Source organism: Rana temporaria, chromosome 4 (genome assembly GCF_905171775.1).
Source record: "Rana temporaria chromosome 4, aRanTem1.1, whole genome shotgun sequence".
Taxonomy (NCBI): domain Eukaryota; kingdom Metazoa; phylum Chordata; class Amphibia; order Anura; family Ranidae; genus Rana; species Rana temporaria.
In genome coordinates this window covers 25959860-26248217 of record NC_053492.1, presented here as the reverse complement: position 1 = coordinate 26248217, position 288358 = coordinate 25959860, and the positions used below count along the sequence as shown (strand labels likewise).

At 46.2% G+C, this 288358-nt stretch overlaps 2 protein-coding genes, 1 long non-coding RNA gene and 2 other non-coding genes across 5 annotated transcripts; 3 read left to right on the top strand and 2 right to left on the bottom strand.

Annotated features, from left to right (window-relative positions):
* Window positions 1-53497: 53497 nt before the first annotated feature.
* TRNAL-UAA lies at window positions 53498-53580 on the top strand. Its single transcript has one exon. It is a non-coding gene; the product is annotated as a tRNA-Leu (tRNA).
* A 5792-nt stretch (window positions 53581-59372) lies between these two features.
* On the top strand, window positions 59373-64799 carry LOC120936045. Its single transcript, XM_040348145.1, has 8 exons — window positions 59373-59565; window positions 59684-59731; window positions 59804-59869; window positions 60383-60481; window positions 60577-60705; window positions 60873-61543; window positions 61881-62014; window positions 62665-64799. The coding sequence occupies exons 1-8, from the start codon at window positions 59530-59532 to the stop codon at window positions 62871-62873; spliced, it is 1392 nt and encodes a 463-aa protein (XP_040204079.1). The 5' UTR covers window positions 59373-59529; the 3' UTR covers window positions 62874-64799.
* LOC120936047 lies at window positions 64531-65468 on the bottom strand. The gene is made up of 2 exons (XR_005748580.1): window positions 65179-65468; window positions 64531-65010 (listed from the first exon to the last, which is right to left on the bottom strand). It is a non-coding gene; the product is annotated as an uncharacterized LOC120936047 (long non-coding RNA).
* Window positions 65469-103107: 37639 nt separating this feature from the next.
* On the top strand, window positions 103108-269239 carry LOC120936044. The gene is made up of 3 exons (XM_040348144.1): window positions 103108-103627; window positions 252642-253123; window positions 268512-269239. Exons 2-3 carry the CDS (start codon window positions 252648-252650, stop codon window positions 268666-268668), a joined length of 633 nt encoding a protein of 210 aa, XP_040204078.1. The 5' UTR covers window positions 103108-103627; window positions 252642-252647; the 3' UTR covers window positions 268669-269239.
* Window positions 120872-120954, bottom strand: TRNAL-UAA. The gene has a single exon. It is a non-coding gene; the product is annotated as a tRNA-Leu (tRNA).
* Window positions 269240-288358: the final 19119 nt, after the last annotated feature.

Below are 288358 nucleotides of genomic sequence, written 5' to 3'. Positions count from 1 at the left end.
GAGGACTACAAGTCCCAGGCTTCCATGTCCTTATATACAGGAGGACTACAAGTCCCAGGCTTCCAATACAGGAGGACTACAAGTCCCAGCCTTCCAATACAGGAGGACTACAAGTCCCAGCCTTCCAATACAGGAGGACTACAAGTCCCAGGCTTCCAATACAGGAGGACTACAAGTCCCAGCCTTCCAATACAGGAGGACTACAAGTCCCAGCCTTCCAATACAGGAGGACTATAAGTCCCAGGCTTCCAATACAGGAGGACTACAAGTCCCAGGCTTTCAATACAGGAGGACTACAAGTCCCAGGCTTCCAATACAGGAGGGCTACAAGTCCCAGCCTTCCAATACAGGAGGGCTACAAGTCCCAGCCTTCCAATACAGGAGGGCTACAAGTCCCAGCCTTCCAATACAGGAGGGCTACAAGTCCCAGCCTTCCAATACAGGAGGACTACAAGTCCCAGCCTTCCAATACAGGAGGACTACAAGTCCCAGGCTTCCAATACAGGAGGACTACAAGTCCCAGGCTTCCAATACAGGAGGACTACAAGTCCCAGGCTTCCAATACAGGAGGACTACAAGTCCCAGGCTTCCAATACAGGAGGAATATAAGTCCCAGGCTTCCAATACAGGAGGACTACAAGTCCCAGGCTTCCAATACAGGAGGACTACAAGTCCCAGCCTTCCAATACAGGAGGACTACAAGTCCCAGGCTTCCATGTCCCTATATACAGGAGGACTACAAGTCCCAGCCTTCCATGTCCCTATGTACAGGAGGACTACAAGTCCCAGCCTTCCATGTTCCTTGCTGTGTCTGTGCTTTACCAGCATATGTTGAAGTCAGTGACAGGTCCTCTTTATAGAGATGAGGACATACATTGTGCAGATGATGTAGCCGGGTCATGTGATCGCCCTTTCCCCCATTGTACTTTGTGTGATGTAGCCGGGTCATGTGATCGCCCTTTCCCCCATTGTACTTTGTGTGATGTTGCCGGGTCATGTGATCGCCCTTTCCCCCATTGTACTTTGTGTGATCAATAATCATATCAGAGTCCATGGATGGGGGGAGGAGTCGACTCTACAACGCCGCACTACATGTAAACCCAGACCAAATCATATAGATAAACACTATGGCCTGGATTCAAGAAGCAATTGCGCCTGTGTAACCATAGGTTACCCGTCGTTCCCGCGTCGCAAAATTTGAAATTTACGTAGTTTGTGTAAGTGAATCGCGAATGGCGCTGGACGCCGTTCACTTTGAAGCAAATGACGTCCTTGCGACGTCATTTGCTGCAATGCACGTCGGGAAAGTTTCCCGACGGAGCATGCGCTCTACGATCGGCGCGGGAACGCGCCTAATTTAAATGATTCCCGCTCCCCTACGGGATCATTTAAATTGCGCGCGCTTGCGCCGGGCATTTTGCCGGCGCGCCCACGCAATTTACGGAGCTACTGCTCCGTGAATCAAGAGCAGCGCAAAAAAATTGCGGGGGCGCAGGGCAAAAACGTTGCCCTGCGCCTCCGTAAAAAAAGCGCAATTGTTACTGAATCCGGGCCTATATCGTCAAAAGTATTGGGACGCCTGCCTTTACACGCACATGAACATTAATGGCATCCCAGTCTTATAGCTAGATTCGGGTAGATGGGCGCATCTTTGTGCCGGCGTAACGCAACGTATATGCACTACGCCGAGAGCAAAATACATGGGCCCGGATTCAGTAACAATTGCGCTTTTTTTATGGAGGCGCAGGGCAACGTTTTTGCCCTGCGCCCCCGCAATTTTTTTGCGCTGCCCTCGATTCACGGAGCAGAAGCTCCGTAAATTGCGCGGGCGCACCGGCAAAATGCTCGGCGTAAGCGCGCAATTTAAATGATCCCGTAGGGGGCAGGAATCATTTAAATTAGGCGCGTTCCCGCGCCGATCGTAGAGCGCATGCTCCGTCGGGAAACTTTCCCGACGTGCATTGCGGCAAATGACGTCGCAAGGACGTCATTTGCTTCAAAGTGAACGGCGTCCAGCGCCATTCACGAATCACTTACGCAAACTACGTAAAGTTCAAATTTCGCGACGCGGGAACGACGGGTATACGTAACATTGGCTGCCCCTGCTAATAGCAGGGGCAGCCTTACGCAAAAACCGCCGTACGGAAACTACGTAAATTGCATACGCAGGGCATGCGCAACGTTGTGAATCGGTGTTAGTATGCAATTTGCATACTATACGCTGAGCACAACGGGAACGCCACCGCAAGAATGCAGCCTAAGATATGTGGGCATAAGAGCCTTATGCCGCGCATATCTTAGGCTGCAGTCGGCGTAACGAGGTTCCTGAATCAGGAGTGTAACGGCTACCCACTGGTAGTGAGGGGTCTCAGCCGTTGGAGAAGTCCTTTTCCCTGGCAAGCTGCCATATGCAGGTACCGCCGGTATATCCCATCGAACGCCCTTTCATGAATGAGACGAGGCTACATTTGAAGGGTCAAGCAGACCACATTTAATGCCACATTTTACCTCCTTATATCTGGTTACAAACTGTACAGAAACAAATGACACTTCCCCCCCCCCCCACCCAGGGGGGGCTTCAATACACATACTTTGAAATAATGACATTCCCTTGAGCCAATCAGTCGCTAGACGTTTTGGCTCCTAAACTTAGCTTGATCAGACAATAGAATTCAATTAACCTTTAAAACAATTATCACTCACACATAATCCCCATCAGCATACACCTCACAGGAGGCTGTTACCTACACAAAAGAGAGTTCATTAGCTATGCAAAGGGAACATTAGCATTCAGCAGTGAAAGAGACCCTTGTCCAATTAACCCTTTGAGCTCAGAATACAATGTGGTACATCCAATTGTGACAAGCCATGCAGTTCCTTGTAGTCCTCCCTGCATGAAGATTATAAATGTCCGGGTAGAATACATAGGTCTGTTACACTACTCCCCTTTTGTGGAACACTCCGGCAGACCCGGATTGATCCTTTTCGGGTCAACTTGGGGATGTCCGGTCTGCTGTTAAAGTAAAAGTTCCGTTTGCCTGGACAGTCCGTCGGCATTCCCATTGGCTTACCAGGTCGGTAGCTGATGGTGACGGTGAATAATAGAATTCAGTTCTGGAACCGTCACTTGCTTTGCTCTCTCAATGGCTCCCAAAACCTGTTGCTGATGCTCTTGGGACAGATACGGCACCACCTGGATGCAAATCCCATTTAATCTTTTGACAATTTCAGCCTGTTTGTGCATTTCAATGTTCAAGCCACGGGACATCTCATAATACATGACATAGTGTCGTTGCATCTCTGATTTCTCACTGGCCAACTTGTCACATTCCCATTTTAGACTGTGATATTGTGCCTGATCTACAGTACATGTCGGGGAAGGTAGTCTTACCCGGTTCTCAGCAGCAAGCGGGTTGATTCCAGCAACGCGGGTGGTCACGGGACAAGCAGCAGCAGGTGTAGGTAAATAAGCCGAAGTCAGAGGGCCAATGTCGTTGCCCAGCACCACCTCGGCAGGTAGGTTGTCCATGATACCAACTGTGGTCTTTCCTGACCCGGCTCCCCAGTCTAAGTGCACCCGGGCGGTGGGTACGCGAAATACAGCACCCCCTGCAACCCAGACGGCAACTGTGCGAGTGGACATGTTTTCTGGCTTTACCAGATGTTTTTGAATCAGAGTGATAGTAGTCCCGGAATCTCTTAGGCCTTGTGCTACTTGTCCATTCACTCGTACCTCCTGACGGTGATGCTGACGGTTATCCGGAGAGGCAGCTTGTATTGGGTCTGCCTCATACCAAATTCCCAGACATTCCTCCGGGCCCCCCTCGGTCTCCAGGCAGTGGGCCGCAGAGGGACGTGATGGAGTGACCTCTGTGTTGGGTGTTGTGCGTCTCCAGTTGTTATTTGTAGCTCTCAAAGGGCAATAACGAGCAATATGTCCCATGTCGCTGCAGTGATGGCACGTCACCCTAGGCGAATCCCGGGGGTAGTTGCTAGGCCCCTGAGGACGTGGTGGGACTGGAGCCCGAAACTCTGGGCGTGGGGTGATGGTTGGAGTACGCGGTTCTACCTTCTGAGCCAGCCGCGTAGTACCCTGGCTTACTTTCCTCGTCTCCGCGTACTCATCTGCTAGCCGAGCCGCCTCGTTTAAGTTAGCGGGACGGCGATCTCGTACCCAGTCTTGTATGTCTGCGGCCAGGTCTTGGAATAAATGTTCTATTAGGAACAGCTGCAATACTTCCTCCCCGGTGTTGGCCTTGGACCCAAAGGGATGCCACCCTTTGTAACTGGTTGGCCCATTCCATGTGGGAGTCCACAGCCTTCTTCTTGGACTCCCGGAAGCGCCGGCGGTAGGCTTCTGGCGTTACGGCATATCGGGTTAGCAGCGCCTTTTTAACTTGCTGATATTGTAAAATATCCTCTGGAGCGAGAGCCCGAAAGGCTTCATTGGCTTTGCCCGACAATTTCCCCGACAAAATAGTGACCCATTGGTCTGGTGGTACCTGGTGTAGTGAGCACTGCCTCTCAAAGTCCGCCAAATATCCATCTATTTCCTCCTCACTTTCTACAAAAGCTTTAAATGCAGTGAACGGTATTTTCTTTCCTGTAGCAGCAGGTGGGGGAGTAGGAACTGCATGTGTAATGGGCTGTCTCGCTCTTACCAGTTCCAGTTCTTGTCCCCTCTTCGTTTGTATCTCCTCCCTTGCTTCCCGGAACAGCTGGTTGATTAGTTCCACGGACGTTTCTGGATACAAGGATAATCTCCGCTGTACAATCCCAGTAATTACATCTTCCTCGCTGACAGGTACAAGGGGCTCCGTTCCTTCCATGGATCCATCCATTTCGTCCAGCTCCAGCAGGTCAGCTATCAGCTTCCTCCGTGGTCTGTTGCTGGCGCTCCTACCACGACTCTCTAATAAATCTTATAGTGTGGATCTTTTCAGTCTGGCATACTGCAACTCCATTCAGCACTTGCTCTTTGGATAAAAGGACCATCCCGCTGCTGCCAACCAATGTAACGGCTACCCATGTAGTGAGAGGGTCTCAGCCGTTGGAGAAGTCCTTTTCCCTGGCAAGCTGCGATATGCAGGTACCGCCGGTATATCCCATCGAACGCCCTTTCATGAATGAGACGAGGCTACATTTGAAGGGTCAAGCAGACTGACTTTTAATGCCACATTTTACCTCCTTATATCTGGTTACAAACTGTACAGAAACAAATGACACTCCCCCCCCCACCCAGGGGGGGCTTCAATACACATACTTTGAAATAATGACATTCCCTTGAGCCAATCAGTCGCTAGACGTTTTGGCTCCTAAACTTAGCTTGATCAGACAATAGAATTCAACTAACCTTTAAAACAATTATCACTCCCACAAAATCCCCATCGGCATACACCTCACAGGAGGCTTTTACCTACACAAAAAAGAGTTCATTAGCTATGCAAAGGGAACATTAGCATTCAGCAGTGAAAGAGACCCTTGTCCAATTAACCCTTTGAGCTCAGAATACAATGTGGTACATCCAATTGTGACAAGCCATGCAGTTCCTTGTAGTCCTCCCTGCATGAAGATTATAAATGTCCGGGTAGAATACATAGGTCTGTTACAAGGAGCATTCGTTACGCCGGGGCAAGTAAGCAATTGCGCTGTGTAACCTATGGTTACACAGGCGCAATTGCTTCTTGAATCCAGGCCATGATTCACAAAGCACTTGCTCTCCAAGTTGTGCCGGCGTAACCTAAATTTGAAGGCGTAAGCCGGCGTAAGTGTAAGTGGGTGTAAACTTATGCAAATGATGGCCTGAGCGTGGAGCAGTGGCTTACGCCCAGCGTATCTTCAACGGAGCATGCGCAGTGATGTCGAAGTCTGATCGCTTCCTTGTGCACATTCTCACAACGGCGCCAGCCAAACTTCCTGGTATACGCCAGCTTACGCCGAGCGCATAAATACGCCCAGACATGCGCCCGTCCGACGCAAAATTACATCCTGCTTTTTTCCCCCCCTGAGCAAGGTAATTTTGCTGTTCGTTAGTTCTTGCCGCTGTTGCTGTGCTATGGCTGCTCCAGTCAGCAAGAGAAAGAGGAATTTTTCAGGAGAGGGCAATTGTCATTGCTGCTATGGAGCAACATGATCGGTTCCTCCATGGTGCGGAGAGTCGCGATGCCACCCGCGCCAGGAAGCAAGAAATCCTGGACACAATTGCCACTCAGGTAAGTGCCCTTGGCAATGCCACCCGCAGCGGCAAGGACATAAACAAAAAAATCAACGACCTGAGGCTCCGTGTGCGGGAGAAGCTTAACGCCATTCGTAAGCACCAGAGTGGCACGAGGGGTGGACCACCCTGCAACATTGTGTTGACCCCGGATGAGGAGAAGGTCGCCCGGTGTATGGAGAGGGAGCATTTGGCGGGAGTTGAGGGGTTTGATTCCCGTGACGATGCCTCGAGGACAGGTAAGTGTTTTATCTCCTATACGGTGTGTAGCATGTGAGGGGGTGGAAGGGAACATGTGACAAGTGTGTGGGTCCCCCAACATGTGACTGCTTTATGTCATCCACAGATGTGCAGGAGGGGGGGCCCATCTGCTGGCGGTGGCCGTCCCACCACATCGTCCCCGGAGCAGCCTCAGCAAGATCCTGCGGTGGAGGGGACTGTCCACACCTCTCCTCTCGAGGAGGTGGTGGAGGAGTCTGTGGACCTTGGCCAGATCGGCCTCATTATAGAGGAGTCCAGTTTTATGGATGGGCCCTCTCACACCTCCACCCCCATGAGGGGAATCCCCTCTGCATCTCCCACCAGCAGGGGAACCACCTCAAGGGGCTCACCATACACCCGCTCGATAGCGTCTTCTGCCCCAAGAAAGGCGACACGGAAGACGAGGGGTGTACCCATCAGTGTCCAGGACCAAATAGCCCTGGACCAGGGCCAGCAGACCCGGCATATGAGGGATATAGCCGGGCACCTGCAGCAGATGGCACGTAAGGCTGGCCAAATCCATGATGCAGTGCTGGATGGCAATGCCAACAGTTCTGCAGTGGTCACCTGTGTGGCGGACCTGCATGCCACCACTGTGAACCTGGTGGACAAGGTTGATAGCCTTATTGAGGCTGTAAACGCCAACACGGCTGCCATCCAGGACGAGGGGAGACAGAGGCAACGCAATCAGCGGCATAACCTCCCCCGCCAGCTGAAGATGCAGGCCCAGACAAATATCTTTCTGAGCCGGATTGCCGTGGCCGTGGAGGGCAGGCAGCCATCACCTGCCAGGAGTGGCCCACCCGGGTATGAGCCACCTCCAGATGTCCCACCCCAGGCAGCTGAGGAGCCAGAAATCTGCCACCAGGCACAGCCCCCGTCAGGCAAAATAAGTAACTTTATTTTTATATGCTCAGGTCATGAGTTTTTTTTTTATTTATATGCTCAGGTCATGAGTTTTTTATTTTATTTTTAAAGCACACGGTGAGGAGTGCTGGCTACAGTGTGACTGGTGTGTGAATGTGGGGGGGGTGACACTTCTGCCAGTAAGGGGTGTCACCCTCGGTCGTTGGGGAGAACTTATCCCCACGACCCGTGTGAATGTGGTATGAATGTACAGCAACATAATTGGAGCCTTGCCGCGGTGTTGCTGCTCCCAAGTCCTGCATGGTGGACTTGGGCTAATCCAATGTGATGAGAATGTGGGGTGTGTGCTAGGGACCACAGTGGTGTGAATGCGTGCATTCTCCTTGTGCCATGATGAATGTGTGTGTTTAACGTGCAAACATGTCTTCTGTGAGGCGTCTTCTGACTGCTGCTCCCTCAGCAGACGGGGTAGCCTCGGTCAGGGGGGACTGTGTGGTTCGGGGGTCAGGTCATCACGTAGGTCAATCTCCAGGCCCTTTCTCATGGCAAAGTTGTGCAGAATGCAACATGCACCGATGATCTGGCACACAAAGTTTGGGGAATACAACAGGGTCCCCCCGGACTTATCCAGGCATCGGAAACGGGACTTCAGGAGGCCAAAGGTGCGTTCCACCACTGCACGGGTACGTGCGTGGGCAGCATTGTAGTTTTGTTCTCCTGTGGTTTGGGGATTCCGGAATGGAGTCATGAGATGGGGCCCAAGTGCATATGCCGCGTCACCTGGAAGGGAAAAGACAGGAGGATGTTAGTCATGCATGTGCCCCTCGTGATGTGTGCATCATGGGGTCGGACAGTCATACCTAACACCCATGTCACTCACCAACCAGCCAGCTGTCCCCATACACGTTCTGTTCAAATTCCGTTGGGATGTTGCTTTGACGGTATATGTAGCTGTCGTGGCTGGACCTTGGGTGTTTGGCACGGACGTGCCATATGAGGCCTTGGGCATCGACTATCACCTGTACGTTGATGGAATGCCAATGCTTCCGATTGCGGTATATGTGCTCTGTGTCATGGGGGGGGGGCGTAGTGCCACATGTGTGCAATCAATGGCCCCCACGGTGCGTGGGAATCCGGCAATTCTGTAGAAATCTGCCATTGCCTTCTACTGCAGGTGCTCCTGGGTGGGTCTGACAATTGGTGGGACATGCGTCTGAGGATTGCGGGGACAACCTGGTGCACACATCTGCTCATGGTGGATTGTGACATCCCAGCCACGACTCCACTTGTATGCTGAAAAGATCCACTTGGAAGAAAATGCAGTGTTGCCAGTACCTTGACCAGTGGCTGCACTGCATGTGAGCGGTGTGTCTGGCTGGTGATGTCATCATGCAGGGTTGTGGCTAATTCTAGGATGGCATCAGGGCTGAATCTGAAGATGCGATACACCTCTGAATCACCCATGCCAAAGACATCCATGCGCGTGCGGTATATCCTCTCCCGTGCCCTCCTACGAGTCGGTGGACCCATTAGTAGTGCTAGGACCACGCCTGCCCCTGGCATGTTGGCACACAGATGTGTTGTCCTGCAAGGGTGGGTGCTCAGCTTGCTCAGCTCGTCCGTCACGCTGCTGCTGTAGCTGCTCTCCAGCTGACCTGTGCAACTCTGGTGCAAAGTTATTTGATGGAATAACTTTAGCCCTGACGTACGACTTGCACGCACCGGGCGTAGCCTGCGTCGGGCGCACTTACATGCGTGAATCGGCGTATCTCCCTCATTTGCATATTTGAATAGGAAAACAATGTGAGCGCAAGATGCATCGAGCGTAAATATGCGCCCAAGATACGCCGGCGTAGGAAAGTTGTGTCGGTCGGAGGAAGTCTGTAGGGTTCAATATTGAGTTGGCCCTCCCTTTGCAACTATAACACCTTCAACTCTTCAGGGAAGGCTACCCACAAGGTTTAGGAGTGTGTCTAAGGGAATGTTTGTCCATTCTTCCCAAAGTGCCTTTGTGAGGTCAAGCACTGATGTGGACGAGAAGGCCTGGCTCGTAGTCTCCGCTCAAATTCATCACAAAGGTGTTCTATCGAGTTGAGGTCAGGACTCTGTGCAGGTCAAGTTTCTCCACCCCAAACTCACTTATCCATGTCTTTATGGACCTTGCTTTGTGCACTGGTGCGCAGTCATGTTGGAACAGGAAGGGGCCATCCCCAAACTGTTCCCACAAAGTTGGGAGTTGTCCAAAATGTCTTGGTTAGTTCACAGGAACTAAGGGGCCAAGCCCAACCTCTGAAAAACAACCCCACACCTAATTCACCCTCCACCAAATGATTTGGACCAGTGCACAAGGCAAGTATGTATTTTTTCAAATAAAGGACCCAATAGGACATTTCTGTACATATACATAACAAGAGACTGATTAAGGCCCCTTTCACACTTATGCGACTTCAAAGTCGCGTGATTTTACCGCGATTTTAACAAGACAGTCATACGACTGTGGATCCGACTTTGCCCCACGACTTGAAGTACGACTTCAATGAGCAGGGACGCGACTTTGATCCCCCAATATGGGGAACTCCACGCCAATATTTAAAAAAAAAAAAACACGGCATGGGTTCCTCCTTCATTGGCATTCCGGGCCCATCGGTCTGGTAAGGGTTTTAAGGGGAACCCCTGCCAAAAAACGGCATGGGGACCCCCCCAAAATCCATACAAGACCCTTATCCGAGCACCAGGTCAGGAAAGGTGGTGGGGACGAGCGAGCGCCCCCCCCTCCTGAGCCGTACCAGGTCGCATTCCCTCAATGTGGGGGGGTGGGCGCTTTGGGGCGGGGGGGCACTGCGCCCCCCCACCCCAAAGCACCTTGTCCCCATGTTGATGAGGACAAGGGCCACTTCCCAACAACCCTGGCCGTTGGTTGTCGGGGTTTGTGGGCGGGGGGGCTTATCGGAATCTGGGAGCCCCCATTTAATAAGGAAGCCCCCAGATCCCTGCCCCCACCCTATGTGAATGAGTATGGGGTACACCGTACCCCTACCCATTCACCTGGGGTTGGGGGGAAGTGTCAAGAAAAAAAAAACACACTACACAAGTTTTTAAAGTAATTTATTAGGCAGCTCCGGGGGTCTTCTTCCGACTTCGGAGGTCTTCTTCTGACTCTCCTCTCTCTTCTCCGCGCTCTCCGATGCTTTCTGCCTTCTGCCGAGCTCCGCTATCTTCTTGCAGCTCTTTTACTAGCGGCGGCCCGGTCTTCCCCGTCGTCTTCTGCCCTCTTCTCTTGTCCCGATTTTCACAGTCCCGTGGAATGGCCAGGGTTGTCGGGAAGGGGCCCTTGTCCTCATCAACATGGGGGGAAGGTGCTTTGGGGTGGGGGGCGCAGGGCCCCCCTGCCCCAAAGCACCCACCACCCATGTTGAGGGCATACGGCCTGGTACAGCTCAGGAGGGGGGGCGCTCGCTCGTCCCCACCCCCTTTCCTGACCGGACGGGCTGGTGCTCGGATAAGGGTCTGGTATGGATTTTGGGGGGGACGCCACAGCGTTTTTTCAGCGTGGGGACCCCCTTAACCACTTCAATACCAGGCACTTACACACCTTCCTGCCCAAGCCAATTTTCAGCTTTCAGCGCTGTCGCAATTTGAATGACAATTGCGCGGTCATGCTGCACTGTACCCAAATTAAATTTTTATAATTTTTTTCCCACAAATAGAGATTTCTTCTGGTTGTATTTGATCACCTCTGTGATTTTTATTTTTTTGCGCAACAACTAAAAAAAGACCAAAAATGTTGAAAAAAATAAAGTTTTTATTTTTTTCTGTTACTTTTTTGTAAATAAGTAAGTTTTCTTCTTCAATTACGGGCACTGATATGGCTGCATTGATGGGCACTGATAAGGCGGCACCAATGAGGTGGGACTGATGATGGTCACTGATAGGCGGCACTGATGGTCACTGATAGGCGGTGCTGGTATGCGGCACTGATGAGCGCTCATAGGCAGCACTGATGGGCACTCATAGGCAGCACTGATGGGCACTTATGGATGGCACTGATGGGCACTTATGGGTGGTACTGATAGGTGGCACAGATGGGCACTGGTGGGCATGGATGGGCACTGAGAGGTAGCACTGATGGACACTGAGGGGTGGCACTGATGATACTGATGGTGGCTTTGCTGGGCATCACTTTTTTTATGTTGTGCCCATGTTGCCAGTCAGTGCCCATTTGTGGGCACTGTTTGGCATCTATTGCGGAGGATTTTTAACATGTGGATGGCCATGGGGTACATACCTGGCCATCCACATGTTGCCCCCTTCCCTGGTGGTCCTGGTGGCTTCCCTGGTGGTCCAGTGTGGGCATCTGCCGGGGGGCTACGCTGATAAACAATCAGCGCGACCCCCCCTGTCAGGAGAGCCGTCGTTAGGCTCTCCTCTACTCGCGTCTGTCAGATGCCAGTGAGGAAGAGCCATCAACGGCTCTTCCTGTTTACATCGTGATCAGCCGTGATTGCACACGGCTGATCACGTGGTAAAGCGCCTCCGCCGGAGGCTCTTTACCGAGATCGGAGATGCAGGGTGTCAGACTGACACGCCGCACCACCGATCGCCGCGCTGCGGGCCCCCACGGGTGCGCGCCGGCATGTTATCCTGCTGGACGTCCAGTCAGGATAACTGAACCACTGATCTTCCTTTGCTCCCCATCCAGTAGTAGCCGGGGCCCGAAGAGTAAGACTTGAGAGGCTGTGAGGTGGGCGGCGACGGGCAGAGAGTCGCTGATTGTTGCCATTACTAGTAAAGAAAAAATATGTCCCCGGATTTCATTTTAAAAATCTGGTCACCTTACAGTATGAGTACGGTCTGAAAATTTCCATTGTCAGGAGGATAAAGAGATGGAATTCCCCCGAATCTCCAATGATCAGGGTGTGAGGATCTTGTGGTGCGAATGTTGACTTTGTTCTTATGATGATTGCTGTAAGTGGTTCCTTTCTAAGCTGTATTGGTATTGGATCTGTGAACAGTAAATAAAGAATTCTGATGAACCCCTGGAGTTACGGAAGTACTGATGTGTAAACTTTCTTTCCAAATCAACACTATGGGGGTCTAATGTGCACAGTTATTTATCTAGTAAAACAGTTGTGCTCATAAGTTTACATACCCTGGCAGAATTTATGATTTCTTGGCCATTTTCCATAGAATATGAATAACAAAAACTTTTCTATCACTCATGGTTAGTGTTTGGCTGAAGCCATTTATTATCAATCAACTGTGTTTACTCTTTTTAAATCATAATGGCACAACTAACTACCCAAATGATCAAAAGTTTACATACCCTGGTGATTTTGGCCTGATAACATGCACACAAGTGGACACAAAGGGGTTTGAATGGCTATTAACCACTTCCTTACTGGGCACTTAAACCCCTTCCTGACCAGAGGACTTTTTGCGATTCGGCACTGCGTCGCTTTAACTGACAATTGCGCGGTCGTGCGACGTGGCTCCCAAACAAAATTAACGTCTTTTTTTCCCTACAAATAGAGCTTTCTTTTGGTGGTATTTGATCACCGCTGCGGTTTTTATTTTTTGCGCTATAAACAAAAATAGAGCGACAATTTTGAAAAAAAAAAAATTTTTTTTACTTGTTGCTATAATAAATAGCTCAATTTTTTTTTTACGTTTTTTTTTATCCTCAGTCTAGGCCGATACGTATTCTACATATTTTTAGTAAAAAAAAAAAAAAAAAATCGCAATAAGCGACTGGTTTGCGCAAAAGTTATAGCGCCTACAAAATAAGGGACAGAATTATTATTATTATTTTTTTTTTTTACTAGTAATGGCGGTGATCTGCGATTTTTATTGGGACTGCGACGTTATGGCGGACACATCGGACACTTTTGACACATTTTTGGCGCCATTCACATTTATACTGCAATCAGTGCTATAAATATGCACTAATTACTGTATAAATGTGACTGGCAGGGAAGGGGTTAACACTAGGGGGTGAGGAAGGGGTTAAATGTGTACCCTAATTAGTGTTCTAACTGTGGGGGAAGGGGGTGACTGGGGGGGGTGACCGATCTGTGTCTCTATGTACAAGAGACACAGATCTGTCTCCTCTCTCCCCTGACAGCACCGCTGTCTGCGAGAGCCGGGAATGAGAGATGATCTCATATGTAAACATATGAGATCATCTCTCATTGGCCGCACAGATCGCCTAGGAAACGGCCGCTCCGATTGGCCGTTCACGGCGATCTGTGACTGGCTGTGTCCAAGGGACACGGCCAGCACAGCAGTTCCCCGCTGCGCGCTCGGGAGCGCGCGCGGGGAACGTGCAAAAGGGGCGGCCGTAAAAAGACGGCCTGTTAGAGATTGGGAGCCGCGCTGAGGCCGTACAAAGTCGTACGGCCGTCAGCTAGTGGTTAAAGGTAACCATCTTCACCTGTGATCTGTTTGCTTGTAATTAGTGTGTGTTTATAAAAGGTCAATGAGTTTCTGGACTCCTGACAGACCCTTGCATCTTTCACCCAGTGCTGCACTGACGTTTCTGGATTCTGAGTCATGGAGGAAGCAAAAAGAATTGTCAAAGGATCTGCGGGAAAAGGTAGTTGAACTGTATAAAACAGAAAAGAGATATAAAAAGATATCCAAGGAATTGAGAATGACAATCGGCAGTGTTCAAACTCTAATGAAGAAGTGGAAAATTAGGGGTTCTGGTGAAACCAAACCATGGTCAGGTAGACTAACTAAAATTTCAGCCACAACTGCCAGGAAAAAATTTCGGGATGCGAAGAAAAATCCACAAATAATTTCAGGTGAGATACAGGACTCTCTGAAAACATGTGGTGTGGTTGTTTCAAGATGCACAATAAGGAGGCACTTGAAGAAAGATGGGCTGCATGGTCGAGTCACCAGAAGAAAAACATTACTACGCAAAAAGTATCCCACTTACAATATGCCAAACAGCACAGAGACAAGCCTCAAACCTTCTGCCAAAAAGTCATTTGGAGTGATGAGACCAAAATTGAGCATTTTGGCCACAACCATAAACACTACATTTGCAGAGGAGTCAACAAGGCCTATGATGAAAGGTCCACCATTCCTACTGTGAAACACGGAGGTGGATCGATGATGTTTTGGAGATGTGTGAGCTACAGAGGCACAGGAAATTTGGTCAAAATTGTTGGCGAGATGAATGCAGTGGGGTAGATTCAGAGAGAAGATACGACGGCGTATCTCCAGATACGCCGTCGTATCTCTGAGTCCGGCCGGTCATATCTATGCGCCTGATTCATAGAATCAGTTAAGCATAGATTTCCCTAAGATCCAACCGGCATAAGTGTTTTACACCGTCGTATCTTAGGCTGCACATTTACGCTGGCCGCTAGGTGGCGCTTCCATAGATTTACGCAAGGAATATGCAAATGAGCTAGATACGCCGATTCAGAAACGTACGTCCGGCCGGCGCTTTTTTTTACGTCGTTTACGTTAGGCTTTTTTTGGCATATATTTACCCCTGCTATATGAGGCGTATCCTATGTTAAGTATGGCCGTCTTTCCCGCGTCGAGTTTTGAAAATTTTACGTCGTTTGCGTAAGTCGTTCGCGAATAGGGCTGGACGTAATTTACATTCACGTCGAAAGCAATGACGATTTGCGGCGGAATTTCGAGCATGCGCACTGGGATTTTTTCATGAACGGCGCAGGCGCCGTTCGTAAAAAACGTCAAGTACGCGGGGTCACAGTTAATATACATAAAACACGCCCACATCATCCACATTTGAATTAGGCGGGCTTACGCCAACACAGATACGTTACGCCGCCGTAACTAAGGGCGCAAGTTGTTTCTGAATACAGAACTTGCGCCCTAAATTACGGCGGCGTAACATATCTGAGATACGTTACACCGGGCGGACAAATAGACCATTCTATCTGAATCTAGCCCAGTATGTTTAAAAAAATACTGGAGGAACATTTCATTCATCAGCCAGGAAGCTGCACATGGGACGTACTTGGACATTTCAACATGACAATGATCGAGAACACAAGGCCAAGTCAACCTGTCATTGGCTACAGCAGAATAAAGTGAAGGTTCTGGAGTGGCCATCTCAGTCTCCTGACCTCAATATCATTGAGCCAATCTGGGGAGATCTCAAACGTGCCGTTCATGCAAGACAGCCCAAGAATTTACAGGAACTGGAGGCTTTTTGCCAAGAGGAATGGGCAGCTTTACCATCTGAGAAGACAAAGAGCCTCGTCCACAAAAGACTTCAAGCTGTAATTGATGTTAAAGGGGGCCAGTGGCGGCTGGTGCTCCATTTTTTTTGGGGGGGGGGAGCAAACAAACTGAAAAGAAAACCCATCAATTGCAGCCACTGTGCCCATCAAACGCAGCTACTGTGCCCATCAATTGCCGCCACTGTGCCATCAAACGCAGCCACTGTGCCCATCAAACGCAGCCACATTTTGACTTAAGTGTAAATTCCACATCTTGAAATACAGTACAGGACACTTTTCTTTTTCCTGGTTTACTGCATTGTGCGCTATTCATGGAGTAAGGTAGGATTATAGAGGTACACCTGGGGGGGGGGGGGGAGTCCAAGAGCTTTGCTAGTGTTCAATCACCTGAAGGTTGCGGCCTATAACCCAAGGCCTATGAATATGCACCCCGTGCCCTTCTTTTTGAAGACATACTGGACATTTGGGATGGATGGAGGGGTTTCAATTTGCTAGAATTCAGCTTTAACACCTTCCCACCCAGGCTATAGTCAATTGACAGCTGGGCACAGCTCTCTTGTTCTGGGTGCATGTCACATGACGTCCTCCCAAGAATGCGCCTCAATCACACCCCATGGGTCGCACTGCGGTGCAATTTGCCACCCGCTGTGTCTGGGGGGGATGACAGATCAGTGGATCGGTCATTCATTGTGTACTACTGTGTTGATCTTTGTGACTGGTCACAGTGATTGTATGGTACATACAGGGCCAATCACAGCCAATCTGTATCATGTGACCAATTAAAATTAATCACAATAGTAAACTGAACTGAACTAATTACTTTCATTCAGGTAAAATGGTTACTTATACCAGTGGAATTCACTGTAATAAGCAATTATAGTGTGTAAAGAAAAAAAAATATGCTGATTAACTCCCCTTGAGTAGTAAAGTGTTACTACAATAACATTGTATTGCTCTGGTCACAGTATGTAAAAAAAAAATGACAACTTCAAAAAACTTGTCATGCCTCTTACTAAATACCTTGGACTGTCTACTTTCCAAATGGGGGTCATTTGGAGGGGTGTTTGTAATGTCCTGGTGTTTGTAATGTCCTGGTATTTCAAGGCCTCATGAAATGAAATAGGCCATCAGTACATCAGGATGGATCCATTTTCAGATTATACAGCATCTCACAGAAGTAAGTACACCCCTCACATGTTTGTACATATTTTATTCTATCTTTTCATGTGCCAACACTGAAGAATTTACACTTTGTTACAATGTTGTGTAGTGAGTGTACAGCTTGTATAACAGTGTACATTAGCTGTCCCCTCAAAATAACTCAACACACAGCCATTAATGTCTAAACCCCTGGCAACAAAAGTCAATAAAATATTTACAAAAATGTGAGGGGTGTACTCACTTTTGATAGATACTGTATATCATAGATTGTAGTGCCTATAACTTTCCTACATAATAAATAATATACACTGATTTGGGTTATTTTCACCAAAGAAATATACAGTGCCTTGCAAAAGTATTCACCCCCCTTGGCTTTTTACCTATTTTGTTACATTACAGCCTTTAGTTCAATTTTTTTTTAATGTGAATTCTATGTGATGGATCAGAACACAATAGTCTAAGTTGGTGAAGTAAAATTAGAAAAATAAATACATAAAAATATTTTTCAGAAATAAAAAAATGAATTGGCATGTGTGTATGGTATGTATTCACCCCCTTTGTTATGAAGCCCATAAAAAGCTCTGGTGCCACCAATTACCTTCAGAAATCACATAATTAGTGACATGATGTCCACCTGTGTGCACCTAATCTAGGTGTCACATGATCTGTCATTACATAGACACACCTTTCTGAAAGGCCCCAGAGGCTGCAACACCTAAGCAAGAGGCACCACTAACCAAACACGGCCATGAAGACCAAGGAACTCTCCAAACAAGTAAGGGACACTGTTGTTGAGAAGTACAAGTCACGGTTGGGTTATAAAAAAATATCCAAATCTTTGATGATCCCTAGGAGCACCATCAAATCTATCATAACCAAATGGAAAGAACATGGCACAGCAGCAAACCTGCCAAGAGACGACCGCACACCAAAACTCACGGACCGGGCAAGGAGGGCATTAATCAGAGTGGCAGCACAGAGACCTAAGGTAACCCTGGAGGAGCTGCAGAGTTCCACAGCAGAGACTGGAGTATCTGTACATAGGACGACAATAAGCCATATGCTCCATAGAGTTGGGATTTATGGCAGAGTGGCCAGAAGAAAGCCATTACTTTCAGCAAAAAACAAAATGGCATGTTTTGAGTTTGCAAAAAGGCATGTGGGGGACTCCCAAAATGTATGGAGGAAGGTTCTCTGGTCTGATGAGATTAAAATTGAACTTTTTGGACATCAAAGAAAACGCTATGTCTGGAGCAAACCCAACACATCACATCACGCAAAGAACACCATCCCCACGGTGAAACATGGTGGTGGGAGCATCATGCTGTGGGGATGTTTTTCAGCAGTCGGGACTGGGAAACTGGTCAGAGTTGAGGGAAAGATGGATGGTGCTAAATACAGGGATATTCTTGAGCAAACCCTGTACCACTCTGTATGTGATTTGAGGTGAGGACGGAGGTTCACCTTCCAGCAGGACATAGACCCCAAACACACTGCTAAAGCAACACTTGAGTGGTTTAAGGGGAAATATGTAAATGTGTTGGAATGGCCAAGTCAAAGCCCAGACCTCAATCCAATAGAAAATCTGTGGTCAGACTTAAAGATTGCTGTTCACAAGTGCAAACCAACCAACTTGAAGGAGCTGGAGCAGTTTTGCAAGGAGGAATGGGCAAAAATCCCAGTGGTAAGATGTGGCAAGCTCATAGAGACTTTTCCAAATAGAACTTGGAGCTGTGATAAGGTGGCTCTACAAAGTATTGACTTTAGGGGGGTGAATAGTTATGCACATTGACTTTTTCTGTTATTTTGTCCTATTTGTTGTTTGCTTCACAATAAAAAAAAAAATCTTCAAAGTGGTGGGCATGTTCTGTACATTAAATGATGCAAATCCTCAAACGATCCATGTTGATTCCAGGTTATGAGGCAACACGAAAATTACCAAGGGGGGTGAATACTTCTGCAAGTCACTGTAACAACAACATTTTACGCCTAAATTGATGAAAAACAATTATTTATTTGCAAAATTTTATAACAGAAACAAAGAAGTTTTTTTTTTGGTTTATTTGGTAAAAAAATAAAAATCCCTACGGTGATTAAATACCACCAAAAGAAAACTCTATTTGTGTGGAAAAAATGATAAAAAAAAATATTTTGGTACAGTGTTGCATGACTGCGCAATAGTCATTCAAAGTGTGGCAGCTGAAAACTGCCCTGGGCATGAAGGGGGGTGAAAGTACAACACTTTTTCGAGCAGTTAGCACAAGATAAATATCTAACGTAGAACGTTATATAAGGCTCAATTCCACTTAGAATAAATGGAAACTGTGAGTATTGAGCTGATGTTTTTATTTGTCACAGCCACAAACTTCTGGCTACAGAGACGGCATTGTATTCTGTTTTCTTTTTTGGCAGAAAAAAAATATTTATGACCTTCTGGAGACACGCAGAAAATAACACATACCGAAGCTGTTTATTTACACGCCAAAGAATCCGTGTTTTGAGGCAACAGGAAAGGCCAAGTCAGGATGTGGGCGAGATCTCGAATTACACAATTGGTGTATTTGTTGCGGGGACCTCTTGACCCGGCACTGATGGTGGCATAACTGTCACTTTTTCCTGGCATTTAATATTGTGCAAAAAGTGCAAAATAAAGAACAAAATCCCCTATAACAGTGAGAGGCACCTTTCATGGAGAAGAGTCCTAGACGGTGAGGTTGGTGGTTCACCAGGAATTAGGGACCTTAGGGGGTCCATTTAGATCTTGGCATCTTGGTGCATTGCTTTCCCCGACTTGTTCGTTCCCCGACTTGTTCATTTCCCGACTTCGTTGGGGTAGCCATTACACTTTGGTGGGGGTGGGTCACCTTTGACCTCTGGGAACCCGCCTTCTGGCCTTTGACCCCTGGGTAGGTACCTGTTCCAATTCCTGAGTCCTAGCCTTATTCTTCAAGGGAAAACCCTAACCCTAAGTTCCAACCCTAACCCCAAGTTCCAACCCTAACCCTAAGTTCCAACCCTAACCCCTAACCCTAAGTTCCAACCCTAACTCCTAACCCTAAGTTCCAACCCTAACCCTAAATTCCAACCCTAACCCTAAGTTCCAACCCTAACCCTAAGTTCCAACCCTAACCCTAACTCCTAACCCTAAATTCCAACCCTAACCCTAAGTTCCAACCCTAACCCTAGTAATAGTTGGAAAAGGCAAGACCGACTTCCCTCAAAATTGGCCCACCGAGTTGGGCTTGATACCAAACCCGAAAGATAAGGTGACGGTCCAGGGGGCTATCCTTGACGTAAAACTAAGTATGATTCCCCAGGTCAGACAGTCGGTTTCGAGAGCCACCCATTTTCTACGACTCATCCGCAAGGCAAAACACCTCCTGACTCAAGACCAAAGGAAAGACTTAGTCTAGGCACTAATTATCTCTCGCCTTGACTTTTTAAACGGAGTCCTACTAGGCATCCCCAGCAAATGGTCCAAGAAATTGCAGCTGGTGCAGAATCAAGCAGCGAGGCTTATCTACAATCTCCAAAAGCAAGATCACATCAGCCCTGTGCTCAAAGAACTCCACTGGCTCCCTGTTATAAAACGTGCCGACTTTAAAATCCTCTGCCTGATCTACAGGGGCTACCACCAGCTGGGCCCACAGTTCCTATCAGATCTGACTCCACACTATTTACCTAGACGCTGTCTCCGCTCAGCCGACAAAGCCCTAATCATGGGCAACATCAACAGGCTAATTTCTATAGGAGGAAAACGGATTGGCTCCGCGGGGGCTACTCTCTGGAACCAAACCCCTCTTAACATTCGTATCTCCCCAAGCCTTTTTATGTTTAGGAAGAAGCTGAAGACTTGGTTATTCTGCCAAGCATTTCAATCATAGGCCTATTTTTCTACGCTCATCCACTCACTGATCTCTGTCTCTTTCTCACTCCTCTTTTCCTTTTTGCCTCCTCTCTTTTCTCCTTTATCTCACCTCCTGCTCCGCCGCAGTTTTTTTTATTTAAACTACCCTCGCCAGAACATCCAGGCTATCTGTCACAAAGCGCTTTGGCACCAACGAATGGTGGTATATGTGCGCTTCACAAACAAATAGTAATAAAAAAAAAAACCCTAACTCCTAACCCTAAGTTCCAACCCTAAATTCCAACCCTAAGCCTAACTCCTAACCCTAAGTTCCAATCCTAACCCTAACTCCTAACCCTAAATTCCAACCCTAACTCCTAACCCTAAGTTCCAACCCTAAATTCCAACTCTAACCCTAACTCCTAATCCTAAATTCCAACCCTAACCCTAACTCCTAACCCTAAGTTCCAACCCTAACCCTAACTCCTAATCCTAAATTCCAACCCTAAGTTCTAACCCTAACTCCTAATCCTAAATTCCAACCCTAAATTCCAACCCTAGCCCTAACTCCTAACCCTAAGTTCCAACCCTAACCCTAACTCCTAATCCTAAATTCCAACCCTAAGTTCCAACCCTAACCCTAACTCCTAATCCTAAATTCCAACCCTAAATTCCAACCCTAACCCTAACTCTTAATCCTAAATTCCAACCCTAACCCTAACTCCTAACCCTAAGTTCCAACCCTAACCCTAACTCCTAATCCTAAATTCCAACCCTAAGTTCCAACCCTAACCCTAACTCCTAATCCTAAATTCCAACCCTAAATTCCAACCCTAACCCTAACTCCTTATCCTAAATTCCAACCCTAAGTTCCAACCCTAACTCCTAATCCTAAATTCCAACCCTAAGTTCCAACCCTAACCCTAACTCCTAACCCTAAGTTCCAGCCCTAACCCTAACTCCTAACCCTAAGTTCCAGCCCTAACCCTAACTCCTAACCCTAAGTTCCAACCCTAATTGACCTTTGTCAAATACATGGCACAACATGTCAAAACGTCCCAAAAAAGAACATGCACCAATTTTGGCAATGGCATGCACCATAACGCAAAGTAGTGCATTTCTGTATGTTGCGGTGCATTGTAGATGCACTGCCTAAGCTCAGTGGTCTCCAAACTGCGGGGCTGGATGTGGCCCTTTGCTTGCCCTTATCCAGCCCTTGGGGCACTATTTTTCCCATTTACAATATATGAGTAACTATTCCTCCCACTTACACAAACAATTGGTCATAATTCCTACCACTGACACCAACAATGCAAGGAACTATTCCTTTCACTGACACCAACAATGGGGCATAATTCCTACCACTGACACCAACGATGCAAGGAACTATTCCTTCCACTGGCACCAACAATGGGGCATAATTCCTACCACTGACACCAACAATGCAAGGAACTATTCCTTCCACTGACACCAACAATGGGGCATAATTCCTAGCACTGACACCAACAATGCAAGGACCTATTCCTTCCACTGACACCAACAATGGGGCATAATTCCTTCCACTGACACCAACAATGGGGCATAATTCCTACCACTGACACCAACAATGCAAGGACCTATTCCTTCCACTGACACCAACAATGGGGCATAATTCCTTCCACTGACACCAACAATGGGGCATAATTCCTAGCACTGACACCAACAATGCAATGACCTATTCCTTCCACTGACACAACAATGGGGAATAATTCCTACCACTGACACCAACGATGCAAGGAACTATTCCTTCTACTGACACCAACAATGGGGCATAATTCCTTCCACTGACACCAACAATGGGGCATAATTCCTACCACTGACACCAACGATGCACGAAACTATTCCTTCCACTGACACCAACAATGGGGCATTCAATCAATTTTGTCTTTTCTATCTGCTAATTCATTCATAGAGGACATTGTTTGTTGAGCTGCTTCCAGGTGACACTTGGCACGCCCCTTCTATGAGCGCTCCTCTTTAGATGTAAGTGGCACTCTATGCACATTGTATCTCTATATATTTTTATGGGGATTATACTGGCAAAAAGGTTATGCTACACTTGTTCATCTGATTAAAATGTGATGTTGTCCTCCCTTTTTCTCTTCTGTACAGGATTTCTCTCTACAGTCAAGGATATAAGGTCCTGAGGAAGCACAAAAGCGAAACACGTCAACCTGCTGAAGGACACAGGGCTCTGCTGACAGGGACACACATATGTGAGGAGGGCTCTGCTGCTGGGGGACACTGGTGTAAAGAGGGGCTCCGCTGCTGGGGGACACTGATATAAGGAGGGGCTCCGTTACTGGGGGACATTGATGTAAGGAGGGACTCCGCTTCTGGGGGGCACTGATTTAAGGAGGGGCTCCCCTGCTGGGGGACACTGATGTAAGAAGGGCTCCGATGCCAGGGACACATTGATGTAAGGAGGGCTCAATTGCTGTGGACACTAATGTAAGGAGGGGCTCTGCTGCCAGGGACACATTGATGTAAGGAGGGGCTCTGCTGCCAGGGACACATTGATGTAAGGAGGGGCTCTGCTGATGGGGACACTGATGTAAGGAGGAGCTTCCCTGATGGGGACACTGATCATTGATGTAAGGAGGGGCTCCACTGCTGGGGACACCTGATGTAAGGATGGACTCCGCTGGGGACACCTGATGTAAGGACAGACTCTGCTGGGGCACCTGATGTAAGAATGGACGAACCAAATAGCCAATGCATTTGAGGGCTAAAGCCACTCCTCCTTCATCTGGGCTACAAATCTGGTGGCCCTAAACAAACTGCACTTTCTGGCTCATTGAGGTACTCTGGTTGCCAGAAGCAACGTCTGGCAGGTTACCCATGGGCGAATATCCCGGATGACACCCCCAAATTTAGTGCTACCCCATGGGGGGAGCCGCTGGTGAATAAGAGATCCCCCACCACCCTACACGTCCTTACATCAATTGCAGTCTCACTGTGCCCATCAAACGCAGCTACTGTACCCATCAATTGCTGCCAGTGTGCCCATCAATTTCTGCCAGTGTGCCCATCAATTGCCGCTTCTGTGCCCATCAATTGCTGCCAGTGTGCCCATCAATTGCCACTACTGTGCCCCATCAAATGCTGCCAGTGCGCCCATCAATTGCAGCTACTGTGCCCCATCAAATGCTGCCAGTATGCCCATCAATTGCTGTCAATGTGCCCATCAATTGCTAACACTGTGCCCATCAATTGCTGTCAGTGTGCCCATCAATTGCCGCTACTGTGCCCCATCAAATGCTGCCAGTGTGCCCATCAATTTCAGCTACTGTGCCCCATCAAATGCAGCCAGTGTGCCCATCAATTGTCGCTACTGTGCCCATTAATTGCTGCCAATGTGCCCATCAATTGCTAACACTGTGCCCATCAATTGCTGTCAGTGTGCCCATCAATTGCCGCTACTGTGCACGGCGCCTGAAAAGGGGTGTCAGCGGCGACCGTTGTTAGATTGATGCAATGCATGAATCTATCTATGATGATAGAGCGGTGCCAGGAGAGAGGGGGTGGCTCCCATGCGTCCCTTATGGACGCACCGCCACTGAGGTTTTCTGAGAGCTGAACATTATTTTAACCACTTCCGGACCGCCGCATGTACATTTACGTTGGCAGAATGGCACGGACAGGCACATTGGCGTACCTGTACGTCCCTGCTAGACATGGGTCGGGGGTTCGATCGGGACCCCCCCCGTACATGCGGCGGTTCCCGTGGCTTCAGGAGCGATCCGGGACGAGGGCGCGGCTATTCGTTTATAGCCGCCCCCTCGCGATCGCTCCCCGGAGCTGAAGAACGGGGAGAGCCGTATGTAAACACGGCTTCCCCGTTCTTCACTGTGGCGGCTGCATCGATCGTGTGTTCCCTTTTATAGGGAGAATCCATCGATGACGTCAGACCTACAGCTACACCCCCCTACAGTTGTAAACACACACTAGGTGAACCCTAACTCCTACAGTGCCCCCTGTGGTTAACTCCCAAACTGCAACTGTCATTTTCACAATAAACAATGCAATTTAAATGCATTTTTTGCTGTGAAAATGACAATGGTCCCAAAAATGTGTCAAAATTGTCCGAAGTGTCCGCCATAATGTCGCAGTCACGAAAAAAATCGCTGACCGCTGCCATTAGTAGTAAAAAAAAAATAATAATAATAAAACTATCCCCTATTTTGTAAACGCTATAAATTTTGCGCAAACCAATCGATAAACGCTTATTGTGATTTTTTTTTACCAAAAATAGGTAGAAGAATACGTATCGGCCTAAACTGAGGAAAAAAAAAATTGTATATATGTTTTTGGGGGATATTTATTATAGCAAAAAGTCAAACATTTTGCATTTTTTTTCAAAATTGTCGCTCTATTTTTGTTTATAGCGCAAAAAATAAAAATCGCAGAGGTGATCAAATACCACCAAAAGAAAGCTCTATTTGTGGGGGAAAAAGGACGCCAATTTTGTTGGGGAGCCACGTCGCACGACCGCGCAATTGTCTGTTAAAGCGACGCAGTGCCAAATTGTAAAAACCCCTTGGGTCATTTAGCAGCATATTGGTCCGGTCCTTAAGTGGTTAATGGTTCCTCCATGGTAAAAAGTTTAAGAAATGCTGTTTTAACCATTCTCTTAGTGTCCTCTACAGTGACAAGATTTTGTCCGTACCAAACGTTGAGCAGACGGTGTTCCTAAAAACGGCACGCAAAGCCCTTCTGCTGTTCTTTACCTGCCAGCACTCCAGTCGGGTACGGCACCCAGCCAAAGTACTTTGTCCTGTAAAAACTCCTGCGAATGTGTTTTGGCCGACATGTGAGTAATGTGATCCACATCCCAGCTCACCGCTGTCAGCTGATATTATTAGCCGTCTATTTCACGGCTGTTCAACTATTTCTCGTCTGACAAAGAGAACAAACGTTCCTTTTTTTCTCATGAAACTCTTCAGACATGGCAATCAATGTTGTCCAAAAGGATAAGGATGCAAATAAATACTTCAACATGCCCCAGGCAGATGTGGGCTGCCTTTCAAGCATTACAGTAGATGTAAATACTAACCGAATGGCATTTAAATTGCTAAAGCGCTAAGTATTGGAAAAAAGTTGACTATTGTTTTTTTAATAAAAATACTTGTTTTTACCTTGTCCTTCATTGTTTTATTGCATCTCAGTGCTGCTGATCTCCTGCAGCTTTTTTTGTGGCCACTTCTTCTCTACATGAAGTCCAAAGAGCGCAACTTACCGTATATACTGGAGTTTTTTTGGGCTGAAAATTACCCCCTCAGCTTATACTCGAGTCAGTACCTGCCAGTCCATTGCCGCCTGACCTCACGTTGCCCATTGCAGAATCCAATCTGTGTACCCGAGTCCGTGACATATTCAGACAGCGGCCGTGCAGTTTCAAAAACTCGCGCTCTTCCTTGTGCTGTTCCGTGATAGGCGGAACACTCGGTTTCCCAGCAAACACTGGGCCAAATTCATGAAGAGATACGACGGCGGATCTCCTGATCCGCCGTCGTATCTCTGAGATCCGACGGTCGGATCTATGCGACTGATTCATAAGAATCAGTTCCGCATAGATCTCCCTTAGATCCGACTGGTGTAAGTGCCTTACACCAGTCGGATCTTAGGCTGCAATCTACCGCCGGCCGCTAGGTGTCGTCGCGTTTTTTTGCGCGTCGGATATGCAAATGAGGAGAACCGCCGATTCAAGTCCGAACGCGCGCCCGCCGCTTTTTTTTTAACGTCGTTTGCGTTCGGCTTTTTCCGGCGGATAGTTACCCCTGCTATATGAGGGGTAGCTAATGTTAAGTATGGCCGTCGTTCCCGCGCCGAGATTCAAATTTTTACGTCGTTTGCGTAAGTCGATCGGGAATACAAATGGCCGGAATTTACGTAGCCGCCGAAAACAATGACGTTCTAGCGACGTCATTTGGAGCATGCGCACTGGGAAATTTCGCCGGCGGCGCATGCGCTGTTAAATCGGCGCGGGAACGCGCCTGATTTAAATTGTACACTCCCCCTAGCCGCGGAATTTGCATTCCGCCGGGGGAGTTACGATCCGACGGTGCAATTTTCGAGGTAAGTGCTTTGTGAATACAGCACTCGCCTCGCAAAAATGCACCGGCGGATCGTAAATCACATAGATTACGCAGATATAAAGATCCGCTAATCTATGTGAATCTAGCGCACTGTGTTCAGTGTTCCGCCTATCACGATCGCCCTCTCGTCTATCACGAACGAGAGGGCGATCATGATAGGCGGAACACTGAACACAGTGCGCCGGATTCAGGTAGCCCAGCGTAATGATGTGTGGGCGTAACGTATCTCCGATACGTTACGCCGCCGTAAATTAGGGCGCAAGTTCCGTATTCAGAAAGAACTTGCGCCCTAAGTTACGGCGGCGTCACGTATGTGGGCCGGCGTAAGCCCGCCTAATTCAAATGGGGATGATGTGGGCGTGTTTTATTTAAATGAATGGTGACCCCGCGTATTTTACGTTTTTTTTACGAACGGCGCATGCGCCGTTCGTGAAAGAATCCCAGTGCGCATGCTCGAAATTCCGCCGCAAATCGTCATTGCTTTCGACGTGAACGTAAATTACGTCCAGCCCTATTCGCGAACGACTTACGCAAACGACGTAAAAAATTAAAAATTCTACGCGAGAACGACGTCCATACTTAACATTGCGTACGTGATAGGCGGAACACTGAACACAGTGTTTGCTGGGAAACCGAGTGTTCCGCCTATCATGGACCAGCACAAGGAGGAGCGCGAGTTTTTAAAACTGCACAGCCACCGTCTATGTCACAGACTCGGGTACACAGATCGGATTCTGCAATGGGCACGATGAGGTCAGGCTGCAATGGGCACGGTGAGGTCAGGCTGCAAATGGGCACAGTGAGGTCAGGCTGCAATGGGCACGGTGAGGTCAGGCTGCAATGGGCACAGTGAGGTCAGGCTGGAATGGGCACAGTGAGGTCAGGCTGCAATGGGCACAGTGAGGTCAGGCTGGAATGGGCACGGTGAGGTCAGGCTGCAATGGGCACCGTGAGGTCAGGCTGCAGTGGGCACAGTGAGGTCAGGCTGGAATGGGCACAGTGTGGTGAGGCTGCAATGGGCACAGTGAGGTCAGGCTGCAATGGGCACAGTGAGGTCAGGCTGCAAATGGGCACAGTGAGGTCAGGCTGCAAATGGGCACAGTGAGGTCAGGCTGCAAATGGGCACAGTGAAGCTGCAAATGGGCACAGTGAGGCGTGCAAATGGACATTGTTGACCCTCTTTTCCGCTTACAGTAGCTGCTGCATTCTCACCCTAGGCTTGTACTCGAGTCAATACATTTTTTTGTGGTAAAATTAGGTCCTCGGCTTATACTCGGGTCGGCTTATATTCGAGTATATACGGTAACTGGATTTAAGGTTTGTGTGAACATACTGAAAAGAAGTAAATGAATCCCAAGGGAAAGGGTCGCGTGAACTTTTGTTCGTATTGTAGCTTTTATTCCTCGTATTTCTCATACGTCCGCAGGCACCATCTCCGATGCCACCATCTCAGCTTCAGATGATGCATGGCCGGCTTTGGATATAATTGGCCCAGTTCAAAGCGGCCATTTATGATTCCAGTATGACACTTTTATCTTGTAGAAAACAAACCACTCAAAGCTAATTGTGAGCCGCAGCTGAAAGGTGAGGCACTTATAGGGAAATTAGATTAATAAATGGAAGAGAGAGAGGCCAAGGCTGATGGAATGTTAATAGAGTGCCACCTGAGTGCAATCACCAAGGGAAAATACACACAAGCATACAACATTGGAAATACGGTAAACATTGAAAATTCGACTTTGCAACACAGACCTGAGAAAGAATCTCATTAGGCATTATTTACCATCGGAACCGGCTGTATAATACAACCGCAAAGCAGTTTCTGGACTTGTACTTTTCTTTGTTAAAATAAAAAATTGTGTAGCGCTCTGCTCCTGATGACCAGGCGTTATGTTTAAATTTAGTGGGTGTCTGAGCTGGTATTTAGCTCAGACTCTGATGATTAAGGCTAAATCAGCCTCTGTTCCGGCTATGGCTGTGCTTGGAGGGTTTCCCATTGTTTGCCTGTAGGTGGCGTTACCACCACAGGCCAATGTTGGAACACAGGCAGGCCAGAGTGTATTGGGTGTTTTTTCCCCGGAAACAGCCCAGCTGGGCATGCTGGGGAAGGATACTTAAGGGCAGACACCATTTTCTCTGGGCTCTATTTGCCTTGTGGCCCTCCTGGCTCGAGGTATGCGATGGTCTATTTTAGGGTTGTCCCGATACCACTTTTTTAGGAATGAGTACAAGTACCGATACTTTTTTTCAAGTACTCGCCGATACCGAATACCGATACTTATTTTTAAATGTGTCCCCAAATGCAGCCATGTCCCCCCACAAATGCAGCCATGTCCCCCCTACAAATGCAGCCATGTCTCCCCCCATATCCAGCCATGTCTTCCCCCATATCCAGCCATGTCCCCCCATATGCAGCCATGTCCCCCCATATCCAGCCATGTCCCCCCATATCCAGCCATGTCCCCCCCATGCAGCCATGTCCCCCCATATGCAGCCATGTCTCCCCCCATATCCAGCCATGTCCCCCATATGCAGCCATGCCCCCCCACATATGCAGCCATGTCTCCCCCCATATCCAGCCATGTCCCCCCCATGCAGCCATGTCGCCCCATATGCAGCCATGTCTCCCCCCATATCCAGCCATGTCCCCCCCATGCAGCCATGTCCCCCCATATGCAGCCATGTCTCCCCCCATATCCAGCCATGTCCCCCATATGCAGCCATGTCTCCCCCCATATCCAGCCATGTCCCCCATATGCAGCCATGTCTCCCCCCCATATGCAGCCATGTCTCCCCCCATATCCAGCCATGTCCCCCCCATGCAGCCATGTCCCCCCATATGCAGCCATGTCCCCCATATGCAGCCATGTCTCCCCCCATATTCAGCCATGTCTCCCCCCCATATCCAGCCATGTCTCCCCCCCATATCCAGCCATGTCTCCCCCCATATGCAGCCATGTCCCCCATATGCAGCCATGTCCCCCTTACCTGCATCCCGCTGCCGCCGACTGGTTAATACGCGCGGGGAACATTACAGCTTTCATTTGAATAGCTGTAATGATTCGCGCCGCGCTGCGTATAGACACTCCCCCTTGCTCGGGATTGGACAGTTCACCCGACTAAGGGGGAGTGTCTATATGCGGCGCGAATCATTACAGCTATTCAAATGAAAGCTGTAATGTTCCCCGCGTGTATTAACCAGTCAGCGGCAGTGGGGATGTGGCAGGATGCGGCGTAACGGCGGCGGGATGCAGCGTAACGGCGTCGGGGGGGGGAGTATTCTATTTCGGTATGAAATACCGAGTACGAGTACTCCCGCAAATACTCGGAATCGGTCCCGATACCGATACTAGTATCGGCATCGGGACAACCCTAGTCTATTTTCAGCCCCGGGACCACGTTGGCCGAGGCTGTATTTCCGCTAGGTAGGCCAAGTTGTCTTGACTGGGGCCGGCACTTTTAGGGTGATACTGTACTGTCTGTCCTGCAGGAGGAAGCCACTCAATGGAGGAAACCAGGGGAAGACCTGTCCTGGGGAGGACCAAGCTGAAGGCTGGTATCTCGGGGGAGGCCTGGTAACTTTATTGGAGGATGCACCGTATTATATGATGCCTTACAGTGTTGCCGGGTCGGCTTAAAGGCTCTTAACTGTACGGCTGGAAATCCGGGTACTAAATCCTATGGCAGAGGATTCTGGAACAGTTTAATTCTACCTATAAAGAAAGGTCTGTGTTAGAGATTGTATTCTTTTTTTTTTTTTACCCTGCATCATCCCGACTGCTAGGCCAGTGAGAGGGGCCTATCCAGGTGAGCAATACCCACTCTGAGGAAAGTGGTGAGTGTGACTTTTGAAACGTAGAAGTTCCCCAGTGATCTGCATTGTGTGCCTGAACCTTCCCCTGACCCTCCAATCCCTCTACCTATACAAGTTTGTGTGAAATAAAACCTGACAAAAAAGTGATTTACAACTTGTGTGGACCTTGAAGTTTCTTAGACTCTTATCTCATCCCCTAGGCAACGAAGAGCGAGGTACGTGCAAGGCCCAAATTTAAACCAGCAGCTCCTACGGGGATAGTGCTACAATTGTTTATGAGATTCCTATTGGGGATGAGGGGAATGGCATTAAAGCTGGCCATACATGGATCGAAAATTCAGCCGGTTCCAGACAAATTTTGACCCCTGGTTGTACAGAAGTCAATCTACCGATCACCTTCTGCACAACAAGCCTGCCAAATTTTCTCCACTCGACCGCTGCCTATAGCTGGCAGTGCTAATCTGTGTATTATGACGGAGAAGAGAAATTAAAAGGGTTGAGCTACTGAAAAATTATTAAATAGCACCACATCCCTTTATAACTACATAATAAGGAAGCAGAATTTGTGGGACTTTATAGGCGCAAGAAAAGACCAAAAGTATGGAAAAATATATACATTTTTTTTTTTTTTATTATTATCAATTTTTTTTTTTATTATTAGTTTTTCAACATTTCCATTTAACAATATATTACATTGTATCACATCCTTGTACAATAAACATCCTTATCTGTATCCCATACCCCCCCCCCCCCGGGGGAAATAAAGAGAAAAAGAAAAAAATTAATAAATAAAATAAAAAGGGGAGAAAAATTATCCCCCCCCACCCTCACTTATTCCCTGTGGCTCTCTCCCCCCCCCCTCCAAACACCAAACAGAAAATAAAATAAATAAATAAAAATAAAAAAAAGTGATCCCTTAGATATGAGGCTTCTAAAAAGCCATTCTATAGCTTATCGCTCATTATTCCTTGTTACCCCCTCCCCTAAAAACACTTTTACCAAGTGTTTGAAATCTGAGGCCTCTGTCAGGCCATAAAGCCACTAATGACTTAACCACCCCCCCCCCCGCTTTTTTTTTTCCTTTTATCTCACCCTTTCTCCCTTCCCTATTCCACACACCATCCCCGAAAGAAAATAAGTAAATGTATATAATAACAAACACAAAAAAAAAAAAAAAAAAAAGGACCCCTTATTATGTAGTATATCCCAATCCCCCCCTCTGTGCCCACCCTCTCTTAACCACTAGCCGACCGCGCACCGCCGTTCTACGTCGGCAGGTCGGCTCGGCTGGGCGAGAGCACGTAGTATAACGTCCTCTCTCTCAGCCGCCACTAGGCGCGCCCCCCGCTCGCCCCCGACTCCCGTGCGTGTGCCCGGCGGGTGCGATCGCCACCGGGCACACGCGATCGCTCGGTACAGAGCGGGGACCTGGAGCTGTGTGTGTAAACACAAAGCTCTCGGTCCTGTCAGCGGGGGAAACGCTGATCTTCTGTTCATACAATGTATGAACAGAAGATCAGTGATTTCCCCTAGTGAGGCCACCCCCCCCCCCCCACAGTAAGAACACACCCAGGCATACTTAACTCCTTCCCCGCCCCCTAGTGTTAACCCCTTCACTGCCAGTGGCATTTTTATAGTAATCCAATGCATTTTTATAGCACTGATCGCTATAAAAATGCCAATGGTCCCAAAAATGTGTCCGAAGTGTCCGCCATAATGTCGCAATACCGAAAAAAAATCGCTGATCGTCGCCATTACTAGTAAAAAATATATATTAATAAAAATGACATAAAAATACCCCCTATTTTGTAAACGCTATAACTTTTGCGCAAACCAATCAATAAACGCTTATTGCGATTTTTTTTACGAAAAATATGTAGAAGAATACGTATCGGCCTAAACTGAGGAAAAAAAATGTTTTTTTATATATTTTTGGGGGATATTTATTACAGCAAAAAGTAAAAAATATTCATTTTTTTCAAAATTGTCGCTCTATTTTTGTTTATAGCACAAAAAATAAAAAACGCAGAGGTGATCAATACCACCAAAAGAAATCTCTATTTGTGGGAAAAAAAGGACGCCAATTTTGTTTGGGAGCCACGTCGCACGACCGCGCAATTGTCTGTTAAAGCGACGCAGTCCCGAATCGCAAAAAGTACTCTGGTCTTTGGGCAGCAATATGGTCCGGGGGGTAAGTGGTTAAACCTGTACAGGTGGGGGTTAGGAGCAGTGCCACACGGGATTTCATATTGAGAGCTAAAAAAAATAAATAAATAAATACGAAAAAAAAATAAAAAAAAGACAAACAAGTTATTCTCCACCCCCCCCCCCCCCCCCCCCCTACAGGCTATCCACTTACGTTTTCCTACAGCTCCTTAAATTATTCAATCTCTAGCGAGCATTTTTCCCATTCTGACCATATTACTCTAAACTTTTCCTTTCTATCTTTAACCCTGGAAATCCATCTTTCTGCCTCCATAATTAAGTTCACTTCTCTCTTCCATTCAAGAATAGTTGGCCTTTTATCCTGTTTCCATAATCTAGGTATTAATAATTTTGCCGCATTTAATAAATGAGGCGTAATACTCTCCTTATATGATCCCATGGACCTCACTGACCCGTGGAATAGGAAGTTTAAAGGTGTCAGTTCTATTTCCTCGCGAGATACCCTTCCAACCCAAGGGGCAATCTCTTGCCAAAATCCTCTGATCTTTGGGCATGACCACCACAGGTGGAGTAGGGTACCCTCTTGTCCACATCCCCTCCAACACCTATTGTCCGCAAGCCTATACATCTGTGCCAATCTTACTGGGGTTCTATACCACCTAGATAGAAATTTATAGGACATCTCCTGAATCTGTGAGCTTACAGATGTATAGTGTGTGGAGTCAATACGTTTTTTAATTTGTTGCGTGGTAAACCTGTGATTTAGCTCTCCTTCCCAGTCTTTAATATAGTAAGGTGTTGTTTTTCTCCGTGTCCCTAGGATTAATCTATACATTTGAGACAGTTATGCCGCGTACACACCATCACTTTATGTGATGAAAAAAAACGACACTTTCTGTGAAGTAAAAAATGACGTTTTTGAAACTTCAATTTTCAAAGACGAAGTTGCCTACACACCATCGTTTTCTCACAATGATCTTGCAAAGTGAGGTTACGTTCCACCACGTTTTACCATTGAAGCTTGCTTCATAAGTAGCTTCTGGGCATGCGTGGATGAAAAAACGTCTTAGAAAACGACGTTTTTTGCTACACACGGTCAATTTCTGTGAAGTAAAAAGTGCACTTTTGAAAAACGACACATAAAATTGAAGCATGCTTCAATTTTTTTTGGTCGTTTTTTACAAGACATAAAACAACGTTTTCCCCCACACACAGTCAATTAAAGTGACGTTTTTAAAAACGTCATTTTTTTTCATCACATAAAGTGATGGTGTGTACGCGGTATAAGTGTTTGGCCCTCCCAATCTTTACACATCTGGTTTCAAATATAGTAAGCGAATTAAGAGGCCTTATCCTGGTTTTCCATTTTTGAAAGAAGCACCCTAATTGATGATACCTCCACTCCACCATTGCGGCTGTTCCCCAGCTCCGTCTCAATTCAGGTAAGGGGGTCAGGGTTCCACGTGGGGCAAATTTGCCGCATGTGGTGTCCCTCCCCCAGGCCTTCATTGATCCTACTTCCTCGCCTGGGGGGAACCACGGGAATCCCTCCAGGGGAGCCAGGGGGGATATCCCAGGGGCATAATCTTCTGATTGATTTATTTTATCCCATATCCTTAGTGTATTATAAGTTAATGGTGACATCCATTTTGAGAGCCCTCTTTCTGTCTTTGGTATCCAAGGAGCTCCTGCTAGGTTCCTTCCTGCCATTGTTTGCTCTAATTTTACCCATGTTTTAGTTGAGTGATCGTGATTCCAATTTAGTATACGTACTAGTGCCATTGCCCTATAATATGATATTACATCTGGCAGCCCCACTCCGCCCTCTGACTTTTCTCTACACAAAATTTCATAGGCTAATCTGGGGCGTTTATCGTTCCATACAAAGGATACAAAAGCCTTCCGTATGCCCTTAAAAAAACTCTGTGGGACGTGAATTGGCACTGTATGTAAGACATAAATTATTTTAGGTAGTATGTTCATTTTTATTGCGTTCACCCTTCCAAACCAAGTTAAAAACTGCCCCTTCCATTTCTGAAGATCCTCTCTTACCCCTTCCATTAAGGTACCATAATTCAGGTCGTATAAAAGTTTAGGGTCAGGCGTTATATGCGTCCCTAAGTACACTAGTGATTTTTTATTCCATATGAAGCGATATGCTTCTTGTAGAGTGTTCGCCATACTTAAAGATACATGGCTAGGAAATAATATAGACTTCTCAAAATTAATTTTAAAATTGGATAGGGCCCCAAACCTAGATGCTTCTTCCATCAAGGCAGGTAATGAAGTCTGTGGTGTGGATAGATAGAACAACAGGTCATCGGCATATGCCGATACCTTATGTTCATCCGGCCCAATACATGTTCCCTGTATTCCGTTATTTCTTCTTATTTTGCAGAGAAAGGGTTCCAATATCATTGCAAATAATAAGGGAGACAAGGGACACCCTTGTCTCGTACCATTGTATATTTGGAAATAGTCTGACAAAGTGCCATTCACCTTTACTCTTGCTCTCGGGGACGCGTACAACGCCAGCACCCAACCCATCACACGCTCTCCCACTTTCATCCACCTCAGAACCTCAGTCATAAACATCCAGCTAACCCTGTCGAAAGCTTTTTCGGCATCCATAGATAATATTATTCTGGGGGCTTTGTCCGGACCATATTGCATCCAATGGAGGACATTTAATGCTCTTATGGTGTTGTCTCTAGCTTCACGGCCCTTCATAAAGCCTGTTTGGTCAGGGTGAACTAGCTTCACTAAATGATCCTGTAGTCTAAGTGCCACAATTTTTGATAATAACTTTGTATCAGAATTTAACAGAGAAATTGGTCTATAATTAGCACAATGTTGGGGATCTTTTCCTGGTTTTGGGAGGACTGTAATGTGTGCCAATAGTGCTTCTGGAGGAAGTGGATTCAGAATGTTAATCGAATTGAAGTAATCATATATTGGGGCACCCAGGTTTTCAGAATTTTTTTTATAATATAAATTCGTAAAGCCATCTGGCCCTGGGCTTTTTCCTATTGTCAAATTTGCTATTACTCCATGCACTTCTTCTACTGTGATCGGCCTGTTTATCATCTCCGTAGCTTCAGATGGCAGTGAAGGTAACTCTGAGTCCGCAATGTATTCCCTAATCTCCCCCACTCGGAATTCATTAGTGGTATTTGCCGATTCCTGTTGAATATTATATAAATTCTCGTAGAATTTATGGAATTCTGCCGCAATTGCCTGTGTTTCTACAATTTTTTTATTTTGTATAGTTAAATTATGAACATGTCTGGAATCTTGTTGTTTTTTAAGTTGTCTAGCTAAAAGGCGACCACATTTATTTCCCTGTTCATAGAAACGGTGTGCGTAGTATCTATATTTATTTCTGGTTTTCTGATCTAGACACTGTGCCAGTTTACTTCGTGCCTCTTCCAACCTCTTAGCGTCTGCTGGGTCCATGGAGGATTTATGTTTTATCTCTATCTTATTTATTTCTTCCAGCAGATCTGTTATTTCTTTTTGTTTTTCTTTTTTTTTCCTTGCCCCCCATGCTATCAATTCCCCCCTGATCACTGACTTATGGGCCTCCCAAATAGCCTGTTCAGAAGTTTCCCCAGACACGTTCCTTTCAAAATATGTTTTGATTTTAATGGTTAAATCTTCCACAACCCGGCTGTCGTCTAAAGCCCCATACACACCATCAGATTATCTGCAGATTTTTGTCTTCAGATTTACCAAAACCATGTAGTACAAGGGCCTGCCTGATTACATACAAATTGAAACTCTTAAGGTTTGACCTCCTATTAGATGGTTTTGGTAAATCTGCAGAAAAAAATCTGCAGATAATCTGATGGTGTGTATGGGGCTTAACAGTGTCTCATTTAACCGCCAAGTTCGTTCCAAGTGGCCCAATGATACTGGATGTAAGGTCATAATGACAGGTGCATGATCTGAAATTGTTATTGATTCTATCGTACAAGATCTGATCCTTTCTAGGTAGAACTGGTCCACGAAGAAAAGATCAAGACGAGAGTACATATTGTGTATTTTTGAATAATAGCTATAGTCTTTTATCCCCTCATGCGTTGCTCGCCATCCATCTACCAAGTGGGCAGTCCGTAAAAGCTGTTTTATGTGTTTTAGAGCCTTGAATGATATTGGTGTTTTGCCTGTTGATGTGTCTATACTTGTATTTAATACTAAATTAATGTCACCCCCTAAAATCAGAAATCCTTATATACATTTAATGAGTAAAAATTTTCAATGAATACATAGGATATCATTCAAATGTTGGATCATAGAAATATACAAACAAATACAAGATTAATGGTTGAATTTGTGTCTGATTTAAGGAAAACCCAGGATACAATTTTGAAGTTCCTCAGCGATTATCTTCTCTCCTGGCTGTTGTTTCTCTGACAGGAGTGGAATTTATGCTGTAACCATTGTATTCATTGTTGGTAAATCAAGGTAGGCAGTTGAAATGTAATCATTTTTTCTATTTTATGCATCCTAATTTGGAGATACAGTGGAACATTGGTTTAAGAATAACTTGGCTTGAGAGCGTTTTGATTTGCGGGCAATTTTTTTTTAAATTCTGACTTGATTTGCAAGACGAGCAGAATTCAAGCTAAATATGCCTGCAGTACCTAATTTGGCCTGAGGTACGGGGGCGCAGAAGCCGAGCAGAGCCAAAACTTGGCCTGCAGTACCTCATTTGACCTGAGGTACGGGGGCGCAGGAGCCGAGAAAAGCTGAACATTGGCCTGCAGTACCTTATTTGGCATGAGGTACGGGGGCGCAGGAGCCGAGAAAAGCCGAACATTGGCCTGCAGTACCTCATTTGGCCTGAGGTATGGGGGCGCAGGAGCGGAGTCGAAGTGTCCTGGGGTCTTTTCAGCCGTTTCTGGCGCTCTCTGGCGGCCCCCCACATCTGGCGTCATTCGGTATTGCATCCCATTGAAGTCAATGCGGAACAAATTATTTTTGTTTCCATTGACTTCAATGGGAAAACTCGCTTTGATATGCGAGTAATTTGGATTACGAGCATTCTCCTGGAATGGATTATGCTCGTATTCCGAGGTTCAACTGTATTATCTTCAGATATACATACCTTTATTAGCTAGATAGACCCATGGTGTATCCTCTTAATCAATATTATCCCTCTCTGTGGTACTTCCAAATGATCCATTATATCCATCTATATTATGGTATATATTCATCCACTGAATACACAGGTCAGTGCACAAGCCAGTGCATTCATTTTGTGACTTCTGACCAATCTGCTAGACTATGAAATTCTATTGTATTTTGTTTCTTTAGTTGTATTTCTGTGTTTTACTTCTAAACGTGTATTTTCTCATTTTAGTAATCAGTGCCTGATATCAAAGTTCTCCTGAAGAAGCCACAAAATGGCGAAACATGTAGAGACGTGCAATCAGATGTGCATCTTTGGTTGTATATTTCTATGATCCAACATTTGAATGTTATCCTATGTATTCATTAAAAATTTTAACTCATAAAATGTATTTATTATTCTATACTATTGGTCTTTTCTTGCGCCTATAAAGTCCCGTAAATTCTGCTTCCTCACTGTGTATTATAATGGCGGGGAAGTCTCCCCTCTGCCAGAATACAATACCTCAGCAGGGAGGATTCCCACTGTCCACCTCAAATTGGGGAATCTAGTCATTTATTTCTCTTTCAACCCGCTAGTTCAGTGTTTCTTAACTCCTGTCTTCAGGAGCCACTAACAGGCCAGATTTTAAGTATTACCTTGGGGAGATGCAGACTAGAATGCTGCATTCACTGAGAAGTAGGTTTGGTTCGGACCAGAACCTTTGCGCAAACATTTAGAACCCCATTGACGTCTATGGGACTCGAACGTTCGAATTCAAAAGTGCTAATTTTAAAGCCTAATATGCAAGTTATTGTCGTAAAACGTGTTTGAGAACCCGGGTCTTGCCCCAGGGAACATGTATCAATGGAATAAAAAAGTTTTAAAAACGGTCTTTTTTCTGGAGCAGTGATTTTAATGATGCTTAAAGTGAAAACAAATGAAAAATTCCTTTAAATATCGTACCTGCTGGGTGTCTATAGTATGCCTGTGAGGTGGCACGTGTTTAGAACTGTGCCTGCACAAAATTAGATTACTATAAGAAAAAAGTCATTTAAGACTGCTTGCGGCTTTAATGTAATGTCTGGTCCCTGCAATATGGATTAAAATCATTGAGAAAAAAAGCACAGACACAGACAGTACACACACCATGCAGCTTTAGGTGCACACTGCAGAGGACAATGGCAGTGCACACACCACGTAGCTTTAGGTGCACACTGCAGAGGACACAGGCAGTACACACCACGTAGCTTTAGGTGCACACTGCAGAGGACATGGGCAGTACACACACCACATAGCTTTAGGTGCACACTGCAGAGGACACAGGCAGTACACCACGTAGCTTTAGGTGCACACTGCAGAGGACATGGGCAGTACACACCACATAGCTTTAGGTGCACACTGCAGAGGACACAGGCAGTACACACCATGTAGCTTTAGGTGCACACTGCAGAGGACACAGGCAGTACACCACGTAGCTTTGGGTGCACACTGCAGAGGACATGGGCAGTACACACACCACGTAGCTTTAGGTGCACACTGCAGAGGACACGGGCAGTACACACACCACGTAGCTTTAGGTGCACACTGCAGAGGACACAGGCAGTACACACCACGTAGCTTTAGGTGCACACTGCAGATGACACAGGCAGTACACACCACATAGCTTTAGGTGCACACTGCAGAGGACACAGGCAGTACACACCACGTAGCTTTACGTGCACACTGCAGAGGACACAGGCAGTACACACACCACGTAGCTTTAGATGCACACTGGAGAGGACACAGGCAGTACACACACCATGTAGCTTTAGGTGCACACTGCAAAGGACACAGGCAGTACACCACGTGAGAATACTGCAGCTAGCACAATCACCTGCCTGCCAGTAAATTAGGAAGAGTGGATCTATCTGAACTCAATACAGTGTATAAATATATATACAACACCTGGGATGCATATATATCCTCTACACACTAACTTTAATTGACTAGCCTGCCTGCCTGCTCTACCTACCTACAAAAAATTACACTCTCTCTCTCTCTCCGTCTTCTCTCTCTTAACCACCGCAACACACTACACAAGGCCAACCTGCAGGCGGCCTTTTATAGTGTGGGGCGTGTACTAAACCCCCTGAGCCATAATTGGCCAAAGACTTTGGCCAAGTATGGCTATCCGTTCTTTGCAAGCTGTGATTGGCCAAGCATGCGGGTCATAGTGCATGCTTGGCCAATCATCAGCCAGCAATGCACTGCGATGCCGCAGTGAATTATGGGCCGTGACACGCCACTCGAATTTGGCGCGAATGGCCCAAAACGTTTGCAATTCGACAAACGATCGAACATACGATGTTCGAGTCGAACATGAGTTTGAATTGAATACGAAGCTCATCCCGTCTGAGAAGCAAATTATATCACCTGTGATGTATTTCAGTTATCTTGCAAACCTGGCCTGTTAGTGGGTCCTGGGGACAGGAGTTGAGAACCACTGTGCTAATTACTTAGATACACCAGAGGTGGCTCTCAAATTAGGCAAATTAGGCCTAGCGCCTAAGGCCTTACACTCACAGGGGCCTCGCGGCCGCATAATTTGCCTGTGATCAATACTAATGTCGGCGTCATGGGATCTCTCTATTACCCCTCTCTCTTTCACACCTTCCCCTCTCTCCCCCATCTTGCATTGGCTGAATATGTCTGATGGGTGAGGAGGGTGCCCTGGAAGTGGTGCTGATCACCTGTGTGCTAGATCCGTGCATTTTCGGCAGCCATTTTTCTTGCTTGAATTATTTTTCCCATTATGGATGTGAGTGGGGCCTCGTGTCTACGTTTTGCCTAAGGCTTCACAAAGCCTAGAGCTGCCTCTGGGTTGAGTCAGATCCAAAGCCTTGATTCACTTGCTTGTCAGCAGACTCAGAAAGTGAAGAGAAGAATCGATTCATGAATCAGTTTATTTCGATGAACCGTTTGAATTGAACCGATTCACATAAAAGATCCAAACTTCCCATCACTATTCCGTGAAACTTGTTGCAGATTCCAATCTTTTTTTCTGTTCTGAACAGATAACTGTTGGTTTCATCTTGTATTTTTCACGTCCTGTTTTCTGTATGGCAGGGGCTGGTTTTCTAACCACCTGGTGAACTCTCAGTTCTCTGATGTGGGAGACCGCAGGGTCGGCATCACTTTAGCAATAGTTAACCTTTTAGGGGTCTTTTACTAAACAAGCTACAGTAAATTGCATTGAATTTTGTTTTACTGTTTTAGGAAAGCTTAGCATCTGCAGTTTAAAGTGGAAAGGATTTCATATTTTCGAATGACTTGAGCAGCAATTGTACAAGTTATATTATTTTTCTTAACAATGTGGTGGTAGTCCAATCCCTCTATGCTATGATGGCTCTGATCTGTGATGGAGATTAGTGGCTGATGGGAACCGATGCTGTCCTTACTGATATTTTTACATGGGTTGTCTGCAGGGCCCGGGGCAAGGGGTGGACAGGAAAGATGGCTGCCCTGGGCACTGTGGTTTCATGTGAGTTGCGGGGGCACTGCCAGGGGATTGAGGGGAAGGGGATTTGTGTTAGGAAGTTGCAGGTTTGGTTTGGAAAGATTTGCCAGTGATTGCTGGTGTGTTAGGCCCCGTACACACGAGGAGACATGTCCGATGAAAACGGTCCACGGACCGTTTTCATCGGACATGTCTTCTGGGAGCTTTTGGACCGATGTGTGTACACACCATCAGACCAAAATCCCCGCGGACAGAGAACGCGGTGACGTAGAAGACACCGACGTTCTCAAACACGGAAGTGCAATGCTTCCACGCATGCGTCGAATCAATTCGACGCATGCGCGGGATTTCGGGACGCTGGTTACACGTCATAACCAGCGGACATGTCAGATTAGGTGTACTGACCATCGGACATGTCCGACGGACATGTTTCCAGCGGACAAGTTTCTTAGCTTGCTAAGAAACTTTTGTCCGCTGGAAACCTGTCCGCTAGGCCGTACACACGGTCGGACATGTCTGCGAAAACTGGTCTGCGGATCAGTTTCAGCGGACATGTTCGACCATGTGTACGCGGCCTAAGGAGGAGGGATGGGGGAAGATGATTTGTGCTATAAGGGGGGATTTGGGGGGTTTGTGCTAGAAGAGGTGCTATGGTGAAGAAGGGTGGAGAATTTTTGGTTCTGGGCACCGCCACCAGTGGCTAAGGCCCAATTTTTCTGCCCCTTGTTTAACAGGGGCGTGTATATACAATTTTTGATGCAATACTTTTTAGCGGACTCATTCCTGCGCTCCAACTAGAGTATCTGTGAGGGGTTGCAATGTTGTGGCACCAGCACCAGTGCCTAAGGCCCAATTTTTAAGCCACCATTTAACAGGGACGTGTAATTACAATTTTTGATGCAATACTTTGCAGCGGGCTCATTCCTGCGCTCCAACTAGAGTATCTTTGAGGGGTTGCAGTGTTGTGGCACCAGCACCACCACCACCACCAACAAAGGCCCAATTTTTCTGCCCTTGTTCAACAGGGGTATGTAATTGCAATTCTTGATCTATTATTTCACAGCAGGGCCCATTCCTGTGCCCACCAAGAGTAACTGTGAGGGCTTACAGAGTTGTGGCACCAGCGCCAGAACCAAAGGCACAATTTTTCTAGACCTGTCCAACAATGGCATGTAATTACAGTTCTTGATATAATAGTTCACACAGCAGGGCGTTCCAGCGCCCACCAAGACTAACTGTAAGACCCCATACACACAAGAGGATTTATCCGCGAATACGGTTCAGCGGACCGTTTCTGCGGCGTGCGCGACGCTGTCATATAAGGAATTCCACGCATGCGTCGAATCATTACGACGCATGCGGGGGATCCCTTCGGACGGATGGATCCGGTGAGTCTATACAGACCAGCGGATCCATCCGTTGGGATGGATTCCAGCAGATAGATTTGTTTAGCATGTCAGCAAATATTCGATCTGCTGGAATCCATCCCAGGGGAGAAATATCCGCGGAAACAGATCCGCTGGAGTGTACACACCATAGGATCTATCCGCTGAAACCCATTCGCTGGGATTTTTCAGCGGATGGATTCTATCGTGTGTATGGGGCCTAAGGGCTTACAGTGTTGTGGCAACACCAACACCTAGGGCCCAAATTTATGCAGAGTATATACGGCAAGCCCCTACTTTCAAACATCAAACTTACAAACGACTCCTACTTGCAAATGGAAGGAGACAACAGGAAGTGAGACAAAATCTTCCCCTAGGAAGGGAAATTCTCTTCTGTAAGAGGTGTCTCCTGTCCACTGTTGCTTTATCACCAATCCTTGTTTCACCAAAAAACCCAAATTTTCAAAACATCATTTGTCATTGGGACAGAAAGTGAGGTGCAATCTTCTGAACAGATGCACACAGACAGCAAAACAAATGTTTACAGGGGTGATAACCCTTCTCTATGTTTTCAGAAAAGCTTAAAAATAGATTTTATGGCTGGAGCTACACTTTGAAAAAGTACCAGTTCAAAATTACAAACAGATTCTACTTAACAACAAACCTACAGTGCCTGTCTTGTTTGCACCGCCTGTATACTGCTGTTCAAAGTATATAGGGCCAAAGGGGCTTGTAATGACCTGGGGGGAGTGGGGGGAAACCCATGCTATTTTTCTCAATGATTTTCATCCATATTGCAGGGATCAGACATTACATTAAAGTCGAAAGCAGTTTTAAATTACTTTTTCTTTCTTATAGCAATCTAATTTTGTGCAGGGACAGTTCTAAACACGTGCCACTTCACAGGCATACTATAGACACCCAGCAGGTGTGATATTTAAAGGAATTTTTAAATTTTTTTTTCACTTTAAGCATCATTAAAATCACTGCTTCAGAAAAAACGACTGTTTTAAAAACGTTTTTTTCCATTAATACATGTTCCCTGGGGCAAGACCCGGGTTCTCAAACCCGTTTTCCGACACTAACTTGCATATTAGGCTTTAAAATTAGCACTTTTGAATTCGAACGTTCGAGTCCCATTGACGTCAATGGGGTTCTAAATGTTCGAGCGAACGTTCGGTCCGTTCGGTGCAAACCGAACGGGGGGGTGTTCGGCTCATCCCTAATACTGATCATGCAAAGTGGTCGAGCTGCAGAATCCAATCCCCAAAGTCTGAATGCTGGTATGCTACAGAATTTATATGGGGGAAAGAAACAAGGGGCCAGATTCACAGAAGAGATACGACGGCATATCTCCTGATACGCCGTCGTATCTCTCTGATCCGCCCGTCCTAACTATGCGGCTGATTCATAGAATCAGTTACGCATAGATAGCCATAAGATCCGACAGGTGTAATTGACTTACACCGTCGGATCTTAGGATGCAATTCTAGGCCGGCCGCTAGGTGGCGATTCCATTGCGGTCGGCGTAGAATATGCAGATGACTCGTTACGGCGATCCACGAAGATCCGCGCGTTCGTCGCAATCTCGTACGTCGTCGCTCGTCGGTTTTTCCCGTCGCAAAGTTACACCTGCTTTAACATGGCTTATCTTTGGATCAGCCATGTTAAAGTATGGCCGTTGTTCCCGCGTCGAATTTCGATTTCTTTTTTTTTTTGCGTAAGACGTCCGGGTATACGAAACGGCGTAACGCACGTCGCCGTTCAAAAAAAACGTCGGAGCGCCGTAATTTCGCGCCAAGCACGTCGGGAAATTTTAACACGGAGCATGCGCAGAACGTTCGGCGCGGGAACGCGCCTAAATGAAATGGTGCCCGCCCCATTTGAATTAGGCGGGCTTGCGCCGAGCGGATTTACGTTACACCGCCGCAAGTTTACAGGTAAGAGCTTTGTGAATCAGGCACTTACGCTGTAAACCTGCGGCGGTGTAACGTAAATCAGATACGTTACGCCGCGGGGGAGCAACGTATTTGTCTGTGAATCTGGCTCCGGCGGGTTACTGCCGGGAGAACAAAATACTGGGAATGACATTTTTTTTTTTGGGGGGGGGGGGGGGCAAAGTTGTGTGGCACCAGGACTCCATTTTGTTATAGTCACATGATCCTTTAGGAAAAAAGTCTTTGCACTTAGCCACATAAGAAACCAATTACATGGTTGAACCCAACATTCCGTTCTATACCCAGTAGTGAAAGGTAACAGATTTTTGCAAGGGGGGGGAAAGTGGTAACCAGAGAACTTACTGTAAGAATCACAGATGTTGGCTTAATAAAAACCTGCTTGCGTATATATCAATCCCACGTTAAAAGCTCACTGTGTTTAACAATGACGTTCCTGTTTCCTGGCCTCCATCAAAGGCCATTTGCAGACACATCGCGCTCCGAACAAACAGATCAGAAAAGCTTTCAGTGATAGGTACTTTGGATGAATCTCTTTTTGGCTGTTTCCAGAAAACCGCGCACAGTGATTGATAATGACATCATCGTCTGGCCAACACTTGCAATGCTCCATGCTGAGGTCATTCTGCTCTCTTTCCAAATGTCTGCTCTTACAGGACTTCTTAACTTTACAAGGCCAAGTAAAGGGCACCTTTTATCTCCAACATTTCCAGGCAAAAGACTCACAACCTGGGTCACGTGTCTAAAGATATTACAAAAGAAACGTAATGCACTTCATGTGGCCAACACAGGGGGGGGGGGTATTTTCTTTGGTAGACTCTTCATAACATGGAACATGATTTGGCATTGCTGGAAGATTGGTCAAAGCAGTAGAAACTGCCATACATAGGACCAGATTCTCAAAAGAGTTACGCCGGTGTATCTACAGATACACCGGCGTAATTCGAAAATCCCGCCGGCGTATCATTGTTTTGTATTCGCAAAACAAGATACGCCGGAATTAGGCTAGGATCCGACTGGTGTAAGTCACTTACACCGTCGGATCCTAAATGCAATACTACGCTGGCCGCTAGGTGGCGTTTACGTTCAGGTTTCATTTGACTATGCAAATGAGCCTGATTCGCCGATTCCCGAACGAATTTGCGCCGCGTCGTCGTCGTTTACGTCGTTTCCGTAAGCGCAAGGTTACCCCTGCTATATGAGGGGTAACCTTACGCCAGTCTGCCGTATGCCATGTTAAGTATGGCGTTGGGTCCGCGTCGTCTTTTTCCGTCGGTTACGTCGTTTTACTAACTTGTCCGCGAATACGAGTTTACGTCAATGACGCTCACGTCGGCGTCATTGACGTTTTCCGTCGTGAGCTGGAGCATGCGCACTGGGCTAATTTTCAGCACGGTGCATGCGCAGTTCGATCGTCGCGGGGGCGCGCTTAATTTGAATACAAGCCGCCCCCCTTTGAATTACGCGGCCATACGCCGGGCAATTTACACTACGCCGCCGCAAATTACGGAGCAAGTGCTTCGCGAATACGGCACTTGCTCCAGTAAGTTGCGGTGGCGTAGTGTAAATGACTTACACTACGCCTACGCCGTATCTTAGAGAATCTGGCCCAACATGTCTAAATACAAAATAATGCAATCGGGGAAAAGGAATCCTATGGTAGAGTCAGAGGCGGCTCTAGGCTTTGTGAGGCCTTAGGTAAAACTTGACATGGGGCGCCACTCACACCCATGATGGGAAAAACAAGTGCCCTGAGCACAGCAGCGTTAAAAGGGTTGTAAAGGTTTGTTTTTTATTTTCTAAAATTGGTTTCTTTAAGCTAGTGCATTGTTGGTTCACTTACCTTTTCCTTCCATTTCCCTTCTAAATGTTTTTTTTTCTTTGTTTTCTTTGTCGGAATTTCTCACTTCCTGTTCCTCCTCAGTAAGCTGTTCAGTAAGCTGTTCTGGCTGACTAACCACCGATCGGATGATGGTGTGAAGTTTACTGAGGAGAAACAGGAAGTGAGAAATTCAGACAAAGAAAATAAACATTAAGGCCGGGTTCACACCAATGCGAATTGAGTGCGGCTTAAACCACATCCAATTCGCAGAACATTTCTAAATACATTAGGCCGGATTCAGATACAATGGCGTATCTGTCCGGCCCGCGTAACGTATCTCTGATACATTAAGCTGCTCTAACTTTGGGCGCGAGTTCTTTATTCACAAAGAACTTGCGCCATTAGTTAGAGCGACGTAGCGTATGTGTTAAGGCCGCGTGAATTCAAATGGGGATGTAGGGGGCGTGTTTCATTTAAATTTCCCTTGACCCGCGTTTTTTACGTTTTACTTGAACGGCGCATGCGCCGTCCATAAAATCTTCCAGTGTGCATTGCTCTAAATGATGTCGCAAGGACGTCATTGCTTTCGACATGAACGTAAAATACGTCCAGCCGTATTCGCGAACGACTTACGCAAACAACGTCAAATTTCAAAACTCGGCTCGAGAACGACGGGCATACTTAACATTAGCTACCCCTCATATAGCAGGGGTAACTATACGCCGGAAAAAGCCGAATGCAAACGACGTAAAAAAAAAGCGCCGGGCGGTTGTTCGTTTCTGAATCGGCGTAACTCCACATTTGCATATTCTTCGCGTAATAATACGGAAGCGCCACCTAGCGGCCAGCGTGAGATTGCAGCCTAAGATCCGACGGTGTAAGACACTTACACCTGTCGGATCTTAGGGATATCTATGCGTAACTGTTTCTCTGAATCAGGCACATAGATACGACCGTCGGAACTCAGAGATACGACGGTGTATCAGGAGATACGCCGTCGCATCTCTTTCTGAATCCGGCCCATTGTTTTCAATGAGGCTGGTTCACATATGTCCAATGCATTCGCACTGCGCATTGCCGAAAAAAGTGTGCGTTTTCTAGGCATTGCGGTGCGGCTCAGGTGCGAATTCAGGCCCATTATCTTCTATGGGCACGCAGCTGATTCGCAGATGTGTTCATTTCTCTTCAGGATTTGTCTCATTCACCTCAATACACTTCCCCCCTCCCTTCTCCCAGGTCTCCAAATTCACATCTAAAACGGAGCTGATCTGCTGAACACTTCTCTTATCTCTCTGCAGAGATAAGAGAGCTGAAATTCGCATGGCACAAGTGTAAATCCAGCCTTAGAGGGGAAATGGAAGGAAAAGGTAAGTGAGCCAACAATGCACTAGCTTAAAGGAACCTAATTAGAAAATAAAAAACAAACCTTTACAACGCCTTTAAGGTGCCCTGTCCCTCAAAACTGGGGTAAAGCATTGGGTAAGTTAGGCAGCCGCGAGGCCCCTGTGAGTGCAAGGCCTTAGGCGACCTCCTAATTTGCCTAATTAAAGAGCCGTTGTTAAGAAAAATAATATAACTTGTACAATTGCTGCTCAAGTCATTCGAAGATATGAAATCCTTTCCACTTCAAACTGCAGATGCTAAACTTTCTAAACTTAAAACAAAATTCAATACAATAGGAATTTACTGTAGCTTGTTTAGTAAAAGACCCCTAAAAGGTTAACTATTGCTAACGTGATGCCGACCCTGCGGCTTCCCACATCAGAGATCTGAGAGTTCACCAGGTGGTTAGAAAACCAGCCCCTGCCAGACAGAAAACAGGATGTGAAAAATACGAGATGAAACCAACAGTTATCTGTTCAGAACAGAAAAAAAGATTGGAATCTGCAACAAGTTTCACGGAATAGTGATGGGAAGTTTGGATCTTTTATGTGAATCGGTTCAATTCCAACTGTTCATCGAAATAAACTGATTCATGAATCGATTCTTCTCTTCACTTGTTGAGTCTGCTGACAAGCAAGTGAATCGAGGCTTTGGATCTGACTCAGAGGCGGCTCTAAGCTTTGTGAAGCCTAATGCTGGCCATACACTCCACGAAAAATCGTCCGAAAGAACTTTCGAAAAACGAAAGTTCTTTCGTGAGTGCAAACGATAGCGCCATCATGTAATGGGCGATAAATCATTCAGTGGACATAAAAAAAAAAAAAATGGTTCGTTTTTTTTACATATACCTAGTGCAGAAAGTTCTGACAGGAAACACATTAACCTTCCGATTTATCGTTCGTTTGGCAGAAAATTTCCAAACTTGTCCTTCGTTTTTTCGGCTCAAAAACGTCCAAACAATTTTCGATTTTGTGCCCATTAACTGGCCGAAAAACGAAAGATCTTTCTTTACGACCGATTTTCAGCCGAATTTTCGCATAGTGTATGGCCAGCATTAGGCAAAACGTAGACATGAGTCCCCACTCACATCCATAATGGGAAAAATAATTCAAGCAAGAAAAATGGCTGCCGAAAATGCATGGATCTAGCACACAGGTGATCAGCACCACTTCCAGGGCACCCTCCTCACCCCTCAGACATATTCAGCCATACTGGCTGCATTTGAGGGGGCAAACTGGCTGAATTTGAGGGAGAAAACTGGCTGAATTTGAGGGGGCAAACTGGCTGCATTTGAGGGGGCAAACTGGCTGAATTTGAGGGGGCAAACTGGCTGAATTTGAGGGGGCAAACTTGCTGTATTTGAGGGGGCAAACTGGCTGCATTTGATGGGCAAACTGGCTGAATTTGAGGGGGCAAACTGGCTGTATTTGAGGGGGCAAACTGGCTGCATTTGATGGGCAAACTGGCTGAATTTGAGGGGGCAAACTGGCTGTATTTGAGGAAGCAAACTGGCTGAATTTGAGGGGGCAAACTGGTGGCATTTGAGGGAGCAAACTGGCTGAATTTGAGGGGGAAAACTGGTGGCATTTGAGGGAGAAAACTGGCTGAATTTGAGGGGGCAAACTGGTGGCATTTGAGGGAGCAAACTGGCTGAATTTGAGGGGGCAAACTGGTGGCATTTGATGGGACAAACTGGCTGCATTTAATTGAGCAAACTGGCGGAATTTGAGGGGGCAAACTGGCTGAATTTGAGGGAGCAAACTGGCTGCATTTGAGGGAGCAAACTGGCTGGATTTGAGGGAGCAAACTGGTTGAATTTGAGGGGGCAAACTGGCTGAATTTGAGGGAGCAAACTGGCTGAATTTGAGGGAGCAAACTGGCTGAATTTGAGGGAGCAAACTGCCTGCATTTGAGGGAGGAAACTGGCTGAATTTGAGGGGGCAAACTGGCTGCATTTGAGGGGGCAAACTGGTGGCATTTGAGGGAGCAAACTGGCTGCATTTGAGGGGGCAAACTGGCTGCATTTGAGGGGGCAAACTGGCTGCATTTGAGGGAGCAAACTGGCTGCATTTGAGGGGGCAAACTGGTGGCATTTGAGGGAGAAAACTGGCTGAATTTGAGGGGGCAAACTGGTGGCATTTGATGGGACAAACTGGCTGCATTTAAGGGAGCAAACTGGCTGAATTTGAGGGGGCAAACTGGCTGAATTTGAGGAGGCAAACTGGCTGCATTTGAGGGAGCAAACTGGCGAAATTTGAGGGGGCAAACTGGTGGCATTTGAGGGACCAAACTGGCTGAATTTGAGGAGGCAAACTGGCTGCATTTGAGGGAGCAAACTGGCGAAATTTGAGGGGGCAAACTGGTGGCATTTGAGGGAGCAAACTGGCTGAATTTGAGGGGGCAAACTGGTGGCATTTGATGGGACAAACTGGCTGCATTTAATTGAGCAAACTGGCGGAATTTGAGGGGGCAAACTGGCTGAATTTGAGGGAGCAAACTGGCTGGATTTGAGGGAGCAAACTGGTTGAATTTGAGGGGGCAAACTGGCTGAATTTGAGGGAGCAAACTGGCTGAATTTGAGGGAGCAAACTGCCTGCATTTGAGGGAGGAAACTGGCTGAATTTGTGGGGGCAAACTGGCTGCATTTGAGGGGGCAAACTGGCTGCATTTGAGGGAGCAAACTGGCTGAATTTGAGGGGGCAAACTGGCTGCATTTGAGGGGGCAAACTGGTGGCATTTGAGGGAGCAAACTGGCTGCATTTGAGGGGGCAAACTGGCTGCATTTGAGGGGGCAAACTGGCTGCATTTGAGGGGGCAAACTGGTGGCATTTGAGGGAGCAAACTGGCTGCATTTGAGGGAGCAAACTGGCTGCATTTGATGGGCAAACTGGCTGCATTTGATGGGCAAACTGGCTGAATTTGAGGGGGCAAACTGCCTGCATTTGATGGGCAAACTGCCTGCACTTGATGGGCAAACTGGCTGCATTTGAGGGGGCAAACTGGCTGCATTTGAGGGGGCAAACTGGCCGTATTTGAGGGGGCAAACTGGCTGCTTTTGGGGGGGCAAACTGGCTGTATTTGAGGGGCAAATTGGCTGCATTTGATGGGCAAACTGGCTGCATTTGATGGGCAAACTGGCTGAATTTGAGGGGGCAAACTGGCTGTATTTGAGGGGGCAAACTGCCTGCATTTGAGGGAGCAAACTGGCTGAGTTTGAGGGGGCAAACTGGTGGCATTTGATGGGACAAACTGGCGGCAATTGATGGGCACAGTGGCTGCGTTTGATGGCACAGTGGCAGCAATTGATGGGCACAGTAGCTGCGTTTGATGGGCACAGTGGCTGCAATTGATGTTTTTTTTTTCAGTTTGTTTGCGCCCCCCCAAAAATTTTGAGCACCAGCCTCCACTGCTACAAGGGGAGCAGGCTGTTGCAATGTTCTCACCATTTGTTACGTCTCTGAACATAGAAATAAAAGATTTTGCGAGTCTTTTTTTTTACGGGATGCTGGATGTTATGACATTGTTATACGTGTTTCTAGCTGGCCGCTGCACAAAACACAAAACTTTGATGTTATCTTGGCTTGGAGAGCATCCTGTAGCTGGTGCCCATTGGGACCTTCAGAACAGGAGTGAGTTCACTGCAGAAGTTTCACCTTCCTCAGAAGAAAAATACACCCGGCCCTTAGATCCTCTCCTATCCCCATCATATAATCTGATGCTGCCTGAGGGGAGGCATGGATCTGTCTCATAACGCCAGTCATGCCAAACCTGTAGCCAAAGCCTGTCTGTCTATTAAAAATAAGAACCAAATAAAGCACTAGCAAAAAAATTGGGTTAAAATACAGGAAACACAAATACGAAGAGACCCACAGTGGCCAAATAAACGTTGAATTTCAAGTAGAAAACAAATTTTACCGGTTGCTTTGGGCACCAAAGGCTTGTTGGTCCTTAACCACTTCAGCCCCGGACCATTTGGCCGCCCAAAGACCGGAGCACTTTTTGCGATTCGGCACTGCGCCGCTTTAACTGACAATTGCGCGGTCGTGCGACGTGGCACCCAAACAAAATTGACGTCCTTTTTTCCCCACAAATAGAGCTTTCTTTTCTTTTTCTTTTCTCTATTTGATCCTCTGCGTTTTTTTTTTTTTTTGTGCTATAAACTAAAATAGAGCGACAATTTTGAAAAAAAAACAGCAATATTCTTTACTTTTTTGCTACAATAAATATCCCCCAAAAAAATAAAAAAAATGTTCCTCAGTTTAGGCCGATACATATTTTACGTTACACCGCCGCAAGTTTACAGCGTAAGTGCCTGATTCACAAAGCTCTTACCTGTGAACTTGCGGCGGTGTAACGTAAATCCGCTCGGCGCAAGCCCGCCTAATTCAAATGGGGCGGGCACCATTTAAATTAGGCGCGTTCCCGCGCCGAACGTACTGCGCATGCTCCGTCGGGAAAATTACCCGACGTGCATTGCGCTAAATGACGTCGCAAGGACGTCATTGGTTTCGACGTTAACGTAAATGGCGTCCAGCGCCATTCACGGACGACTTACGCAAACAACGTGAAATTTTAAATTTCGATGCAGGAACGACGGCCATACTTAACATTGCTTAGACCACCTAGAGGGCATGCTTAGTTTTACGCGACGCATCTCTACGGAAACAACGTAAATTTAGATCGACGGGCAAATCGGACGTTCGTGAATCGCCGTAACTAGTCATTTGCATATTCTACGCCGGCCGCAATGGAATCGCCACCTAGCGGCCGGCCTAGAATTGCAGCCTAAGATCCGACGGTGTAACACAGTTACACCTGTCGGATCTTAGGGCTATCTATGCGGAACCTGATTCTATGAATCAGGCGCATAGATACGACAATCGTATCTCAAAGATACGACAGCATATCAGGATATACGCCGTCGTATCTCTTTTATGAATCTGGCCCATAGCATCTACAAAATAGGGGATAGTTTTATGGCATTTTTTTTTATATATTTTTTTTTTACTAGTAATGTCGGCGATCAGCGTTTTTTTTATCGCGACTGCGACATTATGGCGGACACATCGGACACTTTTGACACCATTTTGGGACCGTTGTCATTTTTACAGCGATCAGTGCTATACAAATGCACTGATTACTGTAAAAATTACACTGCCAGTGAAGGGGTTAACCACTAGGTGTCGCTGAAGGGGTTAGGTGTGTCCTGGGGAGTGATTCTAACTGTTAGGGGGCGTGGCTAAGAGTGACGTGTCACTGATCGCTGCTCCCGATGAGAGGGAACAGACGATCAGTGACATGTCACTAGGAAGAACGGGGATATGTTGTGTTTACACTGACATCTCTCCGTTCTTCAGCTCTGTGACCCGATCGCGGGACACCGGCGGACATCGGGTCCATGGGTCTCGTGGGCACGGTCACGGAGCTCGCGACAGGGTCACTAACGTGCCGGCGGCGGCACGTACGCGACCACACGTCGGCAAATAAAAGGGGATGTATATATACGCCCATTTGCCCAGCCGTGCCATTCTGTCGACGTGCGGCGGTCGGCAAGTGGTTACGCGCATCTGGAAACTACCACTCAGCAGCAGCTGGAAAAGAGTACAAAACTCAACAATACCTCAGGATGGCCACTGTAAGATATCAACACCAGGATGGCCGAGTGGTTAAGGCGTTGGACTTAAGATCCAATGGATGTATATCCGCGTGGGTTCGAACCCCACTTCTGGTATGAGTTTTTAATTTGTTGAGAAATACGTCAGTCGGCTTCATCCTCAATCTAGATTGATGACAATTCAGAATACGTTATTTATACCAAAAGGCAATGGTGGGCACATATGAGAAATTACAATTTTCGTTTCCATTACAATTTTTTTATTTATTTTTTCACCTATGCTGGACCTGTTTTTGTACCAAATAAAGTACCAATCATTATCCTCATTATTTTATGTGTTTTTTTTACAGTAACAAAAAAATAGACTGTAGGATGAAGGAAACAAATTTAAGTTTTACAAAATTTTTATTTACATTTTTTTTAAATTTAAATTGTTTTTATTACAATTTTTGAATTTAAGTTTTACAAAATGTTTACAACATTTTTATTTACATTTTTTATTTTTATTTTTTTTAACCACTTCAGACTCCACCAACCAACACAAGACTTGCTCACGTATTATTTCCCTATAACGTCTTTGCTATGGTTTCGCATCATTTGTGTTTTTTTTTTTTTTTTTTTAATATATATATTAAATTCTTATTTCTTTATTCTTTTTCCATTACTCATCTTTGGGTGCCTAGTGCCCATCTTGTCATCAAAAGGTTACTAATACATCTGTGTCTCAGTGAAGATAAAAACCCTTCCCCCCCCCCCCTTCCCTTCCCATCCCTTCCGTCCCCTCCCAACCTCTCTCTTCCCTGTTAACACCGGCTTTCCACCTTCTCTATCCCTCCAGAACGCTAGCTCATACTGTTAAATTTAAATTGTTTTTATTTAAATTTTTACATACTTTGCAAAACAATTTGCAAATCATTCATAAAAATACAAAACATTCTCAAAATACACATAAATAATAATAATAATAATAAAAAAACATATAGGTACATAAATGGATCCATCCTCTAACATGCACTTACAAATTAATCTATACCGCAGCTTGTACTCTAAGGGCCTAATCCACAAAAGGGATACGCCGGCGTATCTACTGTTACGCCGTCGTATCCCTGTTTCTATCTATGGAACTGATCTACAGAATAGTTAGGCAGAAGATCCGACATGTGTAAGGGACTTACACTGTCGGATCTTAGGATGCAGTACCGCAGCCGCCGCTGGGGGCATTTCCCGTCGAAATGCCGCCTCGGGTATGCAAATTAGCACTTACGGAGATCCACGAAGCTTTTACGCTTCGTTTTTTCTCCGTAAGTATTAGTTTGCCGTCGCAAAATTAGGGCTGCTTTTACAAGGCCTAAACTGTTTACACCATGTAAAAGTAGACCCTTCTATCCCGCGTCACTGTCATTTAAAAAAAAAAAAAAAAAAAAATTTCCCGGCGCAACTCGTTTTTTTTTTTACGCCCGTCGCGATTCTCAAAACCCGGCGCAACGTAAAACCGCGCAAAGCACGTCGGGAAAATTACTTCAAGAGCATGCGCAGTACGTCCGGCGCGGGAGCGCGCCTAATTTAAATGGGACTCGCCCCATTAAATTAGGAACGCCTTGCGCCGGACGGATTTAAGTTACACCGCTCAAAATTTCTAGGTAAGTGCTTTGTGGATCGGGCACTTAGGTAGAGATTTTGCGGCGGTGTAACTTAAACGGGAAAAAATACGTTGCGCCGGGTTTTTGTGGATTAGGCCCTTAATTCTCCTGGGCCTTCCAAATAATAAACAAGAGAAAAAGAGAAACATGGAAGCAGGCCCATTCCCCCATCCCCACCCCTCCAAAAACACATCTCTATATGAATAACGTCACCACAAATCTATACCCCATCTTACCCATGTCTATTTATCTTTACTTTCGAGGGGGGGGGGGGGAGAGATTCTCATCTCCCAGTCCCCATTACCATCTTCCTTCCAATTATGCAAAAAAAAAAAAAAGAGGGGGGGGGGGGTAAAAATAAGTATTTTTTATTTTTTAAAGGTAAAAAATTTACATAACATTTTTCTGGTTACAGAATAAAGAATAACTGTTGCAAATACAGGACTGAGTGAACAGTGCTCACATATCTTCATTTACATTTTACATGTTATATTTTATAGTGACAAAAAAAATAGTCTGTAGGAAGAGTGAAAAATAAATAAAAGTATTTAAAAAAATTTATTTACATTTTTCTATTTTTTTTTTTAAGGTACATTTTATTGTACATATAAAAAAAAATTTACATAAACATTTTTCTGGTTACAGAATAAAGAAGAACTGTTGCAAATACAGGACTGAGTGAACAGTGCTCACATATCTTTATTTACATTGTACATGTTTTATTTTACATTAACAAAAAAAAAATAGACTGTAGGAAGAAGGAAAAAAAGAAAAGTATTTTAAGAGTTTTATTTACATTTTTTTTTAAGGGTAAATTTTATTGTACATATAAAAAAAAATGTACATAAAATGTTTCTGGTAATAAATACAGAATAAAGAATAATATAGAATAAATACAGAATAAAGAAGGACTGTTGCAAATACAGGACTGAGTGAACGGTGCTCACATATCTTTATTTACATTTTACATGTTCTATTTTTACAGTAACAAAAAAAATTGACTGTAGGAAGAAGGGGAAAAAAGAAAAGTATTTTAAAAGTTTTACTTACATTTTTTTTATGTAATTTTTATTGTACATATAAAAAAAATGGACATAACATGTTTCTGGTTACAGAATAAAGGAGAACTGTTGCAAATACAGGACTGAATAAAAAGTGCTCACATTTCTTTATTTACATGTTCTATTTTACAGTGACAAAAAAATAAATAGACTGTAGGAAGAAGGGAAAAAAAAAGAAAACTATTTTAAAAGTTTTATTTATATTTTTTTAATGGTACATTTTATTGTACATATAAAAAAAATGTACATAACATTTTTCTGGTTACAGAATACAGAAGTACTGTTGCAAATACAGGACTGAGTGAACGGTGCTCACATATCTTCATTTACATTTTACATGTTCTATTTTTACAGTAACAAAGAAAATAGACTGTAGAAAGAAGGAAAAAAAAGAAAAGTATTTTAAAAGTTTTACTTACATTTTTTTTAATGTAAATTTTATTGTACATATAAAAAAAAAATGTACATAACATTTTTCTGGTTACAGAATAAAGAAGAACTGTTGCAAATACACGACTGAGTAAACAGTGCTCACATATCTTTATTTACATTTTACATGTTCTATTTTACAGTTACAGTAACAAAAAAAATAGACTGTAGGAAGAGTGAAAAATAAATAAAAGTATTTCAAAAGTTTTATTTACATTTTTTTATTTTTATTTTTTTAAGGTAAATTTTATTGTACATATAAAAAAAATGTACATAACATTTTTCTGGTTACAGAATAAAGAAGAACTGTTGCAAATACACGACTGAGTGAACAGTGCTCACATATCTTTATTTACATTCTACGGGGCAGATCCACATACATACACTGCGCCCGGCGCAGATGTAAGATACGCTACGCCGCTGTAACTTACCTGGCTTTGGTTTGACTCCTCAACGAATTTGCGCCGTAAGTTACGGCGGCGTAGTGTATCTCTCGCGGCGGAATTCAAATTGGGCGGGTAGGGGGCGTGTTTCATTAAATGAAGCGCTTCCCCGCGCCGAACAAACTGCGCATGCGCCGTCCGTAAAAACTCCCAGGGTGCATTGCTCCAAATGACGTCGCAAGTACGTCATTGTTTTCAACGTGTACGTAAATGGCGTCCAGCCCCATTCACGGACGACTTACGCAAACGACATAACATTTTTAAAATTAAACGCGGGAACGACGGCCATACTTAACATTGAGTACGCCACCATATAGCAGCTTTAATTATACGCCGGAAAAAGCCAAACGGAAACAACGTAAAAAAATGCGACGGCCGGTCATACGTTCGTGGATCGTCGGAAATAGCTAATTTGCATACTTGACGCGGATTACGACGTGAACGCCACCTGGCGGACGCCAAAAAATTGCATCTAAGATCCGACGGCGTACGAAGACGTACGCCTGTCGGATCTAACACAGATGCCGTCGTATCTTGTTTTGTGGATACCAAAACAAAGATACGACGCGCAAAATTCGAAATTACGCGGCGTATCAAGAGATATGCCGCATAATTTCTTTGAGGATCTGCCCCTACATGTTTTATTTTACAGTAACAAAAAAAAAATAGGAAGGAAAAAAAGAAAAGTACCGTATTTATCGGCGTATACCGCGCACTATTTTGCCCTGAAAATCAGGGCAAAATCGTGGGTGCGCGATATACGCCGATACCCGCTTTCCCGCCATGAGTTTGAATACTGCGCCCGCATATAGCGAGCGCACTACACTCGTGAATCTTCGGCCAGTCTCGGCGCCTCTCGTACTGACGTCCTGACGTCCTGAGCGTACAGGACGTCAGTGCGAGAGGCGCCCGAGCCTGCCCGAAGATTCACGAGTGTACTGCGCTCGCTATATGCGGGCGCAGTATTCAAAGTCGTGGCGGGAAACGAGCGGGAGGACGCCGCCGAAGATGGACACCGGACCCGCCGAAGATGGACACCGGACCCGCCGAAGATGGACGCCCGACCCGCCGAAGACGGACGCCGGACCCGCCGAAGACGGACGCCGGACCCGCCGAAGAGGACACCCGACGAGGCCGCAGAAGGACGCCGGACCCGACGAGGCCGCAGATGGACGCCGCGCAAGACATCAAAACTGTAAGTACAAAACAACAAAAAATCTTTTTTTCCCACAGGATTGGGGGCCACTTTGGGGGTGCGCGGTATACGCCAGAGCGCGTTATACCGCGATAAATACGGTATTTTAAAAGTTTTATTTACATTTTTTTTTTTAAAGGTAAATGTTATTGCACATTTACATTTTACATGTTTTATTTTATATTTAAAGGTTTAGTTTTAAATGGCAGTACGCAGATAAAGTTTAAATACCGGACAACCCCTCCTCCCTAAAAATGTTAAAAACATTAAATTAAATCAACTGATCTTTAAATACTCCCCTTTGCAAAAAAAAAAAGCATATACATGCACACAATAAATAAATAAGAAATAAGTAAAATAATAAAAAAAAACATATATATATATATATATATATATATATATATATATATATATATATATATATACATATATATATATATATATATATATATATATATATATATATATATATATATATACATGTATAAAATATTTATTGTATTTCTTATTGTTTTATTTAGGGTTTGTGTATGTGCCCTTTTTTTTTTATTTAGGGTGTGTGTGTTTGTGCTTCTTTTTTTTCCCTTGTCAAGCAAATTTCACCTTTAGCAGATCAATAAGCCTTGCACTTCAATCACTCTGCTTATCCCTTTTACATTTCTATGGGGAGGTGTACATTTACTGTTGATTTCTGTTTTCTGTACACACTAGTCATTGGAAAATCTTGAAGTATTTGTATTATCTGTAATAGTTTAAGAGGATTAGTAGTTTTCTCATAGGAAGTCACTAGGGTCCTGCATTTCTGGTACGATCCATGGGTATTTTCTGTGCTTATTGAAAATATTCCCAGCATGAGAAAATAAAACTACTGTAGCCACCATTTCTAAGCACTGCAAGCTGCAATCTATTACATTGGGGTCAATTCACAAAGATAAACGTTATCGCTTTCACCTAGTAGATAAATTACCGCCCCTTATCTAACGCTAGTAACCATGGTATTCACGAAAGCTTCAATCGTTATTTAATGTAGTCGTTATGGTTGTCAACTGACTCGTTATCCAATCGTTATGGTTACGTTTCTAACGTAAATCTCATTTAGAAGAACGGTATTCTAACGAATCAATCGGAGAGATGCATTCTGGGAGCAGAAGAGGAGGAGAATAGTTCATCCTAACCACGTGTTTCCTCTGTAATTGCGTCCTTTGACCCGGATCTGGAAAAGTAAATAAAAGAAAACACACCTGGAGCTCGAGCGCGTGGTGTGGGTGGAAAAAACAGCAGCAGCAGCAGCAGAAAACATGAGGCCGAGTCTAAGATCGCTGTTTGAGCAAATTGTAAGTATAAATCTGTGTTGTAATTTACAGCCAGGGAGGACTGGAGGGCGGCTTGTGTTTGAGGGGTTGACGGAAGAATGTATAGTTAGGATAAAATTAATGTATATTTTATTTCCAGGTTAATTCGCCCATCGAACAGTCAGAAGAACATTCAAGCTCCAATGAGGTGTGTATATAGATATTTGGCAGATAAGTTTTTGCATTGTAGCTTACTAACCTTTTTTTTTTTTTAAATTAGGAAAATGACAATAATGGATCTGTCAAGTCAGTGGGTCATGTACCCGGAAATCTAGCTGCTATGGTGGTAAGTGAGCCGCAATTCTTTCTGTCCCTCTTGCTCGAGATCTCCCTGTTTTAACCCCTTTTTTTAGAAGTACAATATTATAAAATAACTTGATTAACGAGACTCTCTCTCTCTCTGTGTGTGTGTGTGTGTGTGTGTGTGTGTGTGTGTGTCTCTCTCTCTCTCTCTCTCTCTCTCTCTCTCTCTCTCTCTCTCTCTCTCTCTCTGTGTGTGTGTGTGTGTGTGTGTCTGTCTGTGTCTCTCTCTCTCTCTCTCTCTCTCTCTCTCTCTCTCTGTCTGTCTGTCTGTCTGTCTGTGTCTCTCTCTCTCTGTGTGTGTCTCTCTCTTTCTCTCTCTTTCTCTTTTTCTCTTTCTCTTTCTTTCTCTCTCTTTCTCTTTCTTTCTCTCTCTTTCTCTTTCTCTTTCTCTCTCTTTCTTTCTCTTTCTCTTTCTCTTTCTCTTTGTCTGTCTGTCTCCCTCTCTGTCTCCCTTGTATCTTATTTTAAAACCTAGAATTATTCTTGTAATTCATAGCGCACCCAAAAAAAAAATATGACGGTAGATACTAAAGATAAATCACAGACATCATCGAAGCCTAAGAAACCTGATTCCAAGGCACAGACCACTCCTCCTGTAAGTATTCCCACTCATGATTTGATGCACCTCACTCGACATGTAATGTTTACTCCTAAGTGACTTTTGTTATTTGTTGTATAATTTCTCTGCAGGGGAATATTAACTCACTTAAAAAACGAAATAAAAGAAAAAATTCAGAAAAGGAACGCAAAAAGGAGACACCGTCACCCAAGGATGTGGGTCCATCCAAATTTACGGAAACATTTGGGGAATGTATTAAGGTAGGCATCTAATGTTTATTAAAGTCTGCAAATTGTCAACTTAATCTCAAATGAATGTCTTCTCATATCTTCTTGTCTGCTTTTTTTCATTCACTCTGAGTTGTGTCGTTGTTTTAAGCTAGCTTCACGATATAGAAATCAAAAAAATTGTGATTGTTTTCATGCAGATCAAAACTGCGTATGATACCGCACAAAAATCAACATCAGAATCACAACAAAGACACAAATCAACAAAATCGACGCATGAAGATTACAAGCAATCCAAAACATACCCAAAAGCTAAGCACCAAAAGCAGCAGCCTGAGTTTGGTAAGAGCAATTTCCACCATCAAGACAAATCTGAATGTAGAGTTAGTAAAGCAAGCAAGTCCCATCCAGAACCTAGACCACCCATGGAATCATCTCAGCAATCACTATTCTCTACTGAAGTGCCAAAAAAGATCTCCAAGCCAGCAAGGTCAGATGTCATCATGTCATCTAATCCTGCCTCGCCAGTGTTAATAGACGGAGAAGAATTTTCGACAGAGAGTGAATCTGAGAATCCAGCAGTTCGTCAAGGCAAAAAAATCCTTAAGGAAAAAAAGCGAATCCGAAATCGAAAATTCACATTCCATGAAAACCTAGTCTTAATTGAGAACCTTGTTCCACATTTTCACAAGCTCCTTGGAAACAGAGCAGCTGCTACGGAGTCAGCATGGAAAAACACAATCTGGAAGCAAATTGCAGATGCAGTTACGAGTGTGGGTGTCTCTCCACGATCAGCAGATAACGTACGTAAGCGGTACCAGGACATTCGGCTTCTACTAAGGCGCAAGATTTCGGATGAAAACAAGAGCAGGTAATAACAGAGCTCAAAACTTCAACTCGTCCCCTTGCAATTGATGAATGAAAATTGTGTGTGGGTGAGTGGAAATACAGGGTGTGATCTTTAACCACTGTCCGTTTCCTCCACCCGCTTCTTGGATAGTCACGGTAGGGGTTAGGTGGGGTGACTGGTGGCGAGTTAGACACTCTTATGGTCTGACTAATAGCTCAGGACTTGAAATTTGTGAGCCCTGATTTAAAAACAATGTTTACTTTGATGTTGTGGTATTTTCTGTCCAATTTCAGGCATGCATGTTTGATTGTTGTATTAATGATCTTAGTTCTAACATCTATTTATCTTATAATTCAAGAAAAGCAACAGGGGGTGGCCCTGAGAAGAAAATAGTTTACCACCAGTATGAAGAGTTACTGCGTCCATACATAGATCTAGATTCCATTGTTGGCATCAAGGCTGGTTTTGATACCTCGAGGCACCATGAAAACGGTGAGAAATCCAAACATTTAACATGTTCTCATATACTTCCATCTTGTATCTTCAAGATAACCAACTGGTGCACAATTGTGTGTGTTTAAATGTTTTTAAAATGGTTTAAATCTTTCTCAAAGTAATTTTTTTTAATAAAAAATGTTGATCGCCAGTAGCTATCCGGTTAACCATTTTGTTTTAAATTTATTTGGAAGAGGGTGCTGACAAAAGGCAGTTAGTGTCAGAAGCAGAAATTGAAAGTGACCACTCTTTGAATGCACAGCCGTCTGTCTACTTCCAGGTGGAGGATGATCCACCAAGCAACCCTGAGGAATCAATCACCCTTTTCCTAGAAGAATCTAGTCATGAAAATGCTAGTAATGTAAATGCTTCTGAAGTAATGCCAAACCCAACTGTGTCCAACCATATAACTTTAGATACACCCATCCTGGGTACTCCTGATGTGGTTGCTACTGAACCCCCAGAGTTAAGCAGACCTAGAGACAGAAGAACAATTTGTAGGACACGAAACATGGATAGGGAACAGTACCATTTTGATAGAGAACAGAGTGATAGATTTCATAGTGAACAACAAAATTTTAGAGAACAGCTCATGCAGAGATTGGATAACCTAAATAGTAACATATGCAAATCTAATATTCTCCTAGAGCAACATAATGCAGCTCAACACACCTATCGCCAGCAGAAGCTCTCCTTTATGGCCAAACTAACTGAACTCTTAGAAGCACATCTGCCATCTCCTGGTGAGCAATCTCATAATGCTCGGAATCTAACCAGCAGCAACCACAGCAGTTTTGTTTGTGAAAGTATTATCGAAAATGATGCTATTGATAATTTTACTATTCAGGATATTTAAATGTTATAAGAAGTACAATTTTTTTTTTTTAATACATTTCACATAATTCACAACTGAGTTTGAATTTAAAGAGCTTGCAAACATTTGTTCTTTAAATTTTTACTCAGTACGCAACATTGTTAAGTCATATATTGCCCAAAGTTGACTGCTATATAGATGCTTTTTCCAGTTAAATATGTCATTTGACCATGTCGTTGCAGATCTGTACCAAATATGTGTAATCAACATGACGTTTGTATTTGAGTTTTAGATGTTTCAATGGCCATCATTGATCAAGCTGGTTGGATGACCAATGAAACGTCTTTAGACAGTTATGTAGCTTTGATTTTATTTTCAATAGATATACAATTAATGTTATATGGGATTTTTTCTATGACATTATTGCCTCTGAAAACATTTCAAAAAAGGTTGAGAATTATGTGAAATCTATTTTTATCTATCAAGCATGTTCTAGTATTCATTACTGTTATCATTACGGTTTTCATAATTGTTTGTATATACACGTTGAAATGCAAGTGCAACAATATTGTCAAATATTTGTTTTAACATGTATATTTTTTGTTCAAAAGCAGAACCATTTTTTTGTTGTAAGGCAAAAAAGTGGTAGGATTGTTGAAAAGTAGAAGTGAACTATCAATAATACTAGAGTTGAAGTTACAGAGTAGAGATATAATTCATCAGCACTACATAAAATCATCAATCATATTCGTTTAATAGGAGAATACATCACATAACATCACGTCTACGCATTTGAAACAGACACCCTTTGTCACAGCAGAAAATGTGACAGGTTTGTCATGCTTTTCTTCCGTCAGGAAGGCACACTATTGGATCTAAATTTTTTTTTTTTATATTTTATCCACGTGGATGTAAATTATTGATATTTTCACTCAAGTGCTTGGATTTGTATCTGTACTCTGTGACTAAAATGCGCCATCCATTGTTGTTGTCACAGCAAGGACCATGTTTCTCTGTGTGGTTTGCAAAAGTAATGTGTATTTTCTCCTATGAAGAATAAAGCAAAGTAGCTGATAATTGCAATCTCGATATCACCTGTGTTTCTGTAAAGTTTAAAACAAAATATACATATTTTAGTTGCTGACGTCGTCTTCTTCGCCGGTAGTTTGATTCATATTAAAAAAACAAACATCCAAATGGTTGCATACTCCATCTTGCCCAACCATATATTTTTGATGTTGTGTTGGCTGTAATTTGACTTCTGTTACTTTTGAAACCACATGTTATTGGTATGGAATGTAGGTATCATTTCCTGACTAATGAGGTTAAAAATGTTTCTGCAATTTGTAGACAACCGCTATTCCATCTTTCAAATGCCCTGCGTGGAATAGTTAACATTTTAACTAACGTGCATTGTTTCTCAGTAATGAAATGAGTAATGGTAACTGCGGTGTGGGGTGGAGAGGAGAAATTAAAATATATGTAACATTTGGGGTAATGGTAGATGACTATAGGCAACCAAAGGTAGAGTTAAGTGACCAGTGATGAAGGTGATGATATACAAAACAATAAATAACACCAAAAATATAATATTATGATTCAATTATTGTGTTATTTAATGGTTTGCATATCAACGGCTTCTTTACAGGTCACTTACTCTCCTTACCTTAGGTTGGCTATAGCCATCTGCCATTACGTCAATTGGTGGTATTTATTTTAGTTTTATTTCATTTCTCCCCTCTCCCACACAACGCAGTTAACAGCACTCATTTCATTCACCATCTTTCTGGCAAGGACATGGTTTCAGGCAACTGCAGCATTTCAACTGTCTTTGGCACACAGTTCGGTCTTCTATTTTATTGCTTCTCACTAATGTCAAAAAAATGTTGGTACTTATTAGCAGATGAACAGAATTTTTGCGTGTATAACCCACACTTACACTTGTTGCAATAAAGAATTCAAACACAATTTAGATTTTGTAGAAGACTTTTAAGTGAAACTTTTATTTTATATGTTTGAAACTGTTAATGTTCAATGTTTTACAAGATAAAAAATAAATGCAAAAGAAGTAAAACAAAGTGAAAATACAAAAACAAAATAAAGAATCATTTTTTTGCAATTTTTGTACTCTTGTCTTAATTTTATGTTAGTTCTCCAAAGTTTTTAGAGTTGAGTTAACCTGAAATCATAAAAAAAACATCATTGGTTAAGATTTGACATTGATAAACAAGATCAGCCCAAATAATTCATTTTACAGCATGTCTGTCTCTTCAACTTAATAATGCAAGTTTGTGATCATTTCTGATGATGTTTGGAAAATTAAAAACATGTTACGGTGGTTTATTACCTGAAAAATAGTTTGTAATCAGTTTACTTCTTGCTGCGTTTCCCCTGTGATCATTTTCCACTGGAATTGTGGGCATGTCATCCTCCACTGTGGTGTCTAGTTCCTCTTGTAGTCCTCCATGCCTTGCAATGTTATGGAGAATGCTGCATGCTAGGAACATATCAGCTACCTTACTGGGGGAATACTGAAGGAATCCACCAGACAAGGACATGCAACGGAAACGGCTCTTTAGGACACCAAAGCATCTTTCGATAACCACTCTTGTTTTTGTATGAGCAACATTGTAAGCTGCCTCTGAAGGAGAGGATGGCCTGTTGATAGGTGTTAAGAGCCATGGTAGACAGGGGTAACCAGCATCTCCTATAAATTTTAAAACAATATAAATTTATTTGTAAGTATAGAAGAAATCATGCTAAATCACATGATGTAGTGGCCAATTGTGTGGTCATTTTAGAAAATTTTCCATTGTTAGTCACATATGGATAACATACGTCTAATAAAGCACATTTTAAAATTATTTGGGGGGCAAGGTTCTGGATTTGTACTTTTGATTGAGCATTAATGGTACTTAACTCACAACACAACAGCATACCACAGTTGTGGGCCATGATTACTGTAGTGCATGTGAATGTTATTAAAAAAAAACATGCTGGAGGAAAAGTCTGCCTGTCATAAATATTTCAATACTATAGTGCAGACCTCATATGGGACTATAACGGAGAACCAGAGGGACATGTCTCTTTCATGTACAATACATATGCACAATGGGGGGGGGGGGGTGATTGTTGTGCTTGGTAGTGCTGCTTGATGTTATGCATATTGGGGGGTTAACCGAAGGGATAGTGTTGAACTCCCAGATTTAAATATTAACTATACATTCAAGTAAATCAACTACTGACACAATTGTTGCATCTTATGCTGCAATCATTTACATATAGGTACTGTACTTAATTCTGGTGGGTGGCTTCTTTGGCACACCTTGGTCATGTGTGTTTTGATAAGTAGTTCCTAGCTCTCTCATGTGATGTCTTAATATGATAGTGTAATACATCACTTAAGCAAGCTTGAAGTAGTGACTACTTTTCAGTGCACACGGAACATGTGGAACAACAATACACCTCACATGAGAAAGGAAAGATTTGTGGACCTTGAACCAGGTGATAGCTAACTAAAAAGTACTTGAAAGTATTTTGGACATTTAAATTCTGAGTTTATTATTACATGTTTTTGAAATACTGATTAATGTAAAGCTGTTGAGCTGTCATGTTACTGATATAGCACTAATGTCAGTCTAGTATGGAATAAAAAAATAAATACGCATTTATAACTGGAAAACACACCATAAAATAAACAGTGGAGCACACTTACCCAGCAGCCATCCATTATTTTCTAAGTCCTTGTCCAGAGTATCATATATTCCCGATTGGCGCAATATATGGGCATCATGACAGGATCCTGGAAAGCCGGTGACAACATCACGGATTATGAGGTTTGAATCACAGATCACCTGGATGTTGAGGGAATGGTAAGCCTTACGGTTTCGGTAGATGTGCTCCTGTTCTGATGGGGGACATAATGGCACATGGGTGCAGTCTATTGCCCCAATGACATTGGGCATTCCTGCTAGGTCAAAAAAACCACGTTTTATTTGATCCCGCTCTTCACGTGACTTGCCCATATGAATGTATTTTGGAGCAAGTTGTCGCAGTGCTTGCAGGACCTCGACCAAGCAGCGGGAAAAACTGGGTTGTGAGATGCCAACAATCTCACCACTGACATGTTGGTATGAGGCCTTTCCTAAAAAATGAAGTACTGCCAAAAAACGCACAAGACCTGGTACTGCATTACTTCTCCGCGTGCGTGTTTCTAGGGCCAAGTGTATTTCATCATACAGGGAATATATCATGGGAGAGGATAATCTGAATTTGGCTATCACCTGGGTTTCAGAAAATTGATCCAAAAAGGTACGTGAACGAAATACACGTTTCTCTATCTGAACGACATTCTGACGTGTCCTTCTTCGCCTCTGGATCAGTTTCAGTTCAAATAGAGCACATCCAAATGGTTCCATCTTGCACAAAACTCCTAACAAAATTTACCACAAGCCTAAACTGCCAAAAAATTCCTCTCAACAAATGAAATATCGCCTGGGAAATGTCATAACGCCACCCTCAGGGAGGTGCTTATTTAACGATTGCTTAGCGATCGTTAATTGTCTAAAAAACCTTTGTGAATTGCACTTCTGTACATATTTAACGATTTGAGTCGTTAAAACAACGATCAATACGTTCAATAACGACTCAAAACTAAAAATATCGGTTCTGTGTAGTGAAACGTTATTTGATGATTTTTACAAGCGTTAAATCGTTTAGTGAATTGGACTTGATTCAATAACGTGTGAAATCGTTTACATAACGACCGGTATCGGCAAAAAAAGCTTTGTGAATTGACCCCATTGTATGTTCTTACTGTAGGTTTGAATATTTAAGAATATTAGTAGTATTTATAATAAAAAAAATTATGTATACATGCGAGTTAGGAAGCTTAGACTGCAAGTTCCCTGAAGGCAGGGGCTGATGTGAATGTACAATATGTAAAGTGCCATGTAAATTGTATATTACCTTAATACCTAAAATATAATATAAATCAATAAAATAAAATATAATACAATATCATTTCTACAATATATTAAAGTGATTGTAAAGCTTCGTTTTTTTTTTTTTTTTGCTTTTTATTTTTTAAATAACAAACATGTTATTCTTACCTATAATACCTAAAATATAATATAACACAATATAATTTCTATATTATATTAACCACTTCAGCCCCGGACCATTTTGCTGGTAAATGACTGGGCCACTTTTTGCGATTCGGCACTGCGTCGCTTTAACTGACAATTGCGCGGTCGTGCGACGTAGCTCCCAAACAAAATTGGCGTCCTTTTGTTCCCACAAATAGAAATTTCTTTTGGTGGTATTTCATCACCTCTGCGATTTTTATTTTTTGCGCTATAAACAAAAATAGAGCGCCAATTTTGAAAAAAAAAATGAATATTTTTTACTTTTTGCTGTAATAAATATCCCCCAAAAAATAGAAAAAAAAAATTTTTTTCCTCAGTTTAGGCCGATACGTATTCTTCTACATATTTTTCATTAAAAAAAAAATCGCAATAAGCGTTTATCGATTGTTTTGCGCACAATTTATAGCGTTTACAAAATAGGCGATAGTTTTATTGCATTGTTATTAATAATTTTTTTTTTACTACTAATGGCGGTGATCAGCGATTTTCTTTGTGACTGCGACATTATGGCGGACACATCGGACATTTTTGACACATTTTTGGGACCATCGTCATTTTCACAGCAAAAAGTGCTATAAAAATGCATTGTTTACTGTGAAAATGACAATTGCAGTTTAGGAGTTAACCACTAGTGGGCACTGTAGGGGTTAAGTGTGATATGTGTTATAACTGTAGGGGGGCGGGGCTGGATGTGTAACATCATTGATCGCCATTCCCTATATCAGGGAACAGACAATAAATGACACTGCCACAGTGAAGAACAGGGAAGGTGTGTTTACACACACACCTCTCCCCGTTCTTCAGCTCCTGTGACCAATCGCGGGACACTGGCGGCGATTGGGTCCGCGGTTAAGTATGGCCGTCGTTCCCGCGTACAATTTTTGAATTTTTTACATTGTTTGCGTAAGTTGTTCGCGAATAAGAATTTGCGTAGAATGACGTCACCATCGTAAGCATTGGCTTGTTCCGGTCAAATTTCGAGCATGCGCACTGGGATACCCCCAGGGACGGCGCATTCGCAGTTAAAAAAAAAACGTTGTTTACGTCGGGTCACGACGTATTTACATAAAACACGCCCCCAATACATCCATTTGAATTCCGCGCCCTTAAGCCGCCAGAGATACACTACGCCGCCGTAACTTACGGCGCGAATTCTTTGTGGATTCAAAATGAATAAGTTACGGCGGCGTAGTGTATCTTAGATACGCTGCGCCCGGCGTATAGATGCGCCGCTGTACGAGGATCTGCCCCAAAGTGTCTCACAAAAATAAGTACACCCCTCACATTTTTGTAAATATTTTATTCTTTTGACATACTGTATATAAGCATCAACTAGACCGTCAAATATCAAAAATTTCACATAGTTGAAAAGAAAGAGGTAGATTGTTGACTGTCAGTCTGATTAAAAACAAGGGGGCAGATCCACATAGATACGCTACGCCGCCGTACCTTACCTGGCGTTCTTTCAAATCCTCAAAGATTTTGCACCGTAAGTTACGGCGGCGTAGTGTATTTCTGGCGGCGGAATTCAAATCGGCGATTAGGGGGCGTGTTTCATTTAAATTAAGCGCATCCCCGCGCCGAATGAACTGCGCATGCTCTGTTTCGAAATTTCCCGCCGTGCATTGCGTGAAAATGACGTCGCACGGACGTCATTTTTTAAACTTAGACGTGACTTACGTCCATCCCGATTCACGGACGACTTACGCAAAAAAAAGAAAAAATTCTAATTTCGACGCGGGAACGACGGCCATACTTAACATGGCAAATCTAACTATACGCCGCAAAAAAGCAGCTTTAACTATACGCCGTAAAAAGCCGACTAGAGACGACGTAAGAGAATGCGACGGCCGCGCGTACATTCGTGGAACGTCGGAAAAAGCTAATTTGCATACCCGACGCGGAAAACTACGCAAACTCCACCCAGCGGACGCCGAAGTATTGCATCTACGATCCGAAGGCGTACGAAGCCGTGCGCCTGTCGGATCAAACTCAGATGCCGTCGTATCTTGGTTTGAGGATTCTAAACTAAATATACGACGCAGGAAATTTGAAAGTACGCCGGCGTATCAGTAGATACGCCGGCGTACTCTCACTGTGGATCTGGCCCACGGTGATTAACAAATCAGTAAAGCAAAAGTACATTTTAACCACTTAAGCCCCGGACCATTTGGCTGGCCAAAGACCAGAGCCATTTTTGCGATGTGTTGTCACATGAAAAGATAGAATAAAATATTTACAAAAATGTGAGGGGTGTACTCACTTTTGTGAGATACTGTATGAGTAATATATAAAGATATTTATTTATAAAATAAATATTTTTTATAAATACATGGTTTAATATATTTATTAACAATAGGAGAGGGTAAACCTGACTATGTTTAAATATGACCAAACCAAAAAACTGGAATATTGGGATTAAACACATTCTGCTGAGCACCCAAAATGCAAATTGGCCCGCTCTTTTCAAAAAGATTCAAGGTAAACAAATGACACCCAGGCTTTTCTTTCTGCTTGTTGTGTCTTCTTTTGTTCTTTGCACTTCCATTGTTGCCAGAGAGGCTTGTTTTATATTACACCTCTTGTACTTGCATGATTTCCATTTAGAACAGGTAACTACAGGGTACAGAAAATGTACTTTATTACAATGTATATCCACATACACAATCAGCACTTAAGCTCAAATATGTGTTTCAAATATTACCGTTTTTATCTACCTATAGCGCACACCGGCGTCGAGCGCGCACCCCTAATGTAGAAGGGAAATTCCTGGAAAAAAAAATTGAATTACTTACAGTTTTGGTGTCTTGTCCGGCGTCCATCGGCGGCCTTCTCCGGTCCGGCGTCCGGCTGCGGCCCTGGTGGTGTCCTCCCCGCCTCTCCCGCCATGTTGTTGAGCCGCTTCCCCGCTTCCCGCGCTGTGTTTGAACGCCGCCGCCGACATATACCAAGCGCAGTACACTCAGGCACGCTCAGCCACGCTCGGCTCCTCTCGATATATGTCGGCGGCCGGTTCAAACACAGCGCGGGAAGCGGGTATCAGCGTATATCACGCACCCACGATTTCCCCCTGATTTTAAGGGGAAAAAAGTGCGCGGTATACGCCGATAAATACGGTAAATACAATTTTGGTAAGTCGACTCCACACATGTCTTGGGAATGTTTTGGACATGGATCCACCACTTTCAACCAAGAAGATTATCCACAGCACTGCGTGTTTTCTGGAGTTCATTAGGAATGAGCTTTGGTTTGGAATTAACCTGGAAGGGAGCTGCAATGGCGCCTAATCTTTGCGGCCAGGGCTTTCCCTGCCTTGCAGCTGCATGTACACTAGGGATCAGCCCGATGTTCGAGTCGAACGTAAGTTCGACTCGAACATCGGGTGTTCGCCGAATAGCGAACAATTTGGGGTGTTCACGGAAAATTCGAAAGCAGAGGAACACCCTTTAAAAGTCTATGGGAGAAATCAAAAGTGCTAATTTTAAAGGGTCTGGTATAGATAAATAAATTGGTACAGGGTTCCCCTTCATAGCCATACCAGATCTGAAGGGCCTGGTATGGAATTTGGGGGGACCCCCACGCAATTGTTTTTTTAAATTTTGGTTCGGGGTTCCCTTTAATATTCATACCAGACCCAAAGGGCCTGGCAATGGACTGAGGGGGGGGGGGGGACCCATGCTGTTTTTTTCAATGACTTTTATCTGTATTGCTGGGACCCAACAATTCATTATAGCCGCGAGTAGTTTTACATGACTCTTTTTCCTTTAGAAATGTCATTTTGTGCAGGGACAGTTCTAAACACGGGAAACAAGCGTCACTTTACAGACATACTATAGACACCCCCCTAGGTACGAAATTTAAAGGAATATTTCACTTTTATTGTTTCACTTTAAGCAATAATAAAATCACTGCTCCCGAAAAAAAGGCCCTTTTTAAAACTTTTTTTGCATTGACACATGTCCCCTGGGGCAGGACCCAGGCCCCAAACACTTTTTGTGACAATAACTTGCATATTAACCATTACAATTAGCACAGTGTTCGAACAAATCTTTTGCCTGTTTGCATGTTCTGCTGCGAACCGAACCGGGGGGTGTTCGGCTTATCCCTAATGTACACTAAGAGATGGAATGCTCATGACATCATTGAATAAATATGGCCAAATGCCTAATGTCAATGTCATTGACCTAATTTTCCATGTGACCATGTTAGGTCAATAACGCCCCCATTAACGTCCCCAAACATCTGACCCTATGTGTACTTGCAGCTTTGGGGCAGGAAGGCTCATGACATCTTTGACCTAGTATGGTCACATGACCATAATGGATCAAAGACATTGACCTAATATGGCCATGTTAGGTCAATAATGTCACAGTCACCCCCTACCCTTTTTGTACATACAGCTGCGGGGAAGGGAATGCCATTGCCACAGTTGTTAGGGCATCAGTGGGCGGGAGTAAAAGCTTCCTTACAGGTTTAGTCTGAACCCAAGTTCACACCAAATCCAAACTCATGCCAAAGATCTATATCTAACGTTTTTCATCTGTGTTTTTTCTGCCAACAGCTTCAGAAAGTTTCACTAAAGCCATGTGGTTATATCGGGTCAATGATATAACAAGCAACCCCATCCCCTTGTGTACGTGCAGCTGTGGGGCAAGGATACTGGTGATATCATTGACCGAATATAGCCACATAGCCATAGTAGGTCAATGCCAATGACCTAATACAGTGGAACCTTGGATTACGAGCATAATCTGTTCCAGGAGAATGCTTGTAATCCAAAACACTTGCATACCAAGTTTTCCCATAGAACTCAATGGAAACAAAGATAATTCCGTCCGCATTGACTTTTATGGCATGCAACACCGCATGTGGCCAGAGGTGGGGGGGGGGGGCGCCGGAGAGCCTTGGAAATACTCTGAGACAGCTCGGCTGATCTTGGAAAGGCTCGGAAACAGCTGGGAAAGGAGTATTTCCGAGTGATTCCAAGGATTTTTAAGAGTGTCACCGGCGCCCCCGCACCTCTGGCCAAATGCGGTACTGCACACCCCATTGGCTTGAATTCTGCCCGTCTTGCGAGACAACACTCTCAAACCAATTCAGGATTTAAAAAAAAAAGTTGCCTACCTTTCAAAACGCTTGTAAACCGAGGTTCCACTGTATAGCCATGTTGTCAAGTAAACGATATAGAAAGCAACTATGCAACTTTGTGCAGCTGTGGGGTGGTAATGCTTAAGACATTGTTGGCCTAATACAGGTGTGCCCAACCAGTGGCCCGGGGGCCACATGTGGCCTGCGGAGCCCTCTGATGTGGCCCTCGACCTCCTGCTCTGAAATGGAATAAAATAGAAAAGAATACTGTTATTAAAGGTAAGTTTTTTTAATTACTAAAATCACAGTGTGTGTATATATGTGCATATCTGTTCTGCAGTGGTTACTGGGCTGCTTTTAAACTGATCCACAGGTGCCGAGAAGTGCACCTGTGGGTTGCCTGCACTGAGCCATAGACTTCTATTACCTGTGAGTTTTGTGTGCTGAGAGTAGAGTGGCTCTATAGAGCCAAGTTGACTACCATCCCCCCACTCCACTCATTGTGGCCTGCGACCGGTTACCAAGTCGCTTAAGTGGCCCTTGCTCTTCAAAAGGTTGGGCACCCCTGGCCTAATATATCCACATGGCCGTATTAGGTCAATGATGTCACAAGCATTCCTGTCCATTTGTGTACATGCAACTGCGGAGTGGGGAATACCTTGGCCACAGTAGATTGAGTGGCAGTTTACAAGAGTGGTAGGTTCCACTTTCTTCTTGGTTTGGTCCAAACCTCAGCTCATCCCTAAAATCCACACCAAATGTGCTCCAACTGTGTTGCCCACCACCACCTTGAGAAAGGCTCACTGCAACCATGTGACCATATAAGGGTCAATGATGTCACAAACATCCCTGCCCCTTTGTGTATGTATAGCTGTGGGGAGGGGATACCCATGACATCAATGACCTAATGTAGGTCATTGGTGATTGGGTGACAGTGAACAGGAGTGATAGGTTCCTTCCAGGTTCGGTCCAAACCCAAGCTTCGAACAAAACCCGAGCTCACCCCTAAAATCCACATCAAATGTGTTCTAACTGTGTTGACCACCACCACCTTCAGAAAGTGTTCTGTTTGTTGTCACAGGCCAGGAATGCAGCTGCTGTTTGTACAGCTATGCTGGGAATAGCAGGGATGTGAAGACCAGCTCTTAGCACCTGTTTAGGTCAGCAGGGCACAGATGCCATGTTTGGAAAATTCAAGGTGGGCGATCATAAGAATTTGAATACTGATATTGCATTAAAGTAGAACTATAGGCAAAACAGGACGTGACAGGAAATTCATTTAAATTAAGCAAATTCCTTGGGGACCCCCAGGTCACCAGAACTAGTGTCCCCATTGGAAGATTTCCCCTCTATTACTTTTCTGGTGACCACCCAAAATTTCGGATTTTCTTTTACTTGCAATAAGCTCAAATCAGTTTGGTTTACAGAGTCATTGTGAGTACACTAATTACTAATGCTTACGTGTTTCAGCCCTGTGTGGGCCTTGGTCATAGCTATGACTAAGGTCCATACAGGGATGAAATGCGTAAATATTAGGATCCAATTTGTAACATTTATCCGTGACACAATAAAGAATACTTGCAATCTGCAGTGCGGGTTTCGATTTATGTTTCTGTAGCGCTACCCCCGGAGGCGTCGCTGATTTGTTGTTGGGATCGGCATATTAAGTTACCTTGGTGTTGTCTAGGGGTGCAGCTGGAGAATAAAATAGTGAGTGAATGTCCAGTCAATGAATAAGGGTTTTCCAATGCTTTATTTCCAGGCCAACACGGCCAACATCAACACACAGTAGGAAGGAAAAGTTGATGAAGCAAGAGAGAGAACTTTGCAGTATCAGGCCTGGATATGAACCGAGCAATCCTGCTCTCAGTAGCATCAATTACAGTTCGTCGCCACTCCAGCCAGAGTGGGTGAAGTGCCCCCAGACAGACCTCTGCCACAAGCCTGGCAGCCGAAGTGTCACTTTTAGTTGCTGGAGTTGCTGGGAGGAACAGGCCTCTGCCACAGGCCTGGCTCTAAAGCCCCTGCCACAGGCCTAGTACTTGAATGAACAATTGGATTGAGCGAATCCTCCCAGTAACGTCAGACAGGGTTCACCGATTGACAGCTGTAACATATCTGTCAATACCTCGGGGACCAGATCCCCGATGGTTCGTTACAGTCTCCTGGATAACCCGCTTCTGGGTTCTCCCTGAGTCGATCCCCCACCGTACAGCCCTCAGCTTAGGATCTTCTTAGAAAAGTAGGGGACCCAGTAAGTCACTGGAGTTCCCTTCTCCATCAGGATGGAGTTCAGTGTAGCATGCGACTCTGGCCAGGTGGGCCACACCAGCGGGGTCCATGGATGCGCGCACCCTAAATGTGGATGCCGCACCTGGAACTGGGACCCCGCAAAGATTTTTTAGCACATGACGTCTGTCAGAGATATACTCTCCCCCAGCATGCCCCGCGAGGGAAAACTTCTCTGATTGGCTGCTGGGGAAAACTTGCTCTGCCAGAACCCCTCTGGCGCCAACTGCTGGCCAGGGATGTTACCACATCCCTGGAGCACAGACTGACCCAGTGGACAATTCTGGAATGACAGCAGCCCAAATTTAGCAAATTGTGAATGGGAGCAAAATAACTCTCCCACTCCCCACTAACTTTAGCGTAGTGCCCATACTGAAAGTAAGGAGGGCGCTACATTTCTATATGGGAAGATTGGCTAACAGGAGCCAACAGCGAGCACCGTGAACCCGCATGGAGTTATTGTCACCTTGAGTGGTGAGCAGTGGTGAGTTTTTTTCTTATATACATGTTAAAAATACACAAATATGGTGGCATGAAAAAAGAATGGGAGGTGTAAAAATAACAGGGGACAGAAGTTTCTCTTTAAGAACACCAATCTTTTTAAAATGTTTGATTGATCCGCCCATCGGCTGTTCTAAATGCCAGTGGCCATTGGTATTTAATTTAGTGAGTTAAATTGCACCCCCTGATGAAGCCATTAAAAACTACAAAACATGTTGGGTTATGGGAAGAGAGGAAAATAAGAACTTAAATGCAGAGGTTTAGTCAAGATCTAAAAAGATTGAAATGTATACGAATGTAGCACCCTCTACTGAAGGTAGGTGCTAGAATAGGATTTTTGCAAGGGAAACTGTCAGTGCAGGTAAATTTAGGCAGGCCTATGCTCCAGGCTAGGCCTGCTTGTTTTGATCTGGTGCATGGAGTGGTTAGTGTAGAAGTGGGTGTGATCACCTCTGCTTTAGTTCTGGGGCGCCTCCCCTGCTTCCAGGGAGAATGATCTGGAAGAGGGGCAGGGCACAGGACTGGAGTGACAGGAAGCTCATGTGAGGAGCCCTGACCAATCCCCACTTGGTTTTGGCAGGGGGCAGGCCTCCCATATAAGCTCAGGTCCCAGTCCAATGGGGAGGAGTTGTCGGCCGAGAGACGTGGAGAATGGAGCATTAGGCAGCAGCAGGAGGCAATCCCCATCTGGGGGGGGGGTGTGCCAAACGTGGGGGAGCCCGAGAGAGCTACATCCTTACACAGTCATGGATGGAGTGTCCTAGAACAGAGGGGCTGGAGAAGCTGTCGGAACATGTGTCCAGTTAAAGTTCTCCATCATGGATTCGGGGCAGAAAAAGGTTGGTGAGTGGATCACAGTGGATTTCTGGATGAGGCTTGTGGTATCTCTTCCTACATTGATGGTTGTGATCTATAAACAATAAAAAGGAAAAACATACAAATAATTGTATTGATTAATAAATAAAGGTTACATTTTATAAACTCTAATGGGGCAGATTATTAATGTACAGTATGTCAAATCCATTACACCAGATATTAAGTATTTCTAACCCAGTATAGCGTAAAGACTGTTATTGGAATAAAATCTCCTGAGATGGAAGTATGTCAGCAGATAATAATGACGCATAAAAGGTGCAATAATGCAATATTCATATCCTCGCTCACATGTACTTCAGAGGCTGAGAGTTTACCATAGAAACCTGAAATGACCTCTTCACCATCCCTTACGGCACAATCTTCCATCTCCTACTACTACCCTGTTCATCACTCGAAGCCACGTACAAGGAAATCCACTGAAGACCATCTACGTCAAGAGGTGTGCATTTCTAATGAGCTGATTCAATGCCAAACTCTCCTGACCTTCTAACCCCAATTATCATCTGCACTGAACAGCATGAAAAAAATCATGAGGTAAAATGAAAATATCTGCTGGAGACTTCTATACGGTTCTTTGCTCTTCCAGTTACCTTCATGCATTTTCAGACATCTTGCAGTAAACCCAACAGGCTCCAGAAAAGTTGGGAAGCTCTGGCAAGGAAATAGGGGCCATCATGTGTAATCACTGGCTCAACTTTAACCTGTAAAGGCTAATTAAGTGTCACCTATGGATAATTTAAAGTATCGTAGGTGGCTGCCATTCCAGTGAAGAGAACTCTTAAGGCGTCAGCATACCAAGATATTTTGGACAATTTCATGCTCCCAACTTTGTGGGAACAGTTTAGGGACAGCCCCTTCCTGTCCCAACATTACTGCTCACCAGTGCACAAAGCAAGGTCCATAAAGACATAAATGAGCGAGTTTGGGGTGCAGGAACTTGACTGGCCAGAGCAGAGTCCTGACCTCAACCCGGCAGAACACCTTTGAATGAGAGTGGAGACTGTGAGACAGGCTATCTCATCCAACATCAGTGCCGGACCTCACAAATGCGCTTCTGAGAGAATGGTCAAACATTTCCATAGACACTCCTAAACCTTGTGGACAGCCTTCCCAGAAGAGTTAAAGCTGTTATAGCTGTAAAGGGAGTGCCAACTCAATATTGAACCCTACGGGCTAAGACTGGGATGCCATTAAAGTTCATGTGTGTGTAAAGACAGGCATCCCAATACTTTTGGCAATATACAGTAGTGTATATTATTGCAATGTATACATAGAAACAAGGATTTTTATCATCACTATAATTTCTTATAGTGATATATATTTCAAAACAGAAAAATAGTATATATTCCATTTAGGCGGCATATAGAGTTGTTAGAACTTTTGTGTAAAAGATACTGGGGCAGATCCACAAAGGTATTATGCCGGCGTATCTCTTGATACGCCGCGTAATTTCAAATTTTGCGCGTCGTATCTTTGTTTTGTATCTTCAAAACAAGATACGACGGCATCTCGGCTAGATCCGACAGGCGTACGTCTTAGTACGCCGTCGGATCTAAGCTGCAATTTTTCGGCGGCCGCTAGGTGGCGTTTCCGTAGAATTCCGGGTCGAGTATGCAAATTAGCTAGTTACGGTGATCCACAAACGTACGTCCGGCCGGCACATTTTGTTTACGTTGTTTGCGTTCGGCTTTTTCTGGCGTATAGTTAAAGCTGCTATATGGTGGCGTACTCAATGTTAGTGATTTGGCCGTCGTTCCCGCGTACAATTTTGAATTTTTTACGTTGTTTGCGTAAGTCGTTCGCTAATAGGGATTTGCGTAGAATGACGTCACCGTCGTGAGCATTGGCTTGTTCCGGGTTAATTTCGAGCATGGGATACCCCCACGGACGGCGCATGCGCAGTTAAAAAAAAACGTTGTTTACGTCGGGTCACGACGTATTAACATAAAACATAACATAACATAAAACACGCCCCCATCACAGAGATTTGAATGGCACGCCATTACGCCGCCAAAGATACACTACGCCGCCGTAAATTCTTTGAGGATTCGAAAAAAAATAAAAAAGTTACGGCGGCGTAGTGTATCTTAGATACGCTGCGCCCGGCGCGGAGGTACGTGGATCTGCCCCACTAGATTCCTATGAGTGTCCCTGTTGCTTGCAAGTGCACTGATCATCTTGGCTGTGATTATTGCAAAAAAAAAAAAAAAAGTAAGTGTATGTAGCCGTAATTTTAGGTTGGGGCTTCATCCTGACTCTCTGGGGGAATGGCCTGGGTGGAGTGAGGCTGAAGCTGTCTTGTTGATTCACCTTTTGGGGCAGGTTGGTGTGCATCAATGTTTCTCCCTTTCCAGTTTATGCTCGCAGAGCCCATACGTGGACTCCTTATCCGCATGGACTGTTGAGTAGGAGTCATCAGAGTTGAAAGATTGAGTTGAGTGGAGTGATATCCATACCTGGTAACTTTTGTAAGTGGCTGAGTCTGAGATCGGCAAGGAAGGTGGGAATTGTGTTGCGCCAACAATTTCAATAAAGACTGCGTATTATGAACTTACCAACACAACTCCAGAGTGCTTGAGGCTACTCTGCAGGTTTTCCCTTACCTTCCCTGTCACCCTTTTGAAGACATCTTCCACTCTTCTCATCCAAAGGCCACCAGAGTTCCAGTCTAGTCTTCCTCCAACCTTCCCTGGCCCTCTTTGGAAGGCATCCTCTTATCTTCTCGTCCAAACACCACCAAAGCTCCAGCCTCCTTTCCCTCCAACCATGCCAGTCTCCTTTTTTTCTCATCAAAAGACCACCAGAGCTCCAGTCTCCACTCTCTTCAGGCTCTTTCCTGGTCCTAAATTACTGAAGTTCACGGTTATTCTGTGCCTGTACTGCCACCAGGGATGGACTGGCCATTGGGACTACAGGGAGTTTCCCGGTGGGCCGATGGATCAGTGGGCCGGCTTCAGTGACAGCGGACCGCCGCCCCCCTCCACTCCTCTGTCTCTCCCTTCCCGCAGCACTCACTTCCTCTCCCTCCCTGCATCGCTCACCTGGGGGGGAACAGAGAAGCAAGAGGAGGACCAGAGGGGCAGGGGGGGCAATAGAGGAGCATGGGGGAGGGGACAGACAGCTGACTCAACAGCTATGGCCTGGGAGTTTCTCACTTCTGCCTAATCTTGTCCCATAAGGGGGGGGCACCTTACTGATTCTTTGTCCCGGGTGAAATAATGTCTAGCTTCCCCACGGGTACTGCCTATAAGAGTACCAGTACCAGCTGTTCTACTCTATTAAAGTAGAATGACTAGTGGCTAGTGAAGGGGGAGAGGGGGCTTGGGTGGCCGGGGGGGGGTGTGGGAGTTGTCCGGCCGCCATGGGAGAGACCTGTCAACGTGGGTCAGTCTGGATGAAGTCCAGGGCCAAATTTTTGTCCCAGTCCAGCCCTGACTGCCACTGCTACCTAAAATTTTTGAGGCAAGATTTAAAAGCAGACATTGCTGGGCAAGATCCAGCAAGTTCCCAGTGGTCTCTTCTAGGCCCAAGCTCTGCATAAAACCAAGTGCACAGCCTGCTCCAGGTGGCACCCCTTGCCCAGTAGGAAGAAGGCTGAAAGTCTTTCCTCTCTCTACGTAAAGGTAAACTCTCTGCTCTCTCCGCCTGTTAGAATGTTCCTTGTCAGTTCTTTGTGTAGCGCCTGGTTACATAAAAAGTACTGGTGCTAGTTAAATTTAGAGAGGGATCAGAGTGTTAATTGACTCTGATCCAGTTATTATGTTCAAACCTGGTCTCTGTCTCATCTTGGCTGTGCTGTGGGCTGTCTGTTGTTGCTGGGGTGTAGTTCCTACCCCAGAGCGATGGGTGGCAGCAGTGGAGTTGAGGTTTGGGTGCTCTTCCCCGGCAGCCTATCAGGAGGGTTCAGCTTTGCTGTGTATGTTGGGGGAGGGCATTGGTCTGGGTTCTTCATTCGGCGTGCGGCACCCACCTTCAGGGTGACTGCATCACGGCGCCCCGGGGTAATGGCCTTCCAGGCCGGGGTGAGCGTGCTATGCGGTGTTCCTGGTTCCGGGACCATGTTGGTCCGGGACAACTGAGCTGTGGGGAGGAGCCCAGTGGTCGACTTGGTTCCCAATTCAGAAGATCCCAAGCGAGATAGCTGTTCGGTGGGGAGTCCATCTGAGAAGAGCCAATGAGAGGCTGGCAAACCAATAGGGTATCGACAAACCAACCGGGGATCAAGGTAGCCGGACACTGAGAGGCTGGTCACCTGTCAGTCGTTACCTGAAACTATCTGAAGAAGATCCAGGAGCAATTCTATCAAGGAGGGTTATCTCCATGATTATAATCACAGGGAGGGCCTGTGGCAGAGGCTTTTCCCTGAGTCCATTTCAGGGGGGTCTGTGGCAGAGACTTTTCCTTCAAGTTCGAGCGATACTCTGGCTGCCAGGTCAGTGAGAGAGGCCTGTCCAGGTACGCTATACCCACTCTGGCTAGAGTGGTGAAGAATACAAAGTGTTGTTGGGAGCAGGACTGTTTCCCTGTTATTACGCCTGAGTCTGCTATTTCTCCTTCTGCTTCACCTCTACTCTTCATCACAAGTTTTAATGTTTTTACCCGGCTGGGTAATAAAGAAAACAGAAAAAGACACCTGTCGTGGACATTCCGTTACTGCTATATTCACTATACACCCCTAGGACGGCGGAGGAGCCACGAGGTAACGTGCCACCCAAAACAAACCAGCAGCTCCTTTGGGGGTAGTGCTACACCTGGGGGCTCGTCCGGGATAGGCTGTTACCTCGAACAACCGAATTGAGAAGTTATATTCCTCCATTGATACAAGGAATTGTCGTGGTGTTGGACTGTGCTGGTGAGGAAAGAGTTAACTCCAGAGAGTGAAGTCTGGGCGCACTTGCAGCAGAGTGACGTATGCCTGCAACGTGCGAAAAAATAACTCAGAGTGAAAGGAGTTACCCACCCCTGCGTGGGGCATAGGGCGAGTTTGGCGCCAAAGGACAGAGTAATTGCCCGCCCACCAATCCGATGCCTGCTGCCACCGGAGTCCCCCTGACCGATACCGGGATCCGAATGAGGAACCAGGGGAAGTTCGTCTTGTTCTCTAGTGGGAGCATGGAGGCCCTCGCTGTTCGGAGATGGCCGTCCGGATCCTGCCATTTGCTCGGTGCAAAAGATGCCGAGACTACTTGTTTCACGTGGAGCCACCAACTGAGTCTTCCTGTGAGTATCGAGTGGATTGGGTCGCCTGAACGGTGACCGCGGAGGAAGAGGTCCCATGGCCTGAACCCTCTTCAAGCACTTTGACCACTGATCCTGAAGTTGTGACTATCTCCTCTACACTGACCCTGCTTTCGGCTGCTACCCCGAATGTGTCGTCAGAAGTGATAAGGAAAATGTGCCTGCTGCAGAGGTGGATGCTGCTCCCGAGACAGCGTGTATGTCGGTGGTTCCCAATTGGCTCACGACCAGAAAAATGGGCCCCGTCGAGGTCTCCCATGGCTGTGGTCGAGGCCTAACTATACCTGGACACGACAAGGTCAGTACACGTGTGAAAGGATGTGTCTGTTTGCCTGCTCTGCTGAGGAGTACGATACCTCTGACATTGGCTCTTCGTCTGATGTGGGTGACGATCAGTGGATGGAGCCGGAGCTGCCTAAGCTACAATGGGGCAGAAGCTCCCGTGCTTCCAAGCCCCGCAAGCACCAGAAAGCACCAGAAATGTTTCGGGAACACCGCGCCACAGGTGGATGTTCCGCAACTGACTTGGGGAGTTACGATGCCAAGCGCCAGTACTGCTAAAGAGACTGCATACTAGCCGCATTGCCCGTAGTGATAAGAGAACCTGACGCCATTGTCATGACAGGACTTGGACACCCCCGTACCCTTCTGAAACTGGCTCGCCTTCAGCGCATAGTTATGAAGAGGGTGGCCCAGGACTACGGGTGGGAGTTCTCTTACGTGCCTCCAGCACTTATGGCACAAATTGAGGAAATGAGAGAGGAATGGTGCAAGGATGCATTTACAGCGATCGAGTGGTTCTCAAGAGTCCAGGGAAAGTGGATCAAGTTTATTCGATCACCACAAGAAATGCTCAAGGTGATGTGATTGCTTTGCCGGATCCTAGATTCTACAAATAAGCCCAATGCCTACAGTGTAATTTTTGTTTGCTGCTTTTTGAAGAAGTCATGGACGGGAATCATCGCCCCTTTTCAGTTCTTGTTTTCATTTTTTTTTTTTCTTCGGATCCACATTTTTTGCATATAATGTGAAGAACTTCGGGGGGGGGGGGGGAATATTGTGATAACTTAGTAAGATTAGGGTCCCGCCCGCTTCATCACAGCAAGAAAAGAAAGAAGAAAAGTTTTTTACTTTCCCCTAATTTGAGCACGGACTGCCTTATGTTGGTAGTACCAGCGCATTGACCACTAGGGGCAGTGTTCTGCAACCTCTACCATTGCAGAAAGACTAACCCTGATCACCCCCCGGATAACTCCACCCTGATCACACCCCCAGATACCCCCCACTCTGATCACACCTCCCAGATACCCCCACCCTGATCGCACCCACAGAGACTCAGGGGTTAACGTTGTTTACGATATTCCATTCCACCCAAAAAGTGTATCGACACCCCACAATCCGGCGAACAGGACCCATAAGAATTCCCCAGAAACGAGACACACAGCTCTGTCTCTGGTTCAAACGAATAGACTTTTAATGGGAAACTCAGGCTTCTTATATACACCAAAAAGAATACTTGCAGTAATGAAAATGGACAATGACACACTCCACCCACAACATCATACAATAGTTCCTAATGAGCCTCCAATACACATCTTTTAAGATAGACACCTGCTTATACACTACACATTCCTTTAGTCAGACATTCTGACTCCAATTCTAATTAACTAGAGCTGGCAAGTCAGACATCTCACAATCCACATCTATCATCAATAGAACTTCACACAATACAGTGTCAATTAGCATACACAATGAAAGGTCTACGTTCCACATTGAATGAATCACTCTATTGACCTGTTGGGTTCAGAATCAACAACCTGTAATTAGTTCTTGCAGACATTCTTGAATATATTGTGGATTACAGACCCATGTTAAAACAATTCAAGATATGTCCATTATTTCCTGGCTCAATCTGTGCCCAAAAGTGACTCCTGTTACACTCCCTCTCCCTCATCATACTCCCAGATACCCCTGCACCCTGATCACACCCCCCCCTGGATAACCCTACCCTGATCACACCTCTAGATATCCCCCTCACTCTGATCACACCTCCCAGATACCCCCCCACTCTGATCACAACCCCCAGATAACCTCCTGATTCCTCCTCTCTAATCACACCCCTAGATACCACCCCACTGATAACTCCCACTCTGGTCACACCCCAAGATTCCCTTCTCTCTGATCACACCCCCAGATCCCCCACCAGATCTCTCCACTCTAAGCACATCCCCAGATTCACCCCACCCCCATTCCTCCACTCTGAACACACCTCCAGATCCCCCCAGATTCCTGGGACAGGAGGGTTATCAGTGGGGGGATATGGAGGGTTATCAGTGTCCCATTCCGACAAGAGAATGGTGGCCGCAGCTGCAGCAACCAGCAGGAAGACTCCTCCTCCACGGGCCCTCCCGGTCTAACTCACCCACACATCGTGGCGCTCGCTGCCTGCACAGACTCAGGGTTGGGATCCACCCATTGCTCCGCCCCCTTTTCTTCATGCTTGGATCTGTTCTCCCTGCTTTCTCAGTGACAACAGCTACACAGCAGGTAAAGTGAAACCTCCATAGAGGGTGCAGCACAGAGATTTTAGTTTAAGTTTTAGCAAGTGGCTGGTTCTATTGTATTCTACTGCCTGCCTAGGCTGCCTTATGATGGTGCCAGCCCTGTCTGTGCCCCAGACAACTTCACAGGCTGCCCTACCCACACTATGCCACAGCCTTCACCCCATCCAAGTTCATCATTCCATTAACCATTAGCCGACCGCCTAACGAAGATATACGTCAGGAGATTGGCATGGCTGCCCAAAGCAACGTACCTGTACATTGCTTTGAATTTTCCGCCTCGCGGGCACACCCGCTGCATTCTCTGTGACCGTGCCACGGGACCCGCGGACTCGATGTCTGCCTGTGTCCTGCGATTGTGTCATGGAGCCGCAGACCGGGGAGATGCTTATGTAAACAAGGCATTTCCCTGTTCTGCCTAGTGACAGGACAGTGATCTACTTCTCCCTGTCATCGGGAGCAGTGATCAATGTCATGTCACTGGTAGCCCACCCCCACACAGTTAGAATCACTCCCTAGGACACACTTAACCCCTTCCTCGCCCCCTAGTGGTAACCCCTTCCCTGCCAGTGTCATTTACACAGTAATCAGTGCATTGTTATAGCACTGATCCCTGTATAAATGACAATGGTCACAAAAGAGTGTGAAAAGTGTCCGATGTTTCCTCCATAATTTCGCAGTCACAATAAAAAAAAAAATAATAATAAAAATGTCATAAAACGATCCCCTATTTTGTGGAAGCTATAACATTTTGCGCAAACCAATCACTAAATGCTTATTGCAAATTTTTTTTACCAAAAATATGTAGAAGAATACGTATCAGCTTAAACTGAGCAAGACATTTTGGGCCAGATTCATGTAGATTTGCGGCGGCGTATCGTATCCCGTTTACGTTAAGCCGCCGCAAGTTTCCAGCGTAAGTGCTTGATTCACAAAGCACTTGCGTGTAAACTTTCGGCGGCGTAGCGTAAAGCCGTCCGGCGCAGGCCCGCCTAATTCAAATGGGGCGTGTACCATTTAAATTAGGCGCGTTCCCGCGCCGAACGTTCTGCGCATGCTCCGTTTGGAAATTTCCCGCCGTGCTTTGCGCAAAATTACGGCGCCCCGACATGTTTTTTGAACGGCGACATGCGTAACGTACTTTCGTATTCCCGGACATCTTACGCAAAAAAAAAAAAAATTGAAATTCGACGTGGGAACGAAGGCCATACTTTAACATGGCTGTTCTAAATCTAAGGCCTCGTACACACGACCGGATCTATCCGCTGGAATTGATCCGCGGATCAGTTCCAGCGGACAAATCCAGTCGTCTGTACGGCCTAGCGGATATTTATCCGCGGAGATTCCTCGGCCCGATCCATTTCAAGCGGATATAAATTTCTTAGCATGCTAAGAAATGTATCCGCTTGAATCGGGTCCAGCGAATTGATCCAGTGGTCTGTACAGACTCACCGGATCAATCCGTCCGCTCCCCTCCCTCGCATGCGTCGTAATGATTAGACGCATGAGTGGAAGTACTTACCTTCCAGCATCGCGCACGTCGCCGCGTCATCATGAATTCCGCGCGGATTTTGATCCGATGGTGAGTACAAGCCATCGGATCCAAATCCGGAGGAGGAATCTCCGCTGGAAACGGTCTGGCGGACCGTTTCCAGCGGAGATCCCCTCATGTGTACGGGGCCTAAGACATGAAATAACAGGCTTAAGATTGCGACGGGAAAAACCGACTAGCGACGACGTAAGAGAATGCGACGAACGCGCGTACCTTCGTGGATCGCCGTAAACAGCTAATTTGCATACCCGACGCGGAAAACGACGTGAACTCCACCCAGTGGTCGCCGAAGTATTGCATCCTAAGATCCGAAGGCGTACGAAGCCGTACGCCTGTCGGATCTTAGCCAAAAGCCGTTGAATCTTTGTTTGTGAATTACAAATAAAGATACGACGCATACTTTTTCTGTGAATCTGGCCCTTTGTTTTTTATATATTTTTGGGGGATATTTATTATAGCAAAAAGTCAAAAATGTTGTTTTTCAAAATTGCTGCTCTTTTTTTGTTTATAGCGCAAAAAATAAAAACAGCAGAGGTGATCAAATACCACCAAAAGAAAGCTCTATTTGTGGGGAAAAAGGACGTCAATTTTATTTGGGTGCCACGTCGCACGACCACGCAATTGTCAGTTAAAACGACGCAGTGCCAGATCGCAAAAAGTGCTCAGGTCGGGAAGGGGGTAAATTCTTTTGGGGCTGAAGTGGTTAAAACCCTAAAAAGACGCTCCTAGACTGTTCCTTCAAGCCAGAGGAAGAGTGAAGCTCTGTGGAGAGAAAGGAAACAAGTTCTCCAGTGCTCTTTCTGAGGTTCACTCCAAAAATGTCATTATTTTTCATTTTTTATTATATAACTGCCTTAATAAACAAATAGTGAAAAAAGGAAAATATATGCGCCCTTCAACCTTCTTCCACCCCACTGCGCCAATCAATGTGAAAACCCCAAAAAAGCAGCTACTTATTACTTTTTACGTACTTTGCACATATAACTGCCTTAATTTGTGTATTTTAGTAAATGCCTGGAACTCGGTGGTAACAAATAATAGACTGTATATGCAATAATATAGGAATAAAATAACCTTGTTTCTTTTTTCCTTATTGTCCTTCAAGTGAATATATACATAAAATATTTGTATAAAGAGCGACAGAACATTAGTTATGTATTAATAATATATGAATTGAATGCTAATATTGTCATTGATTGAATCCCGCATGGCTCAGGGGACGCCTGAACAGCCTTGCTGTCTTAATATCGCTTTGATGGTACCGGTGGAAAAAAAAAACTGTAAACGCCAATCCCGTAGGTGGGCAAAAAAAAAAAAACAGACGATAGCGCCTCGTGTTGTGTACTCTACCGCCGTGACCTAAATGGCTTTGTGAACATGCTTGTCTTAGCAGAAACCCAACAGCTCGGCTTGTATTCCTCGGAGAAGATAAACTTCAAGATGGATTTGCTTGTGAAGGAGGAGACGTTTGCAGTGAGAGAGGTGGAAGGCAGACCTCTTGTTAGGGAAAAAGTATCTTCTAGCCTGGAGCGTGATTGTCTTCTGCGCACCATCTTTTATTCATCTCCTTGTATGTTTCATGTGTTCTACAGCAAGATAACGGTGCAATTTCAGCCAGGACACATCTTACCTTATTATTGCAAAGCTTTCTTTGAAAGTTTTTTTTTTTCTTTAATGTGACTTCAATAGTTTGGCGTGCTGTTGTGGCGCGATGTTCCACATACGAATTATATTATTTAGGTAATCGAAAATTTGTAGTGTATTTCTACTGTAGCAAGGTACTATCCTTGCAAGCAACCTAAAGGACTGCAATTTGTGCTTTGAGTATAAGTTGGCTCCCTCTGGTGCTGGTTTCGTTTTAGTTCATTACAACTTGTTTGGTTCAGTTACCCAGAGACATAGGCCCAGATTCTCAAAAGAGATACGACGGCGCATCTCCAGATGCGCCGTCGTATCTATGCAACTGATTCTTAGAATCAGTTAAGCATAGATATTCATTAGATCCGACAGGCGTAAGTCTCTTACGCCGTCGGATCTTAACTGCAATTATTTTTTTGCCTAGGTGGCGCTTCCGCCGATTTCCCAGTCGAGTATGCAAATTAGCTATATACGCGAATTCCAGAACGTACGCACGGCCGACGCAGTAAAGTTACAACGTTTACGTCAGGCTTTTCCCGGCGTAAAGTTGCCCCTGGGTCTATGAGGCGCAGCCAATGTTAAGTATGGCCGTCGTTCCCGCGTCGAAAATTTCTAAAATTACGTACTTTGCGTAAGTCGTCCCTGAATGGGGCTGGACGTCATTTATGTCCACGCCAAAACCAATACGTCCTTGTGGCGTATTAGGAGCAATGCACACTGGGAGATTTCCACGGATGGAGCATGCGCCGTTCGTGAAAAACGTCAATCACGTCGGGTCACAGTTGATTAACATAAAACACGCCCCCCTTTCCACATTTGAATTAGGCGGGCCGATTTACGCTACGCCGCTGCAACTTACGGAGCAAGTGCTTTGAGAATACAGCACTTGCCCATGTAAGTTGCGGCGGCGTAACGTAAATCAGATACGTTACGCCGCCGCGAAGATATGCCAGTCTACGAGAATCTGGCCCTAAGACTCCATTATAGTGGGTAGCACAGAGACTACATTACCCACAAGGCCACTGTGCTACCAGAGAGCAGTGCGCCGCGCATGGCTTTTTGGGAGGGCTTATTTAAGACAAGCGCGCCCTCCGCTCTTTCTCTTGTGACGCCATCTTCGAGCCGGCAGGAGGCCTGCGCTGAGGCCTGCTGGAAGTTCCCTAGGCCTGAGGAGTCTGGGCCTGCAGTAGGGTGCCCACGTGTCCCGGATTGCCCGGGACTCTCCCGCAATTGACATGTCTGTCCGGGTCCCGGGCACCTTCATTCCAGGACAATACAGTGTCCCGGAATGAAATAGAGGACACAGTCACCCCCTACTAACTAGTAACTAGTACATTTCCGGAACTGGTTGCTAGGGCCAGGGCTGCCTGGCGTCTTGCAACCAGTGACAATGTACTCTCAGACAGTGAGGCCGGGAGCGAGGCATGCGCCTAGTACAGCGCTGCTGTCCCCACCCACCTCGGCACCTCCTCCTTCTCCGGCACCTAGCGGCAAGCAGCAGGAACTGGTGTAATCCATGCGGAGCAGCCTGGCGAAACAAGATTTCATTTGGTGAGAGGGCAACTGCCTAACCACATAGTTAACTGAGTCCCTAGACTAAAATGCAAAAAAAATAAAATTGGTCATTTAAAAAAATGACAACAATAAAATATGCCTTTAAGAAGCATGGGCGGAAGTGATGTTTTGACGTAGCTTCCGCCCTGCTATGCTATGGAGACGGGTAGGGGCCATCTTGCCCTCACTTGTATCCCAGCCGAGCAGGAGGAAGGACTTGATCGCCTCCGCCGCTGCCGAAAGCGGAGGGCGCGGGAGAGCGGCAGGAGGGGCGCGGAGACCACCGTTATCGTTTAAAGGACCACTCACTGAAAAGATGGATATCTCGGTTGTGGCATCGGCTGCTGCAGTTACCAAGATATCCATCTTTAAAAAAATGACGTATATATACAGTGAGCGGGTCCTTAAGTGGTTAAAAGGTTGCCATTGTGCAAATTTGTGCTGCCATCAAACACAACTCAATCTGATCATAATGTTATGTTAACAAATTTATGTAAACCTTTTCCCCCTGCGTGCATTTATGGACGTCCGCTGAAATTTTTTCAGGGAGGGGCGCTTCGGCAGCAGCGATACACAGTCGCATTTAACCCTTTCTTCAAACGCTAGCGGCTGAATAGCGCAGCTAAAACGATGGTAAAGCACCACTTTACCGATAACGTGGCCTGCTGGCAGTGTGAAATAGCTCTTGAGATAATTCAGCTTTACTCCATGCCCATATAAATATAGCCTAGAGAATGTACAGACCCCCTCCTTCAGCACAGATGGACCCCACATTCAGCACAGACTCTCCCTTCAGCACAAATAGACCCCCCCTTCAGCACAGACCCCCCCATTACGCAGACTCCTCCATTCAGCACCGGCCCCTCCTTCAGCACAGATCGAGCCCCTTTAAGCACATACCCCGCCTTCAGCACAGATGGACCCCCCATTCAGCACAAACCCCCCTCCCCCATCCCCCATCCCATTCAGTACCTCAGATCAGCCATCAGCGCAGCACAGGCACAGCAGGTTCCCTCCCCCTGTTTACACATAAACACTGGAGGGGAGGCAGCCTCACTCTGCTTACTGTGCCTGTGTGACATCCAACCCGGGACCGACAGCCCATGGTCGCAAAACTCTTCAACACCTTCTCCTTGCCCTATGGAGCGGACGCCCATGCGTGCATTGCAATATATGGAAGTAAAGCTCCTAAAAATTAAAGGAAAATAAAACATTTCCTACAGTAAAGCACATCCGTTCACTTTGAGCTTTAATATTCCTTTACATTACATACAAGTTGCCCTAATGTGATATCACTTTAATCAGCAGACTCTGTTGATTACATTGTGTGTCAAATATATGGGGATGCACAAAATATGTAAACTTTGCGTTGGGAAAAAATACAGGAAAAGTTATTTTTTTTCAATTGTTTTCTTATTTATTCCCCAAAATAATAAAAATAAATGTACAGTGCCTTGAAAAAGTATTCATACCCTTCGACATTTTTCACTTTTTGTCATGTTACAACCAAAAACATAAATGTATTTTATTGGGATTTTATGTGAGAGACCAACACAAAGGGGCACATAATTGTGAAGTGGAAGGAAAATGATAAATGGTTTTCAATTTTTTTTTACAAATAAATATGTGAAAAGTGTGGTGAACATTTGTATAGCGCCCCCCAGAGTCAATACTTTGTAGAACCTCCTTTCTCTGCAATTACAGCTGCAAGCCTTTTTGGAGATGTCTCTACCAGCTTTGCACATCTAGAGAGGGACATTTTTTCCAATTCTTCTTTGTAAAATATCTCAAGCTCTGTCAGATTGGATGGAGAGCGTCTGTGATCAGCAATTTTCAAGTCTTACTACAGAGTCTCAATTGGATTTAGGTCTGGACTTTGACTGGGCCATTCCTTACAAATTAATATGCTTTGGTCTAAACCATTCCATTGTAGCTCTGGCTGTATGTTTAGGGTCGCTGTCCTGCTGGAAAGTAAACCTCCGCCCCAGTCTCAAGTCTTTTGCAGACTCTAACAGGTTTTCTTCTAAGATTACCCTGTATTTGGCTCCATCCATCTTCTCATCAACACTGACCAACTTCCCTGTCCGTGCTGAAGAAAAACATTCCCACAGCATGATGCTGCCACCACCATGCTTCACAGTGTGGATGGTGTTCAGGGTGATGTGCAGTGTTAGTTTCCCCCACACATAGGGGCAGATCCACGTACATCGGCGCATATTTGCGTCGGGCGTAGCATATCTAAGATACACTACGCCGCCGTAACTTACTTTTTTAATCCTCAAAGAATGCGTGCCGTAAGTTACGGCAGCGTAGTGTATCTTTGGCGGCGTAAGGGCGCGCAATTCAAATTGATGTGATGGGGGCGTGTTTTATGTAAATACGTCGTGACCCGACGTAAACAACATTTTTTTTTAAAGCCACATGCGCCGTCCGTGGGGGTATCCCAGTGCGCATGCTCGAAATTAAACCGGAACAAGCCAATGTTTACGACAGTGACGTGATTCTACGCAAATCCCTATTCGCGAACGACTTACGCAAACGACGTAAAAAATTCAAAATTTAACGCGGGAACGACGGCCATACTTAATATTGAGTACGTCTCATATAGCAGGGGTAACTATACGCCGGAAAAAGCCGAACGCAAACGACGTTCGTGGATCGCCTTAACTAGCTAATTTGCATACTCGGCGTGGAATTCGACGGAAACGCCACCTAGCGGCCGGTGGAAAAATGCACCTATGATCCGACGGCGTACTAAGACATACGCCAGTCGGATCGAGCCCAGATGCAGTCGTATCTTGTTTTGTAGATTTGGAAATTTGAAATTACGCGGCGTATCAATAGATACTCCGGCGTAATTTTTCTGTGGATCTGGCCCATAGTGTTTTGCTTTTAGGCTAAAAAGTAAAATTTTGGTCTCATTTGACCAGAGCACCTTCTTCCACATGTTTTCTGTGTCCCCCACATGGCTTCTCACAAACTGCAAACAAGACTTCTTATGTCTTTCTTTCACCAATGTCTTTCTTCTTGCCACTCTTCCATAAAGGTAAGATTTGTGGAGAGCACGACTAATAGTTGTCCTGTGGACAGATTCTCCCACCTGAGCTGTGGATCTCTGCAGCTCCTCCAGAGTTACCATGGGTCTCTTGGCTGCTTCTCTGATTGATGCTCTCCTTGCCCGGCCCGGTCAGTTTAGGTGGACGGCCATGTCTTGGTAGGTTTGTAGTTGTGCCATACTCTTTCCATTTTCAGATGATGGATTGAACAGAGCTCCATGAGATGTTCAAAGCTTGGGATATTTTTTTATACCCTAACCCTGCTTTATTATTCTCCACACCTTTATCCCTGACCTGTCTGGTGTGTTCCTTGGCCTTCATAATGCTGTTTGTTCATTAAGGTTCTCTAACAAACCACTGAGGGCTTCACAGAACAGCTGTATTTATACTGAGATTAAATTACACACCTGTTGACTCTATTTAATATTTTGGTGACTTCTGAAGGCAATTGGTTCCACTAGATTTTAGTTAGGGGTATTGGAGTAAAGGGGGCTGTATACAAATGCACACCACACTTTTCACATATTTGGAAAAAAAATTAAAACCATTTATCGTTTTCCTTCCACTTTGTGTTGGTCTATCACATAAAATCCCAATAAAATACTTTTTACGTTTTTAGTTGCAACATGACAAAATGTGAAAAATTTCAAAGGGTATGAATACGTTTTCAAGGCACTGTATGCACGTTTTCTATCAAATTAAAAATACAATATGTATAATAATATAAAGTAAATTACAAATGCTAAAAGATATGTAGCACTAGCCCCGTAGAAGCTGCTGTTTTTTTTTTGGGCCTTGCACGTTACCTCAATATTCGTTGTCTAGGGGAAGAAAGTCTATAAAGAAGTCAATGTCCACCCGAGATGTAAAACCTTAAGCGGTTTTATATTTTTCTCTTAATTACAGGAAAGTAGAAGGATGAAGGGGGAGGTTCAGGTGCACAGTACAGATCAGTCTGGAATCCCCTGCCACAGGATTTTAACGCCCGAACTTCCAACCATACAGTTAAAGAGCCTTTAAGCCGACCCGGCGAAACCGTAGGGTAACTTGAGCTGTAGATCCCCCCTTAATAGGGTCACCAGGCCTATCCCGAGACATAAGTCTTCCGCTTGGTCTCCTCCTGGGTAGGTCCTCCCCTGGTTTCCTCCACTAAGTAGCATCCTCTAGTAGACGGACAGCTTGGGATCTCTTTGCAGTTGTAGGACCCAGCCAGGATAGCTGGGCCTACTTGATAGAAAGGCAGCCTCGGGCCAACGTGGCCCAGAGACTGAAAACGACACACACCCCGCACGAGACGAAGAGCCCCAAAACATGGCGTCTGCCCCTTAAGTATCCTTCCCCAGCATGCCTAGAGGGGAGACCACTCCCACTTGGCTGTTCCCAGGGAAAAAAAACACTCAATACACCATAGCCTGCCCGTGTTCCAATATTGGCCTGTGGTAATATCGCCACCTACAGGCAACAGTGGGAAAATCCTTTCAGGCACAGCCACAGTCAGAACAGAGGCTGATTTAGCGTAAATCAATAAAGTCTGAGCCAACTATCGGCCCAGACACCCACTAAATTTAGCATTGCGCCTGATCAATGGGAGCAGGGCGCTACAGATATAATGTGTGAAACTAAGACATCTTAAAAAAAAAAAAAACGATTTGGGACTTAAGGGAATTTATGAAGAAAAAGGCTTGGGGACCCAAGTAGTTAAAATGGGACTTTCAGTCATTTTACTAAAATAAATTCCTGACGTGTGACAATATACAGCAGTGGGATCATTTAAGAAAAAAAAAGCTCCACCCTATATGACTGAAAAACCATCCGTGAGCTCAAGTCAGTGGGCTAGATTCACGTAGCTGCGCCCATTCGTACGGCGGCACAGCGTATCGTATTTACGCTGCGCCGCCGTAAGTTTGAGAGGCAAGTGCTGTATTCACAAAACACTTGCCTCCTAACTTACGGCGGCGTAGCGTAAATGGGGCCGGCATAAGCCTGCGTAATTCAAATGTGGAAGGGGGGGCGTGTTTTATGCTAATGTGTGATAAACTGACGTGACTGACGTGTTTTCCGAACGGCGCATGCGCCGTCCGTGTACATATCCCAGTGTGCATTGCTCCCAAGTACGCCGCAACGACATATTGGTTTCAACGTGAACGTAAATTACATCCAGCCCTATTCGCAAACGACTTACGCAAACAACGTAAAAAATTCAAATTTCGAAGCGGGAACGACGTCCATACTTAACATTGGCTGCGCCTCCTAATAGCAAGAACAACCTTACGCCGAAAAAGCCTAACATAAACAGCGTAAATAAATTGCGCCGGCCGTACGTACGTTTGTGAATCGGTGTATCTAGGTAATTTGCATATTCTCCGCCGAAAACAACGGAGGCGCCCCTAGCGGCCAACGTAATATTGCACACAATTATACGCCGCCGCATTCAAGTTACGTCGGCGGAGGAAGCCTATTTTTTGAGCGTATCTGCCTTTGAGAATCGGCGTAACGATACGCCGACGCAGATTTGAATCTACCCCAGTGACTTTGCCTAAGAGAAGATGATGTATTATTAAGTATTATATATGCAGTGATAACATTTACTTTAAAATATCCAGAAAAAAAGGATTAAGGAAACCAATATTACTTAGTAGCAATTCAAGTAGCTCCTTTATTTATGCATATAAACGTCTCTGCAGTCAAGGGTTTAGCTGTATGGTTTATCCTGATATATATTGGCTCTATGCATGAAGGAAAGGTAATTTTTATGGAAGAGCCCTGGGGACCAAAAAATTACACAATTATGAGTTTGAAAAAAAAAAAAACTTTTATTTTTTTATTTTTTATTTTTTACAGACTTCTGACTTAATTTTTTTTCTGACTTTTAATCTCATAATTCTGATTTTGAATCTCAGAATTCTGTAAAAAAAATAAACTTACAATTCTGACTTTCAATCTCAGAATTCTGTAAAAAAAAATAAACTTACAATTCTGACTTTCAATCTCAGAATTCTGACTTTTAAACTCAGAATTAAAATAAAAATGTAAAACTCAGAATTCTGAAAAAAAAAAACAACTTTTTTTTTCCAAACTTAGAATCCTGTATTTTTTTTATTTTTTATGATGGCCCCAGGGCTCTTCCATACATTTTTAATAACATTCAATTGCAATATAACCTGTGTAGCAATTGTATATGCTTCATTAATTTTTTTTAATTTTTTGCTATTTTTTTCCCCACGAAAACTGAGTTACCCTTTAAGTATAGTCCAATGGATAGAATATATAATGTAACATCAATTTCTTGTGCTCTCTAATTTAAAAGCCATCTTTTCTATGTTTTAATGAGATCGTTAGCCACATTGCAGCAGATTTTTTTTAGTATTTTTATGTGTATTAACCACTTAAAGCGGAGGTTCACCCCTACAATATACTTTTTTACCTTAGATGAATGCTCGTTTTGTCTAGGGGAATCGGCTATTTGTTTTAAAATATGATCCGTACTTACCCGTTTACGAGATGCATCTTCTCCGCCGCTTCCGGGTATGGGCTGCGGGACTGGGCGTTCCTATTTTGATTGACAGTCTTCCGAGAGGCTTCCGACGGTCGCATCCATCGCGTCACGATTTTCCGAAAGAAGCCGAACGTCGGTGCGCAGGCGCAGTATAGAGCCGCACCAACGTTCGGCTTCTTTCGGCTACTAGTGACGCGATGGATGCGACCGTCGGAAGCCTCTCGGAAGACTGGCAATCAAGAAGGAACGCCCACTCCCGAAGACCCATACCCGGAAGCGATGGAGAAGATGCAGCTCGAAAACGGGTAAGTACAGCTCATATTTTAAAACAACTAGCCGATTTCCCTAGACCAAACGAGCAGGAATCTAAGGGGAAAAGGTCACAAAATTAATAAATGGGTGAACTCCCGCTTTAAGTCCTGGACCAATATGCAGCTAAATGCCCAGAGGTGTTTTTACAATTTGGCGCTGCTTTAACTGGTAATTGCGCGGTCATGCAATGTTGTACCGAAACAAAATTTGCGTCCTTTTCTTCCCACAAATAGAGCTTTCTTTTGGTGGTATTTGATCACCTCTGCGGTTTTTATTTTTTGTGCTATAAACAAAAATAGAGCGACAATTTTGAAAAAAATGCAATATTTTTTACTTTTTTCTATAACAAATATCCCCCAAAAATATATAAAAAAACTTTTTTTTTCCTCAGTTTAGGCCGATACGTATTCTTCTACATATTTCTGGTAAAAAAAATCGCAATAAGCGTTTATCGGTTGGTTTGTGCAAAATGTATAGCGTTTACAAAATAGGGGATAGTTTTATAGCATTTTTATTATTATTTTTTTTTTTACTACTAATGGCGGCGATCAGCGATTTTTTTCATGACTGCGACATTATGGCGGACACTTCGGACAATTTTGACACATTTTTGGGACCATTGTCATTTTCACAGCAAAAAATGCATTTAAATTGCATTGTTTATTGTGAAAATGACAGTTGCAGTTTGGGAGTTAACCACAGGGGGCGCCGAAGGAGTTATGTTTCACCTAGTGTGTGTTTACAACTGTAGGGGGGTGTGGCTGTAGGTCTGATGTCATCGATTGTGTCTCCCTATAAAAGGGGATCGCACGATCGATGCAGCTGCCACAGTGAAGCACGGGGAAGCCATGTTTACATACGGCTCTCCCCGTTCTTCAGCTCCGGGGAGCGATCGCGAGGGGGCGGCTAGAAACGAATAGCCACGCCCTCATCCCGGATCGCTCCCAGAGGCTTACTGACCGCCGTATGTACCGGGGGGGGGTCCCGATCGGGCACGTCGTTCTGCCTGTCCGTGCCATTTTGCCGACGTATATGTACATGCGGCGGTCGTTAAGCGGTTAATGAAATAAATCCTAACGTAATTGGATAAGTGTAGGATGTTGTGTTTCTACAACCATTGTTGCACCATTTCCGTTTTTTTTTTTTTGCTAGAGTTCCCCCATAATAATTAATGCTTGTATAGATGTATGCTTTAACCCAGAACAGTTAGGATTAATTACACAGAAGCTAGAGACAGCCTTGCAATCTGTTATTGTGTACGTGCAAAAGAACAAGTACCGTATTTATCGGCGTATAACACGCACAGGCCTATAACAATTTTAACGGCTCTGGTCCTGTGCTCACATCTATACAGTTGACGTGAGTATTTATAGGGTTAGTTATCTTGTTCCTCTATATTTATATTATTCTACTACAACATTTTACCATATGGTTATGTCTCTTTATAGATCACCATTGCATTCGCCCCTGAAGAGTTGGTATATCCCAATGAAACGCGTTGAGCATACATAGATGCATGATGTTCATACGGATGATTTTATGTTTTTTATACTGTCTTACTCCTAGATTCTCATTATACTATCAAGCCCCTCTAGTGGTTCATGTTGTGCAGGACTTGTCCTTACTCCAAGTACCATGGTGTTATTATGCATATGTAACTTGTAGCATGTAGCGTAAATCGGCCGGCGTAAGCACGCCTAATTCAAATGTGGGACAGGGGGCGTGTTTTATGTTAATGTTCTGTGACCCGACGCGATTGACGTTTTTCATGAACGGCGCATGCGGCGTCCGTGGAAATCTCCCAGTGTGCATTGCTCCTAATACGCCGCAAGGACGTATTGGTTTTGACGTGGACGTAAATTACGTCCAGCCCCATTCACGGACGAGTTACGCAAACGACGCAAAATTTTCAAATTTCGTCACGGGAACGACGGCCATACTTAACATTGGTACGCCGCACTTACGCCACCATATATCAGGATTAACTATACCGCGGGAAAAGCCTAACGTAAACGGCGTAACTGTATTGCGTCGGCCGGGCGTACATTCGTACGTAGCTGATTTACATATTTTGACGCGTAAATCAGCGTACACTCCCCTAGCGGCCAGCGTAAGTATGCACTTACGATCCGAGAGCGTAAGAGACTTACGCCTGTCGGATCTAAGGGAAATCTATGCGTAACTGATTCTAAGAATCAGGCGCATAGATACGACGGCGCGACTCAGAAATACGACGGCGTATCTGGAGAAACGCCGTCGTATCTCTTTTGAGAATCTGGCCCTGTGTTGTATAATTGTGACGTAATATATTACTTGTGTAAACTAAATACTTTACTGTGATTGGCTGAACCAAGGGCATTCCCTTTTTTTATGTAATGAATAAGTGCAGTGCGCACAAAGAATAAAATTGTAGTTTTGATTCACCATATCTCCGCGTGTGTCTTGACTAACCGATGCATCAGAGAGCCTCCATACATCCAGAGGTCCAAAAGCCCAGGGCCAGTAGAACCACCAGCCTCACAGCCTTGAAGAAGGGGGGCACTTATGATACCCCGAAACACGTTGGATGTTTTATATTGTCTTGTTGTGTCTGAAACACCAATATTAACCACTTGCCTACCAGCAGTTTAACTTTTACTGCTGGCCAGCAGCTCTGTTGTCCCCTCCATATGAGTGGGTTTTCAGGGGCCTCTTGCCCCACTGCAGGGGTTAACGACTTGTTATGTTTAGGGGTGCACAGAAAAAGCTATAGTTACCCGATTCTTGGTTCCCTGAAAAGCAGCACTCCCTCACGTCCAGAGGTTGGCTCTACTGTATGGGAAATTATTATTTCCCCCCTAGAGTTATTTTTTTTAAATTACAACATGCTTTGTGTAACCTTTTATTGTATATATATATATATATATATATATATATATATATATATATATATATGAAAGGTCCAAAAAGGCACGGATAAGAGAGTTTGGGGTGGAGGAACTTGACTGGCCTACACCTTAACCCAATAGAACATCTTTGGGATGAATTAGAGCAGAGACTGTCAGCCAGGCCTTCTCGCCCAACATCAGTGTCTGACCTCACTCAGACCGTGAAACTTGGAGGTTTTACATCAAAAACACAGACCATCACATGCAGAGTCCCGCAAGGATCACCCCTCTCACCCGTACTCTTCAACATCTACATCCGCCCGCTCCTCAAAATCATCAGCAAACAGGACCTGCGCTACCACTCCTATGCCGACGACATGCAGCTTTACCTTCGAATCACCAACAGAAAAGACCAATTTCATGAACTTGGAAAGTGCCTCACACTGATCGACAATTGGATGACCGAAAGCTCCCTCAAATTCAACGGATCCAAAACAGAACTACTCACCCTTCACGCAAATAGGAAATCCATTTCCAGGACCACATGGACACCACCCACCATCCTCGGACAAACCATCGCACCTAGCAAAAAAATCAAAAGTCTCGGAGTCATCTTCGACTCAGACATGACGATGGATGCACAAATAGGAGCAGTAGTCAGCGGTTCTCATCTTCTTCTCCGCATGCTACGTAGACTCATCCCCTTCATCCCGAAAGAGGACACAGCGGTAGTGGTTGGAACAATCATCAACTCAGGACTCGACTACGCAAACTCCCTCTACTTAGGACTACCGAAATACCAGATGGCACGTCTACAAGTCGTCCAGAACACGGCAGCCAGACTGGTAACAGGTAAAAAGCCGTGGGAATCCGTCTCCCCAGTCTTGAGGTCCCTCCACTGGCTGTCCGTACAGGACCGGGTGACATTCAAGACTCTCTGCCTCACCCACAAATGTATACAGGGGAAGGCTCCCCAATACTTAAGCGAGAAAATAAAACCGTACGTCACCAAGCGCGTGCTCCGGTCAACCAACCAAAACATTCTCCAAATTCCTAAATCCCGCTACAAATCGAAGGGAGAACGTAGATTTTCAGTCCAAGGACCACGGCTCTGGAATGTTCTACCCACGACCATCTGCTTAGAGGAAAACCATCGGGCATTTAGGAAAAAACTAAAGACCCACCTCTTCTGAAAGACTGGTTACGACGCTGGATTCCAAGCGCCTTGAGGCAATTAAGTTCGCATTTGCTGCGCTATACAAGTTACTCACTCACTCACTCACCTCACAAATGCACTTCTGGAAGAATGATCAAACATTCCCATAGACACTCCTAAACCGTGTGGACGGCCTTCCCAGAAGAGTTGAAACTTTCATAACTGCAAAGAGTGATCCAACACTATATTGAACCCTACGGACTAAGACTGGGATGCCATTAACACCTTGCCGACCAGCCACCATCGTTAAACAGCGGCAGGTTGGCTCCCCTGCACAAATCACCATAGCTGTCCATTGGTCACTTTAAGGGCTATAGAGGGGCGCGTGCGCCCATAGCACGACGTCGGAGCTGATGCACGTGGCCGCGATGTCTGCCAGTGACCCGCAATCCCTCCTCAGAGAGCCAGAACGGGGATCTGTCAATGTAAAAAGAAACATCCCCGTACTGTCAGGGAAGTAGAGAGAGATCTGCTGTTCCTAGTGATTAGGAACAGTGATCTCTCAGGCAGTCCACTCCCCCCACAGTTAGAAACACCTCCTTAGGGAACACTTAACCCCTTGATTGCCCCCTAGTGTTAACCCCTTTCCTGTCAGTGTCATGTATACAGTTATCAGTGGCTATTTTTTAGCTCTGATCGCTCTTTAAATGTCACTGGTCCCAAAAAAGTGTCAAAAGTGTCCGATCTGTCCGCCGCAATGTCACAGTACAAATCATTAGTAAGGCCTCATCTGGAATATGCAGTTCAGTTTTGGGCACCAGTTCTCAAAAAGGACATCGGAGAACTGGAGAAAGTGCAGAGAAGGGCAACCAAACTGATAAGAGGCATGGAGGAGCTCAGCTATGAGGAAAGATTAGAGGAACTGAATGTATTCACTCTTGAGAAGAGGAGAATAAGGGGGGATATGATCAACATGTACAAATATATAAGAGGTCCATACAGTGAACTTGGTGTTGAGTTATTCACTTTATGGTCATCACTGAGGACAAGGGGGCACTCTTTACGTCTAGAGGAAAAGAGATTTCACCTCCAAATACGGAAAGGTTTTTTCACAGTAAGAGCTGTGAAAATGTGGAACAGACTCCCTCCAGAGGTGGTTCTGGCCAGCTCAGTAGATTGCTTTAAGAAAGGCCTGGATTCTTTCCTAAATGTACATAAAATAACTGAGTACTAAGATTTGTAGGCAGAGTTGATCCAGGGTAAATCCGATTGCCTCTCGGGGGATCAGGAAGGAATTTTTTCCCCTGCTGTAGCAAATTGGATCATGCTCCGCTGGGGTTTTTTGCCTTCCTCTGGATCAACTGTGGGTATGGAGTTTGGTGTATAGGATTTTACTGTGTTTTTTATTTTTTGTGGTTGAACTGGATGGACTTGTGTCTTTTTTCAACCTGACTAACTATATAACAGTCCCACTAAAAATCAATGATCAACGCTATTACTAGTAAAAAAATAAATAATAAAAATGCCATAAATGTATCGCCTATTTTGTAGCCCCGATAACTTTTGCGCAAACCAATCAATATACACTTGCGATTTTTTTTACCAAAAAAATGTAGAAGAATACATATTGGCCTAAACTGATCAACATTTTTTTTTATTTTTTTGGGGATAATTATTATAGCAAAAAGTTAAAAATTTCGTTTTTTTTTTCAAAATTGTTGCTGGTTTTTAGTTTATAGGGCAAAAAATAAAAACCCGCAGAGATGATCAAATACCACCAAAATAAATCTCTATTTATAGGAAAAAAAGGATGTGAATTATGTTTTGGTACAGCGTCGCACGACCATGTAATTCTCAGCTAAAGCAACTCAGGGCCGTATGTTAAAAAATGGCCTGGTCAGGAAGTGGGTAAATCCTTCCGTAGCTGAAGTGGTTAAAGTTCATGTGCGTGTAGAGGCAGGTGTCCCAATACTTTTGACAATATAGTATATATATATATATATATATATATATATATCTATATATCCATATAGATATATATATATATATATATATATATATATATATATATATATATATAGATAGATAGATAGATAGATAGATAGATAGATAGATAGATAGATAGATAGATAGATATATACATATATATATATATATATATATATATATATATATATATATATATATATATATATACAGTAAAACCTTGGATGAGCATAATTCTTTCCAGAAACATGCTGGTAATCCAAAGCACTTGTACATGAAAGCATTTTTTTACAGGGTACAAAAGAGAAGAGAGGCACCTCTAAGTGTAGCAATAAGTTGCTAAATGTTGTACCTTCATTATGTGTAACCATATTGCTACACTTAGAGGCTCCTCTCTTCTCTTTTATACTCAGTTGTGACATGACGCTACTCTTATATTAAGACATCACTTGTATATCAAGACAAAATTTATTAAAACATTTTGCTTGTCTTGCAAAACACTCTCAAACCAAGTTACCCCCAAACCAAGGTTTTACTGTATATCTATACAGTATATATATATATATATATATATATATATATATATATATATATATATATATATATATATATATATATATATATATTTTTTTTTTATTATTATTATTATTATTATTATTATTCTTTCTATATATTCTAAATAGTTCATCCATTAAAAACTCTATAAACATTTTTGGTTTAGGACTCCTGATTGCCTTCTCTCTTCCTGATCTGTAAAAAGCCAGGCGTCTTAGTTGGAATTAAAAGACTATTGGCCCAAAATTAGCGGCGGTGAGGTCATGCCCTTTCTACTGTAACCAGAATCCTTGTTTTGTCAAATCATAAACACTCCACCTTCGGTGCGCCATCTGCAGATGTTTCCCTCCGGTATGGAGTTATTTAAGGAATAATATTTACACAGGCCGGGGCAGGCAGTGAAGTGGGCAATAGGGGGGCACGGACTGAAAGGACATTAATGCTCACTGCAATCTCCCATTTAAAAATCCACTTCCTCCCAAGCCAACCACTGGTTTGGGTGTCTTTTTCTGTCCGTTTCATCTGTCAGTCATTAGCATTCCACAGATGTTAAGTACATCTAAACAGAGCAAGAGAGAGAGAGCGAGAGAGAGAGAGAGAGTGTAAATCTTGGGACGAAGAGAGAATAAGACCATTCAGTGAGTAATTTTTCCTCTGTGCAGACTTCCAGCTGAGGAAAGCCAATTTTATAGAAAGCAACTGCTGACTCGGAGCGTTATCTCTGGTGGCCCAGTGGACAGCTGCAGGATGGCAAAGGCTCGGTGAGATTGCAACCGTGTAGGAAAAAACAACTTGGACACGTCAAGTTTGCTAAAAGACCCAAACCCAAATTCTCCATATTTTATGGGATTTATTATGCAGAAGACTGGGTTATGAGCTGCGGACTGTGACTAGAGGGATTTCTACAAGCTGCTTAGACATCGGGTAAGTGCAAACATTTCAAGAACTTTCCATGAATCCAGCTTGTCCTCAACTCTAGCGGTAGTTTCCAAAAAAAAGTATTTGAAATCCAACTAAGGGGTCGAAACGTATAGGGGTTTATTTATAATTGGAACTTGGATTACTCATACTTTGTGTCTCTTGTAATTGAAAAATTGTCCAATTTTGCAAATTTTGTAAGTTGTGCTACCTGCCCGACAAACTGTGTTTCAGCTTCTGTCTATTGAGTATGTTATATTCCTCGATCTGTGCAGCAAATGTTTCTGATGCAGTCAAAAATAAAATATTGTTACTTATTTGTACATTTCCTTGAAAAGTACGTTGTGGCTTAGATGTGAATATTTTGTTTAATTGCCAGGTCAAAAGTTGTGTCTTTTGCATGTCTATTCTTAGTTTTGAAGGAACTTAGGTTTTGGGAACTGTCATCTAGGTTTGGGTACTACCCAATTTTGTTGTAATTGATGAAGAGTCCTACTGACAGATTAAGGATTTCTACAAGCTGCTTAGGCCGCGTACACGCGGTCGGTCCATCCGATGAGAACGGTCCGAAGGACCGATGAAGCTGACTGATGGTCTGATGTGCCTACACACCATCAGTTAAAAAAACTATCCTGTCAGAACGCGGTGACGTAAAACACAACGATGTGCAGAAAAAAATGAAGTTCAATGCTTCCAAGCATGCGTCAACTTGATTCTGAGCATGCGCGGGTTTTTAACCAATGCTTTTGCATACTTACCATCGGTTTTGACCTATCGGTTATCAGTCCATCGGTTAAATTTTAAAGCAAGTTCTCTTTTTTTTGACCAAAGGATAAGTGACCGATGGGGCCCACACACGATTAGTTTGGACCGATTAAAACGGTCCTTCAGTCCGTTTTCATCGGTTTTGAACGACCGCGTGTACGCGGCCTTAGACATCGGGTAAGTGCAAACATGTGAGAGAGAGAGAGAGAGAGACTTGTAAAGCGCAACACATGCGAACTGAATCGCCTCTGGGCGCTGTATCCATTTCATGGGTAAGGAACCCCTTGACCTCAGAAGAGATGGGTTTTAATCTTTCTCCTGAAGGCCAAGTGGTCCGACTCCAGTCGGATGGTGGTTGGTAGCGCATTCCACAGGCGAGGTCCCTGGACTGCAAATCTTCGATCTCCTTTGGACTTGTATCTGGCCTTGGGTATCTGGAGGAGGTTTTGATTGGTGGATCGCAGAATGCGATTGGGGTTATGGGCTTTTTTTTTTTCGCATAGATATTGGGGGACGTTACCTTGAATACACTTATGCATTAGGCAGAGTGCCTTGAAAGTGATTCTGTCTTTTACCGGCAACCAATGAAGGGATCTCAGTGAAGGTGAGATTGATTCCCATGGTTTTTTCCCAGTCACTAGTCGAGCGGCCGTATTTTGAACGACTTGCAGACGAGTGATTTGGTATTTGGGGAGTCCTAGATAGAGGGCATTTGCGTAGTCGAGTCTGGAATTGATGATTGTTCCAAGAACTTTCCATGAATCGAGCGCGTCCCCAACTCTAGCTGTAGTTTCCAAAAAAGTATTTTAAAGCCAACTAAGGGGTCGAAACGTATAGGGGTTTATTTGTATTTGGAACTTGGGTTACTCATACTTTGTGCCTCTTGTAATTGCAAAATTTCCTTTGTTCATGTCCAATTTTGAAAATTTTGTAAGCGGTTTTCCAACTTGTGTCTATTGAGTACGTTATATTCCTCGATCTGTGCAGCAAATGTTTCTGATGCAGTCAATAATTAAAGATTGTTACTTATTTGTACATTTCCTTGTGGCTTAGATGTGAATATTTTGTTTAATTGCCAGGTCAAAAGTTTTGTCTTTTTTTGTGTCTATTCTTAGTTTTGAAGGAACTTAGGTTTTGGGAACTGTCCCCAATTTTGTTGTAATTGATGAAGAGTCCTACTGACACATGACACAAGTCATCTTCAGTTACAATGGCTGCACAGTCCATCATCGGCTGTGGAATGGTAGATGGAATGCTCATTTGTTTTGTTGCATTTTTGATGCTTCCCTTGGGGCAGAAAACGGAAAACCACTGCTGTTTTTAGATTTTATCAGCATTATGATCTTGCCTATGTTGTTGAGTTTGTATTGTCTGCAGAAAGAATATAACTGATACTTTCTCTAAAGTAGGTTGTCTTTTAGCTTTTTTTGCAACTCATCTCTCTTTCTCATGTGACTCAACTAAAGGACTGAATTGGCCGATTTTGGTCTTCTCATTGACAAGAGCGAAGGTTGACCAGTTCACAGAAATATTCTGCAAAATATTTTATTTGAAACCCCCATGTAATTGGCAATGTGCATTTCTAACCTGGGCTTTTTTTCTCAGACTTTTAGTTAGATTCAGGTAGGCAGGCTTATCCTTGCGGTGGCGTAGTGTATCGTGTTTACACTACGCCGCCGTAAGTTAGCGAGGCAAGTACATGATTCACAAAGTACTTGCCTGCTAAGTTACGGCGGCGTAGCCTAAAGCGGGCGGGCGTAAGCGCGCCTAATTCAAAATAGGCTGAGGGGGCATGTTTTATGTTAATTCGGGTTGACCTGACGTGATTAACGTTTTTTTGGAACGGCGCATGCGCCGTCCGCTTACATATCCCAGTGTGCATTGCGGCAACGTACGCCACACGGGCCTATTGGTTTAGACGTGGACGTAAATTACGTAAATCCCTATTCACGGACGACTTACGCAAATGACGTCAAATTTTCGAATTTCGAAGCTGGAACGACGGCCATACTTAACATTACTAGTCCAGCTATTTGATGAAATTACGTAAACGGCGTATCTGTACTGCGTCGGTCGGGCGTACGTTCGTGAATAGGCGTATCTAGTGATTTACATATTCTACGTCGACCGCAATGGAAGCGCCACCTAGCGGCCAGCCTAAATATTGCACCCTAAGATACTACGGCGCAAGCCATCGTATCTTAGATAGGTTTAAGTGTATCTCAGTTTGAGAATACACTTAAACTTAGGTCGGCGCAGATTCCGAGTTAGGTTGGCGTATCTACTGATACGCCGGCCTAACTCTTACTGAATCTAGCTAAATAAGTGCAGGTACTTACACCCCCTCCCCCCGTCACCTACTCTCAGAAGTGGATGACAAAGGACAGTGTATAACCAAAAAATGACCTTCCCTCAACCCTCCAAGTACAGAGCCCCCCCAGCAATACAGGAGCCCCCCTCAACAATACAGAGGCCCTCCTTAGTACAGCGTCCCCCAACTGTACAGAACCCCCTCAAACAGTACAGAGCCCGAAACAGTACGGGAGCTTCCCTCCACAGTACATAGTTCTCCATAGTACAGATTCATAATACAGGAGCCCCCCTCTGTAGTACAGAGCCCCCCACAGTACAAAGTTCTCCAACCATACGATTCCCACACACAGTACAGAGGCCCCCAACAGTACAGGAGCCGTCCTCCAGAGTCTCCCAACCATACAGAGCCCCCCCCCCCACAGTACAGAGCCCCCTCCCACACAGTACAGAGCCCCCCAACAGTACAGGGCCCCCAACACAGTATCCATATACCATAAGATACCCCTTGTATTGTTACCCCACTACATCCCTGATACCCCCCACCCTGTGGCCTCTCTAGATCCCTGATACCTCTAGCACTATAGCCACCCAAGCTACCCCAAGCATTGCTACCACCTATACACCCCAGATCCCTCCTCAGCATTGCTTTCCTCCATACACCCTTAATATCCCCCCAGCACCATTATTCCACCCTTTTCCAGTGAAGATACAATGTAAACTTTTGACTCTGTGCCCACCTTCAACATTGCACTCACCTATACCAATCAAGCAGGCAGAAGGAGCGTCAGAGGAGGGAGCATCCCTCTGGGCATTCCAAGCCTTTTGGTGCAAACAGTGCTGGACCGCTGGGTTTACCATCCACAATGCTACTTCTGCAGGTGGGCTTTCAGTGCTGCCAACTCAGCACCTCCCACTCCAGCTCCTACCCCGCAGCCTTTGAGTCCCAGGCATTCAAGCTGCATGGGGCGGGGTCAGAGCATCACTGGCGCTCCGGCCCAGCCCCTCCCTGCTGGCTGTGAAATAATAGGTATCGTTCTGCACAGCACGGTGCTCCACTGCCAGCCTGCCAACCCTGTGTATCCATCACTCTCAGTGCCATTATGGGGGCAGCGTGGACTCGAGAACCAGCTGCTTTGGGAAAAGTGCAGGGGCCCCCATGCAGCTGGGGCCCCAGGGCAGTGCCCAGGTGTGCCCTCCCATTAAGACAGCCCTGCTCCACATTACAGAGCAGCCCAACAGTACAGGAGCCCCCAAACACAGTGCAAAGCTCTCTGCAGTACAGATTTACCCAACAGTACAGAGACCCTCAAGAGTACAGGAGCCCCACTCCACAGAACAAAGCCCCCCCAGTGCAGGATCCCCCCACACACAGTACAGGACTCTTCCCCCACTTTCTTTATGGGCCTTGCCTTGTGAACTGGACCAAATCATTTGGTGGAGGGGGATAATGGCGTGGGGTTGTTTTTCAGGGGTTGGGCTTGGCCCCTTAGTTCCAGTGAAGGGAATTTTTTAAGGCCTCAGCATACCAAGACATTTTGGACAATTTCATGCTCCAAACTTTGTGGGAACAGTTTGGGGACGGCCCCTTCTTGTTCCAACATGATTGTGCACCAGTGCCAGTTTGGGGTGGAGGAACTTGACTGGCCTGCACAGAGTCCTGACCTTCATCTGATAGAACACCTTTGGGATGAATTTGAGTGGAGACTGTGTGCCAGTCCTTCTTGACCAACATAAGTGCCTGACCTCACAAATGTGCTTCTGGAAGAATGGTCAAACATTCCCATAGACACTCCTAAACCTTGTGGACGGCCTTCCCAGAAGAGTTGAAGCTGTTATAGCTGCAAAGGGTGGGGGGCAACAACAATATTGAACCCTACGGACTAAGACTGGGATGCCAGTAAAGTTCATGTGCGTGTAAAGGCAAGTGTCCCAATACTTTTGGTAATATAGGGCCAGATTCTCGTACGGCCGCTCTACGTTGTGCGAGCGTAGCGTATCGTATTTACGCTACGCCGCTGCAACATAGAGAGGCAAGTGCTGTATTCACAAAGCACTTGCGTCCTAAGTTACGGCGGCGTAGCGTAAATGGGCCGGCGTAAGCGCGTGTAATTCAAAGTAGGCTGGTAGGGGGCGTGTTGTATTTAAATGAGGCTTGACCCCATGTAGATGCATGGCCGAACGAACGGCGCATGCGCACGCATGCTCAGTATCACGCCGTATTTACGCCCAAAGATACGCTGGCTCAATGCCTGTGACGTGAACGTAACTTACGCACAGCCCTATTCGCGTACGACTTACGCAAACAACGTAAAAAGATAAGCTTGTTCCGACGTCCATACTTTGCATGGGCTGCGCCACCTAGAGACCTGCTTTATCTTTACGCCGACGTATGTCTTACGTAAACCGCATAACTAATTGCGACGGGCGTACGTACGTTCGTGAATCGGCGTATCTTGCTCATTTACATATTCGACGCGGAAATCAAGGAAGCGCCACCTAGCGGCCAGCGTAATTATTGCACCCCAAGATACGACGGAGTACGAGACTTACGCCGCTCGTATCTTGGCCGAATTTAAGCGTATCTGGTTTCCAGAATACGCTTAAATATACGACGGCGCAAATTCGGACTTACGAAGGCGTATCTACAGATACGCCGTCGTAAGTCTCTGAGAATCTGGGCCATAGTGTATTTGTTCTCTTCCATCTTTTTCCTCTCCATTTCGCCATCTGTGTCTTATGGCATAGCTTGCCCTCTTGCCCTTCACCTCTTGTCCTGTAGGAATCTCTCTGAAGTGAAATGTCCTCTTGGCAGGGTCGCTGTTAGAAATCACGGGGCCCCGTACAGCCTACCTCACCGGGCCCCTCTTGCAAAAATTTCCTAACACAAATCCCCCCTCCTGGCACAACCCCCTCTAAATTACCCCCCTGCCCCCTCCCCCCCCAAACTCTTCTCCCAGCACATATCCACTTCTCCAAATTCCTATTACATTTGCCAATGCCAAAGGGAGAGGAAATGAAACCAGCTTTGAGTTGCTGGGTAAGAGACACTGGCCCAGATTCAGGTAGCTTTGCGCTTTTTTTACGGAGGCGCAGCGCACCGTTTTGCCGCTGCGCCTCTGTAAATTACCTGCGCTACGCTCAATTCACAGAGCAGTAGCTCCGTAAAATGCGTGTGCGCACCGGAAAACTGCCCGGCGTAAGCGCGCGCAATTTAAATGATCCCATAGGGGGCGTGAATCATTTAAATTAGGCGCGTTCCCGCGCCGAGCGTAGTGCGCATGCGTTGCGGTAAATGACGTCGCAAGGACGTCATTTGTTTCAAAGTGAACGTGAATGGCGTCCAGCGCCATTCACGATTCACTTACGCAAACAACGTAATTTTTAAAAAACGCGACGTGGGAACGACAGGTATACGTAGTATTGGCTGCCCCTGCTAATAGCATGGGCAGCCTTACGCAAAAACCGACGTACGCAAACGACGTAAACTGCGTACGCAGGGCACGTGTACGGTTGTGAATGCAATTTGCATACTCTACGCTGACCACTACCGGAACGCCACCTAGCGGCCTGCGTAAGAATGCAGCTTAAGATATGACGGCATAAGGAGGCTTATGCCAGTCATATCTTAGGCTGCAGTCGGCGTATCGAGGTTCCTGAATCAGGAGCATTCGATACACCGGCGCAAGTAAGCAATTGCGCTGCGTAACTATGGTTACGCAGACGCAATTACTCTTTGAATCTACCCCATTGTTGTTCTTCATTCTATGCTCCACCGATCCTCCTGATGTCTGGGCCCCCTTGTGTGCCCGGGCCCCCTACAGGAGGGCTGGTGGTCCCCCCCTATCAGCGGCCCTGCCTCTTGGACAGTTGTCACTGAGACTGCTGTATTCATTGGAGGATTTCCCTTTCATTCCTAATTGGGTAAGCCAAATGTTTGGATTTTCCTTTATTTTTATCCCAAGTGAGAATGATCACCAGGGGCGAAAAGGAGATTTTCCTAACGGGACCCGGACAGCAATTAAAATCTGACAAAAGGATAATAAAGAGGTGCTGAGACTTCAAAACTTGTCCAAGGGGAAATGTTCAAACAAACTCACTGGCTCTGTAACCACTTAAGCCCCGGACCAATATGCTGCCTAAAGACCCAAGGTGTTTTTTCAGTTTGGGACTGCGTCGCTTTAACAGACAATTGCGCGGTCGTGCGACGTGGCTCCCAAACAAAATTGGTGTCCTTTTTTCCCCACAAATAGAGCTTTCTTTTGGTGGTATTTGATCACCTCTGCGGTTTTTATTTTTTGCGCTATAAACAAAAATACAGCGTCAATTTTTTAAAAAATTCAATATTTTTTACTTTTTGCTATAATGAATATCCCCCAAAAACATATATACATTTATTTTTTTCCTCAGTTTAGGCCGATACGTATTCTTCGACCTATTTTTGGTAAAAAAAATCGCAATAAGCGTTTATCGATTGGTTTGTGCAAAATTTATAGCGTTTACAAAATAGGGGATAGTTTTATTATTTTTTTTTTTTTTTTACTACTAATGGCGGCGATCAGCGTTTTTTTCGTGACTGCGACATTATGGCGGACACTTCGGACAATTTTGACACATTTTTGGGACCATTGTCATTTTCACAGAAAAAAATGCATTTAAATTGCATTGTTTATTGTGAAAATGACAGTTGCAGTTTGGGAGTTAACCACAGGGGGCGCTGTAGGAGTTAGGGTTCACCTAGTGTGTGTTTACAACTGTAGGGGGTGTGGCTGTAGGTGTGACGTCATCGATCGTGTCTCCCTATAAAGGGATGACTCGATCGATGCAGCCGCCACAGTGAAGCACGGGGAAGCCGTGTTTACATACGGCTCTCCCCGTTCTTCAGCTCCGGGGAGCGATCGCGAGGGGGCGGCTCGAAACGAATAGCCGCGCCCTCGTCCCGGATCGCTCCTGAAGCCACGGGAACCACTGCATGTACTGGGGGGGGGGGTCCCGATCGGACTCCCGACCCACTTCTAGGCAGGGACGTACAGGTACGTTGATGTGCCTGTCCGTGCCATTCTGCCGACGTAAATGTACATGCGGCGGTCCGGAAGTGGTTAAAAAAATTCAACGCATTTCAGGGCCCAAGACATTCTCCCTTCATCGGGGCTAAAAAATAAAAATATGATAAAAATGGAAACTTGTATCCAAAATGATGTGACTATAAAACCAAATACAGTGGAACCTCAGATTACGAGCATAATCCATTCCAGGAGAATGCTCGTAATCCAAAGTACTCGCCTATCAAAGCGAGTTTCCCCATTGAAGTCAATGGAAACGAAAATAATTGGCTTCAATGGCATGCAATGCCGCATGTGGCCAGAGGTGGGGGGGGGGGTGCCGGAGAGCCTCGGAAACAGCCGGAAAGGCCCAAGGACAGGGCTGACCTCGGCAAACCTCGGAAAGGCTTGGGACGGAGTATTTCCGAGCATTTCCGAACGGCTCTGAACGGTCGCCGATCGGCTCCGTTCGGCTCCGCTCGGCTTCCGAACCCCCCCACCTCAGGTCAAATGCGGTACTGCACACTGCCTTGGACTGAATCCTGCTCGTTTTGCGAGACAACATGCGCAAACCGTCAGGTTTTTCAAAAATACAGGCCCGGATTCTCAGAGGACTTACGACGGCGTAGCGCCATGTACGCCGTCGTAAGTCCGAATCCGAGCCGTCGTATCTATGCGCCTGATTCTTAGAATCAGTTACGCATAGATTTCTATTACATCCGACTGGCGTAAGTCTCTTACGCCGTCGGAGCCTAACTGCATTTTTACGCTGGCCGCTAGGGGCGTATAAGCTGATTTACGCGTAGAATTATGTAAATTAGCTAGATACGCGAATTCCCGAAAGTACGCGCGGCTGACGCAGAAAATATACGCCGTTTACATTAGGCTTTTCCCGGCGTAATGTTGCCCCTGCTATATGAGGCATAACTGCGGCGCACCAATGTTAAGTATGGCCGTCGTTCCCGCGTCGAAATTTGAAAAAGTTACGTCGTTTGCGTAAGTCGTCCGTGAATGGGGCTGGACATCATTTACGTTCACGTCGAAAACAATGACGTCCTTGCGGCGTACTTTGGAGCAATGCACACTGGGAAATTCCACGGACGGCGCATGCGCCGTTCGGGAAAAACGTCAATCACGTCGGGTCACAGAACATTTACATAAAACACGCCCCCCTGATCCAAATTTGAATTAGGCGGGCTTACGCCAGCCGATTTACGCTACCCCGCCGCAACTTACAGAGCAAGTGCTTTGAGAATACAGCACTTGCCCGTCTAAGTTGCGGAGGCGTAACGTAAAGCGGATACGTTACGCCCGCACAAAATTACGCCGCTGGACGAGAATCTGGCCCACAGTGCTTGTATTGTGAAACGCTCGATAACCGCGTTACTCGCAATCCAAGGTTCCACTGTATGAGTAAAAGAAGTGTATTAATTAGTAATGCTATTATATAATAGAAACCTTTTGGAAATATTATTCAGGAGATTAAATATGACATTTTATTTATTTTTTATTTTTATTTTTTTATTTATGTTATATACATTTTTTTCCAAGGTTTTTAATCATATGATTGTGTTAATAACTTATCCGCTTTTAATAATATTTGGTTTTATATTCACATATAATTGCATTACTAATTGATACATATTTAAAGCGGTGGTTCCCCCTAAAACTAATTGCTAACAATAGATTCCTAAGACCCGTTACACTGCGGGTAGGCTGGCTTTTTTTTTTTTTTTTTCGTACATACCGAGATCTCCCCGTCTCGTCCCTAGGCGGTGGGCGGAACTAGTTGATTGACGTTCCTCGGAGGGGCGCGTACGTGACGTCACGACTTTCCGAAAGAAGCCGAACGTCGCTGCGCATGCGCCGTATAGAGTCGGCTCTATACGGCGCATGCGCAGCGACGTTCGGCTTCTTTCGGAAAGTCGTGACGTCACGTACGCGCCCCTCCGAGGAACGTCAATCAACTAGGAACGCCCACCGACAAGGAACGAGACGGGGAGATATCGGTATGTACTAAAAAAAAAAAAAAAAAAAGCCAGCCTACCCGCAGTGTAACGGGTCTTAGGAATCTATTGTTAGCAATGTGTTTTAGGGGGAACCACCCCTTTAAAAGTGCATCAATTATCTACGCAATCATATGTCTATTTGTGTATCACTCACTGTAAATAAATGATTCCTATTACATTTAAACATTAACCACTTCAGCCCCGGACTATTTTGCTGGTCAATGACCGAGCCACTTTATGCGAATCGGCACTGCGTCGCTTTAACTGACAATTGCGCAGTCGTGCGACGTGGCTCCCAAACAAAATTGGCGTCCTTTTTTCCCCACAAATAGAGCTTTCTTTTGGTGGTATTTGATCACCTCTGCGGTTTTAATTTTTTACGCTATAAACAAAAATAGAGCGACAATTTTGAAAAAAAATTAATATATCCCCCAAAAATATATAAAAAAATGATTTTTTTCCTCAGTTTAGGCCGATACGTAGCACATGGACGATTCAGCGCTTAGCCATGACTAAGCGCTGAATTGCAGTGTGAAACGCGTCGGCCATTTCTGTACCTGTTGTTTGCAGTGTCTGCATGTGCATTTGATAATAAAAGACCAACTTTATTTTAAGTTATCTTGGAGTGCGGCTATCCAGAGTTTTTTTCGTCCATGTGCTACAATCAGCATTGCCAGCACCTTGGTGGTTCAACAACCCTTGATGATCTACGAGGCTCACCTGGAGCGGTGAAAGAATTGTCTGTTAGGCCGATACGTATTCTTCTACATATTTCTCGTAAAAAATAAATCGCAATAAGCGTTTATTGATTGGTTTGCGCAAAAGTTATAGCGTCTACAAAATAGGGGATAGTTTTATGGCATTTTTATTAATATTTTTTTTATACTAGTAATGGTGGCGATCTGCGATTTTTATCGGTACTGCGACCTTATGGCGGCCACTTCCGACACTTTTGACACATTTTTGGGACCATTGGCCTTTTTTATAGCGATCAGTGCTATAAAAATGCATTGATTACTGTAAAAATGCCACTGGCAGGGAAGGGGTTAACACTAGGGGGCGAGGAAGGGGTTAATTATGTTCCCTAGGTGTGTTCTAACTGAAGGGGGGGGGACTGACTAGGGGAAATGACAGATTGCTGTTCATACATCGTATGAACATGCGATCAGACATTTCTCCCCCTGACAGGACCGGCAGCTGTAACGAGCGATCGCGGGTGCCCGACAGTGATCGCGCCCGCCGGACACCCGCGACGGCACCAGGGGCTAGGAGGGAACGTGCGCCCCTAGTGGCTAAAATGCAAAATCACGTTATATTACGTGATTTCACACAGCCGAGAACGACCTGCCGCCGTAAAAACTGCGGCGGCTGGTCGGCTAGTGGTTAATAAACAAAATTTGACAAGTTAAAAACCTTGGGGAAAACATGATGTAACATAAAATGTAAAACATTTCTGATAAAAAAATGTTATCTTATTTTTGTCATACCGTGTTTCCCCGAAAATAAGACCTTCCCCCGAGAATAAGACCTAGCGTCATTTTCCAGGAGGGTCGCAATATAAGCCCTACCCCCGAAAATAAGCCCAAGTTAAAAATGCTTGTAAAATCCTGTTATCCACTCTTATACAGTAGTATATAATGTGAGTGTTTCTGTAATATAATTGCAGGGAAGAGAGCTCCGGCGGGTCACAAAAGCGCAGAGCGGCGCTGTAACGAACGTATTTACAGAAACACACACATTGTACATTATATACTACTGTAATAGAGTGGATTATAGGATTGTACAAGCATTTGAACACAGATCACACTGGGGATTCCTGACAGGCAGGGAGGGAGAGGGGGAGAGAAGACAGCACATTACATGGTAAGCCCTACCCCGAAAATAAGCCCTACTGTGTCTTTTGTTGCCAAAATTAATATAAGACCCGGGGCTTATTTTTTCGGGGAAGCACGGTAGTGATATAGGTCAGGGCTGCCTGAGATTAAATGCACATTTTAAGGCTTGACATATTTGGTATCTATTTACTCGACATAACCCCATCTTTTATATTTTACCCAAAAAATCTGCTATATTATGAAAACTAGGGTTGTCCAGATACCGATACCAGTATCGGTATCGGGACCGATACCGAGTATTTGCGGGAGTACTCGTACTCGCGCAAATACCCCCGATACCTAAATAGAATACTTTCCCCCCCCTTTCCCCCCCCGCCGCTGCCGCCGCATTGAGGGACATGGCTAGAGGGACATTGCTGCATATGTGAGGGACGTGGCTAGAGGGACATTGCTGCATATGTGAGGGACATGGCTAGAGGGACATGGCTGCATATGTGAGGGACATGGCTAGAGGGACATTGCTGCATATGTGAGTGACATGGCTAGAGGGACATGGCTGCATATGTGAGGGACATGGCTAGAGGGACATGGCTAGAGGGACATGGCTAGAGGGACATTGCTGCATATGTGAGGGACATGGCTAGAGGGACATGGCTGCATATGTGAGGGACATGGCTAGAGGGACATTGCTGCATATGTGAGGGACATGGCTAGAGGGACATGGCTGCATATGTGAGGGACATGGCTAGAGGGACATGGCTGCATATGTGAGGGACATGGCTAGAGGGACATGGCTGCATATGTGGGGGACATGGCTGCATATGGGGGGGACATGGCTGCATTTGGGGACACATTTAAAAAAAGTATCGGTATTCGGTATCGGCGACTACTTGAAAAAAAGTATCGGTACTTGTACTCAGTCCTAAAAAAGTGGTATCGGGACAACCCTAATGAAAACTCATGTATTCAGGGAAGCCACACCCACCTAACAACTGTCCCTGCGCCACCCCCATCAAATCATTCTCTGCAGCTATTACCTTTTGTACCACCACCCCCTCCCTTTAGAATGTAAGCTCTACGAGCCTCCTGTACCTTCTGTATTAAACTGTACTGTAATTGTGCTGTCCCCCCTCTACATTGTAAAGCGCTGCGTAAACTGTTGGCGCTATATAAATAGTGTATAATAATAATAATAATAATAATAATAATAATAATAATATAATCATATTTTATATGTTATTGTTTGCACTAAAAATTATTTTAGCAATTTTTTGTCCCTAAAAATATGCTTTTGATAAATAGCTGTACAAATACTGCGTGACATACAATTATTGCGACGCACCATTTTATCCACCAGGGTCTCTTTCTTCAGAAAACATTTTGGGGTAGATTCACATACAATTGCATGGGCGCAGCGTATGTGAGATACGCTACGCCGCTGTAACTTACTTTTAATAGCTTTGAATCCAGAAAGAATTTGCGCCGTAAGTAACGGCGGCGTAATGTATTTCTCGCGGCGTAACGGCGCATAATTCAAATCGGCGAGTAGGGGGCATGTTTCATTTAAATGAAGCGCGTCCCCGCCCCGAACGAACTGCGAATGCGCCGTCCCTAAATTGCGCTAAATGACGTCGCAAGGACGTCATTGTTTTGACGTGGACGTAAATTACGTCCAGCCCCATTCACATACGACTTACGCAAACAAAAATATAATATTTTCAAATTCGACGCGGGAACGACGGCCATACTTTACATTGCGTACGCCACCAAATAGCAGCTTTAACTATACGCCGAAAAAAGCCCGAACGGAAACAACGTAAAAGAATGCGACGGCCGCTCGTACGTTCGTGGATCGGCGGAAAAAGCTAATTTGCATACTCGACGCGGAATATGACGGGAACGCCACCCAGCGGACGCCGAAGAATTGCATCTAAGATCCGAAGGCGTACGAAGACGTACGCCTGTCGGATCTAACCCAGATGCCGTCGTATCTTGTTTTGAGGATTCAAAACAAAGATACGACGCGGGAAATTTGAAAGTAAGCCGGCGTATCAGTAGATACGCCGGCGTACTTCCTTTGTGGATCTGCCCCATACAGTGGAACCTCGGATTATGAGCATAATCCGTTCCAGGAGAATTCTCGTAATCCAAAGCACTCGCATATCAAAGCGAGTTTCCCCATAGAAGTCAATGGAAACTAAAATAATTTGTTCCGCATTGACTTCAATGACATGCAATACCGCATGTGGCCAGAGGTGGGGGGCAGCGGAGAGCCTTGGAAACACTCGGTAAGGCCCGGGGACAGCTCGGCTGACCTCGAAAACCCTGGGAAAGGCTCGGAAACACCCCAAGGAACTGATTATTTCCAAACGGCTCCGAACAGCTCTGGTGCCCCCGCTAAATACGGTACTGCACACCCCATTAGCTTGAATTCTGCAAGTTTTGCAAGACAACACTCTAACCGAGTCAGATTTTTTTTTTTTAAGTTGCTCGTCTTTTAACCACTTGAGATCCGCGCTATAGACAAGAGGCGTCCACAGCGCGGCTCTCAAGTGCCGAGTGGACGTCTTTAGACGTCCTTTTATGAGCATTACCCGAGCGCGCCACCGGGGGGCGCGCAGCGGGTAAACACTGTCCCGGCGCATGGCCGAAGAGCCGATGCGTGTAGCTGGCGGCCGCGATGTCCGCCGGGTACACGCGATCGTCGGTGACACAGCAGGAACGTGGAGCTCTGTGTGTAAACACAGAGCTCCACGTCCTGTCAGAGAGAGAGGAGACCGATCTGTGTCTCTTGTACATAGGGACAGTATCGGTCACCTCCCCCAGTATCCCCCTCCCCCCACACAGTTAGAACACACCCAGGGAATACATTTAACCCCTTCCTCACCCCCTAGTGTTAACCCCTTCCCTGCCAGTCACATTTATACAGTAATTAGTGCATTTTTATAGCACTGATCGCTGTATAAATGTGAATGGTCCCAAATTTGTGTCAAAAGTGTCCGATACGTCCGCCGCAATATCGCAGTCTCAATAAAAAAATCGCAGATTGGCGCCATTACTAGTAAAAAAAAAATAATAAAAAAAAATTATAATTCTGTTCCCCATTTTGTAGGCGCTATAACTTTTGCGCAAACCAGTCGCTTTTTGCGATTTTTTTTTTTTTACAAAAATACGTGGAAAAATACGTATCAGCCTTAACTGAGAAAAATTTTTTTTTTTTTTTTTAAATTGGGATATTTATTATAGCAACAAGTAAAAAATAAATATATATTTTTTAAATTGTCGCTCTATTTTTGTTTATAGCGCAAAAAATAAAAACCGCAGAGGTGATCAAATACCTCCAAAATAAAGCTCTATTTGTGGGGAAAAAAGGACGTCAATTTTGTTTGGGAGCCACGTCGCACGACCGCGCAATTGTCAGTTAAAGCGACGCAGTGCCGGAAGCTGAAATTTCGCCTGGGAACGAAGGGGGTTTATGTGCCCAGTAAGCAAGTGGTTAAAATGCTCGTATATCATGTTACTCGTAAACTGAGGTTCCATTGTACTTTGCTGAGAGGTTAAACAAATTTCTAGCAAAAAATGCAGATTTTAACACTTGTGCAAATTTGTTTAAAAATTGTCCTGGTAGATCAGTGGCTAAACTTTACTTTAAAAAAATATATAAAACTTATTTTGATGCAACAATGTGGTTAACAACAGGAATGGATGCAACTTTTGGCCAATAGGACAATGCAAGGAAGATTTACAATTTGTTAGTATAGTTGGAGAACAGACTAGCAGTGCTAGGTCTAGATAGAAACATTAAGAGGCTTATGAATGGATGGTGGTCGGTCTAATAAGTTGCCAAGGAAAAGCTGAGAGGCCTCAATCATTCGATTGGGAATCTCATCCCATGCTCACCTCCAGGACTTCTCCTGAGCCTCCCCCATCCTCTGGAACTTCCTACCCCAATCCACTGGATCCACAGCCACAGGTGCTGGCGATGCATATAACAATGCAAAAATAAAGGGAAAGGTTTGGACGGCCGCACTCCTAAAAAATTGTTCCTTTTATTGTAAAATCAAATCACAAAATACATGCTACAGAAAACCAGTTGCAAGCTGACGCGTTTCACGCTGAGGCTCAGTGCTTAATCATAGCTTATGATTAAGCACTGGGCCTCAGTGTGAAACGCGTCAGCTTGCAACTGGTTTTCTGTAGCATGTATTTTGTAATTTGATTTTACAATCAAAGGAACCATTTTTTGGAGTGCGACCGTCCAAACCTTTCCCTTTATTTTTAGACTTAAAATCAGTTTACTGTATCAGATCAGGCAGTGATTGCGATTGGTTGCCAGAGGTTACAGCATATCATTACCACTTACTGACTGGTTGCTAGAGGTTACAGCACACATTGCGGCTCACTGATTAGTTGCTAGAGGTTACAGCACATGATTTCTTCTTGTTGATTGGTTGCTAGAGATTACTGTAAGTAATATTGCTCACTGATTGGTTGCTAGAGGTTACAGCACATCATGTCTTCACTGCAGAGGGGCATGATATACATATGAATGCCGCCGGCCTCAGCTATTTACATATGAATGCCGCCGGCCTCAGCTATTTACATATGAATGCCGCCGGCCTCAGATATTTACATATGAATGCCGCCGGCCTCAGATATTTACATATGAATGCCGCCGGCCTCAGCTATTTACATATGAATGCCGCCGGCCTCGGCTATTTACATATGAATGCCGCCGGCCTCAGCTATTTACATATGAATGCCGCCAGCCTCAGCTATTTACATATGAATCCCGCCAGCCTCAGCTATTTACATATGAATGCCGCCACTATTTACATATGTATGTAAATAATGACGGTTATTTACATGTAAACACAGAGTCTGCGGGTGAGTCATCTGTACACAACAATAGGGCAGAGCTGGGAAGCATTAGTAGCAGCACTTCACACTGAGATATCAGGACACAGCACAGGACTAAAACTTCAAGGGAATTTCAACTGGGGTAGTTGGCAAGTATGAGGCAGCTGCTTTGGGACCCACAACAATGACAGGGCCCAGGGCAGCTTCCCCATTTGCCCTGCCTTAAAGACGGCCCTGCCCACAGTTTGCCCTGCCTTGAAGACGGCCCTGCCCACAGTTATTACATCAAGATTTGATCTCTTGACCCTCCCTCTTAGATTGTAAGCTCCAGCAAACAGGGCTCTCCGATTCCTACTGTATTGTAATTGTACCTTTCATTGTAAAGTGCTGCATAAACCGTCAGTGCTTTAAAATCCTGTATAATAATCATACCAGGAGTGGGGATCGAACCCACGAGGATATACATCCATTGGATCTTAAGTCCAACGCCTTAACCACTCGGCCATCCTGGTTTGTTGTGGTAGTGGTGATACTCATTTACCCAAATTAAGGTATAGCTAGTAGTAGTTACCGGTAGTAGCATTCAATTGGACTTGTTCTGTAATGTCTGGAGGCCTTTTAAAGCTTATTAGCCAGAAAGCCATGTGCTTGAGTTGACTGACTTGACCGCCGCATGTTGACCGCCGCACAACTATATACATCCTCTCTTTGAAGCTGGATATCCCTGTCTCTATCTGCCATAACCCAGATATCCTCGCCTTCAGGCAGCGGTCCGGTTTACGATAATGGTGGTCTCTGCGGCGGATGCGCCGCAAGATCATCGTTTTCGGCGGTGGGAGAGGGGCCTCCCCTCCCACCGCACTCCGGTGCTCTCCTCCGCTTGACGGAGCCTTCGGTAGCAGTGGAGGCGATCGGGTCCTCTCTTCTGCTTGGTATGGATACGAGTGAGGGGAAGATGGCCCCCACCCGTCTCCATACGATTGCAGGGCGGAAGCGGCGCCAAAACGTCACTTCCGCCCATAGCTCTTAAAGGGCCATTTTTACATGTTTAATAAATTATTGCATTTTAGTCCAAATATGAGATCTGAGGTCTTTTTGACCCCAGATCTCATATATAAGAGGACCTGTCATGTTTACATTCCCTGTAATAGGAATAAAAGTGACCCAATTATTATTATTTTTTTTTTAAAACAGTGTAAAAATAACTAAAATAAATAAGATTTACATTTTTTTTTAAAGTGCCCTGTCCCGCCGAGCTCGCGCGAAGAAGCGAACGCATACGTGTGCAGCGCCAGCATATGAAAACGGTGTTCAAACCACACATGTGAGGTATCGCCGCGATCAGTAGAGCGAGAGCAATAATTCTAGCTCCAGACCTCCTCTGTAACTCAAAACATGCAACCTGTAGAATTTTTTTAAACGTCGCCTATGGAGATTTTTAAGGGTGAAAGTTTGTCGCCGTTTCACGAGCGGGTGCAATTTTGAAGCGTGACATGTTGGGTATCAATTTACTCAGCGTAACATTCTCTTTCACAATATAAAAAAAATGGGCTAACTTTACTGTTGTCTTATTTTTTTATTAAAAAAGTGAATTTTTCCCAAAAAACGTGCTCATGGAAAAAATGACGTTTGACTTTGTTCTTAAGATCTTGATTAAATCTTGGTGGTCCCTTCATATTGCAGGCTTCACGTTCTCTTCTGACCATGCTAACCACAGAGGCATATCTGTGGTAGAAGAGTCAGTTTGTTTACTCTCTTCTTTGCTCGGGATCTACAGGGCAAAGTGCAGATGAATGCTGTCACTGTGGTTCCATTGTCGGCCTTTGAAATCACAAGCTGACCCACCCTTCTGCCCTGGCCTGGTTGTCAACCTCATGAGGAATATCAAAAACTGGTGGGGTATGTGGGACTGAGCCTCACCCCAGGGGGGAGACTGACCATTCGGGCACTGCCCGAGGACCCCATGCCACTAGGGTGCCCCATCAGGGTTGCCAGCCTCAGTAAAACCAGGGACAGTATCTGTGTTTGTATGTGCAAATTTCAGTATTTAGGCTACAAACAAGTATGCTAGGCAAATAACAATGTGATTTAAGGTAGATATTAAGGTAAGAAACATATTTTTGTTCTTTTTGATATAATAAGGGCAAATTATTTAGTCACATCACACCCTGCCTCCTTCCCCCTCTGCCACCAACACCCCCTGCCTTCACCCCCCTCTGCGGTGTCACAATCTCCCCCTGCCTCCCATCACCCCCTGCCTACATCCCTACCATCTGCGATGCCACCATCCCCACCCTCTGCGGTGCCACCAACACCCCCTGCCTCCAATCTCCCCCTGCCTCCATCCCCCTGTGCGGTGCCACCAACAACCCCTGTCTCCATCCCCCACCCTCTGCGGTGTCACCATCCCCCTCTCTGGTGCCACCATCCCCCTCTGCGGTGCCACCAACACCCCCTGCCTCCAATCTCCCCCTGCCTACATCCCCCTCTGCGGTGCCAACAACAACCCCTGTCTCCATCCCCCACCCTCTGCGGGGCCACCATCCCCCTCTGCGGTGCTACCAACACCCCCTGCCTCCAATCTCCTCCTGCCTTCAATCCCCCCCTGCCTCCAATCCCCTCTGCGGTGCCACCGCAGCCACCATCACCCCCTGCCTCCAATCACTCCCTGCCTCCAATCTCCATGCGCAGTTCTAAGCCGAACCGATCTCGGCCATTTTTACTGGCAGTGTGTATACTGTGTGTGTATATTGTGTGTCTGTGTGTGTGTATACTGCGTGGGGATATACTCCTCCCCAGCACGCCCCACGAGGGAAAACTCCTCTGATTGGCTGCTGGAGAGACTTACTCTGCCAGAACCCCTCTGGCGCCAACTGCCGGCCAGGGATGACACCACATCCCCGGACCGCAGACTGACCCAGTGGACATTTCTGGAATGACAGAGGTCCTAAATTTCAAACGAATTATGAATGGGAGCAAGGTAACTCTCCCATTCCCCATTAACTTTAGCGTAGCGCCCATGCTGAAAGCAAGGGGGCGCTACATGTGTATACTGTGGGGCCCCATAATCTCCTATTGCCCGGGGGCCCCATAATCTCCTATTGCCCGGTGGCCCCATAATCTCCTATTGCCCGGGGGCCCCATGAGTTGTCAGTCCGCCCCTGCCCCACCCCACAATGGTGCCTACATTTTTTGAAGAATACATATTGTACATAAACTGGTGAAAAAATAAAAATAAAAAATTGATATGTATTATGGCAAAAAGTAAAAAATATATATATATTTTTTCTAAATGGTCAGACTTTTTATTTTGAATTTTAATTAATTTTGTTTGAGTACAGCGTCGCACGAACGTGCAATTGTCACTTAAAACGAAGCAGTGCCGTATCACAAAAAATGGCCTGGTCATTAAGGGGGGAAATCCTTCTGGGGCTGAAGTAGTTAAGTGCACTTGTTTGTGTGTGTTTTTTTAAAATTTACTTTTTTTTTGTGCAGCAGAAATATTAATACCACAGGTATTCTGCAAGTACTTTCACGTGGTGTACTGTCTGTGTCCTCTGCACAGTGTGCACCTAAAGCTACGTAAAGCTGGTGTTTCTCATATTAGAGGCATGGATCTGCTGATATTAATACTACAGGCAGGGGATCATTCTGCAAGTACTTTCACGTGGTGTACTGTCTGTGTCCTCTGTACAGTGTGCATCTAAAGCTACATGGTGTGTGTATTGTCTGTGTCCTCTGTACAGTGTGCACCTAAAGCTACGTAAAGCTGGTGTTTCTCATATTAGAGGCAGGGATCTGCTCATATTAATACCACAGGCAGGGGATCATTCTGCAAGTACTTTCACGTGGTGTACTGTCTGTGTCCTCTGTACAGTGTGCATCTAAAGCTACGTAAAGCTGGTGTTTCTCATATTAGAGGCATGTATCTGCTTATATTAATACCACAGGCAGGGGATCATTCTTCAAGTACTTTTACGTGGTGTACTGTCTGTGTCCTCTGCACATTGTGCACCTAAAGCTACATAAAGCTGGTGTTTCTCATATTAGAGGCAGGTATCTGCTCATATTAATACCACAGGCAGGGGATCATTCTGCAAGTACTTTCGCGTGGTGTACTGTCTGTGTCCTCTGCACAGTGTGCATCTAAAGCTACGTGGTGTGTGTACTGTCTGTGTCCTCTGCACAGTGTGCACCTAAAGCTACATAAAGCTGGTGTTTCTCATATTAGAGGCAGGTATCTGCTCATATTAATAACACAGGCAGGGGATCATTCTGCAAGTACTTTCATGTGGTGTACTGTCTGTGTTCTCTGCACAGTGTGCAGTGCACCTAAAGCTACGTAAAGCTGGTGTTTCTCATATTAGAGGCAGGTATCTGCTCATATTAATACCACAGGCAGGGGATCATTCTGCAAGTACTTTCACGTGGTGTACTGTCTGTGTCCTCTGCACAGTGTGCACCTAAAGCTACGTAAAGCTGGTGTTTCTCATATTAGAGGCAGGTATCTGCTCATATTAATACCACAGGCAGGGGATCATTCTGCAAGTACTTTCACGTGGTGTACTGTCTGTGTCCTCTGCACAGTGTGCACCTAAAGCTACGTAAAGCTGGTGTTTCTCATAATAGAGGCAGGTATCTGCTCATATTAATACCACAGGCAGGGGATCATTCTGCAAGTACTTTCACGTGGTGTACAGTCTGTGTCCTCTGCACAGTGTGCACCTAAAGCTACGTAAAGCTGGTGTTTCTCATATTAGAGGCAGGTATCTGCTCATATTAATACCACAGGCAGGGGATCATTCTGCAAGTACTTTCACGTGGTGTACTGTCTGTGTCCTCTGCACAGTGTGCACCTAAAGCTACGTAAAGCTGGTGTTTCTCATATTAGAGGCAGGGATCTGCTGATATTAATACTACAGGCAGGGGATCATTCTGCAAGTACTTTCACGTGGTGTACTGTCTGTGTCCTCTGCACAGTGTGCACCTAAAGCTACGTAAAGCTGGTGTTTCTCATATTAGAGGCAGGTATCTGCTCATATTAATACCACAGGCAGGGGATCATTCTTCAAGTACTTTCACGTGGTGTACTGTCTGTGTCCTCTGTACAGTTTGCATCTAAAGCTACGTGGTGTGTGTACTGTCTGTGTCCTCTGTACAGTGTGCATCTAAAGCTACGTAGTGTGTGTACTGTCTGTGTCCTCTGCACAGTGTGCACCTAAAGCTACATAAAGCTGGTGTTTCTCATATTAGAGGCAGAGATCTGCTCATATTTATACCACAGGCAGGGGATCAACCTGCAGGTTTAAAAAAAACAAAAACTCCACATGGGGATATTGACAGCACTCAGGACTCAATGCACACAAAAGAAAACAAAAAAGAAATGAAAAGCTTTTACCGTTAGACAGCTGCCATTATAAAGGCTTAAGACGTTCTTCTTCTTTGACGATCTCCTTTCACCGAAGAGGAATTCCTGACAGCACTTCTCAATATGTCAGTTATATGTCAGCTTAGCATAAAGCACCAGGTAATGAATCCAGCCTTTAAATGTCTTAGCACATGCTAAACTATTCGGCTGACATGGAATTTGGTCAAATAATACAATGCAGCTTTCAGTTTTTCCACTACTATGTCTTTGGGGTTTTGGGCCAAGAAGACTGATGGGAAAGCCAGCTTAATAGTTGAAGTACAAAGGCTGTGAGAACTTCATTCTCTGGTCCTAGACCGGCTGTGAACAGATGTGATGATGATCCACAGCAGTGGTCTCCAAACTGCGGCCCCGGGGGCCAGATGCGGCCCTTTGCTTGCTTTTACCCGGACCCTTTGCAGTATTTCATGCACTAATACCAGTGGCGGCTGGTGCTCAAATTTTTTTGGGGGGGGCGCAAACAAATGAAAAATAAAAAATCATCAATTGCAGCCTCACTGTGCCCGTCAATTGTCGCCACTGTGCCATCAAACGCACCCACTGTGTCCATCAATTGTCGCCACTGTGCCATCAAACGCAGCCACTGTGCCATCAATTGTCACCACTGTGCCATCAAACGCAGCCACTGTGCCATCAAACGCAGCCACTGTGCCATCAATTGTCACCACTGTGCCATCAAACGCAGCCACTGTGCCATCAAACGCAGCCCCTGTACCCATCAATTGTCGCCACTGTGCCATCAAACACAGTCACTGTGCCATCGAACGCAGCCACTGTGCCATCAAACGCAGCCCCTGTACCCATCAATTGTCGCCACTGTGCCATCAAACACAGCCACTGTGCCATCGAACGCAGCCACTGTGCCATCGAACGCAGCCACTGTGCCATCAATTGTCACCACTGTGCCATAAATTATTGCCACTGTGCCATCAAACGCAGCCACTGTGCCATCAATTGTCGACAGTGTTCCATCAATTATCGCCACTGTGCCATCAAACGCAGCCACTGTGCCCATCAATTGTCGCCACTGTGCCTTCAATTGTCGCCACTGTGCCATCAAATGCAGCCCCTGTACCCATCAATTGTCGCCACTGTGCCATCAAACACAGCCACTGTGCCATCGAACGCAGCCACTGTGCCATCAATTGTCACCACTGTGCCATAAATTGTCGCCACTGTGCCATCAAACGCAGCCACTGTGCCATCAATTGTCTACATTGTTCCATCAATTATCGCCACTGTGCCATCAAACGCAGCCACTGTGCCCATCAATTGTCGCCACTGTGCCTTCAATTGTCGCCAGTTTGCCCCCTCAAATGCTGCCAGATTGCCCCCTCAAATGCTGCCAGTTTGCCCCCTTAAATACCACCAGATTGGCCATTTAAATGCCACCAGTTTGCCCCCTTAAATCCCGCCAGATTGCCCCCTCAAATGCCCCCAGATTGGCCCCTCAAATGCTGCCAGTTTGCCCCCCCCCGCCCAGCACTTACCTTTCTTGGGTCAGCCATTCTCCTTCACGTTCCCTCTATGTCTTCTCCCGCCCTCGATGTCGCTTCAGCCAATCAGGTGACCGGTAACCAGACCCGGTGAACCTGATTGGCTGAGACGCATGTCAGTGTTAACCAGGGAACGCACACCCTGTGCGCCCTCTGGTTAACTATTTGGAAGCCGATTAGAGCCCAGAGGCGCTCGCTCTGATAGACACTTCCAAAACACACCCAACGCTGTTATTCAGATGGCCGGCGCTCAACAGGGGGCTGACAAAATATAGATTAATGCAATGCAGGGAGGAGGCGGCGCTCCTGCACCCACTATGGACACACCGCCACTGACTAATACCATGTGGCAAAATTCTCCCCACTGACACCAATGAAGAGGGCACATTTCCTCCCACTGATACCAATGATGGAGCACAATTCCTCCCAATGACACCAACTATGGGACACAATGACATCAACGATGGGGCACAATTCCTCTCCGTGACACCTACGATGGGGCCAAATTACGTTAATGATGGGGCACATTTTCTCCCACTGATATTAATAATGGGGCACAATTCCTCTCAATGACACCAACTATGGGGCCAAATCTGATCAATGACGGGGCACATTTCCACCCACTGATACCAATGATGGGGCACAATTTATATTACTGACCGCAACGATAGGGCTCAATGACATCAACGATGGGGCACAATTTCTCTCAATGACATCAACGATGGGGCACAATTCCTCTCAATGAAATCAACGATGGGGCTAAATAACATGAATGATGGGGCTCAATGACATCAAAGATGGGGCACAATTCCTCTCCATGACATCAAGGATGGGGCTAAATAACATCAATGATGGGGCTAAATAACATGAATGATGGGGCTCAATGACATCAACAATGGGGCACAATTCCTCTCAATGACATCAACGATGGGGCTAAATAACATGAATGATGGGGCTCAATGACATCAACGATGGGGCTAAATAACATGAATGATGGGGCTCAATGACATCAACGATGGGGCTAAATAACATGAATGATGGGGCTAAATAACATCAATGATGGGGCTCAATTACATCAACAATGGGGCACAATTCCTCTCAATGACATCAATGATGGGGCTAAATAACATCGACAACGGGGCACAATTCCTCTCAATGACATCAACGATGGGGCACAATTCTTCTCAATGACATCAACGATGGGGCTAAATAACATCGACAATGGGGCACACCTCCTCTCAATGACATCAACGATGGGGCTAAATAACATGAATGATGGGGCTCAATGACATCAACGATGGGGCTAAATAACATCAATGATGGGGCTAAATAACATCAATGATGGGGCTCAATGACATCAACAATGGGGCACAATTCCTCTCAATGACATCAATGATGGGGCTAAATAACATCGACGATGGGGCACAATTCCTCTCAATGACATCAACGATGGGGCTAAATAACATGAATGATGGGGCTCAGTGACATCAACGATGGGGCTAAATAACATGAATGATGGGGCTCAATGACATCAACAATGGGCCACAATTCCTCTCCATGACATCAACGATGGGGCACAATGACATCAACGATGGGGCACAATTCCTCTCAATGACATCAACGATGGGGCACAATGACACCAATAATGGGGAGCAATTACTCCCACTGAAACAAACAATGGGGCATTTTTTTCCCCCCACTAACGTCGTGACCTTTTCTACTCCCACTGGCCCCCTTAAAGTCTGAGGGACAGTAAACCGGCCCTTTGTTTAGAAAGTTTGGATCTACAGTATCAAAATGCTTTAGGGCTCATGCACACATCACTAGAAGAGAGGGAGGATCTTGTGATGGGAAGATCCCGCATTAAAAATGGTCCATAGAATGTTTACCCCTCCTGCTGCTCACAGTGTTTCCAGGGTTACCATTCTTAGTTCGGGAAACGATTCAAGGTCATAGAGGTGAAGAGAGACCAGATCATCTCTGATCACCTCTATGATGTAGGAGGACCTCATTGATGTGATGATGTCACTTCCTGTCTAGGACAGAAGTAAACAATTTTTATTTTTTAAAGCATAAGATCAATGGGTTTTTTTTTTGCTTTCAAAGGTAGAGGAGTTACATATAGTTGCATAGTAGGTGAGGTTGAAAAAAGACACAAGTCCATCAAGTCCAACCTCTGTGTGTGATTATATGTCAGTATTACATTGTATATCCCTGTATGTTGTGGTCGTTCAGGTGCTTATCTAATAGCTGAGACCACCGCCTGTGGAAGGGAATTCCACATCTTTGCCGCTCTTACAGTAGAGAACCCTTTACGTAGTTTAACCACTTAAGGACCGCCTCATGTAAATATACGTCAGCATCATAGCACGGACAGGCACATGCACGTACCTATACGTCCTCTGCTTGTCGGGGGTTCGATCGGGACCCCCCCCGGTACATGCGGCGGTCCGTAAGCCTCGGGGAGCGATCCGGGACGACGGCGCGGCTATTCGTTTATAGCCGCCCCGTCGCGATGGCTCCCTGGAGCTGAAGAACGGGGAGAGCCGTATGTAAACACGGCTTCCCCGTGCTTCACTATGGCGGCGCATCGATCGAGTGATCCCTTTTATTAGGGAGACTCGATCGATGATGTCAGTCCTACAGCCACACCCCCCTACAGTTGTAAACACACACAAAGTGAACCCTAAATGTTACAGCGCCCCCTGTGTTTAACTCCCAAACTGCAACTGTCATTTTCACAATAAAGAATGCAATTTAAATGCATTTTTTGCTGTGAAAATGACAATGGTCCCAAAAATGTGTCAAAATTGTCCGAAGTGTCCGCCATAATGTCGCAGTCACGAAAAAAATCGCTGATCGCCGCCATTAGTAGTAAAAAAAAAATAAATAAAAATGCAATAAAACTATCCCCTATTTTGTAAACGCTATAAATTTTGCGCAAACCAACCAAAAAAACGATTATTGCGATTTTTTTTTAACAAAAATAGGTAGAAGAATACGTATCGGCCTAAACTGAGGAAATTTTTTTTTTTATATATATATGTTTTTGGGGGATATTTATTACAGCAAAAAGTAAAAAATATTGATTTTTTTTCAAAATTGTCACTCTATTTTTGTTTATAGCGCAAAAAATAAAAACCGCAGAGGTGATCAAATACCAACAAAAGAAAGCTCTATTTGTGGGGAAAAAAGGACGCCAATTTTGTTTGGGAGCCACGTCGCACGACCGCGCAATTGTCTGTTAAAGCGACGCAGTCCCGAACTGTAAAAACCCCTAGGGTCTTTAGGCAGCATATTGGTCCGGGGCTTAAGTGGTTAAGGTTAAACCACTTTTTTTCTAATTTTAATTCCACAAAAAAGGTTATCCCTATTGTGGGGTCACCAGTACGGTATTTGAAAATTGAAATCATATCCCCTCTCAAGCGTCTCTTCTCCAAAGAGAATAAGTTCAGTTCTCGCAACCTTTCCTCATTCCTAATATCCTCCAGACCCTTTATTAGCTTTGTTGCCCTTCTTTGTACTCGCTCCATTTTCAGCACATCCTTCCTGAGTGCTGGTGCCCAGAACTGGACAGCATACTCCAGGTGCGGCCGGACCAGAGTCTTGTAGAGCGGAAGAATTATTGTTTTATCTCATGATTTGGGGGTCTTATAGATCTCATATGTCTCATAAAGAGAACCTGTCATCCCCTATTTCTATTACAAGGGATGTTTACATGTCTTGTAATAGGAATAAACGTGATTAAAGTGGTTGTGAACCCTATTTTCGAACTTTATGCTACAAGTAAGCCTATATTAAGGCTTACCTGTAGCTACCCTGGATAACTCCTAAACCTGCATGGTTTAGGAGATATCCCGCTGTGTCTGCATGTGCCGAAGTGATCGGCACGTGCGCACTGAAGCAATGGCACGTCCTGCCGCTGCTACAGTTAGCCGCGCGCATCCCCGGGATTGACGTCATCACGGCTCCAGTCAATTACAGCGCCAGGGCTGCGATACCCGGGGAAGAGATGTCCCCAGCCGGAGGTGGGGTCGAGGACGGCTGCTGGGGCTTCGATCTAAGGTAAGTAATACATAATGAGCTAGTATGCTATGCATACTAGCTCATTATGCCTTTGTCCTGCAGGTTTTTTATTTTATTTTAAGGGTTTACAACCACTTTAAAATTTTTTTTAAAGAAACAGTGTTAAAAATGAATTAACAATAAAAAAAATGATGTGCCCCCACCCCCCCCTGCTCGCACACAGAAACAAACACATACGTAAATTGCGCACGCATATGTAAATGGTGTTCGCACCACACGTGTGGAGGTATCGCCGCCATTGTTATAGTGAAAGCAATAATTCAAGCACTAGACCTCCTCTGTAATTAGAGCGTCGCCTATGGAAATTTTTAAGTATCGGTAATATCAGTAATGAGCTCATCTCTCTGTCACTCCACTCTTGTCCTCCCATCATTTAACCGACTTCCTCTGAGGCCAGGTCATCCCGGACGAACCCCCATCCTGTGAATGGACAGTGAAAGGAATAGCAGCTCAGTAATGAGCTCCTCTTTTTGTCACTCTGCTCTGTCCTTCTATCATTCAGTCCACTTCCTCTGAGGCCAGATCATCCCGGAGTAGCCCCAAGTCTGTGACTGGACAGTGTAAAGAGAAGCAGCTCGGTAAAAAGCTCTTTGCTCTGTCACTCCACTCTGTCCTCCCATCATTTAACCCACTTCCTCTGAGGCCAGGTCATCCCGGACGAACCCCCATCCTGTGAATGGACAGTGAAAGGAGAAGCAGCTCAGGAATGAACTTGTTGCTCCTATCATTTAACCCACTTTCTCTGAGGCCAGATCATCCCGGGCTAGCCTCAAGCCTGTGATAGATGAGTGAAAGGAGAAACAGCTCAATAACAAGCTCATTGCTCTGTCACTCTGCTCTATCCTCCTATCATTTAACACAATTCTGAGGCCATTTCATCCCGGACTAGCCTTCAACCTATGATTGGACAGTGAAAGGAGAAGCAGCTCAATAATGAGTTAATCTCTCTGTCACTCTACTCTGTCCTCCCGAAATTTAACCCACTTCCTCGTAGGCCAGGTCATCCGGGACAAACCCCCATCCTGTGATTGGACAGTGAAAGGAGAAGCAGCTCAGTAATGAGTTAATCTCTCTGTCACTCTGCTCTGTCCTTCTATCATTCAACCCACTGCCTCTGAGGCCAGATCATCCTGGACAAGCCCCCAACCTGTGGTTGAACAGTGAAGGGAAAAGCAGCTCAGTAATAAACTCATTGCTCTTATCATTCAACCCACTTCCTCTGAGGTCAGGTCATCCCAGACAAACTCCCATCCTGTGATTGGACAGTGAAAGTAGAAGCAGCTCAGTAATGAGTTAACCTCTCTGTCACTCTGCTCTGTCCTTCTATCATTCAACCCACTTCCTCCGAGGCCAGATCATCCCGGACAAGCCCCCAACCTGTGGTTGGACAGTGAAAGGAAAAGCAGCTCTGTAATAAACTCATTGCTCTTATAATTCAACCCACTTCCTCTGAGGTCAGGTCATCCCAGACAAACCCCCATCCTGTGATTGGACAGTGAAAGGAGAAGCAGCTCAGTAATGAGTTAATCTCTCTGTCACTCTGCTCTGTCCTTCTATCATTCAACCCACTGCCTCTGAGGTCAGATCATCCTGGACAAGCCCCCAACCTGGTGTTGGACAGTGAAAGGAAAAGCAGCTCAGTAATAAACTCATTGCTCTTATCATTCAACCCACTTCCTCTGAGGTCAGGTCATCCCAGACAAACCCCCATCCTGTGATTGGACAGTGAAACGAGAAGCAGCTCAGTAATGAGTTAATCTCTCTGTCACTCTGCTCTGTCCTTCTATCATTCAGTCCACTTCCTCTGAGGCCAGATCATCCTGGACTAGCCCCCAAGTCTGTGACTGGACAGTGTAAAGAGAAGCAGCTCGGTAACAAGCTCTTTGCTCTGTCACTCCACTCTGTCCTTCTGTCATTTAACCCACTTCCTCTGAGGCCAGGTCATCCTGGACGAACCCCCATCCTGTGAATGGACAGTGAAAGGAGAAGCAGCTCAGTAATGAGTTAATCTCTCTGTCACTCTGCTCTGTCCTTCTATCATTCAACCCACTGCCTCTGAGGTCAGATCATCCTGGACAAGCCCCCAACCTGGTGTTGGACAGTGAAAGGAAAAGCAGCTCAGTAATAAACTCATTGCTCTTATCATTCAACCCACTTCCTCTGAGGTCAGGTCATCCCAGACAAACCCCCATCCTGTGATTGGACAGTGAAACGAGAAGCAGCTCAGTAATGAGTTAATCTCTCTGTCACTCTGCTCTGTCCTTCTATCATTCAACCCACTGCCTCTGAGGCCAGATCATCCTGGACAAGCCCCCAACCTGTGGTTGGACAGTGAAAGGAAAAGCAGCTCAGTAATGAACTCATTGTTCTTATCATTCAACCCACTTCCTCGTAGGCCAGGTCATCCCAGACAAACCCCCATCCTGTGATTGGACAGTGAAAGGAGAAGCAGCTCAGTAATGAGTTAATCTCTCTGTCACTCTGCTCTGTCCTTCTATCATTCAACCCACTTCCTCCGAGGTCAGGTCATCCCGGACTAGCCCCCAAGTCTGTGACTGGACAGTGTAAAGAGAAGCAGCTCGGTAACAAGCTCTTTGCTCTGTCACTCCACTCTGTCCTTCTGTCATTTAACTCACTTCCTCCGAGGCCAGGTCATCCCGGATGAGCCCCCATCCTGTGAATGGACAGTGAAAGGAGAAGCAGCTCAGTAATGAGCGCCTCTTTTTGTCACTCTGCTCTGTCCCCCTACAAGCATGTCTCATGCACACCAGACTGGCTCCTTCTTTGCTCAGTCTGTACAAAAAATATGGTTAATGAAGTATTAGGGATTAGAGAACTGCATTAATGTGTGTTTTTAACATCTGTCTGAAGCTCAACATTTGATGAAAGCTGTAGATTTGCACTAATTGAAAACATAAATTGAAATGAGAGGAACTCATTAAAGCTTCTATGAGAATTTACTGACAGGGTTTACATGGACTGTAAATGAGTCCCATATGTTCTGCACTCATTGTATAGTCTGACCCACGCGGTCACTTTCACCGTCTCCCATAGAGCAGCTCAGCTTCCTTCCCGGAGATTGTGGAAAAGATGATTCATAGCAGCCCACAGATCCAAGTCTTCCCAGGATCGTCTCTTTACTCCCGGCCATAGAAGATGGGGGTAAGGAGAGTCACAGAGGGGTAGATTCAGGTAGGGGCGCGCAATCATACGGCGGCGCAGCTTATCGTATTTACGCTACGCCTTCGTAACTTACAGGAGCAAGTGCTGTATTCACAAAGCACTTGCTCCGTAAGTTGCAGCGGCGTAGCGTAAATGGGGCCGGCATAAGCGCGCGTAATTCAAATGTGGAAGGGGGGCGTGTTTTATGTAAATATATGATGACCTGACGTGATTGACGTTTGCGCATGCGCCGTCCGTGTACATATCCCAGTGTGCATTGCTCCCAAGTACGGCGCAACGACGTATTGGTTTCGACGTGAACGTAAATTACGTCCAGCCCTATTCGCGAACGACTTACGCAAACAATGTAAAAAATTTAAATTTCGAAGCAGGAACGACGTCCATACTTAACATTGGCTGCGCCTCCTAATAGCAGGAACCACCTTACGCCGAAAAAGCCTAACGTAAAACGGCGTAAATAAATTGCGCCGGGCGTACGTACGTTTGTGAATCGGCGTATCTAGGCAATTAGCGTATTCTACGCCGACAACAACGGAAGCGCCCCTAGCGGCCAACGTTATATTGCACACAATTCTACGCCACCGCAATCAAGTTACGTCGGTGGAGGAAGCCTATTTTTTAAGCGTATCTGCCTTTGAGAATCGGCGTAACGATACGACGTCCCACTCCTCCTGAAGCCCCCATTCCCCCCCCAAAAAAATTACATGCCAAATGTGGCATGTAAGGGGGCGAGGAGTGGGTTAAGCGGAAGTTCCCATTTTGGGTGGAACTCCGCTTTAACGGCTGGTTCACACCACAAAAACGCACTTTCTATTCCAGATTCCGTTCCAGATGCATTTGTGCATGCACGTTTTTAACACTTTTTTGGGCGCTTTCCAGTGCTGTTTTGATGCTTTTCCAATGCATTCCAGATGCTTTTTTTTCTTCTTTTGTCCTTTTTTCCCCCTGTTTTTTCCCCCCTGGTGCGTTTTTGATGTGTTTTGATGTATTCCTGTCCATTCTAGTGAGTTTTTGATGCATTTTACAGCGTTCTATTTTTGTTTCTGGAACTGACTGCACTGGTGTGAACTATGACATTGGAAACCATTAAAGTGGATGTAAACCAGAATTTTTTTTTTTATGTCACAATGTAGGGCTAGATTCACATAGCCCGCCCTAACTTTGCGGCGGCGTAGTGTATCGTGTTTACACTACGCCGCCGCAAGTTAGCGAGGCAAGTACATGATTCACAAAGTACTTGCCTGCTAAGTTACGGCGGCGTAGCCTAAAGCGGGCGGGCGTAAGGGCGCCTAATTCAAAATAGGCTGAGGGGGCGTGTTCTATGTTAATTTGTGTTGACCTGACGTGATTGATGTTTTTTTTGGCCGTCCGCCTACATATCCCAGTGTGCATTGCGGCAAAGTACGCCGCACGGGCCTATTGGTTTCGACGTGGACGTAAATGACGTAAATCCCTATTCACGGACGACTTACGCAAACAGCGTAAAATTTTCAAATTTCGACGCAGGAACGACGGCCATACTTAACATTGGCTACGCCACCTAGGAGGCATGTTTATCTTTAGGCGGCCTATCTCTTATGGAAACGGCGTATCTTTACTGCGACGGGCGGACGTACGTTCGTGAATAGGCGTATCTAGTGATTTACATATTCTACGCCGACCGCAATGGAAGCGCCACCTAGCGGCCAGCCTAAATACTGCACCCTAAGATAGGACGGCGCAAGCCGTCGTATCTTAGATAGGTTTAAGTGTATCTCAGTTTGAGAATACGCTTAAACTTAGGACGGCGCAGATTCCGAGTTAGGTCGGCGTATCTACTGATACGCCGACCTAACTCTTACTGAATCTGGCCCGTAGAGTATAAGATTTCCTATCATCTGTGCCCAGTCTTGCCACAAAGAGTTAATCCAGCTCTGAGCAATCCTCTTTTATTGTTCAGTGAAATAAAACGGACTTACAGAGAAAAACCTTAGTCCGTTCCGCCCCCTTGCTGTGAGTGACAGGTGATTTACATATCTCATGCACTACCCTGGAGACAGGCATTATTTTTTAATTCCCACCCCCACTCCTTTTCTGATGTCATGTGGTTACTTTTCTGGATTTTTACTGGAGGTTAGTGATCATAGCAGAATTTAGTGTAAGGAATACACAGGAAAAAATGCATGTTGACAAGGGGAGTGTCTACTGACATCACGACTCCACCCACAGGGCTCCAGACAACAGACCCACCCACAGAATCTGCAGTTTTTCAGCTCTTATAACAGACAGAGGGGAGAAATTTGACAGGTGAGGATACACGCAGGAGACATCTATATCCTTATAGATCAGCACTATGGCAGTAGTTTAGAAAGGATGAGAGTGGCTTTACATCCACTTTAAACCTACTTTCCATGTGTTTTTGATGCAAAACAAATAAAAAATAATAATGCATGTGGTGTAAACTGGCCAGTTCACACCATAGAAACGCAGTCCGGATGCGTTCCAGATGCTTTTCTGCATGCATGTTTTTGACACATTTTTATGCTTTCCAGTGCATTTTTTGATGCGGTTTGATGCGTTTTGAATTGGGCGGGCTTGCGCCGAGCAATCTAACGATACCCCGCCGCAAGTTTACAGGTAAGTGTTCTGAGAATCAGGATTTAAACCTGTAGACCTGCGGCGGTGTAACGTAGAGCTCATACATTACGCTGCCCAGGAGCAGCGCGAATGTATGAGAATCTGGGCCTTTTTGTCTGCACAAAATGCATGCACAGCGTTTTCCATGTATTCCTATGGCTCTAGTTCACACCATGCAGTCAGTTTCTGCACCGGGAACTGACTGCATGGTGTGAACTAGAGCCATAGGAATACATGGAAAACGCTGTGCATGCATTTTTAGTGCATAAAAGAAGCACACGGAACCGTGTCTGGTGTGAACTGGCTCTAAATAAGGACATATTAGTTCCAGTGCGTTTTATGTGCATTCCAGTGAGTTTTTGATGCGTTTTACAGCATTCCAGTGCAGCAAAAAATGCAGCATGTTCTACTTTTTTTTTTCTGGAACTGCAAGCACTGCTGTGAAATATGCCATTGAAATCCAAATAACCTACATTCCATGGGGCAGATCCTCGTAGAATTGCATGGGCGCAGCGTATGGTAGATACGCTACGCCGCTGTAACTTACTTTTTGAAGCTTCGAATCCACAAAGAATTTGCGCCGTAAGTTACGGCGGCGTAGTCTATCTCTCGCGGCGTAATGGCACGCAATTCAAATGTGGCGAGTAGGGGGCGTGTTTCATTTAAATGAAGCACGTCCCCACGCCAAACGAACTGCGCATGCGCCGTCCCTAAATTTCCTGCCGTGCATTGCGCTAAATGACGTCGCAAGGACGTCATTGGTTTTGACGGGGACGTAAATTACGTCCAGCCCGATTCACGGACGACTTACGCAAACGAATTACAATTTTTAGAATTATACGCGGGAACGACGGCCATACTTAACATTGCGTATGCCACCAGATAGCAGCTTTTACTATACGCCGAAAAAAGCCGACTAGAGACGACGTAAAAGAATGCGACGGCCGCTCATACGTTCGTGGATCGTCGGAAATAGCTAATTTGCATACTCAACGCGGATTACGACGGGAACGCCACCCAGCGGATGCCGAAGAATTGCATCTACGATCCGAAGACGTACGCCTGTCGGATCTAACCCAGATGCCGTCGTATCTTGTTTTGAGGATTCAAAACAAAGATACGACGCAGGAAATTTGAAAGTACGCCGGCGTATCAGTAGATACGCCGGCGTACTTCCTTTGTGGCTCTGCCCCCATGTGTTTTTGATGCAGGAAAAAAAAACGCACTGGACTGCATTTGGTGTAAACTGGGCCTAAATAAGGACATGTGTGTTTCAGTGCATTTTTGGTGCGTTTAGGTGCCCTCCATTGAGTTTTTGATGTTTTGAGTCCAGTGCAGCAAAAAATGCAGCAGGTTCTACTTTTTTTTCTGGAAAACTGGAACACACTGGTGTGAACTATGCCATTGAAAATCATATAACCTACTGTCCATGCGTTTTTGATGCAGAAAATAATGCACTGGGTTGCATGTAGTGTGAACTGGTCCTTAAGCTCAAGAAAATAGAGGGGGAGAAAATGCACTGGACTGCATCAAAAACACACCAAATACACATCAAAAACGCACTGGGGTTTAGATATATATTAACCACTTCTTTGGCTGCCCAATGACCGGGACATTTTTTGAGATACGCCACTGCGTCGCTTTAACTGACATGCGCCGTTCGTGAAAAAATCCCAGTACGTATGCTCGAAATTCCGACGCAAATCGTCATTGCTTTCGACGTGAACGTAAATTACGTCCAGCCCTATTCGCAAACGACTTATGCAAACTACGTAATAAATTCAAATTTCGAAGCGGGAACGACGTCCATACTTAACATTGGCTGCGCCACCTAATAGCAGGAACAACCTTACGCCGAAAAAGCCTAATGTAAATGACGAAAATAAATTGCGCCGGCCGTACATACGTTTGTGAATCGGCGTATCTAGGTATTTTGCATATTCTACCCCGAAAACAACGGAAGCGCCCCTAGCGGCCAACGTAATATTGCACACAATTCTACGCCGCCGCATTCAAGTTACGTCGGCAGAGGAAGCCTATTTTTTTAGCGTATCTACCTTTGAGAATCGGCGTAATGATACGCCGGCGCAGATTTGAAATTACGGCGGCGTATCTGGAGATATGCCGCCGTAAAAGCTTCTTGAATCTACCCCAATATTTTTTACTTTTTGCTTTAAAAAATATTCCCAAAAAAATATTTAAAAAAAATAAAATTTTCCACAGTTTAGGCCGATACGTATTCTTCTACATATTTTTGGTAAAAAAGTTATAGCGTCTACAAAATAGGGGGTAGTTTTATGTCATTTTTATTAATATTTTTTTTTTTACTAGTAATGGCGGCAAGCTGTGATTTTTATCGTGACTGCGACATTATGGCGGACACATCGGACACTTTTGATGCTATTTTGGGACCATTGTCATTTATACAGCGATCAGTGCTACAAAAATGCACTGATTACTGTGTAAATTACACCGGCAGGGAAGGGGTTAACCACTAGGGGGCGAGGAAGGGGTTAAGTGTGTCCTAGGGAGTGATTCTAACTGTGGGGGGGCTGGGCTACCAGTGCCACTACAACGATCACTGCTTACGATGACAGGGAGCAGAAGATCAGTGTTCTGTCACTATGCAGAACAGGGAAATGCCTTGTTTACACAGGCATCTCCCCATTCTGCAGCTTCGTGATTCGATCGCGGGACACCGGCGGACATCTGGTCTGCGGGTCCAGCAGGCACGATCACAGAGCAAATTCAAAGCAACGTACCTGTATGTTTCTTTGCGCAGCCGTGCCATTCTTGGGTTTTGGAGTCTATGGAAGATGTATGGGTGAGATGATACAGATGGGCCAATTGTGTGTCCGTGAAGACCTGCTCCAGGTCTCTCTGCCATCTCCGAATATAGGCGGGTGTGGACAGAGGGGCAGCGGAACCCAGTAGGCGGTATAATTCCGACACCAGGTGGGGGGGGCGGGGTCGTCGTTTATGAAGAGGCGGGGTGAGGAAGGGTCCCTAATTGTGCGGCCGTGTGTCTCAAAGAAATGGTGCAGCTGCCTATAGCGCCAGAAATTCATCCGGGGGCCCTGACGCCCAACAGGGAGGGCTTCGTAGCTCAGAAGTTTGCCATCCTTCATAAGCTTGCCACAGCTGGCGTCACCATCCTCCACCCATGACCCAAAAAAGGCAATTTTTTCTTCAGGGGAGAACCACAGGAAACCACCCAACGGGGGCATAGGGGGATCCAACTTCAGCAGAGGATTAATCCTGTCCCAGACCTAGAGCACATGCGCTGTCAGCGGGGAAGTCGTCTCAGATAGCCCCCTATTCTCCCGGTGCAACCACGGTGCGTATCATAGGTTCCTGCCTGCCAGGCATTTCTCCAAGGAGACCCAGTCCCAGATTCAGATAGGAGATACGACGGCGTATCTCCTGATACGCCATCGTATCTCTAAGGCCGGCCGGTCGTATCTATGCGACTGATTTATAGAATCAGTTACGCATAGATATGCCTAAGATCCGACAGGTGTAGATGACTTACACCGTCGGATCTTAGGCTGCAATTCCAGGCCGGCCGCTAGGTGGCGCTTCCGTGTCTTTTACGCGTCGAATATGCTAATGAGCATTAACGCCGATTCAGAAACGAACGCCCGCCCATCGCTTTTTTTTTTTACGTCGCTTGCGTTCGGCTTTTTCTGGCGTATAGTTACCCCTGCTATGTGAGGCGTATCCTATGTTAAGTATGGCCGTCGTTCCCGCGCCGAGTTTTGAATTTTTACGTCGTTTGCGTAAGTCGTTCGCGGATACGGATGGACGTAATTTACGCTCAAGCCGAAACCAATGACGTCATTGGGAGCAATGCACGCCGGCAAAATTCGCGGACGGCGCATGCGCAGTTAAATCGGCGCGCGGGGACGCGCCTGATTTAAATACTACACTCCCCCTAGCCGCGGAATTTGAATTCCGCCGGGGGATTTACGATACGCCGCCGCAAGTTTTGAGGTAAGTGCTTTCTGAATACAGCACTTGCCTCAAAAAATTGCAGCGGCGTAACGTAAATCAGATAGATTACGCGGATCTAAAGATCCGCTAACCTATCTGAATCTACCCCCCATAGTTTAGCCGTGCAATTCTGCCGACGTATATGTACAGGAGGCGGTCGGCAAGCGGTTAAAAAAGTGTAAAAGACAGTAAAAAAAAAAAAAGTGCAATGTGTGAATCCCCCAATTCGCCTGGTTGTCTCATCGGGGAAAATCTTCCACACATCACTTATCAATGTATAATTATTACTATTCATTGCAGGGGCCAAAAGAGTCCCAGCTGCTCCATGGTGACTTCTTACCGTACTACGCCGACGTTAAAGAGAGAAAAGCCTCATGGAAGCCAAATACGCATGAACTATAATCATCAACAAACCGCGCTCACTATTTAATATCTTCCCTTCCATGAAATGAAAGCCATCTGTGGAGCAGAGACATAATGTAAACGGCGGCTTCGCCTTTCATACATTTATTGTGTCTAGAAATATGAAATGTTTATCTTGGAGTAGACGTCAACGGTAATGCAGGAGACTCTAATGAGGATCCTCAACTAAGGAACATATAGCCAGATTCAGGTACGTTTACGCCGGCGTATCAGTAGATACGCCGTCGTAACTCTGAATCTACGCCGGCGTTAATTTAAGCGTATTCTGGAAACCAGATACGCTTAAATTAGGCTAAGATACGAGCGGCGTACGCCGTCGTATCTCAGGGTGCAATTTTCCCGCTGGCCGCTAGGTGGCACTTCCGTTGAGTTCAGCGTAGAATATGTAAATGACTAGATACGCCGATTCACGAACGTACGTGCGCCCGGCGCATTTTTTTTACGTCGTTTACGTATGGCTTTTTCCGGCGTAAAGTTATTCCAACAAATAGCTGGCCTAGCCAATGTTAAGTATGGCCGTCGTTCCCGCGTCGAAATTTGAAAATTTTACGTCGTTTGCGTAAGTCGTCCGTGAATGGGGCTGGACGTAATTTACGTTCACGTCGAAACCAATACGTCCTTGCGCCGTACTTTGGAGCAATGCACACTGGGATATGTACACGGACGGCGCATGCGCCGTTCGTAAAAAACGTCAATCACGTCGGGTCACCAAACATTAACATAAAACACGCCTCCCCATCCTCATTTGAAAATTAGGCGCGCTTACGGTGGCCCCATTTACGCTACGCTGCCGTAAGTTAGGAGGCAAGTGCTTTGTGAATACAGTACTTGCCTCTCTGACTTAAGGTGGCGTAGCGTAAATACGATACTCTACGCCGCCTTAAAGATACGCGCCCCTACCTGAATCTAGCTAATAGAAGGGAGGCAGCAGAAAAGACCAAGTGGCCCATCAAGTCCAGTTAGTGAAAAGCCCAAGTGCAAAGTGGAAGAGAGGACAGTGTGGAGGTCTTGGTAGACCTTTTGGCTTTTCAGTCCGTTACAGCGTGACGAATGTGCTATCTCCATGCTGAACGCTACTTTTACAAGACCGATCGCTCCGTCTTATACTTGATTCTGAGCTTGCACGTTTTTTTTCTCCTCGGAAAAGCATACACACGCATATACACGCCCGGAAAAAAAGTCCTTTATTAAAAATAAAAAATAATAATCCAGCAGTGGTAATGCACTCGGTCCCGGCTCCCCGCTCCAACGTTGTCGGTATCCAGCGACGGGTGATCTCCTCTCTGGTCCAGCGATGAGAAGATCGTCCGGGATCCAGAGCGCAGCATCGGAGACAGCCCGGTGAATGACGCTGCTGAAGCTGTAACATTTCTTTTATAGGTGAGGCGGGGCCACCCGTCACGTGACCCGGTCCCCCTCTGACGCACCCTCTGCTTTGTCACTGGGGAAGCCCAGGCTTCCCCCTCGCATCAGAGGGGGCGGGGTCACGTGACGGGTGGCCCCGCCTCACCTATAAAAGAAATGTCACAGCTTCAGCAGCGTCATTCGCCGGGCTGTCTCCGATGCTGCGCTCTGGATCCCGGACGATCTTCTCATCGCTGGACCCGGGAGGAGATCACCCGTCGCTGGATACCGACATCGTTGGAGCGGGGAGCCGGGACCGAGTGAATTACCACCGCTGGATTTTTTTTATTTTTTAATAAAGGATTTTTTTCCACGGTGTGTGTGTGTGTTTTTTTACAACTATTTACACTTCCTTCGTGAAATGGTAGGGGTACAATGTACCCCATTACCAATTCACATAGGGTGGGCCAGGATTAAAGGGGTCTTCCAGATTCTGATAAGCCCCCCGCCCGCAGACCCCCACAACCACCGGCCAGGGTTGTGGGGATGAGGCCCTTGTCCCCATCAACATGGGGACATCCTCCCCATGTAGAGGGCATGTGGTACGGTTCAGGAGGGGGGGGCTGCTCTGTCCCCCCCTCTTTTCTGCGGCCGGTTACGTGCTCGGATAAGGGGTCTGGTGTGGATTTTTGGGAGAACTCCACGCCATTTTTTTTAAAAGGGTCTGGAATGGATATTTGGGGGGAACCCCACGTAATTTTTTTTTTTATTGACGGCGGGGTTCCCCTTAATATCCATACCAGACCTGAAGGGCCTGGTAATTGAATTTGGGGGAACCCCACGCTTTTTTTTTTTTTTTAATGAATGAATTCTCTCTGAATTGCCGGGAGCCGACAATTCATTATAGCCGCGAGTCCGGTTTAAATGACTTTTTTTCTTTCAGAAATTACACTTTGTGCAGAGACAGTTCTAAGTACGGGAAACATGCGCTATTTCACATGCTTACTTTACACCCCACCTAGGTACGAAATTTAAAGGAATATTTCACTTTTATTGTTTCACTTTAAGCATTATTAAATTCACTTGCATTGATACATGTCCCCTGGGGCAGCACCCAGGTCCCCAAACACTTTTTAGGACAATAACTTGCATATTAGCCTTTAAAATTAGCACTTTAGATTTCAAACGTTCGAGTCCCATAGACTTTAACGGGGTTCTAAAGTTCACACGAACATTTGGTGTGTTCGCAAGTTCTGGTGCGAACCGAACAGGGGGTTTACACAAGTGTAAACGAGGCTCTTACATGCCAGGTGGCAGGTGGCAGGTGGCATACAGGTAGCATACAGATGGCCACTAGAGGGAGCAGTTTTGAAAATATGACATAGCAAGCATGTAAAAATCTGAAACGGGAAGTCATATCAATAATTAACTTCAGGTAAACAAAATCAATAATTATAATAACTGGAAAAATGTACTCACAAACCTTTCCCTTTATCATATGGATCTCTTGTCCTCCTTACGCAACAATTGTCTTCCTCTTAGTGCTGTACTGTGTGGCATCCTTTGTTACATCGCTGTAAATGGCATCCCATGTTGACAAAAGCGCAGTTTAATCTCATAAATTTCAATACAAATTTCAATAAACACTTCCCAACTGCTGTGAAGTAATCTATACCTGGCAATCAGTCTCGGGAATATATGTTTACTGACTTGGTGTCAAAATAAAAAGGTAGGCCCAGAGGCGGGCCGGTACGGGACTGCATTTGTCATCTGTATATAAAGAAATCAATTTCCTCAGGAACACATCAGACACGAGTTTACATCCCGCTGTGATATTCAATTTGAGCGTGCATGGAGAACGCGGATATCGCATAGACCTGAAAATGCTGAATTAACTTCCAGAGGGGATCTGATATTTTCACATTAATTCACACACAGCACGCCATATAAAACTCCCATTTGTAATATCTGAAAATAAGAGCCTTGCGGATGGTGGTGGTGCGGCGGAAACGGGAAAGGTGTAAACGTGATGGGAATTGTGACGGTATAGGCAGTGCTATGGTCTTCATTATCGTAAGGAACTGTATGGTGTCCTAACATGTAAATGTGACATACTGACTGTCAGTGAAGTCATGATTATCTATCTATCTATGTATCTATCTATCTATCTATCTATCTATCTATCTAAGTGCCAGTGTTCTTGGGCTCTAAATGTCAGTGGGTCATTGTTCTTGGGCTCTGACTCGGTGTCAGTGTGTCATTGTTCTTGGGCTCTAATTGTCAGTGTGTCATTGTTCTTGGGCTCTGAGTGTCAGTGGGTCATTGTTCTTGGGCTTTAAGTGTCAGTGTGTCATTGTTCTTGGGCTCTGAGTGCCAGTGTGTCATTGTTCTTGGGCTCTGAGTGCCAGTGTGTCATTGTTCTTGGGCTCTAAATGTCAGTGGTTTATTGTTCGTGGGCTCTGACTGAGTGTCAGTGTGTCATTGTTCTTGGGCTCTTAGTGTCAGTGTGTCATTGTTCTTGGGCTCTAAGTGTCAGTGGATCATTGTTCTTGGACTTTCGGTGTCAGTGTGTCATTGTTCTTGGGCTCTAAGTGTCAGTGGATCATTGTTCTTGGACTTTCGGTGTCAGTGTGTCATTGTTCTTGGGCTCTAATTGTCAGTGGGTCATTGTTCTTGGGCTCTAATTGTCAGTGTGTCATTGTTCTTGGGCTCTGAGTGTCAGTGTGTCATTGTTCTTGGGCTCTAAGTGTCAGTGGATCATTGTTCTTGGGCTCTAAATGTCAGTGTGTCATTGTTCTTGGACTTTCGGTGTCAGTGTGTCATTGTTCTTGGGCTCTAAGTGTCAGTGGATCATTGTTCTTGGGCTCTAATTGTCAGTGGGTCATTGTTCTTGGGCTTTAAGTGTCAGTGGGTCGTTGTTCTTGGGCTTTAAGTGTCAGTGTGTCATTGTTCTTGGGCTCTGAGTGTCAGTGTGTCATTGTTCTTGGGCTCTGAGTGTCAGTGTGTCATTGTTCTTGGGCTCTAAGTGTCGGTGTCTGATTGTTCTTGGGATCAAAGTGTCGGTGTCTGATTGTTCTTGGGCTCTAATTGTCAGTGGGTCATTGTTCTTGGGCTCTGAGTGTCAGTGTGCCATTGTTCTTGGGCTCTAAGTGTCAGTGGATCATTGTTATTGGGCTCTGAGTGTCAGTGTGTCATTGTTCTTGGGCTCTAAGTGTCAGTGGATCATTGTTCTTGGGCTCTAAATGTCAGTGTGTCATTGTTCTTGGACTTTCGGTGTCAGTGTGTCATTGTTCTTGGACTTTCGGTGTCAGTGTGTCATTGTTCTTGGGCTCTAATTGTCAGTGGGTCATTGTTCTTGGGCTTTAAGTGTCAGTGGGTCGTTGTTCTTGGGCTTTAAGTGTCAGTGTGTCATTGTTCTTGGGCTCTGAGTGTCAGTGTGTCATTGTTCTTGGGCTCTGAGTGTCAGTGTGTCATTGTTCTTGGGCTCTAAGTGTCCGTGGATCATTGTTCTTGGGATCAAAGTGTCGGTGTCTGATTGTTCTTGGGCTCTAATTGTCAGTGGGTCATTGTCCTTGGGCCCCAAGTGTCAGTGTGTCATTGTTCTTGGGCTCTCAGGGTCAGCGGGTCATTGTTCTTGGGCTTTCTGTGTCATTGTTCTTGGGCTCTGGGTGTCAGTGGGTAATTGTTCTGGGTTTCTGAGTGTCAGTGGGTCATTGTTCTTGGGCTCTAAGGCCCCATACACACGACCAAACATGTATGCTGAAACTGGTCCGCGGGCCAGTTTCAGCATACATGTTCGGTCGTGTGTCGGCGCGAGCGGGCCGAATTCCAGCAAACATTTGCCCGCCGGGCCTTTTCCCAGCGGTTTCACCGTACATGTTTGCTCGTGAGTACCCGGCCTAAGTGTCAGTGGGTGGCCATTCTTGAGCTCTAAATTTCAGTGTGTCATCTTTCTGGGGCTCAAAGTGTTGGTGTCTGATTGGTCTTGGGCTCTAATTGTCAGTGTGCCCTCTTCTGCTGTCAGAATCAGTGTTTTGGGCTTTGGGTGTCAGTGTTTCATTGTTCTAGGGCTCTAAGTGTCAGTGGGTCAATGCTCTTCTGCTGTCAGTGTCAGTGGGTCATTGTTCTTCTGCTCTCAGCTTCAGTGGGTCATTGTTCTGAACCTGCAGTTAACAAGGTAACATATTTCTTTGGCTACAGCTGTCAGTATATTATAGTTTTGCCATATTCCTGGCACCCCTTGTATCCGTATATCATAGTCCTGGCACCCCTTGTGTCAGTGTATCATAGTCCTGGCACCCCTTGTGTCAGTGTATTATAGACCTGGCACCCCTTGTGTCAGTGTATTTTAGTCCCGGCACCCCTTGTATCCGTGTGTCATAGTCCTGGCACCCCTTGTGTCAGCGTATCATAGTCCTGGCACCCCTTCTTTCAGTGTATCATAGTCCTGGCACCCCTTGTGTCAGTGTATCATAGTCCTGGCACCCCTTGTGTCAGCGTATCATAGTCCTGGCACCTCTTGTGTCAGCGTATCATAGTCCTGGCACCCCTTGTGTCAGCGTATCATAGTCCTGGCACCCCTTGTGTCAGTGTATCATAGTCCTGGCACCCCTTGTGTCAGCGTATCATAGTCCTGGCACCTCTTGTGTCAGCGTATCATAGTCCTGGCACCCCTTGTGTCAGCGTATCATAGTCCTGGGACCCCTTGTGTCAGCGTATCATAGTCCTGGGACCCCTTGTGTCAGCGTATCATAGTCCTGGGACCCCTTGTGTCAGTGTATCATAGTCCTGGCACCCCTTTGTGTCAGCGTATCATAGTTCTGGCACCCCTTGTGTCAGTGTATCATAGTCCTGTCACCCCTTGTGTCAGTGTATAATAGTCCTGGCACCCCTTGTGTCAGCGTATTATAGTCCTGGCACCTCTTGTGTCAGCGTATTATAGTCCTGGCACCTCTTGTGTCAGCGTATCATAGTCCTGGCACCTCTTGTGTCAGCGTATCATAGTCCTGGGACCCCTTGTGTCAGTGTATCATAGTCCTGGCACCTCTTGTGTCAGCGTATCATAGTCCTGGGACCCCTTGTGTCAGCGTATCATAGTCCTGGGACCCCTTGTGTCAGCGTATCATAGTCCTGGCACCTCTTGTGTCAGCGTATCATAGTTCTGGCACCTCTTGTGTCAGCGTATCATAGTCCTGGCACCCCTTGTATCAGCGTATCATAGTCCTGCCACCTCTTGTGTCAGCGTATCATAGTCCTGGCACCCCTTGTGTCAGCGTATTATAGTCCTCGCTCCCCTTGTTTCAGTGTATCATAGTCCTGGCACCCTTTGTGTCAGTGTATCATAGTCCTGGCACCCCTTGTTTTTAGTGTATCATAGTCCTGAGAACCCCTTGTGTCAGTGTATCATAGTCCTGGCACCCCTTTGTGTCAGTGTATCATAGTTCTGGCACCCTGGCACCCGTTGTGTCAGTGTATCATAGTCCTGGCACCTCTTGTGTCAGCGTATCATAGTCCTGGCACCCCTTGTCTCAGCGTATCATAGTCCTGGGACCCCTTGTGTCAGCGTATCATAGTCCTGGCACCTCTTGTGTCAGCGTATCATAGTCCTGGCACCCCTTGTGTCAGTGTATCATAGTCCTGGCACCTCTTGTGTCAGCGTATCATAGTCCTGGCACCCCTTGTGTCAGCGTATCATAGTCCTGGCACCCCTTGTGTCAGTGTATCATAGTCCTGGCACCTCTTGTGTCAGCGTATCATAGTCCTGGCACCCCTTGTGTTAGCGTATCATAGTCCTGGCACCCCTTGTGTCAGCGTATCATAGTCCTGGCACCTCTTGTGTCAGCGTATCATAGTCCTGGCACCTCTTGTGTCAGCGTATCATAGTCCTGGCACCTCTTGTGTCAGCGTATCATAGTCCTGGGACCCCCTGTGTCAGTGTATCATAGTCCTGTCACCTCTTGTGTCAGCGTATCATAGTCCTGGCACCCCTTGCGTCTGTGTATTATAGTCCTGGTACCCCTTGTGTCTTAATTCCTCCCAAGACTCTTTGAAGTCTCTGAACTCCTGAACTCAATCCAGGAATTACAAAACCTGTGGGAAAATTGAAAGTGAGAACCGTGAGATCCTTGTGTGCCTTTTACCCCTTTTTCCAAAGTGGCAGGGTCCAGCCCTATCACAGCATGTCAATGATATAAATAGGCCCAAAATAGTGATTATGTACTGATGGCAAGGGGGGTGGAAGTGACCCTTTTGTTTTGCACTACATAGGCAAAGGTATGGGTCACTTTAAAGACCCTACTTTATATTTTCTGTGTCCTCCACGGCTCACCTGCCCCCCCTAGTCTGGCAGTCAGTTAACCTTTCTCAAGTCACCTCTTTGTCTAGCAGCAAGACTTAGTTAACACTTTTCCAGTCAATAAGCATTAAAGGAAAAGTGAGATAATTCCACGAGTTGTGTCTCAGGAGATCCCATCCTCCGAGAGCTGTGACAACGTGCTAATGAGTATAAAACGACAATCTGCCAGAGCCACGCTCTTTAATCCAACACATTCAGCGGTGACCCCCAGACACCCATCTATATTACCGAGCCGCTGACTAGATACGCATGGATTGGGACGGCTGTGTTGTAATGTCTGCACATTGATTGATGAAGAAAAGGAAGAAAAATGTAAATATTGGTCTTCTGCCAAGTTGTATTGTATCCCCAGTGCGGGACTCACTAATTGCCTATATGGTAGTTCTGAGCGCATCTGTTTTCCATATGTATGGATACTGTTTCAATCATGGACTAGCGGGAAGGAAGCCGGGGGACTATTACATGTGTGAAATCTCTTCTCTTCTTTCCTCCAGTGAAGGAATTTATTACAAGTAGCTGCGGCTTGCAGGTGGTGTTTACAAGAACGCAGCAGGGTTGGAGTAAAGATGGATAGATGGTCTCAGAACCATAAAAAGGGATGAATTTACCGTAAGCGTTACCGTAAGCACTGAGGAAAACCACAACTGTCATGGATTGGTGTGGACCCTCCATGACACCAGTAGTAGTGTGATAATCCTTGAGGAACATTTGTTTGGGGCCTTTACAAAAAGTTTTGAGTAAAAAAATTGTAAATCTGTGTCCAGGCCACAAGCATTGGAGTTTTTACATTTTATAACAGCAGTAAATAAGCTTTAAAAACAAGCACTGAATTAAACTCTGATGCTGCAAGTAGGGTTGTCCTGATACCGATACCAGTATTGGTATCGGGACCGATGCCGAGTATTTGCGGGAGTACTTGTACTCCCGCAAATGCCCCCGATGCCTGAATAGAAAACTCCCCCCCCGCCCCCGCAACGAATACCGTTGCATACCGCAACAACGCCGCCGCATGGTTAAACAGCGTGCGGGGAATATCACAGCTTTCATTTGAATAGCTGTAGTGTTTCCCGCCGCGCCGCATATAGACACTCCCCCTTGCTCGGGATTGGACGGATCTGTCCAATCCCGAGCAAGGGGGAGTGTCTATACGCTGCGCAGCGAGGAACACTACAGCTATTCAAATGAAAGCTGTGATGTTCCCCGCACGCCGATTAACCATGCGGCGGCATCTAGGTATGGGGGGACATGGCTGGATATAGGGGGGACATGGCTGGATATAGGGGGGACATGGCTGGATTTATGGGGGACATGGCTGGATATAGGGGGGACATGGCTGCATATGTGGGGGACATGGCTGGATATATGGGGGACATGGCTGGATATATGGGGGATATGGCTGGATATATGGGGGACATGGCTGCATATGTGGGGGGACATGGCTGCATATATGGGGGACATTGCTGCATATGTGGGGGGACATGGCTGCATATATGGGGACATTGCTGCATATGTGGGGGGACATTGCTGCATATGTGGGGGGACATGGCTGCATATGTGGGGGGACATGGCTGCATATGTGGGGGGACATTGCTGCATATGTGGGGGGACATTGCTGCATATGTGGGGGGACATTGCTGCATATGTGGGGGGACATGGCTGCATATGTGGGGGACATTGCTGCATATGTGGGGGACATTGCTGCATATGTGGGGGGACATGGCTGCATATGAGGGGGACATGGCTGCATTTGTGGGGGACATGGCTGCATTTGGGGACACATTTAAAAAAAAGTATTGGTATTCGGTATCGGCTAATACTTGAAAAAAAGTATCGGTACTTGTACTCGGTCCTAAAAATGTGGTATCGGGACAACCATAGCTGCAAGCTTTGTGGATCAATTAATCTTCAAAGTTCTCAGCCAACGTTCTGGAATTGTTCTTTTTTACTTTGCTTCCTCCTCCCAAAAGTGATTAAGCAGCTCAGCTCATCCTCTCAGAACTGGACCACGGAGCAATGAAAGAAGGTGGTCTGGTCTGAAGAATCACGCTTTCTTTTACATCCTGTGGATGACCAGGTGTGTCACTTTCCTGGGGAAGAGATAGCACCAAGATGCACGATGAGAAGAAGGCAAGCAGTGTGATGCTTTGGGCAATGTTCTGCTGGGAAATCTTGAGTCCTGTCATTCGTCTGTTCACCCCTGCATGTAAATGGTATTCCCTGATAGCAATTGGCCTTTTCAGCAGGATAATGCACCCTGCCGCACTGCAAAAATGGTTCAAGAATTTTTTGAGGAACACAACAACAAGTTCAAGGTGTTAAGATGTCCTCCAAATTCTCCAAATCTCAAACCAATTCAGCATATGTGGTGGAAAAACAAGTCTGATCCATGGATGCCCTATCTCTTGACTTACAGGACTTAAAGGATCTGCTACTGACGGCTTGGTGTCAGCATACCTTCCGAAGTCTAGTGGAGTCTATGCTTTGATGGGTCAGAGCTGTTTTAGGGCCCTATTCAGTGGTACCAGGTACCACCGCATACCTTCAGAGATCTAGTGGAGTGCATGCCTCGATAGGTCAAAGCTGTTTTGGGGATCTACTCCATGGTGCCAGATACCACAGCATACATTCAAGGGTCTAGTGGAGTCCATGCCTCAATGTGTAAAAGCTGTTTTGGGGATCTACTCAATGGTGCCAAACACCACAGCATACCTTCAGAGGTCTAATGGTGTCCATGCCTTGATGGGTCAGAGCCGTTTTGGAAACCTACTCAATGGTGCCAGATACCACAGCATACCTTTAGAGGTCTAGTAGAGTCCAATCTTCGGTAGGTTAGAGCTGTTTTGGGGACCTACTCAATGATCCTAGATACCACAGTATATCTTCAGAGGTCTAGTAGAGTCCATGATTCGGTAGGTTAGAGCTGTTTTGGAAACCTACTCAATGATCCTAGATACCACAGTATACCTTCAGAGGTCTAGTAGAGTCCATGCCTCGGTAGGTTAGAGCTGTTTTGGAAACCTATTCAATGATCCTAGATACCACAGCATACCTTCAGAGGTCTAGTAGAGCCCATGCCTTGGTAGGTTAGAGCTGTTTTGGAAACCTACTCAATGATCCTAGATACCACAGTATTCCTTCAGAGGTCTAGTAGTGCCCATGTTTTGATGGGTCAGAACTGTTTTGGAGACCTACTCAATGGTGCCTGATAGCACAGCATACCTTCAGTGATCTAGAGGAGTCCATGCCTCGACAGGTTGGAGCTGTTTTGGGGACCTACTCAATGGTGCCAGATACCACACAATACCTTCACAGGTCTAGTGGTGTCCATGTCTCAATGGGTCAGGGCTGTTTTGGGAACCTACTCAATGGTGCCAGATACCACAGCATACCTTCACAGGTCTAGTGGTGTCTATGCCTCAATGGGTCAGAGCTGTTTTCAGACCTACTCAATGGTGCCAGATACCACAGCATACCTTAAGGGATCTAATGGTGTCCACGCCGCGATGGGTCAGTGCTGTTTTGGGGATCATCATACCTATCGAGATCTAGAAGATTTCATTCCTTTATGTGTCAGAACTGTTTTAGGGACCTACTCAATGGTGCCAGATACCACAGCATACCTCCAGAGGTATAGTGGAGTCCATGCCTTGATTGGACAGGGCTGTTTTGGGGATCTACTCAATATTAGGTGGGTGGTCAAAAAGTTATGGCTGATCAGTGTTCACCCACAGTAGTATAGCTGAAGCCATCAGTCCCTTTAAAATATATATAGATATCTTCAGCCCATATATCCGCATCATCAAGCTGAATAAGCAGCGGGAGGGAAGCCACTGGAGACAAAGAACAGAGTAGAACAATCTACAGAACTGCTGATTTCTATGCACAAAACGTTTTCTCTGTCTCAGACACACACCGAATTCAGAGAGGCAGGTGAAAGTACACCGTACTCTGCTTCCCTCCTCTTCTCGTACTCTCACACACAGGTATATTATAGTACAATGATTTCCCCAAACTCTTTTATGTGGATTTCCAGGTTTCCGGCAAAGAGCATTTCGAAAACCTTAATTGGAATATGAATAAATCAACACATAGACTACGTTTCTGTCTTGTTCTGTGTACATTTTTTTGCAGTTCTGAGGATCCCCTGTGAATGGACGAGCTATCAGCGAGGGGAGCAGACGTGAGTGCTCGGTAACTAATGCCTCGTACACACAGTCTGACTTTTGACCATGCAAAAGTCTGCCGTGAGTTCGTCGGAAGTCCGACTGAAAGATAGAGAACAGGTTCTCTATCTAAGGTCTGTCGCACTTCCGACAAAAAAAGTCAGATGGAGGCTACTACACGGCCGGACCTTCCGAGAAAAAAAGCTTGTCGGACCTTTTTTTCTCAGAAAGTCCAGACGTGTGTACGAGGTAGGCATGTGCAATTTTTTAAGTTACGAATACGTTTTCCGTCAATTTTCGTTATTTTAGTTGATTCGTTAACATACGAATGATCGAACGATTTAGCGCAATTAATAAAGAATAACGATATTTTCAAAATAACGAATATGAAAAACAACGAAGATACGAAAGATGAAAGAAACGAAAACATAGAAACAACGAAAATACCGAACCCAAAAAAAAAAATAATTACGAAAAACAAAATGAACGAAAATTCAAACTTACTAATATTCGAAGACCGAAAAGAAAACAACCGAAATGCCGAACAAAGAATAAAAAAACGAAAATCAAAACTAACGAAAAATAATTTACGAATCTTCGGAAAATGAAACGAAAACAACGAAAATACGAAATAATGTAAATTAGCTTTCGTTAGTACTGAAATATTTCTGGACATTGACCAATAGCCACTGAGCGCTGTCCCTTTCCTCTGAAGAGGTTTGTTCCTTCCCCCAATGAGCTTCTTTCTCATTACCTCCTGGCTCCTTGTGTCTTTTTCTGTGTTAGACTGCAGTGCATCTAATTTCTAGATTTGTATTTGTAATATCTGACAGATTTCAGTTTTCTTCTACGTCAGACTTTATTCTAGACAGGGTGTGTGTGCTAACTAAGACAGTCAATCACAGTAAAGTACGAATTACAAAATTACGACGAGTAGTGTGTCGAATAAACGTAAAATGTATTCTAACAGAATTACGAATGCAATAAAATCTACAAAAGTACGTTTTTACAATCAAAGGAAATTAGACACGAAAATACGAAAGATCATAAAGCAACGAAAATATATTTCTTACGAAAATACGAACGCGGCATGATGGAAAATATAATGTAAATACGAATAGCAAAACAACAAAAATTAAACTAACGTAAAAACGAAGGAACGAATAAAATCATTCTAAAAATACGAACGCGACAGAATACAAAATATAGTCCTGATCAAAATTTAAACACCACTTGAAAAATGGCAAAAAATCATATTTTACATTGTTGGATCTTAACAAGGTTCCAAGTAGAGCTTCAACATGCAACAAGAAGAAATTAGAGCGAGACAAAACATTTTTTGAGCATTCAATTAATTGAAAATAACGAATAAACTGAAACAGGCTGTTTTTCAGCTGATCAAAAGTTTAGGACCACATGCCTTTAAAAGGCCAAATCTGTGCATGTGGATTCATTGTCATTTTCTGTCAGGTAGTCACACGTTGTGATGGCAAGGGCAAAAAAACTCCCTTTTTGAACGTGGTTGGGTTGCTGAACTGCATAAGCAGGGTCTCTCACAGCGCGCCATCGCTGCTGAGGTGGGACGCAGTAAGACAGTCATTTGGAATTTCTTAAATGATCCTGAGGGTTATGGAACAAAAAAGTAAAGTGGAAAACCCAACAAAATTTCACCAGCACTGAGCCGGAGGATCCAATTGGCTGTCCGTCAAGACACTGGACGATCCTCGACCCAAATTGAGGCCCTTACTGGTGCTGACTGCAGCCCCATAACCAGGGCTCAAGTCCTGTGGGAACGGAGTTCCTGCACTTTTTTCACAGCAGGAACGCATTTCCCTTTGCAGGACTGGAGCAGCTGAGAGCAACCGAGCCGCCCGAGCCAATCCTTCACTAAGCGGCGATGCCCAGCTCGAGTCACTGACAGAGGCAGGCAAACCTTAGTAATCCTTTATGTTACAGGTCGCTTCCTGTATATGGATTCATTGGGTAGTGTGCAGGTTTTCTGTCACTTCCTCGATGCCGCAATGTCTCCTGGGAGCTTTTGTCATTGTTCCCAGGAGACATTGTGGAGGCCTGTGTGAGTTATTGTGGGATTTAGAAAGAACTTGCGGTTTAGTAATTATGCATATGAGCGTATCATTTTTTTTTTTATTTGGTGGGGGAGTGGATCTTGGGTGGGAGTTCCCATACTTTTTTCCCCAGGACTTGACCCCTGCCCATAACCATCAGACAACATCTGAGACTGAAGGGCTTCAAAAACAAAAATCGTCTTCAAAAACCTTGTCTCCTTGCACGCCACAGAACTGAAATTTATATAGCTTGTCTGAGGTTTCAGAAAGCAAGGTACAGGGTGCTGAAGTTACAATGTGCAGAGCACAGACCAGGGGCTCTACTCCAAGGCCCCTGACAGTCTCCTCAGCACTCCATCTTCCACCCGACTCAGCAATATTTAAGGACTGGCTCAGCCTCCATGTTAGGCCCACTGCCTGGGGATTGGCCAAACTCCCCTAAGGCCTCGTACACACGGACGGACAGTCCGCTGAAAACGGTCCGCCGGACCATTTTCAGCGGACATGTCCGCCCGGAGATTTCTGTCTGATGGTTGTACACACCATCAGACAGAAATCCGTGCGTAAACAATACGCGGGGACGTTGCCGCGCCGTCGCCGCGGCGATGACGCGGCGACGTGGGCGGCCCTGGAAGTTCAAAGCTTCCACGCATGCATCGAATCAGTACGACGCATGCCAGGGATGGCGCCCGATCGGACGTGTCCGGTGAGTCTGTACAGATGACCGAACACGTCCGACGGACAGGTTTCCAGCGGACAGATTTCTTAGCATGCTAAGAAATTTTTGTCCGCTGGAAACTGTCCGATCCGCCGGACAATTGTCCGGTCGGGCCTACACACGACCGAACATGTCTGCTGAAACTAGTCCGGACCAGTTTCAGCGGACAGATCCGGTCGTGTGTACGGGGCCTAAGTATTCAGATTAACCCTCTTGGTCTTCTTCACCCTTCAGCTTATAGAAATTTCTCCATACTTCCAGAACCAGGGGGAGGCACCAGAGACCTGCCTATATGAGTCATCCAGCCTGACCTGCAGTAAACCCACGACCCAATTAAGACTCACAAGTTAAGAAATTGTATTTTTTATATTTTTTTTACTGGATATGTTTTATAGCAGAAAGTAAAAACTTATTTTTTTCAACATTGTCAACATTTTTTTGTTTATAGCGCAAAAAATAAAAACCGCAGAGGTGATCAAATACCACCAAAAGAAAGCTCTATTTGTGGGAAAAGAAGGACATACGTTTTGTTTAGGTACAGCGTCGTACGAACGCGCAATTTTCAGTTGAAGTAAAGCAGTGGCATTTCGCAAAAAATGGCCTGGTCATGAAGCAGGGTAAACCTTCCAGAGGTGAAGTGGTTAAAGGGCCACCGGGAGGTGGCACAGCCTCTGTATCATGTGACTGTTGTGATTGGCTTTCACAGCAGTCACATGATCAAAAGCAGTGGCGGCTGGTGTTTTTTTTTGAGGGGGGGGCGACAAAAAAAACACACCCCGATGTTTGCCGATTGGTCCGGCACTCACCCCATCGTGGTCGATGGTAGGCAGTGTGGTGCGGTGGCTCGGCCCGAGTACTTTCCTCCAGGGCGGCTTCCAGCTCCTCTCCTCCTCCTCCTAGGCGTCCAATAGGATCGCCTGTCCTTTCAGCCAATCTGGTGACCGGCGTCAAAACCCGCTTCCTGATTGGCCGGGAGGAGCATCAGTGTTACAATAGCGAATATTAATTTGCTGTTGTAACCTACCTGGGTGGGCTGAGAGCACATTCCAAGCCCACCCTATATTAAAGCCTATTAGAGCCTCTGGCTCTAATCGGTGCTTCAAAAAAACATGGCGATGCATAGGGGAGCGGAGCCCATGTGCCCTTAATGCAGGCCTCAAAATTTCAAGTCCTGAGCTACTAGCCAGACCTTAAGAGTTACTCGCCACCTGTAGCCCCACCCAAACCCTACCTTGCCCCGCCCCTAAAACACGCCCTTGTAAATGATCTCATGAAATAACACTGTTAAATGTTTTATTCAGTGTTAAGTTACAAAAATACATAACAACAACAACTTTAACAATATTAACATAAATTAATGTTATCATATCCCCATTCTATCATACCTATGCCTCCAATTCCGCCCCCCTGCCCCCATTCTATCATATCTATGCCTCCAATTCTGCCCCCTCCCCCATTCTATCATACCTATGCCTCCAATTCCATCCCCCTGCCCCCATACTATCATACCTATTCCTCCAATTCCGTCCCCCTCCCCCCATTCTATCATACCTATGCCTCCAATTCCTCCCCCCATCTATCATATGGTATGATAGATGGGGGGGGGGGGGGCAGAATTGGAGGAATAGGTATAATAGAATGGGGGGAGCTGGACGGAATTGGAGGCATTAGCATGATAGATTGGGGGGAGGGGGCAGAATTTGGGGCATAGGTATGATAGAATGGGGGGAGGGGGGCAGAACTGGGGGCATAGATATAATGGATTGGGGGGATGATTTAAAGTCTAAATCTGCAATTAACCCCCCGCCCCCCCCCAATCCAGCACATGTTCCTTCAATCCCCCTCCCAGCAAACTCCCAGTGCCTCCAGAACACACATCACACATCTGTCTTAATAAACATACCGTTTTACTGCGGGCACGGTGCACTCCTTGGATGTGTGGGAGCCTGGGAGGTGGAGAGGGGCGTTCCGAGGCGGAAAGGGGCGGTCCCGGGCGGCGTCTGGTATAGTAGTGGCGTGCTGTGACTGTGAGACTAGTGTGAGAGGTGGAGAGGGACGGATCCGGGCGGCAGTTCTAGGTACATTTTGACTGTACTATTGGACTGTAGGCAGTGAAGAGGCGTGGTCCCGGGCGGCATGGAAAAGTTGTGGGACGTACTGGCCTATGGGAGGTGGATAGGGGCGGACCCGGGTGGCGCGCGCTCGTGTCCAATCTGCTGCTAGCCTGTGAAGGGACGGCGCGGCAGCTTAGTTGAATTACTGGCCGCAATGTGTGTGTCTGAGCGGCACTCGCACTGCACATAAATCTCCTCGCCAAATGCGAGGAGGCGAGCACAAATTTTGAGCCCTGCCTTAATGGACGGGCCACCACTGGTTAAAGGACCACCGGGAGGTGGCACAGCTTCTGTATCATGTGATTGTTGTGATTGGCTTTCACAGCAGTCACATGATCAAGAGCCTGTTCCCACTGGCTCCTGATCCTTGTGACAGCTCGGTCAGTGTGCTGGGACCATGCAGTGCTGGGACAGACTGGCTCAGCGTCCAAAACAAAGATGAGGAACTGCACCTCCTCTCCCGCTCCTAATACATGCTGTAGAATGGGGTTTACCACCCTGGGCCAATTGTCCTCCCTTGCTCTGACTGGCATGGAGTGTGCACTGCACATGTGTGGGCAATTGCTTGCTTTCTAGCAAATAAAAGGTAGTTGAAAATGAGCAGTTTGTTTTTCATTGTGGGTTGAGGATGGGCACATTGGAGCACAGTATGACAGCAGTAGATAGCTAGTGATCTGGAGTCTGTTGAGCCTTGGGCGCCTCACCCGTCTGCCCACCCCTTGTCCCGGCTCTGGCTGCTGTGGACACATTTTTTCCTGCAGTCGGTCTACCCTTAGATAATGAACAAGAACCACTTGGGCACTTTTTTCTCCATGCTCGTCACCCACACACCTGAACATCGATACTCCTCAACGCTCGCCACGGATCTGCGCTCATCAGTCGTCTCATTATTATTGCACAGACCCCGTCTATCTGAAAGTTCCGGAGGCCCTGGGGTTGATTTGGTAACAGGGTGACAAGTGTAATAAATCACTGAGATTCCTGCAGCTACATATCCTGTCTGTTATTCTTTGCGGCAAATGGCCTGTCATGATTACAGGCGCTGCCTTCTTCCTAACGCATTCCGCTATTAGGGAGGATTGCGAGGCACTCCTGGAGATGACTCGCGGCTTTCTGGTACAGGAGCTCCTCGTGGAAACACAGGAGATCGGAGATTAATTCATGAGTGTGCCGTGCATACCGAATGGGGAACGGACGGGAATTTTCAACTCACTGCGCATTTTCTAGTTATTATCGGAAACAATTACCGCAAAGTAATATGGATGGCACATCCGCGTTTCCACGCTCCATGTTTTGATTATTATAACCATGTATTGATTTATGAGCTTACTCTGAATTTTTATGTAAAACCAAAAACAGAAGAATATTATATTGCAGTTTACCCCCCCCCCCCCCCCCAGACTGACAATATTTCATGGGTGGCTCAATTGCTCCTCCATCCAGAGTGGAGACACCCGTAAGCCTCGTACACACGATCGGAATCTGTGGATTTTTCTCTGAAGGGCGTACAGACGGCAGAACATTTTCAGCCAACATTCACCAAACCACGCGGTTTTTCAGCTCTTAAGCGCCACCCTTTGGGCAACTTCTGCTATTGTTGTCTGATGGTTAGCATTGGTTCGGAGAATGCGTGTTTGTACTTTGGATTTTAGTCCGATGGATTTGTGTTCACCTGATCGGATAATCCAACGGAACGCGTTTGTGGTTGGACAATTTGAGAGCATGCACAACCAACATTTGTTGTCGGAAATTCCAACAACAGTTGTCCGATGGAGCATACAGACGGTCGGATTATCCGACAAAACACGTCAGTCAGACAAATGTTGTTGGAATATCCGATCATGTGTACGGGCCGTTAGGCTCGATTCACATCTGTGCATGTTGCATTTGGGCGTTTCTACAGAGCTTTTTGTGTTTTTTCCGCGAATTTTCCGCAATTCGCGTTTTCGTTTTTGTGTTTTACACTGTATATAGCTAGTTAGCCGACCACCCCATCCTTAACAACCGATGAGTCATTAGCTGTCAGCGGGCTTTCCTCTGAATGTAAAGAAAAAGAATTGCCAGCTAAAAAAAATGTGAAAAAAAAAACACTGTGGGGTCCCCCCCCAGGTTTATACCAGGCCCTTGGGTCTTGTATGGATTCAGAGGGGACCCCCCATGCCAAAATTAAAAATTTGGCGTGGGGGTCCCCCGCAAAATCTATACCAGACCCTTATCCGAGCATGCAGCTCGTCAGGTCAGGAAAGGGAGGGGACAAGCGAGTGTCCCCCCCTCCTGTACCATGCCCTCAACATGGGGGATGGGTGCTTTGAGGCAAAATTGCGGAAAAAACGTAGTACTTGCGTTTTGGATGCGGGTCCATAGAAAGTCTATAACATGCAAAACGCTGCATTCTTCAGGAAAACGGTCCCTGACCCTTTCCAAAAATGCAGAGGCACAAAAATGCATTGATGTGAACCCATAGGAACCCATGTTAAAAAATGTCCCTGCATTTCTGCAAAACGCATTAGTGTGAATAGAGCCTTTGATAGACTAGCAGATTTAGTTGGATTTGACTAACGCATTAAGGCTGAAATCCAGCTAACACTTCATAAACAGTTACAAAACAAAACATTAATAAAAGTAGCCCATTGAATGCCCCCCTGTCTGTGATAAATTGTTTGTCTCCAGGGGCGGCCTGTCTATTGTGGGCGCACGGGCGCCGCCCCCTCTATCCATGCCACCGCCCTCCCTATCCATGCGCCCAGCCCCTTTCAGGACGCCAGGTGCATAAATTCCTATGGCAGGGGTGGGCGGGGGTGTATTTTTTGAAGCACTTATTAGAGCCAGAGGCTCTAAAAGGCTTCAAAGTAGGGTGGGCTCGGGGCGCAGAGCATTACCTCCAGAGCCCACCAAGGTGTGTTGCAAAAGAGAATAAATATTCGCTGTTGCAACACTGATCCTTCTACCGGCCAATCGGGAAGTGGGTCTGATACCTGTCACCCGATTGGCTGAAAGGACAGGAGATCTTATTGGATGCCTAGGAAAAGAAGGGAGGAGCCGCACAGAAGACACAGGAGCCCGCCTGCCATCCATAAATGCTCGCTGCCGCTGGAGCCTGCAACCCGCCAAAGCCTAACGCTGCCTGCCGGAGCCCACAACCCTCCAAACCTAATAAGGAAACGAATTGTTAGATTTCAGGAGCAGGGCCCAGCTAACCCTCTTGTATTGAATTGTATTGCTGCTGTATTTTCTCCCTTTATATTGTAAAGCGCTGCGCAAACTGTTGGCGCTATATAAATCCTGTATAATAATAATAATAATGCAACCATCATATCCAAGAATTGGTAAGCTGCAATATAATAAATGTTTGCCTTTGGGTTTTACATTGAGTGCTCAGCTCTGATGCAAACAGTGGGAGGAGTCATGCAAATATCAAAATCCCTTGGTGGGTGGAGGTCGGTCTGGAGGATTGGGTGTTCATTGGCAGGCTGCATTTGCCCACATGTGATGCTGAGCCTCCATGATTGGAAGAAGTGAAACCCGATAAAATAAAGAGGCGGGCTATGGACAGGGACAGTCCTGGTTGGAGGGGTCTTCTCCAGCTAGGAAATGAGGTGGGCTCTGTCTGACTTGCTGCAGCTTCTAATGCACATTGTGAGAAGCTCACATTGTGCAGTGAAATCAGAGAAAGACATTTCAGTCCAGGAGAAGATCCTGGACAACCGTGCAGGGCTGATCCTAGGCAGGTGTGTGGGGTGCAGTGCACCCAGGCGCCACAAAGGTGGGGGCACTGAAGCACCAGAGTGCTCTCCTCCCTCCTCCTCTCCTTGTCCGTGTCCAGAGGCGGCTCTCTCCACCGGTCACCACCGCCGCCGCCACTGTTTTTTTTTGGCCAAGCCTGTTTCCTCTCCCTCCTCCTGTCAGAGGAGGAGAGCGAAGCAGCGGCTGTCTCTGTGTGAAGAAAGACCAGTCGCACAGTGATGTCGCTGGAGGGGGGGGCGTTCCGTGCCTAACGTGTTCTCTTTGTCCGTGTTAGGGGAGCATCTCTGTGTTTGAGTCGTTGCCATAGAAACATTTGTAAAGGGGAGGAGTTGGTAAGATGACTACGCCCATGTGGGGGAGCCAGAAATATTTTTGCACCCAGGCGTCTGTGAACTTGGATCGGCCCTGCAACCGTGCAAGACTGAAGGGAAGGCTGGAGGTCAGATTTAAGCCCCCTATGGGGGAGAATGTGTCTATCATAAGGTAAATGTAGCTGGCCCTCCTATAGTGGGCCCGGGCCCCATCAGTTGAAAAGGGGGGGGCCTAGGCACCTGTTGAGCAGGAGGACCGGCTGTACTGCTCTATTGAAGAAATGATCTTTGGTTCTAGCCCTCTATACGTCTTCACGTAAAGCACAACTTTATTATTATTTTTTTTTAAGTGAGGACATTTGACCTTGTTGGGTGTCCATTATAAAATGAAATGAAGTTAGTCAGTGGTAGTAATTATACTTGAACCCTCCTCTCTCCGGAGTGGCTCTGCGGTGGACCTTTGCCGGGATCTCGCTGAGTACACAGGTCCAGGGGCAGACGGTGCCGACATCTCCAGGAACGGCTCGACTATAAAATTACACGTTTTCCCTCTGAACTTCGGGGAGATCTGGTGCGGTCGGCACTTTTCTTGTAAATGACTTTTTGCTGCTTCTGCACTTTGAAGAACCGTCGTAAAATAACCGGCCAGTAAAGTAAATAAACCTAATCTCAGCCACAGGGGGGGGCTGGGCCATTCCACATTTAACCCATTTATTTGTAATAGTGTCCTTGCTATAACTTATATTTGGTTTATCATCTGGAAGGAGCTTTATATGAGGCATCACTGGCTATAATGTTTAATCTGATTATATTTTGCCTCCCTACTCGACAAGCTAATGATATTTTGAAATAAAACCTTTTTATTTTCATTACATACTTTATATTAGAGCCAATGATATCATCACTGGGTCTCTGCGTTTCTCTACACAATGGGATAAGTCATGCAAAGCAAGAATATAATATTGACCTCAGTAGCACTCTTAGTAGATTGCAATGCTATAATGGACAATAAAACAGTCACTATCATACCATATCATATATATGTAGCGCCTGGTTACTTTATGGTACTGGTGCTAGTTAAATTTAGAGGGAGATCAGAGTGTAGTTAAACTCTGATCCAAATTGTTATGTGCAAAACAGGGTCTCTGTCTCAGCTGGGCTGTGCTGTGGGCTATTCAGTTGCGCTGGGGTGTTCTTCCAACCCCGGTGATGCAGGTGGCAGCAGTGGAGTCAAGGTTTGGGTGCTCTTTCCCAGCAGCCAATCAGGAGGGTTTGACCTCGCTATGCATGCTAGGGAGGGGTATTTATGAGGCAGACGCCATTGGTTCTGGGTCTTCTTCGTCCAGTGTGGCACCCACCTTGAGGGTGACCACATCACGGCAGCCCCGCGTCATGGCCTACCTGGCTGGGGCGTGCGTGCCACGTGGTGTTCCTGGTTCCGGGACCATGCTGGCTCGGAGAATCTGAACAGCGATGGGGACCCAGTGAGCGACTGGGTTCCCACCTTTGAGGATCCCAAGCTGTATTGCTGTTTGGTGGGGAGTCCGTCTGAGGAGTGCCATTGAGAGGCTGGCGATCCAAAAGGGCCTTGACAAACCACCGGGGATCAAGGTAGCCGGACACTGAAGGATTGATCACCTAGCGTTGTCTGTAATAGCGTTGTCTGTCATAGCGTTGTCTTCGTTGGTTACCATGTCTCGTCATACTTTGTCCATGTTGCAACCTGGGTTGATTAGCCAGTGATCACATCTCGGGTGTCTGCCTGTGTCTGCGCTGCAGGTTACTCGGGCTCACTCACCACTCGCACCGGGGTGAGGGGGGGAGGGGGTCTGTCATCCGGTTAATTCACGCACAGTGGTCTTGTCGTGTCTGCCTCATGTTCTTGTACTTAGTAGGCTCAGAGGGGTGTTGTTGTGTCATGTCTGGTGGTCTGTTGTCGTATTTTCTAGTTTGTGTTTCCTTAGCTTGGGCTTTCCACATGTCATGTCGGCGCACCCCCAGCTCCTGCTCTTCTTCCATTTCTGCAGGCTAGGTCAGCATCCCCTCGGGTCCGGACCATCAGGCTTTCGGTTTCATGTCTGTGCCAGGTTTGTTCCTTGTCAGGGGCGGTGTTGGAATCTCCCATCCCCAGGCCTGCATGTGGGCCTCATCGCTTGATTGTAATCTGTAACGAGACCCTTGCGCGCTCGGTTCCACTCTCCCGACACTCCTCTGCTACTATTGGATCAGATTGCAGATCGCAACGTCTGATGGTTCGGCCATCCAATGCTCCGGGATTCGAACTACAGCTATGTGCCGTTCGAATCCAGTTGTGATAGCTCCGAACAAACACCAGGCAGGCTGTATGTAAGTTCAAACAGGAATCTCTTTTATTGGATGCACACAACACACTTTATACAGCAGTTTGACCCCCCTGCCCCCAACATCCACTTTCCTATTGGTCAATTGTAAAGTACATTGTAGTTCTCAATTAGGTCCTCTTAGCCATGCAAATGAGGACTTGAAACAGGGTCAGCAGGGATTGGTCCGATAGCTTGAATAGGAGGAATGCTATGTGTAATGAGACAGAAGCCCCAGGGGGCAATCAATGTACACAAACAGCCAGACACAGAACAATGCTTTTCCTCCAGACCATGGAGCCGTCTGGAGGGGGGGTTAGCCTTAAGACAGGGCAGAAGACCCCCCCACTGTGTAACAGATTCAAACACTTCAGCATTCCAAGGTTCATGACAATGCTCCCCGCTGAGAAACAGTCCAACAGCCACAGTGGGACCCCGACGGGTCAACTCGAGGATGTTGGAAAAGTAGTCTTAAGGTTCCAGGTCTGTCTGCCGGAATAACCGATCCGCCTTCCTGTTTTGAGGCCCTGGCCCATAATCGGAAGGCAAGAGTCGCGCATTCAGTTCTCTCCAAAAGCCTCTGTCCCGGCTAGGTCTGTCACACAATCCATTGGATCTTAAGTCTAACGCCTTAACTACTCAGCCACTTTTAGAGGGGTGGAGCGGAACAGTAAAAAACAATGGCATGTCAGAAGTGGTGTTAGCACCCACAAGGATATAGGATAGACACGGATTTGCTCTTAAAGCGGGGGTTCACCCTAAAAAAAAATTCTAACATTACAATAAGCTGACCTGTGAGACACGGATTATGCTGGTCGTTTTTTTTTTTTTCGTACATACCGTTTTATCTATATTTTATCCCCGGATTTCCCGCGGGAGTGGGCGTTCCTATTCACAGGGTAAGTGATTGACGTTCTTCCGACCGGCGCATACAGCGCGTCACGAGTTGCCGAAAGAAGTCGAACGTCGTGTCGGCTCTATAAGGCGCCTGCGCACCGACGTTCGGCTTCTTTCAGTAACTCGTGACATGCTGTATGCGCCGGTCGGAAGAACGTCAATCACTTACCCTGTGAATAGGAACGCCCACTCCCGCGGGGAATCCGGGGAGAAAATACAGATAAAACGGTATGTACGAAAGAAAAAAAAAAGACCAGCATAATGTCCGTGTCACAGGTCAGCTCATTGTAATGTTAGAATTTTTTTTTAGGGTGAAGTCCAAGTCTTAATCACTGGGGCATGCAAGTGACCTATGCTAGCCCTACATGTTTCGCCTAATAGCTTCATCAGGGGATATACAAATCAATCAGGGTATGCGTAAAACTGTGCAAAAAATACAAAAGAGGATGATATAAATAGCTGGGTATTGAAATATTTTTTTTTTAAATTAGAGTATAAAAAAAAAAAATGCACATTTAGTTGCCAAAGATTGCCCCAATGGGAGGAGAGCTTACCACACCAGGATTCCCGGAAAGGACCACTGACAAAGGAGGGACCGACCTACCCTGTCCAACCCCCTGTGGCAGTGGTCATTTCCGGGAATCCTGGTGTGGTAAGCTCTCCTCCCATTGGCAACTAAATGTGAATTTTTTCTCATAATCTAATTTGAAAAAAAAATTCAATACCCAGCTATTTATATCATCCTCTTTTGTATTTTTTGCACAGTTTTACGCATACCCTGATTGATTTGTATATCCCCGGAAGAAGCTATTAGGCAAAACATGTCTGGATAATATACAAATTAGAATTTTCTGCCAAAACCTGAACCACCTTCACTATGAATATGTTGAATATCTCTGAACAATTCAGCTCTGTTGTACTTTCTTAAAGCTTTTCTCATCAAAATTATAACATTTTATTTTCCATTATTATTTGTAAGCTCCACAACAATCCCTTCTTCCTTTCTACTTCACACAATTGACTATCTGGGATGAGGTGCTAATTAATGGTGTGTTCTACCATTAGGCGGTTACTTATTAACCGGTTCAAGCCAATATATACGTTGGCAGAATGGCACGGCTGGGCAAAGTAACGTATATTTACGCCACTTTAAATTTCACACCGTGTGGGCGCACGCACGCCACCGCCGGTGTGCACGCCCCTACCGTGAGCTCCATGGACGTGCCTGCGGGACTCGATGTCCACCAGTGTACCGTGATCGGGTCACAGAGCTGCATAATGGGGAGAGGCAAGTGTAAACAAGGCATCTCCCCGCTCTGCCTAGTGACACTGTCACTGATTGTCTGTTCCCTCGCATCGGGAGCAGCGATCAGTAATGTGTCACTCGTAGCCACGCCCCCTAACAGTTAGAATCACTCCCTAGGACACAATGAACCCCTTCCTCGCCTCCTACTGGTTAACCCCTTTCTAGCCCCCTAGTGGTTAACTCCTTCACTGCCAGTCACATTTATACAGTAAACAGTACGGGCCAGATTCACATAGAACTGCGGCGGCGTAACGTATCGTAGATACGTTACACCGCCGCAAGTTTTCATCGCAAGTGCCTGATTCACAAAGCACTTGCGATGAAAACTACGCCGGCGGCCTCCGGCGCAAGGCGGGCCAATTCAAATGGGCGTGTGCCATTTAAATTAGGCGCGCTCCCGCGCCGGACCTACTGCGCATGCTCCGTTTCCTAACTCCCGCCGTGCTTTGCGCGCCGTGACGTAATTTTTTTGCACGGTGACGTGCGTAGCGTACTTCCGTATTCCCGGACGTGTTACGCAAACGACGTTAAATTTTTTAAATTTCGACGCGGGAACGACGGCAATACTTTAGACAGCAATACGATTGCTGACTAAAGTTAGGGCACCCAAAACGACGACTAAATTTGCGACGGGAAACTAGACTAGCGGCGACGTAGCGAGCGCGAAAATCCGTCGGGGATCCGCCGTAACTGCTAATTTGCATACCCGACGCTGGTTTACGACGCAAACTCCACCCAGCGGCGGCCGCGGTACTGCATCCTGAGATCTGACAGTGTAAAACAATTACACCTGTCGGATCTTATGGATATCTATGCGTAACTGATTCTATGAATCAGTCGCATAGATAGAAACAGAGATACGACGGCGTATCAGGAGAAATGCCGTTGTATCTCTTTGGTGAATCTGGCCCTACATTTTTAAAGGCACTTATCGCTGTATAAATGTGAATGGTCCCAAAATAGCATCAAAAGTGTCCGATGTGTCCGCCATAATGTCGCAGTCCCGATAAAAATCGCTGATCGCCGCCAATACTATAAAAAAAAATATTAATAAAAATGCCAAAAAACGTATCCCCTATTTTGTAGATGCTATAACTTTTGCGCAAACCAATCAATAAACTCTTATTGCGATTTTTCTTTACCAAAAATATGTAGAAGAATACGTATCATCTAAACTGAGGAAAACATTTTTTTGGGGGATATTTATTATAACAAAAAGTAAAAAATATAGAATTTTTTTCAAAATTGTCGCTCTATACCACCAAAAGAAAGCTCTATTTGTGGGGAAAAAAGGACGTCAACTTTGTTTGGGAGCCACGTCGTACAACAGCACAATTGTCAGTTAAAGCGACGCAGAATCGCAAAATGTGGCCCGGTCATTGGGCACCAGAACCGCTGAACAGGATTGCAACTCCTTTGGCAGGTAAGTATTATTATTGCCATAAAAAAAAAAAAAAATTGCGGTTTCCAAAAATTAAGGTATGCAAAAAGTAAATGGTTAACCAGTGACAGGTCCACTTTAAAGATAGAAATAAAATCTAAATCAGACATTAACTTGCCATCCTTGTTCATTAGATTTAATTGCTTCACGCTTAATTAATAATGCGGGAAAAATTAGGAACAAGAAAAATGTCAATGAGCATGTGGCATAAAAGAATCTCATAAAGTGCACATTTATTAACGACATAAAAATCAGCGGATTGCCGGAAAGCCAACGGAGTAGGAAAACACCCCGAGGTGGCTGTAATAAGCGCGTCTTAAGATCCATAAATGAATATCACTCAGCATGAAAACATAGCTCGGGGTCATGGCCATTTCCAAAGTGTAATGAGCTGTATTCATTGAGATACTTGTGCTGCTTCTCATTTATACCTGTCCGCTGGGCTGCAGGGCGAACACCCTCAAGTTGGCAAAGGCTTAGTGGCGAGCCACACTGGGCTCCTGGCGGGATGCATACTTGAAAGGCAAGCAGGAGACAATATACGATGTGTTATCCAATTAATTAATCCCCCCCACCCGCTCATTCAGGACCATGCTACTATCATTGGATTTGCAGAAAGCTTTCCATACACTTTTGTGTGATTATCATACACTATGGCCCGAATTCAGATACAATGGTGTATCTATTGGTGGGCGTAACGTATCTCAGATACAATATGCCGCCGTAAATTAGGGCGCAAGTTCCGTATTCAGAAAGAACTTGCGCCCTAAGTTACGGCGGCGTAACGTATGTGGTCCGGCGTAAGCCCGCCTAATTCAAATGTGGATGATGTGGGCGTGTTTTATTTAAATTAATTGTGACCCCACGAATTTGACGTTTTTGCGCCGTTCGTGAAAGAATCCCAGTGCGCATGCTCGAAATTACACCGCAAATCGTCAATGCTTTAGACGTGAACGTAACTTACGTACAGCCCTATTTGCGAACGACTTACGCAAACAACGTAAAATTTTCAAAATGTGACACGGGAACGACGTCCATACTTAACATAGGATACGCTTCATATAGTAGGGGTAACTTTACGCCGGAAAAAGCCTAACGTAAACAACGTAAAAAAATGCGTCGGGCAGACGTACGTTTCTGAATCGGCGTATCTACCTAATTTGCATATTCGACGCGTAAATATACGGAAGCGCCACCTAGCGGCCAGCGTAAAATTGCAACTAAGATACGACGGCGTAAGAGACTTACGCCGGTCGGATCTTAGTCAAATCTATGCGTAACTGATTCTAAGAATCAGGCGCATAGATACGACGCCGCACACTCAGAGATACGACGGTGTGTCTGGAGATACGCCGTCGTATCTCCTACCCAGTGCAGGACTTAGGGTGGTGGGGGCCCCTGGGCTTGAGTGTTGAAGGGGCCCCCTGGAGCCGAGAATTGGGGGGGGTCGAAGATGTTGAGCGAGGGGGGGGATCATAGTTGTTGAGCGGGGGGCGCATTAAAGCATTAAAGTTGTTGAGCGGGGAGGGGGCGAATTGAAGTTGTTGAGCGGGGAGGGGGGGGGGCGCATTAAATTTGTTGAGCTGGGGAGTGTTCTCACCTGTGCACGGAATGTGTCGCCTCTCTACCCTTAAGCAGACATCCACACACCACTCCGCTTCCTCCTGGGGGGGGGGGTTTGCAGTTGTTGAGTGGGGGGGAGTGCCTCTCACCTGTGCCAACAGCCGGGGCCACAGACTGTCATTAGCCCGGCTGTCTACCCTTCAGCAGCCACAGTCCTCCACTAGGGTGACCACGTGTCCCGAATTGCCCGGGACAGTCCCGCATTTTGCAGGTCTGTCCCGGGCACATTCATTCCAGGACAATACAGTGTCCCGGAATGAAACTGACACACAGCCACCCCCCTGGGCCAATCTGATGCCCCAAAAAAGGCCGCCACATCACCGCTTTACTCACTGATAGTACTTGTCCTGGACGGGAATGCCTGGAGGAGCACAATCCCACCCTCTGCTTGTAATTGGAGAAATCATAAATCCCGCCTCTTGTGTCCAATCACTGTGCTGTGATTCGTTACAGCACAAGCTGATTTTTGGGAAGGGAGGGTGTCCCTGAATGGTAGTTTGGAAATGTGGTCACCCTATCCTCCACACACCGCTCCGTTCCTCCTGCTTCTGTGCTGCCTCCTCTTGCAGTGCGGGAAAATTAACCCTTTTGCGGGACTGCGGAAAGAAGCTGTCTGTGCGGGAAAGTCCCGCAGAATCCATGCGTGTTGGGAGGTATGCGCAGGGCCGCCATCAGGAATTTTGGGGCCCCTTAGGCCCTTACACAGCTTAAGGCATGGGCCCCCTGGAGCAGAGAACCGGGGGGGGGGGTGCTGCCGCCTGAAATTGAGAAGCGAGGGGGGCTGACGCAAATTAAGAAGCGGGGAGGGGGCTTTACAAAAAAAAGAAGAAATAAAGAAAAATATATATACTGTATATATATATAAAAAAAAAAAGGGGGTAGCCATCTGGGGCCCTGGGTACCTCTGGGCCCTTTAATAAAAAGAAAAAAGAAACCTCTGGGCCCTTTAATAAAAAAATAAAAAGAAAATAAATATTTATAAAAAATACATAAAAAAAGAGAGGTTGCCATCTGGGGCCCTGGGGCCTCTGGGCCCCTCTGGGCCTTTTAATAAAAAATAAAAAAATATAAACAAAAAAATAAAAATAAACATTTATAAAAAAAGGGGGGGGGTTGCCACATGAGGCCCTGGGGACCTCTGTAAAAAAAAAAATATATATATATATATATATATATAAAAAAACATTTTTTTAAATAAAAAATAAATAAAAAAAGGGGGGTTGCCGTCCAGGGCCCGGGGGACCTTCGGACCCCTAAAAAAAAAAGGGGGTTGCCATCCAGGGGCCCTGGAGACCTCTGGGCCCTTTAATAATAATAATAATAATAATACTAACAATAATATATATATATATATATATTTTATTGTTATATATATATAAAAAATATATAAAAAAAAATGTTTTTAATAAAAAATAAATAAAAAAAGGGGGGTTGCCGTCCGGGGCCTGGGGGGCCTCCGGACCCCTAAAAAAAATGTATTTATTTTCTTTTAAAGGGGGCCCCCTATTGGGCGGGGCCCATGGGCTTGAGCCCAGTCAAGCCCAATGGTAAGTCCGGCCCTGCTCCTACCTGAATCTGGCCCTATATCGCCAAATGGCACAGTGGTGACAATTGATGGGCACAGTAGCTGCGTTTGATGGGCATAGTGAGGCTGCAACTGCGATTTTTATTATTTTTTTTCAGTTTGTTTCAGTGTGTCCCCCCAAAAATTTGAGCACCAGCCACCACTGTTTGGCATGAAATACGCTTGGCATGCTTTTTCCACCCCACAAATGAATGCAGCGTCTTCTATGATGCGAGATCTCTGCTTTCTTGGCAGCGGCAGAGGAAATGGAAGCTCACATGGCCCCTGGAGAGGTTTATAGATACTGACAGATCTGCAAGACACACTACACCATGAGTACGGAGGTCATTACTACCCAACACGGATCAGATAAAGCCAAGGAAAATACGGCACCACAAACCACAGACTCCAACCACGGCCTGAAAAAGGGGGAAGTCACATGAAAGAGATTATACTTCCTCTACCACGGCCAAGATATTTTTTATTTTTATCCAGTGTATTTAGAGGGGGGGTTGCTAAATAGCGGTACCTTGCATTTAAATGCAATGTCTACAATAAGTGTGATCAAGAACAAGAAATAAACCTCCGAAAAAAATGACAGGGTGCTGCAAACTGAGAAAATTGGAATGGAGCTATTGACTAAAAACGTTCTCAATGGAGCTTTAAAAATCCTAATTGTTCCTGTTTTCAGGTAGACAGGATCTGAGCTCAATGATAATGTTCTCTTCTGTCTCCAGTCATTAGTCACTTGTGGATTCTGCATGTCTATTTAGAATTCACCTCCATCTATACAGCATGCGGCGGACACACAGTATGTTCCAATCTGTCAGCCATTTATGGGTTTGAACAGCATCCATTTCAATTAGAGAGAAAGTGCTGGAGCTTTAATAATGGAGTGTGGTGAAAGCCGGGATGGTGAGGGACCAGCTGGGAAGATGGATGATCATAACTAGTCCTCTTTTGTTCTCATTAACTCTTGTGTTCCTGCCATCAATAGCCAAAACCAAAATTCATGTCTTCCGGAATGGAATCCACCATTTTAGATGTAATCTGGAAGCGTAATATGGAAGGGGCACCAATGAGCTTTCAAAGACATGGATGAGCGCAAGTTTGGGGTGGAAGAACTTGGCTGGCCTGCCCAGAGTCCTGACCTCAACCCGATAGAACACCTTTGGGATGAAGCCTTCTCAGAAGAGTTGAAGCTGTTATAGCTGAAAAGGGTGGGCCAACTCAATATTGCACCCTACGGACTAAGACTGGGATGCCATTAAAGTTCATGTGCGTGTACAGGTGGGCGTTCCAATACTTTTGGTAGTATAGTGCAGTGTTTCTCAACTCCAGTCCTCAAGGCGCCCCAACGGGTCATGTTTTCATTGTTTTCAGGCTTTCCATTATTTTGGACGGGTGATTTGATCAGTTTCACTGCCTTAGTAATTACCACAGCCGTTCCATCTGAAGGAAATCCTGAAAACATGACCTGTTGGGGTGCCTTGAGGACTGGAGTTGAGAAACACTGGTATAGTGTATGTAGCAAACAGGGATGGACTGGCCATTGGGACTACAGGGAGTTTCCCGGTGGGCCGATGGCTCAGTGGGCCGGCTTCAGTGACAGCGGACCGCCGCCCCCCTCCGCTCCTCTGTCTCTCCCTTCCCGCAGCGCTCACCTCCTCTCCCTCCCCGCAGCGCTCACCTGGGGGGACAAAGAAGCAGGGGAGGACCAGAGGAGCAGGGGGGACGAAAGAGGAGCATGGGGGAGGGGACAGACAGTTGACTCAACAGCTTTGGCCTGGGAGTTTCTAACTTCTGCCTAATCTTTCCCATAAGGGGGGGCACCAAACTGATCATTTGCCTCGGGTGAAATAATGTCTAGCTTCCCCACTGGTACTGCCTATAAGAGTACCAGTACCAGCCATTCTACTCTAATAAAGTAGAACGGCTAGTTTCTAGTGAACAGGGAGGGGGGCTTGGGTGACCGGGGGGGGTGCGGGAGTTGTCCGGCCGCCATGGGAGAGACCTGTCAAAGTGGGCCAGTCTGGATGAAGTCCAGGGCCAAATTTTTGTCCCAGTCCAGCCCTGGTAGCAAATGAGTTTTAATGTTGATAAATGTAAAGTTACGCACTTGGGGGCTAAGAATATGCATGCATCATACATACTAGGGGGAGTACAACTGGGGGAATCTGTAGTGGAGAAGGATCTGGGGGTAGATCATAAGCTCAATAATAACATGCAATGCCAAGCTGCGGTTTTAAAAGTGAGCAAAGTCCTTTCTTGTATTATTGTATTAGATGCGGCATTGTGGGCTCGCGCGCCCACAATGCCGCATCTTAAAGGGCAACGTATATATACATTATTCTGCCCAGCCGTGCCATTCTGCCGACGTATATCAGCGTGAGCCGGTCGGCAAGTGGTTAAAACACCTGTGCAAGATAAAGGAAAACCTGCAAACATGGCCTGTTGGGGGTACTAGAGGACAGGGTTGAGAACCATTGTTCTAGATCAACTGTTGGGTGAAGGATTATGTATATGGGATTGTATGGCTGAAATTGAGTTAGAACGGGAAATAGATTTTACACTTTATGACAGTGATTCCACTTCGGACTCCTTCAGATAACAAAATATTTTCAAGGTCAGCTGCTTCGCCTCTCCGGCCGCGTTGTGCACATTTCACGGGAGGGAGGAGATAACTTAGATGGATAGAAATCTTCAAGGTAAAATGGCTGATTAATTCCGTATTTAATAATTCATTAGTCACTGCCCACTGCAACAACGTATATAAAATACACAATATGGTAAATGGAGCATGAATATTTAATGATTCCGGCCCCTCCACTAACTTCATAGATCATAATGTATTACAGTAGGCAAGACAATGAGCTCTCCGCAAAGTACATCGTATATATCTAAATCTTCTTCCCTCTCCAAAAGTGTATAATTTATGAATGGGAAGAATTCTCTTTTCTTCTTTCTAGAGTTTTTATGGATTTTAGTTACTGTGCACTTTTTTGGGTATACCCCTAACTCACTCACATGGGGGGCGTATCTCCTGTATTGGTAAAGGGGGCTCCTAGATTCCGATAAGCTCATGCCCACAGACTCCCATAACCACCAGGTCAGGGTTGTGGGGAAGAGGCCCTTGTCTTTATTAACATGGATCTGGCTACACTTCAAAGCTAGCCCTGCTTTGTAAAGAAAAGCCCGGAGCAAAATAAAAGAATGCCATAGGCGGAGGGCTGGCATGACAGGGTTAATCTGGGAATGGATGAAGAGAGGGAAGTGGGTTGGCAAGATGAGAGGGGAGGGGGAGGGAGACAGTATAAAATGTAAGGTCCCTCCCACTCCTGTAACACTTCCCCTAACGAAATTTGTGGAATGTCCAGGATTCAGGAGCTACTTGCGGAGCTCAGGGCCGAAGCCTCAGCCAGGGGTGCAGACTGGGTTCAGGAGAACCTGGGGCCTATCATGGACCCTCCAGCAGCGGGTCCGCAGACAAGAGGGAGAAGGTCAGAACGAGCTAGGCGGTCCAGGCCGCCTGAGCGCTTCTCCCCTGACCTCTCCCCCCGAGCCACGCGACCAGGGAATCCCGCTCCGCGGGCCCCGTCGGGTCCACCCGCCAAGCGCCGCAATTCTACCGCTGCGGGGGACGCCGGACGGAATCCCCAACAGGATCTCAGCTCGTCGGGCGGCCGCTCCGGGAGCTCCGTTGCGGCCGATGCACCCGTCCATCGGCGGGAACCGGAGCGCGCGGGCCCCTCCCACCATGCGGGGAGTCACGTGGGGGGGCCTCGGCAGATTGTTACCAGGGCGGCGGACCACGGGCCTACTACCTCCGCGGCCGGGTCTCGGAGCCGGATGGAGGTGGATGGGCGCAGAGCGGCAGATAGGAGTGAACCCTGCAGGGCTGGAGAGAGCCCCCCCCGCCCGGGGAAAGCGTCGAGGAAATCGGTCGGCGGGTCCGCCGCGAGGGGGCGGAGCCAGGAGGGGTTTTCATCTGATGAGGTCGAGCAGGCGGTGGACAGGTCGGAAGGCGAGATTTCCGGATCTGAGGAGGAGAGTGTCAGCGCGGTGAGGACGGCAGCGGTGGATTCGGGACGTTCGGCTGGGGCTTCACTCCCCAGGCTACCCGGTAAGTCTTCTAATTCTCGCACTGTTATTGCTTTGAATGCTGCTGGGCAAGGGGCGGTCAGTGGTAGTCAGGAGAGGGTTAGGGATGAGGTCCCCGGGGGGGAGGAGGCTGGTTTCAAGGGGTTTTTGGCCGGGATTAAAGAACTGGTTTCCCGTTTCGAAAAGGGGGGTGAAGTTAACCCTGCAGGGGCATGGGGGTCTCCACAGAGTAGTGGTACAGCGGCAGTGGGTACGAGTGTGGTTGAGACAGGGGGGGGGCAGCCCCCGAACCCAACAGTGACCCCCACCGCTCCCTCCCCGGCTGCGGGCGAGGGCGCACAAAAGAAGGGGGAGGAGGTTAGCAAGTCCTCGGGGGAGAGGCAAGACGTGGTCAGGCTGGCGGACGCTGCAAAATGCGAAGTATATATATGTTTCGAAGGGCCGTTGGGCACGCACTTGAAGGCGGAGGTGCGGGAAAAAATAGGCAAAGGTGAGTATGTGGAGATTTTTTCCTTACTGCCGCTGGAAAAGTTTAACCTGGACAGGGTGAAGCCGGACGACTATAAAAAAGACGACGAGGAGAAGCGTAGGTATCGTCTCATTCCGCGCACCTTTTCAAATTGGCTGCAAGCCTTCGGCATTCTAGCTAGTGTGATTAGCACTAAGAAGCCGGAGTGCGGTGCAGCGCTTTTTGGGTACCAGGACTCCATAGGGGAGGCCTATAGGGTTTACGGTGGCACTGCCTGGTTGCGCTATGACGAGCAGTTTAGGCAGCGTATGGCCATGCGGCCGGATCTGAGGTGGGACCACAAGGACATTAATTTGTGGGTCCGCCTCATGACGTCCGCTAGGGCACCCAACCAGCTTTTTCGAGACGGGGCCGGCGGGTCGTCCTCCTCTGGACAGTCGGCCTCAAAAACAAAAGGGGTCTGTTGGCAATACAACGCCGGAAATTGTAAGTTCGGGTCCTCATGCAGATTCAAGCACGAATGCGGTGGCTGCGGGGGATCGCACACCCAGGCGAGGTGTTTCAAACATGGAAAAGGGCGAACAGGTGAGTTTGGCAACAAGAGGGATGACTCCGGTGATGGTGGGAAGGATGCGTCCGTTCCTAAATAGGTACCCGGACAGGCAGGCCGCCCGCTTACTGGAAGAGGGTTTTGAGGTGGGGTTCAGGATTCCGTGCTCGCTGCAGGAGATACCGCCGATCCCAAAAAATTTGCGTTCGGCCTTTCAACATCCGGAGGTGGTTTCCGAAAAACTGCTGAAGGAGGTGGCTTTGGGGCGCATGGCCGGCCCTTTCACGGACTCCCCCTTGCCCGACTTGGTAGTTTCTCCTTTGGGGGTTGTTCCAAAGAAGGAGCCAAACAAGTTTCGGCTAATCCACCATCTCTCCTTTCCGAAAGGGGGTTCGGTGAACGACGCCATAGACCCGGACACTTGCACAGTTAGCTACACGTCATTTGACGCGGCAGTGGCATGGGTGAGGCACTACGGTCAGGGGGCATTGTTAGCTAAGGCCGATGTTGAGGCAGCCTTTCGGTTGCTGCCCGTGCACCCGGACAGCTTTCGCCTGTTGGGCTGCACCTGGGGGGGCGAATTCTTTGTAGATAAATGTTTGCCCATGGGCTGTTCGGTGTCGTGCTCGCTGTTTGAGCACTTTAGTTCTTTCGTGGAATGGGTGGTCAGGGATGTGTCGGGTGTCAGTTCCATCATCCACTATCTGGACGACTTCCTGTGCGTGGGACCGGCGGAATCCAGGACGTGCGCGGTACTGTTGGGAACATTGGAACACGTCGCGGATCGATTTGGGGTTCCATTGGCCCCGGACAAGACGGAGGGTCCAAGGACGGTGATTACCTTTTTGGGGATCACAATAGACTCGGTCGCCATGGAGTGCAGGTTGCCGGAGGGCAAAGTGGACGCGCTGAGGGAGGAAATAGGAGGTATGTTGTCTTCACAGAAAGTGACGCTGCGAGCTCTCCAATCATTGCTGGGCAAACTCAATTTTGCCTGCCGCATTATACCCATGGGAAGGGCCTTTTGCCGACGGCTGTCGGCCAGCACGGCGGGGGTGCGTTCACCGCACCACTTTATCCGGCTGTTGAAGGGGCACAGGCAGGATTTGCGGGTTTGGCACACATTCCTGGAGTCCTTTAACGGTAGGGCAGTGTGGATGTCGGGGCCGGTTAGCAACTTCGACATGGAGTTGTTTACCGATGCGGCCGGCTCCTCGGGCTTTGGAGCCTTTTTTCAAGGAAAATGGTGTGCGGGCTCCTGGCCACTGAGTTGGGTTAAGGCGGGTTTTACAAAAAACCTGGTGCTTTTGGAGCTGTTCCCGGTGGTGCTGGCAGTGGAACTGTGGGGGGAGTCTTTCCGGGACCGGAAAGTTCGTTTTCACGTAGACAACATGGGAGTCGTCCAGGTACTTAACAAGTCGTCTGCTTCGTCCCCACCGGTGGTTAGGATGTTGCAGAGGCTGATTTTGCGTTGTATGCAGCTTAATATCTTTGTTTATGCTGTACACATCCCGGGCATTGAGAACGTTATCGCTGACGCGTTATCTCGTTTTCAGTGGGCCAGGTTTCGGGAGGTGGCACCAGAGGCGGATCAACGAGGGCTCCCTTGTCCCGACTGGCTGTGGAAAATTGCGTTGGAGTAGCGCATAGGTGGATTCGCAAGTCGGTGAGTGAGACGACGTGGGCCTCTTACAGCAAGGTTTGGGAGGAATGGGCGGAGATGGGCCGTGAAACAGGGGTCGATACCATGGGTGCAGAAGCACGTTTGCTGGTGTTGTACTTTGTTTCCAGGGCAATGGAGGAAGGGGCATCAGTGTCCGGCATAAGTAAGAAGGTTGCAGCTTTGGCATTTTTATTTAAATGGCAGGGCCTACCGGATCTTACCAAAGATTTTTGGGTAAAGCAGGCTCTGAAAGGGTACAGAAGGGCGACGCCTAGCAAGGATGCCAGACGGCCAGTGTCGTTTGGAGTGCTGCAGGGTCTATTCGACAGTTTGCCGGAGGTCTGCGCCTCGGCTTATGAGGTAACGCTATTTCGCGTGGCGTTCGCGTTGGCCTTTTTTGGAGCATTCCGAATAGGGGAACTGGTTAGCCCTTCCAAAAAAGTACAAGGGGGGATCTGGAGGAATGAGGTGAGTTGCGAGAAGGATAGGGTGTTGCTTTGGTTGAGGAAATCCAAGACAGATCAAAGGGGCAAGGGAAAAAGGGTCTTGATTTTTGCAGTGCCGGGGTCATCGCTATGCCCGGTGGTGGCCGTTCAAAAATTTTTGGAGGTATGCCCGGGGGAAGGGAAGTCCCTCTTGATACATGCAGATGGGTCATCATTGTCCAGATTTCAATTCACTGCGGTGTTTCGCTCCTGTCTGAGGTCCTTGGGTCTGGCCGAAAAGGAATTTTCATCGCACTCTTTTAGGATTGGGGCAGCTACCGAGGCAGCCAGGTGTGGGTTAGACGAGGAATCAGTTAAGAAAATTGGGAGATGGGAGTCCAATAGGTTTCGCATTTATGTACGCCCCCATTTGTTGGTTCAGTTATAAAAAAAAAAAAAAAAAACAAACACATGGGAGGGGGGACAGAGTCGTGTTATGAGCGGGTAAGGTAAAAATATGTGGGTGTTATGTATCTTATTGGTAGGGCAGCTGGGTTACGCTGGAGCTATTTCTTTTGTCTTACAGGTTCGGTGCCGGCCCTGGTATGGATCATGGGCCACTCGTATGTGTATTGGGGGGCCAAGAGGGCAGAGGCGAGACCGGGTGGTAGACAGTTGGGTTTTCCCAGGGAGGAGGCTAGGATTCATTGGATAGGGGTGAGAGGGATGCTGTGGAGCAGGCTGGTTCCCGAAGTGCATAAATATGCGCGGCTGGACCGACCGCCCGACGTCCTCATTTTGCACGTGGGTGGTAATGATCTCGGCCTTCAGTCTATGTTGGACCTGATCAAGGATATAAAGTTCGATGTCCTCAGGCTGCGCATGGCTTTCCCAGACATGGTGGTGGTGTGGTCTGACATGGTGTCGCGTACGTCGTGGCGCCTCGCCAGATCATGGGGGGGGATTAATAGGGCCAGGAGAAAGGTCAACAGGGACGTTGGGCGTTTTATGGTGAGGAACGGAGGGTTGGTCATTCGGCACATGGAGCTTGAGGAGGAGACGTGGAGGTACTTGCGCAGGGATGGGGTGCACTTATCAGATGTCGGGATCGACATGTGGGTGCTAGGTCTGCAAGACGGGATACAGAGGGCCCTTAGGGTGTGGAGGGTCGCCCAACTGTAAAGGTTTTTACAGTGGTGCGCTGTGGCGGGTGTCGGTCGTTTTGCAGGAGAAGAAAATACCAGTAAAAGAAGGGTCAGGACTCGTCGTTGGTATGGGTTCCTGATAGTTGGGATTTTCAGCAAGCGGAGGCTTAGTTGGAAGCACGGTAAATGGGGCACTGCGGTCAGGATCTGTCTTTTAGCCAGGAAGGCGGCTTGAGGCCTAGTATCGGATGAAGAAGGCCGCAGTGCAAGAAGTGGTTAAAAAGGTTAATAAAGGTTGCCTGCAAAATTTATCACACCTTGGGTTTTGAACGAGTTTTGGTTTTGAGTTATGTTAAAGTTTTATATTTTTAAATAAAGGAGGCTGCTACGGCCATGTTTTACTCCACACCCTCGGTTTGGTCTAAGTTACTTTAGAAGGTATAGTATGTTAAGTAGTGTTTTAGAGGTAATGACATAGATTATACAACAGTCAAGAAAAGCCCGGAGCAAAATAAAAGAATGCCATAGGCGGAGGGCTGGCATGACAGGGTTAATCTGGGAATGGATGAAGAGAGGGAAGTGGGTTGGCAAGATGAGAGGGGAGGGGGAGGGAGACAGTATAAAATGTAAGGTCCCTCCCACTCCTGTAACACTTCCCCTAACGAAATTTCCCGCCCACCCTTCCCCAAGAATTACGGGACTGGGAGTTGTGTTGGTTTTTCCCCCTTTTTTGTTTCCTTATCTATCTAGATTATGACGTTGCCTATGTCGTGGCAGTGGCGGGTGTCGGTCGTTTTGCAGGAGAAGAAAATACCAGTAAAAGAAGGGTCAGGACTCGTCGTTGGTATGGGTTCCTGATAGTTGGGATTTTCAGCAAGCGGAGGCTTAGTTGGAAGCACGGTAAATGGGGCACTGCGGTCAGGATCTGTCTTTTAGCCAGGAAGGCGGCTTGAGGCCTAGTATCGGATGAAGAAGGCCGCAGTGCAAGAAGTGGTTAAAAAGGTTAATAAAGGTTGCCTGCAAAATTTATCACACCTTGGGTTTTGAACGAGTTTTGGTTTTGAGTTATGTTAAAGTTTTATATTTTTAAATAAAGGAGGCTGCTACGGCCATGTTTTACTCCACACCCTCGGTTTGGTCTAAGTTACTTTAGAAGGTATAGTATGTTAAGTAGTGTTTTAGAGGTAATGACATAGATTATACAACAGTCATGAGTTACATGGACCGAACCCCAGGAGTTCTTAACCGCTTGCTGACCACCGCACACAGATGTACGTCGGCAGAAGGGCTCGTACAGGCAAATGGGCGTACCTGTACGTCCCATTAAATTTGCCGCCGTACCGACGCGCGAGCCCACCGCACGCCGTGGGAACTCAATGTCCGCCGGTGTCCCAATATTGTGTCACTTAGTTACATAGTTAGTCAGGTTGAAAAAAGACACAAGTCCATCCAGTTCAACCATAAAAAAAATTATAAATAAAAAAAAAATATCGTACAATTCCATATACCCAATTCTATACCCACAGTTGATCCAGAGGAAGGCAAAAAACCCCAGTAGAGCATGATCCAATTTGCTACAGCAAAGGGGAAACATTCCTTCATGATCCCTCCTCGGATTTTCCCTGGATCAACTTTACCTATAAATGATAGCACCGGAGCTGCAGAACAGGGGGATGCCTATGTAAACAAGGCATCTCCCTGTTCTACCCTGTGACAGGACACTGATCTTCTGCTAGCTGTCATCGGGAGCAGTGATCACTGTCGTGTCACTGGTAGCCCAGCCCCCACACAGTAAGAATCACTCCCTAGGACACACTTGACCCCTTCCTCGCCCCCTAGTGGTTAACCCCTTCCCTGTCAGTGTCATGTACACAGTAATCAGTGCATTTTTATAGCTTTTTTTCAAAATTGTCACGGTTATTTGTTTATAGTGCAAAAACTAAAAACTGCAGAGGTGATCAAATACCACCAAAAGAAAGCTCTATGTGTGGGGAAAAAGGATGTCGATTTTGTTTGGGTACAACGTCGCACGACCGCGTAATTGTCAGTTAAAGCAACGCAGTGCCGAATCACAAAAAATGCTCTGGTCAGGGAGGGGGGAAATTCTTCTGCGGCTGGCTACACTTCAAAGCTAGCCCCGCTTTGTAATGAGTTACATGGACCGAACCAGTGGTGGCCCGTCCATAGGGGGTGCCCGGGCGCCGCCCCCCCCTCCTGTAGTCATAAAAAAAAAACGGGCCCTTTAAGGCTTTTAAAAATTTGTTTTGCAGCGCCGCGCAAATAACATACACTCATGCCATGCATGAGTGTATGTTATTGTGGCCAGCCTAGTCAGATAACCGGACATTGGGAGCCGATTATCTGAATAGGACAGCTGGTTGGCTGTGCGGAAGTGCCTATCAGAGCCAGCGGCGGGGGGGGGCAATCTGACTGGCAGCATTTTACAGGGCACAGTGGGGACAATTGATGTGGGGACAATTGATGTGGGCACAGTGGGGGACAATTGATGTGGGCACAGTGGGGGACAATTGATGTGGGCACAGTGGGGACAATTGATGTGGGCACAGTGGCGACAATTGATGTGGGCACAGTGGGGACAATTGATGTGGGCACAGTGGGGACAATTGATGTGGGCACAGTGGCGACAATTGATGTGGGCACAGTGGCGACAATTGATGTGGGCACAGTGGGGACAATTGATGTGGGCACAGTGGGGACAATTGATGTGGGCACAGTGGCGACAATTGATGTGGGCACAGTGGCGACAATTGATGTGGGCACAGTGGGGACAATTGATGTGGGCACAGTGGGGACAATTGATGGCATGGCACAGTGGCTGCGTTTGATGGCACAGTGGCTGCGTTTGGCATGGCACAGTGGTGACAATTGATGGGCATAGTGGTGACAATTGATGGCACAGTGGCGACAATTGATGGCATAGCACAGTGGCTGCCTTTGATGGGCACAGTGGCTGCCTTTGATGGGCACAGTGAGGCTGCAATTGTCTTTTTTTTTTTCATTTGTTTGCGCCCCCAAAAAAAATTGAGCACTAGCCGCCACTGGACCGAACCCCAGTAGTTCTTAACAAGTACAACCCCCACCTTTTCTAATAAATGTTGGAGATGCACCAGGGAACCAGGCCCTTTGTTACACAGACACCTGGTGGTCATGCCCACTAATTCAATCGTTCTGGACACAATTCCACAAATTAAGAACGCAGATCTCCATATACTCTCTGGAGAACACCCCAGCACAGTTTCTTCTTTGAAAGGCAAAACGAAATGCGCTAAATGTGTAACTAGCAGCACCACGAACGTGATATATAATCACATAAACAAATGAATAAAACAAATGTGTTGTGCTTGAATATATTAAAAAACAAAAATAAAAAATTGCAAATCAGTCCATATGTCTTCAATGAAATGCATTCACAGTGTAGATATGTGTAGAATTTATTGTTCACTCAACTCCTCCACCATGTGAAAAAACCACCACCATAAGTTTGGATGTACTCCTACCAACGAGTATTGACCACCTATTACAGGTGGTCAAAAGGGGCTCATATATCTCATGTGTTCCATCCACGGTTGTTCCTCAGCATACATAGAGTAAGAAGGATCATCCAACTGTCACGTGGAAAGCGATGCTCCTCTGGTCTTCGGTCGCGGTATCCAGTGGAATGTGTCAGCAAAGAGATAAACACCACATGGTGTAAATCCTTGAGCTCGTTGTTTGGCTGTTAAAGATTTTACTCCCAATGTGATGGCATGTCAGTGTGAATTAATATATAAGAGATACCGTGCTCAAGAAAAAATACATCCAAAATAAAACCAAAATAACATATAGTGTCAAATGGAAATAAATGGAGAAAAATAATCACTTAGAAGTGTAAAGTGCCTGAAAAATAGTCACTTAAAAAATGAAGAGTGCCTGGAACAAGTGACAATAAGGAGATAAAGCACTAAAACCAATGTGAATATATATAAAGTCCACTATAGTGAAATCGAATTTCCCATATGCCTCCAGCGTAAATATGTGCCCAAGATACGCCGGCGTAGGCAAGTTACGTCGGTCGTAAGAAGCCTATTTTCAGGCGTATACAGTTCTATGGGCACAGCGCACAGATACGACGGTGCATCGTTACACTTACGCGGCGTATCTCGAGATACGTCGGCGTAAGTGCTACGTGAATCCGGGCCAATGTGTCTATTGTGTTAAATCAGCAGCCCCATCTAGCGGACATAATGAGGTATTTTACTGATTGAAGTATGTCAGGAAAATACTGCACTATGGCCACTAGGTGGAGTTGACAACTCTATATATATATATATATATATATATATATATATATATATATATATATATATATATATATATATATATATAAATAATACTATAAGTATATTAGGCAGTGTATTCATGGACAGGTTCTGAGATGAGATAAGATAAATACAATATATATATAGGGCCAGATTCAGATACATCGGCGCACCTTTGAGCCGGCGTAGCGCATCTCATATGCGCTACGCCGACGTAACATTGAGAGGCAAGCTGAGTATTCACAAAGCACTTGCTCCCATATTTATGCCAGCGTAACGTAAATAGGCCGGCGTAAGCCCGCCTAATTCAAAGTAGGCGGGTAGTGGGCGTGTTGTATTAAAATGAGTCCTGACCCCATGTAAATGCATGGCCGTACGAACGGCGCATGCGCGCGCATGCTCAGAATCACGTTGCATATACTCCCTAAGAAACGACGGCTCAATGCGTACGACGTGAACGTAACCTACGCCCAGCCCCATTCACGTACGACTTACGCAAACGACATAAAATACGACGGCTGTTCCGACGTCCATACCCTACGCGACTTAGACCAGCTATTTGTTGGTTTATCTTTACGCCGGACGTACGCCTTACGTAAACGGCGTAGCTTACTGCGACGGGGGCAAGTACGTTCGTGAATCGGCGTATCTAGGTCATTTACATATTCGACGCGTAAATCAACGGAATCGCCCCGTGGCGGCCAGCGTAAATATGCACCCAAGATACGACGGCATAGGAGACTTACGTCGGTCGTATCTTGCCACAATTCAGGCGTATCTGATTTAGAGAATCAGCGCATAGATACGACGGCGCACATTTGGACTTACGACGGCGTATCAGTAGATACGTCTGCGTAAATCTTTCTGAATCTGGCCCATAGTATATATTTACAGTATATGACCCAAAATGACCACATTGGCTACACCGCATTGGCGCAGGGACTGCTGCTCACCGGCAACTTTGAAACAAAAAAAGTCAACATTTGGCATCTAATTAGCATTTCTGGCGGCGTTAATAAATATCGGCGTCCTGCCGTGAAAGAGTCTTCTGTCTAATCGCTCTCTTCAATAATCTCTCGCAGTTTCTAAGCTCGAGCCCTGGCAGGCCGCGTTGCCGTCATATTCATACGGCGATTTTTCCAGATGCTGACGCCGCTCATAATATCTCCCTCGGGGGCTACGCTATGAGGTCGTGCAGTCTTATTCCATAACAAGCTATTATTATGTCAAGGAAACCAGTGTTTTCTATTAATAAAGATGATATTAAAGCGGCCAGCCTGATGGGCTTTATGTAAACGTGGCTTACCGCTTCATACAAGACAATAAACCGAATTAAAGTCAGAAGGACATGTGTGGGTCATTCACCTTCAAAGAGTTCAGGCTCCTCCACTGGGTCCAGTCCAGCGAGAACCAGTCGGATCTGGTGACAGCCCAACCAATCCAGGAGCTCAGGAATTTAGGGATTTAGGAATTTAGGAATTTAGAAAAAAAAAGCAGATGTGACTCTACATTAATTGGATGACCCAACCTCAGTCAAATCGATCCTAAATACAGAAAGGTCTCTAAATACAAAAATAAAGATGTATCTGTGAAGGTTCTCATTCACCCAGCTCGGAGGTCTCCAAACTTTCTAAACAAAGTTTACCCTAAGGGGCAATGCCCAGACTTAGCCATTGGCCACTCCATCCTTGGGTACTGTGGAGTGAATAGAAAGGGAAGAATCACATTATCCCTTTTCCACAAAATACAGAGGGGTAGATTCAGGAAGCAATTACGCCTGCGTATCCATAGATACGCAGCGTAATTGCTAAGTAGCGCCGGCGTATCGACTTTCTGTATTCAGAAAGCTTGATACGCCGACTGTAGCCTAAGATACCACTGGCATAAGGCTCTTATGCCGTCGTATCTTAGGCTGCATTCTGACGCTGGCCGCTAGGTGGCGTTCCCGTAGTTGTCAGCGTAGAGTATGCAAATTGCATACTCACGCCGATTCACAAACGTACGCGCGCCCGGCGGTCGTGTTTTACGTCGTTTACGTTCGTCGCTTTCGTCGTAAGGCTGCTCCTGCTATTAGGAGGCGCAGCCAATGGTAAGTATACACGTCGTTCCCGCGTCGCGATTTTTGAAATTTACGTCGTTTGCGTACGTGAATCGTGAATGGCGCTGGACGCCATTTATGTTCACGCCTAATCAAATGACGTCCTTGCGACGTCATTTACCGCAATGCACGTCGGGAAATTTTCCCGACGGAGCATGCGCAGTACGTTCGGCGTGGGAACGCGCCTAATTTAAATGATCCACGCCCCCTACGGGATCATTTAAATTACGCGCGCTTACGCCGGCCCCTTTTACGAAACGCCGCTGCAAATTACGGAGCAAATGCTTCGTGAATGAAGCGTAGCTCCAGTAATTTACGGAGGCGTAGCGTAAAAACGGTACGCTGCGCCGCCGTAGCAGTGCGCTCCCCTACCTGAATCTACCCCAGAGTCTCTTCAGTTCTCAGATGAAGAGCATAAGGATGTCTGAGTGGTTAAGGCGATCGACTTAAGATCCAATGGGTATATAACCTTGTGGGTTTGAGCCCCTTTCCTGTTATGAATTTACGGTCTACTAATATGCTAGGCTGTCATACAAAACTACTTCTTGTAAAATGGGAGGTGCAATAATCTATCAGTCCGGCCCCTGATGAAGTGCATAAATCTATCAGTCCTTCCCCTGATGAAGTGCATAAATCTACCAGTCCCACCTCTGATGAAGTGTATAAGTCTACCAGTCCCGCCTCTGATGAAGTGCATAAATCTATCAGTCCTGCCCCTGATGAAGTGCATAAGTCTACCAGTCCCACCTCTGATGAAGTGTATACGTCTACCAGTCCCACCTCTGATGAAGTGCATAAGTCTACCAGTCCCGCCCCTGATGAAGTGCATAGGTCTACCAGTCCCACCTCTGATGAAGTGCATAGGTCTACCAGCCCCACCTCTGATGAAGTGCATAGGTCTACCAGTCCCACCTCTGATGAAGTGCATAGGTCTACCAGTCCCACCTCTGATGAAGTGCATAGGTCTACCAGCCCCACCTCTGATGAAGTGCATAAGTCTACCAGTCCCACCTCTGATGAAGTGCATAAGTCTACCAGTCCCACCTCTGATGAAGGCCATGCTTCATCTACTACCAACAGTTGAAGCACTAGAGTGAGTGGGTAAGGCATTTCACTTAAGCTCCAATGGATTTATATCCACGTGTACTGAGTAATACAATCTGTAATAGTTTTGTTTTGGAAAAAGGTCAGGAGAAATACTAAAAACTAGTTGGCACTGATACCAATGGTGGCGCATTTGTTACTTCCACTGCCATCAACGATGGGGCACTATTCCTCCCACTGACAACAACAGTGAGGCACTATTCTTTCCACTTATACCAACGATGGGGCACTATTCCTCCCACTGATACCAATGATGGGACACTATTCCTCCCACTGATACCAATGAAGGGACACTATTCCTCCCACTGATACCAATGATGGGGCACTATTCTTCCCACTAATACCTATGATGGGACACTATTCCTCCCACTGATACCAATGATGGGACACTATTCCTCCCACTGATACCAATGATGGGATACTATTCTTCCCACTAATACCTATGATGGGACACTATTCCTCCCACTGATACCAATGATGGGGCACTGTTCCTTCCACTGATACCAATGATGGGACACTATTCCTCCCACTGATACCAATGATGGGGAACTATTCCTCCCACTGATACCAATGATGGGACACTATTCCTCCCACTTATAACAATGATGGGTACACTATTCCTCCCACTGATACTAATGATGGGACACTATTCCTCCCACTGATACCAATGATGGGACACTATTCCTCCCACTGATACCAATGATGGGACACTATTCCTCCCACTGATACCAATGATGGGACACTATTCCTCCCACTGACACCAATGATGGGACACTATTGCTCTCACTGATACCAATGATGGGGCACTATTCTTCCCACTAATACCTATGATGGGACACTATTCCTCCCACTGATACCAATGATGGGACACTATTCCTCCCACTGATACCAATGATGGGGCACTATTCTTCCCACTAATACCTATGATGGGACACTATTCCTCCCACTGATACCAATGATGGGGCACTGTTCCTTCCACTGATACCAATGATGGGACACTATTCCTCCCACTGATACCAATGATGGGGAACTATTCCTCCCACTGATACCAATGATGGGACACTATTCCTCCCACTTATAACAATGATGGGTACACTATTCCTCCCACTGATACTAATGATGGGACACTATTCCTCCCACTGATACCAATGATGGGACACTATTCCTCCCACTGATACCAATGATGGGACACTATTCCTCCTGCTGACACCAATGATGGGACACTATTCCTCCCACTGATACCAATGATGGGGCACTATTCTTCCCACTAATACCTATGATGGGACACTATTCCTCCCACTGATACCAATGATGGGACACTATTCCTCCCACTGATACCAATGATGGGACACTATTCCTCCCACTGATACCAATGCTGGGACACTATTCCTCCTACTGATACCAATGATGGGACACTATTCCTGCCACTGATACCAATGATGGGACACTATTCCTCCCACTTATACCAATGATGGGGCACTATTGCTTGGTTTTTTTCCGACTGTGATCATTCACAGACCCCCGATAAGGTACAATTGTACTATCTGTAATTCTTTTCCATGGAGAGGGGGACGCATAACTCGTGTGTTTCCAAGGCTGCAGACAACAAAAGGGTGTAATTCATCATTATAGTTTACATTCATTAAAAACAGACTGAGGTTGTAGGTTTTTTTTTTTTTTTATATTCCAAAACATGTTTAAAGCTGGAACTCCCCCTCAAATTACAATGCAAACCATAACGAATGTAATAACATGTTAGTCACTTGACATTTGCTTCTTTAAAGGCACTTTGCTGCTCCATGCAAAGAAGAAAAACATTTGAACGGGGGTCCAGATGCCGCTTAGAAGATGAGAAGTCTGCACATGGCAGAACATTACCTCATTCTAGACCTTTATGTGCTGCAATCAGGGAAGCTAGAAATACTTTGAACTTGCACACAATTGGCCCGGATTCAAGAAGCAATTGCGCCTGAGTAACCATAGGTTACACAGCGCAATTGCTTACTTGCCCCGGCGTTACGAATGCTCCTGATTCAGGAACATCGTAACGCCGACTGCAGCCTAAAATCTGCGTGGCATAAGGCTCTTATGCCACGCATATCTTAGGCTGCATTCTTGCGATGGCCGCTAGGGGGCGCTCCCATTGTGCTCAGCGTATAGTATGCAAATTGCATACTAACACCGATTCACAATGTTGCGCGAGCCCTGCGTACGCAATTTGCGTTGTTTCCGTACGGCCTGTTTAGCGTAAGGCTGCCCCTTCTAATAGCAGGGGCAGCCAATGCTAAAGTATACCCGACGTTCCCGCGTCGCGACGTTCGATTTTGACGTAATTTGCGTAAGTGATTCGTGAATGGCGCTGGACGCCATTCACGTTCACTTTGAAGCAAATGACGTCCTTGCGACGTCATTTGCCGCAATGCACGTCGGGAAAGTTTCCCGACGGAGCATGCGCTCTACGCTCGGCGCGGGAGCGCGCCTAATTTAAATGATTTCCGCCCCCCTACGGGATCATTTACATTAGGCGCCCTTAAGCAGGGCAAATTTACACAGCGCAAACGCAATTTACGGAGCTACTGCTCCGTGAATCGCGGGTAGCGCAGTCAATTTGCGGACGCGCAGGGCAAAAACGTTGCCCTGGGCCTCCGCAAGAAAGGGGCAAATCTACCTAAATCCGGGCCAATATGGTATGAGGAGTCTACTGGAACTTAGATCATTCTAGGAAAACAGCCCTACTGCCAAGATTAGAATCCTGCAGCCCTGTGGAACTATAAGTGCCAGCATGATGACATTATCCCAGCCAAGGCACCGATTTAAGCTCAAGGGTGTCAGTCTGGGTTGGCATGTATGCAGGGCAAAGGAACCTCCATCGCCTCTAGGTGACAATGCTTAGACCTGGCCATTGGCTTCACTTCCTGATTCCCTTACCGAAGATGGCAGCGTCTCCACCCGAGAAACGAGGCTTCGGGTGCCAATATTGCGGCCGCCCTTGACAGGTAAGTGTTTAAAAGTCAGCAGCTGCAGTATTTGTAGCTGCTGACTTTGATTTTTTTTTTCGGACGCTTTAAGATCTGCTATAAATTGATATAAGGAAAGACGGGATGGACAGCCGCACTCCAAAAAAACATAAGGTTGTCGTCTTTATTGTAAAAAATGGATAAAAAAAATGCACTACAAAACAAGCAGAACACAGGGAAAACAGCCTACGCGTTTCACACTCCAATTAGTGCTTAGTCATGACTAAGCACTAATTGGAGTGTGAAACGCGTAGGCCGTTTTCCCTGTGTTCTGCTTGTTTTGTAGTGCATTTTTTTATCCATTTTTTACAATAAAGACGACAACCTTATGATTTTTTTGGAGTGCGACTGTCCATCCCGTCTTTCCTTATATCAATTGCTTCGTGCATTGCCAGCACCCTTGATTTCCTGAACTGCTGCTGATTTTCCCAACACACCCACCTGGAGCGGTTACTCCCTTCCCCAAGATCTGCTATAAGATGATAATATTGATGGACTTTGAAGCTTCAAGGACACTGGGGTGTTTAGTTGGGTAGAATAAGCTGTGGCAAAAAGGGGCAAATTCTCATCTTACACTTTGAATAAAGGACTGTCCAGTGCATCAGGAATTATATCGGTGATTGTGTCCTCATAGAGTGCCACATCCAAAAAATCCAAACACAAGAACATTTACCCCTAGGCAGTGGCGTCTGGTGCTCAAATTTTTTTTTTTGGGGGGGGGGGGGGGTGCAAACGAAAAAAGAAAAAAATTGCAGCCTCACTGTGCCCATCAAATGCAGCCACTGTGCCATCAATTGTCACCACTGTGCCATGCCATCAAACGCAGCCACTGTGCCATCAATTGTCACCACTGTGCCATGCCATCAAACGCAGCCACTGTGCCATCAATTGTCACCACTGTGCCATGCCATCAAACGCAGCCACTGTGCCATCAATTGTCACCACTGTGCCATGCCATCAAATGCAGCCACTGTGCCATCAATTGTCACCACTGTGCCATGCCATCAAACGCAGCCACTGTGCCATCAATTGTCACCACTGTGCCATGCCATCAAACGCAGCCACTGTGCCATCAATTGTCACCACTGTGCCATGCCATCAAACGCAGCCACTGTGCCATCAATTGTCACCACTGTGCCATGCCATCAAACGCAGCCACTGTGCCATCAATTGTCACCACTGTGCCATGCCATCAAACGCAGCCACTGTGCCATCAATTGTCACCACTGTGCCATGCCATCAAACACAGCCACTGTGCCATCAATTGTCACCACTGTGCCATGCCATCAAATGCAGTCACTATGCCATCAATTCGCACCACTGTGCCATGCCATCAAATGCAGTCACTATGCCATCAATTCGCACCACTGTGCCATGCCATCAAACGCAGCCACTGTGCCATCAATTGTCACCACTGTGCCATGCCATCAAACGCAGCCACTGTGCCATCAATTGTCACCACTGTGCCATGCCATCAAACGCAGCCACTGTGCCATCAATTGTCACCACTGTGCCATGCCATCAAACGCAGCCACTGTGCCATCAATTGTCACCACTGTGCCATGCCATCAAATGCAGCCACTGTGCCATCAATTGTCACCACTGTGCCATGCCATCAAACGCAGCCACTGTGCCATCAGTTGTCACCACTGTGCCATGCCATCAAACGCAGCCACTGTGCCATCAATTGTCACCACTGTGCCATGCCATCAAACGCAGCCACTGTGCCATCAATTGTCACCACTGTGCCATGCCATCAAACGCAGCCACTGTGCCATCAATTATCATCACTTTGCCATGCCATCAAATGCAGTCACTATGCCATCAATTCGCACCACTGTGCCATGCCATCAAATGCAGTCACTGTGCCATGCCATCAAACGCAGCCACTGTGCCATCAATTGTCACCACTGTGCCATGCCATCAAACGCAGCCACTGTGCCATCAATTGTCACCACTGTGCCATGCCATCAAACGCAGCCACTGTGCCATCAATTATCATCACTTTGCCATGCCATCAAATGCAGTCACTATGCCATCAATTCGCACCACTGTGCCATGCCATCAAATGCAGTCACTGTGCCATTCCATCAAACGCAGTCACTGTGCCATCAATTGTCACCACTGTGCCATGCCATCAAACACAGCCACTGTGCCCCTCAATTGTCGCCACTGTGCCAATTGTCACCACTGTGCCCTTTAATTGTCGCCACTGTGCCCATTGTTGCCACTATGCATGTCACTGTGCCCTTTAACTGTTGCCACTGTACCCATTGTCACCACTGTGCCCATTGATGCCACTGTGCCCTTTGTCGCCACTGTGCCCATTGATGCCACTGTGCCATTTGTCGCCTCTATGCCCATTGTCGCCGATGTGCCCTGTAAAATGCACTTACCTTACTCCTTCCACGTCCCTCGATGTCTTCTCCCGCCTTGGTGACGCTTCAGCCAATCAGGTTACCGATAACCAGAATCGGGGAACCTGATTAGCTGAGGCGGCCGTCAGTCTTATCCAAGGAACGCACCCCCCCGTACGTCCCGAGGATAAGACATCCGGGAGCCGAGGGCTGTACTCGGAAAGCCTATCAGAGCCGACCAGCTGCCGTTATTCAGGTGGCCGGCACTCAAGTTCCGGCCATCTCTGAATAGACCAGCGCCAGCTGGCAGCAATAACATACATTTATGCAATGCATGAATGTATGTTATTAGACTCAGTGGCGGACGAGAGCCAGAGGGGGCGGCGCTCCAGCACCCTCTATGGACGAACCGCCACTGCCCCTAGGTGGACTTTTAAGGCACTTACATACATAAATTACTTAGAAGTGTATAATTTATTAAACATAATATATCAGAATAAAAACAAAATGGAATGATGACAGATCTGTGTACAGAGTCACCACATTCATAACACTACAACGAGGTCCTCCTTCACCCGACGCGTTTCAGAGTGTCAATGTCTCCTTCTTCAGGGGTGTTATAAGGAGGTCAATGATATATATCTATAGTATAGTTGTTACAAGAAGTCAGGGTGAATATACAGCAATAAACAATTTTCGGGGCTATAGCCTCAATAGCCACCCCCTAGCGACGCCACTGCACAACTTGTTGGCATATTTTATCCTGTACTGAAAATGTAGCTAATAAAATTGGCCCTATTTGGGAAGACATCATGGGCCAGATTCTTAAAAGGCTTACGACGGCGCAACGCCATTTGCGCCGTCATAAGTCCGACTGATTCTTAGAATCAGTTACGCATAGATATCCATTAGATCTGACAGGCGTAAGGCTCTTACGCTGTCAGATCTTAGATGCAATAGGTGTCGCATCGTCGTTTTCCCCGTCGTCTATGCAAATTAGCTATTTACGCCAGATTCCCAAACGTACGCGCGGACGACGCAGTGAATTTACGACGTTTCCGTAAGCGTAAACTTGCCCCTGCTATATGAGGGGCAAGTTTACAAAGGTCCGTCGTATGCCATGTTAAGTATGGCGTCGGGTCAGCGTCGTATTTTTCCGTCGTTTACGTTGTTTTCCTAAGTCGTTCGCGAATAGGACTTTACGTCAATGACACTCACGTCGGCGTCATTGACGTTTTCCGTCGTGAGCTGGAGCATGCGCACTGGGCTATTTTTACGCCCGGCGCATGCGCAGTTCGATCAGCGCGGGGCGCGCTTAATTTAAATACAAGCCGCCCCCTTTGAATTACGCGGCCTTACGCCGGGCCATTTACACTACGCCGCCGCAAATTATGGAGCAAGTGCTTGGAGAATACGGCACTTGCTCCAGTAATTTGCGGCGGCGTAGTGTAAATGGCTTACGCTACGCCGCCGCGGATTCTACGAGAATCTGGCCCCAAGTTCCTACCTATCCTATTTTGTATGTTGTGGAGACACTGAAGCCTGGACACCGGTCTTCCCCTCTCCCTTACGGGTCATGGTTGAGCAGCGTAGATTGGACTTGCTTAACTGACACATGTCCCGGCACCATGAAAAGTGGACTGGACCCGGAGCCCCTTAAATCCATTGGTCAGCTTTATGAATGTGGCTTTTGGCTTGCAGAATGAAAAGCGCGTCTCGGACCCCTCAGCCAAGGGGAGGATGTGAAAACATGTGTTTCTATTTGTTGGTAATTACGGTCTTGGCGGTTCGGGGGCCTCGGTGACTCACGGCTCCCATTAGAATCCAGCTAAGGATTTGCCATTCTCAAAGCTCTTGGCTGGTCCTGCGGCGCAGGCTCCCGGGGTCTGGGAACAGACATTCTTCTTGTGAGAACAATGACGGTGGATTGTGGTGACACTTATAATGCAATCACTACTAACAAGAGCAACATTTACTGTCAGATACAAAACTGAGACGGACTCGAAACTCAATAGCCTGCCACTGCTTGTTTCTAATGTCCATTGTGACATATCGATCAATGCATAGACAGGTAGAGAAATCACTGTGCCTCTGTCATACCTAATACCACCCCGGGGAACCAGGATCTTAACCACTTAAGCCCCGGACCAATATGCTGGCTAAAGACCCAAGGGGTTTTTACAGTTCGGGACTGCGTCGCTTTAACAGACAATTGCACGGTCGTGCGACGTGGCTCCCAAACAAAATTGGCGTCCTTTTTCCCCACAAATAGAGCTTTCTTTTGGTGGTATTTGATCACCTCTGCGGTTTTTATTTTTTGCGCTATAAACAAAAATAGAGCGACAATTTTGAAAAAAATGCAATATTTTTTACTTTTTGCTGTAATAAATATCCCCCAAAAACATATATAAAACATTTTTTTTTCCTCAGTTTAGGCCGATACGTATTCTTCTACCTATTTTTGGTAAAAAAAATTGCAATAATCGTTTATCGGTTGGTTTGCGCAAAATTTATAGCGTTTACAAAATAGGGGATAGTTTTTTTGCATTTTTATTTTTTTTACTAGTAATGGCGGCGATCAGCGATTTTTTTCGTGACTGCGACATTATGGCGGACACTTCGGACAATTTTGACACATTTTTGGGACCATTGTCATTTTCACAGCAAAAAATGCATTTAAATTGCATTGTTTATTGTGAAAATGACAGTTGCAGTTTGGGAGTTAACCACAGGGGGCGCTGTAACATTTAAGGATCACTGTGTATGTGTTTACTAGTGTAGGGGGGTGTGGCTGTAGGACTGACATCATCGATCGAGTCTCCCTAATAAAAGGGATCACTCGATCGATATGCCGCCACAGTGAAGCACTGGGGGAGCGATCGCGACGGAGCGGCTATAAACAAATAGCCGCGCCGTCGTCCCGGATCGCTCCCCGAGGGAACCCGACCTCCGCATGTACCGGGGGCAGTGGCGGTTCGTCCATAGAGGGCGCTGGAGCACCGCCCCCTCTGGCTCTCACCGCCACTGAGTGAAATAACATAGATTCATGCATTGCACGAATCTATGTTATTTTCGCCGCTGCAGCTGTTATTCAGATGGTCGGCGCTCAATTTCCGGCCATCTGAATAACGCCAGCTGGTTGGCTGTAGGGAAATGTCTATCAAAGCCAGCGGCTCTGATAGGCTTTCCCAATACAGCCCGGAAGCTTATTCTCGGAGCGCACAGACTGTATGCCCCTTGAATAAGATGACAGGTGTCTCAGCCAATCAGGTTGGCCGGTTCTGGCTACCAGTAACCTGATTGGCTGAGACGCCTGTCAGTCATCGAGGGCGGGGGAAGACATTGTGGGACGTGGATGCCTAAAACCAGTAAGGTAAGTGCCGGGCGGAGGGGGAAGAAAGCAATTTACAGGGCACAGTGGGGACAATTGGCACAGTGGTGACCATTAAAGGGCACAGTGGTGACAATGCATGGCACAGTGGTGACAATGGATGGCACAGTAGCTGCGTTTAATGGCATGCACAGTGGTGACAATGGATGGCACAGTGACTGCGTTTAATGGCATGGCACAGTGGTGACAATGTATGGCACAGTGGCTGCGTTTAATGGCATGGCACAGTGGTGCGAATTGATGGCACAGTGGCTGCGTTTAATGGCATGGCACAGTGGTGCAAATTGATGGTACAGTGGCTGCGTTTGATGGCATGTAACAGTGGCTGCGTTTGGGCACAGTGAGACTGCAATTTTTTTTTTCCTTTGCGCCCCCCCAAAAATTTTGAGCACCAGCCGCCACTGACCGGGGGGGGGGGGTCCCGATCGGACCCCCCACCCACGTCTAGGCAGGGACGTACAGGTACGTTGATGTACCTGTCCGTGCCATTCTGCCGACGGAAATGTACATGAGGAGGTCGGGAAGTGGTTAAATTGCAAATACAGAATTAAATCTGACCTCTGGCATTTTCTTCAATCTTAAACAGTTGTACCAGCTCCTCTCCTGGACTGAAACGGCTTCCTCTGATTTCACTGCACAATGTAAGCTTCTCACAATGTGCATTAGAAGCTGCAGCAAGTCAGATAGAGCCCACCTCACCTAGGAGGGTTCTGTCTTGCAGCAGGCCGTAAGATAGGGACCCAGCCACTCGGTAGGGTCTGCCACATGCCAGGCCACCTCACCTACGGAAACCCCCAGTCAGGGCTGTCTTAATGAGAGGGCACACCTGGGCACTGCCCAGGGGCCCCAGCTGCATTGGGGGGCCCCTGCACTTTCCCCAAAGCAGCTGGTCCTTGAGCCCACGCTGCCCCAAAATTGGGGGCCTCATGGTGGCACTGAGAGTGATAGATATACAGGGGGGGCAATCTGCCTCCTACCTACTTGATGACTGTTTACCTGCACTGTCATCATTGTAGGGGCCCCAGAGCATTTCTTTGCCCAGGGGCCCGTGATGCTATTAAGACGGCCCTGCCCCCAGTCATTGGCCACCACCGTTCTCTCTCCTGAGCTGGCTGCTTCCTATTACGTTACACTTCATAACCCGAAGGGTTAACCTGAAAGTTGTCCCTAATGGTAGGAGCCAACCGGACCCCACACAGGGAACGATAACGGGGTAGATTCAGAAAGAAGTTACGCTGATACGCCGCGTAACTTCTAGGATGCTCCGGCGTATCTTTTTTCTGTATTCAGAAAACAAGATACGCCGGAATTTGGCTAAGATCCGACTGGCGTAAGTCTCTTACGCCGTCGTATCTTAGTTGCATATTTACGCTGGCCGCTAGGTGGCGCTTCCGTTGATTTCGGGGTAGAATATGCAAATAAGCTAGATACGCCGATTCAGAAACGTACGTGCGCCCGGCGGATTTTTTTTACGTCGTTTACGAAAGGCTTTTTCCAGCGTAAGGTTACTCCTGCTATATGAGGCGTATCCAATGTTAACCACTTGGGATCCGCGCTATGGACAAAAGACGTCCACAGCGCGGCTCTCAAGTGCCGGGTGGACGTCCCTGGACGTCCCGTTGTTGTTGTACCCCGTGCGCGCCGCTGGGGGCGCGCAGCGGGGAAACAACGTGCCCGGCACATCGCTCGGGAGCCGTTGCGTGTGCCTGGCGGGCGCGATGTCCGCCAGACACCCGCGATCGTCGGTGACAGCAGGACGTGGATCTGTGTGTGTAAACACAGAGCTCCACTTGCTGTCAGGGAGAGAGGAGACCGATCTGTTTCCCTTTATAGAGACACAGCATCGGTCACCTCCCCCAGTCACCCCCCTCCCCCCACACAGTTAGAACACACCCAGGGAATACATTTAACCCCTTCCTCACCCCCTAGTGTTAACCCCTTCACTGCCAGTCACATTTATACAGTAATTAGTGCATATTTATAGCACTAATCGCTGTATAAATGTGAATGGTCACAAAATTGTGTCAAAAGTGTCCGATGCGTCCGCCGCAATATCGCAGGCCTGACAAAAAAATCGCAAATCGCCGCCATTACTAGTAAAAAAAAAAAGAAAAAATCATAAATCTATCCCCTATTTTGTAGGCGCTTTAACTTTTGCGCAAACCAATCAACATACGCTTATTGCGATTTTTTTTAACAAAAATATGTAGAAGAATACGTATCGCCCTAAACCGAGGGAATTTTTTTTTTTTAATGGGATATTATTATAACAAAAAGTAAAAAATATTGTGTTTTTTTCAAAATTTTCATTTTTTTTATGTTTATAGCGCAAAAAATAAAAATCGCAGAGATGATCAAATACCACCAAAGAAAGCTCTCTTTGTGGGGAAAAAATGATAAAAATATAATTTGGGTACAGTGTTGTATGACCGCGCAATTGTCATTCAAAATGCGTCAGCGCTGAAAGCTGAAAATTGGTCTGGACACGAAGGGGGTTTAAGTGCCCAGTAATGAAGTGGTTAAGTATGGACGTCGGGACAGCGTCGAATTTTGCGTCGTTTGCGTAAGTCGTTCGCGAATAGGGCTTTGCGTAAATTACGTTCACGTCGAAAGCATTGACTATTTGCGATGTGATTAGGAGCATGCGCACTGGGATACGTTCACGGACGGCGCATGCGCCGTTCGTTAGAGACGTCATTTACGTGGGGTCATGTTTTATTTACATAAAACACGCCCACCTCTTCAAAATTTGAATTCGGCGCGCTTACGCCGGCAGATTTACGTTACGCCGCCGTAAACTTAGGGCGCAGGTTCTTTGTGAATCCAGCCCCTGCCTCACTATGTTACGGCGGCGTAGCGTATCTGAGATACGCTACGCCCGCACAAAGTTACGACGGGCTATCTGAATCTAGCCCACTGTCTTTTACCTTGCCAGTGACACCTGTCCCGGCACTGACTACGGAGACATTTTAACCACTTCCATACCAGGCACTTACGCACCTTCCTGCCCAAGCCAATTTTCAGCTTTCAGCACTGTCGCACTTTGAATGACAATTGCGCGGTCATGCTACACTGTACCCAAACAAAATTGGCGTCCTTTTTTCCCCACAAATAGAGCTTTCTTTTGGTGGTATTTGATCACCTCTGCGATTTTTTTTTTGTGCATCAACTAAAAAAAGACTGAAATCTTTTTTTTAAAAAAATATGTTTTTATTTTTTTCTGTAATTTTTTTTGTAAATAAGTAAGTTTTCTCTTTCAATAACGGGCACTGATATGGCGGCACTGATGGGCACCGATGAGATGGCACTGATGGACATCGATGAGGTAGTACTGACGGGCATAGATGAGGTGGCACTGATTGGCGGCGCTGGTATGCGGCACTGATGGGCACACATAGGCGGCACTGATGGGCACACATAGGCGGCACTGATGGGCACACATAGGCGGCACTGATGGGCACTCATGGGCAGCACTGATGGGCACTCATGGGCAGCACTGATGGGCACTCATGGGCGGCACTGGGCACTCATAGGCGGCACAGATGGGCACTCATGGGTGGCACTGATGGATACTTATGGGTGGCACAGATGGGCACTGATAGGTGGGCACTGGGCATGGATGGGCACTGTGGGGTGGCACAGATTTACACTGTGGGGTGGCACTGATGGACACTGTGGGGTGGCACTGATAGACACTGTGGGGCGGCACTGATTTACCCATGTTGCCAGTCAGTGCCCATTTGTGGGCACTGATTGGCATCTTTTTTATTTTTTAATGCTTTTTTTTCCAGACTTTTTTTTTTTTGCCCCTTTTTTTTTGTTTGCCCTTCCCTGGTGGTCCAGGGTGGGCTTCCCTGGTGGTCCAGTGTGGCGATCCGAGGGGGGGCTGCGCTGATAAACAATCAGCGCGAACCCCCCCCCTGTCAGGAGAGCCGCCGATCGGCTCCCCTCTACTCGTGTCTGTCAGACGCGAGTGAGGAAGAGCCATCAACGGCTCTTCCTGTTTACATTGTGATCAGCCGTGGTTGGACACGGCTGATCACGTGGTAAAGAGCCTCCGTGAGAGACTCTTTACCGAGATCGGTGTTGCGGGGTGTCAGACTGACACCCTGCAACAACGATCGCCGGGATGCGCGCCCCCGGGGGCGCGCAGCGGCTCAGAATCCTGAGGACGTCATATGACGTCCAGTCAGGATTCTACAACCACTTTGCCAACGTCAATATGTCATTGGCGGGCGGCAAGTGGTTAAAGGAAATAGCGTTGAGCTCAGATTTTTCTCCACTAGCTTTTCTCACACTGTACACTTTGTTGCATTCAATCCAAAGGCAAAGAAGGGAGCCACCGCACATACTTTGTGGGGCCTCGCGCCCTGTGGTTCCAGACCTACTCCCTAGGTGGGTGCTGTTCCGCAGTAGGCACTAAGATATGGACTCCGCCGCTCAGTGTGGCATGCTACATGCCAGGCCACCACACCTACGAAACCCCCATCACCGGCTAACACCGCTCCCTCTTCCAAGTCGGCTGCTTCTCCTTCCCATCACTTCATAGCCCAAAGGGTTAACCTGAATGTTGCCCCCTAATGGCCAACCTCTTCACAGGGCCCCCCACACACAACAATAACATCCTTTACCTTGCCAGAGACATTTTGAGGGAAATAGCCTGGAGCTCTGATAGGTAGATTCAGAGAGATGGGACTAACTTTAGGGCGGTGTAGCCTAGTGTGTTTAGGCTACACCGCCGTAAATTAACTAGGCTAGTAGTGATTTTCAAACCACTTACCTGCTAATCTACGGCGGCGTAGCCTAAAACGAGCAGGGGTAAGGGCGCCTAATTCAAATTGGTTGGAGGGGGGCGTGTTGTATGGAAATGAGGCTTGACCTCACGTTTTTTGACGTTTTTCGCTACTGCGCATGCGCCGGGCGCCTACATTTCCCAGTGCGCATTGCGGCTAAGGACGCCGTACGGGCCTATTGATTTCGACGTGTACATAAACGACGTAACTCCCGATTCGCAGACGACTTGCGCAAACGACGTAAAAAATTCGAACCTCGCGGCGGGAACGGCGGCCATACTTTAACATTGTTATTCCACTTCATAGGTGGAATAACTTTAGGCCGCCTAAGGCCTTACGGAAACGACGTTAATCGACTGCGGCGGGCTCGCGTACGTTCGGGAATCGGCGTAAAAAAGCTCATTTACATAATCTACGCCGGCCGCAATGGAAGCGCCACCTAGCGGCCATCCAAATAATTGCAAGCTAAGATAGAACGGCGCAAGCCGGCCTATCTTAGCTTTGTTTAAGCGTATCTCTGTTTGAGCATACGCTTAAAGTGGAAGTAAACCCACCTATCATTTTCAGCCAAGGAAGCTGCCATCTTGGCCTATGTTTTATCTTCAACTGCCATGGTGCTGCACATGTGATCAGTTATGACACCAGCCATTGGATGGTTTGACAGTTTGGTTGAGAGCACAACCAATGGGACAGTTAGCAATCCCGGCATGCCGGAAACGTAACTGCTTTTTGAAACTGTTAAATCGATGGGTTTACTTTCGCTTTAAACAAACGCCGGCGTAGATTCAGAGTTAGGCCGGCTTATCTACTGATAAGCCGGCCTAACTCTTTGTGAATCTACCTATGAGTCTCCTCCACCAACTCTTCTCACACTTTACACGTTATTATGTGTAGCACTTACCCCCGAAGGAGCTGCTGGTTTGTTTTCGGGTGGCACGTTACCTCATGGTCCTTCGCCGTCTAGGGGTATTTGATGAGAAATAGAGGTGGGGGGGGGGGCCTGCTCTCAAAAGTACTGGATTACAGCATTTAGCAGAGGAATCCAATGAGATTCCTTGACGTGTTACATACATGTAACCAAGCGATGGAGTCAATTTAAATCATATTGACTTTGATTGGAACTCAACTTGGCTCTCCCTTTTATTAATAACATGAATATGTAAATGTGGTATTTTATATAAGCCCATTAACCACTTCCCGATCCTCCTCATGTACATATATGTCAGCAGAATGGCACGGACAGGCACATGTACGTACATGTACGTCCTCTGCTAGACGTGGGTCGGGGGTCCGATCGGTACCCCCCCGCGCTACATGCGCGGTCGGATTCCCGCGGGGAGCGATCCGGGACGACGGCGCGGCTATTTGTTTATAGCCGCTCCGTCGCGATCGCTCCCCGGAGCTGAAGAACGGGGAGAGCCGTGTGTAAACACGGCTTCCCCGTGCTTCACTGTGTCGGCGCATCAATCGCGTCATTCCCTTTATAGGGTAGACACGATCGATGACGTCATTCCTACAGCCACACCCCCCTACACTAGTAAACACACACAAAGTAAACCCTAACTCCTACAGCGCCCCCTGTGGTTAACTCCCAAACTGCAACTGTCATTTTCACAATAAACAATGCAATTTAAATGCATTTTTTGCTGTGAAAATGACAATTGTCCCAAAAATGTGTCAAAATTGTCCGAAGTGTCCGCCATAATGTCGCAGTCACGAAAAAAATCGCTGATCGCCGCCATTAGTAGTAAAAAAAATAAAAAAAATAAAAATGCCAAAAAACTATCCCCTATTTTGTAAACGCTATAAATTTTGCGCAAACCAACCGATAAACGATTATTGCGATTTTTTTTACCAAAAATAGGTAGAAGAATACGTATCGGCCTAAACTGAGGGAAAAAAACATTTTTTATATATGTTCTTGGGGGATATTTATTATAGCAAAAAGTAAAAAATATTTTTTTCAAAATTGTCGCTCTATTTTTGTTTATAGCGCAAAAAATAAAAACCGCAGAGGTGATCAAATACCACCAAAAGAAAGCTCTATTTGTGGGGAAAAAAGGACGCCAATTTTGTTTGGGAGCCACGTCGCACGACCGCGCAATTGTCTGTTAAAGCGACGCAGTCCCGAACTGTAAAAACCCCTTGGGTCTTTAGGCAGCAATATGGTCCGGGGCTTAAGTGGTTAAAGACGCTAAAGGTTATAAAAAAAAATATCCCGATAACTCCTACCGGCTGCGGCCGCCTTTGGAAACGATTCTCTGCCTGTGGACGTGTTTTTGTTTGGCAAAAAACAATGCCGACTAATCCATGTGGCTTGGCTAGGAACAATATCGCAAAATTAAATAAAAGTTCATTTTTTTTTAACCACTTGGAACAATAAAAGGTGGTGTTTCTGCGTAGAATAACGGTTGATTTTCTGTGACTAACTGATGTATGGAGAGGCTGTGATGTAGCAGGCCACCTATGACATCACATCGATTGTATCAGCGATTGGATGGATTCTGACATACAGGAGATCAGCCTTCAGAAAGAGTGTAACAAAAGGGAGAAAATACCTACCTAGGGAAAATGCTGCCGCAAAATCCTGTCAGTGCTAGTCACATGACCAGAATCCTAGTCCCTTGATCACATGGTCTTATTTACCAGGTTTAACCACTTAAGCCCCGGACCATTTTGCAGCTAAATGCCCAGGCCAGGTTTTGCGATTCGGCACTGCGTTGATTTAACAGACAATAGCGCGGTCGTGTGACGTGGCTCCCAAACAAAATTGGCGTCCTTTTTCCCCCACAAATAGAGCTTTCTTTTGGTGGTATTTGATCACCTCTGCGGTTTTTATTTTTTTGCGCTATAAACAAAAATAGAGTGACAATTTTGAAAAAAAATCAATATTTTTTACTTTTTGCTATAATAAATATCCCCCAAAAACATATATAAAAATTTATTTTTTCCTCAGTTTAGGCCGATACGTATTCTTCTACCTATTTTGGTAAAAAAAAATCGCAATAAGCGTTTATCGATTGGTTTGCGCAAAATTTATAGCGTTTACAAAATAGGGGATAGTTTTATTGCCTTTTTATTAATTTTTTTTTTTTACTACTAATGGCGGCGATCAGCGATTTTCGTGACTGCGACATTATGGCGGACACTTCGGACAATTTTGACACATTTTTGGGACCATTGTCATTTTCACAGCAAAAAATGCATTTAAATTGCATTCTTTATTATGAAAATTACAGTTGCAGTTTGGGAGTTAACCACAGGGGCCGCTGAAGGAGTTAGTGTTCACTTTGTGTGTGTTTACAACTGTAGGGGGGTGTGGCTGTAGGACTGACGTCATCGATCGAGTCTCCCTTATATAAGGGATCACTCGATCAATACGCCGCCACAGTGACGCACGGGGAAGCCGTGTTTACATACGGCTCTCCCCGTTCTTCAGCTCCGGGGCGGCTATAAACGAATAGCCGCGCCGTCGTCCCGGATCGCTCCCCGAGGTAAGCCACCCGCCACACGCAGCGGAGGGGGTCCCGATCGGACCCCCCACCCGCTAGAAGGCAAGGACGTATATATACGCCCATCTGCCTGTCCGTGCCATTTTGCGGACGTAAATAGTCGTGCGGCAGGCATAAGGGGTTAAAGAAGCACTGAGGTAAGTGTGAAACGCATGTGTCACCTCCTGGGTTTGGACACTCTTAGCTAGATTCAGAGAGAGTTACGCCGGCGTATCAGTAGATACGCCGTCGTAACTCTGAATCTACGGCGTCGTAAATTTAAGCGTATTCTGGAAACCAGATACGCTTAAATTAGGCTAAGATACGAGCGGCGTAAGTCTCCTACGCCGTCGTATCTTAGGGTGCATATTTACGCTGGCCGCTAGGTGGCGCTTCCGTTGTTTTCAGCGTCGAATATGCAAATGAGCAAGATACGCCGATTCACGAACGTACGTGCGCTCGTCGCAATTAGTTACGCCGTTTACGTAAGAGATACGCCGGCGTAAAGATAAAGCTGCTCCCTAGGTGGCGCAGCCCATGCAAGGTATGGACGTCGGAACAAGCCTATCTTTTTACGTCGTTTGCGTAAGTCGTACGCGAATAGGGCTGTGCGTAAGTTACGTTCACGTCCTAGGCAGTGTTCGACGTATCTTAGGCATTCTATCTGACGCATGCGCACTGGGATACGTTTACGGACGGCGCATGCGCCGTTCGTTGATAAAGTCATTTACGTGGGGTCATGGTTAATTTACATAAAACTAGCCCACCTCTTCCTCATTTGAATTAGGCGCGCTTACGCCGGCACATTTACGCTACGCCGCTGTAACTTAGGACGCAAGTGCTTTGTGAATACAGCACTTGACTCTCTAACTTGCGGCGGCGTAGCGTAAATACCATACGCTACGCCCGCACAAAGTTACGCTGCCCTACCTGAATCTGGCCATCTGTCTTTGTTTTCTGTTATTTGCTATTTTTGGAATAAAATAGTTGGAACGTCCCTGTGGTGTGCAGCCGTTCTTTTCTTCCTATCGATCATCGGTGGCGAGCCATGTCTTGCACCCAGCGCATCTGGACTGTAGTGATTGCTCACCTGGAGCGGCGTCTTCCTTGATGGAACACAGTGTCATGACCTGGGAAATACTAGTAAGTGTTAGGCTGTCATTAGATTAGGGGTATTAAACAGAACCTGTGCCCCTTATATCAGATGTACCTATCATAGCCCCTCTTTACATCATGAGAACTCATCAGAGTGCCCCCTTGACATCCGGGTTCCCATTAGAGTGCCCACTTTATAAGTTTTCCCTTCAGAGCTCTCCCTTATATCAGGTGTTCCGATCAGAGTGCCCCCGTACATCAATGGCCCCATCAGAGTGCTCCCTTACATCAGAGTCCCCAACAAAGTGCCCTCTTACATCAGTGTCCCTATCAGAGTGCTCCCTTACACAAGGTGTCCCTATCAGAGTGCTCCCTTACACAAGGTGTCCCTATCAGAGTGCTCCCTTACACAAGGTGTCCCTATCAGAGTGCTCCCTTACACAAGGTGTCCCTATCAGAGTGCTCCCTTACACAAGGTTTCCCTATCAGAGTGCTCCCTTACACAAGGTGTACCTATCAGAGTGCTCCCTTACACAAGGTGTCCCTATCAGAGTGATCCCTTACACAAGGTGTCCCTATCAGAGTGCTCCCTTACACAAGGTGTCCCTATCAGAGTGCTCCCTTACACAAGGTGTCCCTATCAGAGTGATCCCTTACACAAGGTGTACCTATCAGAGTGCTCCCTTACACAAGGTGTACCTATCAGAGTGCTCCCTTAGACAAGGTGTCCCTATCAGAGTGCTCCCTTACACAAGGTGTCCCCATCAGAGTGCTCCCTTACACAAGGTGTCCCTATCAGAGTGATCCCTTACACAAGGTGTACCTATCAGAGTGCTCCCTTACACAAGGTGTCCCTATCAGAGTGCTCCCTTACACAAGGTGTCCCTATCAGAGTGATCCCTTACACAAGGTGTACCTATCAGAGTGCTCCCTTACACAAGGTGTACCTATCAGAGTGCTCCCTTAGACAAGGTGTCCCTATCAGAGTGCTCCCTTACACAAGGTTTCCCTATCAGAGTGCTCCCTTACACAAGGTGTCCCTATCAGAGTGCTCCCTTACACAAGGTGTCCCTATCAGAGTGCTCCCTTACACAAGGTGTCCCCATCAGAGTGTTCCCTTACACAAGGTGTCCCTATCAGAGTGCTTCCTTACACAAGGTGTCCCTATCAGAGTGCTCCCTTACACAAGGTGTCCCTATAAGAGTGCTCCCTTACACAAAGTGTCCCTATCAGAGTGCTCCCTTACACAAAGTGTCCCTATCAGAGTGCTCCCTTACATGATGTGTTTCCATCAGAGTGCCACCTTAACCACTTCAGCCCGGACCATTTGACTGGCCAAAGACCAGAGCACTTTTTTGCGATTCGGCACTGCGTCGCTTTAACTGACAATTGCGCGGTCGTGCGACGTGGCTTCCAAACAAAATTGACGTCCTTTTTTCCCCACAAATAGAGCTTTCTTTTGGTGGTATTCGATCACCTCTGCGGTTTTTATTTTTTGCGCTATAAACAAAAATCGAGTGATAATTTTTTAAAAAAAAGCAATATTTTGTACTTTTTGCTATAATAAATATCCCCAATTTTTTTTTAAAAAAAATCTATTTTTTCCTCAGTTTAGGCCGATGCGTATTCTTCTACATATTTTTGGTAAACAAAAATCGCAATAAGCGTTTATTGATTGGTTTGGCCAAAAGTTATAGCGTCTACAAAATGGGAGGTAGTTTTATGGCATTTTTATTATTACTTGTTATGGTGGTGATCTGCGACATTTTAGCGGACACATCGGACACTTTTGGCGCTATTTTGGGACCATCGTCATTTATACAGCGATCAGTGCTATAAAATGCACTGATTACTGTATAAATGTGACTAGCAGGGAAGGGGTTAACCACTAGGGGGGCGGGGAAGGGGTTAAGTGTGCCCTAGGGAGTGATTCTAACTGTTAGGGGGCGTGGCTTACTGTGACACGTCACTGATCCCTGCTCCCAATGAGAGGGAGCAGACGATCAGTGTTGTGTCACCAGGCAGAACAGGGAGACACCGGCGGATATCGAGTTTGTGGGTCCCGTGGACACTTTCAGGGAGACCGCGGCGAGCACTAAATAAAAATGTATTTAGTCTGTGGCCATCAATTGTCGCCACTGTGCCATGCCAAACGCAGCCACTGTGCCATCAATTGCCGCCACTGTGCCATGCCATTGTCGCCACTGTGCCATGCCAAACGCAGCCACTGTGCCATCAATTGTCGCCACTGTGCCATGCCAAACGCAGCCACTGTGCAATGCCATTGTTGCCACTGTGTCCATCAATTGTCGCCACTGTGCCATGCCATTGTGGCCACTGTGCCCATCAATTGTCACCACTGTGCCATGCCAAACGCAGCCACTGTGCAATGCCATTGTCGCCACTGTGTCCATCAATTGTCGCCACTGTGCCATGCCATTGTCGCCACTGTGCCCATCAATTGTCGCCACTGTGCCATGCCAAAGTGCAATGCCATTGTCACCACTGTGTCCATCAATTGTCGCCACTGTGCCATGCCATTGTCGCCACTGTGCCCATCAATTGTCGCCACTGTGCCATGCCAAACGCAGCCACTGTGCTAAGCCATTGTCGCCACTGTGTCCATCAATTGCCGCCAGTTTGCCACTAAAATACTGCCAGATTTCCCCCCCGCCTGGCACTTACCTTTCTTGGTCAGCCATCCTCGGATCCTCCTCCACGATCCCTCGAAGTAATCCCGCCCTCGATGTTGCTTCAGCCAATCAGGTTACCAGTAACCAGATCCGGTGAACCTGATTGGCTGAGACGCCTGTCAGTGTTAACCAGGCAACGCACACCCCGTGCGTCCCTTGGTTATTTGGAAGCCGATTACAGCCCTCGGGCTGTGCTTGGAAAGCCGCTGGCTCTGATAGGCACTTCCACAGCCAACCAGCTGCCGTTATTCAGATGGCCGGCACTCGCCAGGGGGCCGGCCATCTGAATAGTGGGCAGCAGGGACAATACATAGATTCATGCAATGCATGAATCTATGTATTGTTCTTCAGTGGCGGTGCAGGAGCGAGAGGGGGCGGCGCTCCTGCGCCCTCTATGGACGCACCGCCACTGCTCCATTGGACTTCCGACAACAAAAAATTGAGGGCTGGTTCTCAATTTTTTTCGACAAGAAAGGTCGGAAATCCACGCATGCTCGGAATCAAGCATAAGAGCCGCACTGCCTATTGAACTTCATTTTTCTCGTCGTACGTCACCGCGTTCTTGACGGTCGGAATTTCCGACAACATTTGTGTGACCGTGCGTATACAACACAAGTTTGAGCCAACATTCCGGCGAAAAAAAAAAATCCACGTTTTTCTTGTCGGAAATTCCGATCGTGTGTACGCGGCATTACACGTAAAAGGTGACACAAACAAGGTCTGCTATTAAATGGAATAAAACTGCCATTTGACAGCTTGACGTTGTCAGAGTCCGTATTCCGGAATCAATACCAGCCCAGGATTGGTCCCCTGGGCGCCCGGCGCACATGTACGGCTGTGTACACAATGGCGGTGTTAACCATCATTTTACATCGCTCAATTACTACTTATCCTCACAGCGAATGTCATTGACAGCCCACGTCAAGGAAAAAAAAAAATAGAACGATATGGAAATTGTGTAAGCTTATGCCGTTCCTTGACCTTGCGCCATTGATCTAGTCATCCTGACGGACTAATGACGGGAAATATTTATTTAATTGCGCAGCGGGAGATTTTTTTTTTTTTTTTCCGCTTTCAATGTAATTGTCAGATCGTAGCGCTCCTGCTGCATGCTAATGGCGTCTAATCTCATTACCAATACATCACTAAGTGTTTACTAAAATTAAAAAATACCCTGATACACGGAGTGGTGGGCGCAAAAGGCGCGTTCCTGTAATGAGGCACTTGTTTTGTCGTGTGAAAATCTGCTTTTATGTTCTATCTCTGTTTCCTAGATTACTGGAGACCAGGGGGAGGGTTGGCTAAGCTTGGGTTTGTATTTGTGGGCACGGATTTTACCAGCAATGATGGAAATTGGTTCATAAAGTGGAACTGCGTCACCAAGTCTGCTTTACCGCAGTTTATTATGATTAAATTTTACTTTGCCTGGTATTCCCTACTCCCCTTATCAACAAAAAAACAGTTTTTATTGCATATTTTCTTTTCTTTTTGTTCTTTAAATCACAGGGGCTCAACAGCACATGAGGGCGTTAACTAGGAGGGTCTGCATGCAACTAGTCTGGTTAGGAACACCCACTCCCCCAGACTGAGCTCCACCCATGAGGTCCCACCACCTCCTGCATATATCCCTTGTCCTTGGCCCACCCCTTTTCATTCATTGGATTTCTGTTCTTTCAATCACAGGGGCTCAATATCACATGTGGGCGTTAACTAGGATGGTCTGCATGCAACGAGTCTGGTTAGGAGCAACCACTCCTCCAGACTGACCTCCACCCACGAGGTCCCAGCACCTACTAGTTAAAGCCTACATGTGATGTTGAGTCCTTGTGATTGAAAGAACAGAAATCCAATAAATGAAAGGGGTGGGCCAAGGACAAGGGACAACGGCGGTGCGTCCATAAAGGGCGAAGGAGCCCCACCCCTCTCCTGCACTGCTCTAATTACCATAGATAGATTCATGCATTGCATGCATTTATCTATGGTCGCTGCTGACACCCCCTATTCAGGTGTCCTGACCCTTTTCGGGCACCTGAATTACAGCGGTGGGGGTGTTTTTTGGAAGCACCTGATTAGAGCCGTCGGCTCTAATAGGCGTCCAAAAAAGTGAGAAGGAATTCGCTTTGCTAACATTGAACCCCCTTCCAGCCAATCAGGCACGCCGGGTCTGTGTTACCTGTCACGTGATTGGCTGAAGCGACAAGCGCTGTATTTGGATGCATTTCAGGCACAGTAGCAGAAATCCAATGAATGAAAGGGATAGGCCAAGTACAAGGGATATATGCAGGAGGTGGTGGGACCTCGTGGGTGGAGGTCAGTCTGAACGAGTGGGTGTTCCTAGCCAGACTAGTTGCATGCAGACCATCCTAGTTAACGCCCACATGTGATATTGAGCCCCTATGATTGAAAGAACAGAAATCCAATGAATGAAAGGGGTGGGCCAAGGACAAGGGATATATGCAGGAGGTGGTGGGACCTCGTGGGTGGAGCTCAGTCTGGAGGAGTGGGTGTTCTTAGCCAGACTAGTTGCATGCAGACCATCCTAGTTAACGCCCACATGTGATGTTGAGCCCCTATGATTGAAAGAACAGAAATCCAATGAATGCAAAGGGGTGGGCCAAGGACAAGGGATATATGCAGGAGGTGGTGGGACCTCGTGGGTGGAGGTCAGTCTGGAGGAGTGGGTGTTTCTAGCCAGACTAGTTGCATGCAGACCATCCTAGTTAAAGCCCACATGTGATATTGAGCCCCTGTGATTGAAAGAACAGAAATCCAATGAATGAAAAGGGGTGGGCCAAGGACAAGGGATATATGCAGGAGGTGGTGGGACCTCGTGGGTGGAGCTCAGTCTGGAGGAGTGGGTGTTCCTAGCCAGACTAGTTGCATGCAGACCATCCTAGTTAACGCCCACATGTGATATTAAGCTCCTGTGATTGAAAGAACAGAAATCCAATGAATGAAAGGGGTGGGCCAAGGACAATCGCTTGGAAAAGCAGCGGCGCAATGTGTTTTATGTTTTTATATTTGTGCCGTAATTGCGAAATTGTTGAACCTCTTACCATAAGTAACTAGTGAGCCTAAATTAAGAAGAGAATTATTTTTGGGATAATAATATCCTTACGTTGATTGAATCTTCTTCAATAATTATCCTTGTGATATGGCTTCCTGATTTCATGTTTATAGCAATAATAATAAGAGCCGTGTCATGGAACTTTCCCTACTAATTATTCCCATGATTACCGAGCCATTTCTGGATTCACAATTAGTGTGCCAGGGATGAGATTTAAAGGGCAATTTCACTGCATTCAATCAGCACAACAGTAAGAAAATGTCAAATGTAAGAGGAGATGCGTGGTGACAACTCCCTTCGGTCTTCACAGTTGTGCCGGCTCCTCTTCTGTACTGACATGGCTTCCTCCGATTTCACTGCACACTGCGAGGTTCTCCAATGATGGGGCACTATTCCTCCCACTGACACCAATGATGGGGACACTATTCCTCCCACTGACACCAATGATGGGGACACTATTCCTCCCACTGACACCAATGATGGGACACTATTCCTCACACTGATACCAATGATGGGGCACTATTCCTCCCACTGATACCAATGATGGGACACTATTCCTCCCACTGATACCAATGATGGGGACACTATTCCTCCCACTGATACCAATGATGGGACACTATTCCTCCCACTGATACCAATGATGGGACACTATTCCTCCCACTGATACCAATGATGGGACACTATTCCTCCCACTGATGCCAATGATGGGGACACTATTCCTTCCAATGATACCAATGATGGGACATTATTCCTCCCACTGATACCGATGATGGGACACTATTCCTTCCACTGATACCAATGATGGGGACACTATTCCTCCCACTGATACCAATGATGGGACACTATTCCTCCCACTGATACCAATGATGGGACACTATTCCTCCCACTGATACCAATGATGGGACACTATTCCTCCCACTGATGCCAATGATGGGGACACTATTCCTTCCACTGATACCAATGATGGGACACTATTCCTTCCACTGATACCGATGATGGGACACTATTCCTTCCACTGATACCAATGATGGGACACTATTTCTTCCACTGATACCAATGATGGGACACTATTCCTCCCACTGATACCAATGATAGGGACACTATTCCTTCCACTGATACCAATGATAGGGACACTATTCCTTCCACTGATACCAATGATGGGGACACTATTCCTCCCACTGATACCAATGATGGGGACACTATTCTTTCCACTGATACCAATGATGGGGACACTATTCCTTCCACTGATACCAATGATGGGACACTATTCCTCCCACTGATGCCAATGATGGGGACACTATTCCTTCCACTGATACCAATGATGGGGACACTATTCCTCCCACTGATGCCAATGATGGGGACACTATTCCTTCCACCGATACCAATGATGGGACACTATTCCTCCCACTGATACCAATGGGGTAGATTCAGTAACAATTACGCATTTTTTACGTAGGCGCAGGGCACCGTTTTTGCCCTGCGCCCACGCAAATTTCCTGCGCTTCCCGCGATTCACGGAGCAGTAGCTCCGTAAATTGCGTGTGCGCTCTTTAAAATTGCCCGGCGTAAGCGCGCGCAATTTAAATGATCCCGTAGGGGGCGAGAATCATTTAAATTAGGCGCGTTCCCGCGCCGAGCGTAGAGCGCATGCTCCGTCGGGAAACTTTCCCGACGTGCATTGCGGTAAATGACGTCGCAAGGACGTCATTTGCTTCAAAGTGAACGTGAATGGCGTCCAGCGCCATTCACGATTCACTTACGCAAACTACGTAAATTTTAAATTTCGCGATGCGGGAACGACGGGTATACGTAACATTGGCTGCCCCTGCTAATAGCAGGGGCAGCCTTACGCGAAAACCGCCATACGCAAACGACGTAAACTGCGTACGCAGGGCTCGCGTAACGTTGTGAATCGGCGTTAGTATGCAATTTGCATACTATACGCAGAGCACAACGGGAACGCCACCTAGCGGCCATCGCAAGAATGCAGCTTAAGATATGCGGGCATAAGAGCCTTATGCCACGCATATCTTAGGCTGCAGTCGGCGTAACAAGGTTCCTGAATCAGGAGCATTCGTTACGCCGGCGCAAGTAAGCAATTGCGCTGCGTAACTATGGTTACGCAGGCGCAATTGCTCTCTGAATCTGGGCCAATGATGGGGACACTATTCCTCCCACTGATACCAATGATGGGACACTATTCCTCCCACTGATGCCAATGATGGGGACACTATTCCTTCCACTGATACCAATGATGGGACACTATTCCTCTCATTGATACCAATGATGGGGCACTATTCTTCCCTCTGATAGGCAGTATGTGGGATTATTCCTCCTCCTACTTACCCCAGGCTCTATGGTAATTTCTATACTCCCACCAACCACCAAGGCTGAGGCCCCGTACACACGACAGAGGAACTCGACGTGCTTGGCACGTCGAGTTCCTCGTCGAGTTTTGGGATGAAGCCGCCGAGGAGCTCGGCGGGCCGGCTTCTCCCATAGAAGAACGAGGACAACGAGAAAATAGAGAACATGTTCTCTATTTTCTCGTCGAGTTCCTCGGCGGCTCCATCGAGCCAAAACTGTACAGACGACAGAGATTCTCGGCAGAATCCGGGTTTTGACCGAGTTTCTCGGCGAATTCTGCCGAGAATCTCTGTCGTGTGTACGAGGCCTGAGACGTTTCCTCCCACTGATGCCAGGACATATTCTATCTCCACTGGCCACAAAAGTTCGCCCCTGAAGTCTGAAGGACGGTAAACTGGCCCTTTGCCTAAAAATGATGGAAAAGATGGAAGTTACATATTGTTTCCTGTTACTTACCTATATGACAGTGGGGCCGAGTACAACCTAGATACACGGGGAAAAGCCCATAAGAAGCTCAGGCCGGCACACCAATAGACTTGACTTGTTGGCTGAAGCATCTCCATGAGAGGGGGGGGGGGGGACTTAGAAACCAAGAGAGTGTTTCCAGCAGCTCCGCGGTCCAATTTGCGGCGGTTTTATGGAGTGGGTGACAATGGCGCATTGTATGGGGTTATTGATACGCGGGGGAGCCAGCTGGTGCCCCCGGAATGTAAGCAGCGCCATTGTACGAGGGCCATTCCAGCTCCGGTGCTTCCTGCATATTAAGTGGAAGAATGAATGGCATTCCCATAATGAAGGCCGGCACTTCTGGAGGAGGAATGAGCAGAGGGAACCCGGACAATGACAACCTTATCAACAAAAATTAATGAGATGCGGCTTCACACCTGACCTCGGCTTATCATTAGCGCCTTCCATCGATGCCGCGCTCTCTATTGTCACACCTAGGAGCGTCCTATGGGTCCATTTCTGAGAGGCGCTATATTCCTCAGATTATCATCACTGCGCTGTCTTTTCCAAAAGCAACTCCAGCCTATGGGGCAGATCCACAAAGAAATTACGCCGGCGTATCTATTGATACGCCGGCGTAATTTCAAAATTCATGCGTCGTATCTTTGTTTTGAATCCTCAAAACAAGATACGACGGCATCTGGGGTCGATCCGACAGGCGTACGTCTTCGTATGCCTTCGGATCTTAGATGCAAATTTTCGGCGGCTGCTAGGTGGCGTTTCCGTCGAAATCCACGTCGAGTATGCAAATTAGCTATTTACGGCGATCCACGAGCGTACGTCGGCCCGGCGCATTTTTTTCCGTCATTTGCGTATAGTTAAAGCTGCTGTTCTGAGGCGTACTCAATGTTAAGTATGGCCGTCTTTCCCGCGTACAATTTTGATTTTTTTGCGTCGTTTGCGTAAGTCGTTCGCGAATAGGAATTTGCGTAGAATGACCTCACCGTCGTAAAACATTGGCTGGTTCCGGTTTAATTTCGAGCATGCGCACTGGGATACCCCCAGGGACGGCGCATGCACAGTTAAAAAAAAAACATTGTTTTCGTCGGGTCACGGCGTATTAACATAAAACACGCCCCCATCACTTCCATTTGAATTCCGCGCCCTTACGCTGCAACAGATACACTACGCCGCCGTAACTTACGGCGCAAATTCGTTGAGGATTCAAACCAAACAAAAGTAAGTTACAGCGGCGTAGCATATCTAGAGAGGGCTTCTGTTAGAGAGTCTGTTAGAAAGAGCCCCCAGACATACTAAAGACATGATACAGGAGATGGTCAGAGACTGCAGACATTGTACAGGAGATGGTCAGAGACTGCAGACATGATACAGGAGACGGTCAGAGACTGCAGACATGATACAGGAGACGGTCAGAGGCTGCAGACATTGTACAGGAGATGGTCAGAGACTGCAGACATGATACAGGAAATGGTCAGAGACTGCAGACATGATACAGGAGATGGTCAGAGACCGCAGACATGATACAGGAGATGGTCAGAGACTGCAGACATTGTACAGGAGATGGTCAGAGACCGCAGACATGATACAGGAGATGGTCAGAGACTGCAGAGAGGGCTTCTGTTAGAGAGTCTGTTAGAAAAGAGCCCCCAGACATACTAAAGATATGATACAGGAGACGGTCAGAGACCGCAGACATGATACAGGAGATGGTCAGAGACTGCAGACATTGTACAGGAGACAATCAGAGACTGCAGACATAGCACAGGAGACGATCAGAGACTGCAGACATAGTACAGGAGACGGTCAGAGACACATCAGTTCTGGACGGACACACACCTATGCTCAGAACACTAATTCTGGACGGACACAAACAAGGAGAGAAGGAGGGAGGGGAGAACTCTGCCACTTCGGCGCCCCCACCTCTGCAGGCGCCTGGGTGCAAAGCACCCTGCCTAGGATCCGCCCTGTTACTTTGTATCTCTTTAGCTCCTGTTTGATCAATGTTTATAAACAATATACCTTTGTATCTCTCTATCTCCTGTCTGATCATAGTTTATTAACAATGTTACTTTTTTATCTCCTGTACGTCGCCTTTAAATCGCGGCATAGTGGGCATGCGCCGAGTGATCAGCGAGCCTGCCCGCGGGTCCCGCCGACTCGATGTCCGCCGGGTGCCCGCGATCGCCTCACGGAACGGGGACGTGTCTATGTAAACAAGGCATTTCCCTGTTCTGCCTATCAACATGACAGAGATCTATTGCTCCCTGTCATCGGGAGCAGTGATCTCTGTCATGTTTTAGTGAGACCATCCTCCCCACAGTTAGAATAACTCCCTAGGACACACTTAACCCCGTCATCGCCCCCTAGTGTTTAACTCCTTTACTGGCAGTGTAATTTTTACAGTAATCAGTGCATTTTTATAGCACTGTTCGCTGTAAAAATGACAATGGTCCTAAAATAGTGTCAAAAGTGTCCGATGTGTCTGCCATAATGTCGCAGTCACGGAGATGGCCGCCATTACTAATAAAAAAATTATTATAATAAAAATGCCATAAAACTATCCCCTATTTTGTAGACGCTATAAATTTTGCGCAAACCAATCAATATACGCTTATTGCAATTTTTTCTTTTTTTGTTGTCAAAAATATGTAGAAGAATACATATCGGCCTAAACTGGGAAAGAAATTAGTTATTTTTTTATATTTTTTGGGGATATTTATTATAGTAAAAAGTTAAAAAAATATTGCATCTTTTTTCTAAATTGTTTCTATGTTTTAGTTTAGTTGTTGAGTGTTGTCTCACAAAATGAGCAGGATTCAGGCCAAAGCAGTGTGCAGTACCGCTTTTAGCCTGAGGTCGGGGGCGCCGGAGCCGAGCAGAGCCGAACGTCGCCGATCGGAAATGCCCGAGGACAGCACGGCTGACCTCTGCAAATCTAGGGAACTAAGGCCCAGATTCACAAAGCACTTACGCCGACGTATAACATGTTACGCCGACGTAAGTGCCAATATGCGCCGGCGTATGTGTGCGGCAGACCTACGAACCAACATGCGCCTAAAAACAGGCTACACCCCGCCGACGTAGCTTGCACACGCTGGCGTAGAGTGGGCGCACATTTAGGCTGGACGCATGGTGCCGCTCCCATTGATTAGCCATTCAAACATGCAAATGAGGGAAATACGCCGATTCACGAACGTGCGTGTGCCCGGCGCATGCTACGCGAGATGCGCGTAAGTTGTACGTCCGGCGTAAAGTTATTCCCTATAAATGAGGTGCAACCCGGCAACAGACATGCACAGGTCTGCACCAGGGAACACAAGCCGGCGTATTGTGCGTTGGATGTGTGTGTGTCTGGCTGGGCGTACGTTATGTTTGCGGCGTACGCGGTGATCCGGCGTAGCTTAGGCAGTTGTGCCGGCGTGGTTGTGAGCAGGCGCAGGGGGGGTGCTGTGCATGCGTCCACGTCACAGCGCATGTGCAGTTCGTGATACGTACCTGTCTGGCGCTCGGCCCATCATTTGCATGGGGCCACGCCCACTTCCACCTACGCCGGCGTGCGCCTTCTAAACCTACGCCACTCTGGCGCAGCGTTGGGAGCACTGGCTTGCTGAATGCAATGCTTGCCTCTCCGCGCTACGTTGGCGTGGCGTACGGTGTGTGCTCTACGGCGGCGTAATGTGCACCTTGCTCTCTGTGAATCTGGGCCCATGTCTTTTCAAGGTTTGCTGAGGTCAGCCGAGGTTTCCTTTTTGGCTGTTTCCGAGGCTCTCCGGCGCCCCCCACCTCTGGCCGCATGCGGTATTGCATGTTATTGACTTTAATGGGGAAACTCGCTTTGATATGCGAGTACTTTGGATTACGAGCATTCTCCTGGAACGGATTATGCTCGTAATCCGAGGTTCCACTGTATCAGTAGGTAGAGAATCGAATTAGAATGGATGTACAGTTATGGTAGAGTGACTTTTGCTCAGAGTGGATATTACATTTTATAGATTTCCCCAATTTGGAGAATAATGACCTTCTAACACGATACAGAACATGTTAGTGTCCGGGGAATTAATAACTCTCACATCGGCTTTGATCTCCCCCAGAATTTCCCTTTTGTCTCTCAAGGTCTCCCAGAATGCTTCGCTCCATCTATCATCATATGGTCAAGCCTCTGCTTTGCTGCACTGCCAAAGCCGCATCAATTAATGTGTCCGATGTCGGAGATCATCTTTGGTGATTAGTATTCTGTTTTTTCCCAGGCAGAACGTCCTTGTCTTTCTCTCATCTGTCAGTCATGTTCTTCCAGTTAACTCCTTCTGGATGGGGAACCGTGAATCTATATCGAAGAATAGTGATTAGAACAACCTTTCCCAACCTTCTCTTACCACGGCGGAGCCCTTGAAATAGCTTTCAGGTCTTACAAAAAATATGATACCTGCAACTCATGCTACGTTCATAATATCAGTCGATTTTAAAGAATTTTAAATACAAGAATTTATACTTAATACTTGAGATCCGTCCCATCTTTTTATGACAATAATTTTCAGCAATAAACATTTAAAACGAATAATAGAAATGGGCAGAAAAAAAATACATGAACATTGTAATGACCTCTAAATCGGTGGACAGAGTGGAAATAACCCTTTACAATGGTGGCCAGTGTAAAAGTGACCCCTCAAATTATTGGTCAGGGTGGAAGTGACCCCTTATATTGGTGGCCAGTGTAGAAGTGACCCCTCATATTATCATAGTGTAGAAGCAACTCCCGCATATTGGTAATCAATGTAGATGCAATCCAATATATTGGTGGCCCCGAGTAGAAGTAACCCCTTATATTGATGGTCAGTGTAGAAGCAACCCCCGTATATTGGTAATCAATGTAGATGCAATCCAATATATTGGTGGTCAGAGAAGCAGTAAAAAAACATTGTGGGCTAGATTCAGAAAGAATTTACGCCGGCGTATCTATTGATACGCCGCGTAAATTCAAATCTGCGCCGGCGTATCTTCTTTCTGTATTCAGAAAGCAAGATACGCCGAAATTAGGCTAAGATCCGACTGGTGTAAGTCTCTTACGCCGTCGTATCTTAGGGTGCCTATTTACGCTGGCCGCTAGGTGGCGCTGCCGTCGATTTCAGCGTAGAATATGCAAATTAGCTGGATACGCCGATTCAAAAACGTACGTGCGCCCGGCGGATTTTTTACGTCGTTTGCGTTAGGCTTTTTCTGGCGTAACGTTACCCCTGCTATATGAGGCATAGCCAATGTTAAGTATGGACGTCGTTCCCGCGTCGAATTTTAAAAAATTTACGTTGTTTGCGTAAGTCGTTCGCGAATAGGGCTTTGCGTAAATTACGTTCACGTCGAAAGCGTTGAATATTTGCGACGTGATTAGGAGCATGCGCACTGGGATACGTTCACGGCCGGCGCATGTGCCGTTCGTGAGAAACGTCATTTACGTGGGGTCGTGTTTTATTTACATAAAACACGCCCACCTCTTGACAATTTGAATTCGGCGCGCTTACGCCGGCAGATTTACGCTACGCCGCCGCAACTTACGGAGCAAGTGCTTTGTGAATACTGCACTTGCCCGTCTAAGTTGCGGAGGCGTAGCGTAAATAGGATACGCTACGCTCGCACAAACTTGCGTCCCCCTACGTGAATCTAGCCCTATATTGGTGGTCAGTGTATAAGCAACCCAATATATTGGTGGTCAGTGTAGATGTAAGAGCAACCCCGTATATTGATGGTCATTGGTCAGAATAGAAGTAACCCCTTATATTGGTGGTCAGTGTAGAACCAACCCCGTATATAGGTGGTCAATGTAGATGCAACCAATATATTGGTGGTCAGTGTAGATGCCACCCAATATCTTGACGTTGCACCACGACAATTGTTTCCTTATCTGTTTTCTTGCCTGCTAATACTTATGTGGAATTTGTAACAAATCTTATCACTTCGGGTCCCCCCGACCACCCGACCACCCGACCCCTGTGACAACCCCCCCCCCCCCCCCCCCTGATTACACTGGGAGAGCCACTAAGACCACACTTATGCTCATCAGCACCACCTAGTGGCCCAAATGTTCATAAAATACATCAATCAGAAAAAAAAACCTCATAAATGCCACTAGATGGCGCCGGTGATCATAGAAAATAATCATATGAGGCAAAATTGCTATACTGATTACGTTGGGAGAGCCTCTCAGGCCAACCCTTGAGCCTATGTACAGTGGCCATTTCATAACCTTTAGTGAATCATATTGACAGTGGAACCTCGGATTGCGAGTAACGCGGTTAACGAGCGTTTTGCAATACGAGCACTGTATTCGAAAAAATCCTCGGTTTGTGAGCGTTGTCTCACTAAGCGAGCAGGATTCAAGCCACAGTGGTGTGCAGTACCGTGTTTGGCCTGAAGTGGGGGGCGCTGGAGCCGAATGGCACCGATCGGAGCCATTCAGAAATGCTCAGAAAGACTCGTAAATACTCCATTCCGGAGCCTTTGCCGAGGTCAGCCGAGCTGTCCTCTGGCCTTTCCATGGCCCGGATTCAGAAAAGAGATACGCCGTCGTATCTATGCGCCTGATTCATAGAATCAGGTTCCGCATAGATCCCCCTAAGATCCGACAGGTGTAAGTGACTTACACCGTCGGATCTTAGGCTGCAATTCCCGGCCGGCCGCTAGGTGGCGCTTCGGTTTGTATACGCGATAAATATGCAAATGAGGAGAACCGCCGATTCAGAAACGAACGCCCGTCGCTTTTTTTTTACGTCGCTTGCGTTTGGCTTTTTCCGGCGTATAGTTAGCTATGCTATGTGAGGGATATCCTATGTTAAGTATGGCCGTCGTTCCCGCGCCGAGTTTTGAATTTTTATGTCGTTTGCGTAAGTCGATTCAGAATACGGCCGGACGCAAGTTACGCTCACGCCGAAAACAATGACGTCCTAGCGACGTCATTTTGAGAAATGCACGCTGGGAAATTTAGCCAGGCGGCGCATGCGCAGTTCGATCGCCGCGGGGACGCGCCTGATTTAAATACTACACTCCCACTAGCCGCGGAATTTGAATTCCGCCGGGGGAGTTACGATCCGCCGCCGCAAGTTTTGAGGTAAGTGCTTTCTGAATACAGCACTAGCCTCTCAAACTTGCGCCGGCGGATCGTAAATCAGATAGATTACGCGGATCTAAAGATCCGCTAATCTATCTGAATCTACCCCCGTGTGTTTCTGAGGCTCTACAGCGCCCCCTAATGGCCACATGTGGTATGGCATGCAATAGAAGTCAATGTGGAACTAATTATTTTAGTTTCCATTGAATTCAGTGGGGAAACTCGCTTTGATATGCAAGTGCTTTGGATTACGATCATTCTGGTCGAATGTATTCTGCTCGTAATCTGAGGTTCCACTGTATAAGTGTTTTATCAAACTCTTTTTATTTTCCGATCAAAATTACAATACCAAGGCAGCTTCAGAGTTTATGTTAAGTTAATAGGCATCTGTTTTGCATAGAGAATGTCATTTCACTTCACTCATTACTAGTGTTGAGCAGAATATGCCATATTCGATTTCGCGATATATCTCGAATATATATTCGAATATTCGAGATATATTCGCTAAATTCGAATATTCGTGATATTTTATCGAAATTAATTGAATGCGATTTTTCGCTATTGCGAATGCGAAAATAATTGCGATTTTTTAATAACTGCGGTAGGAGCGCTCTGATTGGCTTAGAATATTCGTGATATTTTATCGAAATATCGCAACATGCGAATGCGATATTTATTGCGCAATTTCGAGATATGCTGGAGGAGCGCTCTGATTGGCTCAGAATATTCGTGATATTTTATCGAAATATCGCAACATGCGAATGCGATATTTATTGCGCAATTTCGAGATATGCTGGAGGAGCGCTCTGATTGGCTCAGAATATTCGTGATATTTTATCGAAATATCGCAACATGCGATTGCGATATTTATTGCGCAATTTCGAGATATGCTGGAGGAGCGCTCTGATTGGCTCAGAATATTCCTGATATTTTATCGAAATATCGCAACATGCGAATGCGATATTTATTGCGCAATTTCGAGATATGCTGGAGGAGCGCTCTGATTGGCTCAGAATATTCCTGATATTTTATCGAAATATCGCAACATGCGAATGCGAAATTTATTGCAGATATTTCGAAAACTGCTGTAGCAGCACTCTGAAATCGAATATGTATGATATTTTAACCAAAATACATATTGCGATTGCGATTTTTCGATCGCGCATGCGCAATTGCGCGAACAACACGCGACCATTTCCTGGAGCCTTGCCAGTTTCCCAATATTACAGCAACATGGTGGGAAGCAATTTCTCAAAGTCTGAGGAAAAGTTGCTGATTTGTGTAAGTATTTTGACCACTGTTATTTCATCATCTTCAACTGCATTTAAGTCTAGTTTAAAAGTTAGTATATATGATCAGATATTAGTATTTAACCAAAAATGTGTCTCCTGCTTTTACAAAACTACAAGTCCCAGCATGCCTGGACAGCTGCAGACACCCTGGTTGGCAAATGTGTATTTAGGCACTTTTCCTTGTTATTTAGCATAATGAATTTAAAATTTTTTTGGACATAGGACGTATGCGAACGTCCTGACTTCAGTGTCCTCAAGGCCCAAGGACGTTCGAATACATATTGCCCTTTAGATGTTGCAGAACTACAACTTCCAGCATGCCTGGGAATGCTGGCACTTCTAGTATTGTAAGTTCTGCAGGCCCACATTTTTCAGGCCTTTATGCACGGGTCTCTAAACTGTGGCACCCTAGATGCAGCAAAAGTAAAATTCTTAGCATGCACTGACAGACCGTGGCTGATGGGAGTAGTAGTTTTGCAACAGCTGGAGGTGGACTGGTCTTGAAACCCAGAGTTAGGTAACAAACCCGTAGTGTTTTGCAACCATTCTGCCTCCAGCTGGTTATTTTCTGTTGAAAAGCCTGTGGCGTGCAAAACACAACCCAAAAACTCCACCCGGTGCAAGGAAAAATTTGCACACACCTAAAGAGTGACATCACAAAAAACTGCGACGGTTGCATACGTCAGTGGTCCTCCGAAAAGGTCCCGTCTCTGACCCCCCGGGGCGTTAGGCTCCTGACAGGGAAAAGAGTTACTGTGGTCCATACAGCCGAAGCCATATGGACCCATCTCGGTCCAAGCAGCGCAATCAACACGCGAACAACACGCGACCATTTCCTGGACCCTTGCCAGTTTCCAACTTTATGATCGCAACGCAATCGCAGAGCAAGATGGTTGGAAGTAATTTCACTGTATCTGAGGAAAAGTTGCTGATTTGTGTAAGTATTTTGACCACTGTTATTTCATTATCTTCAACTGCATTTTAGTCTAGTTTAAAAGTTAGTATATATTCATAATTATGCAAATGATAATGGCTGCTATATTTATGTAAAAAAGGTGGCGACGGAAATGGCAGTATATAAAATCTGTCATGTTACCCCTGTCATTGATTAATAAGGCGAGAATGCTTCCAATTGTTGAATAGCATACATTTATGTCATATATCCATAAGGCTGTCAACAAAAGTATTACAATATACTTTGTTCTTCATCTTGCAGAAGTTCCTGGAAACAGGATACGATGAGCTGCGGAGGCAGCAAGAAAAACAGGGAGTTATAAGCTCCCTGATTGAGGAACTAGGCGAAGAACACACTCGCATGGCGATCCTCAAAAAGTGGTCCGACCTGAAGAGGCGCCAGATGAACCGGGTCAGGCGTATCCGGAATAAATATCATCCTGGTAAGTTATTGGTCACAGTTATGTTTTTTTTTCCCTAAAGTGTATTTTGTGCGTGTACTCGAGAGAGGAGCCGGACTGCAGGAGTTGGGAGTAGGCAGGCCTCCCCCAGAGGTAATCTGCCACCTTTCTCCATGCCCCGGGTGGCAATGGCGGGTGTGAGGGGGTCCTCCCACACAGACCGTCCTACCTGCTCCGCTTCGAAGCCCCACGGGGCAGAGGGACTCCCTATAAGGGAGTGAGAGGATTTGCCCGCTCAACCAGCCCCGTTAGTCCTTCGCCTCTCTTTTTAGAGACCGCATGGTCAGAGTGCGTGCATGTTAACCCAATTGCGAGTGCGTGTGTAAGTGTGGTGGTTTTTGTGGGAGGGAGGTGGGCATACTAAGCGCAGGCTTACCTCGCATAGCACACCCACCGGGGGCCGAGCTGAGACCACCAAACTCAATTCACATGTAGCCGAGAGCGGGATCCGAACCCCTAGCTGCAGAGGTGAATGGCTTGTCAGCGCAGTGGCAATCGCGTTGAGCCAGCCCGGGTCCCTTGGGGACAGTTATGGAAGGTCATATGTAATTAATGTAAGGTCAGATGTTGTTAACCAAGACGCCATGTTGTTGTAACATATATCACCACCAGCCAAGGTATTCATAGTACTGTTGGAAAAAAACATGGGACAGCAGACAGGAACACAGAAGTTATGTGGGAACATACTTTTCCCATTGCTTTGCATGGGACTTTAAACAAAAAGCCCGACCCTCACCAATGGGGTTAGTTAAGGGATAAATTAACGATCCTATACTTTAAGTGGACGTATAGATAACATGTGACCAAGTGTTATCGAAATATCTACAGCTGTTATGAAATAACATGTATTTCCCATAGAGTTGAATGGGACTTTAAAGAAAAACCCTGACCAAGGCAAATGGGGGTGGGTATGGGTTAAACCACCAATCCTATATTTGTGGCTGACATATAAGTAACCTGTGTGCCAAGTTTCATGTAAATATCTTTAGCCGTTTGGACGTGATGGTGGAACATACATACATACATGCACACACACGTTGAGTTTTATATATATAGATTCCCACTAAATTCCTGTGTTAGGCGTGGGGTTGTTATAGTAATCCTGTGTACTCCATCAAGTACTTTTTTTTAACATGAGATCGTCTGAACAAAACAAAGGAGACAAAAACAGCTCATTTTACCATGGTGGCAGCCCAGCTCACGCTCAGTCCCCTGTAGTGCCCACAAGACCCTTTAATATAACATTGTCCCATTGGTTAACTGTCTATATAAATTAATTTGTATTCATATACAATACAGTAGAGTACACAGAATTTGCATACGTCATTAGAAAACATTTTTATAATATATGAACATTGTGTTATTATAGGAGCTCCGCTACCAACTGTGCGCCCCAAGCGCACAAGGCGACAGGCCGCAGAGGAGGAGCAGGAGGAGGATGTGGAAGAGGAGGAGAGGGATGAGGAGGAGCAGCCAGGGCCATCCACATCACCACCCCCAGTTCCTGTGGAGGAGCAAGAGGAGGAGCTGCACCCCCCCCCCGAAACTTCTGGTGGAGTAGTGGGTGACGAGGAAGAGGAGCAGGATGAGACGGTTAATTATACCGTCAATCAGGAGGGTAAATATGTGCACATATATTAATAAAATTTCAACAATAAAATGTAGCTCTAAAAATGGACAGCATTTAAAGCAGGGCTGTGGAGTCGGTAGATAAATTTTTCGACTCCGACTCCTCAGTTTTATGTACTTCAGACTCCGACTCCCCGACTCCCCGACTCCGACTCCTCTGTATTAATATGCGAATGTATTTTATAGATTCCTTGAGGGAAAGAAACGCAAACTACCACAGGACTACTGGCTGGGAAGCCAACAGTCTACTGTATTGCACAGTTTAAGCAAAAGACAAACACAATGAAAACAATCAAGTGACTGGATAGTAGCAGCAGGCTTAAACATCAGGAACATGATCTTTAACAGTTCAAAAATACAGACCACATTATTTGGCTGTTTTAGAACCAAAACAAAGCTTATCTATAATGAACCCAAAAAAAAAAATATGAAAAACCTAGAAATGGTTTATATTAATCTTGAAATGTAGTTCTAGGCTTAGCAAATGCAAATAAATGCAATGTAGAGTTCTAAGGAAGAGAATTGCCTCTGCCAGATCCTCTTTCATAGAGTCTCTTAAGTCAGACTTTATTATTTTTATGGCTGAAAATAATCTTTCGTAACGGTCTTTGAAATCCAAATGTTTTTTTCTTATATCCTAACAGTTCTAAAAAAGCTAGAGGTGAAGCAAGCTGCCATGAAAAACCTCACGAAGAGAGTAATGGCAAATGAGCAGCAGATACTGTTTTTGATGCGCCAAAATCAACAACTGGTGCAACAACTGGCGAAAAACATGGATGAGGTGACAGAGCTTCAGAAGTTAATGTCCTAATTTTTTTTTTTTTTTTTTAATAAAAAATGTTATATTTTGCAAAGGTTTCATTTCTTATTGAAATTGTTAGTTTTTTAAACACATCTAACTTCACATCTAACTTCACATCTAACACATCAACATCAACATCAACACATCTAGCTTAATAATAACCGAAAACATTTTATACTATTACTAGCTGAATACCCGGCGTTGCCCGGTCTTCCTATCTTAACCTTTTGGGGAGGAAAATCATAGTAATATAAATATACCCATCTTTTATATAAGGGTGTTGGTAAGGGTTAATTTAACTGTTATATATTTTTATTTGGCATATAAGTAATATGTATAGCGGGTATTATTGAAATATCTCCAGGCGTACAGAAGTTATGTGGGAACATACATTTTCCATTGATTTGCATGGGACTTTAAAGGAAAACCCCGACCCTCACAAATGGGGGTAGTTAAGGGATAAATTAACTATCAGTGGTATCAGTGAACAGCAGTGGTAATAGGAGTATATATAGAGTGGGAATTAACTTTTTACATAGGTGTCTTGACAGAGCAGCAGCAGCAGCAGTAGTAGTAGTAGTAGTAGATACAGAGTCATATCACTTGGGCAGGAGGTGCCATGATGAACAGCAGTGGTAATAGGAGTATATAGAGTGGGAAATTACTTTTGACATAGTTGTCTTGACTGAGCAGCAGCAGCAGCAGCAGCAGCAGTAGTAGTATTAGCAGTAGTAGTTGATACAGAGTCATATCACTTGGGCAGGAGTTGCCATGATGAACAGCAGTAGGAATAAGAGTATATAGAGTGTGAAACAACTGCTGACATAGGTGTATTGACTGGGCGGCAGCAGCAACAGCAGAAGCAGCAGTAGTAGTATTAACAGTAGTAGTTGATACAGAGTCATATCACATGGGCAGGAGTTGCCATGATGTACAGCAGTCTTAATAAGAGTATATAGAGTGTGAAATAACTGCTGACATAGGTGTATTGACTGGGCGGCAGCAGCAGCAGAAGCAGCAGTAGTAGTATTAACAGTAGTAGTTGATACAGAGTCATATCACATGGGCAGGAGTTGCCATGATGTACAGCAGTCTTAATAAGAGTATATAGAGTGTGAAATAACTGCTGACATAGGTGTATTGACTGGGCGGCAGCAGCAGCAGCAGAAGCAGCAGTAGTAGTATTAACAGTAGTAGTTGATACAGAGTCATATCACATGGGCAGGAGTTGCCATGATGTACAGCAGTCTTAATAAGAGTATATAGAGTGTGAAATAACTGCTGACATAGGTGTATTGACTGGGCGGCAGCAGCAGCAGAAGCATCAGTAGTAGTATTAACAGTAGTAGTTGATACAGAGTCATATCACATGGGCAGGAGTTGCCATGATGTACAGCAGTCTTAATAAGAGTATATAGAGTGTGAAATAACTGCTGACATAGGTGTATTGACTGGGCGGCAGCAGCAGCAGAAGCAGCAGTAGTAGTATTAACAGTAGTAGTTGATACAGAGTCATATCACATGGGCAGGAGTTGCCATGATGTACAGCAGTCTTAATAAGAGTATATAGAGTGTGAAATAACTGCTGACATAGGTGTATTGACTGGGCGGCAGCAGCAGCAGCAGAAGCAGCAGTAGTAGTATTAACAGTAGTAGTTGATACAGAGTCATATCACATGGGCAGGAGTTGCCATGATGTACAGCAGTCTTAATAAGAGTATATAGAGTGTGAAATAACTGCTGACATAGGTGTATTGACTGGGCGGCAGCAGCAGCAGAAGCAGCAGTAGTAGTATTAACAGTAGTAGTTGATACAGAGTCATATCACATGGGCAGGAGTTGCCATGATGTACAGCAGTCTTAATAAGAGTATATAGAGTGTGAAATAACTGCTGACATAGGTGTATTGACTGGGCGGCATCAGCAGCAGAAGCATCAGTAGTAGTATTAACAGTAGTAGTTGATACAGAGTCATATTACATGGGCAGGAGTTGCCATGATGTACAGCAGTCTTAATAAGAGTATATAGAGTGTGAAATAACTGCTGACATAGGTGTATTGACTGGGCGGCAGCAGCAGCAGCAGAAGCAGCAGTAGTAGTATTAACAGTAGTAGTTGATACAGAGTCATATCACATGGGCAGGAGTTGCCATGATGTACAGCAGTAGGAATAGGAGTATATAGAGTGTCAAATAACTGCTGACATAGGTGTCTTGACTGGGCAGCAGCAGCAGAAGCAGCAGTAGTATTAACAGTAGTAGTTGATACAGAGTCATATCGCATGGGCAGGAGGTGCCATCATGAACAGCAGTAGGAATAGGAGTATATAGAGTGTCAAATAACTGCTGACATAGGTGTATTGACTGGGCAGCAGCAGCAGAAGCAGCAGTAGTATTAACAGTAGTAGTTGATACAGAGTCATATCACATGGGCAGGAGGTGCCATCATGAACAGCAGTAGGAATAGGAGTATATAGAGTGTCAAATAACTGCTGACATAGGTGTATTGACTGGGCAGCAGCAGCAGAAGCAGCAGTAGTATTAACAGTAGTAGTTGATACAGAGTCATATCACATGGGCAGGAGGTGCCATCATGAACAGCAGTAGGAATAGGAGTATATAGAGTGTCAAATAACTGCTGACATAGGTGTCTTGACTGGGCAGCAGCAGCAGCAGAAGCAGCAGCAGTAGTATTAACAGTAGTAGTTGATACAGAGTCATATCACATGGGCAGGAGGTGCCATGATGAACAGCAGTAGGAATAGGAGTATATAGAGTGTCAAATAACTGCTGACATAGGTGTATTGACTGGGCAGCAGCAGCAGAAGCAGCAGTAGTATTAACAGTAGTAGTTGATACAGAGTCATATCACATGGGCAGGAGGTGCCATCATGAACAGCAGTAGGAATAGGAGTATATAGAGTGTCAAATAACTGCTGACATAGGTGTCTTGACTGGGCAGCAGCAGCAGCAGAAGCAGCAGCAGTAGTATTAACAGTAGTAGTTGATACAGAGTCATATCACATGGGCAGGAGGTGCCATGATGAACAGCAGTAGGAATAGGAGTATATAGAGTGTCAAATAACTGCTGACATAGGTGTATTGACTGGGCAGCAGCAGCAGAAGCAGCAGTAGTATTAACAGTAGTAGTTGATACAGAGTCATATCACATGGGCAGGAGGTGCCATCATGAACAGCAGTAGGAATAGGAGTATATAGAGTGTCAAATAACTGCTGACATAGGTGTATTGACTGGGCAGCAGCAGCAGAAGCAGCAGTAGTATTAACAGTAGTAGTTGATACAGAGTCATATCACATGGGCAGGAGGTGCCATCATGAACAGCAGTAGGAATAGGAGTATATAGAGTGTCAAATAACTGCTGACATAGGTGTCTTGACTGGGCAGCAGCAGCAGCAGAAGCAGCAGCAGTAGTATTAACAGTAGTAGTTGATACAGAGTCATATCACATGGGCAGGAGGTGCCATGATGAACAGCAGTAGGAATAGGAGTATATAGAGTGTCAAATAACTGCTGACATAGGTGTATTGACTGGGCAGCAGCAGCAGAAGCAGCAGTAGTATTAACAGTAGTAGTTGATACAGAGTCATATCACATGGGCAGGAGGTGCCATCATGAACAGCAGTAGGAATAGGAGTATATAGAGTGTCAAATAACTGCTGACATAGGTGTCTTGACTGGGCAGCAGCAGCAGCAGAAGCAGCAGCAGTAGTATTAACAGTAGTAGTTGATACAGAGTCATATCACATGGGCAGGAGGTGCCATCATGAACAGCAGTAGGAATAGGAGTATATAGAGTGTCAAATAACTGCTGACATAGGTGTCTTGACTGGGCAGCAGCAGCAGAAGCAGCAGTAGTATTAACAGTAGTAGTTGATACAGAGTCATATCACATGGGCAGGAGGTGCCATCATGAACAGCAGTAGGAATAGGAGTATATAGAGTGTCAAATAACTGCTGACATAGGTGTATTGACTGGGCAGCAGCAGCAGCAGAAGCAGCAGCAGTAGTATTAACAGTAGTAGTTGATACAGAGTCATATCACATGGGCAGGAGGTGCCATGATGAACAGCAGTAGGAATAGGAGTATATAGAGTGTCAAATAACTGCTGACATAGGTGTATTGACTGGGCAGCAGCAGCAGAAGCAGCAGTAGTATTAACAGTAGTAGTTGATACAGAGTCATATCACATGGGCAGGAGGTGCCATCATGAACAGCAGTAGGAATAGGAGTATATAGAGTGTCAAATAACTGCTGACATAGGTGTCTTGACTGGGCAGCAGCAGCAGCAGAAGCAGCAGCAGTAGTATTAACAGTAGTAGTTGATACAGAGTCATATCACATGGGCAGGAGGTGCCATCATGAACAGCAGTAGGAATAGGAGTATATAGAGTGTCAAATAACTGCTGACATAGGTGTCTTGACTGGGCAGCAGCAGCAGAAGCAGCAGTAGTATTAACAGTAGTAGTTGATACAGAGTCATATCACATGGGCAGGAGGTGCCATCATGAACAGCAGTAGGAATAGGAGTATATAGAGTGTCAAATAACTGCTGACATAGGTGTCTTGACTGGGCAGCAGCAGCAGCAGAAGCAGCAGCAGTAGTATTAACAGTAGTAGTTGATACAGAGTCATATCACATGGGCAGGAGGTGCCATCATGAACAGCAGTAGGAATAGGAGTATATAGAGTGTCAAATAACTGCTGACATAGGTGTCTTGACTGGGCAGCAGCAGCAGAAGCAGCAGTAGTATTAACAGTAGTAGTTGATACAGAGTCATATCACATGGGCAGGAGGTGCCATGATGAACAGCAGTAGGAATAGGAGTATATAGAGTGTCAAATAACTGCTGACATAGGTGTATTGACTGGGCAGCAGCAGCAGAAGCAGCAGTAGTATTAACAGTAGTAGTTGATACAGAGTCATATCACATGGGCAGGAGGTGCCATCATGAACAGCAGTAGGAATAGGAGTATATAGAGTGTCAAATAACTGCTGACATAGGTGTCTTGACTGGGCAGCAGCAGCAGCAGAAGCAGCAGCAGTAGTATTAACAGTAGTAGTTGATACAGAGTCATATCACATGGGCAGGAGGTGCCATGATGAACAGCAGTAGGAATAGGAGTATATAGAGTGTCAAATAACTGCTGACATAGGTGTATTGACTGGGCAGCAGCAGCAGAAGCAGCAGTAGTATTAACAGTAGTAGTTGATACAGAGTCATATCACATGGGCAGGAGGTGCCATCATGAACAGCAGTAGGAATAGGAGTATATAGAGTGTCAAATAACTGCTGACATAGGTGTCTTGACTGGGCAGCAGCAGCAGCAGAAGCAGCAGCAGTAGTATTAACAGTAGTAGTTGATACAGAGTCATATCACATGGGCAGGAGGTGCCATGATGAACAGCAGTAGGAATAGGAGTATATAGAGTGTCAAATAACTGCTGACATAGGTGTCTTGACTGGGCAGCAGCAGCAGAAGCAGCAGTAGTATTAACAGTAGTAGTTGATACAGAGTCATATCACATGGGCAGGAGGTGCCATCATGAACAGCAGTAGGAATAGGAGTATATAGAGTGTCAAATAACTGCTGACATAGGTGTCTTGACTGGGCAGCAGCAGCAGCAGAAGCAGCAGTAGTAGTATTAACAGTAGTAGTTGATACAGAGTCATATCACATGGGCAGGAGTTGCCATGATGTACAGCAGTCTTAATAAGAGTATATAGGGTGTGAAATAACTGCTGACATAATTGTCTTGACTGATCCAAAGGAGTCATGGGAGAAAATCATGTGGTCAGATGAGACTATAATATAATTTTTTGATCATAATTTCACTAACCGTGTTCGGAGGAAGAATAATGATGAGTACCATGCCAAGAACGCCATCCCTAATGTGAAGCATGGGGGTGGTAGCATCATGCTTTGGTGGTGTTTTTCTGCACATGGGACAGGGTGACTGCACTGTATTAAGGAGAGGATGACCGGGGCCATGTATTGCAAGATTTTGGGCAACAACCTCCTTCCCTGAGTTAGAGCTTTGAAGATGGGTCGAGGCTGGGTCTTCCAACATGAGAATGACCCAAAGCACACAGCCAGGATAACCAAGGATTGGCTCTGTAAGGAGCATATCAAGGTTCTGGCGTGGCCTAGCCAGTCTCCAGACCTAAACCCAATAGAGAATCTTTGGAGGGAGCTCAAACTCCGTGTTTCTCAGCGATAGCCCAGAAACATGACTGATGTAGAGAAGATCTGTGTGGAGGAGTGGGCCAAAATCCCTCCTCCAGTGTGTGCAAAGCTGGTGTAAAAATAAAAGAAATTTTTGACCGCTGTAATTGCAAAGAAAGCCTACTGTACCAAATATTAACATTGATTTTCTCTGATGTTGAAATAGTTATATTCAGCACTGTAAATACATCAGGTCCGGGGCTTCATCAGGGAATGCATGGCAAGGGACCCTTCAGCGCCCTGAACCGACGACGGGTGCCAGAAAGTCACCGCCGATCCAGGACTCATTCATCTTTATGAATGTGAGTCTGTCCACGGACTCTGTGGACAGACGGGTCCTCTTGTCCGTGACCACCCCACCTGCCGCGCTGAATGTCCGCTCAGATAGTACGCTGGAGGGGGGGCAAGACAATAACTCCAGCGCATACTGAGCGAGCTCGCGGCAGGTGTCCAATCTGGCAACCCAGTACTCCATGGGGTCGTCGGTGCTCATACTGTCAGAAGCACCGACGGACGCCATGTAGTCTGCCACCATGTGGGCCAGCCGCTGGTGGTGACTGCTGCTGCTGCTGCTGGTGGTGGTACTGGGTCGCTCGGTTTGGAAGAACATCCTCATCTCTTCCATTAGGTCCCCTGCTCGGCTGCAGCTGGGTGCAGCCACCTGCTGGGTGAGATGAGGGGGGACAACTGGAGGCCGGGGAGTTGCCTGCTCCAACCGTCTGACAATGGCTGCCTGCAGTTCCTCCATCCGGTGCTGCCTCCGGCTGGCTGGGATGAACTGCTCCAGTTTCCCCTTGCACCTGGGATCCAAAAGGGTGGCCATCCAGAAATCATCCCTCGTCTTGATGGTCTTAACCCGGGGGTCCCTCCTGAGGCATCTGAGCATGTGGGCAGCCATGGGGAAGAGCACAGCCCGCTGTGACTCCTCAATGCTGGCCAGGTGAATGAGGTGCGACTCTTCTTCCCTGAGGCGCTGCTGGTCAAACTCAGACATGCCCAACCCCCGGACTATCGGTGCCCCCAACACCGGCTCTCCCTCCTGACCAGGCCCTGACTCCGGGACGACACCAGCAACCACCTCCTCCTCCTCTTCATCATCATCCTCCTCCTCCTCCTCCTGGTCCTGGCCCTGGTCTCGGTGGAGCATTGCTGACTCCTCCTGCTCCACCAAGGCACTCTCCCCAGCCTCGAGCAGGCGATCTAGTGTCCTCTCCAGCATGAACAGTATTGGCAGCACGCTATTGAGGCCAATTTGCTCACTGCTGACCATCTTGGTCGCCTGCTCGAAGGAGGACAACACTTGGCAGACCTGGTTTATCTGCCCCCACTCCGCACAGGCGATGAAAGGGAGTTGTGGTGAAGCCCTCTGAGTGCCTAGTTCCATCAGGTACTCCCTCACCGCCCTTTGCTGCTCCCACAACCTCTTCAGCATGTGGAGGGTGGAGTTCCACCGCGTCACACTGTCCACAATCAGCCTGTGAAGGGGCAGATTGTACTTCCGCTGCAATTTGGACAGGGACGCGGTAGCGGTTGGGGAGCGCCTGAAGTGGCTGGCAATCCTACGCGCCTTTGCCACAATGTCACTCAACCCTGGATAAGTGCGCAGGAACTTCTGCACCACCAGGTTGAGGACATGTGCCAGACAGGGCACGTGCGTCAGACTGCCAGCATGGAGGGCGGCGAGTAGGTTGCTGCCGTTATCGCAGACAACCATACCTGGCTGGAGCCTTCGGGGTGTCAGCCACTTCTGGACCTGAGCTTGAAGTGCTTTCAGCACTTCTTCTGCAGTGTGTCTCCGGTCCCCTAAACTAACAAGCTGGAGCACGGCCTGACAGCGCACGTGCCCCACACTTGAGTAGCTACGGGGGCGCTTGCTGGGAGGCTCAGCAGCTGCGGAGACAGTGGCTTGAGGGAGACCAGCAGTTCTCCCCTGGACACCCCGGGGCGGCACCACAAGATCGGTTGCCGACGATCCCTCACCGACGCCTCGGAGGGAAACCCAATGGGCCGTGAAGCTGATGTAGCGTCCCTGCCCATGCCTGCTGGTCCAGCCATCCATTGTCAGATGAACCCTGTCGCTGACAGCGTGATCCAGCGACAGGGTTACATTCTGAACAATGTGCTGGTGTAGGGCAGGGACACCAGTCCTGGCAAAGAAATGGCGGCTGGGGACACGCCATTGGGGTTGGGCCTGCTCCAACATCTGCCTGAAGGGGTTGCTGTCAACTATGTTGAAGGGCAGCAGATGTTGGGCAATAACCCTTGCCAGGAGCCCATTGAGGGAACGCACACGTCGGTCTCCAGGGGGGAAGGGAGTGGTGCGGTCAAAGGCGTCTGAAATCGACGCCTGGCGCCGGACGGCAGTGCGGGACACAGACGTGGAGGGTGCTGTGGAAGTAGAGGTCTGGCTGCCGGTACCAGTACCTCTACTAGAGGGAGCGGGGGGGCATGACCTGCTGGAAACAGATGAAGATGTGGCAGGGGCTGCTGTACCCTGCTCACTTGTGGTGGTGGCGCTGCTACCACCACCACGCTTCATCTCCTCATACAACGCCCAGTGGTTTATCCTGAGGTGCTGGTTCAGGGCTGTGGTACCCACCCGAGCCAAACACTTCCCTCTCTTCACCCTCACTTTACAAATCCGGCAGATGGCCACGGTAGGGTTGTCTGCCACCAGGGTAAAGAAATTCCAGACAGGTGACTTCAGCACCGCCCTCCTGTCAGATGGGGTGACGCTTACTTGCACCTGCTGGGATTCGGTGCGCACAGGTGGAGCTGCCTGCTGCTGCTGCTGCTGCTGCTGCTCCTCCTCCTGACACCTCCTGCTGCCATCACCAGTGGAGACCCTGACGATGGTCTCCCTGGTGGTGACCTGGCGCACCGTTTCACCAGGGTGCCTACCTTCCCCGTCGTCACTGACGTAGTGAGCCGACGCGTCAGATGGCAACCATGATGGGTCACCCTCTTCGCCCCCAGAGATGTCAGACCAAGGGCTGAGATGTGTTGGTCTGAGGGAACCACGTGACATGGAGCCTCTAGCCTGGCTCCGCTGTCCCCTCACCCACGCCTGGGTCTGACTAGGTGCTGCTGTTTCCTGCACCAAAACAGCAGCACCAGTTTGAAGGGATGTCTCTGGGATACTGCCAGCAGGTATCCCATCCTCCTCATCCATCCCTTCAAAAAGGTCCTGACCATCAGGACAGAGCTGGAGGTCTGCCTGATGCATGGCCTCCCCCAAGAGATCCCTATCACTGTCGCTGTCGAACAGTAAGATGCTGGACTCTTGGGGGCTGGGGGGGGGTAGTACAGGCAACGGTGTAATGGTGGTACTACTGTGAGTCGGGACCGACGACTCAGTGGCACTGCTGTGCCCCATGTAGTCCACCACTACTTGAGCCTGAGATGGCAATATCGGGCGGCTGCCCGATGGGAAGAACTCCCGGATCAGGCGTACTCCCCTTGCACCCGATCCTCTACCACTAGTAGGGGCACGAGAGGTACCCCGTGCTGGCAGCGATCCAGCACTGGGAGTAACTCCCCTACCCCTACTGCCACGGCCACGGATGCCGCTCATAATTGCTGATATGTGTGTGGGGGGGTTAAACTTTATTGGGGGGGAAAATGTGAACAAAATGTGTTTTTGTGTTTTTTTTACAAGACAGGCACGCAGACAAAGACGTACACAGACAGCTACTAAACTATAAGAAAAGTAGTACACCAGACAAGGACTACAAAATTAAAGAAAAAAAAAAAAAGCACTAAACAAACACTAACTTTTTTTTTTTTTTTTTTTTTAAACACAAAACACAGACACTAAACACACACTAAGCTAAGCTAGATGAAATAAATGTACACTAACAGTGTGTACACTTACTACACAAAATTTAACTAAACTGAACACAAAACTTAGCTTTTATAAAAGCTCTTTAGGGAAAACTAAACAAAATTTGAACTGAGATGCCTATCAAATATCACTGAACAGTGAACCTGCAAGATCTGACAGTAACACAAGATGAACAAAACTTAGCTTTTAGAAAAGCTCTTTTATAAAGCTCAGATCAATATGTGTTCTGAAATCTCTTGCAAATATAACTGAACAGGGAGGATTGCAGGATCAAACAGTAACACAAATGAAAAAAACAGCACAAAACAGCACAAAACGTAGCTTTGAAAAAAGCTCTTGGGTCTATTGCTTTGAAAAAAGCAGTTGATATACTGGAAAAGATCCACTGGAATCACTAAATAGCAATGCTGGTGATGATCTAAATCAATCAAGAACAAAGACACAGGAAACCAGGAAACCAGGAACACAGAAACAGCCTCCACACTCTATAGCAAGCTTCTGAATCTGCAATGAAATGGTGCTGGGAGTGAGCTTATATAATGTCCATGCAGGCAGGTTCCTATTGGTTGCTAACCTGTGACGAGTGTGGAAGGAGAACTCTGATTGGCTCTGATGCAAAAGGGCGGAGCAAATAATCGCGCAATATTCCTATTGCCGAATATTCGCATTGCGATTATTCGGCAATATAAAATGATCGCTTCAGCTACTCGGCCCAATGGCTCTAATCATACCAGCAATGCTTTCAGACGTCTATGGAGATCACTAGGATGTGATCTGTTTTAAAAATGAAACTGTAAAAATCGCTCTGATGCGGAAGATCGGGGCGAGGAAAATAATCGCGCGATATTGCGTTTGCCGAATAATCGCATTGCGATCTTTCTGGAAAATTCAATGAACGCTTCAGCTACTCGGCCCAGGGTCTCTAATTATACCAGCAATGCTTTTAGACGTCGATGGAGATATCTAGGATGTGATCTGATTCAAAAAAAAAATTGTAAAAAATCGAATATTCGGAATTGCGAATATTCACCGCGAATTTCGAAATATAGCGCGATTTCTCGAATATGCTATATTCGAGTCGAATATTCGCAATGCGAATATTCGTGAGCAACACTACTCATTACTAGCAACGTGCTGATTGCTCTGTTCTGTTAAGTGATCCATTAGGGTACAGAGCCAGAATTATTCTTTATTCTCCCAGGGATGCGTCTCCTTGCTCTTGAACATCCTGTTCCGTAGCATTCACGGGGCTTAATGATCTAAATGTATCTTTTTATCCTATCAGTGTAGGTGATGAAGCTTCCCGTTAAGTCTATAAATGTATTTTATGAAGAATTTGCATAGCCTTTCACCCAATAAAAGTGCACGTACATTTGTTCTGTACGAATCAGGCTAGAAAAACCAATGTAAATAGGCAGTATCCTGTGCTGTTCGAATGTAAAATCATTGTGGGACCTACCGCATTTAGCTACTAGAGGGAGCCAAGTGTTCTTGGAAACTTAGCACCATCTAGTGGGCGAGTACAGTATTTTCAGAATGATACAAACATTGAGAGACCTGAAGTCGTCCCTTGGCTTGTTATGTTACACCTTAAATACGACGTAATGTGTTTCTAAGGTTGAACCTAGTCCTTATTATAATGGGGGCATTTACACTGGCCCCCCAACCACCCACCTGGTGCCGCCCCCCGGACAATGCTAATGCACATGGGGTGATTAGGATGTGCCCAGGCACACCCGGCACACCCTGTGCGCACGCCTTACACTGTTTGTGTTTTTATATCTCCTGAAGTTCAGCTTTATATAAAGCCATGTTCCCCTTTAATCTTCTACTAGGTTAGTGTGTGTGGAAGCCGGTCAGCTGTTCCTGTAGAGGTCATTGTGCTTTTTATGACGCACTTTACACTTTTCCTTCTTTTCTTTCTATCCCTTCCTTTCTTCCTTTGTCAATACCTTCGTCATCCTTTCATACTTTTTTACTTCCCTTCTTCCTCCCTTGTTTCCCTTATTCCTCCCTTGTTTCCCATATTCCCCTTTCTTTCCCACTCTATTTCTTCTTTCCCTCTCCCCCTAGCCCTCTCCTTCTTCCCCCTCTCTCTCTCTTTCTCCCCTCGCTCTTTCTTCCCCCCCTCTCTCTCTTCCCCCTATCTCTTCCCCCTCCCTCTCTCTTTCCCACTCTCTTCTTTCCCACTCTCTATTTCTCCTTCCCTTCTCTCATCCTCTCTCTCCCCCCTATCCCCCTCTCTCTTCCCCCTCTCTTTCTTCCTTTCTCTCCCCCTCTCTTTTTTCCTCTCTCTCCCCCCTCTCTTTCTTCCTCTCTCTCCCCCCTCTCTTTCTTCCTCTCTCTTCCCCCTTTCTTTCTTCCTCTCCCCCTCTCTCATCCTCTCTCTCTCCCCCCTATCCCCCTCTCTCTTTCTTTTTCTCTCTCCCCCTCTCTTTCTTCCTCTCTCTCCCCCCTCTTTTTCTTCCTCTCTCTTCCCCCTTTCTTTCTTCCTCTCCCCCTCCCCCTCTCTCATCCTCTCTCTCTCCCCCCTATCCCCCTCTCTCTTTCTTTTTCTCTCTCCCCCTTTCTTTCTTCCTCTCTCTCCCCCATCTTTTTCTTCCTCTCTCTCCCCCTCTCTTTCTTCCTCTCATCCTCTCTCATCCTCTCTCTCTCTCCCCCCTATCTCTTTATTCCTCTCTCCCCCCCCTCTCTTTCTTCCGTTCTCTCTCCCTCTCTTTCTTCCTCTCCCCCCTTCCCCTCTCTCATCCTCTCTCTCCCCCCCCCTATCCCCCTCTCTCATCCTCTCTCTCTCTCTCTCCCCCCTACCCCCCTCTCCCATCCTCTCTCTCTCCCCTATCCCCCTCTCTCTTTCTCTCTCTCCCCCCTCTCTTTCTTCCTCTCCCCCCCCCTCTTTCTTCCTCTCTCTCTCCCCCTCTCTTTCTTCCTCTCTCTCCTCTCTCTCCCCCTCTCTTTCTTCCTCTCCCCCCTCTCATCCTCTCTCTCTCTCCCCTATCCCCCTCTCTCTTTCTCTCTCTCCCCCCTCTCTTTCTTCCTCTCCCCCCCCTCTTTCTTCCTCTCTCTCTCCCCCCTCTCTTTATTCCTCTCTCTCCCCCTCTCTTTATTCCTCTCCCCCCTCTCTTTCTTCCTCTCCCCCCCTCTCCTTCTCTCTCTCCCTCTCCCCCCTCTCCCTTTCTCATCCTCTCTTTCTTCCTCTCCCCCCTCTCCCTTTCTCCCTCTCGCTCGCATATTTTCTCTCTCTTGCTCTCTCTCTCTCCCTCTCTCTGTCTGAGTGATTTCTGGAAGGGAATTCTCAGTCCTCCATCCAACGATACTTTACACTTGGCTTCCCTCGTCATCCTGGAAGACTTCTCACACTGCGGGGTCCTCCTGTGTGCTGGGTGTGGGCAGACACTGGAGATAGGAGATATCACTTCCAGCTCAGACACTCTCCTGTCACTCTCTATGTTATGACATGATCACATCGATGACCCCGGGGACACTACAGCCGCGCGGGGGTCTCTCCGCCATCAATATAACTCACTGCATCCACCAAACACTGAAATATCACTTCTAAGGGGGCTGACCCCTAAAGCACTTCAGAGCTTCTAAATATTCTTTATTATTCCAAGCATGGCTGTTCATACAATTTAAGATGAACATAGAGGCCCAGATTCTCAAAGGACTTACGACGGCGCAGCTCCATGTACGCCGTCGTAAGTCCTAATCTGACCCGTCGTATCTATGCGACTGATTCTTAGAATCAGTTACGCATAGATATCCATTAGATCCGACAGGCGTAAGGCTCTTTTTTGCCCGCTAGGTGGCGCTTCCGTCGAATTTCCGCGTCGAGTATGCAGGAGAAATAATGAATAAGGGAAACAAGGGAGGAAGAAGGGAAGGAAAAAAGTATGAAAGGATGACGAAGGTATTGGCAAAAGAAGAAAGGAAGGGATAGAAAGAAAAGAAGGAAAGGGAAGGAAGCAGAGAAGGAAAGTAAAGGGGAAAAAAAGATGAAGAAGGGAAGGAAAAAGGAAGGAAATAAAAAAAGAATGAAGGAAGGAATGAAGAATGAAGGAATAGACAGAGAAGGAAATCAAAGGAGTGGAAAGAAAAGCAAAGGAAAGGAAATGAAAGGAAGAAGGAGGGAGTGGAAAATGCAAGGGATGAAGGAAGGAGGAGATTAAAAAGACAAGGAAGAAGGAAAGATAACAGGAAGGAAAGAAGAAGGAAGGGATGAAGGAAACAAGGGAGGGAGAAGGGCAGGAAAGAAGAAAAAAGGTACGATGAAGGGAATGGAAGAAGAAAGGAAGGAATTAAAAGGGAAGGAAGGAAGGAAGCAAGGAAGGAAGGGGAGAACGAAGAAATCAGAGAAGGAAGGAATGAAGAAGGAAAGTAAGGAGGGAAAAAAAGACAAAAAGGTGAAGGAAAAAGAAAGAAAATAAAAAAGAAGTTAGGAAGGAATGAAAAAAGGAATGAAAGAAAAATAAATTAATAGATCAAAAAGGGAAGGAAGGAAAAGGAAAGGAGAAAGACGGGCATGTTAAAAAAGGAAGGAAGAAAGAAAGGAAAGAGTTAGGAAGAGATGAAGAAGGAAAGAAGAAGGAAGGAAGGAAGGGATGAAGGAAGGAAGTGACTGAAAAGGAAAGAAAAGAAGGGGAGAAGGAAAAAAGTGGAGAAGGAAGCAAGAAATGAAGAAGGGAAGGAAATAGGAAGGAAAAGATGAAGCAGAGAAGAAAGGGAAGAAGGAAGAATCCAAGGAAGGGATGAAAAAGGGAATTAAATAAGAAGGAAGGAAAAAAAATAAGTGAAGGAAGGAAAAAGGAAGAAAGGCAGGAAGAAGCATAAAACATATGACTTTATTCTTTAGGCTTCATTTCCACTGGCGTTTTTACAGCCATTGTTGTTATGCTTTTTTTACAGCTTAAAAACGCCTGTCCATGTTTATTTTGTAAAAAAAAAAAAAAAAAAAAAATATTTTTTTTTGTGAGCTGCAGCTTTAAAAATGCTGTGGTCGCGTTTTTGCGCGTTTTTGAGCGTTTTTGAGCGTTTTTTAACGTCTGGCGTTTTTACAGCTCTACTCTGGAGCTTCAGAACGCCCTGGTCCTGCGTTTTTTTTAGGCTTCATTTCCACTGGCGTTTTTACAGCCACTTTTCTGAGCGTTTTTTACAGCTTAAAAACGCCTGTCCATGTTATTCTATGGCATCATGCCCACATAGACGTTTTTGAGCTGCAAATGGCATAGGCGTTTTTGAGCTGTAAAAAAAACGCAGGACCAGGGCGTTCTGAAGCTCCAGAGTAGAGCTGTAAAAACGCCAGACGTTAAAAACGCTCAAAAACGCGCAAAAACGCTCAAAAACGCGACCGCTGCATTTTTAAAGCTGCAGCTCACAAAAAAATTTTTTTTTTTTTTTTTTTTTTACAAAATAAACATGGACAGGCGTTTTTAAGCTGTAAAAAAGCCTAACAACAGTGGCTGTAAAAACGCCAGTGGAAATGAAGCCTTACAGCACAAAAACGCCTATGCCATTTGCAGCTCAAAAACGCCCATGTGGGCCTGATGCCATAGAATAACATGGACAGGCGTTTTTAAGCTGTAAAAAACGCTCAGAAAAGTGGCTGTAAAAACGCCAGTGGAAATGAAACCTTAGGCTTCATTTCCACTGGCGTTTTTACAGCCACTGTTGTTAGGCTTTTTTACAGCTTAAAAACGCCTGTCCATGTTTATTTTGTAAAAAAAATTTTTTTTGTGAGCTGCAGCTTTAAAAATGCCGCGGTCGCGTTTTTGAGCGTTTTCGCGCGTTTTTGAGCGTTTTTTAACATCTGGTGTTTTTACAGCTCTACTCTGGAGCTTCAGAACGCCCTGGTCCTGCGTTTTTTTTACAGCTCAAAAACGCCTATGCCATTTGCAGCTCAAAAACGTCTATGTGGGCATGATGCCATAGAATAACATGGACAGGCGTTTTTAAGCTGTAAAAAACGCTCAGAAAAGTGGCTGTAAAAACGCCAGTGGAAATGAAGCCTTAAACTACAAAAAAATTCATCCATTTTGTAGGCCCGCAGAGGTGTCATGAATTCGTAATGGCACAGCCACGCACCCTGCTAACACGTGTGCCACATAACCCATGGTAACAAAGTATTGTGCGTTTTGGTGTGGTGTGATTTTTTTCTTAAAAAATGTTACACGCTTGTTTTGTGTGATTTTTGTGCTTAGGGCAGCCCAGCCCTGAAATGAATAATCTGCCCTCAACATGACACGTGAAATTTTGCACGATCACGTGTGCGCTGTCCCACCAACATCAGTATGAACAGGACCGTAACGTTCTTTGCATTTGTATGTTTTGCCTTTTCTGTGTACATTTTACTTGTCCTTCCTCATGCCTACATTTATCTTAATTTTTGGCAAAATTTGGGGAAATTAAAACTCTGAACTTTGCTGACTAGAGCCATAATCTCACCCATTGACGAGCGGTTATGGAAATGTAGATAAATGCTTGCCCTGTTTACTAATGACAGGCCTAGGGTGGTGCTGGAAGCAGATGGCAGCGGGTAGAACATCTGCCTTGTTAATAAGTATGGCGGGGTGTCCCAGACGTGAAGACGAAGCACCTTTAGATGTCTTCCAGGCCGTCGCTGGCTTCTGGAAAGCGGGCAATGGCGTCGTGACAACTTAAACACTGACCCGCCATCCTGCAGAAATCTGCGTATAGGTTTATTTTAGTCCTGGAAATGACGGGTAATGAATATCTTGACTCTTCTTAATACGAGCGCTTGTGTCACACCTGAGATCAGGAATTAATGAGCTTCTATGTCTGTGTACAGTGAGATAAAAATAAGTCCGCCAGCTGCTCCCTGATGCCAGCATTCAGAGGATCCACATCTGCCACAATGAGGAATTCACTGGATTTAGTAAAACAGTGCGTGTGTCTCTGTACTGCGCCTGGGATTCGGCGCCCGCCATTTCATAGAAAAGGGTCAGTTTTTTGGCAAGTCGGTACACTGATATTTATTCTAAAAGGAAGAAAATATATACCGGTATATATACAAAAACACATACATTCCTATAGGGAAGTGTAACGGCTACCCACGTAGTGAGGGGGTATCAGCAGTTGGAGACGTCTTTTTCCCTGGCAAGTTGCGATATGCAAGTACCGCCGGTATATCCCATCCACGAGATCCAGAGAGAGAGAGTCAGGTTCAGCTGTAAAAATAGCAGAATAATAGTCCCATCGAATGCCCTTCCAAGAACAAGACGGGGCTACGTTTTGAAGGGTCAAGTAGACTCTCTATTTTCAAGTACACAGCACACTTTTATACAGAATTTGGAACATCCCACCTCTTTGCCATCAGAATAATTAACATGAGCCAATTATCTATCATTTAGCCTGACGAGGTGACTAGCCGTCTCGTCTGCAATTCCCCACACATATAATGAACTTCAATCACATTCTCAAAGCCATTTAGTGGAGGTAATTATCTCCTAGAGATGTCCCGTCTCTGACAACAGCTATTCACCTGCAGAACACAATAACAAGGTATTTCACAAGCCGGCTCCACTTAGCATTTCAATAGCCTGAGCTAAGCATTGAAGGGTCATTGTCCTATTGACCTAGTCAGGACAAAATAAACCACTTGTAATGTGTCCAGTACCTTCTGCAATGAACTGTCAGTAATGTCCCATCTTCTGAAATACATAGTTCCGTTACAGGAAGGAAAGAAAGAAAGAAAGAAGAAGAAATAATGGCGTGAAAAAGCGAAGGAAAAAGTAGAAAGGGATGAAGACTGGAAAGAAGGAATGAAGAAGGGAAGGAAAAAAGAGAGAAGGAAGGAATGAAAAAGGGAAGGAAGGAAGGAGACAGAGAGGGAAGGGATGAAGAAGGGAAGAAAATAAGAAGGAAGGAAGGGAGAGAGAAGGGAAGGAAATAAGAAGGAAGGAAGGGAGAAAAAAGGAAAGGAAATAAGAAGGAAAGAAGGCGATAAAGAAGGAAAAAGGAGAAGGGAGGAAGAGCTGAAAAGGGATGAAAAGAAGAAGATAGGGAGAAACAAGGGAAGGAAAATACGAATAAAAGAAGGGATAAAGAGGGGACAGATGAAGGTAGGAAGGGCTGAAAAGGGGAAGGATAAAAAAGGGTTAAGGAAAGAAGGGAGGAAGGGATGACGAAGGAAAAAGAAGAAAGAAGGGCTGAAAAAGGGAAGAAAAGAAGAAGGAAGGGAGAAACAAGGGAAGGAAAATATGAATAAAAGAAGGGATCAAGAGGGGACAGATGAAGGTAGGAAGAGCTGAAAAGGGGAAGGATAAAAAAGGGTTAAGGAAAGATGAAGGGAGGAAGGGATGACGAAGGAAAGAAGAAAGAAGGGCTAAAAAAGGGAAGAAAAGAAGAAGGCAGGGAGAAACAATGGAAGGAAATACGAATAAAAGAAGGGATAAAGAGGGGACAGATGAAGGTAGGAAGGGCTGAAAAGGGGAAGGATAAAAAAGGGTTAAGGAAAGAAGAAGGGAGGAAGGGATGACGATGGAAAAAGAACAAAGAAGGGCTGAAAAAGGGAAGAAAAGAAGAAGGAAGGGAGGGAAAAAGAAGGGAATAAGAATGAAAGGAGGGATGAAGAAGGAAAAGATGAAGATAGAAAGGGCTGAAAAATGGAATGATAAAAAGGGGTTTAGGAGAAAAGAAGAAGGAAGGAAGGGATGAAGGTAGGAAGAAAAGAAGACAGAAGGAAGGGATAAACAAGGGAAGGGAAAGAGAAAGGAAGGAAGGTATGAAGAAGAAAGGAATGAAGAAAGAAGGAAAGATAAAGGAAGGAAGATTTGAAGAAGGAAAGGAAAGAAGGAGAAATGATGGCATGAAAAGGGGAAGGAAGGGATGAAGAATGGGAGGAAGGGAAAGAAAAAAGGAAAGGAAAGAAGAAGAAAAGGTAGGATAAAGGAAAGAGGGAAGGGAGGAATGAAGAAGGAAAATGAAGAAAGAAGGAAGAAAGGGTCAAAAAGGAAAGGGAAGAAGAAGAAGAAGAAGAAGGAAGGAATGGATAAAGAAGGGAAGGAAATAGGAATGAAAGAAGGGATAAAGAAGGAAAAAGGAGAAGGATAAAAAAGGGTTAAAGGGGTTGTAAAGGATTTTTTTTTTTCATAATAAGCATCCTTTACCTGCAGACATTCCTCTTTTCACTTCCTCATTGTTCGTTTTTGCTCAGAAGTTGCTCTATTTCTTCTCTGTTCTGTTCACTTCCTGCTTGTCTGAGTTTACTGACCACCATGAAGGGAGGCTTTACTGCGGTGGTCAGTAACATGCTCACCCCCTCCTGGGAACTACATCTGTGCAGCAGGACGCTCTCTACATGTTAGAGACTTCAAGGAGGTGTGAATTACTGGGCGTGCCGCAATGCATACTGGGAAATTTAGTTCTTACATGAACGAGCGCCGCAAACCAGGAAGTGAATGAGAGAACAGAAACTAGAAGGCCAAAGGTGATATAGATGAAGGAATTTAATAGGTATTTACTCGTTTTTTAACACTATTCTGTTGCAGACATTAATTTTAGGCAAAACAAAAATTTCCTTTATGGATAGGAAGGAATGAAGAATGGGAGGAAGGGAAAGAAAAAAGAGGGAAGGAAGGAAGAAAGGAAAGAAGAAGAAAAGGTAGGATAAAGGACAGAGGGAAGGAAGGGATGGAGAAGGGAAGGAAAGAAGTAGATAGGGAGGGATGAAGAAGGAAAACAAAGAAAGATGAAAGGAAGGGTCGAAAAAGGAAAGAAGAAGGAAGGAATGGATAAAGAAGGGAAGGAAATAAGAATGAAAGAAGGTATAAAGAAGGGAAAATAAGAAGGTATGAAGGGCTGAAAAAGGGAAGGATAAAAAAGGGTTGAAGAAGGGAAGGAAAGAAGAAGGAAATAAGAAGGGAAAGAAAAGATGGAGGAAAGGGATAAACAAGGGAAGGAAAAGAGAAAGGAAGGAAGGGATGAGGAAAGAAGGGATGAAGAAGGAAGGAATGAAGAAAGAAGGAAAGATAAAGGAAGGAAGATTTGAAGAAGGAAGGGAAAGAAGAAGAAATGATGGCATTAAAAGGGGAAGGAAAGAAGTAGGAAGGAAGGGATGATAAATGGCAAGAAGGGATCAAGAAGGGAAGGAAAAAGGAGGGAAGGAAGGAATGAAAAAGGGAAGGAAGGAAGAAAGGAAGGAAGAAGAAAGATAGGATAATTCAAACTGGAGCCGCAGTGGAGATATGTGAGCCATTCGAAATCTCCTGCTATTGCGAATTGGATGCATCCAATTCACAATAGTGCAAACCCAGCCTTACACTTTTCTTTTTATCGCTGAACTTTACTTTTTATCACAAAGGGGACCAAAAGACTACTACTTTGTTGTGACAGGTTCTCTTTAATAAACCATCAGGATTCCTTGAGATCCTTGATTCCTCACCTGCCCTCCATTGGAGCTAACAGAGCACAGATTGTGCTCCATTACCTTCTCCCCCTCTCCGACAGCCAAATTAAAGTGATATAACACACATTGCTTCTGTATTCTTACTAGGTAGGGCAGCCCAGCTAAGAGATGTCTCTCCTCCCTCAACCCAGTGGCACCCGCCATGCCAGTGACATGCCAGCTTCTGTCTTGACTCCCAAGAGTCTGCCCTGTGTGGGGAGAAATGTGGCCCTGGGGGCATGCCTACAACCAGGGTTTTTTTTCTCACAGAATAGGTGCAGGAACTCCTCCCTTCCAAACCACCCTTGACTCCGCCCCCTACCTACCCCTGAGCAACAATGGAACCCCCTGCAAAAATAGATCCCCTCCAGCAACAATAGAATATCCAGTAGCCAGCATCAATAGACTCTCCAGCAGCCAGCAACAAAGACCCCCTCCCTCAACAGTACATCCCTCCTAGCAACGACTGACCCCCCCAGCAACAAGAGATCCCCCACGAGCAACAGAAGAACTCCCCAGCAACAACAAACCCCCTTCCTTCGCAAAAATAGATCCCCTCCAGCAACAATATATCCCCCAGCTGCCAACCTCAATAGACTCTCTAGCACACCCCGGCACCTCTTTCCATTACATACATTCAGTTTGGAAGGTGCTGGAACTGCGTTCCCCCACGTTCCTGCTGAAAAAAAAAGCCCTGCCTACAACAATAGGAACTGACCTCCCAGCAGCTGCCCCTGCTTGCATTTTACAATCCTGGGGACGATGTCATAGGGAGTAATAAAAGCTGTTCTTAATTGTTGGGATATGACCTACAGGGGTAGAGGAAGGTATTGGGGGGTACATTTTGGTTTGCTTGGACATACGCTTTACAGACAAACAATGCAACACCTAGAGAAAAGATGGAATTAAAGGGAGGAGAATTATCAAAAGAGTCAAGTTGGTGTATTGTGTATAAACGTGAATGCTCCACCTCATTGGCAAGATCCTTGTATGCAAGTTGTCCCCCTTCCCCTCCATAAAATGCTTTCTCCACCTTTCTCTAGGTGATGATGGCGCCATCCTCAGGCCGGATCTCAGAGAATGTTGAGTAGACCATATCTCACGAGAAGATAATCCTGCACTGTGCCGTAGTTACTTCTCTTGAAGCTTGTAAGAAAAGAAAAGAAATGGCTGCACATCCAGGAATTCCGATTGCCTTTTATTGTTCAAAGTGATAACACCAAAGACACCAACACGAGGTCACGTAGATGCATTTCACACATACATCTTGTGCTTAATTATCTTGTGCTTAATCATCTCTCAAAGACACCAACACAAGGTCAAGTAGACGCGTTTCACACATACATCTAATGCTTAAACATCTACCAAAGACAACAACACAGGGTCAGGTAGACGCGTTTCACACATACATCTTGTGCTTAATCATCTTGTGCTTAATCATCTACCAAAGACACCAACACAAGGTCAAGTAGAACCATTTCACACATACATCTTGTGCTTAATCATCTACTAAAGACACCAACACAAAGTCAAGTAGACACGTTTCACACATACATCTTGTGCTTAATCATCTACTAAAGACACCAACACAAAGTCAAGTAGACACGTTTCACACATACATCTTGTGCTTAATCATCTACTAAAGACACCAACACAAAGTCAAGTAGACGCGTTTCACACATACATCTTGTGCTTAAACATCTACCAAAGACAACAACACAGGGTCAAGTAGACGCATTTCACACATACATCTTGTGCTTAATCATCAACCAAAAACGCCAACACGAGGTCAAGTAGACGCGTTTCACACATACATCTTGTGTTAATCATCTTGGCCCATATTCTCTCTAAAAATTTGCGGGCTGCGCTTAAGGCACTTACACTCCGCTGTCCCAACTTACTGGAGCAGGTGTTGTATTCCCCAAACACTTGCTCCCTAAGTTGGGACGGCGGAGTGTAAATGCCCCGGCGTTGCCTGGCGGATCTCCAAGGGGGCGGCTTGTATTCAAATTAAGCGCGCCCCCGATTCTAATGAACTGCGCATGCGCCGGGCTTCAAAAAGCCCAGTGCGCATGCTCCAGTTCTCGGCGGAAAACGTCAATGACGCCGACGTGTGCGTCATTGACGTAGAGTCGTATTCAAGAACGACTTAGTAAAACGACGTACCCGACGAAAAAACACGACGCGGACCCGACGCCATCCGTAACATGGCCTACGTGGGACTTGCGGAAACTTACTCCTCATATAGCAGGAGTAAGTTTCCGCTTACGCAAACGACGTTAGCGACGGTTACGCGACGCGAACTCGTTCGGGAATCGGCGTAGAAGGATCATTTGCATACGCAAATGACTCCTTCACTTAAATGCCATCTAGCGGCGGCCGGCGTCATTACATTTAAGATCCGCCAGTGTAAGCGACTTACAGATGGCGGATCTTAAGTGTATCTATGCGAAAATGATTCTAAGAATCAGTCGTATAGATACACGGGCCAAAAAATGGAGATACGATGGAGTATCCTGAGATACTCCATCGTAACTTCTATGAGAATATGGCCCCTTGTGCTTAATCATCTACTAAAGACACCAACACGAGGTCAAGTAAAACCGTTTCACACATACATCTTGTGCTTAATCATCTACTAAAGATACCACCACAAAGTCAAGTAGACACGTTTCACACTTACATCTTGTGCTTAATTATCTTGTGCTTAATCATCTCTCAAAGACACCAACACAAGGTCAAGTAGAATCGTTTCACACATACATCTTGTGCTTAATTATCTTGTGCTTAATCATCTCCCAAAGACACCAACACGGGGTAAAGTAGACGCGTTTCACACATACATCTTGTGCTTAATCATCTTGTGCTTAATCATCTACCTAAGACACCAGCACGAGGTCAAGTAGAACCGTTTCACACATACATCTTGTGCTTAATCATCTACTAAAGACACCAACACAAAGTCAAGTAGACGCGTTTCACACATACATCTTGCGCTTAATCATCTACCAAAGACACCAACACGGGGTCAAGTAGACGCGTTTCACACATACATCTTGTGCTTAATTATCTTGTGCTTAATCATCTCTCAAAGACACCAACACAAGGTCAAGTAGACGCGTTTCACACATACATCTTGTGCTTAATCATCTACCAAAGACACCAACACAAGGTCAAGTAGACGCGTTTCACACATACATCTTGTGCTTAATCATCTACCAAAGACACCAACACAAGGTCAAGTAGAACCGTTTCACACGTACACCTTGTGCTTAATCATCTACTAAAGACTCCAACACAAAGTCAAGTAGACGCATTTCACACATACATCTTGTGCTTAATTATCTTGTGCTTAATCATCTCTCAAAGACACCAACACAAGGTCAAGTAGACGCGTTTCACACATACATCTTGTGCTTAATCATCTACCAAAGACACCAACACAAGGTCAAGTAGACGCGTTTCACACATACATCTTGTGCTTAATCATCTACCAAAGACACCAACACAAGGTCAAGTAGAACCGTTTCACACGTACACCTTGTGCTTAATCATCTACTAAAGACTCCAACACAAAGTCAAGTAGACGCGTTTCACACATACATCTTGTGCTTAATTATCTTGTGCTTAATCATCTACCAAAGACACCAACACGAGGTCAAGTAGAACCGTTTCACACATACATCTTGTGCTTAATCATCTCCCAAAGACACCAACACGGGGTCAAGTAGACGCATTTCACACATACATCTTGTGCTTAAACATCTACCAAAGACACCAACACGGGGTCAAGTAGACGCGTTTCACACATACATCTTGTGCTTAATTATCTTGTGCTTAATCATCTCTCAAAGACACCAACACAAGGTCAAGTAGACGCGTTTCACACATACATCTTGTGCTTAATCATCTACCAAAGACACCAACACAAGGTCAAGTAGACGCGTTTCACACATACATCTTGTGCTTAATCATCTACCAAAGACACCAACACAAGGTCAAGTAGAACCGTTTCACACGTACACCTTGTGCTTAATCATCTACTAAAGACTCCAACACAAAGTCAAGTAGACGCGTTTCACACATACATCTTGTGCTTAATTATCTTGTGCTTAATCATCTCCCAAAGACACCAACACGGGGTCTAGTAGACGCGTTTCACACTTACATCTTGTGCTTAATCATCTTGTGCTTAATCCTCTACCAAAGACACCAACGCAACGTCAAGTAGAACCGTTTCACACATACATCTTGTGCTTAATCATCTACTAAAGACACCAACACAAGGTCAAGTAGAACCGTTTCACACATACATCTTGTGCTTAATCATCTACTAAAGACACCAACACAATGTCAAGTAGACGCGTTTCACACATACATCTTGTGCTTAAACATCTACCAAAGACAACAACACAAGGTCAACTAGACGCGTTTCACACATACATCTTGTGCTTAATTATCTTGTGCTTAATCATCTACCAAAGACACCAACGCAAGGTCAAGAAGAACCGTTTCACACATACATCTTGTGCTTAATCATCTACTAAAGACACCAACACAAGGTCAAGTAGACACGTTTCACACAAACATCTTGTGCTTAATTTAAGCACAAGATGTAAGTGTGAAACGCGTCTACGTGACCTTGCGTTGGTGTCTTTGGTAGATGATTAAGCACAAGATGATTAAGCACAAGATGTATGTGTGAAATGCATCTAAGTGACCTCGTGTTGGTGTCTTTGGTGTTTTCGCTTTGAACAATAAAAGGCAATCAGAATTCCTGCATGTGCAGCCATTTCTTTTCTTACACGTTTCCCATGGAGGCGGGCCAGGGCTGGCACTCTAGGACATTCCACCTCAGGTCAGGGCTGGACTGGGACAAAAATTTGGCCCTGGACTTCATCCAGACCGGCCCACGTTGACAGGTCTCTCCCATGGCGGCCACCCAAGCCCCCTCTCCCCCTTCACTAGCCGTTCTACTTTATTAGAGTAGAATGGCTGGTACTGGTACTCTTATAGGCAGTACCAGTGGGGAAGCTAGACATTATTTCACCCGGGGCAAAGAATCAGTATGGTGCCCCCCCTTATGGGACAAGATTAGGCAGAAGTGAGAAACTCCCAGGCCATAGCTGTTGAGTGAGCTGTCTGTCCCCTCCCCCATGCTCCTCTCTTGTCCCCCCCCTGCTCCTCTGGTCCTCCTCCTGCTTCTTTGTCCCCCCAGGTGAGCGCTGTGGGGAGGGAGAGGAGGTGAGCGCTGCGGGAAGGGAGAGACAGAGGAGCGGACGGGGCGGCAGTTCGCTGTCACTGAAGCCGGCCCACTGAGCCATCGGCCCACCGGGAAACTCCCTGTAGTCCCAATGGCCAGTCCATCCCTGCCTCAGGTTCTCATTATACACCTGGAGCAGCAGCTCTTTTTCTTTCTCTTGTCGCTACTCAACATTTTCCGGGAACTTGTTGGCAAGAGGATGATGTCACCCCCGGCACTGTGGAAGTCTGGGAAAGGTAAGTAAATTATCTGACTACTTCCCCCCCATAGGTCCTTTTATGCAGCATTGTTGTGAGAGAGGGGGACATCTTGAATAGGTGGAAGGTCTACTTACTGTTGAATTTACAACCAGCAGTCCACATTAATAATAATTTGTGTTTTCCTTCCAGGGTACAATGCAGCTGTACTGGGCACCATGCATGGCGCTGATGTTGTGGCTTGCCGTATCGTTCAGCTCAGCGCAGAGCGGAGATGAAGCTCTGGCTGATTTAGGCTCTGGATTCCTCCCAACCGCCCAGCACGACCAGCCCAAGGAGCCCCAGCATCACCCACCGCCCACCAATAAGTGTCAGATGACCTTCGTGACCCCGCGCCAGGAGTCATGCGTGGGGAAGGACAATGGTCGGAGCATTAAGGACGATGTACAGTACCTACAGAACCTTCTCCAGGACCACAACCGGGTTCTGCAGAGTTTGAAGTACACAGTGAACGTTGACGCTCAGGACCTTGGCTACCAGGAGGTCATCACAGAACATAATAAAGGAATACGAGAGGACAACAAGGAATTCTACGGGACGCTGAATAAAGTCATACTAGAGCTCCACACGCGGATGGACGACGACGGCTCGGATATTCCAGACGAGAAGAAAAAGTAGGGATCAGATCTGTTGTGTGCTACTTTACTGGAAATCTCTGTGAAAATTTTTCTTTGGATCTACAAACAGTTACAGTGTGTAGTGTAGGGGTCTCCAAACTGCAGCCCAGGGGCTTGATGTTGCCCTTTGCTTGCCTTTTTCAGGCCCTAAGGACACTGGGCCAGATTCTCGTAGAATCTGCGGCGGCGTAGCGCACGCCATTTACACCACGCCACCGCAACTTACTGGAGCAAGTGCCGTATTCTCCAAGCACTTGCTCCGAAATTTGCGGCGGCGTAGTGTAATTGGCCCGGTGTATGGCCGCGTAATTCAAAGGGGGCGGCTTGTATTCAAATTAAGCGCACCCCCGTGCCGATCGAACTGCGCATGCGCCGGGCTGAAAAATAGCCCAGTGCGCATGCTCCAGCTCATGACGGAAAACATCATTGACGTAAAGTCGTATTCAAGAACGACTTAGGAAAACGACGTAACCGACAGAAAAAGACGACGCGGACCCGACGCCATACTTAACATGGCATACGGCGGACTGGCGTAAGGTTACCCCTCATATAGCAGGGGTAACCTTACGCTTACGGAAACGACGACTACGCAACGCAAATTCGTTCGGGAATCGGCGTATCAGGCTCATTTGCATAGTCAAATGAGACCTGAACGTAAACGCCATCTAGCGGTCAGCGTTGTATTGCATTTAGGATCCGACGGTGTAAGTGACTTACACCAGTCGGATCCTAGCCTAATTCCGGCGTATCTTGTTTTGCGAATACAAAACAATGATACGCCGGCGGGAAATTCGAATTACGCCGGTGTATCAGCAGACACACCGGCGTAACTCTTTTGAGAATCTGGCCCACTTTTCCTGATAAAAGGCACTATGGCTTCTACACCAACAATGGGGCATAATTCCTATCACTAATACCAACAATGGGGCACTATTCCTACCACTGAGCCCAACAATGGGACACTATTCTTCCCACTGACCAGTGCCGGCCCAAGACATTGTGCTGCCTGATACCAAGAATGAAATGCTGCTCCCCAAAAAAAATTACGCCCACCAAAATGCCCCCACATCCATTATTTTATATCATGATAACTAAAGTGGACCTATCATGGCTCTATACATGTAAATAGGAGTATAAAGAGGACCTGTTATGGTTGTTTACATGTATAGGAGTATAAAGAGGACCTGTTATGGCTCTATTCATGCAATTAGCCCCACAGTGGAGCGGAGAGCGGAGCTCGCGGAATGGGATGGCGGGCGGGCTGCGATTGAAAGTGCCGCCTGGTACAATGGTACCATCGGGTCCCATGGTAGGGCCGGCCCTGCCACTAACACTAATGATGGGATACTATTCTTCCAGCTGACACCAACTGCAGGGCCCTATACTTCCCACTGATACCAATGATGGCACTTTTCTTCCCAATGACACCAATGGTGGGGTACTAATTCTTCCCCTAATGCCAACAATGGAACTATATACAGTGGAACCTTGGATTGCGAGAATAATCCGTTCCAGGAGAATGCTCTTAATACAAAGCACTCGCCTATCAAAGCGAGTTTCCCCATAGAAGTCAATAGACACAAAAATAATTTGTTCCGCAAAGACTTCAATGGCATGCAATACCGCATGTGGCCAGAGTGGGGGCGCCTGTGAGCCTCGAAAATGTTTGGCTGTTTGGCTGACATCGGGAACCCTCGAGAAAGGCTCGGAAACACCCAGGAACTTTCCCAGTATTTCCGTGTATTTCCAAAACGGCTCCGATCAGCTCTGCTCGGCTCCAGCGCCCCCGCACCTCAGGCCAAATGCGGTACTGCACACCCCATTAGCTTGAATTCTGCTCGTGTTGCGAGACAACACTCGCAAAGCGAGTCAGTTTTCTTTTTTAACGTTTCTCATCTTTCAAACTGCTCGTTAACCTTGTTACTCGTAAACCAAGGTTTCACTGTACCTCCCACTAATGAAAATGATGGGACACTATTCCTCCCAATACCTCCCAATGATGGGGCACTACTCATCCCATTGGCACCGATGATGGGGTATTATTTATTCCCCCAATGTCAACAATGGGGCACTATTCCTCCCACTAAGACCAATAATGGGGTACTATTCCTCCCATGAATACCAATGGTGGGGCACTATTCTTTCCCCTAATAGCAACAATGTGGCACTATTCCTCCAAATGACACCTATGAAGGGGGTACTATTTCTTTCCCCAATGCCAACAATGGGGGTTATATACCTCCCACAAATACCAATGACGGGGGACTATTCCACCCACCGACATCAATGATGGGGCATTCTTTACTCCCATTGAGGCCAGGAATTTTCTACTCCCTCTAGCCACAGCCCTGCCCACTCAAAGTCTGAAGGACAGTAAACTGGCCCTTTATTCATAAAGTTTGGAGACCCCTGATTTAGTACAAGAGCCTACCTGACTAGATACAAACCGGATGGATTGCTTAGGTACCGTTTCTGCTACAGTGGAACCTCAGATTGCGAGTAACGCGGTTAACGAGCGTTTTGCAATACAAGCAAATCCTGACTCAGTTTGCGAGTTTTGTCTCGCAAAATGAGCAGGATTCAAGCCAAAGCCGTGTGCAGTACCGCGTTTGGCCTGGGGTGGGGGGGGCGCCGGAGCCAAGCAGAGCCGAACGGTGCCGATAGTTACCGATCGGCCCCGTTCTGAGTGGTTCGTCGTTTGCGTAAGTCGTCCGCAAAACGGGATTTACGTTGTTTACGTCCACGTTGAAATCAATAGGCCCATGCGGCGTACGTAGCCGCAATGCACACTTGGAGATGTAGGCGCCCGGCGCATGCGCACTTTAAAAAAAAACTTAAAAAAACGTGAGGTCAAGCCTCATTGCCATTAAACACGCCCCCCCCCCCCCCCAACACATTTGAATTCGGAGCCCTTCAGGCTACGCCGACGTAACTTAGCAGGCAAGTACATTGAGAATCATGTACTTGCCTCGCTAATTTACGGCGGCGTAGCTTAAATTCCTTAAGCTACGCCGCCGCAAAGTTACGGCGATCTTACTGAATCTACCCAATTGAGTGGAAACCAGTGGGATTGTCATATTTATGTACTGGTAGTGCTTGATGTCGTTACCAAAGTATAGTAATTATTGGGTGAATGGTATAATTATGTTACCTTTTTGTGCCTGATCTTTGGGGGCCCAGTACACATGTAGCCCCTCTCTTCCTCTACAATCGTGCAAAGTTTTTTGTCCGGAGGACCTAAGTCCGGGGAGCACCGATTTTTCAAATCCGGGCACCTCTTCCTTAGACTCCCATGTTAAATGGTAATTTCTCCAGTGACTTTGGGGACCCGGTACCGGCCGGTCGTAGGTCTCCTAGACCCAGAATTTGGCACACATGTAGCCCCATTTCTCCTCTACAGGTGTGCAAAGATTGTTGTCTAAGAGACCTACGGGTGGGGAGCACCGATTTTTCAAAGCCGGGCACCCCTTCCATAGACTCCCATGTTAAACGTCAGTCTAGTCATGGACACAGTGAGGCATGGGCACAGTGAGGCATGGGCACAGTGAGGCCTGTACACAGTGAGGCATGGGCACAGTGAGGCATGGACACAGTGAGGCATGGACACAGTGAGGCATGGACACAGTGAGGCATGGGCACACTGAGGCATGCACATGGGCACAGTGAGGCATGCACACTGCCAGTAAAAGAAAGAATTGCATTTAAAGCACTCTGCCTGACACATAAGTGCATCCATGGGAAGGCTCCGCAATATCTTTGTGACAAGATCAAACCTCACAATTCTAATCGCGTTCTGCGATCCACCGACCAAAATCTGGTCAGGGTACCAAAAACCAAATACAAGTCTAAAGGAGAAAGAAGGTTTGCCTTTCAAGGTCCAAGACTATAGAATGCTTTACCAACCAGCATTCGGTTGGAGGAAAACCACCTGACTTTCAGAAGACAGATCAAGACTCTGCTCTTTTGAATGGCATGAGACACGAACAACTAGCGCCCAGAAGCGATTCAGTTCGCATGTGCCGCGCTTTATAAATTTTTCATTCATTCATGGACACAGTGAGGCAAAGTGAGGCACAGTGAGGCATGGGCACAGTGAGGCATGGACACAGTGAGACATGGGCACAGTGAGGCATGGGCACAGTGAGGCATGGGCACAGTGAGGAATGGAGACAGTGAGGCATGGGCACAGTGAGGCATGGGCACAGTGAGGAATGGAGACAGTGAGGCATGGGCACAGTGAGGCATGGACACACTGATGCATGCACATGGACACAGTGAGGCATGGGCACAGTGAGGCATGGACACACTGATGCATGCACATGGACACAGTGAGGCATGGGCACAGTGAGGCATGGACACACTGATGCATGCACATGGACACAGTGAGGCATGGGCACAGTGAGGCATGCACATGGACACAGTGAGGCAAAGTGAGGCACAGTAAGGCATGCAGATGGACACCCTCGGCTTATACTCGAGTCAATACGTTTTCCCATTTTTTTGTGGTAAAATTAGGTGCCTCGGCTTATATTCGGGTCGGCTTATACTCGAGTATATACGGTAATTTCCTCCTGTACCCATTTGCATCATGGCACTACCACTTACATAAATGGGGGATTGGGTTTCACTTCTATGACCAGGCCTAGCACATCCAACAGAAAGAATGAAAAAAATATATCCTCCCCTGGCAAAGCACCTTGTCCTCATGTTAATGAAGACAAGGCCCTCTTTCTCATAACACTGGCCGGTGGCTGTGGGGGTTTGTGAGAGGAGGGCTTATCAGCCCCTTTGAATAATAGTAACCTTACTCATTCAGGAAAAAAATGTAACCCCCAAAAAAAGCACCTAAACGTTTGCCAAGCCCTTGTCAGTCACGATGCCTGCCACCAACAGTCTTGCTATTTTGAAGCGTGACATGTTGGGTATCAATTTACTCGGCGTAACATCATCTTTCACAATATTGAAAAAAATGTAGCTAACTTTACTGTTGTCTTATTTTTTTATTCAAAAAAGTGTATTTTTTTTCCAAATCAATTGTGCTTGGAAGACCGCTGCGCAAATACGGTGTGACATAAAGTATTGCGATGACCGCCATTTTATTCTCTAGGGTGTCTGAAAAAAATAAATATATAAAGCTCATGAGTAATTTTCTAGCAAAAAAAACACGTAAACAAGAAATCTCAAAAAGAGGCTTGGTCCGTAGTGTATTTTTTGTGCTGCCCTAGGCCTGACTAAACTCGTGCACCCCCTAATTTAACTATGACCCACCCCTTCCTGTCAAGGCCACACCCCTTTCTGTTTAAGACCCACCCCGATTTGTTTTGAGTGGGGACACTAGTTCTGAGAGCCTTGGGGTGGCAATGGATTCCCTTAATTTGCATAGGTTTCCTCTCACTTCCTGTTTGGCTATGGGGCAGGAAGTGAAGGGAAATCTCTGCAATGGGACAGGGATACCCTCCCTTACTCTATACAAAATGAAAAAAATAAATAAAGTGTTGCTTATAGTTCTAGTTCTGAGGAAGGGTTGTGGTCCAGGATGATAGGACAGTCAAAATTAGAAGCAGCGCCCCCCACAATTGGGGAATGCCGGAAGCAGTGCAGCCGATTTATGGGGGCGTTGGACTAATTTGCCTCTCAGCCCAGTCCACCCCATAAGACTGGCGCTACACTGACTGGCTGAGTTAGCCCTTGGTGTTCTACATGAAGGGCTGGGAAAAGGGGTGGACAGAAGGGAAAGCTGCCCTGGGCGCAGCAGAGCAAATGAGGCAAAGAATGAAAGTACTGTAGAATGGTGCACTCATTTTACAACATGAATTAGAAGTGGGGAAGGGGGACCCAGTTCCATGGCTTCCTGTGTCTTCTATACTCCATCTGTGAGATCTCCCTGCCATCATTTCAAACTCTGTATGCCCTGTGCTGTGTTTGAATAGTCCCCTGATGTGATTAAGGACCAGGCCTATTCTGACACCTCTTATTTACAAGTGAAAATCTGTATTTTTTGCTAGAAAATTACTTATTAAATCTCTGAAAGGTATCTATTTTTTTTTTTAGCAGAGACCCTAGAGAATAAAATGGCCATCGTTGCAGTTTTTCAAATGCAATGGCAATCGTTGCAATTGCATATCAAAAATACAGTAAGTGATACATTGGAAACATGTATTCAATAGGTTATAGAGCAGTATTACACAGTATCTCAGAAAAAGTAAGTACGCCCCTCACATTTTTGTAAATATTTTCTTCTATCTTTTCATGTGACAACACTGAAGAAATGACACTTTGCTACAATGTTGTGTAGTGAGTGTACAGCTTGTATAACAGTGTAAATTTGCTGTCCCCTCAAAATAACTCAACACACAGCCATTAATGTCAACAAAAGTGAGTACACCCCTAAGTGGTCTGATTCCCTCCACCATGGTCTGATTCCGTCCACCATGGTCTGATTCCGTCCACCATGGTCTGATTCCCTCCACCATGGTCTGATTCTGTCCACCATGGTCCGATTCCGTCCAGCATGGTCTGATTCCGTCCAGCATGGTCTGATTCTGTCCACCAGGGTCCGATTCCGTCCAGCATGGTCTGATTCCCTCCACCATGGTCTGATTCCCTCCACCATGGTCTGATTCCCTCCACCATGGTCTGATTCCCTCCACCATGGTCTGATTCCCTCCACCATGGTCTGATTCCGTCCAGCATGGTCTGATTCTGTCCAGCATGGTCTGATTCCGTCCAGCATGGTCTGATTCCCTCCACCATGGTCTGATTCCGTCCAGCATGGTCTGATTCCGTCCAGCATGGTCTGATTCTGTCCACCATGGTCTGATTCCCTCCACCATGGTCTGATTCTGTCCACCATGGTCTGATTCCGTCCAGCATGGTCTGATTCTGTCCACCATGATCTGATTCTGTCCACCATGGTCTGATTCCGTCCACCATGGTCTGATTCCCTCCACCATGGTCTGATTCCCTCCACCATGGTCTGATTCCGTCCACCATGGTCTGATTCCGTCCAATATGGTCTGATTCCCTCCACCATGGTCTGATTCTGTCCACCATGGTCTGATTCCGTCCAGCATGGTCTGATTCTGTCCACCATGATCTGATTCTGTCCACCATGGTCTGATTCCGTCCACCATGGTCTGATTCCCTCCACCATGGTCTGATTCCCTCCACCATGGTCTGATTCCGTCCACCATGGTCTGAGTCCCTCCACCATGGTCTGATTACATCCACCATGGTCTCAATCCGTCCACCATGGTCTGATTCCCTCCACCATGGTCTGATTCTGTCCAGCATGGTCTGATTCCCTCCACCACGGTCTGATTCCGTCCAGCATGGTCTGATTCCATCCACCATGGTCTGATTCTGTCCACCATGGTCTGATTCCATCCAGCATGGTCTGATTCCCTCTGCCATGGTCTGATTCCCTCCACCATGGTCTGATTCCATCCAGCATGGTCTGATTCCATCCAGCATGGTCTGATTCCCTCCGCCATGGTCTGATTCCATCCAGCATGGTCTGATTCCATCCAGCATGGTCTGATTCCCTCCGCCATGGTCTGATTCCCTTCACCATGGTCTGATTCCGTCCAGCATGGTCTAATTCTCTCCACCATGGTCTGATTTCGTCCACCATGGTCTGATTCCCTCCACCATGGTCTGATTCCCTCCACCATGGTCTGATTCTGTCCAGCATGGTCTGATTCCATCCAGCATGGTCTGATTCCGTCCAGCATGGTCTGATTCCCTCCAACATGGTCTGATTCCCTCCACCATGGTCTAATTCCCTCCACCATGGTCTGATTTCGCCCAGCATGGTCTGATTCCCTCCACCATGGTCTGATTCCGTCCAGCATGGTCTGATTCCGTCCAGCATGGTCTGATTTCGTCCACCATGGTCTGATTCCGTCCAGCATGGTCTGATTCCCTCCACTATGGTCTGATTCCCTCCACCATGGTCTGATTCCGTCCAGCATGGTCTGATTCCGTCCAGCATGGTCTGATTCTGTCCAGCATGGTCTGATTTCGTCCACCATGGTCTGATTCCGTCCAGCATGGTCTAATTCCGTCCAGCATGGTCTGATTCCGTCCAGCATGGTCTGATTCAGTCCAGCATGGTCTGATTCCGTCCAGCATGGTCTGATTCCATCCACCATGGTCTGATTCCATCCACCATGGTCTGATTCTCTCCACCATGGTCTGATTCCATCCAGCATGGTCTGATTCCCTCCACCATGGTCTGATTCCCTCCACCATGGTCTGATTCCCTCCACCATGGTCTGATTCCATCCAGCATGGTCTGATTCCCTCCACCATGGTCTGATTCCCTCCACCATGGTCTGATTCCCTCCACCATGGTCTGATTCGGTCCACCATGGTCTGATTCCCTCCACCATGGTCTGATTCCATCCAGCATGGTCTGATACCGTCCAGCATGGTCTGATTTCCTCCACCATGGTCTGATTCCGTCCACCATGGTCTGATTCCCTCCACCATGGTCTATCTTTTCCTAAACGAACCCTTTTGGTTGGACTGACCCTTTAAAATCCTATCATATGCATCACATCCTGAGACTCTATTCACATGCACAGCACAGGGCAGAGAGCTAGAAATGATGGAAGGGAGATCCCACTGATGATTTATCCAATTATACATTTTAGATGGTCATGTGGCATGATGCCATAAAATACAATAAGTGCTCCATATGTCCCTTCATTTCTATACCTAACCCTGCAGTAGTTGGCTCCAAGTACTTAGCTGTTGCCTAATGCATCAATCGGATAAAACTCAGACTCCGAGAGCAGCTCTCCATGCCGTGTCCAGTAATTAGATGGGTCAGATAATATGACCGCACCGATCGTTGAAGAACCTGGGAACAATGGAATGTAACCTCACTAATGAAGGAACGTAGATTGGCAACAATAGGTAACAATGTAGAAAACAGCAATTCCAGGAAAGTACAACATAATATAATTGGATCTCAAAGACGTAAAATCCATTCGGTAGATAACAGCACCATAACGGCCCATAGAGGAAAGGACCTTATTTTAGGAGGCTTCTCATCAGTCTGGGTTAACCCCTTCCTGCCTGTCTTCCGTAGGGCAAGAAAAAGCAACATGATGAGATCTTTTTATCCAATACGGGACTTGTGATCAGTCTACATACAATCGATCGCAAACAAAGCTGCTCTTCATCGATCGAAGTATTGAACCACACAACACATGTGGCATTGTTTTACGCTTTTTGATCGACTGAAAATATTAATTGATCTATTAAAAATGATTCTTTAATCGATCTGTATTACAAGGAGTTCTCAGACTTGTATGTGTTCGATCGATCAGAAACAGTCAACAAAATTCCACCATGGCCGATTGATCAGGAGCTCACTAAATGATCAATTGAAGGGTCTTTGGTTTGTAATTTTTTTTTTTGTCAGTTGGTTACAATTGTTTGCGTCATATATGTGAAGCCACCATAAAGGGAATCAGTCCAAATCTAGGTTATGTAAGAAGATAAATATTCAATATTAAGTTATTGTTGTCACTTTCTGACTTATAAATGTTTAAGGTCAATGAATTCACTTGGAATATAAGTTGAGTATGAATTCCGTTTTACTAAGAGCACTGCACTTAGGGCCTAATCCTCAAAATCCCGGCGCAACGTAACTTTTTCCATTTAAGTTACACCGCCGCAAAATCTCTAACTAAGTGCCCGATCCACAAAGCACTTACCTAGAAATTTTGAGCGGTGTAACTTAAATCGGGCCGGCGCAAGGCGTTCCTCTTCTCCAGGGGGCGATTCCCATTTAAATGAGGCGCGCTCCCACGCCAGCCGTACTGCGCATGCTCGTGACGTCATTTTCCCGACGTGCATAGCGCGAAATTACGTTACGTCAGACTTTATGGATTGCGACGGGACAATAAAGTTGCGTCGGGTAAAAAAAAAGATACGGCGCCCAAAAAATTATTGAAATTTTAAAAAAAACGCGTCGCGAGCAAGAAAGGTCTGTTTTTACAAGGTGTAAACAGTTTACACCTTGTAAAAGTAGCCCTAATTTTGCGTTTGCAAAATAAAACTTACGGAGAAAAAACGAAGCTGAAAAGCTTTGTGGATCTCCGTAAGTCCTAATTTGCATACCCGAGGCGGCATTTCGACGCGAAATGCCCCCAGCGGCGGATGCGGTACTGCATCCTAAGATCCGACAGTGTAATTCAATTACACATGTCGGATCTTCGTCCTAACTATGGGAAACTGATTCTGTGGATCAGTTCCATAGTTAGGACCAGGGATACGACGGAGTAACAGCAGTTACTCCGTCGTATCTCTTTTGAGGATTTGGCCCTTAGTTCCTTTACCTTCAGCTTATAGCTGTATATCTTAGAAATTCAGGCACATTTTTTGTTATTTGGAGGTTTGGATGTATCCGAATTTCCAAATTACAATAGTAACGATTTTAAACAAATCCAAAATAACAAAATTAAAATTTATACGAAATTCCAATTCGATTTTGAAACAAGAATAGAATAAAAAAGAGTAGAAAATAAAGGAATAGAGTAGAAAAGAATAGAAAAAAACAATGTAATAGAATAAAATAGATAGAATATAACCGTCTACCGAAATTTGAATTTAAAATAGAATAAATTTGAATTTTGAATGGAATAGATTAGAATAGCATATAAACGCCTTCTGAAACTGGAATTTTCGAAGAGAATACATTTTAACTTGTATACAATAGAATAGAATAGAAAAAAAAAAAACAATACAGTGGAACCTCAGATTACGAACATAATCCATTCCAGGAGAATGTTCGTAATTCAAAGTACTCACATATCAAAGCAAGTTTCCCTATTGAAGTCAATGGAAACGAAAAATAATTTGTTCCGCATTGACTTCAATGGCATGCAATACTGCATGTGGCCAGAGGTGGGGGGGGGGCGCCAGAGAGCCTCGGAGAGACCTCGGTAAACCTCAGAAAGACTCTGTTCCCGAGGTTTGCCTAGGTCAACCCAGCTGTCCTCTGGCCTTTCCGTACATTTTCGAATGGCGCCGATCGGCGGCGTTTGGCTTTGCTCTGCTCCTGCGCCCCCCCCCACCTCAGACCAAACACGGTACTGCACACCACTTTGGTCTGAATCCTGCTCGTTTTGTGAGACAACACTCACAAACCGAGTTAGGATTTTTTTTTAAATACAGTGCTTGTATTGCAAAACGCTCGTTAACTGCGTTACTCGCGATCCGAGGTTCCACTGCGTAATAGAACAGAATAGGATAAAATAGAAAGAATAAAAGTGTCTTACAAAATTTGAATTTCGAATCAAATAAATTCAAACCCAAAAGAACAGATTAGAATAGAATAGGAAAGAATAAAATAGAAAACATTGAAATAGAAGAGAATAGGAAAAAAATAAAAAAATAAACCAATAAAATAGCATAGAATAAAATAAAATAGAAAAAATATAACCATAATCCGAAATTAAAATTTTGAATAGAATAAATTCAAATGTGATTCTAGTTTTCCAAAGTCGGTCAAATTTACTAATTTCGACCTAATTAAAAAAATGTAATCAAATTTGAAAACGAATAAATGAAACAAAAACGAATTCCGAAAATGAATTTAATGAATTTAACTAAAACTAAATAATTAAAATAACAAATCGAAATGAAATAAAACAAATGTTTTCGTTCTGCACTGCTGTCTCTGACAGCTAGTCTCACCAGATTTGGAGTGAGATTTGGTGACGTCACAATTGAGCTGATCACCATTCTCCTTGCTGGAGAGGAAGCTGTACCTGAGGGACCTGAAGTGCAAGAATCTCCCTGCTTTTGTTTCTCCATTCTGCAGATCTGCTAGTCTCACCAGATTTGGAGTGAGATTTGGTGACGTCACTATTGAGCTGATCACCATTCTCCTTGCTGGAGTGGAAGCTGTACCTGAGGACCTGCATTGCAATAATCTCCTTGCTTTTGTTTCTCCATTCTGCAGATCTGCTAGTCTCACCAGATTTGGAGTGAGATTTGGTGAGGTGACTATTGTGTTGATTACTGTTCTCCTTGCTGGAGGGGAAGCTGTACCTGAGGGACCTGAAGTGCAAGAATCTCCCTGCTTTTGTTTCTCCATTCTGCAGATATGCTAGTCTCACCAGATTTGGAGTGAGATTTGGTGACGTCACTATTGAGCTGATCACCATTCTCCTTGCTGGAGAGGAAGTTGTACCTGAGGACCTGCATTGCAAGAATCTCCTTGCTTTTGTTTCTCCATTCTGCAGATCTGCTAGTCTCATCAGATTTGGAGTGAGATTTGGTGACATCACTATTGAGCTGATCACCATTCTCCTTGCTGGAGGGAGAGGTTGTACCTGAGGGACCTGAAGTGCAAGAATCTCCCTGCTTTTAATTCTCCATTCTGCAGATCTGCTAGTCTCACCAGATTTGGAGTGAGATTTGGTGACGTCACTATTGAGCTCATCACCATTCTCCTTGCTGGAGAGGAAGCTGTACCTGAGGACCTGCATTGCAAGAATCTCCCTGCTTCTGTTTCTCCATTCTATGGATCTGTGCTTCTTCCACCTCTCCTGCTGCTCCTTCACTATTACCTTACTTGTCCTAAAGCAGGCAGTTCTAATGTGAGGAAGCAAAGCCTTGCCTTCACCAAGATGGCCGTCTCCACTTATTGATACAGTAAAAAACAAGCCGTGGTAAGTCAGCAATGGGGGAAAAAAAATCAGCTGCGAAGAGACCACAGATAAGTGAATAGTCCTTTGCCCTCAGCTGGCCTTTTCAAACAGTACAGGTCCTCTTTTGTACTACTGGAAAGAGGGAAAGTCAGGGTGTAAAACTACCCTGAATCAGCTTGAGCTACAGGGCTCTGTAAACAACAGCCTTTTTTAATAGCATTGAAGCAAAGGAAGACACAGGAAAGATGGAAGGCTGCACTCCGAAAAAAATGCCTAGGTAAGAAAAGGTGAAAGTGACTGCTCCCAGGACACTCTGACGCGTTTTGCCCTCCCCACAAGCCTTAGTCATAGCGGGACCTGGGCTGTTTCTTTTGAATGGTGGCGTTCCATCTTTTCTTTTCCACTTGTGTATACAGAGCCAGGACGGGACCCAAAGCTTTTATGGTTCTTGCCCAAAAAAATAAGAAACACGGGAAGCGCATGAAAAGTAACCTCAAAGCTCCTTCTGCTAAATTTTATTTTTAAGTCCTGACCACAATAAAAACACACCTCCTTAAAAGCGATCGATGGCTCACCGCCAAGCTCTCATTTCCAGAGCCTCTTCCTGTGTGAATGAGGTTAATTATCCTCCCATTAATACATATGATGGGAAGCAAAAAAATTAAAAGACTTTCGCTTGACGGCATTTTACGGAAAACATTCTTCATTCGGCTTCCTGTGCAAAAGAGAAGGGAATGTGCTTTATGTTTTGTACAGAGCACTTTGGTTAAGAGGAGATTGATAACGTCTAGGTGAGCAATTGAATTATCTCACGGCTAACTTGCTTCTGAACAAGAAGCTGTCTTCCTTATCGTAATGTAGGATGCATCTCATAAGGGGAAGGACTGTATCATTTCCAGATATCAACCAAATCAACCAAAAACTAATTTGAGGGGTAATTTCTCCAAGTTTTACAGGCGTAACAGTGCCATGGGATTGCGAAGGAGCATCAACTATGATCAGATTGAAGAAACTCTTTTTGTAATTAAAGTGTAACTACTTTGCATCTGAGCCCAACAAACCAAAAAAAATATTTTTATAACATCTATTTATTTATCAGACCACAGGACATGGTTCCAGTAGTCCATGTCCTTAGTCTGCTTGTCTTCAGTAAACTGTTTGTGGACTTTCTTGTGCATCATCTTTAGAAGAGGCTTCCTTCTGGGACGACAGCCATGCAGACCAATTTGATGCAGTGTGTGGCGTATGGTCTGAGCACTGACAGGCTGACCCCCCACCACCTATAACCTCTGCAGCAATGCTGGCAGCGCTCATACATCTATTTCCCAAAGACAACCTCTGGATATGACGCTGAGCACGTGCACTCAACTTCTTTGGTGGACCATGGCGAGGCCTGTTCTGAGTGGAACCTGTCCTGTTTAACCGCTGTATGGTCTTGGCCACCGTGCTGCAGCTCAGTTTCAGGGTCTTGGCAATCTTCTTATAGCCTAGGCCATCTTTATGTAGAGCCACAATTCTTTTTTTCCGATCCTCAGAGAGTTCTTACCCATGAGGTGTCATGTTGAACTTCCAGTGACCAGTATGAGAGAGTGAGGCCCCATACACACCATAGAATCTATCCGCAGATAAATCCCATCAAATGGGTTTCTGCGGATAGATCCTATGGTGTGTACACTCCGTCGGATATTTATCCGCAGATAAATCTCCCCTGGAATGGATTTCCAGCAGATGGATATTTGCTGACATGCTCAACAAATCCATCTGCTGGAATCCATTCCAACGGATGGATCCGCTCGTCTGTACAGACTTACCGGATCCATCCGTCCAAAGGGATTCCCCGCACGCGTCGTAATGATTTGACGCATGCGTGGAATTCCTTATATGACAGCGTCGCGCCCGTCGCCGCGTCATAATAGCGGCGACGGCGCGACACGTCATCGGCAGAGGATTTCAGCTGGGATTTCAATGCGATGGTGTGTACACGCCATCGCATAGAAATCCTCTGAAATCCTCGAGAGGATTTATCCGCGGATACGGTCCGCTGGACCGTATCTGCGGATAAATCCTCTCGTGTGTATGGGGCCTGAGAGCGATAACACCAAATTTAACACACCTGCTCCCCATTCACACCTGAGACCTTGTAACACTAAGGCCCCGTACACACGACCGAGTTTCTCGGCAGAATTCAGCCAGAAACTCGATGGGAGCCGTATTCTGCCGAGAAACCCGGTCATGTGTACACTTTTGGCCGAGGAAACTGGCGAGGATCTCGTCGGGCCAAATAGAGAACATGTTCTCTATTTCCTCGTTAGTCAATGAGGAAACTTGGCTGGCCGAGATCCTCGGAGGCTTCACAAGGAACTCGACGAGCAAAACGATGTGTTTTGCGTGTCGAGTTTCTCGGACGTGTGTATGGGGCCTAACAAGTAACATGACACTTAGGGGTGTACTCACTGTTGTTGCCAGTGGTTTAGACATTAATGGCTGTGTGTTGAGTTGTTTTGAGGGGACGTCAAAGTTAAACTGTTATACAAGCTGTACACTCACTACACAACATTGTAGCAAAGTGACATTTCTTCAGTGTTGTCACATTAAAGAGAGAATAAAATATTTACAAAAATGCGAGGGGTGCACTGACGTTTGTGAGATACTGTACATACACCGTATAATATATATATTATAAAATGATTATTCCTTTTTTTTTTTTTGCGTAGACTGAATAAAAACTTTCTCATGATGGATCAGCTGCTGGACACCACATTTCACCTGGCCGAGAAACTGGACAAGGCCTCCCAAGACCTGGACCTCCTAATGGAAAAACAGCTGGAAAGGACGACCACCTTGGTCTACAGAAACAACCTCAAATCTTGACCGTCCGCAACTCCGCCAATGGGCCGCCCAACTTCGCCGCGACAAGATGGCCAATTCACTTTCTCTAAAAGAACTTCAAAATACTGTTTTGAAATCAGGAGCCATTTAGATTAGTAAATATAACCAATGTCGTATATTTTTACACAGCCTTCCAGCACCGGCATCATATACTACTATCCCTCAATAATCATAGAGGGGGAGGGTGACGGAGGACAGAGCGTCTATACAGAGAGAAGTGAACCACACAGGCAGCAGGAATTAGATACTCTGCAGGGGGTCAGATCACATGCAGCCTGTTCTTTCTGAGTTTACCCCACAATACATTTCAGAGAAAAACAATAAAAAAAATATAAAAAAGCCAATTTAAACGATATAGTTATCTAATGTCTAGTTTTTCACCTATGTTTTAATGAAAAAATTATTGTTTTTAAAAATGTTTTATCCTTTATAATGATATATATTGTATAGACTCGATGCAGCTATGTATGCTCATATGAAAGGTTATCATTGCTGGTAGTAGTTGTGTTTTACTGTTCCGATTTACTAAAACTGGTGCAGCTGTGCATAGTAACCAATCAGCTTCTGGGTTTTATTGACAAAGCTTAATCAAACAAACTAAAGTTAGAGGCTGATTGGTTACGATAAGATTCTGTGTGCACCAGTTTTAGTAAATCTCCCCATCTGTGTCGACCACAGTGGCGGCAGCTCATACAGGGGGCAGGGGCGCCGCCCCCCTAAACCATGCGCCTGGCCTCTAATCTCTATGCAGGGTGCCAGACGCATGGACTTCAATGTTTTTTTTTTTAAGCACATGATTAGAGCCTGAGGCTCTAATTGACTTCAAAAAGGGTGGGCTGAGCCCACCCAGTTGTGTAATAGTAGCTGTAATGGCACCCCAAATGCGAAAGGGGTTGATGCCGTTTAGGATATTCCCTTTTCGAACACAAGGCAGCTACCGACACTCCACAGTCAGACGAACGAGACCCATAAGAATAATTCTTCCCCAGATACGAGACACAGCTCTGTATGAGGTTCAAGCAGGTCTGACAATCTTTATTGAGAAAGCAGGCTCTTATATACACCAAAAGAATACTGTAGTACCCAAATGAACCCGGATCCACCCACAACATCACACAATGGTTACCTAACGAGCCCCCAATACACATCATTCTCAATACATCTCTTAGCAGACACACAGGGCCAGATTCATGAAGCACTTACACCGTTTTTTTGGTAGATGCACGGCGTAAGTGCAGATTTGCGCCGGCGGATCGCCGTACCCAGAGAACCAGATTACGCCTCCAAATAGACTTCATCGCCTCGGTGTAACCTTTCCACGCCGGCGCGGCGTTGGCGCAGATTTACGCTGGTCGGATCTGGCGCGGCCATGGTTTTTGTGTTTTAAATATGCAAATGAGGTTTTTGGGCCGATTCATCAACTTAAGCTTGACCGGTCGCAGGCTACTCCCGGTGAGCGGAGCTGAAATTTCCGGTGCAAAGTTACACCTCATAAAAGCAGGGGTAACTTTGCACCAAACTTGCAGAGGTCAGCTGGAGAGCAGCTAAAGCAGCAGCGTTACAAACGAACTGAGCAACAACACTTGCTGGACAACACATAGAGGCGGTCCCCATGTTGGGAGAGGCCCTCAATAATTACAGCCCTCTCCTCTGGGCTGAAATTGGTCATCCGCCCACCTGAGGATTCCTCATCAGCCATAACTGCCCCACCACAATGCAAACGACCTAGCTTAGAAAAAAAAAAGCTTCAGTACATTTGCACCTGCAGGGTGGAAGTCTGGGCTGATTCATGGACTGGGCTTTGGTAGTGGGTCGACGTAGCTCAGGGATCACGCCGGGGCGCAGTTCTGAGCATGTGCAGATTGGGGCATTTACCCCTGGATGTCACTGAGCATGTGTGGTCTAAGATGTGCCCCGGCGTGACCCCTGCGCCACGGTCGGCACTTCATTAGCATAGGGTGACTCCCAGTTGGCCTTACGCCGTCTAAAATCCGCCCCGCTGGGGCATCGTAGACAAAAAAAGTTTCTTGAATCACCTAACTGCCTCTCTGCGCTGGACCGGTGTAGTCTAAAAATGATCCACCACGCCGGTGCAAATCTGCACCATTGTACATGAATCTGGCCCACTGACTCCGGGACCTGACCTAATTTACATGAGCTAATTAACTACAGCTGATGACTCGTACACATGACCTTTAGGCTAGCCTTGCTGTCCCCTAAACTACAATACACATTATCACAGGACTCCTTCACACAATACAGGGTCAATCAGCACAAGCACAATGAAAGATCCTCAGAAGCCATCCTAGGTTCATTTACATCACAACAAACAGACAGGTGGGCTGGAGTTGGTGACATTAGCATCTAACAGTATGTGTCCCAACATTATGAATGAGGCACTCTTCTAATATGGCATATATCCTGGGAGATATTGTGGATAACCATTACAGAACCATTTTAAAGCAATCCAAGACATATTCTGAATGTCCATTATTTTCTGGCTCATACTTTCTAAGAGCTTCTGGGTTCCACAGGCCCCCCGGTTACATTAGCAAATTAATATTCACTAATGACTTCCCGTTTCTCCTGCCGGCCAATCAGGAAGTGGGTCCTGAGACCCGATTGGCCGAGAGTCCTAAGACCTGATTGGCTGGGAGTCCTAAGTCCTGATTGGCCGGGAGGAGAAGCAACCGCAGGGAGTCCTGACCGAAACATGATAGACCTTTGGGATGAATTAGAGTGGAGACTACGACCCAGGCCTTCTCGTCCAACGTCAGTACTTGACCTCACAAATACGCTTCTGGAAGAATGGTCAAACATTCCCATAGACACTCCTAAACCTTGTGGACAGCCTTCCCAGAAGAGTTGAAGCTGTTATAGCTGCAAAGGGAGGGCCAACTCAATATTGAACCCTATAGACTAAGATTGGGATGCCATTAAAGTTCATGTGCGTGTAAAGGCAGGTGTCACAATATTTTTGGTAATATAGTGTGTATATATATATATACACACACACACCGTATATACTCGAGTATAAGCCGAGTTTTTCAGCACATTCTTTGTGCTGAAAATGCCCCCTCGCCTTATACTCGAGTCACCATTTTGCACCTGATCTCCCAGAATTTGGGGACCCGGTACAAGTGTGCAAAGTTTGTTGTCTGGGGGACCTACGTCCGGGGAGCACCGATTTTTCAAAGCTGTGAACCCCTTCCATAGACTCCAATGTTAAACTGTCATTTCTCCGGTGAATTTCGGGACCCGGTACCAGCCGGTCGTAGGTCCCCTGGACCTGAAACTTGACACACATGTAGCCCCAATTCTCCTCTACAAGTGTGCAAAGTGTGTTGTCCGGGAGACCTATGGCCGGGGAGCACCGATTTTTCAAAGCTGGGCACCCCTTCCATAGACTCCCATGTTAAACGTCAGTCTAGTCATGGACACAGTGAGGCATGGCATAGTGAGGCATGGGCACATTGAGGCATGGACACAGTGAGGCATGGGCACAGTGAGGCATGGACACAGTGAGGCATGGGCACAGTGAGGCACAGTAAGACTCGGACACAGTGAGGCATGGACACAGTGAGGCATGCACATGGACACAGTGAGGCACAGTGAGGCATGCAGATGGACACCCTAGGCTTATACTAGAGTCAATACTTTTTCCTAGTTTCTTGTGGTAAAATTAGGTGCCTCGGCTTATATTCGGGTCGGCTTATACTCGAGTATATATGGTATATACTGTATATATTGTAAGGGGAGCATGCTCAACTGGTACTGACAACGCTAACCATGCATGAGACAGGGACACCCAGGAACAGTCCAAGCAGGTTAGTCCTGCATTCAGCAAGGCAACAAACAATCAAGATGGCTTTGTACAGTAAGTCCATAGCATATATCTAACAAAACCTCTAACTAACTTCATGTCAGATCCTTAGGGGTTCCCCGAAACCAGCAGGTAGCACATGAACCCTTTTTTAGTGTTTTGTCAGTACTTGGCCTTTTCACCCAGCAGCAAGCTTCTATAGCAGAGAGAAAGAGCCCTGAGCATCAGTCAGCTTTCGTATATAAAGACTTATAAGGAGGTCTGGCTACGATGGACAGTGCAGACCTAGGAACTGAGGCTTTATCCTACCCAGAGCTCTACAAAGTCTCTGGGCTCCAGGACCCAGAACTGATTACTGCATATTAATCACAAACCCAGGAGCTCCAAACCATGCGTAGGTGGCAAACCTAGGTTACACATACAAACCATCTGCAATCCTACCAACTTACTGGGGGACAAAACCTGTGTGACTCAACAAATGAGAAAATTGAGAATTGAAGAAAAAGCACTTACATTGCCACATCTGTAAATAGTTAAATATAGAGAAAGGAGGGGGAAGGGGGTATCAGAATGGTAACCCACATGTCAGACTTTAAACGCACAATGAACAATGGAAAGTATATAAAAAATATTACAATATTTTTAGAAAATAGCACATGGTGCATAAAGAACATTTGGAAGAATTAAAAAAGCATATGTATATAAAATACATGATAGAGAGTGAGCCCCTGTGCGTCAACACATTTCGTTGTTTAGCTTCATCAGGACACATTCAGGGATCGTTGGAAAAGGGAAAAAAAAATGTCTCGCTATCTTATGGAAAGATAGTAATCTTATCCATTAGGATCTCAGAGGGTCAAATCCAATGGTGTAGCAAATATTTAGTATAGTCAGAGAAGCCAGTAGCTCATATGTTCCATATAGAAAATGCTGTTACTGAATTTATTCCACGGGATGTAGATGAGGGGGGGTATCAGATGGAAAGCAGAGAAAAGGAGATATATTTAGACAGGTGGCCAATACAGAGGTTGTTATACCCTTTGGATTAGAGGTCAGATACCTATATATATGACCACAGGAGCAGAGGCATACTGCATACAAATAAAGAGGCACTGTGGAGTCCAGTCGAGTCTAACACCTTAAGGCCATTAATGATGGCAAACACAGCCAGTATAGCCCCTCCTGGAGAAGAGACGCACGCTCATCACCATGAAATCCTATGGATAAGACTATTATCTTCCCATAAGATGGTGAGACCCGTTTTTTTCCTTTTCCAATGATCCCTGAATGTGTCCTGACGAAGCTATACAGCGAAACGCGGACTATCCCATGACTATCGTATGGGAAGATAATAGTCTTATCCATAGGATTTCATGGTGATGAGTGTGCGTCTCTTCTCCAAGGGGGCTATACTGGCTGTGTTTGCTTTCTTTAATGGCGTTAAGGTGTTAGACTCGACTGGACTCCATGGTGCCTTTTTATTTGTATGCAGTATGCCTCTGATCCTGTGATCATATATATATATATATATACTGTATATATATATATATATATATATATATATATATATATATATATGACCTCTAATCCAAAGGGTATAACAACCTTTGTATTGGCCACCTGTCTAAATCTCCTTTTCTCTGCTTTCCATCTGATACCCCCCTCATCTACATCCCGTGGAATAAATTCAGCCACAGTATTTTCTATATGGAACATATGAGCTACTGACTCCTCTGACTATCCTAAATATTTGCTACACCATTGGATATGACCCTCTGAAATCCTAATGGATAAGACCACTATCTTCCCATAAGATAGTGAGACCCGTTTTTTTTCCTTTTCCAATGATCCCTGAATATGTCCTGACGAAGCTAAACAGCGAAACGTGTTGACGCACAGGGGCTCACTCTCTATCATGTATTTTATATATGCTTTTTTAATTCTTCCAAATGTTCTTTATGTACCATGTGCTATTTTCAAAAAAATATTGTAATATTTTTGTATACTTTCCATTGCTTATTGTGCCTTTTGACGTATTTGATGTATTGAAGATTAGTCGTTTTGGTAATAAAATTTTTCCTTCTAAACTGATTTCCTCCCGGGGGCTCCTGTATACTCCTATCTACCGGCAATATCGTGCCACTCAATGTCAGGTAAACGTTGATCAAGTGTTTGGACACTCAATCTCGATGATGCTTCGGGAACAAAAGAACTCTATGAGGATTTGCACATATCGCATTACATGGGAAACTCGTCGGCACACAAAGGTTTTATTCTCCTTAAGGTAAATGTTCTACGTAAATGTTGCCATGTTATTTCTTCACAAATTCATCTTTTCATTCCATATAAATGCAAATCTGCTCTGTGAATTTACCGGCCTATTGAAAGCACTGCCAATGACAAATCAGATTTCATTGTACATCATGTACTCGCCGTAATGTTATGTTCCTATTCATCCACGGGAAAGCAAGAACACCGCGCCGGGAATGGGTGGAGGTGTGAATAACGGCGGGGGGTTCACATCGCCGAAATGTTAGCAGTCATTGGAAAAAGAGTTAAAGCTAGAAAAAGTACGACAAACTGAATAGCTATTACTGTGTATATATATGTGTGTGTACAAGGGAAGGATAACCACACAGGTTATGGTGACAAGAGACTGAAGGAACCAAAAAGTTCTCCAAGCCAATCAGTCCAGCCTTCTTAGGAGAGAAGGTTATCACATGTCCCACCCCATATATCCCAAACATAAGAGGGTTAATCCTCATCGCTGGGCACACATTTGGGATCGTTCCCCCTGCTTCCACAGCATGGAGGTTTTAGGTTGCCTAATGCCTGGGCTGCCTTATGGTGGCACCAGCTATGTCTGCGCCTCTCTAAGGCCCCGTACACACGACCAAACATGTATGCTGAAACTGGTCCGCGGGCCAGTTTCAGCATACATGTTCGGTCGTGTGTAGGCGCGAGCGGGCCGAATTCCAGCAAACATTTGCCCGCCGGGCCTTTTCCCAGCAGACAAATATTCCTGGACGTGTTTTAAAACCGTCCGCCGCTGGAATCCTGCCCGCTCGGACATGTACGGTCGTCAGTACAGACCTACCGTACATGTCCGAGCGCCCGCCGTCCCTCGCATGCGTCGAATGACTTCGACGCATGCGTGGAAGCCTTTAAATGGCAGGCCCGCCCACGTCGCCGCGTCATCATCGCGGCGACGACGCGGACACGCCCCGCGTAATGTTTACGCGCGGACTTCTGTACGATGGTTAGTACAACCATCGTACAGAAGCCCTCCGGCAGGCATGTACGGTGGAAACGGTCCGACGGACCGGTTTCACCGTACATGTTTGATCGTTAGTACCCGGCCTAAATGTTACGACCGTGGCAACCAAACTGGGTGCCCACCCCCTACGCTACGCCACTGTATGGAGTAGGTCTATGGACCCAATGAGACAGTATAGCCATGCAGGTTATGGTGAAAAAGGACTAAAGGAACCCAAAAGCCCTGCAACCCAATCAGTCAAGCCTTCTGAGGAGCAAAGGTATTCACATGTCCCACTTCATATATCCCCAAAATAAGAGGGTTAATCCTCATTCTAAGGGCAGTGGGCTGACGTAGGGTGGAAATATAGCCTAAGATGATAGAATCCCGATTCCAAACGGCATGTTTCACCCTTTTTGGCCATCAACAGTGCAGTGCATGGAAGCCATGGCTTCTATGGAGTACTGTAGGTCTATGGGCCCTTTGAGACACTATAACCATGAAGGTTAGGATGAGACGGGACAAAACATCCTCCTAGCTCTGCCCACTGTCCTGAAGTGAGGACTAAACCTCCTATATTTGGGATATGTGATGGAATGAGACATGTGAAGACCTTCTGTGCTAAGAAGGCTTTACTGCTTCGGTTGGAGACTTTTTTGATGCCTTCAGTTGGGTTTTGATGCACTTGTGAACTGATAAAAGGGTCTTTTATACCCCTGTACTAGTTCATGTTCTAGTTGCACTGAATATTGAGGGCCAGATCCTCAAAGAAGTTACGCTGGCGTATCTATTGATACGCCGCGTAACTTCTAGGTTGCTCCGGCGTATCATTGTTTTGTATCCACAAAGCAAGATACGCCTGAAGCTGTGCTAGATCCGACTGACGTACGTCTTAGTGCATATTTACGCTGGCCGCTAGGTGGCGCTTCCGTTGAATATGCAAATTAGCTAGATACGCGAATCCACAAACGTCCGGCCGGCGCTTTTTTTTTACGTCGTTTTCGTAAGGCTTTTTTTGGCGTATAGTTACCCCTGCTATATGAGGCGTACTCAATGTTAAGTATGGCCGTCGTTCCCGCGTTGAATTTTGAATTTTTTACGTCGTTTGCGTAAGTCATTCGCGAATAGGTCTTTGCGTAGAATGACGTTCACGTCGTAAGCATTGGCTTGTTGCGGGTTAATTTCGAGCATGCGCACTGGGATACCTTCACGGACGGCGCATGCGCCGTTAAAAAAAAACGTAATTTACGTCGGGTCAAGACGTATTAGCATAAAACACGCCCCCATCACATCCATTTGAATTGCGCGACCTTACGCCGCCAAAGTTACACTACGTCGCCGTAACTTACGGCGCAAATTCTTTCAGGATAAGGAAAATACGCTGTAAGTTACGACGGCGCAGTGTATCAGAGATACGCTACGCCGGACGCAACAATGCGCGGAGGTACGTGGATCTGGCCCTCAGTGTTTCAGGAGAGGAGAATTAAGGCCCGTACAAACGATCGGATATTCCGACAACAATTGTCCGATGGACGTGTTTTGTCGGATAATCCGATCGAACATCGGACAATTGTTGTCAGAATTTCCGACAACAAATGTTGGCTGTGCATGCTCTCAAATATTCCCACAACAAATGTGTTCCGTCAGGTTATCCGATCGTGTGTACACAAGTCCATCGGATTAAAATCCAAAGTACAAACACGCATGCTCCGAACCAATGCTAACCATCAGACAACAATAGCAGAAGTTGCCCAAAGGGTGGCGCTAAAGAGCTGAAAAACAATGTAGTTTCATGTATGTTGGCTGAAAAAGTTCTACCGTTTGTATGCAGAACAAGTTCACGGCCAACGCCCTTCGAACAAAAATTCACGGATTTGTCCGATCGTGTGTATGAGGCTTAACGGTTTGACCTCATATTATATGGTTTTGGTAAATCTGAAGGAAAAAATCGACAGAAAATAGTATAGTATGGGGCAGATCCACATAGATCTGCACCCGCGCAGCGTATCTGAGATACGCTACGCCGCCGTAACTTACCCGGCTTTGGTTTGAATCCAGAAAGAATTTGCGCCGTAAGTTACGGCGGCGTAGTGTATCTCTCGCAGCATAACGGCGCGGAATTCAAATGCGGCGAGTAGGGGGCGTGTTTCATTTAAATGAAGTGCGTCTCCGCGCCGAACGAACTGCGCATGCGCCATCCCTAAATTTCCCGCCGTGCATTGCGCTAAATGACGTTGCAAGGACGTCATTGGTTTTGACGTGGACGTAAATTACGTCCAGTCCCATTCACGGACGACTTACGCAATTGAAATAAAAAAAATTCAAATTCGACGCGGGAACGACGGCCATACTTAACATTGCGTACGCCACCAAATAGCAGCTTTAACTATACGCCGAAAAAAGCCTGAACGAAAACGACGTAAAAGAATGCGACGGCCGCTCGTACGTTCGTGGATCGTCGGAAATAGCTAATTTTGCATACTCGACTTGAAATTACGCCGGCGTATCAGTGGATACGCCGGCGTACTTTCTTTGTGGATCTGCCCCTATGTATCCGGCTTTAGAGGAAGGAGCAGAATCCTCCAGCAGTGCAGAGAATTTCAGGAGAAACAAGCAGGATTGAAGAAGGAAAACATAATTAACCACTTCCGTACCGCCCATAGTCATATGACGTCCACAGAGGGGATCTCCCATCCTGGGTGGACGTCATATGACGTCCTGGGCTTTGCAAGGGGATATCTGAATGATGTCTGCAGCTAGAGGCATCATTCAGATATCATTATTTGCTGGCGGCGATTCTGCGCACCATAAGAACGACCATAGCGGCGCTTGATCGTTCTTACAGGCGGCGGGAGGGGACATCTCCCCCTCCCGCCGCCATCCGGTGCTTCTCTGGGCTCTCCCGTGCCATCGGAGAAAGAATCATCCAGCGCCGGATGGGAAGCATAGAGACCAGATTGTCACCAGTCATCTTTATGACCGCCGGAGGCCCGGGCGCGATGTGATGACGTCACGCCGGGTACCCGGAAGTAGGGTGACCACATTTCCAAAAAATCAGCTTGTGGTGTAACGAATCACAGCACAGTGATTGGACACAAGAGGCGGGATTTATGATTTCTCCAATCACAAGCAGGGGGCGGGGATTGTGCTCCTCCTGGCATTCCTGGCCAGGACAAGTACTGTCAGTGAGTAAAGCGGTGATGTGGCGGCCTTTTTTTAGGGGCATCAGATTGGCCCGGGGGGGGGGGGGGGGGGGGGGGGGGTGGCCGTGTCAGTTTCATTCCGGGACACTGTATTGTGGGCACCTTAAATGAAGGTGCCCGGGACAGACCTACAAAATGCGGGACACCTGATCACCCTACCCGGAAGTAAACAAAGCCGCGATTGCGGCTAGTAAGCATGATATTGGTGAATTTTTTTTCATGATCTCATGCTTTCCAGCCTGGAGGAGAGATGCAGGGTCTTACTGACCCCACATCTCTCCATAAAGAGGACCTGTCACACACCATTGCTATTAGTTTATTATTGTTTACATTCCTTGTAATAAAATGAACAAAAAAAAAAGTGTAAAAAAAAAAAAATTAAAACGCCCCTGTCCCCGGTAGCTCGCGCTCGGAAGCGAACGCACGCGTAAGTCCCGCCCACATATGTAAACGCCATTCAAACCACATATGTGAGGTATCGCCGCGTGCGTTAGAGCGTGTGCAACAATTCTAGCACTAGACCTCCTCTGTAACTCTAAACTGGTAACCTGTAAACATTTTCAAAGCGTCGCCTATGGAGATTTTTAAGTAACGAAGTATGGCGCCATTCCATAAGCGTGCGCAATTTTAAAGCGTGACATGCTAGGTATCTATTTACTCGGCGTGACATCATCTTTCATATTTTACAAAAAAATTGGGCTACCTTTACAGTTTTGTTATTTTTTAATTCATGAAACCAATTTTTTTTTCCAAAAAAAAGGCGTTTGAAAACTTATTGCGCAAATACCGTGCAAGATAAAAAGTTGCAATGACCGCCATTTAATTCCCTATGGTGTCTGCTAAAAAAAACATATATAGTGTTTGGGGATTCTGAGTAATTTTCTAGCTAAAGAATGATGATTTGTACATGTAGGGGAGAAGTGACAGAATAGGCTGAGGTGGGTATAAAAGCCCGGTATTGAAGGGGTTAAAGTCCAGCCTTTGGCTCCCTCCATAGATACAGTGTAGTGAATGAGCATTGTCGCCCTAGGACTGATAATAGAAACGTAATGCAGCCACCACATGCAATATATTACACTTTTGTTTATTTGGTTCAGTTTAATGCCCAACGATTGTGAAAATTGAAGTATTATTAGTACTTCTGCCTGTGTACATGTATTACAATATATTGTTTTTTTTTTTATCTGATGTCTTTTGGAAAATTGTGATTGAAGATGAATATTATTTCAGTTGAGGCCGGACCACAACAATTATTGTGTCTTGTCCTTGCAACTTTTGACAAAAATAAAATGTATACTTTGTTTGCTGAGGACCTACATTGTGCATCTCTTCGGCCGACGTCATCACATCGAGAGATTCAATGAGACCTTTGGCCCATTGTGCCGCTTTTTCCCAGACGCCTCTCGTGCGACCGTGGCAATCACGGGTGAGAAGAAGAAGTTTTGTCTGAAAGTCTCTTAGTTCAATAACACTCCCTCCCCATTGCTGAGTAATTTTCTCATCATTTCGATAGAAGATCTCCCGGTAAACAGAGAGCTTTGTTGATTACAACATTATACGGAGCGTCACGGGATTTACTTTGCCGTCTTGTCTGACATAGATTAAGACACAACGCTCGTTAAGTCGAAAGTGTAAAAAATGGTTCCCTCTCCCCGGTATGAATTAAAGATTAAAAAACGAATTAAGAATCAGTCTTAGAATTCAATTTCGGAATGTACTAATGAGTCTTGATGATTAACACGGGAAGAGTGTGCATCAAAGTACATCCCAATCAGGGGGCAAGTCAACAAGAAACGTACAAAAGAGTTATTTATGAAAGTTTTAGAGCTCAGTGCGTTGCAGTCAGGCCTGGACTGGGACAAAAAATAGGCCCGGGCATTTTAGACTGAGCGGGGGGGGGGGGCGCGGCAGTCTGCGCTTTGCGGTGACGGTTAATGATGGGATGTGGGGTTCCAGCACCTTGTACCTCTGGACCTCTTTTTATTACACAGCACCCTGGACCCCTTTATATTACATTGCACCTCACCTCTGGACCCCTTTACATTACACAGCGCCCTGCACCTCTGAACCCCTTTACATTACATAGCACCCTGCACCTCTGGACGCCTTTACATTACACAGCACCCTGCACCTCTGGACCCCTTTACATTACACAGCACCCTGCACCTCTGGACGCCTTTACATTACACAGCACCCTGCACCTCTGGACCCCTTTACATTACACAGCACCCTGCACCTCTGGACCCCTTTACATTACACAGCACCCTGCACCTCTGGACGCCTTTACATTACACAGCTCCCTGCACCTCTGGATCCCTTTACATTACACAGCACCCTGCACCTCTGGACGTCTTTACATTACACAGCACCCTGCACCTCTGGACCACTTTTACATTACACAGCACCACACCTCTGGACCCCTTTACATTACACAGCACCGTGCACCTCTGGACCCCTTTACATTACCTAGCACCGCACCCCTGGACCCCTTTACATTACACAGTCCCCCACAGTTTGATACACAGACACCCCCCTAACAGTTCTGGACCCCCTGCATGTTACACAGACCTCCCTGCAGTACAGACCCCCTCCCTACAGTACAAACCCCCATTCCTACAGTGCAGACCCCCTCCCTACAGTACAGACCCCCCCTACAGTACAGACCCCCCCTACATTACAGACACCCTCTACATTACAGACACCCTCTACAATAAAGACCCCCTACATTACAGACTCCCTCTACAATACAGACCCCCCCCCTACATTACTGCCCCCTCTACAATACAGCCCATTACATTACAGAGACGTGACCTGCATATGCCCGGTATGCCCTATGGCCAGTCCGGGCCTGGTTGCAGTGCACTAATGCACATTATGGTATGCGTTAACACCCCCCCCCCCCCCCCCAGGGTTAATTTTTACTCTATCTCCTTCTTACTTTGTCCACTGCATTGAGCTTTAATAGTAAACGTACCCGCCCAGCATTGTCCGGGTGTAACCCTCTAAAGGCCACTGCATACCGGGTACCAGTGTACAGTGCCTTCCAAAAGTATTCACCCCCCTCAGCTTTTTACCTTTTATGTTACATTGCAGCCTTTAGTTCAATGTTTTTTTATCTGAATTATATGTGATGGATCAGAACACAACAGTCTATAGTGGTGAAGTAAAATTAGAAAAATATATACATGAAACTATTTTTCAGAAATAAAAAAAAAATGATAATTGTCATGTGCGTATGTATTCACCCCCTTTGTTATGAAGCCCATAAAAAGCTCTGGTGCAACCAATTACCTTCAGAAGTCACATAATTAGTGAAATGATGTCCACCTGTGTGCAATCTAAGTGTCACATGATCTGTCCTTACATAGACACACCTTTCTGAAAGGCCCCAGAGGCCCCAACACCTAAGCAAGAGGCACCACTAACCAAACACTGCCATGAAGACCAAGGAACTCCCCAAACAAGTAAGGGACAATGTTGTTGAGAAGTACAAGTCACGGTTAGGTTATAAAAAATATTCAAATCTTTGATCAAAACCGACATGCATAATGGCATCATATTTCCTGAAGAAGTGGCCTGTTTGATACCATGAAACACAATGGTTGGTATAAAAATGTGTCTTTTACATCAGGGTTGCTAGCTGCAAATCCCCCCTAGTGGCACCCAACCTTCCATAGTGGCCCACAGTGCCCTTCAACCTCTCACAGTGCCCCCAGGCCCAGGGCTGGACTGGGACAAAAATTTGGCCCTGGACTTCATGTAGACTGGCCCACTTTGACAGGTCTCTCCCATGGCGGCTGGACAACTCCCGCAGTCCCCTCCACCCAAGCCCCCTCTCCCCCTTCACTAGCCACTAGCCGTTCTACTTTATTACAGTAGAACGGTTGGTACTGGTACTCTTATAGGCAGTACCAGTGGGGAAGCTAGACATTATTTCACCCGGGGGCAAGGAATCAGTTCGGTGCTCCCCCTTATGGGACAAGATTAGGCAGAAGTGAGAAACTCCCAGGCCACAGCTCCCGAGTCAGCTGTCTGTCCCCTCCCCCATACTCCTCTGTTGTCCCCCCTGCTCCTCTGGTCCTCCCCCTGCTTCTCTTTTTCCCCCCAGGTGAGCGCTGCGGGAAGGGAGAGACAGAGGAGCGGAGGGGGGCAGCAGTTTGCTGTCACTGAAGCCGGCCCACTGAGCCATCGGCCCACCGGGAAACTCCCTGTAGTCCCAATGGCCAGTCCATCCCTGCCCAGGCCCCCCTAAGAGTCCCCAATCCCCACAGTGCTGGCCAAACTCATACAGCAGAGCCTCCAGCCTCCCATAGTGACACCAACAGTGTTCCACATCGCCCCCAGCCCCTGCAGTCCCCCCCAATCTCCTCAGCCCCCTCCAGAAACCTCACCCCTGCAGAGCCTATGCTATCTATCTATCTATCTATCTATCTATCTATCTATCTATCTATCTATCTATCTATCTATCTATCTATCTATCTATCTATCTATCTATCTATCTATCTATCTATTATTTGTAGTATCAGTACCCTGCTCTGCTCTACTTTCTCTTTTTCTTTCTCTCTCTCTATCTATCTATCTCTCTTTCTTTTCCTTTTTGTTTGTTTGTTTCTTTCCTTATTTCTTTCTTTTTTTTCTTTCTTTCTTTCTTTCTTTCTTTCTTTCTTTCTTTTCTTCTTTCTTTCCTTCTTTGTCATCCTCTCCCCCCCCTTAATCTACTTCTCTCTCTCTCCCTCTCTCTTGTTTTTTTCCTTCTCTCTCTTTTTATCTTTTCTTTTTTCTCACCCTCTGACTATCCTTTCTTTCTTTCTTTCTTTCTTTCTTTCTTTCTTTCTTTCTTTCCTTTTTTCTTTCTTTCCTTTTTTCTTTCTTTCTTTCCTTCTTCATCGTCCTCTCTTTTTTCCTTCTCTTGTTCTGTCTTCTTTTTTTTAAAAATAAAAAATAAAGTATATAAAACTATCCCCTATTTTGTAAACGCTATAAATTTTGCGCAAACCAATCAACCAATTTTTCCTTCTCTTGTTCTGTCTTCTTTTTTTCTCACCCTCTGACTATCCTCCCTTCCCATCTTTCTTTCTTTCTTTCTTTCTTTCTTTCTTTCTTTCTTTCTTTCTTTCCTTTTTTCTTTCTTACTTTCCTTCTTCATCTTCCTCTCTTTTTTCCTTCTCTTGTTCTGTCTTCTTTTTTTTTAAAATAAAAAATAAAGTATATAAAACTATCCCCTATTTTGTAAACGCTATAAATTTTGCGCAAACCAATCGATAAACGCTTATTGCGATTTTTTTTACCAAAAATAGGTAGAAGAATACGTATCGGCCTAAACTGAGGAAATTTTTTTTTTTATACTGTATATATTTTTGGGGGATATTTATTATAGCAAAAATTAAAAAATATTGCATTTTTTTCAAAATTGTCGCTCTATTTTTGTTTATAGCGCAAAAAATAAAAACCGCAGAGGTGATCAAATACCACCAAAAGAAAGCTCTATTTGTGGGGAAAAAAGGACGCCAATTTTGTTTGGGAGCCACGTCGCACGACCGCGCAATTGTCTGTTAAAGCGACGCAGTGCCGAATTGTAAAAACCCCTTGGGTCATGTAGCAGCATATTGGTCCGGTCCTTAAGTGGTTAAATCTTTCTGCATTAATACATTTCATAGTCCAACTCAAAGTGGAATTCATCTATCCATTAGAACAATCTAAATAGATGGGGCAGTGGATCCGATCGCTGTGCGCTGAATGATTTCTCCGGGAAAAGCTCATTTATCCCAATGCACTGAAGCCCGGGCATTATTTGAATTTAAATCATTTCGATGGTCTTTTCATAAACTGATTTATTGCGTTTTTACACATCAGCTGCGACCGGGAATCGTAAATGACATCCATCGTTTATTGGCCCAATAGAACTGCAGGGTGACCCATGCAATAGGCAACAGATACTGGAAACGGAGCTGTGCACATCTCTGGCGCCCTCTAGTGCTGAATGTAAGATCATCACAGCAAAAAAGGAGCAAGAAGCAAAAAGCATGCAGAATGCAGGTGATGTGCTTGAATGCAAAGAAAAAAAAAATGTTAGGAATGCACAGAAGTGAGAATGAGCCATCGAAGGATAAGGCGGACTTGGGATCCTGTTTGTTGCTGGCACCAAATCATCAGAAAGAAGAGATTTGTGACAGAACCTTCCGCTCCACCGGCAAGGGAACAGCAATGGAGCGTCAGCTCATGTGGTGAGTGAGGGAGTGACAGGCGGGTGCTGTTGTGGTCTCTTAGCAGTCCCTGGCAAAATCAATTGGTGTCACAAGTGCCTGGGCAATGTATCCTTTCAACTATGCCAGAGTAAGCTTTCCACTTTTCCCATTATCTGAGCCATTTGCAGGGGAGGGCTGGCAGGGGGGGGCAGGGTGGAAATCTCCCCCCGGGCTGGTGACACTATGCACAGCCACCGGTCGCCACTACCAAATGCTGTTATTGCAGAGCAGGAATATGCCTGCTGGAGCTCTCTTAACACAGGTCAAGGCCACTTCTCACCTCCCACTGTGCAGCCGTGCCTGTATCAGCTCCGAGGTAGATGGCTGCAGAGCTGAGCTATGTCTCGTCTCACACATAGCTCAGCCTCAGCGCACACCAGCGCTGACATCCCCTTCTCTCTCTGCACAGACACGAGGACTCTGATGTAAGGGGGGCCTCTGTGCGGACTCTGATATAAGGGGGGCCTCTGTGCGGACTCTGATGTAAGGGGGGCCTCTGTGCTGACTCTAATGTAAGGGGGGCCTCTGGGCGGACTCTGATATAAGGGGGGCCTCTGTGCGGACTCTGATGTAAGGGGGGCCTATGTGTGGACTCTGATGTAAGGGGGGACTCTGTGCGGACTCTGATGTAAGGGGGGCCTCTGTGCGGAGTCTGATGTAAGGGGGGCCTCTGTGCGGACTCTGATATAAGGGGGGCCTCTGTGCGGACTCTGATGTAAGGGGGGCCTCTGTGCGGAGTCTGATGTAAGGGGGGCCTCTGTGCGGACTCTGATGTAAGGGGGGCCTCTGTGCGGACTCTGATGTAAGGGGGGCCTCTGTGCGGACTCTGATGTAAGGGGGCCTCTGTGCGGACTCTGATGTAAGGGGGGCCTCTGTGCGGACTCTGATGTAAGGGGGGCCTCTGTGCGGACTCTGATGTAAGGGGGGCCTCTGTGCGGACTCTGATGTAAGGGGGGCCTCTGTGCGGACTCTGATGTAAGGGGAGCCTCTGTGCGGACTCTGATGTAAGGGGGCCTCTGTGCGGACTCTGATGTAAGGGGGCCTCTGTGCGGACTCTGATGTAAGGGGGCCTCTGTGCGGACTCTGATGTAAGGGGGCCTCTGTGCGGACTCTGATGTAAGGGGAGCCTCTGTGCGGACTCTGATGTAAGGGGGGCCTCTGTGCGGACTCTGATGTAAGGGGGGCCTCTGTGCGGACTCTGATGTAAGGGGGGCCTCTGTGCGGACTCTGATGTAAGGGGGGCCTCTGTGCGGACTCTGATGTAAGGGGGGCCTCTGTGCGGACTCTGATGTAAGGGGAGCCTCTGTGCGGACTCTGATGTAAGGGGGCCTCTGTGCGGACTCTGATGTAAGGGGGCCTCTGTGCGGACTCTGATGTAAGGGGGCCTCTGTGCGGACTCTGATGTAAGGGGGCCTCTGTGCGGACTCTGATGTAAGGGGAGCCTCTGTGCGGACTCTGATGTAAGGGGGGCCTCTGTGCGGACTCTGATGTAAGGGGGGCCTCTGTGCGGACTCTGATGTAAGGGGGGCCTCTGTGCGGACTCTGATGTAAGGGGGGCCTCTGTGCGGACTCTTGTGATCATGAAAAATCTTAGACTGTTTTCCTCGATCCATCACTTTTCCACGCTCTATGGGCCACTTGACTGGACTTGCCCCCCAGGCCTAAGGCTGCCAGCCCTCCCCTGGCCATTTGCGGCAGCAATTAAGCTTCTCACCATTTGGTCATGAGTTAACAGCACCATAGACATAGGACCCCCCCCCCCCACACTTCATCACCCCCTCCTTGTCTAGCAGCCAGTAGCAGGTTGAATCAAGCAATGCATTCAAATCTATCCAAATTATCGCCCCTCTGCCTCCTAAAAAGGGACATTTGTTGCTGCATAGGATGTGCGACCATCAACCAAACTGGACCCAATTGGGCAAACCCGGGCACACCCTAATCACCCTTTAGAGCCCAGATACCCCCTACTGCCCTGGCCCCCTCCTTCCCCCTGCACATACCTCCCAACATTTTGAGATGGGACTGAGGGACACCTACTATCAAACGTATGTAGGCATAGGACACGCCCCCTGCCACACCCCCTTAAAGGAGAATTCCTAATAAAAAAAGGTTAATTAAATCCACAAGGGCTTTTTTTTTTACCACTACTATTCCTTTATATTGGCTTTTAAAATTTACAAATGCAGCAATTTAGACATTGTATGAAAGGTTTAGCGCTGGGAAATACTTTTTGAAAGATAAAAAGTGCATTTTATATACAACTATAGAGATAAGACCAAAATGAGGGACAAATGAGGAGAATGAGGGACATTTCTCCAAATCAGGGACAGTTGGGAGCTATGCCCTGCAGTGCTACCAGTTCCCATAGGCGTGCACACAGGGTGTGCCAGGTGTGCCCAGGCACACCCTAATCATCCTGTGCAGAATAGATTCTCCCTACTGCCCTAGCACTACTGCCAGCTTCCCTCCTCTACCGCTGGCTGTTGTTGAAGGGATGTTTTTTAGGATGAATTGGGGGAAGGGGTCAGTAAATATGTTATTTATTGGCCCCTTCCCTTTCTGAATGAAGATAGTAAACGATCCATAGGTAGTGTTTGAGCTTTGGGGTGCACACCCTAATGCAATAGGCTGCGCACACCTATGCCAGCAGGGGCGGACTGACCATTGAGTTACTCGGGCACTGCCCGAGGGCCCCATGCCACTAGGGGGCCCCATTAGGGTTGCCAGGCTCAGTAAAACTAGTGACAGTATGTAAAAATCTATGTTTTTTTTAGATCTGTCCCTGATATGTCCGAAACCGACATGCTTTTGATGTGAAAATACAGAGATTTTAGCTGCCCTGCCTCTGCACTGCCACCTGGTGTGGTGGCCATCTGTAAGCCCAGGGGCCCCATAATCTTCTATTGCCCGGGGGCCCCATGAGTTGTCAGTCCGCCCCTGTATGCCAGTTCCCCTCCTTTCCCACCAGCTGTTGCTGCTGGGATGTTTTAGTATGAGTGGAGGAAGGGGCCGGTAAATATGTAATTGACCATCCCCTTCCCTTTCTGAATGAACATTGTGAGCGATCAGTAGTGTGTGCTTGAGCTTTGGGGTGCGCACCCTAATGCAATACGCTGCGCACACCTATGAGTTAGTGCCCCTTTGC

Excerpts from the sequence above, each read along its gene's own strand:
- LOC120936044 (XM_040348144.1), top strand. The coding sequence starts at position 252,648 with ATGCAGCTGTACTGGGCACCATGCATGGCGCTGATGTTGTGGCTTGCC. Across the intron at positions 253,124-268,511 it reads ATTCCAGACGAGAAGAAAAA|ACTGAATAAAAACTTTCTCA; the intron begins GTAGGGATCAGA and ends TTTTTTGCGTAG.
- LOC120936045 (XM_040348145.1), top strand. The coding sequence starts at position 59,530 with ATGAGGCCGAGTCTAAGATCGCTGTTTGAGCAAATT. Across the intron at positions 60,482-60,576 it reads AGGCACAGACCACTCCTCCT|GGGAATATTAACTCACTTAA; the intron begins GTAAGTATTCCC and ends ATTTCTCTGCAG. Across the intron at positions 60,706-60,872 it reads CATTTGGGGAATGTATTAAG|ATCAAAACTGCGTATGATAC; the intron begins GTAGGCATCTAA and ends GTTTTCATGCAG.